This window comes from Macaca fascicularis, chromosome 6 (genome assembly GCF_037993035.2).
Source record: "Macaca fascicularis isolate 582-1 chromosome 6, T2T-MFA8v1.1".
Lineage (NCBI taxonomy): Eukaryota > Metazoa > Chordata > Mammalia > Primates > Cercopithecidae > Macaca > Macaca fascicularis.
In genome coordinates this window covers 156,000,695-156,287,059 of record NC_088380.1, presented here as the reverse complement: position 1 = coordinate 156,287,059, position 286,365 = coordinate 156,000,695, and the positions used below count along the sequence as shown (strand labels likewise).

At 45.8% G+C, this 286,365-nt stretch overlaps 5 protein-coding genes and 2 long non-coding RNA genes across 28 annotated transcripts; 1 reads left to right on the top strand and 6 right to left on the bottom strand.

The window, feature by feature from the left end:
• Window positions 1-4,142: 4,142 nt before the first annotated feature.
• Window positions 4,143-33,861, top strand: IL17B (interleukin 17B). 4 transcript variants are annotated; one of them, XM_073994560.1, is made up of 3 exons: window positions 4,143-4,222; window positions 31,223-31,512; window positions 33,528-33,861. In XM_073994560.1, the coding sequence occupies exons 2-3, from the start codon at window positions 31,376-31,378 to the stop codon at window positions 33,757-33,759; spliced, it is 369 nt and encodes a 122-aa protein (XP_073850661.1). In that variant the 5' UTR covers window positions 4,143-4,222; window positions 31,223-31,375; the 3' UTR covers window positions 33,760-33,861. The 4 variants fall into 4 exon arrangements, with proteins under 4 accessions (XP_073850661.1, XP_073850662.1, XP_073850660.1 ...); XM_073994561.1 differs by lacking the exon at window positions 4,143-4,222 and adding an exon at window positions 26,711-26,852; XM_073994559.1 differs by lacking the exon at window positions 4,143-4,222 and adding an exon at window positions 26,711-26,902.
• Window positions 23,787-25,976, bottom strand: LOC123574053 (uncharacterized). Of its 2 annotated transcripts, none has more exons than XR_012414239.1 (2): window positions 25,781-25,976; window positions 23,787-23,954 (listed from the first exon to the last, which is right to left on the bottom strand). It is a non-coding gene; the product is annotated as an uncharacterized lncRNA (long non-coding RNA). The 2 variants fall into 2 exon arrangements; XR_010587672.2 differs by lacking the exon at window positions 25,781-25,976 and adding an exon at window positions 24,933-25,047.
• Window positions 33,862-38,734: 4,873 nt separating the features above from the next.
• On the bottom strand, window positions 38,735-50,626 carry PCYOX1L (prenylcysteine oxidase 1 like). 4 transcript variants are annotated; one of them, XM_065546955.2, is made up of 7 exons: window positions 50,229-50,626; window positions 45,586-45,792; window positions 45,410-45,459; window positions 44,217-44,391; window positions 42,249-42,460; window positions 40,906-41,046; window positions 38,735-40,425 (listed from the first exon to the last, which is right to left on the bottom strand). In XM_065546955.2, exons 1-7 carry the CDS (start codon window positions 50,510-50,512, stop codon window positions 39,764-39,766), a joined length of 1,731 nt encoding a protein of 576 aa, XP_065403027.1. In that variant the 5' UTR covers window positions 50,513-50,626; the 3' UTR covers window positions 38,735-39,763. The 4 variants fall into 4 exon arrangements, with proteins under 4 accessions (XP_065403027.1, XP_065403028.1, XP_005558275.1 ...); XM_065546956.2 differs by lacking the exon at window positions 40,906-41,046; XM_005558218.3 differs by lacking the exon at window positions 45,410-45,459 and having other exon boundaries at window positions 50,229-50,348.
• Window positions 50,627-53,855: 3,229 nt separating this feature from the next.
• Window positions 53,856-62,868, bottom strand: GRPEL2 (GrpE like 2, mitochondrial). 2 transcript variants are annotated; one of them, XM_005558215.5, is made up of 4 exons: window positions 62,749-62,868; window positions 60,250-60,403; window positions 58,946-59,027; window positions 53,856-57,433 (listed from the first exon to the last, which is right to left on the bottom strand). In XM_005558215.5, exons 1-4 carry the CDS (start codon window positions 62,823-62,825, stop codon window positions 57,069-57,071), a joined length of 678 nt encoding a protein of 225 aa, XP_005558272.3. In that variant the 5' UTR covers window positions 62,826-62,868; the 3' UTR covers window positions 53,856-57,068. The 2 variants fall into 2 exon arrangements, with proteins under 2 accessions (XP_005558272.3, XP_073850659.1); XM_073994558.1 differs by lacking the exon at window positions 58,946-59,027.
• A 3,516-nt stretch (window positions 62,869-66,384) lies between these two features.
• On the bottom strand, window positions 66,385-134,048 carry AFAP1L1 (actin filament associated protein 1 like 1). Of its 7 annotated transcripts, XM_045394380.3 has the most exons (20): window positions 133,442-133,567; window positions 107,855-108,032; window positions 106,160-106,288; window positions 105,451-105,534; window positions 104,524-104,621; window positions 103,230-103,338; window positions 99,367-99,465; window positions 98,150-98,361; window positions 95,600-95,779; window positions 93,526-93,618; window positions 90,116-90,209; window positions 89,727-89,879; window positions 88,120-88,331; window positions 86,358-86,503; window positions 85,608-85,680; window positions 83,363-83,474; window positions 76,499-76,663; window positions 73,879-74,057; window positions 70,635-70,763; window positions 66,385-68,365 (listed from the first exon to the last, which is right to left on the bottom strand). In XM_045394380.3, exons 3-20 carry the CDS (start codon window positions 106,200-106,202, stop codon window positions 68,342-68,344), a joined length of 2,205 nt encoding a protein of 734 aa, XP_045250315.2. In that variant the 5' UTR covers window positions 106,203-106,288; window positions 107,855-108,032; window positions 133,442-133,567; the 3' UTR covers window positions 66,385-68,341. The 7 variants fall into 7 exon arrangements, 5 of the variants coding, with proteins under 5 accessions (XP_045250315.2, XP_065403024.1, XP_073850657.1 ...); XM_065546952.2 differs by lacking the exons at window positions 107,855-108,032; window positions 133,442-133,567 and adding an exon at window positions 133,882-134,048; XM_073994556.1 differs by lacking the exon at window positions 107,855-108,032 and having other exon boundaries at window positions 106,160-106,422.
• An 11,390-nt stretch (window positions 134,049-145,438) lies between these two features.
• Window positions 145,439-264,999, bottom strand: ABLIM3 (actin binding LIM protein family member 3). Of its 8 annotated transcripts, XM_005558207.4 has the most exons (24): window positions 264,851-264,999; window positions 264,398-264,497; window positions 222,532-222,669; window positions 207,599-207,782; window positions 205,559-205,671; window positions 198,850-198,976; window positions 195,238-195,331; window positions 188,667-188,754; window positions 174,882-174,940; window positions 172,294-172,365; window positions 167,969-168,124; window positions 166,318-166,347; window positions 165,702-165,831; window positions 164,826-164,924; window positions 163,068-163,115; window positions 160,616-160,750; window positions 158,792-158,856; window positions 157,382-157,529; window positions 155,659-155,688; window positions 154,998-155,056; window positions 154,085-154,145; window positions 153,297-153,304; window positions 152,668-152,748; window positions 145,439-147,595 (listed from the first exon to the last, which is right to left on the bottom strand). In XM_005558207.4, the coding sequence occupies exons 2-24, from the start codon at window positions 264,408-264,410 to the stop codon at window positions 147,482-147,484; spliced, it is 2,052 nt and encodes a 683-aa protein (XP_005558264.3). In that variant the 5' UTR covers window positions 264,411-264,497; window positions 264,851-264,999; the 3' UTR covers window positions 145,439-147,481. The 8 variants fall into 8 exon arrangements, with proteins under 8 accessions (XP_005558264.3, XP_065403019.1, XP_065403020.1 ...); XM_065546947.2 differs by lacking the exons at window positions 145,439-147,595; window positions 152,668-152,748; window positions 153,297-153,304; window positions 154,085-154,145 and having other exon boundaries at window positions 154,998-155,507; XM_065546948.2 differs by lacking the exons at window positions 145,439-147,595; window positions 152,668-152,748; window positions 153,297-153,304; window positions 154,085-154,145; window positions 164,826-164,924 and having other exon boundaries at window positions 154,998-155,507.
• Window positions 265,000-276,336: 11,337 nt separating this feature from the next.
• LOC135971448 (uncharacterized) lies at window positions 276,337-281,006 on the bottom strand. Its single transcript, XR_010587669.1, has 2 exons — window positions 280,685-281,006; window positions 276,337-277,119 (listed from the first exon to the last, which is right to left on the bottom strand). It is a non-coding gene; the product is annotated as an uncharacterized lncRNA (long non-coding RNA).
• Between the last annotated feature and the right edge of the window lie 5,359 nt (window positions 281,007-286,365).

Below are 286,365 nucleotides of genomic sequence, written 5' to 3'. Positions count from 1 at the left end.
GAGGACGGTGCTAGAGGACTGTGTTCTGTTCTAGGCTCCGGACGTGGCCAGAGTGTGTTCAGAGGAGCCCGACTCCACGTCGTCTGTACATCTTCAAGTTCCAAACCTAAGCCTCTGCCTCTACCCAGCTCTGCCTCCCATCACAAGCCTCCTGCGTTTCTCTGAATCTCCTGGTCCCACCACTTCATCCTCTGAAGCCCTCTGCTGTCTTCTCCATCCTTTCCTACTTCCACGTCCTGCACTCCTGTGTGGTCGAATCCAGAGATCAGTCCTTTCCCCACCAGAGGCTGGTTGCAGTCAAGTTCATCTGGAGGGCTCGGGGCACCCCTCTGGCCAAGCCTTCAGTCACAGAACCTTCAGCTACTCTCCCTCACTCAGGCTCAAATTCCAAAAGCTCCCACAGGGCTTCATCTGCTTGGACTCCAAGCTTGTGGTCAAAGGGCAGACTCGGCTCAGGGATCTCCTGGGGGAACTTCCCAACACTGGCTGTCCCTCAGGCACAAACAACTCAGAAGCCACATCTGCAGAGGAATCATTTTGTCCAATGGCCTTACTATACAGATGGGGAAACTATGGCCCAGAGAGGGGAAGGGGCCAGCCCAATACCACACAGCCAGGCACTGAGAGCAGAGCTGGGGCCGGAGCCTAAGTGCCCCCGTCTTCTCTCGCCAGCATCCCTTCCCACTGCTCCATGTGCAGTCAGCACCCAGCCTTCCCAGGATCTCTGCCTGCCTGCCAGACCCTGAGCTTACATTGCCTTTTCCCCAGCTTTGTTTCTCAAAACCATTATTTGAAAACCGTTTTCCTTGCTGGGACCCCCAGGCTCTCGGAATTGCAAAATCAAAGCCCCATAGAATGAGGAAGAAGCACTGCCTATGTAGAAGCCGGGGAGACTGCCCCAGACTCGGGTGCCGTGGTGAAGCTCGGGCTGATAGGATGTTAACTCTGTTCGCTCCCTCTGCCCCTTCTTCCCCCAGTTGACTACAACAACAAGGAATCCTAGAAGCCAACAGGACCACAGAATTAGAGCCGATGAGCTGGATGGATGCTTAGAGATCATTGACTCCAGCCCCTGTGCAGATGGGGAAATTGAGACCCAGAGAATCTGTGTCCAGAAAAGGACAGAGCCAGTTAGCAAGAGAGCAAGACCCCCAGATGCAGCATCCCGCTGGGGAAATGTCCCAGAGGCCCCCATCCACGGATCCCAGGTCTCCTGCTGGTGCTTACCTTTCCTGGGATCTGGTCCAGGTGTGGCTCCTTGGGGCCTGGAGATGGGAACCAGCCTGTTTGGTGAGTGGTTGGGGTTGTCACTGCTTCTCAACTAATTAGACCCAGCCTCTGGTGCCCCTCGCTGCCACAGGGGCATTTTTAAGCAGCTGGCACTGAGCCCCCCCCCCTTAGTCCCTTGCCTGCGGCTCCCTGGCCACAGAGGCCACTCTGCCTTTTACCTTATATGAGCTGAAGAGGCGAGCCCCGCGTTGGGGCGAGGTGGGTGCTGAGCCCTCCCAGGGCCCCCCATTGGCCCAGGCGCCCCCCACGTGACTACCTCGCCTTGACCTGCCCCCGGTGCAGAATGTTGCTTTTACCCCCTAAGGAAGGAGTGGTTGACAATTTTCATATTTCTTCTAAATTTGGAGATTTCAGACAATGCTGGGAGGCTTGGCTCCAGCCGCCAGAGGCCCATGTGGAAGTCATTAAGCCTGAGAAGGGGGGCAGGGGAGAGAGGGAGGCAGGGAAAAGAGGAGGAGGAGGAGGAGGAGGAGGAGGAGGAGGAAGGGGGTGGGGAACAGAGTTCTGAGGGTTGCCAGTTGTCAGCCTGGGAACAAGAGCAAACTCCCTGGGAGAAAGCTGTGTGAGAATTTCCTTCCTCTCACCCAGCCCCTGCGTCCTGGGACTGCAGTGGGAGTCCTGAGACCTCCTGGGAACCTCCAGTGGGGGAGACACCAGTCCTGGCTCCCGGAATCTGGGTGATGGGAATGGGGGGAACAGGAGAACATGGGGAAGGAGAGCCCGGACCCTGAGAAGCTACCCCCATCATCATGCAAACGAGGCCTGGGCCTGACAGGGAAGATCCTGACCCAGCCACTTGGCAGGGTCGCCACAGGGCAGGGGCTTGAATCTAGAACGTCCTTCAGGGGGATCTCTTTCTCCTGCCATTGCAGTCCTGAGAAATGCCCATCTCTTGCTGGAGTCCCTCTTTCTCCTTTTGCTTGGCCACCTTGGCCTCCTACAGATTCTTTAATGTTTTTCACACCTCAGGGCTTTTGCGCTTGCATTGCTCGCCACCAAAAATGCCTTCTTGCCAGAGCTTCCCATGGCCGCTCCTTCCCCTGCTCCTGTCTCCGACTGAGAAGTCCCCTCTGGAAGAGCCATTCCCTGGTCCCCTCAGTATTCTGTCACACCCTCTGCTTGCTTCCGTCTTAGGACTCGCCACTTGTGTGCCTATCTTACATGTCCACGGTTCTAGTTTCTTGCTGGCTAGCTCTTTCATGAGAGTATGACTTCCCCTGGCAGGCTCTGGGTCCCCAGGCTTCCTAGGGTCTCTGTGAAGAAAGGTCAGAAAAGACAAATCAAGGGATCACGGGAACCAGGCCTCAGCTGCCAGCCTAGGAGTGTCGTGCTGAGGCCCATGGAGGGCTCCTCCCAGGGTCCAGCAAGGCCTGCTCCCGGGGCTGCCACCCGGTCCTGCCTTCCACTGTGCAGAGCTTCCCTTCTGTGGCCAGGTCTGCTGGACCCCAGCGGTCTCTGTTCACAGCCTCGTTCACAGTTCCTCAGACCCCCAGCCTGGATGGGCCTGCCAACCCCTCTCTGCTCGTTCCAGGCCAGAGGCTGTGGTCTGCCTGTCACCGACCCCAGGACCCCCTCCAGTAGCACACAGGGCCTTGTGACATCCTGAGTGGGGCCACTTGAGGGGTGGGGTGCTGAATCAGACACTGTCCCTGACCTTAAGAGGCTCCCAGTCCAACAGGAGGATTAAAAATGCCATGTGCTTACCCCTCTACCCTCCCTCATTCCTTCTGAGGAAAGAATTCTGTTGGTGTTGAGAGGCTGGTGGGCTTCTTCCTGCCTTGGCCACTTCCTAGCTGTGAGGTCTGGACAGGTTATTAAACTGCCGCTCCCAGCCTCCCTTTCCGGCTGGTGCCTCCCTTTCCCCCTGGGTAATAAAATGGTGAGAATCACACCTGCCTTCAGCATTGCCATGAGGGCTGGGCGAGGTGGCCCGTGCAGTCCTGGGGGAAGGTGAGCAGGACTCCAGTCAGACTTGGCTCAGCCCTGCCCCTCTTCTCCCAACGGTGGGGCTGGGAAAGGCCCTCCACGAACCAACTTCTGTGAAGATCACTGTCTCCTCTGTAACACAGGGTGAGTAACATGACTGAGACAATGGTTGTGAAGGTTTAGCCCCCAGCCTCTTCAGAGTGAGGGCTTGATGGATGTAAGCTATGACTCAGAGTTGCGGTGCAAGACCCCGACACAGAGGTTTCGCCACTAATGTCATCCCCTTCTTTTCCAAACCAAGAAGATGTATTCCTTTCATGTGCATGCCCTGGGGTGCAGGTCAGAGATGGTGGGTTAGGGAAGGCTTGTGACACCACTCCCTACCCCTGCACAGTGGCCCAGTTGAATACTCCAAAGCACCACCGACAGATTCTAGGAGGAAGATAAAGCCGGCCTAACAGAAACGTCGTGTTTATGTAAAGTCCACTCTGGAGGCTGTGAAATGTAAGTTATGCTTCTGTGAGTTCTGCTACTGTATAAACAGTAGAGAATTCGTCATCAAGAACAAAGAGAAAAACTAGCAGTGCAAGCTGTGGAGAGAGCTCCACCATTTCAATGCCCAAAATCTGCACCTGGCTGAGTGCTTTGGTCGGCTACGTCTGTGAGTCAACGGGCTTGGTCAGCAGAAAGCCCATTGCGGGAGGTCAAGACAAGGAACTGAAGCGACCTGGAGACAGGTCCTTGAACATCAGAAGAGAGGTAGTCTGGCACCAAACTAGCTCAAAAGGAGAAGTATATGGCAGCCATTTGTGACTCAGTGTCCATAAATCTGTCTCAAATATTTGGAAGCTGTTTCTATTTCCTGCCCATACTATCTCTTGGGAGTTATGAACACTTTACATTATGAACCACTCACTGTGTGAAGTGGCTTTTCTTTCCAGACGGGGAGAGGCAGCCTTGAAATCCCTCCATTCCTTGAGAAAACCGGTCGACAGACTGCGGCTTGGTATGTGTGAGTAAGGCTTCTTGGGAGGTGAAGGGAGGTTCCTATTAGGAGCTGACTATGAGAGTGAGTTTGCATCGGTGAGTCCTGTGTTTTCAGAGGGTGTGTTTAGTCAGGGGGAGGGGGATGCTGTCCAGGAGAACAGAGGACTCATGGGCCCTGGGAGAGCCGGCTCTACTTCTCTACAGAGTGACCAAGGGAAACCTTGAATTGGTACCTTTAGTTGGAACCTTTAGGAAGATGGAATCTAGATCCACGTGGGAAATACTTTTTAAGCCAGTGGAACTAACCAAGGATGAAGTGGGCTAACAAGCTGTCTTGGTAACGTGGTGAGCTCCCTGTTACTAAGGGAATGCAAGCAGAGGCTGGACAACTTGGCAAGTCCCTTCCAGCCCTGAGATCCTATGGACTTTACTTCACCCTTTCTGTTCTCACCTCCCAACCTGTCCCTAATCTGCAACCCTGAATTCACACTAATTCTACCCAGAAGGCTCAGTTTGGAGGTGGCCGGTTGGGAAATAATTTTACATTGAAAAGGCCCATAACCCCTGGGTTAAAAATCAAGCTCCATATATTCTCTTCGATGAACATAAAACTTTTTTGTTGTTGTTGTTGGTAGAGTTGTTATATGCGAGATGGGAACATGGACAATTAGTGATGAAATGCCTATAATTATTTGCCTTGCAATCCAACCATTTTCTCAGAACATCATACCATGGAAAGCTGTCCACATGGCTAGGCGCGGTGGCTCGCACCTGGAATCCCAGCACTTCGGGAGGCTGAGGCAAGAGGATCTCTTGAGCCCAGGAGTTTGAGACCATCCTGGGCAACATGGTGAAACCCCGTCTCTACAAAAAATACAAACAATTAGCTGGGCCTGGTGGAGTGTGCCTGTAATCCCAGCTCCCTGGGAGGCTGAAGGGGGAGGATCACTTGAGCCTGTGAGGCAGAGGCTACAGTAAGCCGAGATTGCATGACTGCACTCCAGTCTGGGCTATAGAACGAGACCTTGTCTCAAAACAAAACAAAACAAAACATAGCAAAACAAAACAAAACAAACAAAAAACTGTCTACAACTTGCTATTGAGTTTTCTTTCTTTCTTTCTTTCTTTTTCTGTTTGTTTTTTTGAGATGGAGTCTCACTGAGTAGCCCAGGCTGAAGTGCAATGGTGCGATCTTGGCTCACTGCAACCTTTGCCTCCCAGGTTCAAGCGATTCTCCTGACTCAGCCTCCTGAGTAGCTGGGACTACAGGCGCCCGCCATCATGCCCAGCTAATTTTTTGTATTTTTAGTAGAGACGGGGTTTCACCGTGTTAGCCAGGATGGTCTTGATCTCCTGACCTTATGATCTGCCTGCCTCGACCTCCCAAAGTGTTGGGATTACAGGTGTGAGCCACTGTGCCCGGCCCAAGTTTTTTTTATTTTTTATTTTTAAAAGCATGGTATTGAAGAAGATAAATTATACAATCCCTTTTAAGTCAAATGATGTGTACGTATGTGTGTGTGTCAGGAGAGGGTAAGTGTGAGAGTAGCAAGGCGCCCTGCTGGAGGTTGAATTTGTGTGTTGTCTCTTCCCTTATCTACTGCATAGCCAGGCCAGGACAGGAAGTCACTGTGGAGTGCCCAAAGGTAGTATCTCTGGGAATGGCAGGGGAGGGTGAATTGACTCATTGTCCTGGGAGAAGGATGTAATACACCTTTTGTGTTGATCGCCAGGGAAGAATGGTTATGGCAAGGGGCACAATGGTGTAGCCCAGTCCTCCCAAATCTTTGTGGGAAACGCTTGCATTCAAGGGCCCTAGGTGGTTGGCTTGGAGCCCTTCTCTGGTCTAGGGGGAGCACTGGCTTCCACCACTGTGTCTGCTTTGGGAGTAGTGAACCTGACTGACAGCTCGAATATTACTCACCAGGATTAGCTTCTGCTCGGTTATTCATGTCCTTCCACCATGGTCAGTGCATTGATACAGGACCACGTGGGACTGGACACCTCCTTCCAAGACGCCTGTATGGGAACCCTCTGTGTGTAAGCGGGAGGCAGTGAGAACCCTGTAGAGAGCAGCTGGGCTGCATGTTGGACTTCCTGCTATCACCAGCACATGGGGCTTGAACACTTGAAGTTTCGAGGAAAACCAGGCCACACTAATTGCACCCTGAACTGTGCAGGGGAACACATGTGACTGTGCATGTAGAATGCACTGTGCGATGTGTGAAAGAATGTTCAGTGAAATAAGAACAGAAGTTATCTCCAGGTGGTGGGAATCTGGGGTGATTTGGGCTTACTTCAGTATAGTTTTCTGTATTTGATTTTTGTCTTGATTTTCATTGAGCATTTCTTGTTTTTAGCGATTAGAAGAAAAGACAATTATCACATTTATTTATTTATTTGAGAAGGTTTCTTCTTCTGTCACCCAGGCTGGAGTGCAGTGGTGCAATCTCGGCTCACTGAAACTTCTGCCTCCTGGGTTCAAGCGATTCTCCTCCCTCAGCCTCCCTCAGCCCCCAAGTTGCTGGAATTACAGGCACATGCTACCACACCTGGCTAATTTTATGTTGTTAGTAGAGACATGCCACCATACCCGGCTCATTTTGTATTGTTAGTAGCGATGGGGTTTCACCCTGTTGGCCAGGCTGGTCTGGAACTCCTGACCTCAGGTGATCCACCCGCCTCAGCCTCCCAAAGTGCTGGGATTACAGGCGTGAGCCACCACACCCAGTCCAATTATCACTTTAAAAAAGGCATACAACAAGACCTTGATAGCTTACTTTGTTTTAGAATTTATGTATGGCAACTGTGCAAAACTGAAAATTTAATTCAGTATCCATTGTCTAATCAAGTCTTACCAGTCAGGGTCCATGTGTAGGAAAGTGACTATTCCTGCTCATTTGAGCAGAAAGGGATTTACTACAGGGAATTGAAAGCTTACACAATTAGGAAAATTAGAGAAGCAGGCCCTAGAAAGGACCCTTGGAAATGACTTTGAAAAACACATAATTATTCTGTCGGGGCCGTTGCTACCTCTGCTGCCATCAGGAGTGATGTGATGGTCAATTTTATGTATCAGTTTGATTGGGCTATGGGATGCCCAGATAGCTGGTAAGGCATTGCTCCTGGATGTGTCTGTTGGGGTGTTTCTGGAAGAGATTGGCTTTTCAATGCAGATCGCTTTTTGCCAATGCAGAGGGGCAACATCTAGTCCATCGAGAGCCTGACTAGAACAAAAGGGTGGAGGAAGGGTGAATTCTCTCTTCTTGAGCTGGGACATTCATCTTCTCCTATCTCCAGACATCAGAGCTCCTGGTTCTTGCTCCGTGGGACGCTGGGACTTATACCAGTGGCACCCCTGGCTCCAGGCCTTTGAACCTGGACTGAGTCATACCAGCAGCTTTCCTGGTCCTCCAGCTTGCAAATGGCAAAATATGGGACTTGCCGGCCTTTGTAATCATGTGAGCCAGTTTCCGAGATAACTCTCCTCTTCTATGTGTCTGTATATTCTGTTGGCTCTGTTTATCTGGATAACTCTGACTACAGTGGACTCTGGAGGGGGAGCTCCACTGTCATGTGAAGAACACACCGCTGCAGCTGTGTCCAGGGTTAGGAGGCCACTTCTGCCTCTGCCACACCCACAAAGTCAGCGACCGATTGTGTCAGTCAGGCAGGGCTGCTATAACCAAGTACTCCAGACAGGGTGGCTTAAACGATGGGAATTTATCTCACAGTTCTGGAGGCTAGAAGTCCGAGATAAGTGTCAGCAGAACTGGCTCCTTCTAAGGCTGTGAGAGAGAATCTGTTCCAAGCCTCCTGGATTCTAGTGGCTTGCTGGCAATCTTTGGTATTTCTTGGCTTGTAGATGTATCACCCTGATCTCTGCCTTCATCTTCACGTGGTGTTTTCCCTGCATGTGCTGTTTCCAAAGGTCCTCTTTTTATAAGTCATATTGGATTAGGGGCCCACCCTACTCCAGTCTGAGCTCATATTAACTAATTACATCTGCGGCAACCCCGTTTCCAAATAAGGTCAAATTCTGAGGTGTTGGGGATTAGGACTTAAACATAGAAATTTGGGGATGGGGGACATAGTTCAATGCTTAACATGGGTAAGGGACCACTGATGTGGACAAACTCATATGGGGTGCTTGCCAGTAGCCACTGTGAAGAAACAGGAAGGTAACCTCCCTCCAGAACCCTAGGAAATCTGGGAAATGTAGCTTTTAGCTTACAAGGCTCTGCAGTAACGAAGGTTGGAATGGATGCAGCATCAATCCACCAAATCCCTGACCTAAATCCAACATCCTCTGTCTGCCACCCTGCCCTGGTCATTTTGCAGCTGGCAAAAATTCCTGCCACTGAGCACATGCCTCTGGGGTATTAGAAACAGCACTGTCCTCAGAAACCAGGAGGTGAGGACTAGAGGAGCCCCGACCCTATTATTAACTATAGGGTGACAGCCACAGCTAATCAAATCCACCTAACACAAAACCCCACCGTCCACAATTCACTCAACAAACATGGTAGTGCTCAGTCAACACAGTTAGGAACCTTGTGCCACATGCTGGGAACTAACTTCGCAAATTTGTTCCACAAGGCTGTCCCACCCACTCAAATTTGTTTCTTTGTTATTTCTTACTGAGATAAAAAAAAAAAAAAAAGATAATTGTCTTCTCCCAACCATGACCAACTTCCCACCACTACCATTTTTCTTGTTTATGTCCAGAGTATTGTGTGCAATTGTGTGCATGTGCAGTCCAAACCCAGCATTATTCTTGGATGATAGGTAAAGGATTTAGAAGGGAACTGAATCAGGAGGCCAAGCCTTTGGCCCAGTTGTGCCACTAACTTGCTGTGTGGCTGAGATCCCTGATGCCCCAGCTGTGAACAGGGTTGCTACTCTCTGCCCACCTGACAGCACCCGGGCAGGGCCCTGGAGAATGTTAAGGGAGTGATATGACTTGGCTCTGTCCCTACTCAAATCTTGTCTTGTAGCTCCCATAGTTCCCATGTGTTGTGGGAAGGACCCGGTGGGAGATAATTGAATCATGGGGCCAGGTCTTTCCCATGCTGTTCTCATGATAGCTAATGAGTCTCACGAGATCTGATAGTTTTAAAAAGGGGAGTTTCCCTGCACAAGCTCCCTTCTCTCTTGCTACCATGTAAGAAGTGCCTTCCACCTTCTGCCATGATTGTGAGGCCTCCCCAGCCACGTGAAACTGTGAGTCCAATAACTTCTTTTTTTTTTTTTTTTTTTGAGATTGAGTCTCGCTCTGTCACCCAGGCCGGAATACAGTGGCGACATCTTGGCTGCAAAGTCTGCCTCCCAGGTTCAAGTGATTCTCCTGCCTCAGCCTCCTGAGTAGCTGGGATTACAGGTGCCTGCCACCATGCCCGGCTAATTTTTGTATTTTTAGTAGAGATGGGGTTTCTCCATGTTGGCCAGGCTGGTCTCGAACTCCTGACCTCAGATGATCTGCCCACCTCAACCTCCCAAAGTACTGGGATTACAGGCGTGAGCCACTGGGCCCAGCCCCAATAACCTCTTTGTTTTGTAAATTGCCCAGTCTGGCGTATGTCTTTATCAGCAGCGAGAAAACGGACTAATACAGTAAAGAATTGTTCTGCCTGGGTCTGCCCTCCTCCATCACTAGCTCTGTAAGGGCTGTGCCTGAGTCTGTTGCTCTCTTTTCTCAAAAACGTATGAGTGTTTATTATGTACAGAGTGCTGTGCTCAGCACCCAGGTAGCTAGGAAGGGAAATCAGACCCTTTCCGATACAGTTAAGGGGAAGTGTTAGTTCACTGGAGTTTGGATCATCATCTTGAAAGATATAATCTCAAACATGATAATCCTGAATGTTAAAGTCCCAAAAGATTAAAATCCCTAAAGTCTAAATCCCTAATATCTAAAATCCCTAAAATCACAATCACGGGATGGTTTCATCATGTTAGGCAGAGCTATTACCTTGTTGTTGTCTTTATTTGGAAACTGGGTATGGTTTCTGGAGGTGTGTCTTGGGGCCGACTTGACAAGGGGTGGACTTATGGACTTAATTTTAGGTATCGACTTGACTGGATGAAGGGCTGTCTAGAAACCTAATACGGCATTATTTTGGGTGTGTGTGAGGATGTTTCTAGAGGAGATCTGTGTGTGGGTCTGAGTGAAATAGGTGGGAAAGATCTGCCCTCAGTGTTGGTGGGCATCATCTAATAGGCAGGGGGCCAGGAGAAAACAAATACAGAAGGCAATTGGTCTCTCTCTGAGAGCTGGGACAGACATTTCTGCTGCCTTGAGCATCAGAACTCCAGCTTTGCCAGCCTTTGGACTCTAGGACTTACACCAGTGGCCCCTGGGTCCTGGGGCTTTCTGCCTGAGTCATGCTACCAGCCTCCCAGGATCTCCAGCTTGTAGACGGCCTGTTGCGAGACTTCTCAGCCACTGTAATCATGTGAGTCGATCCCCCTAATAAATCTCTCATACATCTACATGCACATCCAATGGGTTCTATCTCTCTAGAGAACCCTGACTAATACAGATTTGGTACTAGGGAAACAGAATAGCATTTCTTTTCATTATGTTTCTTACAACACAATGAAAGAGATCTGTGAAATTGTTCCCTCACAAAAAGGCTGTGATAGTGAAGTGTACATGGCTACTTAAGGTAAAAAATAAAAGTTTAAAAATGGGCCAGCTGCGGTGGCTCATGCCTGTAATCCTAGCACTTTGGGAGGCCAAGGCGGGTGGACCACCTGAGGTCAGAAGTTTGACACCAGCCTGACCAACATGGCGAAACCCTGTCTCTACTAAAAATACAAAAATTAGCCAGGCCTGGTGGCGGGCACCTATAATCCCAGCTACTCAGGTGGCTGAGGTGGGAGAATTGCTTGAACCCAAGGAGTGGAGGTTGCAGTGAGCAGAGATCATACCACTGCACTCCAGCCTGGGTGAAAGCAAAACTCCATCTCAAAAAAAAAAAAAAAAAAAAAGATTAAAAATGAGTTATTATTGGTGCTGCAAAAGCCAGAATATCACTTAATTGCAATGGCTGAGCAATAACCACTCAAATGGACAACATACACTTGCAGAATGTGTAGACCACAACCACTCTCCAAGTACAAGTGCGGTGAGTATTTCAAATATCAAAGAAGTGAAGACACAGGTGAAAAATACAAGAACGCTCTCCTGCCAAATTATTCAATTGGGTACAACTTCTCCCCTTCCCATATAGCGCCATGCTTGCCTTAAAAAAACGCCCTTCGTCAGAGAATGAGAAGAGTTCGACCAGTTCAGCGACCTTCTGAACCAAAGGCATTTGCTGATATCGAGGTGTTTTTCCTCCAGTGTTACAAAGCACATTACATGGTGAACTATTCTTTCTTTTATTTTTATTTTTTTTGAGTCAGGGTTTCGCTCTGTCACCCAGGCTGGAGTATAATGGTGCGATCATGGCTCACTGCAGCCTCAACTTCCCAGGCTCAGGTGATCCTCCCACCTCTGCCTTCTGGAACTACAAGCATACACCACTGAGCCTGGCTACATTTTTTGTATTTTTTGTAGAGATGGGATTTCTCCATGTTGCCCAGGCTGGTCTCAAACTCCTGGACTCAAGCGTTCTACCTGCCTCTGCCTCCTGAAGTGCTGAAATAACAGAGCCACTGCACCCAGCCAAACTATTCTCGATAAGGGGTTTGACTGTTAAAGAAGATAGACTTTTTATATTAACTATAAATCTAACAGAAAAACTAGCACATGCTTCACTTTGGCCAATGAATGGCACTTTCAAAATGTCCTGTTTTTTTTTTTGTTTGTTTGTTTCTCTTAAAAGATCAACTATATACAATTCATGTCCCTGTTAGATCTGAAATTTCTGGAATGTATCTGCTTCTGTGTATATTAATGACTGGAAAAAGTGAAGCACTTTATCAACACTGATTTGAAGATTTTGTGAACTTTGCAAAAGAAAATGGGTTTCAACTGAATCCTCAAACCATACTGACAGATTTGGAATTAGGTGTGATCAAGCTTCTAAAAGTGAATTTCAAGGTCTTAGCAATACAGTTTAGTTTTTTCATTCAGCCCACTGCATTTGGCAGAAAATTCAGATGAGTGGATTGGCCACAAGATACGGCAACAACAACAACTTCAGTTTAAAACTGCGGGCCGGGTGTGGTGGCCCAGTAATCCCAGTACTTGTAATGCCAGCGCTTTGGGAAGCCGAGGCAGATGGATCACTTGAGGCCAGGAGTTCAAGACCAGCCTGGCCAACATGGTGAAACCCCATCTGTAATAAAAATACAAAAATTAGCTGGGCATGGTAGCACATACCTGTAGTCCCAGCTACGCAGGAGGCTAAGGTATGAGAATTGCTTCAACCTGGGAGGTAGAGGTTGCAGTGAGCTGAGATTGCACCATTGCACTCCAGCCTGGGCAACAGAGCAAGACTCCTTCTCAAAAGAATAAAAATAAAAAGTAATTAAAAAATAAAAATGCGTCATTTGACTGCATTGGCATTCCTTCCAGTTGATAACATTTAAGGAGCGTTTAATGAATTAAAGTCGCATTTGCCTGAAGAAGCCAGTGAAATCACTGACTGGTTCAGAAGTAATTATGTGCACAGTAGGATAAGAAGACACTTACATAATGGTGTTGTTGTTCAATCACCAGCATTATTTCCACCACATCTGTGGTCTGTATAAGAGTGGATGTGGAATGAATTTCTGTGAGCCAAAAACACCATAAAAACATGGTGCAGAAGATGGGAAAATTTGGAATATAAATAGTTCTATAAAGACACATGCATCATTGCAGTGTCACTGCAGCATTACTCACAGTAGCAAAGACATGGTGTCAACCTAAATGCCCATCAATGGCAGACTGGATAAAGGAAATGTAGCCCATATACACCATGGAATACTATGCAGCCATTAAAAAAAAGAGATCATGTCCTTTGCAGCGACATGGATGGAGCTGGAGGTCATTATCTTAAGAGAACTAATGCAGGAATAGAAAATCAAATACCACATGTTCTCACTTATAAGTGGGAGCTAAACACTGAGAACACATGGAAACAAAGAAGGGAACAACAAACACTGGGGCTTGCCTGAGGGTGAAGGGTAGGAGGAGGGAGAGGATAAAAAAATGTATCTATCAGATATTATGCTTGTTACTTGGGTGATGAAATAATCTGTACACAAAGTCCCTGTGATGCTAAATTTACCTATATAACAAACTTGCACCTGTACCCCTGAACCTAAAACAAAAGTTAAAAAAAAGATGGGAACATTTAATAGGGAAGGCTCATGGCTATGCATATGGAATCACAGAGGAGTTTCAGAAAGAGCAGCGCCACGTAGAAAATGAGTGTGACGTATTCTCCAAGCAGAGCCATACGCTAAAAGAACAAAACAGCTTTTCATCTTCATGCAAGACTTCAAAATATAGTGAATGATTGTGAAAGTTGGCCAGCTCTTATGGACTATCTCTGTGTAATTGTCCACAATCTATCCCTGTAATACAGTTTTCATATCATCTTCACATCATTTCCAATACTGGAATTCTGCAAAGACTTTTAGAGAATCCTAATTAGTTTCATGTGTTTTTGCAAATCTGACTCCACAAAAGTGCATTATCACAACGTGGACTTTGTAAGCATAATGCGTGTATGTAGAGATATTGAAACTTCCTCAATAAATGAAGAGAAGTCCTTTTTGTACATGTGCATTTGTGAAAGATAAAATTTCTCAAGATCTCGGTTCTTTGGGTGACTGTATTTGCAGTGGTGACCCATTGCAGTTTTTTATTGATCTTGTCAAAAGACTTAGATTGTTTGTCATGGTATTTCAGATGGCCACAGTTAGAAAGCTGGGCACACACAATTAACAACCATAGTGATATGCATTTGTACATTTCTCTTTTTGACCTATTTCTTCATGAACACAGTTCATCTGCGCAAAACTGTGAGACTCGCGCGACTGTTTTTAGTGTACCTGAGTGTTTATCTTGCAAAAATGTGTATGTCTTTATTGCCTATCTTACTGTGTAAAGTGGTCTGTAAAGTGTCCTGACATGTTTTGATATGTTTCTCAATTAAATTCCCTTTAAATCTATAAATAAATATCTTTTAACGCATTTTTAAATGATTTTTTCAGAATTCTATTTTCAGGATTTTGATTTTTCAGGATTTCAACATTCAGAGTTATTGTGTTTGGCATTGTGTCTTGTAGGATTATGATCAGTTCCCAATTCACTACATTCCTCAACACTCTTTTTCAGAGAAGAATGGAAACTCAACTCTTAGTGGCTTCAAAACAAAGTGGAGTTCATTGGCTCATGTGACTGAAAAGTCCATGGGTAGTTCAGCTTTAGGTATGGCTGGACCCAGGGGCTCAAATAATGTTCTCAGAATCTCTGTCTGTCTGAGAATACATTCTGGAGGAAGGAAGGAAAGAAGGAAGGAAGGGAGGAAGAGAGGAAGAGAGGGAGGGAGGTAGGAAGAAGGTGTCCACTGCAGATATGCCCAGAAATAATTACATTATAAGGGAGACAATGTTAAGTGATATGAGAGGGTTCAGTGAAACAAGAGGGTTTCGGAAGATGGAGGAATTAATGCACTCATGCATTTATTCATTTATTTATTCAGGTCTTAAACACTGAAGTTCTAGGCTTCACACTGAACTAGGCCTGGGGCTCCAGAGACAAAGACCAAGTCCTTGCTTTCAGGGAACGTCCACCCTCTGTTGGGCAAGGCAGGTTGGTAAAGAGCCAATTGCTAACTTGTACGGAGCCACAGGGATGCATAGGGCACGCTGAAATCTCATTTTCTACTGGGGGATCTGGGAAGCTTCTTGGAAGCCATGCACTGAGACCTGAAGAGTAAAAATGGCAGAGAAGGACACTGAAGCAAAGGGAACAGCCTAAGTCAAAGCCCAGAGGCTGATTCAGAGCCACTCAGAGGATGACTTACTGGGTGACATTGGGTGGACGATTGGACCTCAGTTTTTCTATTTGTACAATAAAGGGGTTAGGTAACTTGCTGCTGAGGAAGGAAAGGGGAAAACAATCCCTCCCTCATACACACAGACACACACGCACACACACACGTACGCAGATGCAGAGACTGTGGCTGTTTGAGCCTTAGAGGGGTAAGACATGACTCACTTCTAGGTGACCTTATTGACTCAAAGGTAAGGCCTCTTGGGCCCAGCCTCCAGAGGGAGAGAAAGAGAGAAAATGAAGTGATCCACAGCATATGGTAGCAGCAATTTATGTTTTCATTTAAAAATAGTATTTATTGTTTGAATAGACAATATCTATACATTGTCACCATCACAGAGGTACACAGGGTGTTCTGTGAAGAGTAACTTCCCTCCTAACCCCACCCCCTTATCAACCTAATTCCCCTCCCCAGAGAAAATCACTCTGAACTTTTTATATAGACTTCCAGAGAGTCTATGCAAATACAAGCACATACACTTACAAGTATACGTATGTACAGTCCCTGCATTTTTGGGGTACAGATTGGGGTGTACTATTCACATTCTTATGCACCTTATTCATTTGCTTACTAACAGCTATTGGCTATTGGAGTGTATCATTCTACTGAGGGCTGCCTCATTCTCTGAGTGGTTGGATAGGGTTCCACGGCATGGATGTGCCATAAGTCATGCAACGCTTCCTATAAGGATGAGCACTTTGAGGATGCTATTGTGCTAATAGATTCCTTTAACACAAATAAAAGATAGAAATTAGAAAAGATAGACGTAAAAGTCCTTTGCGATTACAAACAACGCTGCAAAGCCTGTCCTGGTCTTCGTGTCATTTCCACATGGGGCTGCCTCTGTTGGACAAAGGCATAGAAGACTGACTGTTGGGTCAAATTCCTTGCGCATTTGTGATTCTCATAGATATTGCTCTATCCTGTTACCCACCTCCCTCATGTAGGTTGTAACCATTGTGTACTCCCACCTGCAATGTACAAGAGGCCTGTGTCACAGAAATTTTGAGTTTCTCCAGGCAGCCTTGGAGAGACAGCAAGGGGATGAGAAGCTGGGAAAGAGGGCAGGGCATGGGGAGAAAGGAGGACATCCTTTGAAGGAGGAGGCCTGGGAACTGTAGGAGGCTGGGGACTAATGTGAGACAAGGCCGATGAGAAGTTCCTGGGGTCATGACAGTGACCTTTAGGCTTGCAGAGCTTATAGTCAATGGTGAAGTCGTGCACACCGGTCAGTCACTCTCCTTCACTGCACACCAGCCAGTCGCCCTCCTCCACTGCACACTGCACACTGCACACCGGCCAGTCGCCCTCCTCCACTGCACACTGCACACCGGCCAGTCGCCCTCCTCCACTGCACACTGCACACCGGCCAGTCGCCCTCCTCCACTGCACACTGCACACCGGCCAGTCGCCCTCCTCCACTGCACGCCGGTCGGTCGCCCTCCTCCACTGACAGCTCAGTGATGGGCCTGACATGCTTTCAGCATTGCATTCCCAGGAATGACACTTGGGAGATGAAGGAGAGGTGCTTAGGGGGCCCAGTGGGTGGGGGAATGGGTAGTAGCCTCGGAGACAGGAGCCCCAATCGGGAGCCAGCGCCGTGAAACAGCAGGCTGTGCCAAGGACTACTTTAGCAGAAACTTAAGTCCCCTAAAACTCTAAAATTGGGAAGAATTCCCTGCACTCTCTGATGGTGTGGGTTGGGAGCTGAAGCCATTTTATCTTGGTGTTAAAGGATAGAAACTTTGCCTGGGGCAGACAGTCACTTGGTGACACCCCCGTGGCCGAGGTTCTCTGTGCCTCTAAGCCTGGGTGTCTTTCTCCCTGCTCTTCCCAGTCCCGACAGGCTGGGACCATCCCACCCAGGGTTAAGAGGCTTTGAGTTCAAAATCCTGGTCCAACGCTGGGAGCAGTGGCTCACTCCTGTACTGTAATCCCAGCAGTCTGGGAGGCCAAGATGGGCAGATTACCTGAGGTCAGGAGTTCAAGACCAGTCTGGCCAACATGGTGAAATCCCATCTCTATAAAAATACAAAAATTAGCCGGGGATGATAGCAGGTGCCTGTAATCCCAGCTACTCAGGAGGCTGAGGTGGGAGAATCACTTGAACCCGGGAGGTGGAGGTTGCAGTGAGCTGAGATAGCGTCATTGTGTTCCAACCTGGGCAACAGAATCAGACTCTCTCAAAGAAAAAACAAAACAAAAAAACACAAAGAAAAAACTCCCCATAAAAAAACAAAATCCTGGTCCAGGGGTCCCAATCCTTTTTTATCATAAACCCCTAACAATAAATAACAGTTTATTAAAATTTTTTTAATTTAATGTTATTTTTAAAAATGAATCTTTATTTATAAATTCTACAAGGTGCTATTATACTAATATGTTTCTTTAACACAAATAAAAATTAGAAATGAGAAAAGACAGAGGTAAAAATAGAAGACCTGATAGTCTTCCTAAGCCTCAAACGACACCCTACATTGGAAATCACTTACCTAGCTTTAAGCGTTTACAGAGCTGGGTTGGTGAAGGGACTTAGAGGGCCTTGTGGATTTCTGTGCGTGTGTGTGTGTGTGTGTGTGTGTGTGTGTGTGTGTGTGTGTACTAACTCAGGAATGGAGGTTCTGTGAGATTTGGAAAACTTGGGACATGACGAGGGTTTTCGGGGGGTTTCCTTAAGCAGTGGGGGCCCAGGCTGAGCTTGCAACAGAGCCCTGAATGAGGAGAGGGATGTGACTATGTGGTAGCTGGGCTGGACCTTAAGCATCTGGGCGTGGGAGAGTCTTCACAAGACCCTTGTATCCCAGATTGGCTGCATGAGGCTGGGAGCCTTTCATCTCCATAATGATCCCATTCTGCCCCCGACCAGTCTCCACCTGTTGCCTCCTTAGATCATGAGCTTAACTATAGTGACAGACAAAGAGATAGGGCCAGGCCCCTGAGCCATCTTTCCCCAGGGACAGGGAGGGGGGTCACTGCATTGGTCACCACCATTGCAGGGGAATTCAATTTGACATGGATGACTAGAGTAATACGATAATTATTTCACCTGATTCCCATAGAACAAATGCATATTCACCACCCATGTATGAAAGGGTTATGGCACCACAGACGTTATTAGAAATGATTTCCAACTGGGAGCAGCTCGGTTAGATTAGGGAAAATTACTTAAATATCCTCTTCCAGGCCTTGGCTGAAGTTGACTCTGTTTGTCCTTGTCTCCCCTCCCTGCCTTGAGGCCCCAACCCCTGCGTGCGTCTCCTGGTCTGATACTCCTCAGCCACCCTCAGGACTGCAGGCTGACTCCAAGCCTTCATAAACCACCCAGGACCGTTAAACAAATCCTATAATTAGAAGCCAGGTTGCATTAACGAAGTGAAAAATGTAACATTACCATCTGTTTGTTCACTGGATGCTCAGCTCATGTCCCATGATCCAGAGGAGTTGTGACCTTGGGTTTCCAAGAAGCCTTAATAAGGTAATGTTTATAGGACTCTTAACTTTACAGCTCTGCTGGAGTACAACTCTGTGAAATGAGGACAAGCCATAATTCCAGGAGATCCCCTCCTCCCCCATCCCAGTGCTGAAGAATGTTGTCCTCTTATGTAGTACATGGAAAGCCCCATGGCTGGGATTAAAGGAAGTAGATTCTGGTCCCAACTCTGACACTGAATTGCGGCGTGACACTGTATCGGTCTATTTTCCTCTCTGGACTTCTGTTTTCCCATCTGTAAAAGAGAGGAGAGGATGGGTCTCGTTCTAAAAGTCCCCTCCAATTCTGACGTTCCAGTTTGATTTCTCTGTCTATCTGCCTTTGAGTTTTATATCAAGCAAAGATTCTTTTCCAAATTTGATCTTCCTTCTTTGGACTTCTCAGAAAGACTTGGTAATGAAAGTTGAACGGGATAAATCTAGTTTGGGGTTACCTTTTTCTGCCTCAGCTTTGAATCTCTCTGATGGGATAAAAATGCGTCAAAAATAATACGAAAATGACAATTAGGAAGAGACAATTCCTTAACTCTTCAAAGAAATTAAACTGGTTAAAGCAAGGAACAGTGGAAAGAACCAGGGTTGTTCTCTCTAGAGATGGTAGCCACAATTAAGTGAACAGAATATTCTGCCAACTTCCTATCAGCTGACATTTATTGAGTTCTTCCTGTGAACCAGACTTTATGTTATGGGCTTACACGCATCCTCTCAGCCTCATAGCAAACCTGTGAAGTCAGTACTTTTTCATTGTCCTCATTTAATAGATGAGAAACTGACAGTTAAGGAGATGAATTTGCTCAAAGGAAATATGTGGCTGGAACAGAGACTCCAGAGCCTGATTTTTGACCTCTGCAGATCTGTTGTCTACAGACCTCTGACTCTGTTTTGGCACTTGTGGAAGCATGTTGTGATGAAGCATCCATCGCCATGTCCCTGCATGATTCTGATAAGCACAGCATGCCCTGCGAGCCTGCACAGGCTATGTAGCATAGGTGATAAGGACACTTCTGCTGGGCTGAGCCTCTTAGATTTGGGGGTTGCTTGTTACTGCAGTGCAACTTGGCCTATACTGACTGATACTGCTTGCCTTAGGGCAGAGGGAACAGTTTTGCTCTGTATATTTGCAAAAAGCCAGTTTGCAGTCAGCAGATGGCAGAAGCAGGGAGACAGACATTTAAAACAACTAATAAAAGGCTGGGGAGCACATACGATAGTATCATTGAGAAGCCTGATGGTCCTGTTGAACTTGAGAGTCTAAGAAACTGACTAAAAAATGAGAAGATTTGTAGGTAATTCTGGAATGCCAGGGTCAGAGCTGGCTCTGTGGTTGAGATAATGGGATAAAATATAAGGGAATCCCAATATGGAAGACAAGAATTTATGAACATAGCCATGTGTTGGCCAGACTGAAGGGATGAACAATCCTAGGTTTTTCTAAGAGCACACTGCTGGGGAGAGAAAGATCAGGGTCAGCCTGACCCCTGAATTCTCTCCAGAGCTGACTCAGAAAACTTATCCCTCTGGCATGGAGCCCTCTCACCAGACACATTTTTCTCCAATGTAGATTTCTCCATAAAGCATAGCTGATCATGGTAGAAATAACTTGGATAGCCTTTGGTGCTCTGCGTCTGCTGCCTAATGACAGGCACCCACCTCTAACCACTGCTGGTTCCAGTGCTCATTCACTTTCCCTAAGCTGGGGCAAAGGTTAGGGTAGCTGAGGTTAAAGGGACCTCAGGGGCTCAACTTTCATCCCAAGCTCTGTCCCTTTTCTCCTCACTGTATGGCTATAGACAGGTTACTTCTTTTCCCTGTGCCTCAGCTTCTTCTGTGAAATATTTACATTCATGTGTTGATCCAGGAAGTAAATAAAGTCATGGATATACAAGTGTTTTTTTTTTTTTTTTTTTTTTTTGAGACAGGATCATGCTTTGTCACCCAGGCTGGAGTGCTGTGGTGTGATCTCGGCTCACTGCAGCCTTGACCTACGGGGATCAAGTGATCCTCTTGCCTCTCAGCCTCCTGGGTAGCTGGGACTACAGATGCATGCCACCATGTCTGGCTAATTTTTAAATTATTTTTTGTAGAGACAAGGATCTCGCTATGTTGCCAGCACTGGTCTTGAACTCCTGACCTCAAGCAATTCTACTGCCTCGGCCTCTCAAACTGTTGAAATGACAGGCATAAGCCATGGCGCCTGGGCTAAAAGTGTTTTTCAAATTGTAGAATGCTTCAGGGGTAACCCTGTTACCATCATGCAATTGTCATCAGCATCTGCATGGGTCCTTGGCTGGATGCCTTCCATCTCCCACAGCCATAAACCCTGAAGCTGCCTTCTCACATTAGAGCAATTACCGAGGCTTATTTCCTGGGAACCAGACTTTGGAAATGGTCAGATTCCACACTAGCCATTTCTTCCTCTTTCCTCACAATATTTATGAGAACTGACCTTCCAGTGGAAATTTGGCAAGATTTCACATTCTGGAGACGTTGTACCTTCCTCCACATGCCCTGAGGGCTGAGGTCATGGGCTTCCCAGAAGATCCAGCAGTTCCCCATGCATGCAGGAGGTGCACAGGACTGAGAGGAGAGGGGCCCAGCAAGAACCCCTCAGCTGTAGGCTTGTCCTAAAATATTGATATTGTTAGAGCCCCATCCTGCATTAGAACATAAGTTCGGGAATAGGCCAGGCACAGTGGCTCATGTCTAATTCCAGCACTTTGGGATGCTGAGGCGGGTAGATCACTTGATGTCAGGAGTTCAAGACCAGCCTGGTCAACATGGTGAAATGCTATCTGTACTAAAAATTCAAAAATTAGCCAGGCATGGTGGTGCACGCCTGTAACCTCAGCTACTCGGAAGGCTGAGGCATGAGAATCACTTGAACCCGGGAGGCGGAGGTTGCAGTGAGCCAAGATTGTACCGCCATGCACTCCAGCCTGGTGACACAAGAACTGTTTTAGTTGTTCACCACTATGTCCCCAGTGCCTGGCACATAGTAGATATTCAATATATATTTGTGCAATGAATGGAATGAACCTTCCTCAATAACTCTCAAAGGCTCTTCATTGTCCATAGGCTAATTCCTTGAAGGTCACAGCTCACAGAAACTTACAGAACATCCTAGGCCAGATATTTAAACCTCCACCGGAAGCAGCTTCTCAACATTGCCTCCTAAGAGTTCAGGCCACAGAGATAAGCTTCTGCAGGGAGGCCAGGGGGAGATTTAAGCCTGTGAGTTTTCTAGGGGTCAGGAGGATGAGGATAGAGGCCTTGGCTATGGCCATCAAGGGTGATATGATGTGTCTCAGAGTTGCTGCCTGTGCTCTAAGTGTTATGTTGTGTGTAGCTCTCAGGACATTCTTCTGCTAATCCTGCCCTAATCGCAAGCTGGCCCCCAGCTCCCTGAGCCAGGTGCAGAGAGCAGCATCTGAGAGGACGACATTCATCCTGTCTATAAGCAGCTCTTACCTGATGGCTCTTAAAACAATAACAAAACACACCCATACAAGACACCACCCACAAATTCGCACTCACACAATGCACCAAAACAACCACAATAAAAACAGCGGTCTCTGACCCAGTAACAGAGGCCAATATGCAAGGCAGACTTTGATAAGTACCATCGGTTTGTAGCTTAATGTTTGGGGTGCAGACCTTTGAACCCAACCTGCAAAAGAAGTCCTTTCTGCCCCATCCATGAGCCCCTGCAGCCCATGGGCCCCCAGAACTCCTCTCCCTACACAGCCGCTGGGAGACGTTGACTGTTTTCTTCTCACGCCCCCACAGATGTGGCCTTTTCCTCTGCCAGGAGTGGCTCTCGGGGGCTGAAGAGGACATTTCTTGTTCTGTACCTGTTTCCTGCTTCTGCTGAGGGCAGGGCTGGGGCCTTCCACCCAAAACAGACTCAGACCCACCCAGCCAGAGGAGGGGTTGACAGCTTTGGGGGAAAAGTCAGAATTCCGGATCTTGTGAATCCAGACGTCCTGTAAACTCTGAGCAGAGGATAAACATCCCGCGGGACTGAGGGGAGGACACTCCAGTGGGCAGGGGCCCTGGCGCCTCTGTCTGCCCTGGAGACAGGCTGTTTATTCCATGTCCCCCACAGGCTCTCTTGCACTCCTTCCTGTCCCAGGTCTGGGTGAGTTACAGCAGGCCTGACAGCCCCACATGGGAGCCTGGGGTCTTGGACATCAGCTCTGGACCTCTCAAGGCTGGAAGGGAACTTTAAAAGCTCAAAAACCGGCCACGTACGGTGGCTCACGCCTGTAATTCCAGCACTTTGGGAGGCCGAGGCGGGCAGATCGTAAGGTCAGGAATTTAAGACCAGCCTGGCCAACATGGTGAAATCCCATTTCTACTAAAAATACAAAAATTAGCTGGGTGTGGTGGCACATGCTTATAATCCCAGCTACTTGGGAGGCTAAGGCAGGAGAATTGCTTAACAGGGACCTGGGAGGCAGAAGTTGCAGTGAGCCGAGATCACGCCACTGCACTCCAGCCTGGGCTACAGAGCGAGACTCCATCTCAAAAAAAAAAAAAAAAAAAAAAAGGCTCAACAACCCCTCCAGCCCGCAACACACACCTGGGCCACTCCTTCCTCTTCCAGAGCCTCCTGGCTGGTCTTCTGGTCTCTGCTGATAGATCACTCTTTTCCAGGGCAGTCCATTTTATTTCTGGGACTCTCTGGCAGTTAGAAAGTGCTAGAATTGAGCTTACTAGAATTGCTCTGTGCCACCTGATTGGGAAGAACTAAGAACAATGTATATGACAAAATAATAGCAGGGCCATTCCCTGTGCCAGGCACTTGCCACACGTAATCTTGTTAACTCCCCACCTCCCTTTCAAGGACATAGGCTCAGGGAGGTTAGGTCACTTGCCCAAGGTGACTTAGCTGCTACATGGCAGGGATGAGGTTCAGGGCACTCTGGTTCAAAGTCTGTGCTTTAAATATTAATCTATACTGGCTCTTCATAATCAAAAAGCAAAAATAGCACATACGCCCACAAAAACACTATACAACAAACTCAGGCACATATAAAACCAAACCAAACTAGAAAATATCAGCCCAAACTTGCCAAATATTAAGTACCATTATGTACCAGGCAAACAATAATTTTAATGATTAATGCATTTTAACAACCCCATGAGGAAACGGAGGCCCACTGAAGTGAGGGGGGTGGACATGACCATATAATAAGGGGCAGGGCAAATGTCCAACCACGATTGCCTGAAGTCTGCAGTCTTTTCCCCACAGGAGGAGGGCTTCTGCAAAATAAAAAAGAAAGCTTTTATAATTATAATTATTTTCAACAACCAGAGTTTTAAAAACTGGACTGTGCATCCTCAGAGAGAAATGATATTCCTAGATTGATGGTTCCCAGCAAAGGCACTTAGTGTTCCCGCTCTGGTAGGGGCTGGATGAGGTATCCCCTACCCCTGATGGCCTAAGGGTGGTGAGTGCTAACAAGAGACTTGGCACAGTGTAGAGTCAGTCTGCAACCCAGAAACACAGACTTGGTGTTTTCAAGTCTGGATGCTGTGCAGAAGAGAGGCCTAGGCGACCCAGTCACCAGTGAACAAGACCACCTCTTGGAGTCCTACCCCAACTCACATTTCTTTGACATCCCCCTGTGGGGAGGAGACGCTGGCACCTGGCCTGGGCAGAGGGTCATGCCGACGTGGCAGCCCCTCTGCACACCCCAGGGGCCGCCCATTCACCCAGGCCTTTCCCTTTTTTGAGAACTGGGAGCTTGCTGGCTGGGGCTGTTCCCACCAACAGTGTTCCCGTCCAGGGATCTTAAAATAGCCCCTCTTGGCTGGGGCTCCGGAGTGAGCAGTGAGGCAGGCATTTGTGCAAATATGGGCCTGGGAGAAGGACTCCTACCAGGGAGGGAGAGGAGGGCAGCATGGCAAGAGAGCCAGGACCTCCCCAGGGGGCTGCACCCTCCTGGCCGCAGCCGGCAAAGGTGCTGGCTAGCCTGTTCCCGTCTTCCCTGATCTTACTGGGTTCACTTGGGCAAGTTCTTAGACCAAATCCTTCCGGTCCCCCTGGCCTTGCCAACGCTCTAGGGTGGACCCACTGGAATAGGCACCTTTGCATTCTTCTGCTGGTTCTAGCCGTGTCCCCACTTCGTAATGCCCTTCCTCCCTAGGAACATACTAGAAGCATTCTTGAAGGCCCAACTCAAAACTCGTTTTAACTGTAGGAATGACGGTTGCAGCTACCATTAATGGGGTACTTACTTTTGCCAGGCACTGTGCTAAGCGCTTTAACATGCATTATCTCATTTGATCCTCACAACAATCCACTGAGAGCCAGGTTATTATTATCTTCACTTTGCAGAAGAAACGAAGGCTCAGAGAAGCCAATTAACATTCCCAAGATGACACAGCGGTGAAGGGGCAGGGCTGAAACTCAGGCCAGCCCATCTGTGGAGCCTGACCTCTGCCCTCCCGGCTGCACTCCTTCTCCACATCCCTTTGCTCTGGCCTCCTCCTCTGTCCCAGCATGGCCTCCCTGTATTATAGTCAGTTTGATTCAATGTATCAATATTTTAGTTCACATACCAGGAATGCTGTTGGGTGCCTCACAACCCCCCTGGTAGCTCTTGGATCCCCTTGATGACTTGGGCTTGGGCATGGGTCTAGTGAGCACCCGAACCTACTGGGTTCAGGTTGTTTGAGGCCGTGGGTCAAGGCTGAGGCCATCATAGACCGTGTTCAATGACCAGCTGACCAACTGGACATTCCCACTCCACCACTGGCTGCCGCCCCTCTCCTTACCCCACCGCAGGGAGCAGTGTGTGCAGGAGTCAGACAAACTTGCTGTGAATCTTCTGTGACTGTGGGCAAGTGACTAACCACTCTGAGCCTCAGTTTCCCCATCTGTAATTCAGAATAAAACTAGAACCTCACCCAGTGTTATTTGGAGGATTTCATGAAGGATTTAGCTTAGGGCCTGGCAGTCAGTAAGTGGATATTAAGCAGCAGCTATTATTGTTACTGTTATTTTCTGTAAATTAAGGTGTCCAGGTGCCAAATGCCTGAGGCCTGGCACACAGCAGCTGCTCAAAGTAAAGGCAATCACTCACTGAGCAGACAGAAGCCCCCACCCGACTCCTGGCCGGCTGTGTCATTCCTGGCTGGCTCTGATGTCTCCTAGGCTCTGGTCCTCATCAACAAAAGGGTCACTCTGGAAGCCAGGCACAGGCGCAGGGCCCCACCCACTCGCCCCATCCCCTCATTCTCGGTCCCGGGCCGCTCCTGGAGAAAGAGGTGGCAGAGTGCAAGTTCCCTCAGGGTCGGCACATTTTTCAGGGTTGGCTGGCTTTCTAGTGGCGCCACCTGCTGGTGAGTGCAGCACTGTTCCTGACGGGGCCTGCCGTAGAGGGCTCTGAGTGAGACATTGGCCACCCACTGCTCCTTCCCCTGTAGCTCATCTGCCCAGTCCTTCATTCACGTGTGATGGCCACCCTCTGCGTGTAAAGACCCAAGGACCCCAGCCTCGCTTGTGGGGTGGGAGCCCCGGAAGCCTAGTTCCTGGGCCTCCCTCTCAGGCCTGGCACTGAGTCCTGGGGCTGGGTACCACAAGCCTGCTTGGGTGCACACTCAGGACATCGAGAAGGGCAGATGACCCTCCAGGGGTTTCTAGAAACCAAGGCTGGAAGAAAGGGTCTCCCTCCTGGTCTCAGATGGCCAGGAATGGGAAAACCAATGACTGTTGCTGGGCCCATGCCTGACTCCTCACAGCATCTGCCAGGAAACCCCAAAGCTCCCCTCCCCACTGTGAAGGATATCTGGGGCCCCCACAAGGACTGGCCTGGCTCTTTGGTCTCTGCCAGACCAGCAAGGAGGCCCAGCCTGGCTCGGAGCTGTTTGTATAAAGTCTGAAGGAAGAGCAATGAATGACTTAGGAGACGGAGTTCTGCTCCCAGCTCTGGCACAATCGCACTGTGCGAGCTGGGGTAGGACCCTCCCTTACCCAAGTCTCCTTGCAGTGAAATGGGTGGGAGGAGGGGGCCAGATGATGGGTGAGGACCCGTGTCGCTCAGACTGGGCTCGTGCTAAGATGCAGATTTTTGCGCCGCTACTTCAGCATCTCTGGGGCCGGGAGCCTGAAATCTCAAGTACAAGCTCTGCAGCTGGAGCCGGGGAAGCTGACAAGTAAGTCCTGGCTTGAGGAGGCAGAAGTGAAGGGTGTGTATTGCCAGCAGGTAAGGAGAATGTGTTGGTTTCAGGGGTCTCCCATACCCCAGGATCCATCTTTTAATTTGCCACTGTTCTGTGGATATGGGAGGGTCACCCCAGTTGCATGTCTGTGGGACCCCACTGCTAGCAACAGCAGAACGCGTGCAGAGAGCCAGCGCAGAACACAGCCAGGCTGCCCCGCCGATGGGGCTGGGGCCGGGACAGCCTGCGGTGGGGGCGGGGCCCTTGTTGCCTGAGGAGGTATTTTCAGAGTCCCCCTCCCTCTGGAGTTTCCAACGATAGAATAGAGCCCTATCTAGTATTTGACCAAATATGGTGGCATCTCTCATGCTCGAAGCCCCAGCCAGCGTCTCAGTTATGCTGTGGAAGCCTGCCCCGGACAGATTAATCTTGTGACATTCAGGAGCGCCTCTCACCCTGCGTTCTTCCCCTCAGACGATTCCTGTAAATGGCCAAGACCGGCCCTCAGCACGACAGGGCCATCCTCAGTCTCTGTTCACAATACCCCTCCTCTGTCCTCCTCACATTCCCTCCCGCCATTCCTACCTCCCTGGGTGGATGTGCCCGCTCACGGGCTGGGCTGTTCACTTGAGGTGAGAGACACTGGCCAGAGGAGCTGGTCAGTTGAGCATGTGATTCCAGGACCTTTGACCCTGGGGTCATCTGACCTCACAAACTTGTGGCCTGAGTCTTGGAGGCCTAGACCTCTCTCAGCAGCCAGGAGGGTGGGCCTGAGGGGGTTGAAGGGAGAGTCAGTAGAGAAATGAGAACCATGCTACCTCTAATGCTAATTAGAACAGCTAATGTTTATAATAATCATTATACAATTATTTTATAATAATCTCTATAATAAACAGCTAAGTGTTTATTGAGCACTTACTATGCGCTAGGTACTGTTGCCGGCTATTTAACATAGGTTATTTCCTTCATTCCTTCTAGCAGCTTTAAGAGGGTGCCATGATTCTTCCCATTCTAGAGAGGTGGGAACTGAGGCTCAGAAAGATTTCAGGAGGGAATGGGCCAGGCCACCTTCTATTTCTGGGTACACCCACCATTTTACAGAGGAGGGAACTGTGGCTGACAGTGAAGCTCACATGTAGCCACACAGGCTCTGAGAGTGGAGAACACCCCAGGAGGGAGAGTGCTGTGTCAGGAAGGCCAGAATAGTCAGCCATAAGTCCTCATGGATCTGAAGCTTGGCCTGAGTGAGGGCATACAGCTTCAGAAATATGTTCACAGCAGGCTGAAATTGTGCAGAAAATACCCCAAGAAAAACAACATGGGGTGGTGGATAGAACCCTGGATGGGAACAGGGTGGGAATAACAGCTCTGACACCTCTAACTCACTGTTAATAGTGACAAGTCTCTTTCTGGCTCCAGCCTCAGTTTCCCTGACTGTGATCTAGAGGGGCTGGGCTTTGGTCTCCTAGGGCTGCTGAACTCACCTGGGGCCGGCAGAGGCTGGAGTGCCTGAGGCTGTTTCCCTGGGAGATGGGGCCTGTGTCCCGCTTCTGGCCAGCACAATTTGAGAACATTTGCTCTCCTGACCAACCAACGGCCCATCCCTCCTCCACCCTCAACCCCTTGCCATCCCCAAAGCAAACGAAGCTGATTGTCTTAGCTGGCCCTGTGGGTGCTGGCTGGGCGGCCAGCCGTAGGCCACAGGCGGAGGTGCCACCAGCCAGAGCCCCACCAGACACACAGGGCATTGTCCCTCGGTCAACAGCCCCTGGGCACCTCAGCCCAGCTCCTGGCCTGCCCCCACGCCCCTCACTGTCTGCCACTGCGCTAGGCTCAGCCAGCTGGGGGCCCAAGGCTCCCAGCTGATGACGAGCCCACCCACTCACTCCCCCAGCAGCCCCCAGTTGAGCTATAATTGCTTCGCTCCATCCTGCTGCTGCCATTTTCTCGGCGGCATCTGGGGTTCCGGGCGGGCAGCAGCTGCAGGCTGACCTTGCCGCTTGGCGGAATGGACTGGCCTCACAACCTGGTATGTGGAGCTTCCCTGCCGCACCCCCACCCCTTTTTAGAGCCCGAATATGTCAGTTTTTCTTTCCTATTGATTAATGGCTGCCTCTGTTTGGTTTGGAATCTGCAGAGGCAACTTCTCTGTCTTCTCCCCCAGGACTAGAAAGAAACAGAGACTGGTCACTGTAGCCATGGCCAGCAGTGCAGGCTCCTGAACGGGGCTCAGCTGGGGCACACTGAAGCCTTTTCAGACCAGAGGTGTCTGGGGAGATCCCGGCAAACTCAGTCAGCGGGGTTTTTCCAAACAGACCTGGCTTCTGAGGTCCTGGCTGTGTGACCTTGGGCAAGTCCTTCTATTTCTCAGAGTCCCATCTGGAGAGTGAGGGAGGGGGACTTTGATTCTATTGAATGTTTCTCCGAGTGGAGAGCCAGAGTTTAAGAATGCCCTGTGAGAAACTCTGATGAGAGAGCCTATTGTTAGGGAGACATTTTTTCTGCACTAGAATCTAGGACCAAAAAGGAAGAATTTAGCAACTGGAATCTCTGTTGCAGATTTTGTGCCAGCAAATACCTCTGCTAAGAGGGGCTCTGCTGAAACTTGTTTCCTAGAGTCAAGACTTGCTGGGTAGCCTGGATAAAGCAGGCATGGGCCATAGGGCTGTGGGGCTGTGAGCTGAGGCATAGAGGGAACATATGGAGCCTATCTCAATTTAGGAGGAGTCAGAGGTGCCTCCATCCTGGGACCTCTGTCTCACACGCAGGCACTGTCCCTTCTCTCTCTGGATTCCTGGGGAGTCTGGGTTCTGCCGGGCCTGAGTCCTCTTCCTTGTGAGCCAAAGGCTTTCCTGATGCTCTGGTGCTGGGAGGGAGAAGTGGATGGCAATGGGTGGGGTGTGTATGTGTGAGGAGGGCTTGGGGGATGACTGGAAGAGGGAAGGCTCAGGGGAGGAGGGCAGTGCAGGTGGACAGGACGTCCTTAGCCCACAACTTGCCCATCTTCCCAACTTCATCTCATCTCTTCCTCCCACTCACTCCTAATCAACATTCCATTCCATTCAGCAAAGGTTTTCTTTCTCTCTCTTTTTCTTTCTTTCCTTTTCTTTTTTCTTTCTTTCTCTTTTCCCTTTCTCTTTTTTCTTTCTCTCTTTTTCTTTTTCTTTCTTTTCTTTCTTTCTTTCTTTCCTTTCTCCTTCCTTCCTTCCTTCCTCCCTCCCTCCCTCCCTCCCTTCCTTCCTTCTCTCTAGACGGAGTCTCGCTCTGTCGCCCAGGCTGGAGTGCAGTGGCGCAATCTCTGCTCACTGCAAGCTCCGCCTCCCAGGTTCACACCATTCACGCCTCAGCCTCCCGAGTAGCTGGGACTACAGGCACCCGCCACCACGCCTGGCTAGTGTTTTTGTATTTTTAGTAGAGACAGAGTTTCACCGTGTTAGCCAGGATGGTCTCGATCTCCTGACCTTGTAATCCACCTGCCTCGGCCTCCCAAAGTGCTGGGATTACAGGCGTAAGCCACTGTGCCTAGCCTCAGCAAAGTTCTTAACCAGTTCAAACCTCCTCTCTCATCTTCCCCCAACCCACCCCTCCCACCCCTGTAATACTTCAACTCCCTCAGCCCATGCCTGCCATGCCTCACCTGACAAGTCCCTTACCCAGAAAAGTTTCCCAGGCCATTGTCCCAGCACAGCTAAGCAGGAGGCCCCACTCTTCTCCAGCCACACCCTGAACGGGCCCATCCTGGACTTGTCGCTAGTGAGACCTGAGTGTTTGTCTTCTTGTTCACTGTCTTCCTTCTCAGACATAAATGACAGAAGGGCAGCGATGGGGACAGCCATTCATTTACTCAGCGAGTGTTCACTGAATGTACCACGCAGACACGGGGGATATGACAGTGTGTGGAAACAGACACATGCCCCCACGGAGTCCATGCTGAGTTGGGGGCAGACACATAAAAGAATCGTACATACAAACTATAAGACTGAAGTCATGCAAGAGGCGTGTGGGTTATGAGAGCCCAAGAAAGTCCAGAGACATCCCTAAGAAAGCGGCGCTGAAGCTGACACACGAGGGGTGGGAAGGTGTCCAGGAGGTGAAGAGGCAGAATGCTGCAGGCAGAGGCAGTGCAAAGTCCGTGTGGCAGGAGGGAGCATGCTGAGAGTAAGATTGAGAGAAGACCAGAGGCTGGAGCACACAAGAGAGAGGAAACGGGGTAATCTGAGGAGGGAGAGCTGGGGGATGGTGGGCAGAGTCAGACTTGAGCCTGGGAGACCCCTAAGAGCAATGGGAAAGGACCATGGATCCCAAGTCTTGGCCCAGAAAGAGACTTGGCTCTCCCACCTTTGACCTGTGGCTTTCCTCCCCAGCTGTTCCTTCTTACCATTTCCATCTTCCTGGGGCTGGGCCAGCCCAGGAGCACCAAAAGCAAGAGGAAGGGGCAAGGGCGGTCTGGGCCGCTGGCCCCTGGCCCTCACCAGGTGCCACTGGACCTGGTGTCACGGGTGAAACCGTACGCCCGCATGGAAGAGTATGAGAGGAACATTGAGGAGATGGTGGCCCAGCTGAGGAACAGCTCGGAGCTGGCCAAGAGGAAGTGTGAGGTCAACTTGCAGCTGTGGATGTCCAACAAGAGAAGCCTGTCTCCCTGGGGTTACAGGTAGGCTGGGCAGTGGTGGCAAGCTGTCTTTGGGGGGCGGGGGCCTTTCCCACGCCCCAGTCATTGTAATGGTTAAGATCTCAGATTCAGAGGTCTGGGTGCTTGGGTTCGGATCCTAGCTCTGCCTCTTACTCGCCTGTGAGGCTTTGGGGAAATGGATTAGCCTTTCTGGGCCTCAGTTTCCTCAATGTAAATGGAGGCAATAGTAGTACCTACTTCAGAGTCTTATTAAATGAGATATCCATGCAGAGCACTGCCCTTATTGTTCTTCGAGTCTCCGTGGAAGTGCCTGCAAGGCTTTCCCCAGATGTCACTTCCTCTGCTCGGTGGGCCTCTGACACCCTTCTAAGGTGTGGCACTTCCATGCAGTGTCTCATGCTGGACCTGGGCCTTCCCAGTGCCGGCATCAGAATCACCTAGGGATTCCCACGCCCAATCCAAACCTCCAGCAGCGAGGCCCAGAAAGTACTATTTCTTATAGCTCCACGTGGTCAGGGCGCACAGCAGGCTGTGATGTGGGAATCAAGACCCGCTGCCCTGGATAACGATGGCAGCAGCGTCCTCTCTTGGTTGTAGCTCCGCTTCCTTGCTCAGTGCCTAACCCACAGAAAGGACCAAAGATGAAGGAATGGGTTGACCCTGAGGTCCTCACTCACAAACCCAGGCCAGAGATTTTTCAGCCACATGACATACACCCTGAGACTCTAGAATAGCACTGTTCATCAGAACTTTCTGTGATGATGTGAAGCCAGTACGGTAGCCACTAGCCTCATGCGCCTACTGAGTACTTGACATGTGGCTACTGTGACTGAGGGATGAACTTTGATTTTTTAATTTTTTGTTTGAGACAGGGTCTCACTCTGTCACCCAGGCTGGAGGACAGTGGCATGGTCTCAGCTCACTGCAGCCTCTGCCTCCTGGGCGCAAGCAATCTTTCCACCTCAGCCTCCCAAGTAGCTGGGACCACAGGCATACACCTGCATACCTGGCTAATTTTTTTATTTTTTATTTTTTGCAGAGACAGGATCTCACTATGTTGCCCAGGCTGGTCTCACACTCCTAAGCTCAAGCAATCCACCTGCCTTGGCCTCCCAAAGTGCTGAGATTACAGGCGTGAGCCACCATGCCCAGCCTAATTAATTTGACACATGAAACTAGTGGCTACTGCATTGAACAGCGCAGCTGCAGAATGTGACCATTGGAAGGGTCGGTAAAGATCCTCCAGAATGGAGCTTTTCACATCTGACTGTGCTCATGCATCACTCAGGGATCTGACAAAAACAATGCAGCTTCAGATTTAGGAGATTCTGCATTTCTAGCAAGCTCCCAAGCATAAGGTGATGCTAATGCTGTATGTCCACAGGTCCAGTTCACCCACTTCCTTGTCCCGTATTTAGTAGATGGGGAAACCGAGGTGCAGAAACGAAGTCACAAAGCAAGTCCCTGTATGCGAGGCTCCATGAGAGCACCAGGAGGGAACTTGCCTGCTTTGTTCATCAGTGAACACCTAAAATCTAGGACAGAACTGCTCATGTGGTGAGCATGTAACTGTTGAATAAATGGAGATTAAGTCAGAATAGAACCCAGACCTCCTGACTTCCTTGCCAGTGGAAATTAGGCATCAATAAAAATAATCCACATTTTATTTCCGTGGATTAAGTTGCCCAACAATATAAACACAGTGGGGGTGGGGCAGGCAGAGGGAGGCCTTAGGCTACTTCACGATCCCCACAGCATAACCTAGTACTGGGGTGGGCATCTGGCTGCATGAAAGAAGGAAGCTGGGTGACTGGTGACCTTGAAGCTGGATAACCTTGGGGCTCTCAACTTGCCTTCCATGATCTTCAGTTTCCTCATGTGGAACACGGAGTTGATTACTGCCTTTCCTCCAGCCCAACACAGTCTTGCTGTGGAAATTAAAACTTTGATTAGGAAAGGCAGGTGTGTGGGGTATGGGTGATGACTGGCCCTTTCTTGATCACCTTCCGCTCTGCTCTTTCTCCTGCTCCCTACAGCATCAACCACGACCCCAGCCGTATTCCCGCAGACCTGCCGGAGGCACGGTGCCTGTGTCTGGGCTGTGTGAACCCCTTCACCATGCAGGAGGACCGCAGCATGGTAAGCGTGCCGGTGTTCAGCCAGGTGCCTGTGCGCCGCCGCCTCTGCCCGCCACCGCCCCGCACAGGGCCTTGCCGCCAGCGTGCGGTCATGGAGACCATCGCCGTGGGCTGCACCTGCATCTTCTGAAGCACCTGGCCCAGAAGCCAGGCCAGCAGCCTGAGACCATCCTCCCTGCACCTTTGTGCCAAGAGAGGCCTATGAAAAGTAAACACTGACTTTTGAAAGCAAGACTTTGGGTTTGCTTCTTGTGGCTTCGAAGTCAAAACCAGGGTCAGGGTAGGAGGTTCCTGGGAGGTAGATTTCAGATTAACATAAAGGAGGATTTTGCCGGGCACGGTGGCTCAAGCCTGTAATATCAGCACTTTGGGAGGCCGAGGCGGGCGGATCACGAGGTCAGGAGATCGAGACCATCCTGGCTAACACGGTGAAACCCCGTCTCTACTAAAAATACAAAAAGAAATTAGCCGGGCGTGGTGGCGGGCGCCTGTAGTCCCAGCTACTCCGGAGGCTGAGGCAGGAGAATGGCGTGAACCCGGGAGGCGGAGCTTGCAGTGAGCCGACATCGCGCCACTGCACTCCAGTCTGGGCGACAGAGTGAGACTCCGTCTCAAAAAAAAAAAAAAAAAAAAAAAAAGGAAGATTTTTCGTCACTCTGAGTTCTCCAAGGTTCTGAGTTTCATCACTCTGAGTTCTGAGGTGGCCTATTAGAAAATAATGTGGTCACCTCTACTACTTAGGGATATCATGTGTTTCCTTTATTTATTTATTTTGAGACAGGGTCTTACTCTGTCGTCCAGGGTGGAAGTGGCCCAGTCACAGCTTACTGCAGCCTCAGCCTCCCCAGGCTCAAGGGATACTCCCACCTCAGCCTCTCAAGTAGCTGGGACTACAGGTGTGTGCCACTCCACCAAGCTAATTTTTGTCCTGTTTGTAGATACGGGGTTTCACCAGTTGCCTAGGCTGACCTTCAACTCCTGGGCCTCTTTGCAGATCAGACTTCTGCCCGCCTCAGCCTCCCAAAGTGTTGGGATTACAGGAGTGAGCCACCACACCCGGCCCATGTGTTTCCTTTTATTTGGGGTGTAAGTCTATATTGCAACCATGTTAATGTGACTTGGTTGCTATAACCAATGTAGGAGTTAACAAGAGCTAACTCTACTCACTTAAGGGTCGCTGGAAACAAGCTCTTTTGAAGCGGGGAGCTCCCCATCTCTGAAATTGTCAAGTTAAAGCCAAGCTTCTCAAAGGTATTATGGAGCAGATGCCTGCTCTGGTTGGAGGAGATGATCTGAAGTATTTTCAGCTCTGAGATTTCTCTGCAGATCAGACTTAGACCCAAAGAAAGGCTTCCAGGTTGCCAAAGAGCAGGTGCTTTTCACCTGGGACTGTGCATCCTTGAAATTTTTATGTATGTACTTTTTCGGAGCTGAGGATTCCTGGTTTTGAACAGACACTCTTAAGTTGAGAAGTGTCATCATTCTTTCTTCCAGCCCTGTCCAAATCTCCTGGGAGCATCAGAATCTCCTGGAGGGACTGTTAAAACAGCTTGCGGGGCCCCACATCTAGAGGTTCTGATTCAGGTGGAGGCTGATACTTTGCATTTTTTTGCAGTGTTTTTCTTGCATTTTTAATATATAAATGATTGTTTCCAGGTGATGCTGGTGCTGCTGGTCTGGACACTGGCTTATATTAAGATACTCTGCTGATCAAAAATGGCAGTGTGCTGGCTTACTCCTGTCATAACAGCACTTCGGGAAGCTGAGGCAGGCGGATTTCTTGAGCCTCAGGAATTTGAGACCAGCCTGGGAAACATGGCAAAACCTCGTCTCTACAAAAAAATACAAAAATTAGGCCAGCATGGTGGCACGAGCCTGTAGTCCCAGCTCTTAGAGAGGCTGAGGTGGAAGGATCACTTGAGCCTAGGGAGGTTGAGGCTGCAGTTAGCCATGACAGTGCCACTGCACTCCACCCTAGGTGACAGAGTGAGACTGTTAAAAAAAAAAAAAAAAAAAAAAAAGCCAAAAACAGCAGTGTGGACTGATATATCCTAAAGTCCGTGCTGTGCTGACTCGTGACCCCTGGATGCAATTCCCCACTTCCCCCTTTGTCCCCTAGCAATTCAATCCTCCCCCTGGGCCCTCTAACCCCTGCAGCAAATCCCAAATCAGCTGTTCTAGGGCCTAAAAATACCTTCTCTCCCACAAGACAGCTGAGGGGCTCAGACTATATTCTGAGGGTAAGAATAGCTAGCACTTTAGAGTTAGCTTTAATAAAAGGGCCAATGGCCCAGGACAGGAATACTTGGCTTGGCTGCTCTAACTTTAGTGCTTAAAGCAGTTTTAGCTCTGAACATCTTAAGGGTCTAATTCATGAAAGGCCAATGATTAGGTATGTGCCTGCCTGGGGTGGTAAGTAACTTACCTTTTTTGGTATTGTTCTAGAGTGGATACTGGTTAAAATTACCTCAGGAAGCTTCGGCTGGGTTCCAGACACATGGAAAACAGACTTCCTGTGCTAGCGCATGCTGATCCCTTCAGCAGCCGCTTCTCCACCCTTGGGGCTGCTCTCCAGGTCTTAAGACTTCAGCCCCACATGAAGGGCCCACAGCTTCCAAGCCCTTTCTGTGGGGTGAGGGTGTGGGAAGAATTGAGCTGCAGGAGGGTTGCTTGTAGTCCTGGGAGACCCTAGGTGCTCTGGGGCCTAGGGGCTGGTGGGGAAACCCCTCATTGTGGTAGGAGGGGGGTGTCTTACTTCTACCCAAGCATCAGGAGCCCCCAGATGCTCCATAAACACCAGCTAGCTTCATACGGATGATGCCTTTTCCTCTTTCTGGGCTTTAGATTCCTCATCTGTGAAATGAACAAATGGGATTTGGGGATCTCCAGGGTCTTTTCCAGGCTTACCATTCTGTGACTTAAAAGCTTAGCCTTAGTGGCTGGGATGGCCACTGGCGGAGCTCTGAGTCCCAGCTGGCTCTTCCCATGCTCCCAGTTTAAAGGCAGCAGCAGGAAGCTCAGATCCGTTGGAGAGCTGGCTCTACACAGCACCCTGGAACTTCCTTTGGTCTGAGTCTCAGTGTGTTTCATGTTTGCTTCCTCTAGCGAGAAGCTCGCACTCCACAAGACAGGGGCCTTATCCCTTGCTCAGCGCTGCACCTCCAGCACCTGGCAGTGTCCAGTGCGCATAGGGGCGCGGTGTTTGGTGAATGAGTGCACAGACGCCTCTAGGGGGAGCCCAAGATCTGCCTCCTGCTTCCCTCTATTATGCCTTCATAGGTGGGTCAGAGCAAAGAATTCCTTACCAACTTCCCTGGTCCGCCACTGCCAATCACCCACCCCCATTCTACCCTCTACAGCTGCCCCTTATCCCCCAAATTTTGCTTGGGTCACTTGCTCCTGGAGGCAGAGTTCCCATGAAGGGTATTAAACGTCTACTACGCTGCATCCAAGACTGAGGATGCATGGCCCTTTTCCTGTTTTGTTTGGCTGTCTTTGCAAATGCTCTCTTCTTCCAGGGGTCCGTGAGCTGCTGGGGGCTTATGTCCAGGCCTGAGAAGGCTGGGGTGAGCCCCAGGGCAAAGGCTTCCTGTTGGTTCTCATTTCTGGAATCTGTCCTTTCCTCCCTGCCTCCAAGGAATCAGGTTTGGGCTTGGGGAGGCAGGGAGTGTGGGCATTTTGGCTGGCTTTGGTTCTGAGCTGTTTGGGCCTATTCAGGTAAAGGACGTTTCTGAAGGACATAGCCAGTTCCAATGCAGTCATGCTTGGGCGTGGAGCCAAAGCCCAGCCAAGGACTGAGGATCGAATGTTAACTGCCTTGATTTGTGTCTTCTGTGCACATATTCTCTGTAGGGATGCAAGGGAGGGGGTAGTTATCAGGGATACGTTTTGTATTGTCCAGTGCTGGGTCAATATCAATTATTAATTACACCATGACAGTGCATGCCATCCTCAAACAGACCATGAAAAGATGCCATTACACGCTTTGATTTCACTGGACTTGAGAGCCCCATTTGCATGTGGCTGACATTGTGCCTCTCTCTCTCCCATACCCTTTCCCCCTTTGACCTTGAAGTTTGGGTGAGACCACTTCTGCTCCAGGGATAGGACCTGACTGCTCTAAGCCAATCAGCTTAATCTCACACCCTCCCTGCCTGCACCATAGTTACTGGTCTTGTATCTGAATTCCAAGCCAATCAGCATGTAGCATTCCCTTGACCACAGGAATTGGTTCAGGGGTGGTCCAACTGGCCAAGCCCTAAATCTGGTTCATTGCTTATGAGAGAAGACCTTCTCTTCCTGGGAGCTGTTGGCAGCCATCTTTGACCACGAGACAAATCACGGAACTGTGAGATTACACAGTGCTCTATGCCTAGACTTTAAAGCCATGATAACAAAAACTTTTTATTGCTTAAGTCAATGTTTTCTACTACTTCATCAAAAGCCTTCTTAGTTGGCTGGGGGCGGTGGCTCACATCTATAATCCCAGCACTTTGGGAGGCCAGGGGTGGGTGGATCACCAAGGCTAGGAGTTTAAGACCAGCCCAGCCAACATGATGAAACCCCATCTCTACTAAAAATACAAAAAACTAGCCAGGTGTGGTGGCAGGTGCCTATAATCCCAGTTACTCGGCAGGCTGAGGCATGAGAATTGCTTGAATCCAGGAGATGGAGACTGCAGTGAGCCAAGATCACACCATTGCGCTATGGCCTGGAGAACAAGAATGAAACTCTGTCTCAAAAAAAAAAAAAAAGCCTTCTTACTGATGTGTCAGTTTCATAATTTCTATAGTTATCAATAAGTGCATACTACTTGTACTTTCTTTCACAGCCATTACCATCACCCTGGCACAGTAAAAACCACTTCAGAGCCAGTTTGGGCCTCCACCAACTGGAAGGGTATTTTGCCCATGCATTTGGCAGTGTTGTTACTCTGGGCACCCAGGCCCTTTCCCTAAAGCCTGACTTAGCAAGTCTGGTAGGACTTCGGCATCTGCATCTTTCTCAAGGCTCCCTCCCCTTCCCCAGGAGATACTAATGTAGTGGTTGGTCCCTGGACACCTAAGACTTAGCTCTTCCATTACAGAAAAGAAGAGGTCCAAAAGGAATGAAAAGGGCTTTTACTTTCTTTTCTAAAACAAGTGATTTTTAAGGGTTTGTAGAAAAAGCAAAGCAAAGCATAATTCTCCTCTTACTTCAAGCTAGTGTCTGATGAGAAAGTACCAGGGTAATCTCTGAAGAATCCTACCCCAACACCTTCTTTTCTTTTTCTTCTGCTGGAATGAACATCTAGGGGTGAGATATGACTGCTCCCTACCCATCTGGGGACTTGTCTTCTTTATATTGTTGCATTCCTCAATCTTTGCATAAGGAAGAGAATGGTTAATTCCTGTAGGTGAAAAGGAAAAGCTTCCCTCTTCCTACAGCCTCGCATGTTTCTCTTTTCCCACTGGTTGCCAGGAAGCTTGGAAATACAGTGACGACTGTTCAGGCACATGTCTCTTCCTTGGGTCCTACCACAGTCATCTCCTCCAATATGCAGTGATGTTGACAGGCTTTGAGATGGTGACTAGTGAGTTCTGAACTAGGTACCTCAAATCTAGCAAGTCCACAGTAAACAGGAGCTATGATCATTTCTTAGGTTTTCTGATCTTCCCTTCTACTTTATTTGTAACCATCTGGTTGTAAATGTTTTATTGTAGTTTGCCTCAACTGATTGTCCATTGTGGGAGTAGGTAGTGAAAAAAACAGTAATAAAATTAGACTCACAGTTCTCTGCCTTACATTCCCTCCCGCAGTCTTCTGGTTTCTAGCTAAAAAACCAAGTCTGAAGCACCTTGTGAAGACGAACTTTTTTCTTCTTAAAAAGAAATAAATAAAACAAATATACTGGCTTGGATTTCCTTCCCTTTTCTTACTTTCCCCCTTAAAAAAAAGCAGCAGCCACCGTGTGGACCCTTAAGATAGGCAGACAGTAGGCCACCTGGACCCACACTGGAGGGAAAAGACACTTGATACACGAGGGGTCAGAAAGAGGCCTGGTGGGCGAGCATGGCTTATTCAGTCCTGGACTGCGGTGGGGTGTGATCCATTTTCAGTGGGGGATGAAAGTTCCCAGGCTCTCCCCAGAGCCCTCACAGTTCAGTCTTGACCTTGTGCATCAAATCTTTTTGATCAATCTTGTCTAGGTCCTGGTACCAGCGGTTGTAAGCCAGCAAGGCCACATTCTTGGCAGCCACGGCCATCACCTCCACGGAGCTGGCCGCCCACTCCAGGGCATTGAGGTAGAAGAGCTGGTCATGGAGTGCGAACCTCGGGAGCGTGGGGCGGGAGCCATAGAGGGGATGGGCCTGCCACTCAGCTGTCTGTACTGAGTAATAGGAACGGAAGAGGGTCTTTAGCTGGGTCCGAAAGAGTGGCTTAGGGGACTGGACTCGCCAAACAGCTGCCTCCTGGGGCTGCTTTCGCCGGAAGCTGGCAGAGATGTTGACAGGGCACATGTTGTCCAGAGTGCAGAAGAAGCTGGGGAAATCTGTGGTAAGGATGTTCGCAAATGGGAAAAGCTTAGGGTCTGGGAAACCGAAGTAGGAAGAGTTGAGGTAGCCGTGGACCAAGGAGACGACGGTGGGCTGGAAAGAGCCCTGCAGGTCATCAATGGGCGGGTGGAAGCCTGCAAACGTTAAGTTGCTGCTGCTGTTGTCCAGGTGCAGGGGGGTGGCAATGACCACGATGTCATAGAAGTCAGAGCTGTTGCCTACCTCATTCTCATACGCCACCTGGTACAGGGCTTTCCCCTCTGGAAACAAAAGAGCACAAAAGTCAACTTTCCTTTGGCTTCTACCCACTGAACTCCCTACTGGGGCCCAGCATTGAGGTTCTACTCCGGGTGCAGCAGGGCTGTCTAGATGGTGGGTCCTGGCCTCTCCATGCTGATGCGGCTACAGAGGAAGCAAGGGGCATGGAGTCAGGAGACTCAGTTTCCGCTCTGCTTCTGCCGCTGGCCAGCTGGGAGGCTTGGGCAAGGTTATCATTCAAAGTCCTCATTGGTCAACAGAAAAAGGCTGGGTTGATAGAAGTCTCAGTTTTCTGGCTCTGACATTTGAATTGGGAAAACAGCACCCTCTAGTGTCACCTGGCCAGGTTGGGGCTTCTCAATGCTTTTTCGGACATACTCCCCAGGGGGATCACAGACCAGAGCTGAGGTACAAAGGAGGCAGAAGTGTCTGTCCACTCGCTGGGAATGGCACACCTGCCCGCTCCTGCCCTGGCTACTCACCTGTGCTGTGCAGGGTCACGGAGGTCACTGTGGCATGGATCACATTGGCCTTGGTGAGCTTCAGCAAACCGGAACAAACCAGCTTATTGCCTCCTTCCACAGACCACAGGCTGCCTTGGGCCCCGGCTAGTGACATGGCTCCTGGGCAAAGCGGGAAGGGGGTGCTGATAGGTTGTCAGGGCCATGGGGCAGGGGGGCTGGGGAGTCCAGTACTATTCGACGGTGCCTCCCTGCCAGAGCAAAACTCTCCCAACCATGGGTGTGGGGAGATGGCAAACATACGAGCAAGTACAACGAAGTGCATAGCGCTATGCGGGGAAGACACTGTGCTCAATGAAAGCCAGCTCCCACAGACCACATATTGTGAGGTCTATTCTATGCAGAATGCCCAGACTAGGCAAATCCACAGAAACAGAAAGCAGATCCGTAGCTGCCCAGGGCTGGGAGGCTGGGGGGTGTTGGGGAATTGAGGGCTAAAGGGCAAGAGGTTTCTTTTTGGAATGATAAAAATGTCCTAAAATTGACTGTGGTGATGGTTTCAGAACTCCGAACGTGCTAAACACCACTGAATTGTGCCATTTAAATGGGTGAATTATGTGGTATGTGAATTCTATATATCTCTACACAAAAACGCTGTGAAGGAGACACACAAGATACTGAAAGAGTGAGCAGAGAAGCCACACTGAGGGGACACTGAGGCAGGGCCTGAAGGCTGAGAAGGAGCCAGCATGTACAGAGCCAGATGAACAGTATCGAGGGTACAAGGGAGGTGCTTGTTATTGTAAACCTTTGCATCCATTTAACAAAAATATCCTGAGTGCCTAGTATGACTTAGGCACTGTTCTGTGTTTGCGACATATCAGGGAACAACAGACAAGGATTCCTGCTCTTGTGAAGCCTGAGTTCTCCACTCTTGTGGTGTGTGCTAGCAGACAGTGAGCTACACACAGGCCCAGCCACCCCCATGAAGAGCTGGGAAGAGGAGGTGCTCTAACAGTGGCTCAAAGGCCTCAACACGGCAGTTCTTGAAACCAAAGTGTAGAGAGCAGAGCATTATCTCAGCTCTAACATTTACACGCATGCAAAGGATTGAGGCAATTGGGAGTGGTAGAAACACACTGGACCTGTGATCTGAGCCCTGCTTTTACTGTCTGTGAAGTGGGGTGATACTATCTCCTGCCAATTCACGGCCAGTGCCAGAATCAGATAGGATGGGGTAGCAGAGTGCCTACGTAACTGTAATGAGCTGGATAAAGGCGAGGTTATCATGGGGATCCCCCGTCCATTCTGAGCACCTTGGGTGGAGGCGGAGCAGGTGGGTAGGTCAAGGGCTGGACGCTCACCTGCAAAGGCGGGCATCGCTGCTGACTGGCCATAGCTGGCCCGCAGGACAGCGGAAACGACATCATCAATAAAGCGCTGCGTGACGCCCACCTGCAGCAGGGACTCCGCCACAGAGTGCTGGGTCATGTTGACAAAGGTGGACTCCCCCAGCGAGTAGAGCAGCTCTTCCACACCCGAGAAGGCATAGCCATGGGCCTGGTACTTATAGATCCTAGAAGACACATAGAACTGGAGTCCTTGTGCAGGAAGGCTTTCTGCCTGACCACCTGCCCCTGGGTCACAGTGCCTGGGAGGCCCACCAGGAACCCATGACTTCCTCTACATGGAGCAGTGGGAGAGAAGGCTGGTTATGTTCCCTGGCACCTGTTCTCTGACTGTGGCAGGCCTGCCCCACCTAAAGGGAGTGTGGAGGTATGGAATCCTTCTAGGCCTGGCTTTACATCACGGCTATGCTGCATAACAACTGTATCACTGCTCTGAGCCACTCCCTGCCTGAGGTCATAGTTCATAACCCTTTCTTCACCCAGCTGGGACTGCCAGGCTGTGGGCTACGGCCCACCCCTGCTGACACATCTCCTTCTCCAACAGCATCGGCTGTGCCACAGCTTCTAGGACCCGATGGCACATTGCAACTTCATGCCGACACTGTCACCTTCTCTGCCAGTCCAGCCTGTCCTCTCTTCTGGCTTGATCTGACAGGGCTCCCACTCACCCCCAGGCTCATGTCCTGTCGCTCTATCAGTCATGCAATCTCACTAGCATGGATTGGAACCACTGATGAATTTCCTGACTGGCAGGCCTTTGAATTGTTGCCCATTCTAGGGCTTCTTTTGTAAATATGTTGAGTTTGGTTATCAACAGGACACCAGATGGAGTATCCAGAAAGTAGAAATGTGGGTCTGGAAGTGAAGAGGAAACTAGGGCAGAGAGGGAGAAGTCATCTCCCATAAAACGCAGAAGTCAACATTATTGGTCTGGATATAATTGACAAGGGAGAAAAACATCAGAAAGAGAGGTACGGAAATAAGCTTCGGGTGACATCTGGAGAATGTAAGGAAGAAGTGCTATGAACAGCAGAGTTACAGAATGGGAAGGGAGTGGAGAAATGCCAGGAACCAGGGAAGGAGGGCACATGGCACACTTGAGTGTCTGACACTGAAGGGAGGCAGACAGTGATGGGGTCCGGGGAGCAGCCCCTGCAGCTTAGGCTAGAAGCAGTGAGCACCTTTGGGAGGGACTTTGGGGAAAGGTGAAGTGACAGCTTGGTGAGTGAATGAACAGGGAGAGAACAGACCACTTGCCCTCCATATCTGGGACCAAAGGTGATGGGGAGGGGGCTGGAGCCCAAGGATAGGAGGAGTGGTGAAGAAAGGTGTTTATTCTAGATGGAAAAATGAGGACAACAAAATTTGCAAATGAGTGGTCCACAGACTGCATCTGCCCTACAGATGTGTTTCATTTGGCTTACAAGATGAATTGGTTGCAAACGTTGAAAAACTGAAAGCTTTCACACACAACTCTGGATTTCTAGCTTCTTCTGAAAAGTGAGTAGATCTAGCCACAGGAGGTGGGCATTGTACACGGCTGGCTGCAGATGGCTGCCGTGGAGGGCTGGCTGCCTCCTTCAGAGGGGACCTTGTTCTGCTCTTTTCCACCTGCTGATTCAATGACTCACATCCCAGTTCAGCTCTTGTTAAGTGACTGAGTTTGCAACCCACGCTTTTATTAGCATCAGTGTAGTAGAGGGTAAGAAAATGAGTGTCAGTGTGACAATATTAGGGAGACCATTACTGGACGAAATACGGCCATTCCTCACGCCAGGGGCTTGCTCTGAGCCTGCACTGAATTGTGCTGGCTCAATTCTGCAAGGACCTTTTCCTTTTTCACAATGTACAGTCAGGCTGGTTCCTCCCCCACCTCTTCTTGGTCCCCCTGGAACGCCATCCCCACAGCTCTGCCAGCCCTACCTCATGAACTTCTCCATGACCTCCTCCACCCACATCTGCAGCCTCAGGAAGCTGATGCCGTAGTGCCACCAGAGGCGGAAGAGGTTCAGCAGGTACCAGTCGGTCTCCTCTAGCACGAAATGCTCCCCACCGAAGATGGCGCTCCTGCCCACCACCTCGCGCCGGTGCCTCAGCCCTGCAGAGACACAGAGGAGCCCCTCAGGTTCCCCCCAAGACTTGGGGCCTTCTTGACGCAAATGGACTGCTCCATTAAAGGAAACGTAAACACTATGGTTTGCTCATTTGTGCTGCTTGTTTATAAACAGTAAACAGATGCACTGGGAAAATGTCTGGACTACCTAGTCAATAAAAAAAATGAAAATGAAAATAATGGGACATTTTACATTTTTTTCCCCCAAGAGGATCCACAAGTGAGGGAAATTCAGATTTTATCCCAGAATGTCCAGGGGCTGAGAGCCACTGGGCTTGCTCTGAGATGGTGGCCTTGGGCCCTGAGATCACACTGAAGTTATCCTAGCTCCTTACAGCCATCCTGTACTCTGCAACTTGACAGAGCAGTGGACTCCTAAATACAGATAGAGCTGTTATGACTTGTCCCTTCCCCACGCCCACATACCACACACACTGCTCTCCACTTTAACAATACACTATATCTTGGAGATTGTCCTATATCTGGGCATAAAGACTTCCCCATTCTGACTGCTGAACAGCCTATTGTGTAGTTATACAGTAATTTGTTTAACCCCAGGTCCTAGTGGATAGGCAGGATACTTTCAGCCTTCTGCTATCACAAACAATGCTGTAATGAATAACTTGGTATCTATGCTACTGTGCACATCTGTAAGACCACGTGTAGCATCACTTCTGAGAAGTGGAGTTTCTGCATCAAACAGAATGTGTATTTGACAGATGCTGCTGGGTCTGAATCCCACCTTTCTTGCTGTAATGGCTTTAGCTTAAATCTATACATTTTCTGAGCCTCAGTTGCCTTAAGAGGAGACATAATGCTCATCTTGCAGGTTGGTAGGGGGGATCTAAGGTAATGCCTACCTACCACTCAGAAGGTGCCCAGCAAGCACCAGCATGTGGAAGGTGATATAATCACAATTATTTAGAGGCAGCAAATTGACAGGGAAAGAAACCGGCCTACGAGTCAAAGCTGAGTTCTAATCCCGGCTCTGCAACTAACTCACTGTGTAACCTCAGGCAAGTTCCTTCCCCTCTCTTGTCTCTGTTGCTCCATCTGTAAAATGAGGAGATTGGGCCACATGACCTTCTGGCCTTGATGGTCTGGGAAGTCTGAGAAGGGCCCAGTGCTGTCACCAGCCCCAGGGCACTGGGCACTGGAGCCCCAGGACTGACCACTCACCCAGCAGCTTGACGAAGTCCTGCATGTGCAGGCTCAGGGAGTGGAAGGAGGCAGCCCCGCTCTCGTAGTGCTGCTTGTTGACTGAGATGGTGGCCAGGCGGCCACCCACGGTTCCCTTCTCGTACACATCGATCTGCACCCGAGGTCCAAAGTGTTGCTGGAGGAAATGGGCCACGGCAGAGCCCCCGATCCCGGCCCCAACCACCGCTGTCAGCAGGCCCGGGAGGTAGGGAAGGAGAGAGACAGAACATGAGAGTGAGAGGCTGCAGTTCACACTGTATCCTCCTGCACTGGTGGTTCCCAGGTGCTTAAATTTCATAGGCTTATGACATTTCCAAAAGGAAATCTGCAGACTGAGTTGTCAGTAGAGCTATTAATAAGCAAAGGCAAACCTGAAAACCGCCGCCTACTATACCTTCATTTCATAAAGAAAAAGGTATTTCAGTAGCAAAAGACCAGCAAAGAATACTGAAAGTCAGGATGACCAATTAAAGAGAATAAATTTAGTTTTATATAAAACTTACTATCTTGCTTCTAATTTTCTTATTTCACTATGAATCGTTAAAAGTTACTGACCAGTTCTGTTCAGTGATCAGTGTTTGGAAACCATGCCTTAATCCAGGGATTGGCAAACTACAGCCTGCAAGCCAAATCCAGGCAGAAGTCTGTTTTTGCAAACTAAAGTTTTATTGAAACACAGTCATGTTGCTCTTTCAATTACTGTCTATGACTGTTTTCATTTTAGGCAGAGTTGAGTAGCTGCAACAGAGACTTCATGACCTCAAAAGCCTAAAATATTTACTCTCTGGCCATTTACAGAAAAAGCATACCAACTCCTGGTCTAGTCCAACCTACCACTGGACACTTAAATCATCTCTGTGTCTGTGTTTGTGAAGACTGGAATGCATCTGCCAGACGTGTGGTTCACACCTGTAATCACAACACTTTGGAAGGCTGAGGCGGGGGCAGATCACCTGAAGTCGAGAGTTCGAGACCAGCCTGACCAACCCTGTCTCTACTAAAAATACAAAATTAGCTGGGTGTGGTGGCGCATGCCTGCAATCCCAGCTACTTGGGAGGCTGAGGCAGGAGACTCGCTTGAACCTGGGAGGCAGAGGTTACGGTGAGCCGAGATTGTGCCGTTACACTCCAGCCTGGGCAACAAGAGCAAAACTCCCTCTTAAAAAAAAAAAAAAGACTGGAATGTACCCTATGATGGATTGCTCATTACCCTATAGGACACTATACTCCAGTTTGAATTCTTGTTACAAAGTTTCAGTTTTTTTGGGTCTTATCATGCACTGTCTTTACTGTACCTCCTGCCTTCCTGTTATTTGCAAACTTGGTTTACATGCCATCAGTATTCTCATCCAAATCACTGACAAAAATGTTTCATGGGACAGTGCTTGGAGGTGCTGCTAGGAAACCACTGCCTGGACAGACATCAATCTTGTTGTTTTTTTTGAAATAGGATCTGGCTCTGTTGCCCAGGCTGCAGTGCAGTGGCATATTGGCTCACTGCAAACCTTCCAGGCTCCCAAGCAGCTGAGACTACAGGCACCTGCCACCATGCCCAACATATTTTTCGTAGAGATGAGGTTTCACCATGTTGTCCAGGCTGGTCTTGAACCCCTGAGCTCAAGTGATCCTCCCGCCTTGGCCTCCCAAAGTTCTGGAATTACAGGCATTAAACACTGTGCCTGGCCTGACACTAATCATTAAACAGTCCTGTGAGAAAACTGTAAACTAGCTATGAAGCTACTGAACTGGACTACCACCCTACCTATAATTTTTGCCAACCATGTATCTGAAACACCACTTTCTTCTCATCAGACAGTCCAGAGGCCTTACCCAAAAAGAAAATGAAATAAATCTGGTGTAATTTGTCCTTTACTGGACCCATTCGGACCCACAGAGTACCAGCTCCTGCCAGGAAGTCACAGGCAATCCTCAGACAGCACCAGGTTCTCTATGATCTGGCCTCTGCTTACTTATTCCACTTCCTGCCCTACCCTCCCAAGATGCCACCTTCTCGTCTGTCTAGGCTTCTCTTATTGTGGGTGCATAGCTTTGTTCTCCCATCCTGGGAGAACAGCCCAAGCTGTTCCCTTTGATAGGAGTGCCATTACCCTGTGTCTCACTGGCTTCAACAGCCCTCAGATGTCACCTATAACTTGGCTTCACTGTCCCACCTGAGGGGAGTCAGGTGTTCCTCCTGTATATTCCCACAGCACACTCTGCTTAGCCGTACTGTAGTCAAGTTATTTAAGGACAGAGAGAGAGTGCACATGGTCACTATGTCCCCAGATCCTGGCAGACAGTAGAGTTCATGAAGTATTTTTTCTGTGTTGAAAGAATAAACCACTTCCTCTCTCAGTACTTACAAAGCCACTTCCAAGACAGCACATAACCTTTTTATCTTAACCACTGTGCTCCCATCCCCTCCATGTGCAAAGAGTCCCAAATTACCCATTTTTTTCAGAGAAATTGATATTAAGGCCTAGAAGCTGCCCAAGATCAGGAAGCAGAAGACACCACTTCATTGTGAACCAGCTCATTTAACACAACTGACACCCATTCTCTAATTTACAGTAAGATGTCCTGGGGCACAAAGAAAAATCCAATAGGCTTTTGTCCCCCAGCAGCCCAGCAAGGATTGGGCAGACAGACTCCTGCACACAATTAGCTAGGACAACCCATGATGAAGTGCAACAGGGTTCCAGGGAGTCCTGAAGAGGAAGAGTGAATTCTGCCCCAGAGGGTGTGGGGACACAGGCTTCTCGGGGAAACAAGATTTCATGCAAGATGCAAGATGCTGGAGGACAATCAGCTTTATCAGTGAGAGGACACGCACACTCTGCAAAGAGATCAGCATGAGAGGGGCAGCATGTGGAACTACATGGGTGGGTTTAGAGGGTCCTGATGCCACATGGGGGTTCTCGGATTTGATCCTGCAGGAGCACAAGGATTAAGCCATCCTAACAGGAATCCGCATTCTTGTTGTGGGTAGAGTCCAAACCACCAAGGTGAACAGAGGCTCCCGTCAGAGGGCTGAGGAAAATCTAGAAAGGTAAAGGGCAGCGTGGCATTGCCAAGTGTCCCAAGCTCCATGTTGCCACAATTCTGCTGGGTGGAGGTCCTGCCCCTTCCCCAATGGTGAGAAATGTCTTGTCCTGTTGCCTGTTCCCAAGAAAACGGGGAGTGCCCTGCATATTCCCACAGCACACTCTGCTTACCCCTAGCCACACTGTATTCAAATGATTTAAGGACAGAGAGAGAACACATGGTCACCCATGGATACTGCCCGCCTAACTCTTCCACATCCTTCAAAGCCTGGCTCAAACTCCACCTTCTCCATGAGGGCTTCTCTGGCTACTCTAGCCTCAGGATTCCCTTTTCTTGGCAAGCCCTCATCTCTCAGTCTCAAACTGGTTTCTGGCATGCTTCAGTCTTCTTAACCCTGTATGCCTGGGCTGTGGTTCTGCTACACAAGAAGCTTTAGCACTGCACTGGACCCTGTAAGTTTGTGATGCTTCTATGAGATGTTCCAGGCACTCCTGCCAACTGGGGTGCATGGAGGGTGGCCTAGTGGAGTAGGGTCTTTGTCCTCCCACCCTGAGGCCCAGTATTTCTGTCTGTGGGAATATTATGTGTGAGGGACTTGAAAATCTTCACGAGTCATGTAGTTAAAATGACAATCGTTGAGGGAGGAAAAATAAGCAACTGTAAACACATATGAAACTCTAGTCAATGATATGCACGATGAAGTATTTAGTGAGGTGTCCTGATGTCTGCAATTTATTTGGAGATGCATCAAAATGTAGGATGGATTCGTGGGTGTCTAGAACGGTGCGTGATAGTTATGTGACACAGCAAGTATAGTAGCAGTTAATGGCAGAATGTAGGTGGTGGGTATACAGATGACCACTATAAAATTCTTGCTGTACTTGTGAACATTTTCAAAATAAAGTATTGGGGAAACCACACGCACAATAAACAAAAAGACTGTTGTTAAAAGTTCCCCGTTCTGTCAGCAAATCTCCAGCAGACCTTGTGTTCTGTCTCTGTCGGGACTGTCTCCTATCCACCTGGGTGGGGGGGAGGCGGGGGGCGGAGGCGGGGTTTGGCTTACACGTTACTTCCAGGAAGCACCCCTGGGGCCGCAAAGACAGGGTGAAGCGCCCCTCCTCTGCATGCACTGTACTTCCTCAGCTCAGCACGGACTTCCCTGTACTGTGAGGGCTCTTCCCTCAGCAGGAACTAGAGCACCACGTCTGCTACACAGAGAGCCCTCAACCAACCTCTGTGAAGGCCATCGCCCAGCCTCTCTGTCCTCTGTCACCCGGGGGCCTAGCAAACAGCTAGGTCCATGACAGATGCTCAGCGACCCTGGACATCTCTGTGAGATCCGCGGCCAGTCCTGCCTAGGCCTCTTTTCTGTCCTAGGTGGCCCTCTTCACATGCCATGCCCCGGCCCCATCAGGACCTTCCCTGCCGCGTCCCCTTCGGCGCCTCTCCTCCACCCAGCTCCTCTCCCGAGGACCCCTCCCTCACCCAGCTGCCCTCCTCTACCTCCACCTAGCTGAGAACTGAGAACCCGCCAGCCCTCCCCAAATGGGAACCCCACCGCGTCCTTCCCGCACCGATTTTGCCCGGCGGGGCATCTCCGCCAGCAGCGGCGGCGGCGAGGAGCGCGGTCAGCGCGGCGAGCAGCGGTGCTGCGCGGGCCATGGCGGGCGGCGAGCGGGCAGCACGCTGGGTTCGGGCGCTCGCGGGTTGGCGCTCGCCTCTCCGCCCCGCCCCGACGCCCCACTGGCAGTCCCGCCTTCCTGCCGCGCCAGACCCAGCCCCGCATTGGCCGAGCCGCCGTCCCTCTCCAGCACGAAGCCCTCATTAGCTCCATCTCTCTCGGGATAGGCTCTCTCATTGGCAGCTTCCTCGTTCAACCCCCTGCATGCGGGTTCCTTATTGGCTGGTTCATTCTTGCCCGGCGCAGGTGTGCGCGCCTCGGGTCCTCAGCATCAGGACCAGGGCCCAGCTCCTGGAGAGGGATGAAAGAGATAAAACTGAAGCTTTGAAGACCTCGGTTATGTCCAGCCTCTACATTATTAGCTCTATGTCTTCTCCGTGTCTCATTGTTTCCTCTTTTATAACACAGACGAAGAGTCCTGCTCCACCTTTCTAGCTGGTTGTAACCATCTTAGGAGATAGGGGATATGAAGCCGTTTGCAGTGTTTCCAAGTGCTGGAAATTGCTGAACAAGCATGCGGCCAGGGTGGTAAGACGCTACCCTATTCATATGCTGACACAAGCCCCTGACACAAGCCCTATGCTTTCGATACTGACCTCCCCAGCTGTTATTTATGTGTTTGCAGTTTATATATATAGTTAATATCTCTGCTTTCTGCTTCCTAAAAACCAAAAGGCGGGGAAGGGTTTCATCTACTCTCTTTTCAGAAAGGAGAAAAGGAGGGATAAACTCCCATTTTCATCCCCTAAGAAGACAAGAGCAGCAGCTCAGACTTGCTAGTTTATCACGTTGTGAAAAACAGATTTCCTCTGACAGAAAATAAAGTTAGGGATGAGTTTCAGAATAAAGAAAATCCGGAGGCTAGGGGTGGCTCAAGCCTGTAATCCCAGCATTTTGGAAGGTCAAGCAGGAGGATCGCTTAGGCCAGAAGTTTGAGACCTGCGCAACAAAATGAGACTCTGAGACCCCGTATCTTAAAAAAGAAAGAAAAAAAAAATTAGCCAGGAGTGGTAGTGCACACTTGTAGTCCTAGCTATTCAGGAGGCAGAGGTGGGAGGCTTGAGACCAGGAGTTTGAGGTTAGTGTGCGATGATTGTGCCACTGCACTCCAGCCTGAATGACAGAGTCCCCATCTCTAAAAATAAATACATATATAAAAATAAATGAAATCCGTATTTACTCATAGATTATGGCTAAAAGAAGAAACTGGGCCGGGCACAGTGGGTCATGCCTGTAATCCCAGCACTTTGGGAGGCCGAGGTGGGCGGATCACTTGAGTTCAGGAGTTCGAGACCAGCCTGGCCATCATGGTGAAACCTTCTCTCTAATAAAATGCAAAAATTAGCTGGGCTTGGTGGTGTGCGCCTGTAATCCCAGCTACTCAGGAGACCAGGGCAGGAGAATCGCTTGAACCTGGGAGGTGGATGTTGCAGTGAGCCGAGATCGCACCACTGCACTCCAGCTTAGGCGACAGAGCGAGACTCCGACTCAAACAAAAACAAAAACAAACAAAACTGAAGGGATTCAGAGAATGGTGAAAGAGCTTATAGCTGGGGTTCTAAGTCAGCACTGCAACTTACTTGGGCCAAACTGGATTACTACTAGTAAACTGGTAGATGAATAAACATGCATTTGTCATAATCTTAAACTTTTTTGTTGGCAATGTTTGTATCAGGATGCAACACCTTTTAAGTTCATTTCCAAAGATTCAAGATACTCCCTTAAACAGTTTTTAAAACAAGCACTCATTGACCACTGTGTGCCAAGTTCTCTTATGAACTTACTCTGATTCTTGTCATTTTTTTGTAGGGTAAATCATGTTAGTGTTCAAATTCATCTTCTTGTCTATACTTTGCTTGTAATTTTAGGGTCCTTTGTAATTCTTAAATCTAGAGCTGTTTTCTTCTGTTAGGAAGCCCCTCCAACCCTACCAGCCCATTGACAGTGTGTGTGCTCATCAACGTTGTAAGAGAGGTTTGAAAGAGCTGATAAGGGGAAAAGTAAGTAGGTATAATTCTTGTGGCACAGAGGTGCCAGACTGGGAATGCAGTGGGTGACTGTATCATTTTATCTGCTGTTGTGTAACAAACCATTAAAAAATTTAGCGGCTTAAAGTAACAGTCATCTATTTTGCTCACACTGCACCTTAGGCAGGACTCAGTGAGATCAGCTCATCTGTTCCATGTGGTATCATTTGGGGCTGCTCCACTGGGTGTGGGAGGATCCATCTTCAAGATAGCTCACTGGCTGGCAAGACAGTGCTGGCTCAGCTGAAAGCTCAACCAGGGCCCTCAGTTCCATTCCACAGGCTACTTCAGCTTGCTCTTGGCATGATGGTAAGGTTCCAAGGGTGAGCATCTCAAGATAGGAAGTGGGGATACCAGTTTTTTAAGATTTGGGTCCAGAAAATAGCAGTGTCACTTCCACTGTATTCTATTGGTCAAGCAATCACAAAGCTCCAAGGAGAATCAAGAATGGACATGGGCCCTCCTCAATAAAGGTGTCAAGAAATTCTGGAGCCATGTTTTAAAACCACAGTGAACTTGAGAGCATGGACATCTGAGTGGAGAGGAATAAGCATATACTCATTGACTAGCACTGGGAATACGGGACAAATGGTTTACGGAGCTACAGTGTATAGACAGGATTGGAAAGATAATGAAAACGCAAGACCAAATCCCAGGGAAGGCTGGCCCAACAGAGGGCCATTCAGCCATGAGTCTAGGTATATGGAAGCTAGCTGAGAAGCAGAGGTAAAGACAAGGCCAGGAAGTCACAAGGTGGGAAGGACATGGGGAAGCTGAAGGTCGGAACAAGGCCAAGTGTCTATAATCTGGTTAGGAGAATAGTCAGTAATCCAGCAGTACAAGTGCAGTAATCAAAGGAAATAAGACACCTAGAACCAAAAGGTGAACCCAAGAAAACAAGTCAATGCCAGAAAAAAAGGCAGAAATAGGGCTGGGCACGGTGGCTCACGCCTGTGATCCCAGCACTTTTGAGAAGCCGAGGCAGGTGGATCATCTGAGGTCAGGAGTTTGAGACCAGCCTGGCCAGTGTGGTGAAATCCTGTCTCTACTAAAAATACAAAACATTAGCTGGGTGTGGTGGCAGGTGCCTGTAATCCCAGCTACTGGGGAGGTTGAGGCAGGAGAATCGCTTGAACCGGGGAGGCGGAGGTTGCACTGAGCCGAGATTGCGCCATTGCACTCCAGCCTGGGCAACAAGAACGAAACTCCATCTTAAAAAAAAAAAAAAAAAAAAAAAAAAGGCAGAAATAGGAATCCAGATCTAAGAAATACATAGGAATCAGAAAGAGGCAAGTCAAGGAGGAATAAAACAGACAAGACCTCAACACGAAGGCAGGGTGGGGAAAGCCCACACTGCATCCACTTGGCTGTGCAGCTATGAGATCTCAAGGTACCTCTCCAGAGCATCAATGAGGCAGGTCAGCAGTCATGAAGTGACCATAACATTCCATATACAACACCAATAGGCAGACAAAGACTCTAAACACCTGAACTGTAGTTATTTCAATTCAGGTTTTATTAAAGTTGTTTCTGAATATTTTTTCTCAGTGATCCTTGTTCTGATGAATATTACATTTTATCCTTAGTTTTGCTCATTTGATTTTGCTTTAGTGTTTTAAGAACTTATTTATCAAATCCTTTGCTATGAATGAGAGCACCAAATAATGTATCAATACCCAACTGTCTGATTCCTTTATAGCAGTAAGAAAAGTCAGTAAAACAGCTGTACAGTACAAGTACTAAAACATCAAGATCCCCTCTTCAAGTGAGAGTGAGCCAAAGCTTCCTTAGCATCATCTGCAAGCCAATGTCTTTTCACTATACCATTAAGATGAAAATAACTAAGAGCACTGACACAATTTTCTTGCTCTTTCCATCTAAAAATGTGGGTTTCTTGTGGTGTGGCTAATTTTTAAAAAACCGGAAAATGGAAGGAAAATAAGTCAATGAATGATTAGCTTACAAGTTTTTTCTGCTCATCATTAACCAGTCTTCTCTTTTCCCTAAAGTTTAGACAGCCATAAAAAGGCAGGAAAAACAATGTACATAATAAAAAAATAAAAATAAATATCTGAGAGCCTACTGTGGTAGGCATTTAACACATTTCACTTAATCCTCACAACGCTGTGAAAGAATTATTATAATCATTTTACAAATAAAGAAACAGGCTCAGAAGGGTGAAATGACTGGTGCCTAAAGTCACGCAGGTGACTGAGCTGGGATTTAAGTTCAAGCCTATGCCCTAATATGCTGCTTAGGCTCCCCAGAGCCCTTCAACTTGAGATTCTTACTATTATAGCTTCATCTTCTAATTCTAAATTTATACTTTTAAGTCTGCAAAACTACTGAATAATAAAAGAACCTAAAATTATTCTCAATTTACTTGCCAAAATGGGAGGTATTAGAGTATTAGAAAATTCTTCTAGCCTGGGCAATATCGTGAGATCCCACCTGTAAAAAACAAACAAAAAACCAAAAAAAAAAAACTGGCCAGGCGTGGTGGTGCACTTGCCTGTAGTCCTGGCTACCTGGTAGGCTGAGGTGGGAGGATCACTTGAGCTCGTTAGGTACAGACATCTCTTTAGGTAATCATAACATTCCATACCTAAAATTGTTAATTGTAATTAATGGTAATGATAGCTCGCAATAAAAAACACAGAGTAATTACAATCAGCTCATTTTCTTATTGTCACCATGTGTCTATCTCACAGAAAGGAAGGTAAAAAAAGACAACTTCCTACTGTGAACATTGATTGTTCATTAAATTTACAATATACACTTAGCGGAATGCCAAAAGATGTTCTGGTTTTAAAAGCTTATCCACCAGTCTTTTGATTGTATTTTAAAAGTGCATATTTGTTTTTTAAGGGTCTAAATCCGATGAAGATGATAGGGCCCACAAGGAGATGGCTTTACTGATACATTTGTGTGCTGTCTTAGAATTATCTATAATGTATAAGAGGATAACTTTTCACCACTCCACTGAATGCCATAGAGTTCCAGCGGAAAATGGATTTATTTTATGAGTAATAACTTCAATCTAAACCTATATAATCTAGACATCCAACAACATCTGATTGTCTGCTGGAGACTTAATTGCATGCCCATTAATCTTCAATAATTGACATTAATATCTAGTTGTTCTTTATTCATATTCTTACTGCAATTTAGTCAACAGAGATTATTTTCCTTGTGTCCAGTCCTAAAATGACTAGATTTTCATACTTCAGAAGCAGAAAGGGTGAGATTTGATCATTAAGGCTTCTTCCAACATTAAAATATCCATAATTGACTGCCTTCCTAAAATCTGACTGATGTATCATTCATTAAGTCATTTATTGGACAACTCTTTTACAGAACACCAGCTGTAAGACTGAAAAAAACCCACATAGGCCCATTAATTCTAGGAGGTTAATATATAAAAGGTGAGCTCAATGTTTACACAAATGTGACTTAACAGATACAAAGAATAGGAAATAAAGCTTGTCAGTATAACGGAGGTAGTGATTTGTGAGTACCAACTTAAAAAAAAAAAAAAAACAAACAACTTTGCGGGCGCAGTGGTGAATGCCTGTAGTCCTAGCTACTTGGCAGGCTGAGGCAGCATTGCTTGGGCCCAGGAGTTGGAGGTCAGCCTGGGCAACACAGGAAAAAAAAAATTGCTAAGAGGAGAGAATACTTATGTTAAGTGTTCTTATCACAAAAAATAACATAAACAGAGCCGGAGGAAACTTAAAAAAAAAAAATTCAGCGTAACTATTAATAAATGAAATGAGAAATCATGGGAACCTAACACTTTTGTACTGATCACCACCTCCCATCATTTAGTAAAGGATTATAAGGCAAAACTGACAAAGGGGAAGAGGAATAAGGGCTGGTGGAGTTAAGTTGTAGGTAAATTACCCAAATAGAGCCATCTGGGTCATTAGCTGTTAGTGCTGCCTCAATTTGCCTGAAATGATTATATGACAGGGAAGCTGAAAATAATTTGAAGATAACTCAGAGCAAAGACATCACAAGGCTTTTTGGCCATTCTTGCTTGAAAGGGTCCTGGGTATCTCAAATTTCAATGTTCCTTGCCTTCCAAGTCTCACCTAGACCTTTAGCCCCTGCAAATGGGGATGAGAAAGGGGTGGGGTATGGGACAATGATGTGAGCATAAAGCCTATCTAGCTGGGATTACAAGAACAAATGATGGCTAAAAGGAAAAAACAAAACAAAAGGTAAAGTCCTGAAAATCTATGTGTATAAAAATCAATCCAAATGATCTAAATTTATACAGCCATGAAGCTTTATCCTCTACGTACCCAAATGTTGAACCAATCCCCACCATCTCCTTTTTCCACAAAATACACAATACTATACAATTCCTATTATAGGGACCGCTAGGAAGAAACACGTAGTTGAAAACACCTAGTTAAAAGGATTTTGGATTCAAATTTATCACAGTACCAATTTTCCTAAACATGTTTTGATAAAGGCCATCGGAACACTTGTCACACTGTTCAAATGCCCAATGGTAAGACTTCTGATGAGACCAAACAGGTCACGTTAAATCAATAGAATATCTTAGAAATAAAGCCAATATGACTAAATCCAAAATATATCACATGAAGTACCTCATGTACAATACAAACCTAGTTTAATAAATAAAAGAAACATAGGTGACTGCGCTCTGGGAGAACATCCAGTTCCTGATGGCCTCTTCACAGTCTTCTCTGAGACTCCACTGCCACTTCCACTCGGGCAAGCCTAATGGTGCGGCCATGAAGTTTGTAGCCATCTTGTCTTACTAATGCCACGGTGCCAGGCTGCACCCCAACACCAGCTGGCACATGACAGATGAGTTCATGCTCGTGGGGATCATATTTGTCACCAATGGGTGTCAGCTTCTCCAGGCCATGCTTGGCAAACACACTTTTCAGCTTTGCTTCTAAAAGCAACAGCCCTCGGAAGACTTTCTCCAGAGTGAGCTTTTGGTTCTCAGGCTCTGATTCTTCAGAAATGCACTCTGTAGTCTTCTCCAAAATGTCAGCCACCTCCACCAAGTCCTTACAGAAACTCTGGATTCCTGCAGAGAAGCCAGATATTTTTATTGTTTGTGAGGAAATCACTCTGCCCTTGGGCATAGACTTTGGGTAAGGCCTAAATAGATGGCTAGTATGCTGAGTAGTCCAGCAAGTGGAAAGGCTGCCACACAGGACTCAGAGATCATCACTGATTACCACCCCAACCCAACTGACAAGTCAGTGTCTCTCTCAGAAGGCATATATGACCAGGAAACTGACTAGGAAATGAAAAAGACAGAACCCGAGAACTAGGTAAGACTGTAGACAACAGGCTTAAGCCTGTCCTTTAAAAACAACTATTTTTATATTTATGTATCATGAATATATATAATATATATATAGAGAAAGAGACGGAGTCTCACTCTGTCGCCCAGGCTGGAGTGCAGTGGCTGGATCTCAGCTCACTGCAAGCTCCGCCTCCCGGGTTCACGCCATTCTCCTGCCTCAGCCTCCCGAGTAGCTGGGACTACAGGCGCCCGCCACCACGCCCGGCTAGTTTTTTGTATTTTTTTAGTAGAGACGGGGTTTCACCGTGTTCACCAGGATGGCCTTGATCTCCTGACCTCGTGATCCGCCCGTCTTGGCCTCCCAAAGTGCTGGGATTACAGGCTTGAGCCACCGCGCCCGGCCTATATTTTTATGTATCATGAAATTTTGTTGCTATTGGCTTGTATTATGTACATTTTGAAAATTCCTGCCTGTCCCGGTTGTGCTAAGGCATACATTCTCAACAGGAACAAGACATTAATATTTCATGAGAAGGGCAATAACAATAAAAAAAGAAAGTCAACAACACTATGCTAAGGGTTGTCATGAATGGTTTATTCTTGAGGACTGGCTAAATAGGAACGTGAAAGTAAGACACAGCCATAGATGAGGCAAGTTGGCTACGAAGTTGCTGGAGATGGACCACAAAACTTGTCTGATTTTTAAAAAGAGTCATATGAACTGTTGTAAGACAAAAGTAAATTCAGTTGTTGAGAAATCCCATTACTCTCAATTCTAAACTTGATTTTTCTTATGGAAATGAGGACAAGAAATGTCATCATTAGAGAGGTCTATGACACAATACCAAAGCTCCAGTTGGGGCTGGTGAGAGGCAAGGACTTTGTTAATCTGACTTCAATCCAGGGACAGGTTTAAGGTCCTGTGTCAAAACAGGTAGCTATCTTGAAATCAAGGACTTTTTTTTTTTTTTTTTGAGACTGAGTCTCACTCTGTTGATCAGGCTGGAGCGTAGGGGCATGATCCTGGCTTACTACAACCTCTGCCTCCTGGGTTCAAGTGATTCTCATGCCTCAGCCTCCAGAGTAGCTGGGATTACAGGCGCCCACCACCATGCCCAGTTAATGTTTCTATTTTCAGTAGAGACAAGGTGTTGTCATGTTGGCTGCACTGGTCTCGAATCCTGATCTCATGTGATCTGACAGCCTCAGACTCTCAAAGTGCTGGGATTACAGGCATAAGCCACTGCACACAGCCAAAGACATTTTTATTGTAAATAAATCTCTCACCAAATATCTTGGCGTCTTCCACACATCTCTGGGTTCGCCTCCTTATGTTTTCACAATCAGCTACAGCTCTCTGGTATCTCAACTGAACATCAAAAGCAAAATCAAAAGGATGAGAAAACAAATGCTTATTGGTGGAAGAGAATGTTTTTGTTTACTTTACGAATTTCACCCTTCTGATAGGCTTTTATAAAACAAACTAGGAGTTATAGAAATTTTAGATCAGCTACTCCAAATCCCCAGTCAAAGCAGAAACCCACTCGTTAGCAGCACTGCTAGGTAGTCATTTAGCCTGGTAGTTCAAACTCCTAATGGTTTTAAGTTCATTATCTTGAGAAAAAGCTTTCTTTTTCACATTCAGCCAACACTACCAACCTCCAACTTCCTTTCATTGACTTGAACTTAAGGATAACTGAGAATAAGTTTTAAAAGTATGTCATCTAGGCAGGGCACGGTGGTTCACGCCTATAATCCTAGCACTTTGGGAGGCCGAGATGGGCAAATCACCTGAGGTCAAGAGTTTGAGACCAGCCTGGCCAACATGGTGAAACCCTGTCTCTACTAAAAATACAAAAATTAGCCTGGCATGATGGCAGGCGCCTGTAATCCCAGATATTTGGGAGGCTGAGGCAGAAGCAGCATTTGAACCTGGGAGGTGGAGGATGCAGTGAGCCAAGATTGCGCCATTGTACTTCCAGCCTGGGCAAGAAGAGCGAAACTACGTCTCATTAAAAAAAATATGTCATCTATTTGGAGGCAGTTATTTTACCCTCTCTAGTCTTTTTCTCTGTCATTCTTAATGCAATTCTTGGTTCTTTTAACTCCTGTCATAAGGTATGCTTTCCAGCCTCCTTACCATTCTATCTAGGTGGTTTTGCTTTGGAATTCCTCTGGTTTATCTATCTCCCTCTAAGTGTGTCTATCAACCCAGGACTGGGTCCAGTATGCCAGACGTGGTCTCATTAGCAAAGAACAATGGTCAGTGACCTCACTCATTCAACACATACTTATTGTCTACTATATTCCAGGCACTGTACACCTCTTTTAATCTGCCAAAACATCAGATATCTAAGCGCTGTGACATAACAGGAAGCCGAAAAGAGATGACTATCTTTAGCCAGTGGTGTTTTTGAACTACTACAGTTTTTTTCTGCCCAGTATACCTAGCAAGGAGTGGAGGAGGGATGAGGGGTAGCAGATAAAGAGTCAATTAGGGAAAACTTCATTTTAAAAATTGACATGAAAAACTTTATGTGGACATTTAAACTAGAGAGACAATATGACGAACAAATATAAAATCGACTCACTGTTAAATCCTGGACTTCTTTCTCCAGTTTAATAGCTTTTACCCTTAAGGCTCGTTCAGTAAGAGAGGGCCCAAGCTCATCAGGAGGGTCCTCAGAACGGCAGTCCTCACCAGCAGTTCTTTGGGTGGCAGTGCTGAATGGAAGTGGCCATCCCCTGTAACAGGAAGGTGGTGCATAATGAAGAAATGCCATCATAAGCCAAAATTACAACCAAGTTTAGAGACCAGAGATCTTCCCAGATTGAATCTCTGGGGAAAGTGTTTTCAGTTATAGTAACAAATGAACACTTACGAAGTCCTTACCATGTACCAGACACTTTGAGTCATCTTTTCCTCTCACAACAATATGTGGATAAGTCCTATCATTATCCCTATTTTACAGATGAGAAAACTGATGCTGAGAGGCTTAAGGCATAATGGCCTGCTCAAGATCACATAGTTGGTATTCTGCTGGGTTAGGACCCTAAGCACCAGGCAGCAGAAATAGCCAGAACTGGGTATACAAAAGTCAGCATAAGGAAACCAAATGCTAATAACCAGAACCAGAGGAGCATTATCACAAGTGGGCATTCAAAAAGTCATATAGTTCTGGTTCAACCTTCCATCTTACAGATGGGGGAAATTTAGTCCAGTAAAGGGACCTTATCAAACTGGAGTTAGGCTTAGAATTCTAAGCCTTCCTCACCACAAGCTGTAAGGCTTTTAGGAGAACCTGTGCTGAGAAAGGAATTCCCACCTATATATAAGATCAAGTCAATGAAATACTTACAATACTATATGTTACTGCCAGTGAACTATAGACACAGGTGAAAATAGATCTTTGCATTCAACTAGTTATGTAATCTAGAATTTTGTACAACTAAACTGTTTTGACATTTAGTTCAGTTTACACAGGAAGAAATTCAGACTAGAGGCTAGTTTACAGCAAATCTTGGACTGTGGAAGTGTTGACCGCCAGTTCAAGGAAATTTCCATTGCACCTCCTGGATCTTCGTAATTTGACTTTAAGTAAAATTATCCTGAAAATCAATCTGTGAGTACAAGAGTTCTTTAAAACAATTTATATGGACTGGCATATATTGTAGAGTGGTCCTTGAGGAGACGGCTGAGCAAATGCTTAAAGAGGGTAAAAGAGTCGGCTTTAAAAAAGGGAAGAGCATCCTGGGCAAATTTAAAGGTGTAGGCAAGAGGACTTGTATCTCCCCAACTTTCCAAGCTGCTCTTAAATTCAATTATTATAATCTGATGTGTGATTTTATAGACAGTTCCACATTCTGGGGTCAGAAAATATGGTCACTGTAGATCTGGGGATAATTACACACAGGGAAACACCTCCTTCTCCCTAAAAAACCACATTTATCCACTTGAAAAAGCAGGTCAAAATATTCTCAGGGCCAGTTCAAAGGGAAAATGGCCAAAGCTTAGACCAAGAAATAGGGGTGGGGAGTTGTGGCCAATCTCAATTCCTGCTGCTTCAGAATTGAAGTAGGGAGACAGCTTATCAGAAGGAACCATTTTTCTTCTGGTCATTTCCTTACATCACCAACAAGCTGCCAAAAAGACTTGAGAACGGTAAACAAAACCAAGTCCCGAAACCCTGAATACAACCTCTTACTTAGGTGCTAGGGTAGGATGTTGGGTCAGGTGTGTTAAGATAAAAACGGTGACATATATAGTTAAGCACATTTACCAGATTCTCCCGTAGCTTACTTTACTGTTCAGAGGTCCAACCCTACCTCGTACTCAACCATTTTTATTCTCTTTCCCAGGAAGAAACAGTGTACAGGCAATAATCTCTGAGAAAATTAATTAACATCGCTCATTAAATAAGAGCGCCCATTCTAATGCCCTGGTTTCCAGCTCGGGTTCCACCACTTCCCAAATATTTAAGTTTGGAAAACTTACTCAACTTTTCTAAACCTCAGTTTCCTCAATTACTAAATAGGGAATAATAAAAAGAACCACCCATAGATCTGCAGTTGGCCTCGTAAGCGACCAATATAAGCTGCCGATGAATAAAGGCAGCAAATGGAACTTGTCTCCCGAAGGCTGATGCAATGGCCGTTTGGAGAAACCAAGTTCAGCGGCCTCCTTTTACTGACAGGTACAACAGTGCCCGGATAACGGAGAAAGGACTGGCCTAAGGTCACGCGGAGTGAGGGGAGAGAACCCAAATCTACTCACGGGTACCACAGGCTGGGAGAAGAGGCCGGGAGAGAGGTACATCCCTCCCTTGGGGGCTTAAGAGACTTCTCACCTTCCAGGCCATACATGACCTCGGATCTCCCCCGCTTCCTCGGCATAAGAAAGAGGTGCGGCTGGGGGCCTCAGTTTCCCGGTCTGTAAAATGGGGCCGTGAGTGCATGGTCGTAGAGGCCGAGAGGCTTGCTCCCCTCGACTACATTCAGGTAACTCTCGCTCTCCAGCCCACAACCACCCGGGCTGGCTCGCTAGCCCCGCAGAGTCCTCACGCTACCGACCCCCCGCCTGCAATGCTTACTTGCTCTCCCGCGCGGCAGTCGAGGCCAGTAGGCGCTGCACCCGCAGCCGGCCCGCCCACAGCGACCTTACGGCCATGTTCCCGACTTGGGCTGAGGGAGGCAGCGCACGCGCACTCGCTGCAAGTGAAGAGATGCTCCCGCTTAAAAACCAGCCTTTGCGGGCGTTTCCCTCTCAGGGCTTCCGGACAGGAACGCTATACTTCCGTTTGCCCTGTGGCCCGCGCAGTTCCCCATCCGGTCGTTCGGAGCGATCGCAACACTTCCGGCTCTCAGTGTGTTTCGCGAGTAGGCCGGGTCCTAGTGGTAACTACGGAGGCTCCGTGCTGGGCGCAGGGTCGGCGGCAAACAAAGCAGATCATAGCTGTGTCCGCATGGAGCTTACTTGATGTTATGAGCGATAAACAGATACAAGCGGGATGTAAAGTCAGAATATGAGCGGTGTTTAAAGGTGAGGGGCAGGTGTTGCGGAAGCCTGGAATAGAAATTTAGCCGTGTGGGAAGTTTTCCCAGAGGAAGCGGGTATTTGAGCTGAGCTGAAGAAAGGGTTCAGGCAGAGGGAAACATCTGCAGAAGCCTAATAAAGAGAGAAGAGTATTCCATGTAAGGGACTGAAATATACAGATGCGGGAGGGCAATAGGACTAGTTGTTAGGTAGGGCTAGATCACGTGAACGGTTTAAAACATTGCAGCCTGAACCATTGCCTATCACTCCTCCCAGCCTTTTTCTCGAATGCCCTTCTTATGGACTTGTTTTTTAAATGGTGTGTATTTTCTCATTTCCTCTCATTAAAATATAAGCTCTTTTAAGGCAGAGATATTGTCTATTCATTCCCATTGAGCAGTGCCCTAATTAGGTGTTCAAAATTATTTCTTTTTTGAGATGGAGTCTCACTCTTATCACCCAGGCTGGCGTGCAGTGGTACAATCTTGGCTCACTGCAACTTCCGCCTCCCAGGTTCAAGCAATTCTCCTGCCTCAGCCTCCTGTGTAGCTGGGATTACAGGCGCCCACCACCAGGCACAGCTAATTTTTGTATTTTTAGTAGAGACGAGGTTTCACCATGTTGGACAGGCTGGGCTTGAACTCATGACCTCAGGTGATCCGCCTTCCTCAGCCTTCCAAAGTGCTGTGATGACAGGCATGAGCCACTGCCCCCGGCTTCAAAAATTTTTTTTGCTGAATTTAGACTGATTCTGATTGCAATGGAATATGAAAATAAATAAAATGTAAAAGCTATTGGAACCTCCCAAATACTTTAAGCTTTGAGAGAAATGTGGCTGTGGTCTGAGTCCATGTAGCAGAGCAGAAACCAGATTTCTCCCCTGTCAATCACTGATGTTTGTAATAGATGGCCTCCTTTATTGTCCTGTACCTAACTCAGACCAGATGGTGCCCTGAATTGAACTGACCCCACGACAGTTACACCTGCAGGGTGTGATGTTAAATATACCTTTCTTGAAGGAAAAAGACCACCTTAACTACTCAGATCGTTGTAACTATGCATTAAGCCTTGCATAGAAAGATGTTGAAATTCTGTTAAACCTCACTGAATACAAACTTCTACGCTTTGGAACACTGACTTCCATCCTTTATAAGACAGACACGTTCTTATATTCTGTGCTTCCCGGGCAGGCCATCCTCAACCTTTGTGCTTGAATAAACTCTCTTTAAACTAGATTCTGACCTTTTACATTATTTTACATTGACAGGGAACATGTGACAAAGGCTTTACATGTTTAAAGAGTCACTTTGCTCTGTGGAGCAGATTGCAAGGTGTAAGAAAAGAGGTATGGAAGGCAGTATGTTGCAGTAGCCCAGGCAAGTCGGGGCTATGTTCTGTCCTGGGAGAACAGAGACATTCCTAACCACTCTAAAGTAACTGTGTCCAGCACCCTTTTTGTTTCTTAGTATTTTATTTCTTTTGCTTCCTTGTTAAAGTTTGTTCCTCCAACTAGAATATGAGCTTCAGGAGGTGTCTGGCTTGTTCACCACTGATTTCTGACATTTAGTATAGTAGGTACTCAATAAATATTTGCTGAATGACTTAAGTTGGATAGTGTCAGTGAAGATAGGAAGATATAGATGAACTTTAGAGATTTAGGATGGAAAGCTGACAGACTGCGAGGATGGATTGGTGACTGGGGTCCAGGACACTTGGAGTTGCCAGCTTAGTTACTGGAGAGCCCCTAAGAAGTTTTTTTTTAAGGGAATGGGAAGTGTTCCTTGAGCACTCTGAATCTTGTCATAACATGGGTTATCTGTACTATAGTTATTTGGGTCAAATTTTCTTTCCTGCTTGTCTGTGAGTTCCATGAGGACAGAGCTGGAGTATTTTCATCTTTTTATCTAATCCGAGGCCCAACTCAAATGTGTCATGACCAGTAACTTATATTTTCTTTTTGGCCTTATGAAAAGGGTGACATGGTTTAGGAAGGTATTATGATTCTCTTTTACATGTGAGCAAATTGAGGCTCAGAAAGGTTGGTAAACCTGTGCAAGATGCCCCAATAAGGAAACAGTGACAGTAGAATTCTGACAGACTGAACACTTGGCAGTGTTGGGAAGGATGGAGCTTCAAGTCTGCTTTAGATCTGTGGCTCACACTTTGAAAAAACACAACCAAATAAGGCATTTTTTTTTTTTTTTAAGATGGAGTCTTGCTATCGCCCAAGCTGGAGTGCAATGGCGTAATCTCAGCTCTCTGCAACCTCCGCCTTCCGGGTTCAAGTGATTCTCCTCCCTCAGCCTCCTGAGTAGCTGGGACTACAGGCATGTGCCATCGTGCCCAGCTAATTTTTGTATTTTTGGTAGAGATGGGGTTTTGCCATGTTGACCAGGCTGGGCTTAAACTCCCGACCTCAAGTGATCCAGCTGCTTCGGCCTCCCAAATTGCTGGGATTACAGTAAGCCACCATACCTGGCCTAAACAAGGCATTTTAATAACCAAGAACAAATGGCATCTGTGCCTTAGCCATTTTGCTTACATTTCTCCTAGCTGCCTAACATTCATCAGGTTGCTGCTTGCATCCATGCATTCACTCATCTGTTTATTAAGTGCTAGTGTGCTTCTGAATGTTGCAGTACAAGGGGAGGGAGATATATGGATGACATAGAGCTTTAAAATTAAGAATAAGGCTCTAGGGTCAGACTTCTTATATTTACATGCTGGTGGAGCCAGCATAAGAACTATGTGAGCCTGGGCAAGTTACTTGACCTCTCTGAGCTTCCATTTCCTGAACTGTGAAAACTAGGATAATACAGCTTATCTCAGGGTTTTAGTGAAAACTAAAGGGATAGTACCTGGAGAAGTGGTTAGTTAGCACTAGGACTGGCTACCTAATTTAGAAGGCAAGAGGAAAAGCAGAACCCCTTGTTCAAATATTATGAAGAAGGCAGCAGTAGAGCATTAAACCAAGAACAGGGCCCTTCTGAGCATGGGGCCCTGTGTGACTGCACAGGTTGCATGCCTGTGAAGCTGGCCATGGCTGACACAATGCCTGACACATGGTGAGTGCTTGATAAATGTTAATTATTAGTCACCCCCAGCCACTCCTCTCAGAGTTCAAGATCTGTTCGTGAGAAAAGACAACCCCAAAATAACTGCATAAGAAAGAATATGACAGACACTGAATACATAGTTGGAGAGTTAGGTGACATTCCAGGATCCACATTTTTAAAAAAGAACACTGAAAATCTGGAGTATGTGAGCCCCTTTAGCTGTGAAAACACAGGTGGAATTTGGATGAAAACTCTCAGTTATGTATTGGTTACCTTTTAGCTTTTGGTGGCTGTAATTACCATGTAAGAGTAGTTTCTTCCTCAGTGGAAAGAACGCAGGCTTGTGAGTCAGACATTTCCTATACAGCTAATAATAAGAGCCACTTTTTTTTTTTTTTTTTTAATAGATGGGGTCTTGCTATTTGCTTAGGCTGGAGCGCAGTGGTGATTCACAGGCATGATCATAGTGCACTAGTCTCAAACTCCTGGGCTCAAGTGGTCCTCCTGCCTCAGCCTCCTGAGTAGCTGGGACTATAGGCGAGTACCACCATGCCTGGCTAGTGAAAGCCACTATTGACTGAGCATTTCCTATTTCTCAGACACTATGCAAGATGCCTACTATGTATTATCTTATTAAATCTTCCCAACAATCTTGGGAGAAAAGTAACAATTGTTAGCCCCATTTCACAGATAAGAAAACAAGAATCAGAGTGGTCAAGTGACTTTCCCAAGGTCACCCAGCTGGTCATCAGAGGCAGGGCTCAAACCTAGCCCTATCTGGATCTGGGCTTATAACCTCTAAGTCCTATGCTGTGCCACTAATCAGTGGGTGATTACTGGTCAGGTTATTTTTCCTGCTGTGGTCTCCAGCTACCTCAGAGGGTGATAAAATTTGAGCGAGGCTAAAGTCTGTAAAACCTTAGGTGGGTTAAAATATGTAAACCCTATAGCAAAGTGGCCATGGTTATTCTGAGATTTTCCTCCTTTCCTCTTGAGCTAAGCACTGGCTCTTAAGAGTTAAGTGGTTTTATCTTTATTGGAAGGAAATGTGTTAAATACAGACCCATAAAGTACCTACAGTGTTGAGACAGTAGTGAGTAGCACAGTAGGGAGACTGCCCAGGACTTGAGGTCCTTGGTCCCTCTATGAAAGTATCAAGTGTGTGTAAAAGGTTTAGCACCGAGGTGACAGAAAGAAGCCATCATCCTCTTATTTTCTCTTGGTTTTACTTAATATATAGAAGGGCAGACTAGTGGGCCTCTGAGTGCAAGATGAGGACTTCATTAGATTAATGACATATTGCCTCCTGGATTTCTAACCCATAGCTCCAAGAACCTCAGTGTCATAGAACATAGGTAAGGGACTTGATTTACTGAAAGACCCTACCTTACAACATCTTGTGGACATTAGAGCTCTGTGCTCCTGTCACTGAGTATCACCGTGAGCTTAAAATATGTCAGCTGCTCCATTTCTCTTTCCTTTTGTGTATTCAGAGCTCTGATTTTAAAACACTCAAATCTGGAAGATTCCAGTAGCTGCACTCTGTCTAAAGCAAATGAGGAATGACTGTAGAATTTGCATGTCCTCTACAGCTTTTGTTCACATGTATGCAGGCAGGGATAATGTTATTGATTGTTCAACCTGTTTGCCTTGCCCAGTGGTTGTCAGTAATGCCCAATATGAATCAAGTTGGAACAAGTGTGATCAGATTATCAGGTCTTGTCTCTCTACACTGCACCACCAATGCTTCAGCACTGCCTCCCTTTGCCTTAAGGACTGGGAGTGCGATGCTGTGAATGGGATGGAAGGGGTTATTCACATGTGCTTTCATTTCTTCTTCAGAAGGGAATCCCTCCATCCTCATTTCCACCCTTTGTAAAGTCGTAAGAATGCTCTCCATTTCCCTCTTCCCTTCTACTTCTTCCCTCCCCATATCCCCTAAAATCATGCAGACAATAAAGGCTGGTCTTTTGGGTGCCCTGGAGAACGAGGGCTACTTCCTAGTCTTCTCTTGGTGTCTCCTTGTGAAAAAAGCATTTCTTCCTCAGGTGGACAAGCTGATATTTCCTTTGGAATGAAATCCTCATTCTCTTCCTAGGTCTTCTTCATTTCCCATTCCTGAAGTACAGAAAGACAAGACAAATCAATTTGTTGAATGGTCTAGTGTGACATGGATAAAAACATTTCATGGCACCTAGTTAGATGATCTCCACTGGCCAGGTTGCATTGGGTTCTAGCCCCCTCTCTCTCTTTCTGTGGCCCTGAGTAAGTCACTTCTCCATGCTGGTCTCTCTTGTCCCTTCATCCATTCTCAACATAGTTGCCTGAATGGTCTTTAAAAAATGTAATTTATATCCAAAACCCTTTGCTCAAAACCTTCCATCATGTCACAGCAAGATCCATTATGTTACAACAAGATCCATGGTTCCTCAGTGGCCTGAAAAGCTTGAGAGAAAAGGCTGGTAAATGATAGTCTGTGGGCCAAGTCTGGCCTATTGCCCGTTCTCATATAATCCATCAGCTAAGAATGATTTTCTTATTTCTAAATGTTTGAAAAAAAAAAATCAAAAGATGATGACTATCTCATGATACATGAAAATGATAAGAAATTCAAATTTCAGTGCCTATAAATAAGTTTTGTTGGGCTAGGCGCAGTGGCTCATGCCTGTAATCCCAGCACTTTGGGAGGCTGAGGTGGGCAGATCACGAGGTCAGGAGTTCGAGACCAACCTGACCAACATGGTGAAACCCCGTCTCTACTAAAAATACAAAAAAATTATTCAAGCATGGTAGTGTGCACCTGTAATCCCAGCTACACAGGAGGCTGAGGCAGAAGAATTGCTTGAACCCAGGAGGCGGAGGTTGCAGTGAGCTGAGATCGTGCCACTGCACTCCAGCCTGGGCGACAGAGCGAGACTCCATCTCAAAAAAAATAAATAAATAAATAAATAAAATTTAAAAAAAATAAAAAGTTTTACTGGGACACAGCCGTTTTCATCATCATTTACACATTGTCCATGGCTATTTTCATGTGACAATGGCAGAGCTGAGAGGTTGTGGAACAGATCATATGGTTCAGAAAGCCTAAACTATTTACTCTCTGGCCCTTCACAGAAAAAGTTTGCTGACTGCTGGTCTAGATGATCTGGCCCCTCACTGGTTACTTCTCTGATCTCATCTCCTAATGCTCACCCTTTGTTCCCTTCACTGGAACCACCTGGATCTTCTTGATGTTCCTCAAACATTCCAAGCTTTTTCCCACTTCAGGGACTTGACACTTGCTCTTCTCTCTGCCTGGATCGTCATTCCCTCAGCCCCCTGCATGGGTCTCTCCCTCACACTCCATTCAGGTCTCTGCTTATGTGTCACTTTCTCGAAAGGGTCTTTGCTGTCACTGTGCTTAAGCCCCTTTGGGAGGTTCATCTTCTCTGGCATCACATTATTTATGTGTGGTATTTAAAGTATTTGTCTTCCCAACTCTATGAGACCAGGGACTTTTTTGGGTTCCCTGTTATGTAACCAGAAATTATAACAAGACTCACATATGTTAGGTCTTCAACAAATATTTGTTTAATGACTAACTGTAGGAAAGAATAAAGACTCTTCCCTCTCAGGCTCTGAAAAGCAATTCCAACCTGAGGGACGTAGAGCCGTGCTTTTTTTTTTGAGACAGGGTCTCACTTAGTGTCATCTAGAAATCCAGAAAGCTGTGAAACCGAAATATTTCTCCACTGTTTTGGTATAGACTCATTTGGTGGCAAAACTTGACCTGACCTGATATGAGGCTGTTTATAATCTTCATTCACTCCATGTGCTATAAATATTCCTGTGTCTTGCTGTAGAATTATTAACATGTTTGCTTACATGATACCACCTGAGGACTTATTGGGGTTTTCATCATATATTAGTGTAGGTACCATATTACCTTTATAAAATCCAAAAAGTTCTGAAACATAGCTGACCCCCAAGAGTCACACAGAAGGGACTGTGGACCAGCATCCTGGAGGGAGCCATGGACTTAGAATTGGAAGACATGGGTTTACTTACTTGCTTTTGCAGTGATATCTTGCATAGCCCTGGGCAAGTCCCATAGTCCTTGATTTTCAGTTACCTCATCAATGAAATGGGACCTGTCCTGTCTCAAAACACATTGTAGGCTCAGAAACCAGATGATTAAGCTTGTTAGAAATATGTGTTAACAAAGAGTGAATAGGTTCTGAATAATATCTGAAGATTACTGCTTCTGAGGAAGGTTCGTGAATTTCATTGCATAAATGCATTGGCAATTCTCTACCTTTCTCACTAGCTGATTTTTTGGTTTTGGGTGAACTTCCATAAAAAGGGGGTTACCAGGTCTGTGATTTGATAAGCTGAACTATGGCTCTACCTTGGCTTTCTGTAGCACCCTTCCTTGGTTGGAGGCTACGATGGATGGGCTCCTCTTCCTCAGCTCAGAAACACAGTTGACAGGGAGAGATTGCTCTGGAACGCTGCTCTTGGGTTTATTTGCAGTTTCCTGTTGATGGCAATAAATAATTACATAGGTGAGATCTGGTGATGGCTACCGACACCCAGCCTGCCCTCAAAAGCATGAGGACACTTTATTATTTTTATTTATGAGAGATAGTCTCTCTTTGTCACCCAGGCTGGAGCACAGTGGCGCGAGCTTGGCTCACTGCAACCTCTGCCTCCTGGGTTCAAGCGATTCTCATACCTTAGCCTCCCAAGTAGCTGGGATTACAGGTGTGCACCACCGGGCCTGGCTAATGTTTGTATTTTCAGTAGAGATGGGGTTTTGCCAAATTGCCCAGGCTGGTCTCAAACTCCTGGGCTCAAGCAGTTCACCCACCTTGGCCTTCCAAAGTCCTGGGATTACAGGTGTAAGCTACTGTGCCCAGCAGCATGGGAACTTTAAAATAAAAGGCACTGGCCAGGTGCGGTGGCTCATGCCTGTAATCCCAGCACTTTGGGAGGCCGAGACAGGCGGATCATGAGGTCAGGAGATCAAGACCATCCTGGCTAACACAATGAAACCCAGTCTCTACTAAAAATACAAAGAATTAGCGGGGCGTGGTGGTGGGTGCCTGTAGTCCCAGCTACATGGGAGGCTGAGGCAGGAGAATGGCGTGAACCCGGGAGGCGGAGCTTGCAGTGAGCCGAGATCGCGCCACTGCACTCCAGCCTGGGCGACGGAGCGAGACTCCGTCTCAAAAAAAAAAAAAAAAAAAAAAAGGCACTGGACAGAAGATACTTGAGGACCTTCAGATAATGATAATGACAACTAAAATTACTGAACCTCACTACAAAGCATTGTGTGAATTAGCTCCTTTAGCTTCTCAACAAGCCTATGAAGTAGGTACTATTATTAGTCATTCCATTTTATAGGTGAGGAAATGGGGAAGGTCAAATTGCTGTGCAAGATCATGTGGCTGGTGAGTGGGAGAACCAGCATTCCAATCCCACAGCCCTTTCTTTCTTCCTTTCTTTCCTTCCCTCCTTCCTTTCTTTCTTCCTTCCTTCCTTTTCTTTTGTTCTTTTCCCTCCCTCCTTCCCTCTCTCCCTCCCTTCCTCCCTCCCTCCCTTCCTTCCTTTTTTTTTTTGTGTGTGTGTGAGACAGAGTCTTGCTCTCTTTCCAAGGCTGGAGGTCCACCTCCCAGGTTCAAGCGATTCTCTTACCTCAGCCTCCTGAGTAGCTGGGACATGTGCCACCATGCCCAGTTAATTTTTGTATTTTTAGTAGAGATGGGGTTTCACCATGTTGGCCAGGATGGTTTCAAACTCCTGGCCTCAAGTGATCCGCCCATCTCAGACTCCCAAAGTGCTGGGATTATAGGCATGAGTTACCCTGCCTGGCCCCACAGTCTGACTTTTAACCTCTCTCCTGTATTCCTTCTCATTTTTGAAATTACCTTTACCCCTTACATTTTCCAGATAATTGCTTAGTATAATACCTTACTAGATGTGCCTTAAGGGTGACATCGTAACAGCTAAACCTGCAAGGAATTTAGAGAAAGCTTCTCTTTATCTCCAAAGAATGTCAAAAGGATCCAAAACTGAGGGAAAAGTGCTCTGGAATGGGAATATCAGGTCATGCTGGTGGGAGGAAGCAGCTGGGATGAATGAACCAATGCTAGCTCCTCCACCAGCCCTCTGTGACTCTGGGAAGTTTTGTCCTTGGCTGACATGTTTTTCATCTATATAATGAGATTGGAAACACCCCATGGAAAGGAAGTGTAGGGGTGTAAGACACAGCACTGGCTCAATCTGTAGGGGTGTAAGACACAGCACTGGCTCAATCAGGTGTGGTGTGACCAGGAAATGTGACCTGGGACAACAATAATAATGACACATTGCCTCCTGACAAGTCATACTTATCAGACAAGTTATTTCGTCTCTTTAAGTCTCAATTTCCTCACCCGAAAGCAGGCAAAACATTTATTCATTTGACAAATATTTCTTGCACTCCCACTATTTTTCTGTAAAGGGTCAGGAATTTAATGATAAATGGATGTAGTCCAATTCTTAACAAGAATAGAATCTAGTGGAGAAGACAGACATTGGACAAGCAAGGACACAAATATATATATACACACATACACACAAATTGTGGTAAAGTGCTATGAGGAAGAATAATAGAGGGAGCTGTTGGTAATTTAGACCAACTAGGGTCAGTTTTGCTCTCCCAGGGAACATCTGACAATTTCTGGAGATACTTTGGTTGTCACTGGTCGGGGGGTGCTACTAGCAACCAGTGAGTAGAAGGTAGACATGCTGCTTAACATTCTACTTGATATCCTTAGGTAGGACCTTAAGATCCCTAACATCCTGCTGATACACAGAATAGTCCCTTATAAGAAGGAGTTACAGGGCCAAAATGTCAGTAGTGCTGAGGTTGAGAAACCCCGGTGTAGATGAGGTCAGGGAAGTTCTCTCTGAGAGAGCCCCATTGGAGGTGAGTGAATCTTCCTTGCAGAGTTACTGGGAGCATTAGAGATAATGGATACAGAGCCCTGAGAACAGGGCCTGGTACCCTGGAGATCCCAGGAGAGGGCATGTGAGACCGTTGTATTTTTTTGTAGAGACAGGGTTTTGCCATGTTGCACTGGACGGCTTTGGAGCAGGGCTCTGGAGTTAAGAATTCCTGGGTTTGGAATCCTGTCTCCCACTTCACTGAGTGACCTTGAGCAAGTCATTCGACATCTCTGAACCTTAGTTTTCTTGTCTGTCAACCCCTAAACTACCTCATAGGACTGCCATGAAGATTGTGTGAGATAATACAGGTTAAGATGCCTGTAGTAATGGATCACACATGCTTGTTGTTCAACATATGGTAGCTACTATTATCATCAATAACCCCAAGGCCATTTCTAAGATCACCTTTAGGGTAAAAATTCAAATGGTGATGCTGCTGTGGAGACAAGAACAGGCCAGAAAATCACGAGAAATTGCTCCAAGAGTCCTCTTCCTAGCTGTGCCACCCATGGCATGCCCTTCACCTTTTTGGACTTCAGTTTTCTTGTCTGTAAATGGGCATAACCCCTACTTCCAAAGAGTGATCATGAAGGAGAGATCTGCAGTGTGTGGAGGGATACAGGAGTAGCTGCCCCTGGCATGGAAGGCCCTGGACTCACCCCACTCTTGGGCTTGCTGCTCATGGAGAGCCCCAGGGCCGGCCCTCCTGCCAGGGACTGCTGCAAGCGCTCCTTCACGGCCACCAGCTTCAGCTCCAGGTCAATCCGGCGCTCCTCCTTTGACCGACACTGAGCTTCCAGGGTAGCCACGGCTTCTTCCAGAGCCTTTAATTTTGCTCCTGAATCAAGATACATTGATAAGAAACAGCTGAACCTGACCTGAAGTGTCGGGGAATCTGGCAGGGCCTGATGCCTTTGTCTGCCCCTCCTGGTGGGCCTTTCCAGTCCCCAGTCTTGGTTAAGAGATGGACTCTGGGCTTGGGGTTCCAGTTCCATACTGGGGTTCCAGCTCCATAATGAGATGAGGTCTCATTATGGTCTTTATATGTCTGGTACCCATTTCACCATCTCCTGGAACTAGCACTCTGAGTTTTCATTGGGAAACCACCTTCCCCCTCTCATTCTGTCTCTCTTCTCTCTTTTTCTTTTTTTTTTTTTTTGAGATGGAGTCTCACTCTGTCGCCCAGGCTGGAGTGCAGTGGGTGATCTCAGCTCACTGCAACCTCTGCCTCCTGGGGTCAAGCGATCCTCCTGCCTCAGCCTCCCGAGTAGCTGGGACTACAGGCACACCCCAGCATGCCCAGCTAATTTTTGTATATTTAGTAGAGATGGGGTTTTGCCATATTGGCCAGCCTAGTCTCAAATTGCTGACCTCAAGTAATCCACCAGCCTTGGCCTCCCAAAGTGCTGGGATTACAGGCATGAGCCACTGCACCTGCCCCCCTAGCCCCATTCTCTCTAGTTTGAGTGGGGCTGACTCTGCTTCTAGTTCAAGGGTTTGGCACATAACTTAGGTCTGCCCCATAATCACAGCTCATCTTCTGGTGACAGTGATTGGATGAAGGATGAAAGTGGGACCAATCAGAGTGAATCCAGAGGGTTTTGTGGTGGTTGCTGGGAGGAGAAGCTCTCTCTGCTTGGGTTGGCTGGGAGGGCTGGGTGAGGGCTGGCACTGTGCAGCCATTGTGGCATCACAAGGGGAGAATGAAACCAAAGGAGAGAAGGGTAGAAGCATGAGTATGAGAAATAAGCTTCCTGGTGACATCATTTCAGTCCCTGGACCCCACTACACCAGATCACTCAATTTTCCAATTACATCTTCTTTTCATTTCTCTGCCAGTTTAGCTTTGGTTTCTGTTACTTGTAAACAAGTGTCATAGCAGGGCTTTACAGACACAGAAAAATAGAGATGAAGTCTCATTATGTTGCTCAGGCTGGTGTCGAACTCCTGCACTCAAACAGTCCTCCTGCCTCAGTTTCCCAAAGTGCTAGGATTACAGGCGTGAACCATGGCACCCAGCTCACTTTTTCAATTTAATCTAACAAACCTATATTAGTACCTTTCTCATGCCAAGTGCTGTGTTGGGTCTTACCAGGTTTAAAAATCAGTTCCATTCTTTGCCCTGAGGGAGGCTGTGCTGGAGGGTTTTCCAGTAATGTTGAATTCTTTATATTCATCATTCACCATGTATTTAATGCATGCTTACCATGTATCAGGCATTGTCCTCGGCCCTAGATGTATCAGTGAACAAAGCAGGCAAAGATCCTTGCCCTTATGGTGCTTACATTTGTGTGTCTGTGGCAAACAATAAATAATAAATATAATAAATAATCTGATATGTTACCAAGTGATAGTGCCATAGGGGAAAAAATTGAGCAGGACAAGGATAGTCAACTTGCTCCAAATCCTGGTTCTGACTCTCAGAAAATTCTTTATATGGAAACCAAACTGTCTTCCTGTGCTTTCCTTCTGTTGATTCTGGTTCTTGGCCACACAGAGCAAGTCTCCTCCTTTAAACCAGAAGTTCTTAATCTGAGGTTCATGGAGTCTTAGGCAATCTATGGATAGGCTCCAGAGGCAGCCACATGAGCTCCTGAACTTTTTTTTTTGCAGCATTGTGAACTGTGGTGTTTCTTCTTAGAAAAGGGTCCATAGGTCCACCAGATTCTCATAGGGCTACATGTTTGTGGACATGTTCTATAGCAACAGGACTTCTGCTCCCTCCGGCACGTGGAGAAACCTTAGGCTTAAAGTGTGTTAACTGCAGTTAGAACGCAAAGGAAACACAGCAGAAAATAGGGTGTGGAGAAGCCCAGAGCAGGCAGGGCCTGCTGAGGTCTCTGGTTTCAGAAGAGGATCCTGGGAAAGCATCATGTCCATTATTCCCTGCACTAGGACCAATGTCTCACATATATCTGTGAATGAATAAAGGTGGAGTTCAAAATGACATCTCTTATTTCTTTGATTCTAAGGCACACTTCTATGCTTCACATTTCTAAAATCAGATTGCTGCTTACTATATTAAATGTATACATTATTGTGATGCTTTTTCATCCCTCCAAAACAAGTTATTAAATTGATGACACTTTCTTTAATTGGGAGGAATGATGATGATAATGATGAAGAGGAGAAGAGGACGAGGAGGAGAAGGCGAAGGGGAGGAGAAGCCCACTTTTCTTGGGTTGGAAACAAGGTGACTTGTGCAAGAGACCTCCCTTTACTGTGCCCAAGGATGAGCTGGCCACCCATAGGTGCTCAGGACCACAATCACATAGGTACCTGGGCTGCTCCGAATGGCTTCTTTCAGTTCCCTCTTCTCCTGTCTCAGTGCTATCAGCTCTGTCCGAATCGTCTCTTTCTCTTTCTCCAGCTTCTCTTTTTCTACCAAGTACCTCCGGGCATCCTCCTCTGCTCGGTTCTTGCCATACTTGTATTGATTGGCACCTGCAGAGATGTGGGGAAGGGAAAGGCCCTCAGTTCTGACCTCTGGCAAAGGTACTTGGGTGGTGTCAGCTTCTCTCTCAGCCCCAAGTTCTCCATCTATAAAATGGAAATATTTAGACCAAGTCCCTTAGATATATTTAGTGTGAATCCTCTAAGGAATTAAGAAGCAAAAGGGAGGCCATAGGGCACAGGGACTAGGAGCAAGGCCTTGGAACAGACAGCCTGAGATTTGGGCATTTTTGACCTTCCTGGTTGTGTGACATTAGGCAAAAGAGACTGGTAGTGTTTTACTGTGCCTTTCCCCCTTGACCTTAGTTTCCTTATTTGTAAACAAGGATATGGATACAATTTACCTCATAGAGTTGTGGTAAGGGTTGAATGAGATGATTCATGAAAAGCACTATAGTATAGTAGGCAAATAGTAAGGGTTAGGTAATAATGATAATATTATTAAAAACAAATTTGTGATGTAGAACATACTTTGGTTTTAAAAGAACAAGTTTTATAGTCAGTTTTCAGATATCTATAAGACAAGGAGACCGTTCCGTATAACTCAGATCTCCAGAGATTCTAGACTTTGAGCTACAGTCAGTTATCCATTTTATTACTGGGGAAGGGGTTGGGGGAGGGAGGGACCTGGTGGTCTACTGTAGGTTCAACACTATGATGGACAATAAAAACAAATAATTATGGCAAAAATGTATTATTTACTATACACTAGGCACTATATGCTGAGCCATTTACTTGCATTACCACTTAGTCATCATGAAAGTTATTTTTTTAATTGATTTTTTTGAGACAGAGTCTTGCTCTGTCACCCAGGCTGGAGTGCAGTGGCGTGATCTCAGCTCACTGCAACCTCCAACTCTGGGGTTCAAGTGATTCTCCTGCCTCAACCTCCCAAGTAGAGTAGCTGGGACTACAGGTGCATGCCACCGTGCCCAGCTAATTTTTGTATTTTTAGTAGAGATGGGGTTTCACCATGTTGGTCAGGCTGTTCTCGAACTCCTGACCTCAAGTGATCAGCCTGCCTCAGCCTCCCAAAGTGCTGGGATTACAGGAGTGAGCCACTGTGCCCAGCCCACAAAACTTATACTATAATTAGTTTTCTTCTATTGTTGAGGAAACTGAGGTACACAGCAGTTAAGTCCCACTGCTAATGGTGGCAGAGCCAAGGTTAAACCCATGTCTCCATGTCTTTCTGACTCCAGGGTCCATGCTGTGCAATACTGCTCTAGCTGGTTCAAGGCCATAGTTCAACCTCTTGGGGAAAGTTTTACTTTTGTGTGTGTGTGTATGTGTGTGTGTGTGTGTGTGTGTGTGTGCGCGCACGCGCGCTATACAGAACTGCACGCTGCTTTATATAAGTTGGTGCAGAATAATTCCTGCAGTTTATGATAATTGGGGGTCTTGTCTAGCCAGCTGCTGTAGGGATTGCAGTGGTCACCCAGTGACCCATGCGAAAATCAGTTCCTGACACAACTACCCTGCAGTTCAAGCGTGATCATAAATACAGCATGGAGGGCCTTCTGGCTTTCATTGTTACTGATGAGAAGTCAGCTGTTAATGTTACTGGGATTCTCTTATACATGATGGCTTGATTTTCTCTTCTGCCTTCAACATTTTTTCCTTGTCTTTGGTATAAGCATTTTTACCATGATGTATCTTTTGTAGATCTCCTTGCCTTTATCTTACTTGGATTTCACTGAGCTTCGTGGATGTATAGATTAATGTTTTTCAATAAATTTGGCAAGTTTCAGCCATTATTTGAATATTTTTTATGCTCATCTCTCTCTCTTCTCCTTCTAGTACTCCCTGTACACATATGTTTGTGCACTTAATGGTGTTCCACAATGCTCTGAGGCTCTGTCATTTTTCTTCATTCTTTTTTCCTCTCTGCTCTTTGGTTTGCATAATCTCTATTTTTCTATCATCAAGTTCACTGATTCTTCTACCAGGTCAAATTTACTGTTGTGCCCACTGAGTGAGTGTTTCATTTCAGTTATTGTACTTTTTGTCCTCATGATTTTTATTTGGTTCTTCCTTTTATAATTTCTATCTTTCTGTTGGAGGCCTCTATCAATATATTATCAATAATATATTCCATGTGACTGTACTATGTAGTATAGTATAATATAGGATAGCTATATTTCATATAACTATAGTGTAGTTCCATGTACCTATACTGTAGTGTACAGTATAGTGTAGTGTAGTACTCAGCATAGTCTATTTCCTCCTGCAGTATGAAGCCAATTTCTCCAGAACAATGAGAAATACATTTCTTTTGTTTATAAGTTACCCAGCTTATGGAATTTTGTTATAGCAGGAGGAATGGACTATTATCAATAATATATTGATAGAGACTACCAATAATATAGGCTATTCATAATATAGACTATCTCTTAATACACTGTCATCTTCTATTCCTTTATTTCTTTAAGCATGGTTTCCTTAAGTTCTTTAAATAATTTATAATGGCTGCTTTGAAATCTTTGTTAAATTCTACATTTGGGCCCTCTCTCAGGCAGTTTCTATGGCTTGATTTTTTCCCCTCTGTATGGGTCACATTTTCCTGCTTCTTCGTGCGTCTCATAATTTTTTGTTGAAAACTGGTCATTTTAGAGAATATATTATAGTATCTTTTGATATGCATCCCCCCAACTGGGTTGTTGGGTTACTTTCTTATTTGTTTAGTGACTTGTCTGAACTGTTTTAGTGTAGTCTACTTCCTCTTGAAGTATGAAGGCACTGATGTTGCTCCTCAGAGGCCATAGCCTTGGCATGTGTACAGTCACTCTGGGGTGACAGCGTATTAGCAGGGATTTCTGACTCTTTCCCTAATCTCCTGTTAAGCAGTCTGCCTCTGTTGCTATTACACCCAGCTGTTAGGCTCTACTAATTGTCAGGTGTTTGCTCTATTGATTTTGACAATGCATAAATTACTCCACAGTCTGATCCAATTAAATTCAGCCCCTTTATAGGACAGTTGTGGAGGCTCATCTTTGAGATTTATTCTAACCCTAGCAGGGCTCTTTTTATTTAAAACAATTTCTTAAAAAAAAATTTTTTTTTTTCTTTTTTTGCGACAGGGTCTCACTCTGTCACTCAGGCTGGAGTGCAGTGGCACGATCACAGCTCACTGCAACCTCTGCCTCTTGGGTTCAAGTGATTCTTGTGCTTCAGCCTCCCGAGTAGCTGGGATTACAGGTGCCCGCCACCATGCCTGGCTAATTTTTGTATTTTTAGTAAAGACAGGGTTTTGCCATGTTGGCTAGGCTGGTCTTTAACTCCTGGCCTCAAGTGATCCACCTGCCTCAGCCTCCCGAAGTGTTGGGATGACAGGGGTGAGCCATCACACCCAGCTGAGGGCATTTTTAGCTGTCTCTTTCTGTGGTTCTCTCTGATAAACTAGCCTGTAGTTTAGTTTATTGTTCTCATAACCACCAAATCTCCATTGTTTTTGAGAGCACCCTTTGGTTTACACTTTCCCACACTGTTCCAACTAAAGTCAGTTCTTTTGAGGAAGAGCTTTGGAGTTCTCTGTTCTTATGGCCTGCCCTTCCCCACTGGGCAAAATCTCTGAGTCACTGCTCTGGATCCAGGGGTGGCAACAATGGCCTGTGCTGTTGTTTGAATGTTCGTCCCCTCCAACACTCATGTTGAAATTTAATTGCAATTGTAACAGTATGAAAAGATAGGACTTTGAGAGGTGATTTAGGCCATGAGGGCTTTGCCTTCATGGGTGGGATTAATGCCATTAAAAAAGGGCAAATTCAACCCCCTTTTGCCTCTTTGCCCTTCTGTTTTCTTCCATGTGATGATGCAGCAAGAAGGCCCTTGCTAGAGGTCAACAGCTTGATCTTGGATTTTTCCAGCCTCTAGACCAGGAGCTAATAATTTCTGTTCATTATAAATTACCCAGTCTCTGGTATTCTGTTATAGCAGCACAAAACAACTTAAGAGCCTGTTTCTCTTGGAGTGACATTCCTGTTATGAGCAGGGTGCTGGGTGGGGGCAGTAACCTCCGGTCTACTCTGCTTGTCTTTCCCAGCATGCAACCTCTGCCCTACAAGTGAGCTGGGATGAGGGCAATCAGGGCCCCAGTATTCTTGGCTTACCCTACCTGGGGCAAAGCCTTTGCTCTATCATCTGGGTAGAGGAAGGGCGCTTCCTCCCTCTTGGCTGCAATCACCTGGAATTTAGCCTCTGCAGCATGGAGCTGGGTATGACAAAAAATACTGGCAGCCTGCCCTTCCGGGGGAGATACTGTAGCCCTTCACTGGCAGCTGGGGAAAGAAGGAGCCCTGTTTTCTTGTCCAGATGTGCCTGGAGTGAAGATTCTTTCAAACTGAGTTGGGGAATAAAGGGGTAGGTTGTGCCTCAAATGCCACAAACTCTCACTGTTCTTACTAAGATTTAGCAAATTTTCTAGAATAAATGTTTCTTCATTTGCCCTCAGGAAAATTTCCAGACTTTAAATAATTGTTTGTTTTAATAAATTTCACCAGCTACAGCTGTTTTGCTAGGGAGTGGGTCCATGCAGCTTCTCACACCACCATTTTTCTCAGCAATCTACTTGGCCTCCATGATTCTTGCTTCCTAATATTCATGCCCTTTTACAGTCCCCTCCCACACTAAACAGTGCTGACCTGTGTAACCATTAGGATATTGCAGAATGACAGAGTGTAACTTCTAACCATAGGTCATAAAAGACCTTGCAGCATCAGCCTTGCTGTTCCTTCTTGGGTTGCTTGCTCTGGGGGAAGCCAGCTGTCACATCACAAGGACAAGCAACTCTATGAAGAGATCCCCATGGCAAAGAACTGAGGCCTCCTTCCAACACCCAGCACAAACTTGCCAGGCATGCAGTGAGTCATCTTAGAAGTGGATCCTTTAGCCTGTCAAGACTTTGGATGACTTCAGATGACCAGCCAACATCTTGAGATCTCATGAGAGACCCCAAGCCAGAACTACCTATCCAAACCATTTAGGATTCCTGATCCACAGAAACCATGTGACATGACACATGTTCCTGCTTATTGTTTAGAGGAGCTAAATTTTGGGTAATTTCTTATGTAGCAATAGGCAATTAATAGATGATCGTGGGCAGAATCCTTTGGCTATAGACTAGATGTTTACATACCCCAAAATTCATACGTTGAAACCTAATCGCCTATGTGATGGCACTTGGAGGTGGGGCCTTTGGTAGGTGATTAGGTCACCAGGGTGGAGCCCTCATGGGTGGGATTAGTGCCCTTGGGAAAGAGGCCCCAGGGAGCAAAAAGATGGTCATCACCAGGAAACAGGCCCTCACCAGACACCAGATTGGCTGCCACCTTGATCTCAGACTTCCCAGCCTCCAGAACAATGAGAAATAAATTTCTGTTATTTATAAGTTACCTAGCTTATGGGATTTTGTTATAGCAGGAGAAATGGATTAAGATATCTTCTCTTTTATTTTCTTCAGTTTCTTCATCTAAAAAACAACCTTGTTGGAATTCATTAGCAGTCTTCCACCGTGGTTTCCCACTGCCCTTCAAGGAACCTTATGACCCCACGGTGATGGCTAACAGGAAAAGTGGAGGCCAAGTGGGCCTCAACCAGAGTAGCTCCACTTTTATTTTCTTTTATAAACTTGGCTTTCATGTAAGATTTGATCTGAAGAAAGGGTCTACTTTTTTGTGTGTGTGTGTTAGTTTTTTGTTGTTGTCATTGACATTCGGTGATTTCTTTAATCTTACATGCTTTTTTTCAGTTTAGATTTCCATTTTAAAATGGGCATTTCACAAGGCCCTGCATTTCCAGTATCTCTGAGAGTAGAGTGCAAAGTTACACAACAACCTTCTGATTGTTCCGAGAGGAAACTCAGGCCCAGAGAGGGGAAAGGACTTTTCCCAGAGGTACACAGTAATTCAGTAGTCAAGGGAGGAATGAGGAATGGAATACAGACTTCCTGACCCTCAGAAGGGATGATCTATACAAATGAAATGGAGCCATAATATAGAAAAGTATTTTTAAAAATAGGTATTAAAATATAAAAGTAAGTTTACAAAAAGCACAGAACAGAACTTGACTCTGTTGAGATGCAGGGGGAATAAATGTAAAGGAACAAAGAAAAAACTTTTGGAACATGCTGTCCCACAGGAAGCTGGCTTCTTCATAAAGAGAAATCACACAGGAGCACAGATTACTGTTGGAAGTAAAACAGAATTTACAACAGAGTTGCCTGGCATACTTAGTCATTATTGTGCAGTGTGGCAATCAGGCAATTCACTGAGCTCCTGTGGGGTGCTAGGCAGAGCTAGGCAGGACACCAAGGTGAGCTGTGGCTTTCACAGCAGCTGGCTCCAGGGTATTCGGATGGGTTCATTTCTCCACTTACTACCCCAGATCAGAAATCACAAATTGTTAGCCTCTGAAACAGATACAGCTTGTCAACAGTCTCTCTCTCTCTCTCTCTCTCTCTCTCTCTATTTGGCCTCATTCAGTGCTGAATTAAAAAAAAAATAGTTGCTGATATTAAAAAATAAGTAGATTTCACCTAAAGTCTAGATTTCTGGTCTCTTTTAATTTTAATTTTCTTGCATCTCACTTTGCTCATTTATTTACCCACCAGAGGAACTGATTTTGAGATCCCTCCTATAGACTGCTTCCTTCCCTTCCTCCCTAGTCAGCAGGGGAGGCCCACACACAACTCACTGGAGGCATGGCGTTTGACTTTGACCTGCGGGTCCACGCGATGGGACTTCTCACTGCAGGAGGAGGCGTGACGCTTCACCTGGGCCCCTGTGGGGCGCTCGGGCTCCTCGTCCTGGTGGGAGATGGAGGAAGACAGTCAAGTTCAGGCAGGCGCAGACTCATCAATGCAGGCTGTACTACGTCTTTGCTCACCATGGGGTCTTCTTGCTCTGAGATTTTGGTCTTACATTTTTAGACTTGCATAGCACTCAAAAATCATAAAGCACTTTTGCTAGCAGTGTATCATTTGAACCTCATACTTTTCTGCTGGGGGCAGCAGAAGGCAACCCTAAACTGTAGTACCTGCTGAGACGAAAATTAGAAAATCTCAAAAGACTGTGGGTGGCTATATTTGATTTATCATAGATATGTTTGTCTTTAGAACATTTGGAAGTATCCTGATTTTCTGAATTGCCTCAAAAAGAAAAGAGTCTTCCCTCAAGAAGAAAAGTCCTGGATGAGATGAGCCAGTGATAGAAGTGACATAACTTAATAGATTAACTATACATTTGTGCATGAAGAATATTAAGAATACTAAAAATCCAGTGAAAGCTTAGGAAACCATGAGTTAAATATGATAATAATGTAATATAATAATGATGTTGTCAACAACAGTACTATTTACTCCTCTGTATAAGAACTTCCAATGTCTAGGGACTGTGCTAATTTCCTCTTTTGAGTGCAGTGGTGTGATCATGGCTCACTGCAGCCTCAACCTCCTGGACTCAAGCGATCTTCCCACCTCAGCCTCCTGAGTAGCTGGGACAACAGGTGCACACCACCATGCCCGGCTAAGTTTTGTAGAGACAGGGTTTTGCCATGTTGGCCAGGCTGGTCTCAAACTCCTGGGCTTAAGTGATCCACCTACCTCAGCTTCCCTAAGTGCTAGGATTACAGGTATGAGCCACTACTGTGCCCAGCCTAAACGTTTTTGTTTTTTGTTTTTTTTTTTTTGAGACAGAATCTCGCTCTGTTGCCCAGGCTGGAGTTCAGTGGCATGATCTTGGCTCACTGCAACCTCCACCTCCTGGGTTCAAGCGATCCTCCTGCCTCAGCCTCCCAAGAAGCTGGGACCACAGGTATGTGCCACTATGTCTGGCTAATTTTTGTAGTTTTTAAGTAGAGACGAGGTTTTGCCATGTTGGTCAGGCTGGACTCGAGCTCCTGGCCTCAAGTGATTCACCCACCTCAGCCTCCCAAAGTACCAGGATTATAGGCATAAGCCATGGCACCCAGACCTTGCCTAAACTTTCTTACATAAAGTATTATTTAATTCTTGCAGCCATCCAAGAAGGTAGGTTTTATCATATCCTTTTGGAGTCAGGAAGCGAAGAGCAGCAGCCCTGAGTCTGACTCCAACTTCACATCCTTAAGTGCTAAGCTATCTTGCCACTAAACTCTGCAACTGAGAGAAACCTCAAGCGGCATCCACAGGTTTATCTGAGTCTAAAGAAAGATCATATGAACAGAAGGATGACTGGAGACCTTTCCAGAAAAGGGAGTCCTAGAGGTGAAAACTCAGTGTGTCATCCAGCACCGTCCAAGGCAGAGGTCCTGTCTGCAGACACATCTGCAGACACAGCTTAATTGCCTCTCTCTCCGCTAATGGTGAGGCCTGACCCACCCACCAGCATCTGGTTGGAATGTGGCTCTCCTCTTGCTTTCTGAGGGAGGAGACAGCACAGGGCATGCTGCCAGGAGCATTCCAGGTCATGTGATGGCTACTCAGGCCTCACTGTAAATTAGTAAGTTGGTATCTCCCTGGCTTAGCAAGCAAAACATGGAGACTGGCCTGGGAGCTGAAGCTCCCAGATCACGAAGTCACTAGGTGAAGGCTTGCAGGTTGGCCCCAGAGTCAGCACCTGCCCCAGACACCACAGAATCAGGAGGATAAGTTCACACAGCGGTAAACAGGACCCAGCATCTTGCTCAAACTGGAGACGATGCCTCACCTTTTGGTAGTGCTTGGCAGTTTACAGAGCCCTTTCTTCCTCCCAACCTGGGTCTCTTTCCACTGCACCACCCAGCCTCCTGTGCCAGGGATTCCTCATCCTGAGCCACGCTCTATGATAAGAAGGGGCTCCCCTTCTAGCTACTGCTGCTTAAATGAAAATGATCGCTCTGAGGAGAAGGTAAAGAGAGCAGAAAGAGGGAGAGCTAATAAGTGGCCTTTGTCACATTCCTGGGCAGCCCCAAGGGACTGTACCTGCATCTTTTCATAAGGAACATCATCATAAACTCGGGGCTCAGGCCACTGATTCTGGCAGGATCTTGCATATCTAGAAAATAAAAGGTACAACGACAATGACAATGACAATGACAATGACAATGATGCTTTTCGACTTACAGTGTTTTCCTGTCTACCACTCTCATTGATTCTGGCAGAAACTCTTAAGGCAGGTCAGAAGATTAGTAAAAGCAAGATGGCAGGAAGCACTGTGTCATGGGCTGTGTTAGGGTGTCACAGACAGGACCAATGTGATTCTCATAACAACCTGCAAGGCAGGTAATTCATCACCACCATTCTATGAGTCAGAAAACAGAGATCTGAGATGGCAAGCAACCAGTGCAAGCTTCCACTGCTGGTGGTGACCAAGCTGGGACTCGAACCTGGCTCTTCTAGTACCTGAATGCCATATACTAGCCATGTGCCCATGATCAAGTGTGTGAAAGCTTAAAGTCCCGTGGCATGAGGGCAGAACCCAGGCCACTACTTCAAGGCTTCTCTACTTTTGCTCCTTCCATCCACAGCTTGCCTCTGACCCTGGGCTACCTCCTTCAGCCAGCTCCCCACTCTTTGCTGTAAGAGGAAGACACCCATTCCAACTTCCCAAGGAAGCAGAGCTTTCCTTAGCTCCTCCCTTCCCTCCCAGTGCCCAGGGCTGTACTCAGCCTCTGAGAGGGATGGAGACAGGAAAGGTCCTGGGCAGGTGCGGCCGGTGCAGCTGACACTTACAGGAAGGAGTTGCGCCCAGCACTGACGATGCTGGTTAAGGTCTCCACATCCACGTAGTCATAGTGCAGCGCCTCTGGAGTGACTCTGGAGCCCATCTCCACCAGCAGCAGCCCGAGCCAGCGACCCATGTCCTCTGAACAGCTTGCCTGAAGGACAGGAGGCAAAGGTAGAGTTCATTTTCCTACTGTCAGAGCTTCTGGAGACCTATTGACTTCAGCCAAACCCAGAAATATTTGTAAGTACTGACTATGTACCCGATACTCAGGGGTCAAAGAGGAATAAGATTACAGCACACATCCAGAAATCCAAGAGGCTCCCTTCTTCCATCTATTCAGGTTTCCATTCAAATGTCACCTCCTCAGAGAGGCCCTCCCTGATGACCTTTCTAAGACAGAGGCCTCCCGACCCTCACTTTCCATTCTCAGAGCCTTCCCCAACCATTAGGATATAAAACCAACATTTGGGTGTTCTCTGAATTTTTAAAAACTATTTATTTTTTATTAGAAGAGGTCATTTCTCATATAACTCAATCAAAATTTTTTCTTGTGTTATAATTGCCAAATAATTACAATACTGTATATAGGAAAATCTCCAAGAAGTTGCCAGTCAACTAAACGTGGACTTACGTTAATTCTCATTTAAAGAGCATCTTATAAAATTAAATTAGCACACAAATACTAAACTTGAATAAATAAAGCACATTTTTGCTCATGTATAAGAGAAATAAGAGACCTATCCCAAACTACCAAAAATAAAAGTGAGTTACAGAGAAGATATTCTTTGAAATTTAAGAACTGAGAGAGGCAGTGGGTCTTGGGCAGAAAACAAGACCAAGAGGTCAGGTTCTAGGACAAGACCAAGAGACCACTGGTGGACCCCTGGATAAAGCACATGGCTGCCTTGGCCTCAGTTTCCTATCTGTAATGGGAGAAATTAGTTTTCTGTTTTCCTCTAGTGTTAACATTTAAAATTCTAAATTGCCAAAGGGTTGCCATGTGGAAGAGAGTCCACGTATTCTGCGTGACCTCAGAAAGGAGGCTACTGCCTGTGAGTAAGGACAGTGAATCGGTGAAATGAAATCATACTTCATTCACTCATTTGTTCAACAAATATTTCTAGAGCCCATAGTATTCTAGTGCAGGACATCCTGGTGAGTTCTGGAAAAACAAAAGTATGCAGAATAGGCCTAGTTATTGCCTTCCTGGAGCTCAAAGATTTCAACTCAGTATGGGGAAAATCTGTCTAAAATTTGAATTGCTCAATGGGAGGGGCATGGACCTTCTCCTCCACCAGAGGAGGGTACTGGTGAAAGGTCTTAGAGGGGATTCCAGAATCTGAATGGGCTAGACTAGACTAGATGCCTTTCAGGCTTGGGATTTTAAGGTAAGGGAGAAAAAACAAACCTTGGTTCTGGTGCTGCCAGATTTAGTGAATAAAAATACAGAATGTTTTGTTTAATTTGAATGTCAGATGAACAATAATAGTTTAGTATCGATAGAGCTCCAATCTTGCGTGGCACATACCTATATTTTTATGAAAACGTTCCGGGTAATGTTCATGGCTTACCTGAAATTCAAATTAAGTGGGTGTCCTGTATGTTGTCTTATAATCCTACTTGGGTCACCTGACAGGAGTGGGGCTTGTTTTCCTTCCCCTTCAGTCCCCATGGTGTCAGCAGCAAGGGCTCCCCCAAACAAAAACACAACACTCAGACCAGAGTCCCCAGACCAAGCACCACCCGCATCCCACCCTCTCCTCTCACCTCCAAGATGGCCACCTCCTGCCGGTTGCGCAGGATCCTGAAGGCAAACGGGTGTCGGGGCCCAAAGCCCGGGGCCACCTCACAGCCTTGCAGGACGATGGCGTTTATGTGGGTTCGCAGGTCCGTGTGGTCCTTGTGGAAATACAGAGTGTTGCACTTCAGGCGGCACCAGCGTTCCTTCCAGCCCTGGTTCACCAGCACGTTCAGGTAGCCTGGAGGAGACAGTGGTGTGAGGTTCCCACAGCCTGCCCCGGGACAGCATGGGGACGCAAGGCGGCTCCTTGTGTCTGCTGGAAAGAAGACCTCAGGGTCCTGGTTAGCTTTCTCTCCCCTGTGACCTCAGGGTGACCTTGGGCATGCTTTTCTGAGTTTCTTTCTTACCTGTGAAACAAGGACTGATAATGGCATTCGTACATGTCTGCACAGCCTTTGGGCCACACCAAGCTTGATGAAAAGGGCAGCAACTACTGCGTATGATATAAAAAACACAACTCTTTTGTCTTTTCTCCCCAAATCAAAACTGTTACTGAAAGATGGAAAATAATGGATGATGCTGACACCCAGTGGCAGCGTGTGGGAACAAAAATGTCTCGCCTACATAATCCTAAAATTGACCAAGGCACAGCTGCTATGTAGCTAATGACCCACAGGTTTAGAATTCCCTCTTAATGTTTTAGATTTAAATTTGTTTATTTTTACCATGATGCACTCTGATTCACTGATTACAAAATATTTCTTTGTAACCATATATTTATTTATGTATTTATTTTTTGAGACTGGGTCTCCCTCTGTCACCCAAGCTGGAGTATGGTGTCTCTATCATGGCTCAAGTGATCCTCCCACCTCAGCCTCCCAAGTAGCTGGGATTACAGGCATACACCACCATGCTTGGCTAATTTTTGTATTTTTGGTATAGACAGGGTTTCACCATGTTACCCAGGCTGGACTCAAACTCCAGGGCTCAAGCGATCCTCCCGCCTCGGCCTCCCAAAGTGCTGGGATTACAGAGGTGAGCCACTGCGCCTGGTCTTGCCATGTACTTTTATAATATTTTTTTCAGGGTTAGAATATTACTGCCTATCCAAAATATATGATTTTTAAAAATTGGATTCCAGTACATGGAACACTACATTTACATGAGCAGAATAATGTTTTCCCCTTCAAATCACTTTTAATTCACATTGAATGCATTTATAATAAAAAGTACCTAAATATGTTTCTCCAATAAATTTCCCTATAATATGGGTTGTTACTTATACACCTGGCATGCTCTATGCTGGGAAATGAGATACCCCGTCTTGTTATCGTGGAGGAAACTGAGAAACTGAGGCCCAGAGATGGGCAGTGATTTGGACTAAGGTCACAGGGAGCATAGAAATACAGTGGTCAGCTGGCTTTTCCTTTGGTTGAGTGTCAGGGCCTCTGGAAAGAGAAGTGATGGGAAAGCCTAGAGTGTTAATGGAGTGGGGCTTAGCCTCCCAGTAGGCTGGGATTCCCTCCCCTGCCCTGGGGGTGAGGTGGATGCGGCATGAGGTCTCCTGGCCTCAGCCCCAGAAGCCCGCGCCCACAGGACCTGAGCACCCTTCATCCCCGTGCCCTGGACCCACCACAGCAGGGAACCTCCTCCTCGGTGGAGGATGTCTGCAGGTCATCGGCCAATGGCTTCTTCTTGGAAAAGCTGATGATACGGGTGATCTTGCGGCCCGCGGCCCTGCTCATTGAGCCCTTCAGTTCTGCCAGGCTGCTCTTCTTCCCTTTGCCTGTTGGGGAAATGGGTCAGGGGAGTGGAGGGAGCCCTGAGTCTCACCCATCCTTAGTCTTCCCTGTGGCCTTTTCAGCCTGCACACAGGATGGGCCTGCAGCTCCAGGGATGGCAGGCCAGGTCACCTTACCCAGGTCTCCAGAATGATCAGAACCTACTCTGCCGCTGTGTGCCCATGGGCAGGGCCCTGCCCAGTTCCAGCATTCCCCAGCCTGAGCCCCCAGAGGCTCCTACCGTGATCACAGGTCTCCCGGCGGCCAAGGGTAGAACAGTTGTCGCCCATGCCAACGCTGTCAGAATCTGAGGTCTGCTTCTCTTGGGACAGCCTCTGAGGAGGGACACAGACAGTCCCCCATCAGAGGGCACATTCGGAGGTACCCAAATTTCCCTTTATTGGTTCGATCTCCCTCCAACTCCCCCAGCACATGATAATTAGTTAACAAATGTTTGTCAGCAATTATCCTGTGCCTGATACCATACCAGGTATTGGAAAGACAACCATGACTTAGATATGGTTATGTCTTTGGGCAATTCACAGTCCATTTGGGGAGGGAGGCAATTAATTATAACACTTTGAAATGAATGTCTTAGGAATTTGGACTGTATTTGGCAGGTGACAGGGAGCTGGGAAAGTATTTAAGTGGAACACTAATGTAATCCAAATTGGTTTAGGAAGTTACTTCCAGTGGCATTGTGGGGATAGAAAAGAGGGGACAAGACTGGAAGCAAAAGAGCCACTTAAGAGAGTGTCATCCTGGTCATGATGAGACTCAACAAGAGCATGAACCGAGATGACAGTGAGGATGGAGAAAAAGAGATGAGCTGGCAGACATTTTCAAAACAGTCATGGTGGGACCTGGTGACCAGCAGGAGTCCATTATGATCCTAACTTGGAGGAGAGGATGGGAAGGGGACACACACCCACACACGCACACACAACATGTCAACAATTTCACTGCCAGCCCAAATTAGTTTTACTCGTGACACCAACTCTAGACCATTCATCGATTCATTCATACAAGGTCCATTAAGTGTCTACTAGGTACCATGGGATGTAGAGTGGAAGTAATGATGACTCTCTTACCACTTATTAGCTATGGGAATGTGGGAAAGTGCTTCTGTCTCCCCAAGGCTGGGTTTTCTCACTTGAATTCCACCCACTTCAGAGGGCTGCTGTGAGGGAGCCAGCCCAAGTGAAGGCCCACGGACTGTATCATTTCTAACACCTGTGTGGTGTGCTGCCATCTTTCTTCAAGGAGCCACACTGCGCCAGCCACACTTGGGCCAGGATTAAATGACATCCACCCACTTAAGAAGGTGGAATTACAGAGCTCTGAGGCCCCAAAGCCTTTCCTGCCAAGATCTTCTCAAACCAGGCTCAGGGCTGCTTCACCATAAGCAACGGGGGACGGAGAGGACAGGCGATCATGGGCACCTCTCAATGTCCAAAGGGCTGGAAACATGACAGCTGTCAGAAAGGGGACAGGACTGTCGAGTATGAAGAATCACCTCTTCAAATGGTGAAACAGAAGCTATGGCTCTATGTGTTCGGCAATGGTGTACAGATGGTACATTTTTCATCAAGATAGAGCAAATACAAAGAGGTACCGTGAGCACTTTGGAATGAACTCGATGGTGACGCTGCAATCACATGATTCCGTGGAGAAGAGACCTACCAATATCACGTCCTCACCCTCACTCTCCACCCAAAATACCACCCCCAACATCCTAGTTACCCTCCCTGTGGACGCTCAGCCACAGGAAATCTCAACTCTACCAGCTTGCCTCTTCTTCCTCTCTACACATCCTTCAAACTGCACCACAGCATGCGCTGGCAAGTGTGTGCACACACACACTCACACACTGACACCGTCAACGCTGCTTTCCCTCCGGCCTCACGCATGGCAAAGGCTAAGTGAGGATAGGGTTGAGCTTCTCCTCCTGCATCCACCTGGGCACATCTTCCACTCCTGGTGACTCTGCCTGATCCCATACCTTTGCTTCTGTTCCCTCCCCTTGGCCCACCTTTGCCTCAGTGAAATCTTGCCTACGCCTTAAGGCTCAACATAGGTGTCCATTTCCCTCACCGTTCTTGTCCTTCCAGCCAGTGTGGGCCCCTGTTCCACTCACTGTAGCTTTCTGCGATACTCTAACAGGCTGGTGGGCTCTCCTTTCTCTCTGAGCTTAGCCATACTGGCCGTTTTCAGTTCCATGCTTCTTCCTGCTCCTGCACCTTTTCCCTCTGCTTAGAGTGCCTTTTCCCTCCTCTTCCCTGCTAATTTTTCATCTTCATTTGAAATATCACTTCCTCAGAGAAGCCTTCTTGGGGCGCTGAGGCAGAGACAGGGCCCCAGGGTACCTGGTACTTTTCCCTCCTAGCATTTACACAGCTTGGCATTTATAAGTCCGTGTGACTGTTTGATTCACGTCTACTTCCTACTGGGCTGGAAGTGCTGTGAGGGCAGGGCTTGCACCTGTTTGTGTTTGGACTGCATTTCAATGGCTAGCACAGTTCCTGGGGTGCCCTGGGTACTCACCGAGTACCTGTCAAGCAGGTGCCCAGGATCCTGACCTTGAGAGGAGGGGCAACATGGTCATCAAGAACTAGACCATCTGGGTTCAAATCCTGGCTATGGTTCTTATTTACTATGTGACCTTGGGCAAATCTCTGTCTTAGCTTTCTCCTCTGAAAATGTACCCACCCAAAGAGTTCTTATGAAAATCACCTCAGTTAATACACATAAAGCGTTTAGTACACTGCAGGGCATGCAGTCACAGTCTATAAATACAAGCCTTGATTACATCATGCAAGGCCCGTGTCTGTGGGTCTTAACCCTTCCCCTCGACTGGAATGTCCTTAAGGGGAGGACCTGGGTCCAAGGCCCTTTGTTACCCACAGTACCTGGCAATGTGTAGGTACTGGGACATATTTGCCAACAGCCTGACCAACTGGCTAATGCCTGCTTCTCTCATGTTCCAGACAGGCACCCTCCTTCTCTTTCTTCTTTCTCTCTCTCTTTTCTTTCTTTTTTTCTGAGACAGGGTCTCACTCTGTTGCCCAGGCTGGAGTGCAGTGGCGCAATCATGGCTCACTGCAGCCTCCACCTGCCAGGCTCAAGCAATTCTCCTAGCTTAGCCTCCTGAGTAGTGGGGACTACAGGCATGTGCCACCACACCACTACAGGCATGTGCCACCACACCAAAAATTATAAGTTTTGTAATTTTTGTGTTTTAGAGATGAGGTCTCACTATGTTGTCCAGGCTGGTCTTGAACTCCTGGGCTCAAGTGATGTGCCCGCCTTGGCCTCCCAAAGTGCTGGGATTATATACCCTCCTTTTCTAGTTGACAAATTTCAACTTATTTTTCATGGCACGATTGCAACGTGACCTCCTCCTGTCCTGGCAGGTGCGTCACTCCCTCCTCTGGTTTGTGTTGCACTTTGGGCACAGGCACTCGTTTGTTCATGCATTCATGAATTCAGGAGACATTTATTAAGCACCTACTGTTGTGCCAGCTCTGTGCTGGTCACCTACAGTTTGGCAGTTGCCCGGCTTTTCCCCCAGCCAGTGAGTTCCCCTGGGGTTGAGCCTGTGTTGAGTGGCCACTGCCTGGCCCGGGGAAGACCTAGTGGAGACAGATATACCTTGTCCGGGTCCAACTTGCACAGGAGGACTGGGGATCTGGGCACCTCCACTCCCTCAGCTCCCCCAACTGGCTTGCTCACTTCTCGGATGACCTGTGAAGAGGACACACGGCTGTGAACGGGTGGGCAGGGAAGCTGTCGATGCAAAGGAAGAATGGGGTCTGTGTGGTGAATGCTGTAGAACAGAGGGTCAGGGCCACTGTGGGGAAGCGATGGGCTGACATAGCCACCTGCACATGCATGGGGCACACTGGGGTTTGTAAAGTGTTTCTCCCATATCTGTCCCCTGGGTTGAAAAGATACAAGGATGGGGACCAAGAGGCTTATTGCTAATTAGTTGTGTGGTCTTGGAAGAGCCACTTCCCTGCTCTGGGTCTCAGTGTCCACATCTGCAACATGGGAATGATACTAGTCCTCTGCTTTCCTCCTTGGGTTGCCTGAGGACAGTGGGACCACAGATGTGAAGAGTGATGGGAACCATAAAGCCTCACAAGCGTGAGGGACCTGCTTCTGTGACCACGCGCACCTTTACAGCAACCTGTAGGGCAGCTGGAGTTATCACCTCTATCTCCTAAAGGCATCCACTCACTTGCCAAGGCCACGCAGCAATAAGCATGAGATCAGGAAATAATCACAGCCACCATTTGTTGCTCACCTATCTGGTGGCTTTCTGTGGATTATCCCATTTTATCCCTCAGCAGCCTTGTGACCCCTGAGTTACAGCTTAAGATGACAAGCCTTGCAGAGGGGAAGCCACCTGTTAGGGGCAGCAGAGCCAGAAACTAAATGCAGGCAGTTCAGCTGCCCACTGTTAACCTCTGGGCTAACTGCCGCCCGGGATCAATGTCAAGGCAGGTCTCTTTTAACTCCAGTCTAGGGCTCCGTCTGCCGACCCCACCAGTCCATGGAGGGGTACAGACTCCCCCAGCAGGCAGGTTCTCCCCTTCCTTCCCTCCTGAGACAAAGAGGTAATGGGAAACACCAAATGTTCCATCAGGGGGGCTGGTTATCACAGGAAGGAAGGGGCTGGGTAGGGAGGGAGGTGTTTGGTTTCATTGTTCCAGCAGGAAGATCAGAGGAGGAAAGGACGGTGTCAGAGTGAAGTAGAGGCGGTGCAGGGATGGGGGTCTGCTGTAAAGGAATGGGGGGTGGGGCATCGCAGTCATCATGGCAGTAATTACTGACAGTTGCCACACACTCACTGCCTGGCAGGCACTGTGCCGAGTGCTCTCCAGAATCCTTCCAAGGACCATTTCACAGATGAAAAAAACAGGCACAGAGGGGCAAAGTCATTTGCTGAAGGTCACACAACCAGTAAGTGCCCCTTAGGCCTGGGGCTTGACTCAAGTGTGGGTGCCACAAAGTCCCCTCTCCCATGTCATCACTATGTCATCCTGCCTATGGCCTTTGGAGGAGACTTACTTCTTAGCTTCAAATTCTGGCTCCAATCACTTTGGTTGTGTGACCTTTGGCAAGTCACATAAGTTCTCAAAGCTGCGTCTTAGTTTCCTCATCTGTGAAAAGGGAACAATAATATTTTGTCCCATTTTCAAGCAGAAATGAGGTCATGTATGTAAAGCTCTTGGCACAATGCATGGCACAAAGTAAGTGCTCATTTTTTGGTAATTCTCATTGTTCCGTGTAGCTGTAGAGGCAGAAGCTGGCCCATGGGTGGTCATTACAAGGATGTACGTTTCAAGGCAAGGAAGGATTTTTCCTTTATTGTTGTTGTTGTTTTAAGAATTCACTGGTCTAATGATGAAATCAGCTTCCTTTGTAGACACTAAGCTTCCAGTTCCAGGAGGTATACAAGTGCAGCCTGAACAAGCCCACAGTAAGGATTTGGAAAGGGAATTCAAATAACTAGAAGGAACATAGGTCTCCAGCATGAAGTCTGCCTCCTGGAGACATCTGAGGCCCATTTCCATACATAAACCCTAGCCACACACAGGGCATTTGGGCTCAGGCACTGAGCAAGAGGCTCTTCCGGGGACAGGAGCCAGCTCTACTGAGGGCTGGCTTGGGGAAGAGAGAAAGGGTGGGAAGGTGGGAAGGTCAGGTGCAGGCCACGCACCTTCAGCCACTCCTCGGCCTGCTCTCGGCTCTGCAGTGACAGCACCAAGACCTCGGTAGCCCCCTGGGTGAAACGTAGCTCATGCCTCTTGTGCCGGCTGTCCTTGGGCACGTAGATGACGCTGCAGGTATCCAGTGCCAACCTCAGATGCGGCTGCCGGTCCTTGGAGCTTTTATAACACTGGACAGGGAGAGAAAGGCATCAGGATCTTCTGAAGTAGAGGGTAGAGGAGAAAGACATCCTCACACAAAGGCTCGGGGGAGGCCCGACCTCCCTTTAGAGGCCTCCCCCACCCTAGCCATGGGCACTGTGCGAGGATAGCTAAAGGGTCCAGGCCGTCCACCCTGGAAGAGAAGCCTGGGAGGAGGCATCTTTGGGCAATTTTCAGTCACAACTACCTATTTGGGAAGAGGCAGACTGTAGCATAATCCTAGGAAGACCAGGTTACCCTAAAGAACCAGAGAAGAAATGGGCTGGCTCGGGAGGAAGCCAGTTAAAAATCTACCTGGCAGGAATTTGGGAGACAGAATTCTAGCAGAGATGGAGGGTTGGCCTTGGGAAGTCAATAGTTTATGAATAATGATTCTCACTTTCCCATCTTTTTTTATGAGTCCGGCATTACTTTCATACCAGAACCTGACAATGACATTACGAAAGGAGAAAATTATATGCTAATTTCTCTCATAACACAATCGCAAAAGCTCTGACCAAAATGCTAGCAAATGGATTCCAGAGGTATGTAAAAAGCAACTACATCAAGACCAAGTGGGGTTTATTCTAGGAATGCAAGAGCAGTTTAACATTCAAAGACCAACTGTATCATTAACCATATGAACAGAAAAAAAGGCCAAAAATCACATATCTGAATAGAGCTAGAAAAAGTATTTGATAAAATTCAGCATCCATTTAAGTAAACTAAGAATAGAGGGATCTCCTTAATGTAATCATAAGGAACATTTTCATCTACAAACCAACCACAGCAAATGTCATCCTGAATGGTAAATTATTATTATTATTATTTTTAGAGACTGGGTCTTGCTTTATCACCCACGCTGGAGTGCAGTGCTGTGATCATAGCTCACTGCAGCTTCAAACTCCTGGGCTCAAGCAATCTTCCTGCCTCAGACTCCTGAGTAGCTGGGACTACAGGTGCATACCACTATGCCTGGCTAAATAAAAAAAAATTTGTTTTTTTTGTAGAGATGGAGTCTTGCTTTGTTGCCCAGGCTGGTTTTGAACTCCTAGCTTCAAGTGATCCTCCTGCCTCAGCCTCCCAAAGTGCTGGGATTACAGGCATGAGTCACCATACCCAGCCTTAACAGTGACTTCCCTTTTGAGCTCTAGACTGAGACAAGGATGCCTGCTCTCCCACTTCTGTTTGCATTGTGCTTGAGGTCCTAGCTACTGCAATGTATGGAGAAAAATATAGAAGGGGTAGGATTGGAAAAAGGTTTGTCATGTCCCTTGGACTAGTGCCGCCCTGGAGTGAGAAAAGGTCATGTTTCAGATGCATTCGTGTTGGGCAAGGGTTGTCAACAGATTTCTGGGGAGAGAAGCTATTCTTTTTCTGAAATTATGTTTATCCTCTTACTTTGTAATTAAAGGTGCTCTTTCTTTTATGAAATGATAGGCTGAGAGATGGCAAATATAAAAAAAACCCTTCTTAAAAAAAGCAAGTAATAGAACAATTGAGTTTTGTAGGGGATTCATTTTATAAAAGACAGATGTATGGAAATGAGGGTGGAAATGTGTACACTAAAGCTTAATAGTGGTTATCTCTTGGTCAGTGAAATTATTGATGTTTGGTCAATAGTTTTTTTTTTAATCACTTTTCATCTGTTTTTCTCTACTTTATAAATAAGCACATTTACTTGCATAATGAAAAACAACAAAAATTTAAAAGTGATAATTCTTTTTTTTGGACAAAACAAAAACATGGTAAAGCCTATATCAGGTCTTTTTTTTGGTTTTTTTTTGGTTTTTGAGATGGAGTTTCACACCGTCGCCCAAGTTGGAGTGTAGTGGTACGATCTCGGCTCACTGCAACCTCAGCCTTCTGGTTTCAAGTGATTCTCCTGACTCAGCCTCCCAATTAGCCGGGACTACAGGCACACACTACCACACCTGGCTAATTTTTTAATATTTTTAGTAGAGATGGGGTTTCACCATGTTGGCCAGGCTGGTCTCGAACTCCTGACCTCAAGTGATCCACCTGCCTTGGCCTCCAAAAGTGCTGGGATTACAGGTGTGAGCGACCGTGCCTAGCCCAGGTCTTTAAATTTGAGAGCGAGAGCGAGAGCGAGAGAGAGAGATAGAGATAGAGAGAGAGAGAGACGGAGGGGGTGTGTGTGTGTGTGTGTGTGTGTGTGTGTGTTTAAATTCTGCTCCAGTAGGGAAAGTCGTGATCTTGGGAGCATGGGGGCTTTGAGCTTCTGTGCACCAAGTCAATCCGGGTATGCCCAAGGCAGACATATCCACATAGATGTAGAGACACACCCACATGCAAGTCCATGTGAGGCTGAGGCACGTGGTTGCTGCTAGACCACTCACCAGGAGCTGGTCCTCCCTGATGACCGTCAGCTGCTTGGCCCACTGCCCGAAACGCTTTTTCCGCAGCAGGAAGGCACATATCCTGCATTCCCTCACCAGGTGCATGGAGGCCTCCTCTGAGGGCCACTGGTGTCGGGGCTGTGGGCTCTTCCCTTCCTCCTCCTCCTCATCGTAGGACTCATAGGAGCTGCTCATTGCGTCAGAGTCATTATCTGCAGGCGTCATGGGAAAGGATCTGTCACTGTGCCGTTCTGGGGAAGCACCTTCTCACCCCTCTGCAGCCATCCCTGCACTGGGGCCTGAGGCTAGGAAGGCATGGGCATAAGGCATGACACTGGTAATGACTAAGGCCTCTACTTTTTTTTTTTTTTGAGATGGAGTCTCGCTCTGTCACCCAGGCTGGACTGCAGTGGTGTGATATCAGCTTACTGCAACCTCTGCCTTACTGCAACCTCCACCTCCCGAGTTCAAGTGATTCTCCTGTCTCAGCCTCCCAGGTAGCTGGGATTACAGGCGCCCACCACCACACCCGGCTAATTTTTGTATTTTTAGTAGAGATGGGGTTTCACCACGTTGGCCAGGCTGGTCTCCAACTCCTGACCTCAGGTGATCCACCCGCCTTGGCCTCCCAAAGTACTGGGATTACAGGTGTGAGCCATGCCTGGCTGGCCCCTACTTTTGCATTTTGTTGTACTGATTTATCCCTTGCTTTGTGATCTTGGTTACTTCCCTTCTCAGAGCTTCAGTGTCCTCATCAGTAAAATGATCATAATAAACGAGATACCCACTTCAGCTGGCTATTTGAAGACCAATGCATGGACAGTGTTTAGCCAAGTGTTTGGCACCCAATAAATGTTCAATAAATTTATGCTATTCAATAAATTTATGCTACCCCTTCATCTTGACATCTGTTGTCTTTCATTATTTTCACGATAACCCAGCAAATCTCCATTTTATAGATAAGGAAACTTGAGGCTCAGCGAAAAGAAATTACTCACCTAAGATCAGTTATTAAAAGTCAGGGAAAGGGTTCGATCCAGGCCTCCTGACTCATTCCAGCGGTCCTTCCACTGAGTGCTGGGGTCACCCAAAACAAGGGCTTTGGGGCCTCTCTGGTGACCACGGTCTGGGTGAGGGGCTGGTGGGCACACGCATGCTAACAGCCAGGGCAAGGGCAGAAGCCCTGCCCAGCATCTGGATGCCCACCTGGTACTTACAGGAGCTCTTAAGCTCGCCGTTCACTCTGGTTGCAGGGTAGCTGCTGTCTGCGTCCTCATAGTAGCCATCCACAATCGAGTGTGAGGGGCTGCAGCCATCTGTGGGTTGTCAGAAAGAGCTGCACTTTGGAGAAATGCAGGCGAACTCCAGGGGCCAGGACTGGGGGAGATCCTGACACCCCTACTCGTCCTCAGGGAAGAGACAGCAGGCACTCTGAGCAGCTCTGGGCCAGGGTGTGGGGCCTCCTCTCTGCATCTCGTCTGTTCTAGCTCCCCGCAGTCCCTCTGCTCCTGTTACCAGAAACTGCCCTGCTGGGCTGTCATATCTCCTGGCACGTATTCGTGCTGTTCCCTGTGCTCTCTCTCTTCTGCCAGAGAACTTCTCATCCATCAAGACCCAGATCAAAGAGCTTTCCTCTGACTTCCTTAGGCAGGGAGTGGTCAGCTCCTCCTCAATGACCCCAGAGTATTGCATGTGTGCATGGTGTGTGTGTGTGTGTGTGTGTGAGGCGTGTGTGTGGGGTGTGTGTGTTGGTCACAGCTCTGATTTTTGTACTGCAGGGAGCAATGTACCAGCTGCCTGGGCTGAGACCTCCCTCCCTGCTCTGCCTTCTCGTCTTCTTCCACCTCAGCCCTTCCTCTCACTTCCTTCTAAACCTCTGGGACTGCAAAGGAAGAACTGAACTAGAGGAGATAATAATATTGCACATAATAGTGACTACAACCGCCTGTGCGGATTTTCACAACACCTTCCCATTTGGAGCTGGCAGGTAGCACAGTGCAGTGCTGGTGTTAGTGGGACGTCTCAGACTGTATTCTGTATCAGAATCATCTGCGAGTTGTTTGAAAATGCAGATGCCCGGGCTGTATCTCCAGAGATTCTGGTTCATTGGAGTGGGCTGGGCTGAGGAATCTGCATTAAAAAATGACTATTTAATAGGAAAATTCTAAACATCCATAAAAATAGAAAATATACTGGACTCCAATGAGTTGGGGAAAATTTATTCAATAATTTTTTTAAAATGTTATTTTGATACAGGCAGTCCCTGGAACATACTTTGAGTTCAGATGGTTAAGAGCATGTGCTTTGGGATCAATCAGAGTTGAGTTCAAGTCCTACCTCTATCATTTACTGAGTGACCTCGAAAAGAAAAGTCTCTGCATTCAGATTCTTGATCTGGAAAGTGACATGAGCAATTCCCACCTTGGCTTAGTGATACAATGCATGTGAATTCTTAGGACAGTGCCTGGCACACACAATATGCTAAACGAGTGCCAGCTGTTATTACTGTGATTGTCTCCTTTGATTCCCACAAGGCAGGGAGGTAGAGATCAGCCCCATTTTACAGACAAGGAAACAAGCCACACACAGTTTGCTGGTGACAGAGCCTGGATCAGAACTGAGGGTGCCGGCTCAGGGGATGGTGCACATCCCCCCTCCAGGAAGCCTTCCTTCACCCAGTCCAAGTCACTCTCACAGCACACTGCTCTTCAGAATGCTGCTCTGGGCTCCTAGCCCCTCCTGTGCATCTGTTTCCTGAAGACAGCAGCACTGACATTCCCAGTGACAGGGACACCCAGTTCTATCTCCCAAGTGAGGCTCGGAGCCCGCCTTTCCAGCAGGCACTCTGAGGCCTCAGACGCTGGACATCTCCTGGGAGGTGAACAGGGGTGTTCACCAGGGCCAGAGGTGTGAAGTGGGGAAGGGTGAGGGGGCATGAGGGCACCTGGCAGGGCTGGACGCTGTGCGCGAGAGGAAGGATACTCCCTGATGGGCTTGGCGTGCTTTCCCTGGACAAGGTTCCCGGCCCTTCCTGAAGCCCTCCCTTTCCTTCTACCCCAGGATTCCAGCGGCTTCTGGGAGGTGTCTTCTCTGCCCTGTCTGAGAGGGAAGTGAGCTCCCTGGGGAGGTGAAGGAGCCCCATCTAGCCAATAGGCTTGACCTGGGATTGAAGGCCCAGCAGCACTTTGTTCCCTGCCCTTGAACGTATAAAATAAAGTTGGCCGTTTTACATCTGCGATAACACAGAACCTGAGACTATCAAGGCTGAAGAGGGCTGTGGATTACCTGGTCCAAGCACCATAGCCAAAAGGTGCAATCGGCCCAAGATCCATCAGCTGAGGAATGAATAAGCACAATGTGGTCTATCCCTATGGTGGGGTAGTGTTCAGCCACAGAAAGGAAAGAAGTTCTGAGGCATGCTACAACATGGATGAACCTAGAAAACACGCTAAGTGAAAGAAGCCAGACACAAAAGGCCACAGATTATATGATTCCATTTATGTGAAATGTCCAGAATAGGCAAATCCTTATGGACAGAAAGTGAATTGGTGGTTAGCAGGGGCTGGGGTGGGGAATGGGGAGTGACTGCTTAGCAGCATGGGCTTCCTTCTGTGGTGATGACAATGTTTGGGGACTAGATAGTAGTTATGGCTGCGAACACTGTGAATGTACTGAATGTACTAAATGTCACTTGTTGGACAGTTTGAAATGGTGGAGATGGTTAATCTTATGTGTATTTTACCACAATAAAAAAATTCAACCATGGTAAAAAGCACAAACAGTAATACAAAAGAGTATGAATGAAAAAACATGTTCCCTTCACCCATATTTCTATTAATTTCCCACAGGAAAATCCTATTAATAGTTCCTTGCATATCCTTGAAAAATTGTTAAAACAGATGCATGCATGTATGTATATATATGTGTGTGTGTGTGTACACCCTATTTAAAAAAACAAATGGAATTGTACGCAGTACTTTGTGTTTGATGTTTTCAATGACATAATAAAACCGATCTGTCTGTGCCGATCAGAATTCATTTTAGAAATCTGATGATTTTTTGGTGGTTGGAGAACATTCCACTGTGCTGCTGAATGACAGAGTAGCATCACACAAACAGTATCTTCTACAAATTCAACTACTCATCCTGAGCCATCCAAACATTAGGATATAGTTTCTTATATGTAACATTTAGTCCTTTTACCCAAAAAAGTGACTTCATCTGATCTTCACTCAAAAGAACGTCCATGTGTTGCAATGCTGGAGGAAACCGATGAAAAGACCAAAGACTCTCTTTTATGGCCCATTTAAGAGATTTTCAATGGTAACCTGTACCAGTGCTCACTAAATTATTTTACTGCACCCACCTACTAGTAAAAATATATACATATATTTATGTGTGTTTTTGTATATGTGTATATATAAACATTTTTTTAAAAATATGCTATTATCAGATTATAAATACTACAAAACATTTACATGGAATTTATTAAAAGATGTGTTGAACTAAATAGAAGTAAAGCTTCTGATATTTCTGCCTACATCATCTTATGAACCCCTGGGTACCCCCACTCTACTCTGACAACCTCTGGTTTGGACTGCATGCTTTTTATTTTATGCATTGACTCGATAACCTAACCCACCTGTAGGATGTGAGTCTACTGAAACAATTTCACCACCCGCTCGAGAGGAGCACTTGGGTTAGCAGTTTTAGTAGGGGGAACAGTATAGTGGTGGTCATCTGTGTGGCTGCCTCCTAGCACACCGACACGGTGTGTCTGGTTCCTCTTTCTTGTTTTAAGGGTGGAAGAACAGAGATCCAGAGGGCAAGGGGATTTTCCAAGGCCACACAGATCTGGGACTAGAACCTAAGTCCCTAGCCCCTGGGGCCACACACATTGGTCCACCCAGGCTGTCACTGAAGAGGCCAGGTGCCCAGGGCAGCTTCTCCTCAGTCAATGGTGACATGGTTGGGAGGGTGACAGGCTTGCACTTCCAGCTCCCGCAGGACACAGAGGAGCTGAGATTTGGCTTCTCAGGGAGGGGAAGTCCCCAGCCCCACCAAGGGGACCAGAACTTACTGTGGGAGCTGATGTACTCAGGTGACTTGCCGGGTCCCAGAGGAAGGGCCTCTTCATAGTAGTCCTCAGGGGGAGGTTTGTTGGGGAGTGGTGGAGGCAGGTTGGCTGCCTGTAAGGAGACAAAAAAGAGGGCTAGGGGAGTGGAGTAGGGTGGGGAGAGGGAGGCTGAGGGAGAGGGAGGCAGGAGCTCGTGGAAGGCAGGAGGCAGTGTGGATGTGAAGCCATACCTTTTAATAGAGCCACAGAGCTGGCAAAACTTGAGGGCATATTTATCCAGTGCTTCTTACCCCAATTTTTTTAATCATCGGGGTTCCCCTGGAATGTCTGCAAGGTTTGTGGACTGCCAAACAGCAGTAGTCACACTTTTTACTGAGCACATGCAGAATTACCAGAAGCTACTGTGAGTTCTGCACTACTCTGTAACCACGTCTACACACACACGAGGTGCAGTAGGACAAGGAAGCGTGAGGCCTGTTCTTTAGTGAGGCAGGACCACCTGCAGCTGAGTGCTGAGCCACTGGGCCAGGGGAACCATGGCTTTACAGCTGTTTTGCCACGTGTGAGTTGTGGGACATGGGTCATATCACTCATTTGCTCTGAGCCTCAGTTTCCTCATCTGTAAAATGGGCATAACAATCGTGCCAGCCTCATTCAGTTGCTGTCAGCATGTAAAGGACATAGTAAGTTGTTAGTGACTGGTACCGTTGCTAGTGATGATGACAATGAATTATGCAGTTGACAGATAAAGCTTGTTGTGATTATGAGCCCCTTGCTCTAATTCCATGGCCCCAAGGTTGGGCATCCTACATGTGCTCCAGTCTTTCATTCTGTAGGTGACAAACTCAGGCTCAGAGAAGAGAAGCAACTCGCCCAAGGCTACACAGCAGAGCCATGGGGGCGGGCAGAGGTCACCCAACTCCTGGTCCGGAGCTTTTCCCACAGCCCGGCTTATGTTATGCAATCAGAAGCTGGGGTGGTGACGTCCTTCGGGCCTGAAGGCACAGATAAGGTCACCACATTCTCCCTGCTCAGCACAAACACAGTGACTTCCCAGTCAGGAAGGTGGCAAAATAAAAAATAAAAATAAAATTAAATAAGGAAAAAAACACATAGGGAGCACATCATGGGCCATTGAAATGTTCATACGGTGCTGCCTGTGCCCTCACCCACAACCCGAGAGAGACAACAGGGTCCAGAACCGCCAGGAGGGCACCCAGCGTGAAGGGGAGAGCTTCCCCTGCCTCCTCCAGAGGCACAGAGGCCCTGCGGTGTGGGAACCCAGGCCATGACTCACGTTTCTCAGGCATGGGCTCTTGGCTGGCTCAGGGCTGGCTGCTTTGCTGGGCTCCCCATCATCCTCTGGCATGTCCCGAAGGTCACTCAGGTCACAGTCTACAGAGGGACAGACCATGGGGCAAAGAAAGCCAAGCCTGGGGAAGGCTTTCTTTGCCCCATGGCAAAGAAAGGGACAGACCATGGGGCAAAGAAGCCAAGCCTGGGGAAGAGGGCTGGATTTGGGGTCAGCAGGCCTGAGTGTGAGGTCAGGCTCCACCACCCCTCCATTAGTAACCCTAAGCAAATAACTTATGACTCTGAAACTCATCAGTACGCTGGCGGCAATGATGCCTGCCTTGTCTGTTTTCCAGGATTGTAGAGAGGATCAAATAAAATCATACTTGTTTTGGTACTTTGGAAATCTTTGAGCATGATGTTATAAAGGCACAGTGTGCACCCTAAGTCTATGAGTCCCCAAAACTCTCTTACCGAGACCTGTAGCTTTCTTTCTGTGTTGAACAGGGCTGTCTTCCCTCAGGATAGGGCTAGGTCGGCAGGTACTCTGCATGCACCCGGCTCAGCTGCTCCCGTGCCCATGGCAGCCACGCAAGCTCTCATTTCTGCTGAGCCACTGCACCACTCAGCCCAGTGTCTCAAGTGGCAATCACCTGGGCACGGCCAGCGAGGAAACGTCTTAACGTGCCACGCCTTCTTTGGACTGCATGGTCATCCCTACCATTCCTCGAATCTCTGAGCTCAATTCCTATTCCTAGGCAGACTTTGATTAGACTTTCAGAGCTGGCAGAGCCCAGAGAGGCCAAGGACTTGCCCCAAGCGACTTAATGATGCGACGTTAGGGCCAGGCCCAGTCCAGTCGGGGGACGCTTCTGCACACACAGGGAGAAAGGGATAGCTCCGTAGCTGAGGCTGGGAGGGGGTCACTTACCAAATTCTTCAAAGAGGGACTCCACAAAGCTGGGCCCCGAGTGGAGGTCTGCTGTGTTCACATACAGGTAGGAGACCTCCTTTGCTGTGAGGAAGAAGAGGGACCCGCCAGCTGTGAAGGAGGAGGGACCAGGTCTCCCCTGCCCCACTCATACTTCTAGCCCATATGGGACACAGTGCTCACTTTGCAAAGCGCATTCACGTCCTAAATTATTTCACTGGGTTTCGAAGTTTGTTTTAGTTTTTACACTGTTATTGAGGATCTCTTTCTCCAGGGAAAAGGATGCCCAGAAGCCCAGTATGGAAACAGATTACTGGGGCTGTCGGGCATATGCTAGGGTGTGGGCGTGTCATGTGTCAGGTGTGGTGGGTGTGTGGGGGGCATGGGAGCATGTTGAGTTGTGTGAGGGGCTGGATGTGTGTGTTGTAGGTCAGTGTGGGGGGTATGTGGGTGTGTGTCTGTGGAGGGTGGGGGTGAAGGAGTACAAAGAGCACAGCCAGGGCTGTCGGTGGGGAGGGGCCCCAGTGGATAAGCTCTTGCTTGCATGGAATGCATTGGACGCTGTGTCCAGGGCTTAGCCTTCCTCCTGCGGCAGCCCCTGGGGACGGGGGTGGGGCAGAGGGCTCCTGCGTATTCATGAGTCAGGTGAAGGGAGGTTTTGTTGTCCTACATAAGTGGAGCTCCTCCAGGCAGGCTGCTGGCGGCTGACCTGGAAGGGGCTGCAGGCTCTGCAGGATGGAGGCCACGGCCATCTTCTTCTCCAGGGTGGTATCGCTGAGGTACTCGTGGTCCAGAAGGCTGAGCAACCCAGTGAGCTCTGGGAGCAGCTGCTCCAGCACTGCGAGGAAGGTGGACGGGCACAGTCACAGCTGCACAGTCACAGCACAGTTGGGTGGCAGGGGTCAGAGGGCAGGTCCAGGTGTGCAAGCAGACCCAGGGGCTCTCAGCGGTCCCAGCCCTGCCACCCAGCTCCTGCAGGAGGGTCCTGCTCAGTTAGTCCTGTGGGGTTTCTCCGGGTCTCCCCACTCTACCTCAGATGGCCTTGGCCCAAGGACTGGACCTTCCTGGGCTCACCTGGCAACCCTGAGCTCAGGCAACCCCGAGCAAGGGCTCTCAGGCCTCCCTCTGCCCCAGATTGCCCTCTGCTTTGCTTGACCAGGGTCCTTTCTCACTGCAGCTCGAAGCTCAGCACAGGTCTCAGGCGGGAGCCCCTGGCCATCTAGGACAGAGGCAGGAAAGAGAGCCTTCCTGTCCCATCAGTTCATGTGCTTCCATCTCTGGAAACTTCTGTTTCCGGTGCCTTGGCCACAGCCAAACTAAACATTAACCCTTCTCACTCCACGTTATCAGTGCCATTCTTTCTTTCCACGTGACACCAGTGCTTCTCAAACTTGAGTGTGTGTAAGAATTACCTGGGGATCTTGTCAAAATGCAAATTGTGATTCAGGGGGTGCGGGGTGGGATCCAAGATTCTGCATTTCTGATCCGCACCCAGCTGCAGCTGATGCTGGTGGTCCTGGACCACATGAGTTGCAAGATCCTAGAGCACAGAGTCCTTTAAGGACTTCAGTGTGCCAAGACCATGATGTCACTGATGTCTCCCTGCCCCAAAAAGTAACTTGGGACTTGGTTTGCCTTAGAGCCAAAGACCAGCTTCATCACAGTAGTACTGTCCTGCTTTGCAACCCACTGAGCACAAAAGCGTGATAATAGAAGATAACCTGTGCTGAACAATCATTATCAGTTGTGTTCAGCCCTTTTACATTTTATTGTCTCATTTAAATCTTGTATCAAGCATTTTATTATCTCCATTATATGGAGGATGAAACTAAAGCTCTAGGAGGTTAAATATCTTCTCCAGGATCACACAGCTGGCAGAGCCTAGAGTGAAGCTGCTTTCTTCATTCTTTTCTTTTAACCAGAGAGATATATTGACTCACAGTATTTGTTTGCTCCTGCGAACAAGTTTTGAGGTAGGTCCCACGATCACCCCTACCTTTTAGAGGAAGACACTAAGGCTCAGGGAAGATAAATAACTTGCTTGAAGTTGCACAGAGGCAAGAAGAAAAGCCAGGACTTCAGCTTCAGCCATGACTCCTAACTCCATGTGCTGTTCCCCACCCTGGGCCCTCCTGAGGAAACAGGAGACACTGACCCGGAGCTGCAGGGCCTGGAGGTGTAGGGGGAGACACAGCATCATGCAGAAGAGAACAGGCCCTGGAGCCAGATCGCCTGGGTTCAAATTCAGGCTCTATCATTCATTAGCAAAACACTTAACCTGTCGGTGACTCAGTTTCCTCCTTTAAAGGGGGGATAATAACAGCACCTGCCTCGCAGGGTGGCTGTGAGAATTAATGACACCAGGCATGCAAAGGGCCTTGTCCAGCACAGAGTGAATGCTCACCACAAGTCAGCTATTCTTGCTGTCACTGAAGAATTTACTACACTGATCTGTGCTGATCCCTGAGCGCCTGCCTCCCTCAGCAGGCTGTGAGGCTCTAGCAGGCGTGGACTGGACTGTGAATCTCTGCTTCCTTATCATCTGGTGTGGGGCCTGCTCAGTGTGGGTGCTCTTCATGTGTCTGACAAGAGAGGAATGAACAGATGACCACACTAGGACCTTCTTTTAAACATAAATCTTATGTATAGATAGTGACTCGTTAGGAAAACATGATGCTGCAGTCTGTGGCAAAATCCATCATCACCCCAAACTCGCTGACAATGAGCTGAAGGCTGAGAAGGACAGCTCCTATCTCATGTGCACTCTCAGCCACTGGGCACTGAGGGAGGGGCTTTCTGTGCGTGTTTCCATCCAATCCCCAGGGCACATTTGTGGACAGTCCTATTGGGATGCCTGATTTTTCAGAAGATGATACTAAGGCTGTGGCAGCTATGGGATGGTGGCACAGCTTGAGAGGTAGAGCCAGACTGATTCCAAGTCTATGTGATCCCTAGGGATCAGAGTGGTGTAGCTCTGGGGGGTGAAAGGTGCCTGAAGATCCTGCTGCCACCAGGGCCTGAACTCCCACCATATCACATAAACATGGGTTCTGGATGGATATGTTTCCCTCTTTAAAGCAGGTAATCATTTAAAATCATTTTAGCCAAATTGTAGCTGTTTTCAAATAAATCTTTTCAAATGGAATAACAAACGTCTCTGGCACCCTCAACAGACACACTAATACGGCTTGGCTGTGTCCCCACCCAAATCTCATCTTGAATTGTAGCTCCCAGTATCCCCACGTATAATGGGAGGGATCACGGCGGGAGGGGCGGGGGTTACCCTGTGCTGCTGTTCTTGTGACAGTGAGTGAGTTCTCATGAGACCTGATGGTTTTATACGGGGCTTTTCCCCTTTTTTCTTGGCACCTCTCCTTGTTGCCACCATATGAAGAAGGATGTGTTTGCTTCCCCTTCTGCCATGATTGTAAGTTTCCTGAGGCCTCCCCAGCCATGATGAATTGCGACTCAATTAAGCCTCTTTCCTTTATAAATTGCCCAGTCTCGGGTATGTCTTTATTAGCAGCGTGAGAACAGACTAACACACTAAATGTTGATTAACTCAATTCCAAAACATTTACTGGGTACTAATTATGTGTCAGCCTGGCCCCTGGGTGGGGCTTAGAAAAAATGAATAAGAGATTGTTCCAGTTGTCCCAATGCGCATTCTCTCTCGCTCTCAAACATGCACACATGCGTACTTTCTCTTAGGAAATTACTCACAAGGGAGGCCACGGAAGATGCAAGAAGGCAGCCGCAGGTGGCCTGGGAGCCCTTCTGTGGCCTGCAGCCACGACTCACATTCAAAAGCACACGATACTTCTCTGCTCTCCCACAGGATGTTATGGCTCAGGGGTGCACTGGGCTGTTTATCCCTATACCGGTTATTCTGAAACTTTTTGGTATTGGGGTCCTTTTACACTTTTAAAAATTATTGGGCCAGGCGTGTTGGCTCACGCCTGTAATCTCAGCATTTTGGGAGGACGAGGTGAGCGAATCACTTGAGCTCAGGAATTTGAGACCAGACTGGGCAACAAGGTGAAATCCCATCTACAAAAGTATACAAAAAATTAGCTGGCAGTGGTGGCGCGTGTCTGTAGTTCCAGCTACTCAGGAGGCTGGGGTGGGAGGATCGCTTGATCCTGGGAGGTGGAGGTTGCAGTGAGTTGTGACTGTGCCACTGCACTCCAGCCTGGGTAACAGAGCAAAACCCTGTCTTAAAAAAAAATTGTTGAGGACCGCAAATTGCTTTTGTTTTATGTGGATTGTATCTATCAATATTTATTGTATTAACATTAAAACCGAAAAATCTTTAAAACACAAGAACACACAGATACTTATCCCACTAGCTTTCAAAGTTACCCCTTCATCACAGGTTGTGCCTGAAAAACTCCACTGTAAACTTGTAGAGAATGGGAGTGAAAAGGTATATGTCTTAGTACTATATAGAATTTGTTTGGACCTTACAAACCCCCTGAAAACATCTTGGGGACTGCCCCCAGGCAACCCCCTCATCCCTAGCTACACTTTAAAAACTGCTGCCCCCCAGTGAATGACTAATGATTGCTAAACTTTTTGGGATTTTTAAATCTGTTCCTCCCTCCCTCCCTCCTTCCCCCCTTGCCTCCCTTCCTCTCTCTTTCTCTCCACTCTCCCTCTCTCTCTTTTTTCCTTTTATTTTCCCCTCTCTCCCTTCTTTTGTTTCTTTCCTTCCGTCTTTCTTTTTGCTGTGATGTTCCAACAATTTCTTGTTGCTATCAGTAAATGCCTATGTGTGGCAGTTTTCTGGCTTCTAAATGCTCTACCGCTTCTAATTTAAGGTTTGTTATAGTCGTTTCTAAAGTAAGAACAGTTAGGTTCTGCATGAGTGCTCTGCATTTAAAAACCTGAGCTTTAGCACCCAAGCTTTGTAATACCTTTTTTGTTTACTTCCTGGTCTTTGATGGGATTCTTAACATGGGACCTTGACATCTAAGTGCTCTTCCTTTAACTGAGATTTGATCACCAAAGTTCAAACAGACCAAAGGAGAAGAAAGGAACTGAGTGCATCTGAGAGAAGCAGATGGAGAATGAGGGGCTGCTAGTCCTGGTGGGGTTTCTGCGACCTGAAGGGATCTGGCAGGCAGCAGAGGCAGAGGGAGGGGAACCATGCGGCAAAGCACAACTTGCACTGAACCTGCAAGAGTCTTTCCCTGGAGCTGAGCAGTTACCCTGTGCTGGACAGTTAATGCACATTATCTCATTTAATCTTTCAATGCCCTACAAAGGAGGAAATGGAGGCTCAGAGAAGTGAAGGTACTCAGCCAGCAAGCAGTAAAGCCAGGCCTTGAACCCTGGCCTGTCTGGCCCCACACCTGAACGTTCCATCAGAAGCCTTCAGCCCAGCTCAGCGCAGCAGAGGCCAGGAGGCCAGGCTGGGGCTGGGGGGAGGTGGGCAGACGTGAATACTGGGCTTCCTCTCACCGCCCTCCAATGGTGGGCTCTGGGCCATGACTTCACGGGGCTCCTGATCCGAGGATACCTTCACCTGTGGGTGGAAACCCTCACTGGGAGGCTGAAATTCCCGCGTGAAGGCCCTCTCCCCACTGGGCCTGTTTGAACTTCAGAGCTTCAACTGTGAAGATCTCATAGAAAAAAAAAAATAAACCACTGAAAGCAAATACCTGAATTAACAGCAGGGATCTCATCCCAGAGAAAACCTGATATACATCATGGATGTAAGAAACCTTTCAGCCAGTGCTGGGCTCTTCCAGAACAATACAGAACTCACCGCAAGAAGCTAGCTTCCAATCACAGTGAATACAGAGGTTTGATGACAGCTCCATCTATAATGCTAGAGAATTCAAACCACAGATATTTAAAACATCAGAGAATTTAAATCGGAGAGGTCACATGGGTGTAAGGCATATGACAGGTGATTCTGCTAGGGCTCATATATACCACCAGGACAGTAACCTCAATTTTTAGTAAGAAAAGACTCCTCCAGCGGGATTGTTGAACATGCATGTTCCCAGACCTCCTATCCAGAAAGTCTAATTTGGTAGGTCGGTCCCTGGATCCAGGAACTCACATTTTCACAAGTACTCCAAGTGATTCTGATGTGGGCAGTCCAAGGTTCAACCTCTGCAAAACACTCCACCAGAACAAATATGCTACAGAGGACATCTATGAACACAAGGAATGTGGGAAAACCTCTCTTATTCCTTAAAAAATTATCATTAGTTATCCTCTTCTGAAATAACTGAGAGTCAAGGTGGGAATAGGAGCCTCTGAAGATTATAAATAGCTGGAGTATGGAGTCTTGCTTAGAATAGTGCAGTGGCTAGGGCTTTGGGGTCGGACCCATGTATATTGGGATTCTTGCACTGCCACTTCTGAGCTGTGCATTGATGGGCACATTAGAAATTTTGAGCCCTGGTTTTGTCATAGGCAAAATGAGAATAATAGGATCCCAACCACATAGGGTTGGAAAACTAGGTGAGTAATGCTTGTGAAGCAGTTTGCATGGCACCATGCTTCAAACAAGCATTCACTAAATGATAGCCATACTGCATATTGTTTTGTCATTGTTGTTGTTTTCTAATACTCTCCAGAACTATGCAGACCAAAGTATTGATCAGACAGCAATAGGAATAGATTTGCTATAGTTGTAACAAGCTCCACAAGGACAGGGTCTATGTCTCAATCAGTACACAGTAGATGCCCAATGAACATTTACTCAATGAATCCAATATTTTGATGGCCTAGTCTAATCCTTTTATATTAAACATGTAGCAAGTGAGTGTCCAAGAGGTTATTTAACTTAGTTATGGTCACACAACCAGTTGCAGGAAAAAGCATTTTGTGCTAAGTTCACACAATACTAACACAAAGCTTGATGCTTAAGATAAGTCATGGAAGAGTGGCTAAAAGCACAGGCTTGGACAATTTGGGCTCCCCTCCCAGCTCTGTCATTTTCTAGCTGTGGGCCTCTGGGGGAAACTTCTAAACTTTCCTAAGCTTCTGATTCTTCACCTGCAAACAGTGGGGGTGATCACAGTAGCTGCTTTCCAAGGTCATGGTGAAGATGAAATGAACTGATGTGTCTGGTGCTCAGGCACTCGATGTCTGCTGTCTTCATTCATCTGTAACAATCCTGTGGAGTTTCAGGTGCAGTGGTAGGCACAAAGGAGGAAGGTATGGGGACAAGAGGGCATGGTGGGACTCTGAAAGCCTCATCCTGTGAACTATTCATGGTTCTGGCCCTGACACTGAGCTTGGGATGGCTGTGGCTCAAGGAGCTGGCGGAGCCCCTTCCCTCTGGGTGCCCACATTCCAAGGACCCCCTCCATGCAAGATGAGGAGACAATATCCTCTAGACAGAGGGTAATAACACAATCCAGGAATCCTGGGTCCCTGCTGTCCCTAGTCAAGAAAAATTTCGTTCCCAATTCCCAAGCTGTCCCACTCTCGTGTCTTTGCTCTTGGCAGACTTGGGCATCAGAACAGAACTGTCTTTATATCTCCAGTTTATTTAGAACCACGAATAAATTCCATCTATCTTGCTTGGTTTAGTTGAGTCTTAGGGAGGTACAGTGAATTCCAATGATGAGAAAAAGATACAACAGGAAGAAATGGACTAATCATTGTTTATAGGTTTTCAATCTTTTAAGTGAGACAGACAGGCTTAGAAACCCAAGATGAGGGATAATTATTCTGTGGATTGCAAAAAAGTTTTTCAAATAAATTTAGAAACTTATTTAAAATATATCTAAGATTAGACTGCTAAGTGCTTATTGTTCCTGGTGAGTACCCAACTAAGAGTAAGATCATTTTTCTATCTTCTCCTCACATGACTGAAATAAAAATAAGATGTTAGATAGCAGAAATTAAGCTACCAATAAAAAGTACTACCACTTGCTACCTGGTTCACATCCCTGATGCAGCCTGAGTGAAACCTTAAGCAAGAGGTATTTATCGCAGCCAGTAAGGACACTAGCGCACAGAAGGTCAGATTTATTTAGAGATCGCAAAGATACTGAGTTCATAACAAAAGACAAGTAATTAAATTTCAGCAAGCCACAAGAATAATAAACCCTGCATTGGCTCCTATCAAACTGGGCCCAGTGCTGGCACTTGGACTCACGATCTCATTCCTGTGTACCTTTCAGACTCTGGAACGTACAAAAATGCTTGGAAACAGCTTGCAAATTACAAATTCATTAAATGCAAAGCAGTGGGAAAATATACAACTTCTTTTTTCCCCACCTCACTATTTGACCAGCCTCTTTACAGAGATCACGAAGATAACTTATCCTTCTTTGTTTTCAAAGTCAGAGTAAATGCAACTAGCACCATTTAAAAATGGAAAAAGACCACTGTGAGACTGTGGTTTTATGAAGGGCCTACAATTTTTCTTTTGATTTGCTCAAATTTCCTTTCTTATGTAAAGGAAAATGACCCAATTTCCATCTCATAAAGGCTCCTGTTCTGGAGCAAGAACCAGTGCATTACTTTGAACATTTCTGATCATTATTTTAGAAAGAACTTTCTGCATACTGTGTTTTAACAAACCAGCATATTAGTGGGGTATGACCCACTGTACCAGTGGCGAGGCAAGTCACCCTGGAAAGAAAAGCAGTATGCTGATCAGATGTGAGCTCAGTGCTTGGGTGGGATGAAGGAAAGGAAGAGCAGCCTTTCCTGTGACTTTCAAACCCTGCAGGCTTTTCTTTTCTTTTCTTTCTTTCTTTCTTTCTTTCTTTCTTTCTTTCTTTCTTTCTTTCTTTCTTTCTTTCTTTCTTTCTTTCTTTCCTTCTTTCCTTCTTTCCTTCTTTCCTTCTCTCTTTCTCTCTTTCTCTCTTTCTTTTTTTTTTGAGATAGAGTCTCGCTCTGTCGCCAAGCTGGAGTGCAGTGGTGCGATCTTGGCTCATTGCAATCTCCGCCTCCCAGGTTCAAGTGATTCTCCTGCCTCAGCCTCCTGAGTAGCTGGGACTACAGGTGTGGGTCACCACACCCAACTAATTTTTGTATTTTTAGTAGAGATAGGGTTTCACCATGTTGGCCAGGATGGTCTTGATCTCTTGACCTTGTGATCTGCCCGCCTCAGCTTCCCAAAGTGTTGGGGTTACAGGCGTGAGGCACAGGGCCTGGCCCCTGCAGGCCTTTCTAGGGACACCTCCTTCCAGGCTGTCCTCACACTCTGTTCTTCAGCCTCTTAACTCAGGGACTTTGATGAGCTATTATTTTTGCCTATCAGAATTCCCTTCCCCTGTCAGCCAGTAACATCCTCTTTAGCTCTCCACTCAATCCTGACTTCTTCAGGTATACCTTCCTTGTCCTCTTCATTGCACCTACTCCCCCCATTTTATGCCGTGGTAGCAGCAAGTATCTCTCCCTGTGGCACTTCACATGGTAAGATTTTGTATTTACTTATGTATTTTTTGATGATGGTCACTTTCCCCAACTTAAGCCTGAGCTCCTTGAGTACAGGAAGATTGCCAGCTTTGGCTAGTACCAAACACAGGGCAAATGTTTAAGTATACACGGAACAATAAATTATTGGAGCAAATTTTATTTTCTTTTCTAGAGTTGATAAAGTCTAACAGCTAGTTAGTGTGATTTTAAAACCATGTCTGGCCTTATAGTGGCTCAGTATGGTAAAGAGATGCTTGGAAAAAAAAAAATCAAGCAACAAAAAGTACCCCCAGTACTTAAAAGGAAGCAGAAGCCCGATTTTTCACTTGGCTAGGCTCCCAAATGCTCTATTTTGTTGAACTTGTATCCCTCACATGAATACGGTTGCCAATTTATTTAGTGATGCACATTTTGTAGTTGGTGGATTTTAATTCTAACATATACATTGAGAAATAATGATAACAGATATTGAGCAACCTAAACCACCTGAGTTTAATTCCTGTTCCCCAATTTCCAAACTGGTACCTCTGGGGCACTCATGTTAACGACCTGTGCCTCATGTACACCGTTAGTAACGTGAGCATATCTACCTCACCAGTGGGAACAGGCCCCGACACATGTGAATGTGCCTGGAACAGAGTCTGGCACATAGTAAGCTCTCAGTAAATGTTAGCTATCTCCATTACTCTTCCATTACTACTATAAGACATATTCTGCTTTAAGTGATTTACATGTATTATTTACATAAATTAAGTCTTTTTTTTTTTTTTTTTTTTGAGATGGAAGCTCTGTTGCCCAGGCTAGAGTGTAGTGGCCTGATCTCGGCTCACTGCAACCTCCACTTCCCGGGTTCAAGCAATTCTCCTGCCTCAGCCTTCCAAGTAGCTGGGACTACAGATGCGTGCCACCACACCTGGATAAGTTTTTGTATTTTTAGTAGAGACGGGGTTTCATCATGTTAGCCAGGATCGTCTCAATCTCCTGACCTCGTGATCTGCCTGCCTTGGCCTCCCAAAGTGCTGGGATTACAGGCGTGAGCCACTGCGCCCGGCCCATAAATTAAGTCTTACAATAAGGTGGATTAGCTCCTTTACACATGTGGAAACTGAGCATGCTAGAACGAGAATACTGGAGGATCTAGTTGTTCTGCCTCCCCCAGTTTTCCCTCAGGATGCTTCTTCTGTCTGTGTCCAGATCTGGGTTTACTCTGCAGAGAGGTCACCAGCTCCTCAGGTGAGGCTGGCAGAACTGCCCTTCACTTCCTGGGTTGAGAAATCTGTCCTTCCCCTGCCCACAGACTCTTTCAAGTTGTTGCAAATCTACCCAGCTGGCCATCAGGACATCTCCCTTCCTTCCTCTGAATTTACAAGCACTTCTCTGAGTCCAAGTGAAGGCCAAACAGTGGGCAGAATGTAGAAGGAGATGGCGCTGGTTGGACTCGCATTGTTTATCACCAAGACAAACACTTCCTGTTGTCCCAGCTTGGACAGGGAAGCCCACTGTACATGCAGGCTGGAAAAGAATGACAAAGGGACAGAAAAAAAAAAAAAAAAAAAAAAAAAACCCAGCTGCAAAGCCAATGCCTCAGTCTTAGTGCTTTCCAAGAGTTAAATATAGCCCCTGTGTGAGGGAGGGCAGGGGTAGTGAGGTCACCTTGGAAGACTTTTGTGTGTGTTAATTACAGCGATTGCAGGAAACTGAATATCCTCTTATGCTGAAGAGAATAGTACAAATTTGACTCCACAGGGTAGAAACACAGAAACATTCATGAAGAGAGAAGGCAAAAAAATAGTGGGAAGAATTTGGGACTTGGAGGACTTGGTTTGGGCTCTAACTCCTCCCATTTGCCAGTATGTAATTTCAGGTGAGTTATTTAACCCCCTGAGAATCATTTTCCTCGTCTGTAAGAAGGGGCTTAGAAAGCCCATGCACAGGTTTGTGTGAGGGGGAAATGAGGAATGGCTGGGAAAAGGCTGGTAAACCGTAGGGATTATTGTTAGAGATGGTAGAGCACCATTCTTCGACGCACAGTTATTTCAGGAAGACAGGATGGTCATAGGGAGTTTCTGGGAGCCACTCTTCCCAGGAGTCAGGCTAGGATGACAGGCTCAGGGAAGCCCCGCATCCTCAATGGCCTTCCTCGCATCAGCTCTGCCCAGGTTCCCGTCCTCCACCAGGAGGGCCGTTACTTGGGGCACTTTGTTTCTCAGCTCTGGGCCTCCACGGAAGCCATAGCTGCTTCTCCCCAAGCCATTTCCAGACCACACAGGAGGGAGTGGGGGAAGGCCACCCGCTTCTGAGGAAACAGCTTTTGGCTGTGGGACTGGGCTCTCCCAGAATTGTTCCTTTGTCTGCGGATTCCTCCCTGTTGAGCTCACAAAGGAAATGGGTCCAGGAGGAAGTGGAAAACTGTGACACACACGCGCACTCCTCACACAAGATGGCAGCTGTTTCCGCATCCAGCGTCCTGCACTGTCTCCTTCACCAACGGCGTGGGGAAGCAGCGTAGTCCCAGGGAGTAATCTGGGATGCCTGATGATAAAAGCAGGTAGTATTTTCAAGCGCTAAAGTGATGTTCCAGATGTTGTGCTAAGCATTTTGCATGGATTACCTCACTCCTCATAATGACCCTGTGAGGTAGGTTCTGTTTTTGCCTGTTTACACATGAGCCAAGTGAGGCTCAGAGAGGCACAGTCATTTGTTTAAAGGCACGCAGCTGGCAGGCTAAGATTCAAATCTAGATCTCACTCCAGAGCCTAAGCTTTCAATCGCAGCACTAGCGTACCTTCTGGTCTTCCTCTCATAGGCGTCTCTTACCTACAGACCTTGCTGGAGCCAGTAGTAAGCTCCTCTGACCATTCCCCAACTGCTGTTCATTCACCAGATCGGATGTCTGGCCTGAGGCCTACTGGGACTGCGGATTTCTGCTTTTGAGAGGTCTGAGTTTGGGGACCCATCTCACCAATCTCTCTGGGCTGACAGAAAAGCCTCTGACTAGAGGTATGTGGGTTATATAATCAATAATAATAAAGCTATACAATAATAACAGCCAACATGCATTGAACACTTCCTATATGATGGGTACTGTGCCTTGCACTTTTACTTCTTTAAAAATATGATCTCATGGCGGAGTGAGGTGGCTCACGCCTGTAATCCCAGCACTTTTGGAGGCTGAGGTGGGCGGATCACTTGAGGTCAGGCGATTGAGACCAGCCTGGCTAACATGTACTAAAACTACCAAACAAACAAACAAACAAACAAACAAAAAACCCCATATGCCTGTAGTCCCAGCTACTTGGGAGGCTGAGGCAGGAGAGTTGCTTGAACCGAGAAGGCAGAGGCTGCAGTGAGCCAAGATTGCACCCCTGCACTCCAGCCTGGGCGACAGAGTGAGATTCCATCTCAAATAAATAAATTAATTAATTAAAAAAATAAAAATAAAACCTCAGGTGGACAAAAATTAATCCGAATCCTTGCTTCATAAGATACTCTCATTATTGGCCCATGCATGCCACATTTTTAGTTATTTATGTAATTATTTTTGAAAATGGAGTAAGCACACACGAACCTACCATTCAAAGCAAAAGCCAGGATCTTGACAATATCTTACATCTAACTTTATGATCCCGCCCTCCTGCCTCCCCTGCCCAATCTCACTATCATCCTGAATGCTGCATTCACCATGTCCTTGCTTTCCCCTGTATATAGTTTTAGTACACCCAGATGTACTCCCAAAATTATTTTGAATTTTTAGTTTAAAAATTTATTAAAAGAATATAGTGCTATAGGTAACCTTTTGTGACTTTTTTCTTTACTATTATGCTACTAAGATTTATCCATATTGCTGCTTGTTATCGTGTTCATTCATTTTGACTGTTACATGCCATTGTGGGAATATTCTCTGTGCCTAACACTCAGTGCCTGTTACCTCATTTGCTCTTTGCAACAACCCTATATGGTGGGAACTCTTATCCCAGTTTTACTGGCAGGAAACTGAGGCCTAGCAAGGTTAAACTTGCCAGAGGCCACAGGAGCCAGGGTTGGAAACTTTCCACATCCCACAGTGCACTGTGTTTTGGTGCTCTGGAGAAAACACAGGCACTGGAGCCAGAATCTCAGGGCTCAAGCCCCAGCTCCACACTTACTGGTTGCGTGACCTTGGGCAAGTCGCTGTGTGTCTCTGAGCCTCAATTTCCTCAACATCAAAGTGGGGTGATCATAACTGCCCTGCTTACCTCTACAGACCTTTTGTGAGACTCAAGGCTGATGATGCTGGTGAGAAGCAGGAGCACCCTGTATACTGAAGTTTTGTAAATTGGTAAATTGTGATTAATATAAATGTGCCATCCTCTTACCTTCCACTTCCAATCAAACAACGTAACTCATTTGGAATTCAGAAGAGACTGAATAGCACCTCAGTCAGAAAGGCAAAGGATTAGGTGGACAATTGGCTTGCAGAAACCTCAGTGTGATCAAGAAATCAGAAAAATCATCAACAGATGCCACAGGCTACACTAATAGGAGTATGTGGTTAGCTTTGTTCTATTCAATAGAGTTTAAAAATTATTTTTTACTATTTCTGACCTATTTGCAATATCTGAGACCCTACCCTGGTGCGGTTTATTTGTGGTATTTCCTCTGCATAACCTGTTCTCCAACTGCTACCTCCTGGTTTAGAAGCCACTTCCTCCAGGAGGCTGATCCAGCCTTCCTGGACAGGGGAGGTTCCCCTGTTGTATGCGCCAGAGTAGATGACTTGTTCGATGTCCTTCTCCACTAAACTGTGAATCCATGAGGACTGAGATGATGCCTGACTTCGTATCTGCCCAGTGTTCAGCACAGTAATGGGTACACAGCAGGTGCACTGAGGAGGGGCTAAGCGACAACCTGGAATTCACAGGAAGGACCACAGACTAGGGAGGCCTCATGAATTCTGCCTTTGACAGATGTCTCCAAGAACAGAAGGGCTCTTGGGGAGTGGGAGAAGAGAAGGGGTGGAGCAGATGTGCTCCCTGGGGAACTGGGGCTTTGGGGGAGCAGAAATGGACCAGGAGTGACAGTTCCAAGACCACAATATTAGGTTTACTGTATAGAATAACTTTCCAGCAATCGGAACTAAGACAGGCAGATAGGTATCCCTTTCAAGAGGGATAAAGCCCAGGTGGGACAGTCCCTCATCAGGAAGGCTAGGGAGGAGTCAGTACAGTGGGTAGCTGTGGCATTGTGAACCCAGGTGAGACGTACCCAACATCAAACCTGGGATTTGGCTTCCCTCACCCAGGCAGGTTTCATCATTTCACCAAGCCTGTTTTCTCAATGTAAGACAGAGACAATATGAGTGCTTACCTCAAAGGGTTGTGGCAAGAAGAAAGGGAGACAATGTATGAAGACTGTATGCATCAAGCCAGGTACATGTGAATCATGCTTGTAAGGGTTCATTATGATTACTAATGTTGCTGCGGTTGTCAGTGATGAAAGGAAATCAACCAGACCAGGGCCTAGACTAGATATTCTAGGTGGGAGGCTGAAAGTTGAGCTCAGATGGCCACTCTGACTGTCTGCCCAGGTAGGAAGTCTTCCCTCCTTTGCTTTCCTCTCACCTGCAGAAACCATTCAGTGTTAAACCTGGATTTGGTTCTGGGCCAGCCCCCCATGAACCTTCCCCGCAGGAATCCACCCCTGAATAGGCTCTAGGAGACCCTGGGGTGATTCCTGCCTCCATCATTGCGGTTGAGGATCCAAGAAAATGTTGATCAAAAGTCATGGAAATGGATGTTTTGAGTTTTGAAATGCCCCAAATATCTCTCTGCTTCTGCATTAAACTAACAATCGTGTATAATTAACCTAACTCAAAGTGGAAGAGTTTAAAGTTTTATGTATTTCTGCTTTTAAACATCAAGGTGAGTTGCTCTTATAGTCTGCTGCTCACTTGAGATATTTGCTGTATCTCCTAACTGGCCACCTCTTTCCAATCTCTCCCTTTCCATTCTAATGTGAGCTCACTGCTGGCTTTAATAATTTCCCCAAATTGCAACACATCATAATCTCTTCCTGCTCATAACTCATCCACTGCTCCCCAGGGCCCAGGACACCAGTTTTCCTTTGTGACACAGATGATGAAAGATCCTCACGTGCTCCATGCACTCCCTGTGGCTTATCCCCAGTGTCTCTATAACACCATCCCTTTGCAGGATGGGCAGGCAAGGAGCGAGAGTGAAAGTGTCAGAGAGATAACTTGAATAAATTTCTAATTTATTAAGAAAGGCAGTCATTTCTAAACCTGAGTTTTAGGCATTTGCTTTCTTTTTTCAAAAAGTTGACTGCTTCTTATGTGCTGAGTGCTTTTACTATATGAATCCAATGATCCCTCATTGTAGATAGGAGACTGTTATCTCCATTTTTAGTTGAAGAGACAAACTCAGGGGGTTAAACGAAAGGAGTCGAGCCAGGATTCAAACCCTAGGCAACTTGATACCACGGCCAGAGACCTCAGTTCTTGTACTCTCCTGTCTCTATTATTAGTTACAGATTGCAAGCCACACAACCTCTAAGGACAGGGACACACCCAGTTAGCGACTGGGAGAATACAGCCCTACTCTTTGGAAGGACATGGAGGCCCCTTTTCACCTCCACCTGCTCTTCTGGGCTCTTGGCATGCTGCCCCGCTTTGCTTTCTGAGCACGCTTCTGGGCTCTTCTTTCCATGATTTTCTCCATCTGGAATGCCATCTCTGCAGTACTCCTGGCTAGGAAGTGTCCCTTGAAACTTCTGGTCCTTTATATATTCTCTCTGATGGACACTGACTAGATATGATCTCATGTTCCAGGCATCGGTGACCAAGTTTCACTTTCTCTGCCACACTGGGAGATTCAGGGACCCTGAGCTTCCTCTCTGGAACCTCTGAGAGCTGCACCTGGTTGCTGGCTGGAAGTGAGGAAAAGCCATCAGGCTCTCTGGCTTCCTGGCACACTTCCAGGAGATCAGTTTTCTTTTTGGGCCAAGTGGAGCTAAAAAAAATCCTCCTTGGTTTTGCATCAGCAGGATCTGCTTTCAGCAAACCCTCCAACAAGAATGGGCAGGAAGAGTAAATATTTATTCTACAAATGAATAAATCTGGTTCCATCTTCAAAAGAAAGCCTTAGTATAAATTATCATAATTTCTCCATTCTAAGATACCACTGATTTGAAGATATTTTCATATTGAACAAACAGCTTTTTGAAAAATAAAAGGGAACAAAACAAATACATGAAGATGTCAATTGTAAGGTATGTTCTGAGTTTTTTAAAAAATATATCTTTGTATCAATGAAATAAAAATATATATGGTTTAATTTTTATTTTCTTCTTTTGGCTTTGGTGCTGTCAGAAAAAAAAAATTCTCTAAAACTTTGACTAGGCCACGGTGAAACGTGGGTAGATATCAACAATGTGTCCCGGCCAAGTCCCACCCCTGAACCAGGTGGGCTCCAGGTCAGCAAGGGCACTCCCTGGTCACCCGTGCACTAATGGCAGCCCTGAGGCCCTGCAAAGCCAATGGATAGGCTTTCTTCCCAGCAGAAATATGTCTGTGTTCTGCTGATACCTGGTAACCACATTAGTGACATGTGGAAAGCCAAATGGGAACCCGTCAGGTGACCGTAGGCAAGCCACTACTCCTTGTACCTGTTTCCCCAGTTGGAGAATGAATGAGATAGGATTAGATAAGTGGTTTCCTAATGCTCTTCTGATGAAGCCTATGGGATCTGCATAGCTTCCTTAGGTACTGCCCTGGGAGTAAGAGGGATGGAATGGGCTGTGCTCAGTGTTCTCATTCCCACTTCACTCATAGCAGCTCCGTTGCTTAAGATTTTGTTTGCAAAAGGTTTCTGAGGCCAAAAGTAGTTTGAAAAACACTGGTAAATGGCATTCTGGGGTCCTCCCAACACTACTCTTGAGTATACACTCTCGTATGGTTTAAGGACAGTGCTTCATTCCTCGGTTTGGACACACCCTCAGAATCCTTCTCACCACAGTGCTCCAGGGAGACACTCCCAATCTCTCTACAGCCTAATCCAGGTGTTGGCCAACTTTTCTATAAGGGATAAGATGCTACATATTTTTAGGCTTTGTTGGCCTCTGTTTCAACTACCTAGCTCTGTCCTTTTAGTGAGAAAGTAGCCATAGACAATATATAATGAACAGGTGTGGCTGTGTTCCAAGAAAATTTTCTTTACAAAGACAGGTGGCAGGCCAGATTTTGCCCTTGGGATGAGGTCTGCAGGTCCCTGCACTATAATACTTCAACCTTAATGGTGAAGGAACTGAAGCCCAAGGGGGAATTAAAGGAACTGGGTTAGGATCCTTATCTCCCGGAAGTGAATTGCTTCCACCACACTATGCTACTCACTTAGCTGTGACTCTTGCCCTAAGTTGAACTGCAGGCATCTGGGGACTACATAGTTGAGGGAATGGCGCCTGGAAAAGGCACGTGTTCCATTTCTCTCTCTCAGGAGATCAGTTTTCCTCTAGGTTCTTAGAAGGCTATAAAAAGCCCCCAAGTTTGCCTCCTGTGAGGAGTGCTGTCGGTCAATTCCCTAGAACTGGTATGACTGCAATGTGGTGCCACATTCTGCCTCCGCCACAGCCTGACAGCTGTGCCAGGGAGAAGAATCATGCCAGACCAGCTCTGCACCTTCACTCCCTACTTAGGGCAAGGCTGGGACTCCCCAAATGGAATTTAGATGGAGGATAGACCCCGGCTGGGCCCTCCTGGGTCAGCCTCTTTGTTAATTCCAGGAGAATGAGAGCTTCATGAATGCTGAATACCAGAACTCCAAGGGCCACAGTGGGAAGAATGTGAAGGGTAAGAAATAAAACCTCATGCAGGCTGCCTGGCTATACCCCTTCACTGATAAAGGATGTTCCCTAGAATTATTCAGACCCCCTTTTCCTCCTCGTCTTCTTGGCACCCTCCTTGTCCCCACTTAGAAATCTTTACCTAGTTAGCCCATTTTACCTAGCAAGTCCCTCGTATAGCTAACCTGGGTATAACCCTCCAACATTCATGGAGAAGCAGCGGAGAGCAGTGGTAAAGAACTCAGGTATGGAGGTGAGTTGGGTTGCATAAATAAATAGCCCTTTCAAAGCCTCGGTTTCTTCATGTATAAAATGGGAATATGACAGTATCTATTGAGTCATGGTGGGCTTTCAGCAATAAGTACACTCGACTGTAACTATTAAGCATTTGCTGTGTGTTAGACACTGGGAATATGACACAGAAGATAGTCCTAGTCCTCAGGACTCATACACACATAAAACAGATATTTCAACGAGTGTGGTGAAAACTTCTAAAAGCCCAGTCTGAGGTGGGTGGTGGTAACCCAAAGTCAGGGGAGATCTAGAGATGGATGTGGCAGGGAGATGACATTAAGCTGCATCTTTCAGGAAGGGGGAAGAGCAGAGCCATCTGTTTGAACCTTAGTTATTGCATCTGTCCAATGGGGAGAATGTCTCTGCTGTCTACTTCACAGCGCCATCACCAGGGTCAAGAGATGCCACAGAAGAGAAACTCAGGACTGGAAGGGTCTCCAGAAAAATAGACTTTAGTGGGTCAATTCTCTGTCTGATGAGTCCCCCATTACACAGGTTCCTTCTTGCCCATAGCAACCCCCGCCCCCCACCACACCGTGAACGGCTGCTAAATGACAGCGTGTATGATCACATGGGCAGGGGTTGCCCAGCCTCTGCACAAAGCACATCAAGCTAAGCTGAAATGAAGATAACTGGTGAATGTCAAAGTGCTTCTAAAAGTTAAACACTTTATAAAAATGTATTTTCTTATAACATGGAAGTGAGTGACTGAGCCAGGGCTTAGATGTAGGTGTTCTGCTTCCATGTCCAGAACCATTTCCATTCTGGCACTCTGTGCTGGGATATGTATTGGAGGCTGGAGTTCATATCACCTGGGAGACCATGGTGGAGGGCAGGGGAGGGGAGGAGAAGGAGAAGCCAAGATAAACACAATGCATCTCTGAAGGTCCATTTTGTACAAAGATATTTTGAGAAGGTGACAGAAGGGGTCAGATATATTATGGATGCTAATAAAAAATTTGTATGGCTTTTTAAAGATAAAATGAGACATTTCATGCTTTCAGAGGTTGCTTTGGGTAACAGACCCAGACCCTAGGGACCCATTCATTTGAAAAGTGTGAAAGACAGAACTAGAAGCAGGTGTTTGAGCAAGGTCAAGGGTCAAGATAAAAGCAGTGCATGAAAACAGTAATTATCACCCTGTGTGAACATCAGAATCACCTGGGGGATTTGCAAAAAAAGAAAAAAAAAAGCAGATTCCCAAACCTCTGACCCACTGATCAAATCTTTGTGGGTGTATTTTCAGTAGGCTCCACAGGGGTGATTCTGAGCCCAGCTGGTTTTGAGAACCACTGCTTTAGATAAATAGGGAGTGGTCCTTAAGGCAGGCTGGAGAAGGCAAGAGCAGAAACAGGAAGCTCCTATCCGAGGCAACAGGATACAGAAGCCATCCAAGATATATTTCCCTATAATAGTCAACAGGATTTGGGATTTGATTGTATAAAGGATGAAGGCAAAGGAAATGATGGATAATGATGAAGTCTACATTTCTGTCCCTAAAGTGAGAATCATTGACGTGGAGAATCCTGGAGTTGAAAGTGGCCATATCCAACTTCTACTAAAGTGGCCATATCCAACTTCTACTCCGTGAGTTTTGTACTCTCACTTTCACTTATTCATCATCTCAACAGACATTTACTGAGCACCTACTATGCATCAAGCAATACACTAGGTCCTGGGGGAAGGGCAGAGAGCAAGGAGAGAAGAGCCCTGCCCCAACAGAGCTCATATGAACAGCTAATTCAAGCCCACAGTGAACTGTGATTGTGAAAATGTCAATTCATGAGAAGTGCAGGGTGCTCTGAACATCTAAAACAGGCATGTACCTTGGGAGATTAGGAAACATTGCCCTGAGGAAGTCATATTTGAGCAGTGAGCTAAGGAAGAGGAAGGGTGAACCAGGTGAAGGCACAAAATATTCAAAGCTGCAAGGAGCAGGGCCAGTGTGAGAAGAGCCCAGGGCAAGAGGTAGGCGGGGTCCAAAGCGAGCTGGCAAAGTGGGCGGAGAGTAGACAGGGCAGGCCTGAGGCACCACAAGGACAGTAGCTGATGTTTTACAAACAGTGAGAAACCACTGAAGGGTTTAAGCATAATCAGACCAATAGCTGTAAATAACTGTCCTTAATTGCATCAGGCGGTCTCCCCAAATTCCATCCTTAAGCATAGATGATTCATAAGTCCTATTAAAAGCTATAATATACTGTACATTTAAATAAAAAAAGAATGCTTTAGGTTGAAACATACACTTCTAGAAGTCCTGTTCTCTGCAGTGTGCAAAAGGCTCAAGCTGTGAAAGCTTCTTGAATTTTACGTGAGAGTAGTCCTTAAGCTACATATTAAGCCATTCTGTGGCTTCCCTGATCAGTGGCCACTCAAACTTTGACTCATTATGTCCCTAGGCAACTTGTATTCTACCATTGAACAGTTCTTTTCATTCGTATGCTTCTCTTAGATTGAGTCCAAACTGGCCTCTGTTTAATTTCCTTCTGGAGAAACTCTATTACCTCTTCTACAGGACAAAGAATTTGAGAACTGATTCCATGTCTCCCCTTCAACTTTAGTCTTATTCACAAACACCCCCATTTCCTTCAATAACTTCTCATGTGGTTGAGTTGTTAGCATAAAAAGAGAAACAGGAAGGGTCATCTGATTTGGTGGTGAATAAGATGAGTTCAAAACTGGGTCACCCAAAGGCGGAGTTGATCTTGGAATGGAAATGTACTATAGGCAGGAGTTCATGAGGGACTGGAGGCCAAATTGTGGCTGGTGATGGACATCTGAGAGTTACTCACGTAAAGGGGTTTGCTTCTTCACAGGAGTGAGTATAGCGAGAGGGCTGAGGTGGTCAGGAGATCAGGGGAGAGAGGGGCAAGAGCCATTAAAGAAGACAGAGCAAGAAGATAAGAGACAGAGCAACAGGGAAGATAGAGCAAGTGGGAGAAGATGGGAAATAACAATTAATAAGCACCTACTATGGGCCAGGCACTGGGAGCTGGGCAAATATGACTGCATTTCAGTCTCCCAACTATGGGTTTCATTCTTCTCGCTTTACAGACTGAGGAAACAACTTGGTTGGGTAACTTGTCTTAGTGTGGGAGAGACCCAGAGGCTATGAGCACCTATAACAGTGGGATGGGGCAGGGAGAAGGCAGAAAAGGCTTCCTGGAGGGATGAGGCAGTGGTCATTTAACCTAGACTTATTCGACCCCCAAATCCGTGATTTTCCCATCTCTGCAAATTAGGAGAATACATCAGAAAGGAGGAGAGGCTCAACAGAGCTAGAGGCCAGGAGATGGGATTCGATGGAGGTGCAAGGCTAGACTTTGGTCCAATGGAAGTGGAAGCCATTTGTGATCCTTCAGAGAGGGCTCTCAGTGGAGGGTGTGATTGGAAATGAGGCTGCACGAGGTGAAAGGAGTGTGCGGGAGGAGTTGCTGACCATTTGTTTGAGAAGTTTGGCCAGGAAAGGAAGGAGGAAAATGCTGGGGTTTGGTGGGAGGTGTTGCACACAGATGGGTTCACTTTTTTGTTTGGTTCTGAGGTTTTCTTGAAGATTAAGAAGGGTATGAGAAGGTGATGGTATCTAAAACCAGGATTGTTTTTCTGGACCAAAGATGAGAATGGAGTAACGATATGTTCTTGGCAGAGGGTGGGAGGGAGGAACTTACTTGGCAGGATGCTCACTCATGTGAAAATGGGAGTTTGAAACTGATATTTGAGGGAGAGGCTGGCAAAACTTTGACAAAAGTGGAGAAGCCAAACAGCTTCTGCAGGAGACAAAGAAATGGAAGCAGTGCCCAGTGACCAGGAGAAGCCTCCACAGGGAACAGAGTTAAGTCATATGGCCCCGTATGACTACTTACACCCATTGCAGAGTGTGGTTAAATTCTGAGTGCTAGACTACATGTATTACTTTTCCCATAACATTCCAAATGAAGACACTGAAGGGTCAGAGAAAGTGACTTGCCCAAGGTCATACAAAAAGTTGCAGTCAAAACTCAAATCCAAGTTTGTCCATTCTCCGAACCACTCAGTTCCACCGAGTCCCAACACTGACAAAGGATGACCTCATGAAATATGTTTGGATCAAAAAGATGATTCAAATATGGATAAGGGTTCCTTTCAAAAGACCCTTACCATAGAAGGAGTAGGAAATGAACTTGGATGTCAGGGAAGAGGTATGTCTGCATGGAAATTCACAGCCTTGGGGACGGAAGTTGGGTCTCGAGTCACTGCAGGGGGAGCTCATGGATTAGCTACAGGCTGCTTGGTCACTGTAGGGAAGACATGGCCTTCCTAATTTGGATCTCAAAAGCTGGTTTAACAGAGGCAAGACACAGACAGAATGGATTCTTAGATCATCTGTTGAGCAATGAAAATGTCATTCCATGAAAAGAAGAACATCAGATCATTTCTTGAGTTGCCCAGTAGACAACATGATCTCCCCAAGAACACAGAATGCAGCAAAAGAAACTCCTGTCTTGGTCCAATGGAAGTGGAAGCCATTTGTGATCCTTCAGAGAGGGCTCTCAGTGGAGGGTGTGATTGGAAACGAGGCCCCAGGAGGTGAAAGGAGTGTGCGGGAGGAGTTGCTGACCATTTATTTGAGAAGTCTGGCCAGGAAAGGAAGGAGTAGTTGAACTGCAGTAGTTGAAAAGAACCAGTTGTGAAGGGGAAAGGAAAGGAACCTTGGGGAAAATCAATCACTCCACATGAGCCTGGGAGATCAGACATAATGCTGGACATTAAGAAGGCAAATTTTAAAAAATCGGAAAAAATTCAGACCATAGCCTTAAAGAGATGATGGTTCAAGAAGAATGAAAAGTTCGCAAAAGCGAAACTGTGATGACATAGCCACAGTCAGTAGGCTTGAATAGAGAGAATATATAACAGAAAATGAACATTTCGGTCTCTCAGAAATGTCGTTTGGACAGTGGTCCAGTTATTAAAGGTCATAAGTGGATTTCCAAGAGACAAGTACCATAAGGGATCACCGTGATACAAACAAGATTATAACCTGTTCCCTATCTTTGAGTTGTATACAAAGCTGTCTAATTCAGTACTTAAAACAGAGCAGGGACTCAAAAAGCAACATGAGAGTTGGAGTAGCTTATGGAAGAAGAAAGTGAAGTTCTATAAAGCAGTCTTATTAATGACGAGTGTGGTAAAAAAAAAATTGCAATTATTACAATAGCCAGGATTTATTGAGTGGATCCCCTATGCTAGGTATTATTTGTAGGTTATTTATAACAAATCCAAGAAATAGGTGTTATCAGTATCCATAATTTATCCTCATCTGTGGGTGGCATTATTTGCTTTACATGTATGATGTGGGAGATGATAGGGACAGAGAGTTAATTAACTTGTCCTGTAGAAGGTGGTGTCCATAGACATTGGCTTTGCCTGATGGTTGATTCTCTTTGTATAGTATTTGTGAATCAGGAAACCCTCTGGAAGGATTGCCATTATTATTTAAGTGGTTTTTATATCTGTTACTGTGTTATATGAATCCTTTTCTCCCCCCATGGGAAGACACATATCCTGTTAGAAGAGAAATTCTACCTTCCAAGTTTGTTTCCATTCTCAAGTCACTTGACTTTGATGCTGAGCTTTTTATGCTCAGTATATTAGCAGCAATTGCTATGAAATATCTGAATAGTGCAGCTTAAGTGCCATGGAGATATCTGGGGCCTGAAGCAGGAAGACTTGGCATCTAGGTTCTGCTCTAAGGCTTGGGCAGGTCACCTGCCACCAAGGAGGCAGTCAGCAGCAAGCTTAAGATCAGGACTTTGATATGGAGACAGCTGGGTTTGAACCCCAGCTCTGTGTCTCACATGGGGAATGAATAATTGAGCAAATTAATGTCAGTGACCTAAGCTTGTTGTTATGGACTGAATTGTGTCCCTCCCAAACGCATATGTTGAAGCCCTAACCCCAAGTGTGACTGTATTTGGAGACAGGGTCTTTATGGAGGTAATTAAGGTTAAACGAGGTGGTAAGGAGGAGCTCTAATCCAATAGGACTGGTGTCCTCATAAGAAGAAGAAGAGACACGAGAGCTCTTTCTCTGGATGCACAGAGAAGCCATGAAAGGACAAGGCAAAAAGTGTCCCTACAAGCCAGGAAGAGAGGTCCCACCTGACACTAACCCTGACTGCACCTTGATCTTAGATTTCCACCATCCAGAACTGTGAGAAAATTAATTTCTGTTGTTGCAGCCACCCAGTCTGTGTATTCTGTTATTGCAGCCCTCGCTGGCTAATACCCAAGTCGAGCCTGCTTTCCTCTGAGGTATGGTTCACGATAGTCCCAGCTCATAGGCCCCATCCTATGGGTTGTTCTGAGAGGAGCCACATAAGAAGCTGAGGACAGTGCCTGGCACATGTCAAGAGTTTGATGATTTCAGTTATTATCGTGAATACTGATGCGTGGTTTCCTCCCCAGTCAGCTGGGCATGACAGTCCCAGTCAGCTGGGCATGACACATGGTAGGCAGGAGGCTGAAATGAGACCTGTGCTTCTTAAGCCTTCCCTGATGACAGAAGAGAGTGCACACCTGTCTGGGAACAGGGGTACAAGAAAGGTCTGCTAGAATACTTTTTTTTTTTTTGAGACAGAATCTCTCTGTTGCCCAGGCTGGAGTGCAATGGCTCGATCTTGGCTCACTGCAACCTCCATCTCCCAGGTTCAAGCGATTCTCCTGTCTCAGCCTTCCGAGTAGCTGGGATTACAGGCGCCCGCCACCACTTCCGGCTAATTTTTGTATTTTTAGTAGACGTTGGGTTTCACCATGTTGGGCAGGCTGGTTTCGAACTTCTGACCTCAAGTGATCCGCCCACCTTGGCCTCCCAAAGTGTTGGGATTACAGGTGTGAGCCACCGCGCCCAGCCTGGAATACTTGTTGAAGTCACATTTTATCTTAAAAATGCATGCAGATTTTGCATTCCGATTCATAACACAGTTGTGTTTGCAATTATTTATCAGAGTAGAGAACTGAGGATCTAGTCAGTTAAACTGATCTTGTGTGCCCAGCCACAAGACCACTTTACTTGAGATGGCCTTTGTAGGTCACCAAGAACTGATCTGAGTATACTTACTACCGTTCTCCAATTGATTACTTGTACAGCAATGTTGATTTTTAAAAAGAGAATACTACTAAGTATTGCTGTACAAATAATCAGTTTGAGCTGCACTATAAAGTGTGTTGTAGTTTACTAATTAAACCACTGCTGGAGCTCCTCAGTGCGCGGTGTCAGCAGATTGATCATAATAGATCCACTCCTTGCCTTCCTGAAGCTTACTTCCGGGTAGGGAGGCCGACACTAACTACGATGATAACTACGTCATAAAGTTGTGACAAGAGGTGTGAAGGAAGATAGTAGGCTAGAAAAGCCTGGAGGAAGAGAGCCAGTCAGAGCCCTCCTAGGCTCTCAGCACCAAGGGATTCCCGGGAAGTCTGACTTCCTAGGAAGAGTGCTCTGGAGGCAGCCTTCTGACATGGAGGTGTTGGTTACCAAGCGTTTAAAGTGAGGTGAACTATTGTCACTATGTCTTAGGATGACACAGTGCACTTTCCACAAGCCTGGGTAGGCCTAGGTATGGATTTTTGTACTGGAGATCAGACAAGGTGCTATTTAAAAACTGGTGGGGAGGGGAGTGGTGGAGAGGTGGGGGAGGTGGGGGGCGGGTAGGAGTGTGAAGGGGAGGAGGGATGGTGGTATTTGCTTTAGACCTATGATGTGGGAGGTGGGAACAGCAGGACTGAGGGGTGTGAGAGGTGCCTCTTCTCTCTGTTTTTCCTCCCTGATGTACACTCTGCACACTTGCCTAGAAATCAGTTAACAGGTGAGAACTGCTTTACAAATCTAGGCCTCAGTTGCTAAAGAACCAAATACAGAAGCCCCCTCTCTTTCCTGCCTGCCCCTCCCAGTCCCTGAAGGAGAAGGTTAGTGCAGTATTTTGTGTTGGGGAGGGGCAGGTGAAGTTGAACTGGAAGCCAGGAGTCCCCTCTGGCCCTCTGAGCTCGCCAAGCCTGACTTCCCGTGTAAGAGTAAGGGAGGTTACCCCACACCTGCTCCAGGCGCATCCCTGCCCCAGTGCCTCCTAATTGCTCCCATGCCCCTGTTCCTTCCTTTTTTTTCTCCCTTGGGGGTCAGCACAGCAAACAGGCAGATGGGGGAGAGGTGTGGGATTATCGTGGGGAGGGGAAGGAATTTTCCATTATTAATAATAACAACAACGCTTTGCCTGTTGGCACAGCACTCACTAGTTTATCTAGTGCCTTCATACCTGTGATCTCTTTGGATTCCAGAGGTGCAGACTGAAACCCTGGGGTTCTGATTCCCAGTCTTTGACATTGTTTACGTGTCCGCAGGCCACTTCTTTACAGACACACACATGCCAATTTGGCCATTGCCAAAGGCCATGTCTAGACCTTTACTTAAAATGTGCGCTGCCGGCCGCGGTGGCTCACGCCCGTAATCCCTGCACTCTGAGAGGCCGAGGCCGGCGGATCACCTGAGGTCAGGAGTCCGAGACCAGCCTGGCCAACATGGTGAAACCCGCTCTCTACTAAAAATACAAAAATTGGCCGAGTGTGGTGGCGCATGCCTGTAATCCCAGCTACTCGGGAGGCTGAGGTAGGAGAATCGCTCGAACCCGGGAGGCGGAGGCTGCAGTAAGCCGAGATCGCGCCACTTCACTCCAGCCTGGGCAACAAGAGCGAAACTCAGTCTCAAACAACACAAAACAAAAAGAAAAAGATGTGCGCTAGCCCCCTACCAATGCTGCCCTCTCGGCTCACATCAATCTCAATTCCAGTAAGTCCCCTCCATTTCTGTGAAACGTCTACCAAATACACTGGAAAAGAGTCAGCAAGGTGCCTTGGAGATCATCTAGTCCAACTTTGTCGCTGGTCCAGAGAGGAGGGCCTGGGCAGAGGACACAGCTGGTCCGGGATAGAACCACCCCCGCCTCCTCCCTCCCTCGCGCACACATGCACAGGCGCGCCTGCTCCCGGCGCTCCTCCTTCTCCCAATGCCCTAGGCAGCTGCAAACTTCGGTCCCCTGGGGCTTCTCCCCAGGGACTGCCCACGGCGGGTGTTTAGGGAGTTGAACCTGGAAACCTTGTTTTCCCCTTTAGAGTGGAATGGGGTCAGAGGAGCTCGCTGTCCTCCTGCATCTAGAGGGGGATCTTTTATGAAGTTACAAATCCTTAGCCTAGGAAAACTCTGATTTCACACGCGAGAGGCGAATTGGCCCCAGGACACAGGCATTGACACGCACCGGGTTGTCCCGGCAGCAGGAGGCACCTGTGCACCAGCGCCGCGTCTCCCAGTTCCCTCCGAGCGTTCCTCAGCCCCCGCCCCACCGCCCGCCTCTCTCCCTCCTCCTCTCCGGCTTCAGATCGCCCGGTCTCCCTTACTCGCCCGGCGCAGCAACAAGTGCGGGCGTCACGGCCCCTCTTACCCCGGCCTCGGTCCATGGCGCCGGCCTGGTCCCCGGGGAGCGGGCCGCAGGGCGCGGGGGCTTCGGCGCGGCTGGTGGCGGCGGGCGCGCTGAGCTCTCAGGCCCGCCCAGCGGCCGGCGCTCTCCGCGGTCCCCTCCCCCAGACAGGATGCTAGCCGGCCGCCCCCGCCCCGCCCGCGCCCGCCCCCGCCCCTCAGCGCCGCTCCCGGAATAGACCCGAGCACGCCTCGCCCCCTGGGCCGCCGGCCGCTGTCCCGTGGTGCCGCACACGCCCGCGCCGCGCCCTGCCGCCAGCTCGCCCTCCGCGGCGCTCTCGCTCGGGCTTGGAGGACCGGCTTCCCAGTCCGCACGCGTTCGTTCCCGCGCCCGCGCGGCCCGCCCCAGCCCGAACCCAGGAGGTGTGCGGCTTTGCTTGCACTCCGCTAATGATGGGGTCTTACCACTGCACCCCTCAGCCCGCTCCATTCCTGAATGCGGAGACCGTTGGAGTCCTTTTTTATCCTATGGAATCAAAACCCCCTTCCCTGCAGCCGCCACCCATTTCCAGGCTTTGGGCTTGTCTTCTCCATTCGCCGCGGGTCTTTCTGGAGCACCTTCTAAGCCAGACAGTGGGCCCGCGGCGATGCGGGTGCAATGTCAGTGGTGTTGCGAAAGAGGAGTTAAATAGTAACAAAGATCTTCAGAAAGAAAAGCACCTGGGAAAGGGAGAAAGAGAGACTTGCTGAAAGGTGGGCAAGGGATTGGGACACTTTCAACTTTTGATGTTCCTTGTGTACTAAAACGTGAAAACATACGAGGATCTGGGAGAATTCAGAAAAAGAATAGAAAAATGAGTAACACGTGAAAACATGCAAAACAGTGATAAAAAATGTGGAAATGAATACTTTTAGCATACAAAATACAGTGCAATGTAAGTGTACTTTTCGCAAGATTGTAGAAAATATTGCTATGACCAGTGTGGAACAATAATGGGATCTAAGTTTAAAGCTGTATGAAGAATGTCAACTTCTTCACTTTATTGGTATAGCTTGTGAAAATAGGTCTCATTCATTTATAGACAATATCAAATGTCTGACTTTAAGACCCTTCATAAAGTCCAGGACCAATTGTTATCCTAGATACCGCTCCTCCCACCATGGGCCAGGCCATGGTTTTCAGCTTTGAGCTGGCCACCGTTCCCTACTTAGAACATTCTGGAATGAGGAACACCCACCACAAAGGTATGGAGTCAAGAAAAGGCCTGGGAAAGACCAGCCTGTATTTTCCTGGACTGGGAATATTTTCTTTCTTTTCTTTTCTTCTTCTTTTTTTTTCTTGAAAAGTCTTGCTTTGTTGCTGAGGCTGGAGTGCAGTGGCGCGATCTCGGTTCACTGCAACCTCCACCTCCCAGGTTCAAGCAATTCTCCTGCCTCAGCCTCCTGAGAAGCTGGGATTACAGGCGCCCACCACCATGCCCTGCAAATTTTTGTATTTTTAGTAGAGACGGGGGTTTCAACTTGTTGGCCAGGCTGGTTTCGAACTTCTGACCTCAGGTGATCTACCTGCCTCGGCCTCCCAAAGTTCTGGGTTTACAGGCATGAGCCACCTTTCCTGGCCGGGAATATTTTCTCTATTGCTTTTATGGGCAAATTAAAATCAACATTGTCTTAAAATATTGCATCAGTAATTTATTTAGTTGTGTATGTGTATGAGCACTCAGACCAAACGTGATGTCGTGAACAATGTATGAAAACTTGTGCATGACTCTTGTTCTGTTAGTTTGATGCAAAAGTAATAGTGGTTTTTGCCATTGAAAGTAATGGCAAAAAACGCTATTACTTTTGCACCAATCTAAATACTACATTGTATAATAACTTTTCATCAATGAGGTTTTCTTGCTCATCTGTGCTATGGGAAGCCTCATACTGTAAGTCCTCACAGGACTGTTGGTAGAGCAAATGAAATGATACAAACCCACTTTACAAACCACAAACAGCTATAAAATATGAGCCATTATTATTTTCTGAGTTCCTCTTTGTTGCTGTCCCCTTTTCCAATTTGAAAAGGTCAGTTTAAATTCTAAAGCAGCCAACCAACAATTTGCCAGTGGATTAAGTTTTAAAAGTTTATTGTCTGAACTCTGAAACACTTGGAAACAAGGCCATAAATTGTATTTAAGTTCTCAGGCTAGCTCACTAATTCTTCTAAAAACATAAAATTTCATTTGAAATAATTTAGAAAAACAGTATGAAATGTTACTGTTGCAAAAACAGATGGAGGCTTTTATAGAGATTTTTATTTTTATAATGTTTAAAAAAATATTTAAGATAGAGATGAGGTTTCACTATGTTGCCCAAGCTGGTCTCGAACTTCTGAGATCAAGCGCTCCTCCCGCCTCAGCTTCCTAAAGTGCTAGGATTACAGGCATGAGTCACCACGCCCGCCCAGTAGAGACTTTTAGAGAACTTTCAGAAACTTTCAAGGACTTTGGAGATATATTCAGAGAATTGGAACAAAAAAGTAAAAAAGGCTAAGGAAAATGTATTAAGTGTCCATGGAATAATTTATGGAGTGGAATTAACTGAGCTGTGGTCTGGGAAGGATATAGAAATGGGAGAACACAGTCTGTGCACAGTTCTGAGAATCAACAAAAAAAATGTTACTGGGGGGGCCGGGCGCGGTGGCTCACGCCTGTAATCCCAGCACTTTGGGAGGCCGAGGCGGGCGAATCACAAGGTCAGGAGATCGAGACCACGGTGAAACCCCGTCTCTACTAAAAATACAAAAAATTAGCCGGGCGCGGTTGTGGGCGCCTGTAGTCCCAGCTACTCGGGAGGCTGAGGCAGGAGAATGGCGTGAACCCCGGAGGCGGAGCTTGCAGTGAGCCGAGATCGCGCCACTGCACTCCAGCCTGGGCGACAGAGCGAGACTCCGTCTCAAAAAAAAAAAAAAAAAAAAAAAAAAAGTTACTGGGAAGGTAAGGTATAGGGGTTCTGGTTTAAATAATTACCCATAATATCCACTAGATGGCAATGTTGACTAAGTTGTCTACAGCTTGGTTGCTGTCAGAGTAACTGAGATGGATGAGAAAGTTATTTGCGGGTTTGGACAAGGAATAACTATTTTTTTTTTTTTCTGTAAGTTTCCTTTAGTGAGTTCTTTATTCCTCATAAAAACTAACAATCCACACTGTCCGTAAATTCACTTAGGCAATATCGATTGCACTCTGTGCAAGTTTCTATTGAGAGAAGAAATACTAAGTAGGAATGATTCCCACCCTTAGGGAATATACAATCTAGTAGAGGAGATAGATATGTATAAAATAATATAATAAAAATTACTGTATGAAAAGTACCAGAGGAGAAATAAAGTGGTCTTGGAGTCCATCAGACAAAGCAAGACTTTTTCACTAATCATAGAGGCTGTAATGGATGACAGACATTTGGAAGGGGGGCAACTGAGAATGTGTAATGAGGAGATAACGTTATGGGCAAAGAGCAGTGCGAGCAAAGACATTGAGCTCCAGGGTAGCAGGACATGTCTGTGAAGCAGTTCAGGTTGGCTGGATCATGGGTTATTGGAGGGCAAGTATCAGGGCAAGGATGAGAATGGAGGTTGTTAGTACCTGCTTTTCTCTTCCCCTTTCCATTTCATTTTGAGTGCAAGTCTCTGGCAAGGATTTTTAGAATCTGGCTCATATCTTCCCTTTCACTACCTACTTTGCTCACTTCCAAGTTTTCCAGGTTTGCCTGGTTCTTGTCTAAAGAATTCTATGTGGGGAGCTCCAACTCTGTAAGAAGATATCAAATTTTTCCCTAGTGAACAATACCAGGAAGAAAGCTTTCAACTCCCTCCTGCTCCCGGTCTTGTGAAAACAAATGATACTCCCTAGTCTCATTCTTAGCTTATCAGTTGGAACTGGGAAACCCTGGGAAAGAAAAATTTGGAGGCTCAGGACTATTTGTTTCAGGGAGAGAAACATACTCTAGCCTCCTAACCTGTCACCTTACCTCTAGGGACTGCTACCACCATGGCCAACAGAGTGACCATTCCATGATCCCAATCAGACCATGCAACTTCCCCCTTAAAAATATGTGATGGCTCCCCCTGGCCCTCAGTGGAGAGTCCAGATTTCTTATTATGGTGTTTGGGGTGCCTTCTTCACTGAGCCTGCAGTGATCTCAGGAGACTTCAGGAAGAGTAAGAAAAACAACAGATGGGTGCTCAAATCTGGGTTCCTGAGTCAACGTCATTGCTGTGTGAATCTCACTTCTTCCATTGGGTCAATAGTATATAATTTCTTATGTGCTTCTTTCCCTACGCTTCCCTGTCCCCCGCCAGACTGCAAATGCTGTGAGTGGGCGCTGGGTCTTACTCATTGCTAGATCCTTAGAACCTAGCACAGTGCCCAACGCCTAGTAAATGGTAATAAGTATTTGTTATTATGAGTCAGTGAAAACATACTCAAGGGTGTGTGAGGCCTGCCAGTATTGGCTTCTATTAATGCATGTGTCCTGGCAGTCCCATTTGTCTTCTGGGATTGTCGTATTTGCTTATTTATTTGCAGCGGGAAGTGAACTTGTGACCAGGCATTCTGGAGACACGCCGCTGTGCTGCCCAGCCCCTGTGTGCCGCTGTGGATGTGTGGCTTCTCCTTGGCTCGGGACCCCTCTCCCATGCTCCTTTGTGTGTGGGGTGATCCCCAGAGCCCTCTGATCGGGTATCTGCCTGATGCTGGCTGCAATGAAAACGTCTCTTGTTCCACTTAGCACAATGTTGCCATTATAGCCCCTATTCAGGGAAATGACACCCGTCTGCTGGTCCACCCTGGGCCCCGGATAGCAGATAGAGATCTCAGTGGCTGTTTCTGGGAGAAAGAGAAAGGTTTCGTGGATGCATGAAAACTCCTTCTTCCCATGCACCTTCGAGTTTCTGCTCCAGGGCATGGGGCTCCTACCTGCATGGAGGCAACAGGGCTCAGCTTCCACAGTTGTTAAAGCCAAGCCCAGTGGTTGTGTATGAAGGAAAAGGAGCTTTTGTTTTTATGCCGAAATGCTGCATGAAGCTTACTCCCTCCCTTTGGATACTTCTCCTTAAGCAAGATCTTAGGCTCCTCAAGCGAGGCTCATGCCCTGAAGTACCTACAGGGCCGGGCAAGGAAGGGTGTGCAGGAAGCAGGCCATGGAAGTGGAGGGGCCACGGCAAAGCAGAGCCCTCTTGCTCTGTCTGAGGGGCCAGTCACCAGTCAGCTCGGAACTGGAGTGGCCAATCTTCAGCTTTTTCAGCAGAACCCAGAAATCTAGATTTTAGTGAGAAATCTCTTTTGATTTAAAAGTGTTGGTAATGAATTCCAATTGTTTTAAAACATTGCAAAAGCCAACTAAAACACCCCTGTGGACTTAATCTGGTCTATAGCTCCCCTCCCCCAACGTGGAAACTTGAGGGAAATTATGGACCCATGAAGACATCTGGAGGGTCTGTCCAGCCGTGGAGGCCTCCACACTGAGGCCTGAGGAGGGTGTGCAGCTCCTAACACTGCAGCGTGGACTAACTCTCTTCTCAAGATCTGGGCTGCACGCCCCTGGCTTCATCTGTGGCTGCAGGTTGGTGCCAGGTTGCAAAGGTCCAAAGTGGATTTTATAACCTGGAGCTAGAAAAGCTTTAGAGCCCCCCAAAAAGCCTGAGACATTAGCCTGTCTGGTCCCTTCATTTGTCAGTTGAGGAAACTGAGGCTGAAAGAAGGGAAGAAATCTTACCTGGAGCAGTGATGCCCGGATATGAGGTCACCTGAGCCACTCTGTTCAGTGTGTGGGACACAGTGGTGAAGAGCATGACTTCAGGACAAGGTGGATCTGAGTGTTACCCAGTCCCGCCCCTGCACAGCCAAGGCATGATCTTCACCCTCTCTGAACTTCAGATTCCTCATCTAAAAATTGGGGCTACAAACATCTTCCCCAAACAGCAGTTGTGATGCTTCACTGTAACTGTGTAGGTAGAGTGTGGAGTGGTTGGTGCCATGCTAGCACATGGTACGTTTTCTTCAAATGCCAGCTGGCACTCTATTCAGGGAGGAGATTTTGTATGATACAGCGAAGTGCATGGGCTTTGGGTAAGCCATCTCTAAGATCAAGTGCAGGCTCTGCCACACACAGCTGTGAAACACTGGATGAGTTATTTATCAAGGGCCCAATTTCATCATCTGTAAAATGAGGATGAAAGTAGTACCCAGGGGATTAAATGAGATCTGTAAGTGTCTGAGCCATCATCAGAAGTGTTAGTTATTATGTAATCAGTGTGGGTTTCCTCTGAAGAACTTGTCAGATGTTTATGGAAAAATATTAAGGGATGCTGAAACTGTGGCCACATAACCCAGGCTGCCCCCTGCAGGGAGTTTTATATAAATCCAACCCCTGGAAACGCAACTGTTTCTGCCAGGTTCCTCCTTCCCTGCAGGAGCTCCCGATATTCCTGGATGGGAGGACTACCAGGCCTCCAAATGCTGCTACCCACAGAGTCAGCTAAGGAGTGGTGTTTTGTATGCACATTTAAAAACGTTACGTAGTCCCATTATTTTGTTAGACGGACAGATTGCTAGGGCCAGATGGACAATTTGTCCTGATCCAGGTGGGCAAGGCCCTGTGCGTTAGGGAGGCAGTCATGCTTCTTTTGTATGACAGGGAACTCTGTATCCACAAGAAGGTTTTGGAAAACCAGAAGGCTCTAGGTCTGGGCCCTACAAGCACTTTTCAGTGACAGACTGAGGCAAGCTTCCCTTCCTACATGTTCCCTAGTGATTCATGTCACACTGCGCGCTCTGATCGGAGCACATGCCTGCACTGTTTAAATTGTGGTCACTGTCCCTCCCACAGACAGCAAGGGAACACATCCGGGATTCTGCTGCCAATATTCATTCACTCTGGCAGCCAGTGTATCTGTCACGACTTCTTTGGTGGCAAATGATAGAATCACAACTCCAACCAGCTTTAACGAAAAAGCTCAAAGGGTAGCTGGGTAGTTGAAGGGGCGAAACTGGTTTGAAGGCAAGCTTGGATCCAGGAAGCAAACCAGGCAGTTGCTCTTTTCTCTCCATCTCCCGGCTCTGCCCTGCTCTGTTTAGTGTTCATCTTCAGATGGTCTGTCCGAATCTGTGGCAGAGAAGGCCACACAGCTGCAGGCCTGAATTCCTTACACCTGGAGATTCTACGTGAGAAAGGGAGCCTCTCTCCCTGCAGTTCCAGCAGTGGCCCAGAGGGGGCACTCACACTCTAGGTAAACCACAGGATCTAAGCCCAGGGGAGGTGCTGAGCAGTGAAATGCAAGCCTCCCCTGCAGCCAGGCGCGCACCTGCAGCACATCACTCTATCAACTAAATGCCTCGATTTCTATTTTGCACATCTCATTTTATTCGTTTGCTAGGGCTGCCACAACAGAATTTCTGCCAGCAGAGCTGGTTTCCTCTGAGGCCTATCTCCATGACTTGTGGATGGCTGCCCCTTTGCTGTCTCTTCACGTGGCCATCCCTCCCTGCATGGGCTCCCTGGCTGTCACTACGTGTCCAAATCTTCTTATGAAGACACCAGTCAGATTGGATCAGGCCCTATCCTAACAGCGTCATCTTAACTTAATCACCTCTTTAAAAGTCCTATGTCTAAGTAGAGTCACATTCAGAGGTACTGGGGGGTTACGGAATCAAAATATGAAATGGGAGGGAGAGGACACAGTTCAACTAGCAAATGGCAAGGCTGAGACTGCCCTGAGGGAGGATGCGTCTAACCAGGTGCCCTTCCCCATGACGCTGTACTGTCCCTGCTGGAATTCATGGCAGCATACCCGGAGGCAAAGGCTTTACAACCCTCAGCATCGGGGAAAATCAGAGGCTGTATCCACTGAAAACCTTAGCGAGGTCCAGGGATGCTCTGTCTATATGATGCTCCAGCAGGATACCACTGGTATATGAGAGTCTCGGCTGTCAGGCGAGCTGTGGTTCAGCAAGCCCTGTTTGTTGTCAAAGAATTTTGGGTTTTCTTCTCTCTCTGCAGCGTTTTCAGATTGTTTCTCTTGGGCGCCCCAAAGACCAGCTATCATGAGGGTGTTGAGGGAATACAAATCACCTTCTCTCCTCCGTTTTCCATCAGGTAGAACAGCGTTTCCCAAAGTGTGGAATTCAGACAATTGGTGAAAATGTGAGATGTGTTTAGATGTTACACAGACCAACATATTTGGAAAGTTATGAATTTCTGTGAATTTGTGAATTTGTATTAAACATACAACCAGGATGGGTGCAGTGGCTTATGCCAGTAATCCCAGCACTTTGGGAGGATGAGGTGGGAGGATCATTTGAGGCCAGGAGTTCGAGACCAGTTTGGGCAACATAGTGAGACCGCCCCCCCTGCCATCTCTACAAAAAAATTAAAAAATAAAAATTTGCTGAACATGGTGGCGTGTGCCTGTGGTCCCATCTACTCAGGAGGCTGAGGCAGGAAAATCGCCTGAGTCTAGGAGTTCGAGGTTACAGTGAACTATGATCACACCATTGGACTCCAGTCTGGGCAACACAGCAAGACCCTGTCTCTTAAAAAACAAAACTAAACAAAACAAGCTAAACCAACCAAACAAGCAAAAAACCCCATATAAACAGTCCTACAAACCCGTACTTTTCACTGGCATTAAAATAGAAACATCAGATACATGTCAACTGAAAGAAAAATATCAAGTAAATAGTATTAAGAAAATAAATAATTTGATGAAATCGTGAGGGTGATGCTTGAATGACTGAAATCTGGGAAGAACTGGGATGAAAATTCTTCTGGCTATGGACATAGATGTCATGCCAATTTTAAGCCTCATTTATCTGACATTTAGCTCTAATTTTCCCTGAGGCTGACCATAGATGGTGACTTCTGGCCTTTGGTTTCTCTCGTCTGTGTCTCTGGGCCAATCATGTTGGACCAGGCCAAGTACAGAGGTGAAAGGCTTGTGAGTGGTGGGGAGAGGCCGACCCTCATCTGCACAGCCCCTGGACTCTATTCATTTGGAGTCTTGCTGCAGGGCTTCTGAGTGACTTGGCGCTGCCCATAGCTGAGTATGTAGGTAGGTGTTTATCACTGTGCAGTCAAGATTTTTAGCAACTCAAAGTCTGATGTGGAATAATATGTTTAAAACTTAATTCCACATGGAAGTGGCATAATTCTGTAAAAGTTAGTTGCTATTAATTTTAGTAGTGCTTTTGCCCCCTTGAATTTTGCTAACAGTGCTGAATAACAGCCTTCTAGTCCACGTTTGGCTCTGTGGCCAGCTGCAGCTGCTGACACCTTCTACAGCTGGCGCCCATGTCTATGAACTGGGTGCCCGGTGAGGATGAGGGGCTGCAGGCACAGGAGAGCTGGCTTCTGGTTCTGATCTGCTCACTCAGTCAGCCTGTATCATGGCTGCGAATTGCAACTATTGTATTATTAGCTTTAAGCTCTAACCTTCTGTGGTTTCTGTGGCCTCCAAAGTCATGTTCTGCTTTATTGATGTAAGGTTGATCTCCAGTGTCCAAAGGGGTTGCAGGTGTGGGGAAAGGCCCCGTTCTAGAATTTCAGACAGTCTGACTCAAAATGTTATGTCTGTTCATGAAAGGAAGATGGGTGAGAGCAACGCTTCTTACACTTCACCATGTGTGTGAATCACCTGGGGATCTTATGAAAATACAGATGCTGATTGGGCAGGTTGGGGTGGAGCCTGAGGTTCTGCATTTCACAGAAGTTCCTGGGTGATGCCAATGTTCCCGGTTAGAAACAACACTTTGAGTGGCAAGGCTTGGAACAATTCTTCCTACACCCAGCATGTTGACAAAGCACCCTCTACAAAGCCTGGATAGTTGAGGGGTGTCCTTTTAGACCCTGTACATGGCTGGCCCCTGCCTGCCCTCCCACTGCTTCTAATCTCACTCTCCCCTGCATTTGCTCCACTCCATCCTCATTGGTTCTTTTTGTTCCTCCAATAAGCCAAGCTCTTGCTCACACCAGGGCCTTTGCATCCACTGTCTCTATGCCAAGAATGCTACCAATCCCATTTTTCCCCAGGTACTTGGTTTTCATCCTTTGATTAGCATATGAAGTGAGTTCCTTTCTCATGATACCTATTTATTGTCTCTGTAGCATTTATCTTCATGTGCCAGCTCTTTTTCTGTTGCCTTATTTATGATTCATTTCTCCTCTAGACCAGAGTCCATGAGGAAAGCCCGTTCCTGCCTTCCACACTGTTGTATCCTCAGTGCTCCTGCCTGGCAGGAGATACTTGCTCACGAATATTTGTTGGGTGCATGTGTAGGCGGGGAGCAAATGCATTCTTGAGTATCTTTTTGCACATCTGAGCCACCTGTCTGGAGGGGCCATGTTGGGGCTGAAAGTCAGCATTGGTTCTTATTGAAGAATAGCAGAATGAGAGCTCAGAAAAGGAGCTACTTTTAATTCTAAGCCACATCTCATCTTCAGAGATGTTGAAATGTGAAAAAAGTGTGCATCTTTGAACAGATAAAATACAGTAAGCTGGCCAGGCACGGCGGCTCACGCCTGTAATCCCAGCACTTTGGGAGGCCAAGGTGGGTGGATCATGAGGTCAGGAGATCGAGACCATCCTGGCTAACACAGTGAAACCCCGTCTCTACTAAAAAAAAAAAAATACAAAAAATTAGCCGGGCATGGTGGTGGGTGCCTGTAGTCCCAGATACTCGGGAGGCTGAGGCAGGAGAATGGTGTGAACCTGGGAGGCGGAGCTTGCAGTGAGCCGAGATCACGCTGCTGCACTCTAGCCTGGGCGACAGAGTGAGACTCCATCTCAAAAACAACAACAACAACAACAACAAAATAACAGTAAGCCTAGCATGTCTTAACAGAGGTTATGTTAAATTCGTTTATAAAATATTGGATTAAACAAGGGTACTATGGTGGGACTTCTCAGGACTTTTGGCAATGTGCATTGTGAGTCTACAAGAGAAGGGATGTGATGTGCTCTTTCATGGCACAGTGGTTGTGGCAGAGGCGCTGTGATTTCCTCAACCACAGGCCATTCCTTTTCTGCCCTCCTCTCTTCTTCTTTGTTGGTAGAGAGCCTGGTTCCCCCTGTTGAGGCTGAAAATGCCAAATGCCCAGTTTCCCAGCCCTTACTGCAGCAGGGGCATGGACATATCCCTAGTTCTGGCCAGTGGGATCCGAGCAGAAGTCTACTGAGGACTTCGGAGAAGTTTTTCCGACTACAATAGATATGCAATAGACTTTCTTGTTTTTTGATATGATTGTGTGAGGACATGATGCCTGGAGCCACAGAAGCCTCTTATAAACATAGAGGACATGTGGCTGAGGGCAAGAACCAACATGCTGAGGATGGTGGGGCACAGAGGTACAAACAACCTGGGCTCTGGACTCCATCCCTGAGCTGCTGAATGTACTAACTCTGCGCCTTGGATTTCTGGTTGTGCAAGACAACACGTGTTCTCACTGTTGAAGCCACTTGTAATAAGGTGCTCTCTTTACCTGCAGCTGGAAGGATTTTGCCTAATAAGAGCGGTAAGCTGGTCTCTCTGAGTCAGACAGGCTGGAATTCATTCCTGGCTCTACCATCGGTAATTGTGGTTCTCTTCAAAGCTATTTACTCATTTAGGAGATGGAGATATTAATAATGGCTACTTCTTGGGTTGTTTCAGAAGCTTAAATGAGATGATGGGTGTGAAGTGCTCGCATAGAACTTGGAACATTGCTGGTGCTTAGTAATAAGGAACTATTATTATTGTTTTTGATCACAGAACTTCTTTGTTGTTGGAACATCCTCTAGCATCTTGAGGGATCCTGCATTCTACAGAAAACAATCTGAGTGATGTTTACCTTTACCAAACGTTCTCATTTTACAGAAGAAGAAACTGAGGTCAAAGGAGTGGCTGCTGTTTTGGTGCTTTTATTTTGAAAAATGTGCAGGGGTCAGCCTCTTCCCATGTCAGTCATTTCCACTCCCACACAAGAAACAACAGAAGGACACAGGTTTAGGGTTGAAATGATGTGCTTTTATGGGAAACAAAAATATCCAACAACAATAACAAAAGCCCTTCAATCTCGCCAAGTTCTTAACCAGTGACAATGAGGCAGCTTCCATGATTGCTTCTGGCTGGGGACGATTCTAAAGGGTCAGGAAAGTGAAAAGACATTGGCCAAAAAGAGAAGTTGCAGGGAGGGCTGACATCCTACATGAGAACACAGCAGACTTCCCTGTGGCCCCTCACCCTATCACCCCTTCAACTTAGAATCTCCTCCCAATCTACAAAGATCCTTCCTGAATTTTCCTCAGATGCAATCTCTTTCAGAAAGCTTTCCTTGGTCTGCTCTAACTGCATATGACTTTTCATTAACATCACGCACACTTTCTCATTCCTTCTCTGATCACTTTCTGCCTTACATCTGTTATGTTTGGGTACATGCCTTACGATACCCACTATTGGTAGGCATGTCCCTGAGACCAAGTCCCAGGTTGACTCACCCCTGTGCTCCCCTCCCCCTCCCCCATTCAGTGCTCAGTATTCAGCAGGTGCTCAACATCAGAGGTGCTCAGTGAGGGTTTGTTCAATTTAAGTCAGTTCTACATTTGCCATGTCACATCACCAGCCTCTTGAGAGTCATTATTGTCATTTTCACTTCTTCATCCTTCCTCCATGATCTCAAAATGGTCTGACTCAAGGCATCTCCAAGAAGGAACAGCCCCCACCAAACATTGCCCACTCAAGGTGAAAGGTTTGGAGAGGAGAAGAGAGGTTAAGTTTTCTCCCCTGTTCAGGGAGGCGAGCAGGCAGGAAAGGAAGCCACCGGGGAAATCCGGGATGGCCATGAGCGATGTTGGCCAACACTTCATTTTGGAATCTCATAAGCAGCCACTCTTCCAAAAGTTTCCCTGTGAAACATGGCCAACTTTGCAGCAGGAGCCGAGAACTGGGGGGGGGGTATGTTATGGTTGCCCTGCCAGCCCACAGACCAGAGGCATAGACCAAGAACCTTTCTTTGGGACATGGCCTATTTTCTCTCTGGAGGGCGGTGAGAGTTGTCTCTCTGGTTGTTCAGTTGGAGCTCTGGTGGGAACATTAGCCCTGCGGTGTGTTGAGTTGTCAGGCACATAGATTGTAATAAGGCTAAAGAATACAAGCTGCAATCATGGGCCTCTCCTTGAAAGGGGGAAGGGTTAGGAGGTGCTGGGAGCAGTGAGGGAGAGAGGAGGGTCCCAAGAAATCCTGCAGCTCTGATTCTAACAGGTGCCCTGCTCTGTCTCCCACTTCCGCTCCCTCTCCTTTCCTCTGGTTCTCCAAGTCCAGGTCAGGCAAAGGGGCCAGTTGGAAGTGGTGGAGGGAAGGGAAGGGCCTTTTCCTTTTCCTACCATGAATCCTAGATTTGGACAAGGGAGAGGTTACAATCCAGGGCAGAAGGAGGAGGGTTAGGGAGCTGAGGAGAGGCCTAGGCCCTGTCTACTTCTGTTGACTGGTGTAATAACTATATTTGACACTCACACTTTTAACTGCATTGCCCCCAGAGAGCACGGAGCTCCTAATTGGGGGTGTTGAGAAAGTTCTTCGTGGGCGCTCAAAGGCGCTCATTGATTTGGGGAGATTGCTGCAGATCTTCCCATGGGAGGGCCCCTCTGGGGCCAATAAGGTGTGGAAACCCCATGGTCAGCATCAGCCCTAGAAATTTAAGAAAGGGGCCACGAAGCAGAGAGAAGAGAGACTTTTTCAGGCACCTTCTTTAGGAAAGAGAGTTGGACCTTGGGGCACTCAAGTTAGGACAGATGTTTCAGTATAAAAAGGATCCCCAATAAAAGGACAGAGTCCCCTCAAATCCCTTCCCAGATCCCACAGCACTTAGAAAAGAGAAAGTAAGGAGCATAAAAATATCTCGATGACGTGGGCTTGCCTGACAGTACAGAAAAGCAAGTCTCATGGCAGGCAGTGTGTCCCATTACACAAGAGAGGATTATACCGAGCTTCAGTAGAGAGATTTTACATATATCTTTATATAAATGCATATATATTTATAGAGCCTCTGCCTAGAACAGCCGGGCTTGCTTCTTCAGTTCATTCCTCTTCCAGAGGGCCAGCCGGTCAAACTCAGAGATGGTCATGCCAAAGACTTGGTAGAACTCTTCCTGGGACAGGTGGCGCTGAAGGAGGCAGGGCAGGTGGGGGTGGGGGGACAGAGAAAGAGAGCAGCATGAGGATGCAAGATGTGGGGGCAGGTGGAGGCAGCAGTGGGTGCTGCGTGTTCCCTCCGGGCACCCTGTGCCTTGCATGGTGCCTGAGCCTGGGGCGTGTGTGATGAATATTTGTTGAATGAGTGAATATGGAATGAACACTTCCCCAGGGAGGACTCTGGAGCTGATTTGGCTGAAGAGGCCTCCTGTGCCTATGACTCAAGTGGGGCTTCCGCTTCCACTACACACCCCTTGGAGTCCCCTGTTGACTCCTTCCCTTTCTGCATGCCTGCTCCATGTATTTGCATCCAGAAGTGTGTGTGGATTCACGCTATCTCACTCCCCTTTGAGAGAAAAAGGAGCCATGTCCAAGATTTTAGGGGATATTTCCTCTTACTGATGTTTTAACAAATGATCTGGAAGGCTGTTCATCAGGCCAGTCAATGAAAAACATTACTGCTCATAATTTTTGATGCACCAAAGTGCATCTTTTTCTGATATGAAAACAAGTATGCTTTATAATCAAACCCTTGTCTGCATTCTATAGTAGATTTTCTCCTCTTTCTGGCCTCCTTCCCTTCCTCCCTTCTAAGCAGCTTTAAAAGTGTGATACATTGTCAAAAGCTTTTAGAATTAGAAACATACAGCACTTAAAAAGTAAAATGTTAACAATTGGTGTATTTAGTGAACGGTAGATGGATGTTCATTTTACTATTCTTGAAACTTTCTTGGAGAGCTAAAATTTTTCAAAATGGAATTTAAAATTAAGTTTAAAAAGAGAAATATATGGCATATATACTGCCTGGAAACTTAATGGGTTCACTTAAGCTGGCTTGTTGGTAGCAATTACCTGAGCTAATTGGGTAATGAAGGAGATTCAATGAAAATTATGTATGTGACCACACAATAATTTGTCAGTTCTTTGGCTTGTTGTCACTGTGAACCTTTTTTTTTTTTTTTTTTTTTTTTTTTTTTTTTTTTGAGACAGAGTTTCGCTTTGTTGCCCAGGCTGGAGTGCAGTGGCATATCAGCTCACTGCAACCCCAGCTCCCTGGTTCAAGCGATTCTTCTGCCTCAGCCTCCCAAGTAGCTGGGACTACAGGTGTGCGCCACCACGCTGGGCTAATTTTTTGGTATTTTAGTAGAGGTGGGGTTTCACCATATTGCCTAGGCTGGTCTTGAACTCCTGAGCTCAATCTGTCCTCCTCAGCCTCTCAAAGTGCTGGGATTACAGGTGTGAGCCATGGCGCATGGCTATGTGAACTAGCATTTTCACCATACCTTCAGAATTTCAAGCAAAGGTAATATTGACAATTTTTGGTCAATAATTTTTTAAGTAGTAGAGCTGGGACCAAAGTCCAGGCAAAATGCATTACATTCCCAATGCCCCTCTTGGTCAGCCCCATTAAAAAATTCATAAGTAAGTCTTTCTACTATGAAAAATGTCAAAACTACACAAAAGAGAGAAAACGGGACAAAGCCCATGTCCACTATCCAGATCCAGTAATTGTGAGGTTTTCCACATTTGCTTCATTTATCTATTTTATTTGCTGAAATATTTTAAAGCAAAGCCTAGACTTTGTGTCAGTTCATTCCTATGCACCTGAGAATGTATCTCAAAACACACTGGATATTTTCTCACATTGTGGTTACACAATGCCATGAGTAAACCCAAGAAAATTTAACGAGAATTCCTCAGAATTCCCTGATACCTGCCCATTACAAAGTCCCTGTCTTGAAAATGTCTTTTTACAGTTGGTTTGTCTGAATTAGGACCCAGGCAGTGCCCACACATTATATTTGCTTGTTAGATCCCTAAGACCCTGCCTCTTTCTTTGTACTATTGACTTGTCCATGTTTGTGCTACTCAAGTAAGTGATGAAAGACACCCTGGATAGGAGAGTCCCCCTCTCTGCTACTTCCATGGTAAAGACTGAGGGAAACTGTACTTTGGAATCATTTGTTGTTGTTGGAGGGTGGTGGTCGGTATTGGTTCTCTAGTTGAGTTTCTCCACTATGTTCAAAAATCTTTGTTATGAGACTTGATATAAAGGAACGGTAGAGTCACCCTCAAGTAACGTGTTCAAAAGTCACCCTCAGGTAACGTGCTCACAAGTAGGACACATTGGAAGGAGACCAGGGCTTCTCTCCTCTAAGGGCCAGCTGGGGCCTCCTTTCTCCCTCCAGTTCTCAAGGCCCCTAATGCCACCACTGTCCATCTGACATTTGCCATAGAAAGGTGTTAAAGCAGAAGGTTAAGAGAGCATCTCTTAGAGCCGGGGAGATATGGCCATGTGACTATGGACAAGTTACTTAACCCCTCCTGAACTTCAATTTCCTTTTGTGGAAAATGGGAGCTTCCTAGTGTCTGCATCATGAATACCATGAGGATGAATGAGCAGATACAGGTCTTGTGCTCAGCACTTGAGGGCACACAGAAAGCACTCAATCTGGTCACTTTCACTATCATGGTGATCTTTTCATGCACCTGTTACATCGTGTGAGCTGCTCCCAGTTTCCTTGGATTTCATCTTCTCCTCCTCATCTTTGTTGTGCTCACGTGACCCTAGACATACTCACCTTCTGCTATGTTCAAACACAACAAGCTCACTCCTGCATCAGGGTCTCAACACTGGCTGTTCTCTCTGCCCAGAAAGTTCTTCCTGCTTATAAAAGCATGCCCAACTCCTCAACTACTTCGAACCTTTGCTTACATGTCATGCATCCAATGAGACCAGCTCTGATGATGCTATTTAAAACTGCAACTCGCCTCTTCCTCTCCTAATCCCCTTCTCTTCTCTCTTTTAACTTTTTTCCTTAGCACTCATTACCTTCTAACACACGGTGTCATTTATTTTTTCTTTGTGTTGACAATATTGACACAAATAAAGGAGACACATCTTGTGTCTCCTCACACAAGAATGTAAGTTCCAAGAGGGCAGGGGTCTCTGCTTTGTTCATTGATATATTGCAAGCATCTTGAACAGTACCTGGATGCTTCTGTGGACATAGGAGGAGAGCTAGGTTTGCTCCCTGCCCTCAGGGGGCCCACAGTGTCAGGATTGTACATAAAACTAGTGCTTGTGATGGTGGAAGAAGGGGAGGCAGCACAAGGCTCAAGTTAAGCTCCCTCAGTTCCCACTCGGATTCTGTCATCACTAGGCGATCAGCTTTGACCAAATGACAGCCTTGCTGAATCTTTATTTTCTCCTCTGTAAGGTGAGGATGATTCAGTAAATATCTGTTGGATGAATGAATATCTATTCTCTGAGCTCCCTGAGGACAGGGTCACAGTCTTCCTTCTTCAGTCCCCTCCTGGAATTAGTGAAGGAGGCTGGGGCAGTGTCTTTAGCCCATGGGCCTCAGCTCGGGCTATGCTTTAGACATCCTTGGGTGCTTTTAAATAGTTCTGAGGCCTGAGCACATTCCCCAAATTGTGATTGAATCGGTCTACCGTGGGGCCCCTGTATGGTATTTTAAAAAAGTCTCTGGGTGATTCTGATGTCCTAAAGAATGTTTCCATCCCTAAAAACTGGCTTCACTGCACTGCCCTGGGAGCTGTCCCCTTCAGCACTGGTGGACGCTCTCATTTGGAGACAGTGAAAGGCGGAGGCCCTAGTTAAAATGTGAGGAGAATCACCCACTTCTAGCAACCCAGCATGCTAGAGTTGGAAGAACTGGCAGAGCTTCCTGGCTAATGTACATTCCCCTCCTGCCCCAACCCTCCACCCTGGGCCAATTCCACGCCAACAAGTCAAGGGCGGCTCGTATGCTCTTCCCGAGGAGTGCTGAACCTCCTGTTTCAGAAGCCTGCACTCAATTCCATAAACATTTTCTAACACCTCTCCCAGCCCAGGCCCTGTAGTAAAGGACAGACAATGTTTGTCTCTAAGAAATTCAGGGTCAGGCAGAGGAAATGGACACATCCATGATCTGATACACAAGAGAGTGAGAGGTGCTTGATGCACTTTGGATAGAAGGCTGGAGGAGGTCAAAGGACAAGGGGAGTGACCCCTCCTGTAGGAGGGTTGGAGGAAGCTTTGGGGCACAGGGATTACTAGTGCGGGGCCCTGAGGAGCAAGGAGGCTGGTGAGATGGGAAGGGCATTGATATGGCTTGGCCATGTCCCCACCCAAATCTCACCTTGAATTGTAATAATCCCCACATGTCAAGGATGGGGCCAGGTGGAGATAATTGAATCTTGGGGGCAGTTTTCCATATACTGTTCTCCTGGTAGTGAATAAGTCTCATGAGATCTGATGGTTTTATAATGGGGAGTTCCCCTGCACAATCTCTCTTGCCTGCTGCCATGTAAGACGTGACTTTTTCTGCAAACCTGTGTTGACTGCCTCAGGCCTTAGTGGTCTTCCCTGGACAACAGTAATCTAATGTTCATTGGGCACTTCATACTCAGTATGTTGCCAGACTCTATGCTAAGGGCTTTATGGGTATTGGCTCACTCACTTCTCTTGGCAGCGTGAGGGAAGCACACCAATCACTCTTACTTTACAGAGGAGAAAACCAAGTTGCAGCGAGGTTGTCGCTTGGTTAAAGCTGCCCGCCTAGTGATGGCAGAATCAGAGTTTGAACCTAGGGAGTTTGATTCAAGACTTACTTATGCATTTTTTCCTTCTACATAGTGCTGCCTCCCTCTGTCCCCCATCACAAGCACAAGTTTTATGCACAATCCTGAGACTGCAGGCCCTTGGGGGCAGGGAGCAAATCTAGCTCTTCTGCAGTTCTGCAGAAGCATCGGCCCTAGTGGAGGACTTACTGTCTCTGTGCACCACAGACACTAACTGAATTGAAGAGGAGGCAGCAAAGAACAGCATGGGGCAGCTTTGGGGGAACAGCATGGGGCAGTTTTGGGGAACAGCATGGGGAAGTTTTGGGCTGAGGAAATTGGTTCAATCCCTGCTTTTTCAAAAAGCTGTGTGATCTTAAAGCCACTCTTCCACCCAGCCCTCTTGAGCTGGATTAGACCAAGCAACTTCCAAAATTTCTTCGAACCCAAGAGCTCCTGCTCAGTTTTTTAGACTTACCTCTAAACGGGTCCTGTCTACATCCTTGGGCAGACGGTTTCTTCCTCTTGTAGTCACCAGCAGCAGTTCATAAGGGTAGATCTAAGGAGAAAGGGAGGTGGTCTCCAGCTTGGGTGAGGGTGGTAGGCTTGTTCCTTTCAGGTATATTTTGTGTCTGGGCTCTCTGTTCTATCCAGAAAGGGCCAGAAATTAAGTCTGGAGGAAGGGCTGGATCTGCCCTTGTTGGGGTTTCCCAGCAGCCTTAAAATACCTTCTCTCAAAAGGCAAGGCCCCAGAGAGTCTCCTAATACTGCTAGGAATAAGCTTGGAGGTATTTGCCATGTGCCCATGGTATAATATGGGCACATGACCTACCGAATGTAAGTGTCTAATATTTGGCGACTGGCAAGTCACCAGAGTGTCTCTAAGGCCCAGGGAGAGTATCTGATTTCAGTAGGCAAGAGACCTAGGGCAGGATTCAGGAAAAGTGGGCCAAGGAGGGACAGGAAATGTTGGTCTTGAAAGGACCCCTGGGGTTATTTATCTCTGTTCCCTTCCCTACATAGACAGTGCTGTCATCCTCCTGGTGATCCCCAGTGTAGCAGCTCCAAGAATCCTGGAGACTCCCAGGGTCTATGCACATCCTTTACCTTGTACTCTGCAGAGAGAAAAAGAGACACACACACAGAATGGAGCCCATCAGTCTTTGCTTTGCATCACCACACGGGCCTCTGTCTTACTCTCTCAGGGGGTCTGGCCTCTATTGTCTCTTTCTCCTGACCACCAGAGACCTTGTCCTTGCTGAATTCACGCTGAAGGACAATCAAGAATGGTATGAGCACAGTGGAAGGCTGAAGATAGGAGTTGGGCTGATCTTGAGATAGTTCTAAGGAAAAAATGGCCTTAGAGATATTTAGAATAGAAATTAGAAGAATCTGAGATCTGAAACACATGGACAAGATCCTCTGTCTTCTGTGGGGAATCCTTCGAGGTTCTAATGTGGGCCCCTGCTGCCTGAGTTTGTTCATAGGAGCTGGTCAAGGTTGGTGTGAAAGCGTCACTGGCAGAGAGCAGAAAGCTCATGGAATTCTTACTGGGAACAGTTTGTATTTGACTGTGAGTGCTTCCTCCACCGGGACTGGCAGGCAACCCTTGCTCCACCGTCCAGGGAGAGGAGAGCAGCACTCTGTGATGGTTCTGGGAACCCAGATGGAACAGGTGGCCTGGAGATCACCCAAGGCCAGGACTTGAGAGGATGAGGGAAGAGCAGGGGTAAAGGGAGAGGGTGGGAAGTGAAAGAGAGTAAGAACTCAGGGTTGGACACAGCCCAGCGTGGGGACAGAATCTGTAGCCATCATTTGCCGAGGGTCAAGCAGCGGTTTTGAGTGGTACATCCGGAAGCCCTCTCCCTGCAGACCCCCTGCAGGCCTGCACTCACCTCGCATGCCCCAGTTGACTGCGTTCATGCTGTCGTAGTGGAAGAGGTCTGCGCTGGGCGTCTGCAGAAGAGACAGAACCAGGGCTGGCCTGAGATAAGCTCACTTCTGCCTCCCTGAAGCACTCACCCACCTCCAGAAAATGAACCAGCGCTTGTGGGACATAGGGCCTTCTCAGCAGCCTCTGTCTCAAGTTAGGGAAAGTTAACTCGCTGCTCCATCCCTGTGCTTTGTCCTGGCACATGCTGGGCACTCAATGTATATCCATTTATTTGGTGAATTTCACTTCATGCTTTCTTTCATTGCTCAAATACCCCTTTTTCTAGGAGATTTGCCCTGACAACCTGGTTGGAAGTTGCAAGTCACTCCTTCTATGAACTCTCAATCCTTATCCTGCTCATCATTTGTCTTTTTCCATAGCAGCGTGCTCAGCGAGCTCAGAAAACATACAGGCCATGTTAGAGGCCAGTGGAGCACAGCAGTTGGGGATGGGCTGTGGGATCAGCTGGCCTGGGCTTGAATCCTGGCTCCACCACTTCTTGTTGAAGAGTGTGGGCAAGTCACCTCACCTCTCTGTGCCTTTCTGCATGCACAAAGTAGGGTAAATGATAGTAACCACCTCCTTGGGTTGTGAAGGACAAAACAAATTAGTGCTTGCAAAGTGTTTAGCTGAGTCCCCGGCACAGAGTTATTGCCCAATAAATACTAGTTGTTCCCAAGCCCCCCCGATGGGGGCCCCTTTTCATGAAGGGGTCGCCAGGGAGGGGAGCAAGTCATTGCCATACGGTTATTTCAGTTAACCCACCACTAGCCCCAGGACCTTTGCCCAGATTTCACCTTACAACAAGCTAATGTTGGATCTAATAGCATTTTGGGGACAACATCCCCCCCGCATCTCCCAGCACAGCTTCTTACCCTGTGCAGCCCATTTCTTCGGTAGGCAGGCAGGGAGGCAGATTTGGAGATGAGAGGATCTGAAAAGAAGGATCTAGAGCAATTACCAGGAGTCTCAAGCCATGAGTCCCTCTCCCCGAGGTCATCTGGCCACCAACAGCCAATATTGCTCCCAACCTAGCAGGAAGGGGTGGAGGCCAGAGGCCACCAACTCTTCCTGATGCTCTCCAGATTTGCAACTTGACTGTCTCTGGGGGCATTTCACTCTAGCAGAATTCTAGGTACCTGCCCAAGGCACCCACTCATACACTCTTCTGTCCTTGATCTGCACATCTCTATCTTCCTGTGATAGACCCCTGTGTCCTGGCCACAGGCTGGCTCTGGACAAAGGCCCTGGAATGGAAGTCAAGCTCAGAACCCAGGTAGGAAGGCTCCCAGGTGGTAGAAGAGGTATGTGCACTTTTTTCTCTCTGGGACCATCGTTTGGGGATGGCAATCCTAGTTCCAGAACCCCAAATGCAGACCCACAATCTGAAAAATACAATGGGGTAGACCATTTGAGGTCAGGAGTGTGCTGGGACATCCACACTGTATGGTCATTAGAGCTATGGAGAACTGCAGCTGACACAGCTCTGTCCCTCATGGGACATGATGGGCTGAAGGTAGGGCAGGCAGAACTTACCACTGTCAGCCAGGTAGTGTGACCGAGGGGCTGCAGGAGAGAAAAGCTGGAGGTCATTGCTCATGAGGACAGACAAACATGGTGGAGACAATTCATGGGGACAAAGAGACGTGGCTTCCACACCTGGTCCCCCTGGCTGGCTGGGAAAAGGGGCCTCTTTCAGCCCCTCCTTCCCCACTGGTCAGTTTTTAATTGTTGCACTTGCACCCCATCTCCCTCCCCTGTCCAGCTCCTAGCCTGGCACCTGGCACAGGGCACGTGCTCTGTGATATTTGTTGCGCAGATGTGGTTGAACAGGGTCGAACTGCAAACAGCACTGGTGCACTGCACAGACCCCAGAGCCAGGGGTTGAACACAGCGGCCCTCAGTGGTCAGGCAGGAAAACAGGCTCAGCAGTTCATTCTGGCTCTGCCATTAGTAGATATCTAACTTCAGACAATCTAATTAATCACGCTTCGGTTTTCTCATCTGCAAAATGGGGAGTGATAGTCTCCTTTGTAGGATTACTGTGAAGAATATGTGACACAATACAGTGAGATACTTAGCATAGTGCCTGATGCATCTATAACACTCCATAAAACTGATTGTGTCATTATTGCCACCAACATCAACATCTTCAATCTCACTGAGAGTCAAGGTGTAGTATGGGGAAGAGGGAAGAGCTTGTGGCCTTCGGGCCACTCCAACTTGGGTCTGATCCTGGCTCACTCACTTACTGGTTCTCACTTGGAGCAAGTGGCTTAACCTGAGTTCTCTCATCTATAAAGCGGGTGAAAATAATCCCTCTACATTGCAGCTCTACAGGAGTGTAACATACCTACAAATGCCTGGCACAAGAAGTATAACAAATGATGCATTTTATTATCCATAAATTATTGATCTGAGATGAGATTTCCTGGCAGGACTGCATCTCACAGGAGTAAGAAAAGGAGGAGGCAGACAGAGAGAGAGAGAGAGAGAGAGAGAGAGAGAGAGAGAGAGAGAGAGTGTGTGTGTGTGTGTGTGTTTGTGTGTGTGTGTGTTTGTGTGTGTGTGTGTGTGTGTGTACAGGAATAGGGAGGAGCTTGCAATGAGATTTTCAAGAAGTGTTTGAATAAAGCCCCTGCTTATATAACTTCAAGTGATGGTAGACTCATTACCTCAGGAGGCCATCCCTTGCATCTTTGAGCCATTCTGATGATTATAAGACATTTTTCTTTACACTGAATCTGACTGGAAGTCAGAGCTTCCGATGCCCCAAAGCAATGGGAGTGACTGCTCCAGGCAGAGCACGCTCTTACGTGGAGTCCCATACAGCCCCTTTCCAAATCGTATTCTAGACCTCGATGAAGCTTCCAGAGGGGGCATTACAGGGTTTGGGGCTAACCTTTGTGGCCAGCCTCTTCTGATTCTTTTGTTAGCCCAGGGGATTGAGACTGGGCTGGCTACATTCCAATAGAACCTAATTTATAAAAATAGGCAAGGAAGCTGATTAAGTAAGCTCCATTACTGATAAATTGAGTGATCTTGGGCAAGTTACCAAAGGCATCTGTGCCCTCACTCCCCAGCTGTATACATAGGGTGATACAGGCACCCCACCCACCCAGGGCTGCTGTGAGGAAGAAGAGAGAGGATGCATGGGCTGTGCCTCAAGGGAGCCTGACTCAGAGAGAACAGCTGACACTGCCAGCTAGTCATGGAGGAAGGTGTCCCCACCCTGTTGGGCTTCCAGAGCAGTGCTTACAGCCATTGAGGGACATCTCATAGCCAGCTGTGTGCAGGGCTTCCCGGCTGCTGGTGGAGCTCCGGGGAGGGGTCCAGGGGTCTGCATAGGAGCTCGACCGGGCCTTCATCTCTTCCTTCAGAATCAGCCGGCCGATTCCACTTTGGAGCTGAGGGTGGGGGAAGATGAAGATAGAAGGAAAACAAAGGACACTGAGATGCAACCGGCTTGGGCAAGGCTGAGGATGGCATTCTCTATAGCAGCCTGTTCTCACGTTTGCCTTCCCAGCATGCCTCCCACCTTGTGGCACCCATATTTCCTGTTGCAACCTCATCTTGTCTTCCACAAGTTGTCCTGTGGTCTGGGTGGGGGTCTGGTGGTGGGCACAAAAAAGCAAGCCTGGCCAGTGACAGGATCCCATTGTCCTGGCACAGTGATTGATTCAACAATGGGCAGATAGCCACCTTTTTCTTTTTAACTGAGGTGAACATTACATAACTTCTAATTAACCATTTTAAAGGAAATGATTCAGTGGCATTTAGTGCATTCACAATGTTGTGCAACTACCACTTCTATCTCGTTTCCAAATACCATTATTTCCCCCAAAGGAGATCCCATACCCATGAAGCACTCACTCCCCATTCCCCTCTCCCCCAGGGGCCTGGGGACCACCAATCTATGTTCTGTCTCTGTGGATTTGCCTAGTCTGAATATTTCATGGAAATGGAATCACACAATATGTGACCTTGTGTCTGGCTTATTTTATTAAGCATAATGTTTTCAAGGTTCATCTGTATTGTGGCATGTATCACTACTTCACTTCTTTTCATGGCTGAATAATATTCCATTGTATGGACATACCATATTTTGTCTATTCATGAGCTGATGGACATTTGGATTATTTCCATATATTAGCTGTTGTGAACAGTGCTGCCACAAATATGGGTATATATATATATATATTTGTTTAAGTCCTGTTTTTAATTCTTCTGGGTATATATCTAGGAGTGGAATTGCTGGATCATATGGTAATTTTACATTTAATTTTTGAGGAACCACCAAATTGTTTTCCACAGTCGCTGGAACAAGGGTTTCACCAGCAATGAACAAGGGTTGCAAGCACCTGCTTACCATTATGTGAAAACAGCTTGCCTGACTATGAAGCCAATCCAGAGGCAAGCCCCACAAGTGAAAAGACAAATTTTCTATGGCATTTTTTTGAGCAGTTGGATCTAGTCATACTTTAAGTTAATGCTATCATTTGATTTTTCAGTTATGCAAAGCTATGCTTTTTTTTTTTCTATTATAAGTGGACTTGAATTTGTTTTTTTGTCACTTGCAAATGAAAAGATCCTTAGCGATATACTCAAATGAGAAGATCCTCAGTGATATATGCTCTAAGCATCTTACTCAGTGGTGTGGCCTGCTCACCTTGTGCATGCTGCGGTCAAAATCATCCTCCTCTCCTCCAGATGAGAACCTTCTGGCTCGGGGCACTGTCAAAAGACAGCTAAAATCAGCATGTGTACCCCACTCGGCCTGGCTTAAGGCATTTTTTTTAAAAAAGAAAAGCCACTTTTCTTTCTTTTTAACCTTATTTTTCAATGGAAACAGTCTCATTTAAGCTAAGCCCCACATCAGCTGAAAGTGATCTCTGCTACCTTTGTGGTCTGTGAACACTCATCTCCCATAGGGACGGATCACTGCCCACTTGGTTATAGTTGTATTTGTATCTTACCTTCTTTTCTAGATGAAGACTTCTTTGAGAGTAGCAAAAGAGTCATCCTTTTATTAAATTTTTAAATTTTTTTTTTTTTGAGACGGAGTCTCGCTCTGTAGCCCAGGCTGGAGTGCAGTGGCCGGATCTCAGCTCACTGCAAGCTCCGCCTCCCGGGTTCACGCCATTCTCCGGCCTCAGCCTCCTGAGTAGCTGGGACTACAGGCGCTGCCACCTCGCCCGGCTATTTTTTGTATTTCTTAGTAGAGACGGGGTTTCACCGTGTTAGCCAGGATGGTCTCGATCTCCTGACCTCGTGATCCGCCCATCTCGGCCTCCCAAAGTGCTGGGATTACAGGCTTGAGCCACCGCGCCCGGCTAAATTTTTAAATTTTTGAGACAGGGGCTCACTCTGTCACCCAGGCTAGGATGCAGTGGTGTGATCATGGCTCGTTGTAGCCTCAAGCCCCTGGGCTCAAGGATTCCTCCTGCCTCAGCCTCCCATGTAGCTGGGACCACAGGCATACACCATCACGCCCAGAGAATTAAAAAAAAATTTTTTGTAGAGACGAAGTGCCATGTTGTCCAGGCTGGTCTCAATTTCCTGGGCTCAAGTGATCTTCCCATCTTGGCCTCCCAAAGTGCTGGGATTATGGGCACGAGGCACGGTGCCCAGCCCCAAAGAGTTATCTCTGAGCTTCCATGAAGCTTTGCTCAGAATGCACATTCAATTAGTAAAGACATTGAATCAGAGTGGATCTTGATGAAAATTTCCCTCCATACTTGAGGGGAACAGCTTGGATTGTATGATTGGGTGAGGTAGTATCTGAGGACCACTGAGACCCCCTTACCAGAAGCCTTCCACCTCCCCACCTCCTCTCTTTCTCCATCCTCCAAACCATTTTTTACCCTCAGCCAAAGTGGTCTCTCAAAAGCACAAATGTGATCGTGCCACTACTTTCAATGTGATCATGCCACTCACTGTTTAGGATAACAATCAAAATGTTTACCTCAACCCTCAAAACCCCGGGGGAACTCCTCCCTCATCTCTACTGCTTCTCTTCCTTTGTGAGTTCAAGGTTAAGTGGACAGCCTTTTCTTTCCTCCAATGGAATCCTTCCTCACATCTTGGGTATTTGCAGAGGTATTTCTATACTCTCTGCTGTGTTACATCCTTGCCACCCTCCTGATGGCAGCTGAGTGACTGCATCCGAGAAGCTTTTGTCATCTTCAGGCTGGACAGCAGGCTCCTGCCATCAGCTCTCCCACCTTCTGTGCATCACGTCCCTCTCATGGCTGGGGCCTATGTCTTCTCCACAAGGGCAGGGACCTGGTCTGTTTTGCTCCCCAGTGTATTGCTAGGGTCCATGGCCAGTGTTTAGTATATATTTGTTGAATGAATAAACACCCTCAGTTATAAACTCTCTAAGCACTCTTATTCAGAATGATTGTATAAAGGAGTCGGCAACTGTTCTGAACACCCGTGTCCTTGGCACAAGTGATAGGGCCCTGGCCCTAAGCTCCTATGGGGGTGCTACCTTTGGGGGACCCGTGGTAGGTCCAGTACTCAGACTCCGAAGCATAGTAGGGGTCTGGTGAGTAGGCGGGACTGTACTTGGAGGTCTGGCTGATGTCTTCACTTGTTTTGCTCTTGGTTGCTGTAGACAAATCACCTGCAAAGGACCCAAGGAGAGCACTTCAGGAAGGCAGAGTGACCGGGCTGGGACTGTGTACCCTTTTCCTATCTCTACCAGGCTCCAGCCCAGGGGAGTGAGGCCACTTCAGGGTCAGGGCTCTCTGTTAGGACTGGGCCATGGAGCATCAGAGCTGGAAAGCACTGGGGCCAAACCCTCATTCTGCATTTAGTAATCGGAGCACCAGAGAGGGGAAGGGGCTTGCTTGAGACCACATAGCATGTGAGCACCAGAACTGGACCAGACTCAGCCCAGAGCTCTTTCCAGCACATTCCATGGATTTCCAGGTCTGTTCCAGAATGAACTCTAAGGGTATGGCTCCTCAAATAAGACTCGACAGGTCCCAGGTGAGCCCCAAGCCTTACCTTCCTAGCCCTTTAGAAGCCTGCCTTGTTATAAATTCGAACGCCATGATTCCTCACAACCTGAGATGGCCTATTCTGCTCAGGAACTACATGGCCTGAAGGAAGGAGTGCTAGACAGGGAGTCAGCAAAGCTGGATTCTGGTCCCAGCTCTGCCACTTTACTCAGCTGTAACACTGGGCAGGCCCTACCATCTCTGCCTTGGTTTCCTCATCTGTAAGTGTCAGAATTGGTCTGCTGGCTCAGGTGCCATTCAGCTTCAAGCTTCCACCTGAAGTAAGCCCAGGACAGGGGTGACCAAAAAGACCCACTGTAGTCACAACTACTTAGAGAGCAGTGACTTCTAGTGGCCCAAACGTGGGTGACAGGCTGGTAGGGCAGAGAGAGGGGCTGGGGAAGTGTGTGTGGCTGCATGACCATTTCTCATGGTCAACTACAGGAAGCTTTAGGGACAAGCTCTGTGCTCTGTGGAGCCAGAGTGGCAGAGGGTGGTGGATCAGCTTCAGCTAGCCCCAGGTTATGCAGCCCCCACAACTACATTTGCTTCCAAAGCTTTCAGATTCTCTCTTTGACTTGGGTCCTGGGCAGCCACTCCTGGCTGATTGTATTTAGCTTTTTCCTCTGCCCTCTTTTCCAAGCAACCCTCCTCTTGAGTCTGCTTTAGTGCCACCCCTCAGAGCCCACCTGGAAAATCCCACGAAGTCCTGAGAAGCTTGCGACCTGGGGGCCTTTTCTAGGCAAAAAGCCAAACCACCTTTGTCAGGTTGGTTTCTTTCTGTGGGTACTCAGGGGACATGGCACGTCCTTCACAGGCTGGTACAGATGTGCACATGCTCACAGACTCACCTCGGACGCCCTGCTTAGCCCCCTCTGGAACCAAGGATGTCTGTCTAAACTGTAGAATGTTAGGCACCCAGAGCCACTATTTAAACTTGTACTGTCCACTCCACCGGCTAAGTAGTTCAGAACCTGGTGCAGGACTGCTTCATTCATCTCCAAGCTCCACCGATTCTGGGCCTTGCTTTGCTATCCAGGTAGACCCTTAAGCAAGTGCAGGTGCATAGGGTGGCAGCTGCTCCTCTGCAGCTTCAATGGAAGGGATGTGCTCGTTCAATCGAGGCTTAGTAAGTACTTTTTGCAAAAATGAACAGGTGGTGTCAGTGATTAATGACTTGGTGGTTCTCATACTAAGTGCAGGTAGGAATCATGGACAAAGCCAGTTATAGTGCAGATTCCTAGTTCACACCCTCAATATTTATAATTAAGGGAGTCTGGGACAAGGAAGGGGCCAGGCAATCTGCCTTTTAAGTGTCTGTCAGATGCAGATGGTACATAGATCCTTCTTTAAGAAACACTAAATCAAGGAATGAATGAAAGAAGGAAGTGACCCTCTGCTTCTTATGCATCTACATCTCCTCTGCAAGTCTCCATCCACTCTCAGGAGACTGGGACTGAGAACAACTTAGAGCGGGGGTTCCCAAGCTGGGCTGAGCATCAGAATCACTTGGAGAAACTGTGACAAATACGAAATTCAAATTCAGTAAGCCTGGGGTGGGGCCCAGGAATCTGTATGCATCCCATGTTATTCTAATGAACACTTTGAGTATGATTGCCTTGGAGTGTGTCTCTCCCAGGGGTATGTGCATTTTACAAAGGTTTTACCAATTATGGAACTTAGGATGCCAGACAGCAGGTAAGGGGGAGATTGCAAAGGTGGTGGGAAAGAACTCAGGGGACATGAGGACTTTGTTCTTTTGAAATGACACCAAACTCCTCCCTAATGTCACCCTGGGTGACAGGGCAGTCAACAAGAAGGACCAAGATGCAGCCTTGGGTTTTGTGGCTCCTGGTGGCCTGTGCAGGGCCATTTGCATAGATGGTTAACCTCCCCCTTCTCCTTGTGTGGCCAAGTCCTATCTGCCTCTGACCATACCATGCCGTTTGTAGATCGGGGGTTTCCGGTAGATGTTACTGTCTCCAGCTGTCAGACAGACCAGGAAGGGACAGTGGGGAGGGGAGAGAGAGAGAGACAGGAGAAAAGGAGACAGCACTTGGTCAGTTGATCTCAGAAGGGGCAACAACTTTTTCCAAGGGGCCACCATCTTTTTCCCCTGGTGACTTCCTCTTCCAAAGTTGAACTTCCAACCTCATCCCAACAGGTTCCAAGTAACGTGCGGGAAGAGGAATGGATGGATCCAAGTGGTGCTGAGGAGGGGACCCGGGGCTTGAAGGGTGAGCATGCAGGCACAGGGGTATGTGTGCTCAGCAGAGCCCCATGCAAGAAGGTGTCCACTGCCTCCACTAGTGGCCACACCTCATTCCATGTGAAAATCTCCAGGATGCTGCAGCCGAATTTCAGCTTACCTCCCTCCCCCTCCCTCGAAGACAGACAGGATGGGACCCCTCTAGGGCAGCTGAGGAAGGTGTAGATGAAACAGCAGCATGAACTCTTGAGGGGAATGTGAGTGAAAAACTGAGCTTGGTGTCAGGAGACTGAGGTCCAGGCCTGGCTCTGCTGTGACTCAGAGGGAGACCTTGTCCAAACCACAGCCACTCGGTCATCTAGCCCCTGTCTTCCTCTCAATTCCTCTCATGACCTGCGGTCACATGACATGATAGTGCTGTTCCCTCTGCCTGGGATATCTTTCCTGGGCTTCTTCACAGGCTGGCTCCTCATCGTTTTTTTTTTTTTTTTTTTTTTTTTTGAGACAGAGTCTCGCTCTGTCACCCAGGCTGGAGTGCAGTGCCATGATCTTGGCTCACTGCAACCTCCACCTCCCAGGGTCAAGCAATTTTCCTGCCTCAGCCTCCTGAGTAGCTGGGATTACAGGTACGTGCCACCACGCCCAAGTAGTTTTTGTATTTTTAGTAGAGATGGCGTTTCACCATGTTGGACAGGTTGGTCTCGAACTCCTGACCTCATGACCCACACGCCTAGGCCTCCCAAAGTGCTGGGATTACAGGCATGAGCCACCAGGCCGGGCCCCTTCTCATCTTTCAGCTTTAATATTACCTCCTCCAAGAAGCTCTTCCTGACTGCCCCATCTAGCCTGGCCTCTCTCAGCCCCATCATATCTCAGGATCGCCTGTTTTATTTATGTTTATGGCACCTATTGCTACCTGAAATTATCCTCTACATATTTGTTTACTCATTTTTTATCTCTCTTCCTACATTAGTACATAAAATACCAAATACCATGAAGGCAGGATCTGGGCTGGGTGGAACACAGTTGCGACCTCTGGGCCCAGAACAGTGCTTGGCTGTACAGAAGGAATAATAGCGGCTTGGGAAGCCAAGTAACTGGCCCACAGTCATGAGCTTATAAGCAGCTGCATCGGATTCCATCCCAAGAGCTTTGAAGCCAAAGCATGTGGCCTTCACCACTGTGTGCTCCTGCTGCGGCCCTCACAGCCCTCAGGCATTCGCGGTATCTCACTCGAGCTCCCTGCCTCTTTTCTTCCCTGGACTGCTTCTTTGATGTCCTAATGGAGGTTGGTTTTGTCAAGTGGATAATCTGAAGCCCGTGGGTGTGTTGGGGTTGGAGGACAGGGTTGGTGCAAGTGCTTGGTTAGGGGGGTCCCTCAGGAACCAGCTTCTCGGTGCCTGTGTGGCATCGAGGGGGAGACGCAGGCACCTGTGACCCCACGGAGCATGCATCCATCCCAGGAATTCCGGGCTGGCAGTGCCTACCTGGGATGTGAAAGTGCTTGGGAGCCTGGTAAGAGGTTGGAGTGGAGGACCTCACATCTAACTGGCTATGGTATGGAGAGCTCCGGCCACTCTCGGGCCCTGGAGCACGCAGGCAGTGGTCCCCAGAGAAAACAGAGGCACAGAGAAAACAGGCATTAACGCGGTGGCAGTTAAGGAAGCGGTGAGGTGATGACAGCAGAGATGGGGGATGGGCTGGGGCGTCCCAGCGTGCTCAGGCTCCAGGGCGGAAGCAGCATGTGCTCTCATGCACCACGGTAGCAGAAACAAGCTTGACCTTGCTTCCTGACTTGATCCCAAAGTCAGATTTTGTGAGGTGTAAAGACCAACTCTACTGAGCTCCAGGAAGGCATCTTAGTTTGTCCCTCTTATCTCCCCAACCATCCCCGAACCTCCCGCTTTTGGACGCTCCCTTAATTGCTCCTTTCCTCCATCCAAGTGCCGGCTTCACCCCCAACCTCAGGGTGACTGTGGATGGCCTGACTGGGCTGGCTGGGGTGGCCCTCGGGTGAAGGTCAGTTCATAGTCGTATTTCTGGTCTCTTGGTTCTGCCCTCTGGATGGCGCAGGCCATGAGGATGGTGGAGTCTTCTTCCAGCCAGGGCCACAGCGCCACCTGCCAGCCCCCTCTCCTGGAAGCTCACCACCCACCTTCCTGCTGCTTCTCAGTGCCACACACTCCTGCCATCTCAGGGGCTCAGAGAGGCCCAGCTGGTCACCTGGGTGGCCATAGGCCTCCAGAGGGCCACACTGGGATGGAGATGGTGGGGGAGCCTTGTGCCCTCTGCAGCAGGGACTCCAAGTCACTACATTGTCTCCCTGGCTCTTCCTCTCCCTTCAGGACCTCCCCCTTCCTTACCAGAGCGGTAGTAGTGGTGAGGTGAGCGGGAGAAGGTGGGGGACATGCCCTGCCGGCTGTAGGTGGGGGAGTCTATGTACCCCGGGCTGGAGGCCCGTCTCTGCCGGAGGTCCAGGTTCTCGTAGATGTCCTGGGGGAGGAAATGGGGCTGTGAGCACGGCTGGCCGTTAAGTGGGCCTGTGGCCCAAGGGTCTAGCAGGCAGGTGGGCATGACATGGAATCTAGGATTCTAGGGGTTGAGGCGTGAATACAGAGACCACCCCCCTACCGCTGCCAAGTTACACACACAGCCTGAGGAAGGTGGCAAAGAATTTCCAGGGCTTTCCCCCAACACTTGCAGGCCCTTGAATGGAATCCATGGGGTCAATCCCTGGAATACTGACCAGCGATCCCAGAAGCCTGAGGGAGGCCATCTCTGGGCAAGAAGGGCAGATTTCCATCCTGTACGCCACTGCCACTTCCTCCAGGACATGCACCCGACTCTCTCCAGAGCTTCCCTGCTTGCAGGGAGCACCTTGGGCAAGGGCTTAGACACCTTCGGGGGGCTGGGGATGGGTGAAGTCCGCATAAAGGGGCACAATTATATATCAACTTAATTCTCTACCAGCTGAATTACCTGGGAGTAGGGAGATAATGTTCCCAGCGACTTAGAAGTGAAGAGTTTGAAGGCAGTTGTGGAACGAGCAGAAGGAATGACAGGGGGACAAGAGGAAGGACAGAGCATGGTTAGACGGGTCGGCAGACAGGGCCTGCAGCAGTCCCCCAGTACCCCTTTCCAGATAACAGCCTCGCTGGGAATTCCAGAGGGTCAGACTACTGATAGGAGGCAGGATACCTTGAGATTATGCCCGCCTTTTAGGAAGGGAAAATCCAAAGCCCAGAGAGAGAATGCGAAGGCTCAGGGCCGCTCAGGGCAGCAGTGGCAGGGACTTGACTTGGACCCAGGCTTCTGTACCGCATGCTCAGGGCTATTGTCACCATCCTTCCCTGTCTCTCTATTGGTTCATGACCCCTCTGCGGTTCATGAAGACAATGCCCAGGGCAGGGCACCCAAATATATGGCTAAGCAGGGGCCAGGCTGCTGCCACCAACAAGGGAGTTGAGCTGGTGGCTGGTGCAGCAGCTGGAGATGGGATGTCTCGACTGAAGAGGGCAGTGGTTCCTCAGCTCCAGCAGCTGGAATGCCTGCCCAGCATTTACACAGCATCTTAATTTTCCATGAAAGTCAGAAATGCCGATTCTTATGTGAAATCTCCCAGCGTTTACATGTTGACAACCAGTTTGCATTTTCAAAAGACACTTTATGAGTGAAACAAAACAAATCTGAGGGCTGACTGCAACCTATGGACCCTAGTTTGCCATCTCTAACTGAAGGACAAGCAGCTTCTACTAAACACTTGATCTTTCTCTCCTGGTCCGTTTCAGGGGCCAGAAACCGGAGAATCTCAGCATTGGACTCTTCAACCAAATGGAACCCAAATTCCTTAGAGAGGAGGGAGACTTGCCTGAGGTCACAAGGCTAGTTATGGTGGAGATGGGACAAGAACCTGGGTCCCTGCCCATCAGGACAGGCTTCTGCTGCCCCAAATTAACTCAGGGGGTCTGGGATAAGGTTAGAAATCTTTTAGGATATAGACTGACAGGACCTCCAGGGTAATTCTGCCCCCTACCGCGCTGCCATCTCCAGAGAACACTTTCTTTTGTTTAGCAACCATTTAATGATTTCAAAAGCCATCTGTTACTGCGTCTTTATAAAAGTGTCTCTTCCTGTGAAGAGACATTGGGGCTAAAGGCCTGGTGCGAAAACCAGAGAACATGTCTAATCAGGGATTATAAACCCAAATGGCCATTGAGCCTGGCAGGAGATGAGCGCCTTGGGCTGAGTACCTGAAAAATTCCTACAGTATAAGAAATACAACAGCTTGAGTAATAATTGGTCACAGGCTCTCAGCTTTAATGCTGGGATTAACAGGGAATGGGAGGACTGGGGAGAATGGAAAGCTCATGTCCTGACTATAGGGGGTGCTGCCACCCATCTCCAGATGGTGGAAATGTAGGTTTAATGTTGTCAGCTCTGATATTTTCAAGAAAAGCCAGAAAGCCAAATGAAATCTCTTCATTTAAAAAATGTTGGCCATAAATCCCAGGGTAGAAGAGTCTGGGTCCAGCATTGTGGAGGCCAAACTGTCTGTGATGGAGAGGGCTGGGGACCCCCGCGGAACCTCCTTTCCTACAATAGCCCCAGAGAGAAGGGCAAGACGCGATACCTCTCCATAGCCACATCTCTCCAGCATCTCGTCGGACGTGTATCTGGAATGAGGCTCATAGGAAATGAGGTCGGGGCGTTGTACCTCGTAGATAGACTTAACCTTGGGGAGAGCCGCCAGGTCTTTGTAATTAAGGATCTCATTATCCACTTTAGCCTAGGGAAGAGGGAAATGGACAGGAAATGAAGAGAAAGATAAGAGGGAAAAGGGAATGGAGAGAGGAAACAAAAACAAGATACAGAAGGAACGAACTTCTCCAGTTTCCACTAAAAACAGAAGATTAGGATCAAATTGAAGAATAGTAGAATGTTAGACTAAGAGCAGTCTTAGAGGCCATCCATTCCAACAGGGCTAACATTTATTGAGCACATATTGTTTGTAAGGCCCTGTGCTTTACAAGAATTATCTCCTCTAGATGTTGTAACGCCTCTGTGAAGTAAATGTCAATATCATTTCTATTTTCCAGCTGAGGAAATGGAGGCTCAAAAGGTTATACAATTTGCACCACTAGGCTAATGGGTTTGAATTCAGCTTGAACTACACAGCCTGGGTGCTGACTGCCTTCCAATCCCACAGAGCGAGGACAACACAATTCACAGCATTCTTGAAGAAGAAGATGAAGACGGTAAAGACAAAAATAATCATGATAGTAAAACACTAGCTAACATTTGGTGAGTACTTATTATAAGCCAGGCTCTGTACCAAGTCCCTTATGTAGATTAACTCAGTTCACCCATACAATTCACAACTCTAGTAGTAGGCACTAACATTATCCTCATTTTGACTAAGAAACCAGAGGCACAGAAAAATCAATTAATTTGTCCAAGGCTATATAGCTAATAAGTTGCAAGAGCCCAAATTTCAACACAGAGAGCCTGCCCTCTTCAGCGGCCTCCCCTGTCTTCTTGGGATGGGGAGTTCATTGTCTTACACCGTCAGAAGGCTGCACTCAGAAAGCTGCTCCTTCCATTGAACTGAAATGAGCCTCTACCTTCTGCTTGACTTTGGCAGACTTCAGCCCTCTAGAGCTGCATGGATTGAAAGAAAGCTCCCCCTTGCATGTGACAGCCCACATCTCATGGCTCCTGAAGCCATGTCTTTTCCACGGCCATGCCCTCCAGCTGTTCCCTCTGTGACCTGGTGTTTGCTATGATCAACCAAGATCTGTCTTGCAAGGTCCTGAGGTGCTGCAAATTACGACAGAGACTGCTAGATAGAGAATCCAGAGACTGTATTAGTCTGATAATGTTCTCCCAATGCCATAGGAGCCAGGTACAGTCTCAGGGCCAAGACTACTCTACAGGGAGCAGCATTCGTAAATACTTATAAGCTGTGCTATTTTGAAAACTTACCAAAGCCCTTGCACTATTCTATCGCTGCCACATCAGCACTGCTATCAGGGCACTGTTGCTTATTCTCATGCTGCTTATTCTCTGTTTCACCTAGACCCAGTGTCCACTCTTCCTTGCCTGAATCTATGCTCTGAACACTGCCTAGGCTGTATCACAGGCTCTTTTGTTCTCCGGCTTTCAGTTGGGTTTAGCCAATGGGATGCAACAGCAGAGATTAAGAGGGTGAATGGAGAGAGAGGCTGGTACACTTATTCCCCTGGCAACCTTCCTGGCTGGCTGTGGGCTGGGCCTGACTCTCTCTGAAGGCTGGACTTCCCCAGCTCTTGCCAGCTTTGGTAATGCTGTTCCCTTCCCACATCTCTTTAGCTCCAGTGTGGTAATAACATCATGTTGCTATAGTCCCTGGATACCTCATTATCTCCTGTGAGTCCACTTAACTCTGCCCACACCTCCGTCATGAAACCCTCCTCAGTTGAACTCTTTGAGGTAGGCCACCTGATTTCTGCCAGAGCCTGCCTGGTACAGACACTCACATCTGCACCAGTTCTGGGGGTGTGTGGATAAAGAAAGCCTTTATTAGATGAGAGTCCACTTGCTGAAGTAATTGCTGCTTTTGTCCTGGATGTTAGATCTTGACCTTGAGAGCTCTTGGCATCTTCCAAACTCATCTCGACCCGTAACTATTCATCTTGGCACTTTACCCCAAACCTCAAAAATACTAAATTTATATTTCTTCCTATAGCCACTTTGTTTACAGGGCTATAAATGAGCCTCAGGTCTGGAGACACACCAATTGATCAGAGGCATCCTACCATAATTAGCCAGAAAGGAAGGAAGGAAGGAAGAGAACACATGGGTCAAAGCCAAACCACCTGAAGATGATTCTAGAAGTCAGTGGAGATGGAGTAAAGTTTGAAAGTTTGAAAGAACCTGCTCATTTCAGGTTCGCTGATAATTCTATTTGAATATCAAATCTCAAATGTCTATGAAAACTAAATTAAAATCCATCTTTATGCTTGTTATTGCATCTATCCAAAGCAGATGGATGAATTTTTTTTTCCAAATTTGGAAACCATGCTTGGGATGGGCTGACTGAAAACATGGCTTCTATGACATGTTCAGTCATTCCCCAGAGCAGCTGAGCACGAGGCACCATACACGGTGAGAGGAGGAGAGGCTGGAAGGGGAGACACATGCCTCTGCTAGGATGTGAGGGACAACTGATCTCAATGTGTAAGCCCCTAGTTGGATGGCACAAGCACAGGTGTTCTTAGCTGCCATCATAAATTCCATTCTGTAATGAAGTTGCTTATCACAGGGGCAATTCTGAGAAACTTTCTCCAGGACTCCCAGGTGAACATCATCAGGGCTTATTTCACAAAGGTTTATGAGGCTCCTGAGTAGCACCGGGAGACCAGCTCGTGATGAACGGTATTACAGTGCAGCAGCTCCCTGAGTGCTCCTGTTCTAGTAACTCTCTTCTGGAAACATACTCACATTTGTCAATAACACTCTCACCGTGCGTGCCTGGAAACTAAGCCCGTTAATCCTGCTGTGGTCTGGCCCCATTCACAGTGCCAGGGAGACTATCACCTTTCTTGCTTTAGACAGGAATCTTCAATGAGTACAGCCTGTGATCAAAGCAGCTTGTCTTTTTTTGACAGCCACATGGTAGTATTGACCCATATTGAAATTTCAGTCAGTGGTAACTCTTAAGCATTTTTCTTTTTTCTCCATTTGACCAGAGAAGAAAGGAAAGGTGCCCATAGTCCCGTCAATGGGCATCATCCAAGGATCAAAGAGGAGACTGGATGTGGATTAGAAGTAATGATCTAGCAGTAGTGGACAGGGCCAGGGCTTGGCTGGTTTGGTGATTATATTTAGAGCTTCTTGTGAGGAGTAGGTTTCTTGTTACAGACCATTTTCCCCACATTTCTGGTCTTCTTGGCTCCTTTGGCATGTGGAAGGCTGGAACAGTCCAGAGTCAATCAGACTGAGGTTTTCTGCTCATTTCAGTTCTCCCTGGCTCTGCGTTTCCCACCTCCTTTAGCTTATTTCTGTTTATCCCTCTCCTTTGAGTTTAATGTTTCTTCCTTCTCCCAACTAGTCCTAGATTGTCAGGTCCCTCTGTTTATCTGTAGCATCATCAGAGGACCCTGTGCTTTTCCTTCCTGGAATTTATAACTGCAATTGATGATTCATGGCACTGTGTGTTCAATGTCATGAGGACAGGCATCAAGTCTGTGTAGTTCATCACCATTTCCCCAGAGCAGAGCACTGCACTTAGCAGAGTAAATGCTTGGCACATGTTTGTTGAATGAATGAATGCCATATACAAGGGGCCTCTGAGGTCACTGAACTCAACTTCTGTCTCTTCTTCTACATCCCTGGCAAATGATGAGTCTCTCTGTGTTTGAATGCCTGTGGAGATGGGAGGTCAGACACATGGAGGTGGATCTGCTGCATCCCTAGACTTCCCACATGATTAGAAAGCTCTTCCTTATGTTTGCAAATTCTTTACAGCCATGTTTCCACATGTGTATGTGGCTTCCTTCTCCTTTCTGCCTCTATCTCCACATCAATACTCCACCTAATACCTATTCAGAATACCACTTTGATCCTCAGTTTTTTCTTGCTTGTCTCAGTTAAGTAGTGGGAAAGGAGGTGCCTTGCATTGGTTTTAGAACTCAGCAAGGGCTCTTGTTGTCATTGTACTTTCTTTCTCGTGCTCCATGGAACTCTGCATTATTCCTGAAACTGGGTTTACTAGACTGTGTGCTTCATGAGGGCAGGATCTATGTCCTCCCTGTACCCCACTGAATCCTCAAGACCTGGTACAGAGCCTAGCATGTGAAGAGCATGCATCAAATGTCAGTTGGATGAAAACCTGAGAGCTCCCTCGTCCTTAGTGACTCTTTAGACACCAGGTCAGGAATAAGGAAGGCCCTTTGGTGGAAGAAAAGTGATACATACGCAGATGACTCGGTTGGGTGACCCAATGCTGGATCCAGGGGGAGAGATGGAGGTTTCAGATGTCCGTCTATGCTGTGGAAGAGGTGAAGACAGAAGAGGTGAGAAGCTGCAACCTGAGCTTGGTGGGGAGGGTGAGAAAGGGGGTTAAGAATGCAACATTAGCAATACCATTAAAGTACTCTCTGGCTACTTCTGTACTTCCTTCTTATTCTTTGCCTTTTAAGTCAAGGTCTGAGTGTGAATGAGATCTAAAATGCAAGGACTTCAGGCTGTTGGGGGCAGAATATGGATTTATTTTCTATGTATTTGCAGCTAGCAGTCTAAATAGGAAATTACTCATAAAACTTTTCATTTTGAGTTTTCCCAGTCAATAATGTATTTACTTTAAAAAAAATAAAATTGGTTAGTATTCATTCCTTGGGAGTTTGTTTATTCAAAATGTAAAAGTGGGTTAAACTTCATGTCATTGCACAATATGCTGATTCTTTACAGTGTATTAATTGCAAATTGACATCAACTTAAGTGATAAACTTGAAAAAAGAAAAAAAAACTGTCTCTGAAAAATGGCCATGATGGATTAATAGCTTCCTTAGCAGAGCAGCATGATGTCAGTCCTAATGCATAAGAGGGTGCCTGCATGATGTAAAGGGATTAGGAATCAAGGACTCATGGGTGAAGTATGTGGTCTTAGGCATCTTGGATTCTTGATCTGTAAAATATAGAGGCTGAGCTTCAGGACCACTTGATTCTCTCCCAGTTTTCTCATCCTACAATTTAAAGCATTCTATGTGGGGTTATAAAGTTTCCTAAACAGTGGACTGTGAACTAGCGGTGGTTCTGGGAAGATGAAGGTGCAACACTTGATAATACTGAATCATAGAGTTAGAGAGTAAAATCTAACATTTCAATCCCCTTGATTAGATCAAGGAGGCAGTCTCAGTTTGTTGCTAATACATTTCAACAACTCTCTCAACAATTGCCAATTTCCTATTTTATTTTTGAGACAGAGCCCCACTCTGTCACCTAGGCTGGAGTGCAGTGGCACAATTTTGGCTCACTGTAATCTTTGCCTCTAGGTTTCAAGTGATTCATCTGCTTCAGCCTCCTGAGTAGCTGCATGGGCCACCATACCCAGCTAATTTTTGTATTTTTAGTAGAATTGCGGTTTCACCATGTTGGCCAGGCTGGTCTCGAACTGCTGACCTCAAGTGATTCGTCTGCCTTGGCCTCCCAAAGTGTTGGGATTACAGACGTGAGCCACCACACCCAACCCAATTTCCCCTTTTAAACAAAGAGAGTGCAGGCAACATTGTCTAGCTAGAATTTTAAAGATTTATTCTTAAGAATTATTTCATTACCATTGAATTTATTTTATGATTACCTTCTATTTATAGCAAGTATAACTGGTTTCCACATGGCAATATAAAGTTTTATTTTAAAATAAGTTAAGTTAATAAAAAGTAGTGACTTGATTTAGAGAAAAATATTAAGTATATAATGAAACAGGTGGTGCCCAGATATGGCAACAGGCATCAGGGTTGTAGAGGATGACTGAAGTTTGGGAAATGCCACCAAAGAGGAGGAAAATGAAGAAAGGGACAAGTAGGTCTTACACCTTAAATGGAAGAGGGTCTTGGAAGAAACAGGGAAAGAAATTCAGGGGTTAAAAAAATAATTATGCATCAATAGACTGGCTCTTTCAGAAAACTTTCATTAAGTGGATGAGATAGCAAGGAAGACATGTTTAGCTGCTCAGAAATTGTGCACTTGCTTTTCTAGTTGGAGAGACTCTAGTGGGTAACACAATAGAGTCCCAAGGGGTCAACTTGATATCTGGGGGCCAGGATGTGAAGGCCCCATTGCCTATCCCCCAACACACACCCCAGGTGTCTCCTCCACATCATCAAAGACCTAGAAAATGGATCCCTCCCGCAGCCTGGAAGACTCAACCCCTCTCTGCAGTGTCAGGAACCCAGATTCACAAGGCTTCCTGACATTTGTCAGAGCACAGTAATTCAGATGGACGCAGGACCTCAGCTGGCCCCGTGCATACCTGGGGATGTCGGCTGTGCTTCTGCCTGGCTTTGCTACTGCAGGCAAATCATCACCTCTTTAGACCTGGTTTTCTCACAGGCAAGGCAAAGATAAAATTTCTTGCCCATCTGCCTCACAGGGTTAAAGGAGTAAAATCAGACAGTGGCTGTGAAGATACTTTGTAAACTGTCAATTACTGTGACATTATTAACTATTATTATTAATGAGCGACCTTAGGCTGGGAAAAACCATGGTCCCAGCGAGGCCGCCATCTTGGCGAGCAATGGTAGAGTTACAGCCTCGCCCCAGAAACACAAAACTCACAGGAATACAGTGCTTTACAGTTTTAAGAGTGCTTTCATATCCGATATCTTAACCCCCTCAAAAACCCCATGGGGCAGGTGTTGCCGTTAGGAAAATCCAAGGACATAGGCACACATTTGGGAGTGTGCACACTATGGAATGCTGACCCTGTCCCAAAGCACAGCTCCCTTAACCTGTGGCAGAAAGTAGCAAAGTAGGAGTGCTGGTCTGGGATCTACTAGCTTGCTTACCTTTAACTTCTTCTCTGCCCGGGCTGCCTGTTTGCAGATGGGGTGCCAAACCTCAGAACCTAAGGGGTCAGGAAAGTAACGAAGAGTCAGACCTTTCAAACCCTCCAGCACTCTCCCCATGCCCCACCTTGATTTACTCCATGGTCAGCATATGTCCCTTACACGTCTGCCAGAAGGGCCTCCTTGGCTTTCCCAGCTTCCTCCTGGCACCTCTCAGACCTATGCGACAACTCACATCTTTTTCTGTGTGTCCAAATCCTACCCATTCCTCAAGGTCTAGGGCTCACATGACATCCTCTTGCAAACTTTCTTACCTGCCAGTTGGGAGTGACTTCTCTCTCCTCTGTGATCCATAGTTCTTTGTCTCTCTTTCCACACATACAGCCTTACGGCACAGTAGCTTGTGGATTTTTCATTCCTCACTAAATCAAGAGCTTCTTCTGGGTAGGAACCGAGCTTTATTCATTGCTACATCTCCCACAGTCCCCAGCATGGGACTTTGCTCTTAGAAGAGACCCATACATGTTTGTGGGGTGAAGAGATGAGTATATGATTGGCAGTGAGTGACGCATAGCAGGTGGTCAATAAATATTTCTCGAATGAATAAATGACAGTGTGGATAAAAAAGAGTGACAGAGCATGGTGAACTCCAGCTTTCTTTTCTCTTAAAGACTTATGACGGTCTGCCAGAGCTATCACATTTAAGGGGGAGGAGGTGTCATGGTGTATATTCTGCTTGAGAGCATTGCTTTGACCTGCTAATTCCTCAGAGGGTCCAGACTCTTCAAATTTAGTACACTGCTAACGCCCACATTTCATTGTGGGTGGGGGTCCAGTTGGCCAGCCCCAAACCCGAAAGGCCAATTTGGAAAGGCATGAACAACAGGTGGCTGCCCACATGTTGAAAAGCAGCCCCAAATATGACACATTCCCCAGAGAAGGGACAGGTGTCCTGGATTAGAAGGAAAAATAGGAACATATTATCCCTCTGGAGCCATCCCCCTTATAACCAGCCCTAAAAGGAAAGGAGCCAGCAATGGCTGGATTCCTGAGCACCCAGATGGCATTTGTTTGTCTGACTTTGTTTCTAGGATATACTTTATATTATGCTTTGTTGCCTGGAACCCCCAGGACTGGAATACTAGCTAAGGGATGAGATGGTGGTGAAAGGTCAATAATTCGGAGTGAAAAAGAGAAGAGAGGCCTGAAGTGAGGAGGCCTGTGTTTTTTGTCTCTGCTCAGCCCCTAACACATCCTCTCTCTGGGTCCCAGTTTCCTCATCTGAAGAACAATAAGGTGGGATTTGGATGGCCTTGAAGATTATTTTCATCTCCAAGATTCTAATTTTATGGGCAGTTTTGTCTTTTGCGGAACAGGAATCTTTGATTTTTGTCTGCCGACATTCTTGGGTGTTCCTAATTATTCAACTGAGTTTAATTCTTTCTAAAGTAAAATGCAGTGGTTCTCAGAGCCCAGTAGAGGGACTCTGAGTCTGTGGCTTGATCCAGCAATCACAGGGTGTGTCCACTACCAAGCTGTGTGCCGGGATTCTTACTTTAGGGAGTTATTAGAGAGAGCATTTCCGGTTCCTCTTTGAGTTGCTTCTGAATCTATCAGGAATTGTTTATGACTGTGGCTGTGGCAGGAAACACATGTTACAGGTCCCTGTAGGAAATGAATGAGATGGACACAGAGGTCTGAGGAGGTCATGAACTTAAGTTAAAGAGGCATAGGAAAGATCAAGAGGGCAGAAGTCCTCATGCGGGGAAATAATGTGTCAAGTGAGGGGGTCAGACTAGAGGGTTTCTTTTGCTTTCTAACCCCATGACATTGGCATATCACTCTGAAATAAAACTGAGCCAAAAATGGTCATTAGCTTCAGTACTCTGCATACTGGAAAGCATATTTACATAAGAAACAAGGAGAGGAGGATCAAACAAGAAAAAAAATAGAAATGAAAAACATCAGAATTTGGGAGTTGGTAGTATATCTGTAAATAAAAGAGGCTAAAAAAAGTTAGTTGGTAGCTAGCAATAAACTTAGATAAAGAATGCAAGAAAAGATGATTTGTTCATGAAGATCCCTGTGAAATTACAGTCTTCTGAGCTTATTCCCTTGGCCAATAGCTCAACAATGTGGCATTAACAGAAGGACAATGTTATGGTGAAGAAGATGGTTTTTCTCTTCCATGGACTTTATCCCCAGAGCCAAAAACAGTGCCTGGCCCAAGTGTGTTTAATAAAGAAATGCATGTGAATGACTCATTGGACCCTACCTTTGTATTTTTTTCCCCAAAAAGATACTAGATAAAATGCACCCACGGGAGAATGGTGGCCATCCTAGGAAGGGGGCTCAAATGCAGTTCTAAGGCTGGGTCTTTACCCTGAAGAACAGACTTAACAGAATGGTGAAAACTAGTTTTGAAGATTTTAATGACTCTCTGTAGGAAGAGGCATTAATTTGTTTTGCAAGTCTTATAAAGTAGAACTAGGACTAAGGGCAGGGGGTTCAGGGAAGAAACATTTAACACCTAAGAACTGAATGGCCTTATTGAACTGACAGTGAGCCCTTGTCTCTAAAAGTGTTTAAGTACACATTGGGTATATAAATGCTCAGCAGGGATATTAGGAAGGAGACTCAGCACATGGTACTTACGCTAAGGGATATTTACCAGCCCCCCAAATCCTTAGAGATTCTGTTTCCATCTTAACAGGTTTTACTGTACGGACAAGATAATTATTTGCCCCTATCCATTTATCCCGACAAGAATGTAAATTCTATGAGAAGAGGGATTCATGTCTATCTTACCTACAGATATATCTGCAGGGACTGCAGATTCTCAATAAATACTCATTGAGTGAACAAATAAAAGAAATACGGCATTCTATCTTAGGCAGTTGGCTTCTCTAAGTTGGGCTCAGAGATTTGGACAAGTAGTACAATCTAGACTCTGATTAGACAGCTACAGCTCCAGACTGAGTCTGCAAGCATATTCACTATATTGGGGCGTGTCAAACTGTGACCTGTGGACCACTTGTCTTGCAGCCTGGTAAAATTCAGATTCCTGGGCCCCCCGGCTGAAGCCACTGACACCAACTTCCTGGAGGTGGGACCTGGGAATCTGTGATTTAACATGCTCCCCAGGTGATTTTATGACTCATAATTTGAGAACCACAGGGCTAAATACCAGAAAACACTCTAAATTTATTTTCTTGGAATGTTATGTGATAAAGAAACCAATTTTACAAGACAGAGCTCTAGCTTTTTGTAAGAGTACATTTTCTGCTTGTTCAACTCCTGGTTCCATGAGTCACATTCTCTTGTCCTCTGAGATTGTCACCCACAATTCCAGGCTCTGCAGTTAAAACCTACTATGAGGTTATGGAAGTGAAGGATTAGCTATTTCTGTATCAGCTGACTCAGAGACAGAGATGTGAATCTCCAAAACTATCTGTCAGCCAGGTATTAAGGCCATTTTTAATCCTTAGCAGAGTCAGTAGTCAGTCTTATCTCTTTGACTGGTTATAGCACACACCACACCTGTAACATTTGGGGCTGATTTAATGTTGGGGAAGCCACCCACCTCTCTGTTGTATCCTGATGTTAGATTTGCCAAGGCTTTTTTTTTTTTTTTTTTTTGAGATGGAGTTTCACTCTTGTTGCCCAGGCTGGAGTGCAATGGCGTGATCTTGGCTCACCGCAACCTGCGCCTCCTGGGTTCAAGCAATTCTCTTGCCTCAGCCTCCCGAGTAGCTGGGATTACAGGCATGCACTACCACACCTGGCTAATTTTGTACTTTTAGTAGAGACAGGGTTTCTCCATGTTGGCCAGGCTGGTCTCGAACTCCAGACCTCAGGTGATCTGCCCGCTACAGCCTCCCAAAGTGCTGGGATTACAGGCATGAGCCACCATGCCCAGCCAATGCTTTTTGTTTTTTAATGCCAAAGCTGGAGCTGGTATCATAGTCTTCTAGAATGTTGGCATTCTAGAACTTACAAGCACAGTGATTGAAAGAACCTCCATTGGGAGGTTCTGAGTCTGAAGATTTTTAGATATTGCAGGTCACCAGTGACCCTCCCTACTTTCTGACTCCCAGCCCTTCCCACTCCTTGATGTGGGCATTTGAGTTTTTGGCCTTGACCCTAGCTAGGGTATTCTCTTACAGCAGGTTTCCTCTCTGGATTTTTTTTTTTTGAGATGGAGTCTCGCTCTGTCGCCCAGGCTGGAGTACAGTGGTGCGATCTCAGCTCACTGCAACCTCCGCCTCCTAGGTTCAAGTGATTCTCCTGCCTCAGCCTCCTGGGTAGCTGGGACTACAGGTGCGTGCCACCACACCCGGCTAATTTTTTGTATTTTTAGTAGAGATGGGGTTTCACCGTGTTAGCCAGGATGGTCTCGGTATCCTGACCTCATGATCTGGCCCCCTCAGCCTCCCAAAGTGCTGGGATTACAGGTGTGAGCCACCATGCCCGGCCTCTGGATTTTTTTTCACCATAGCAGGATGAGGTTTCTCAGACCTCTGCCTTTATGACAGCAGCACTATCTTTGTGGCAATAGACTGGGAGGAACCTTGGAATTGCTCCTTTAAAATCTCCATGCACATAAACCGACCCAAATGCCCATCAATCAATGAGTAGATAAAGAAACTGTGATATATATATATATATATGTGATATATATATATATATATATGATGGAATACTACTCAGCCATAAAAGGAACAAAATAATGGCATTCACAGCAACCTGGATGAAATTGGAGGCCATTATTCTTTTTTTTTTTTTTTTTTTTTTTGAGACGGAGTCTCGCTCTGTCGCCGGGGCTGGAGCGCAGTGGCCGGATCTCAGCTCACTGCAAGCTCCGCCTCCCGGGTTTACGCCATTCTCCTGCCTCAGCCTCCTGTGTAGCTGGGACTACAGGCGCCCGCCACCTCGCCCGGCTAGGTTTTTTTTTTTGTATTTTTTTAGTAGAGACGGGGTTTCATTATTCTAAGTGAAGTAACTCAGGAATGGAAAACCAAATATTGTATGTTCTCATTCACAAGTGAGAGCTAAGCTATGAGGATGCAAAGGCATAAGAATGACACATGGACTTTGGGGACTCAGGGGTAAGGTTGGGAAAGAGGTGAGGGATAAAAGACTACAAATGGGGTGCATTGTGTCCTACTTAGGTGATGGGTGCACTAAAATCTCACAAAACATCACTAAAGAGCTTCCAAACACCACCTATTCCCTGATTACCTATGGAAATAAAAAATTGAAAAGCACCTTCATCCACATAAACAAATGTGGTAGATCCAAAAACGGAATATTGTTCAGCCATAAAAGGAATGACCTACTGATACATGCTACGATACGGATGAACCTAGAAAGCATTATTCTCAGGGCAAGAAGCCAGTCACAAAAGAACATATATTGTATGGTTCCATCTGTATGAGCCATACAAAATTGATAAATCCATAGAGACAGAAAACAGATTGGTGATTGCCAGGGGTTGGAGGAGAGGGGAACGGGAAGTGACTTCTTAATGGCATGTATGAAGATTCCTTTTGAAGTGATGAAAATGATTTGGAACTAGATAGAGATGGTGGTTGTACAACATTGTGAATGCACTAAAAGCTACGGATTTGTACACTTTAGAATGGTTAATTTTATGTTATGAGAATTTTACATTAAGATAAAAAATTTCCCATTCCTCTCCTCCCAGCAGGTGCACTGCTTCTGTAGACCAAGGCACTCTGGTGCTCCTTTGTTACTGAAAGTGCCAAACTCGGCAGGAGAGAGGAGTGAACAATGCTATTGAATCTGCCCTGTAATAACAACAATGTGATCATTATAATCTCGGGCGTTAGTAAATCTTTACTGGTATCAGGCACTCTATGCATAATTTCATGTAATATTCTTAAGGGGTTCCAATCCTGGCTACATCACTTACTAGCTGCATCGTCTAGAGCAAGTCAGTTGCCTCTCTGTGCCTTGGTTTCCCTATTTATAAAACAGGGATGACAACAGTATCTGCCTCATAGGTTTGGTTTGAGGATTAATGAGTTAATCCATGCACAGCACTTAGAACAGTGTCCGCCTATGTCAGCGACTATATAAGTGTTGGTTATTGTTGTTATTATTGTCTCCTCTCTTCTACCTACAAAAATAATCTGTGTGCCAGGATCTAGTTTGGGGAAGGGGAGAGCAGTAAAAGGGAGACTTGAGGGGAGCAGGAAGCTGGGGCCTGGGCGAGCGAGGGGGTTGCAACACATGGCAGGCTGGCCATGCAGGTGGAGTCACTGAACAGAAGCCTGGCTTGGTTGCCAGCACACCCTCCTGGGAGGTTGGGCTTGTGCCCAGGAACAAGGGCACCTCAGGAGAAGTGGGAAAGACCAGCTTGCCTGGAGCTGACATGATGAAGTGGGCCCGAAGCTTAATAAAGAGGCTGGAGGGAGAAAAGTGCTTAGTTACCATGGAGAATATCGGGCAGGATGAGGGGAATGGCAATTCCGAGTTGCCTTGTAATTCACAAGAAATCATAGGTGCTGATAATAACAGTTGGGTCAGTAATTAAAGTATATTGAGTGCTTCGTATGTGCCAGGCCCTAAGTATTCTTATTATTTGTATTGTTACTATTATAACTAATATTTATGGAGTGTCGATGCCAGGCCTTGTGTCACACACTTTACAACAATAGTGCTTAAATATAAAAAATAATAACGGCCATTTATTGAGTACATAGGCTGCACCTTATGCTAAATATTCTTAAAAATGATGATAATATTGACAACAGCAAGCACTTACTAGTGCATTGCATCATGGGAATGGCCATTTCTATATAACTGGCTGGTTATCAGGAGCTCAGACTGGCAGAACCGGCAGTGCTAGGCCCTGGGCTGAGTCTTTACTATGCATTCATTAGTTCATTTAATCTTCACAGCAGCCTTGTGAGATGGAGACTAGCCTCATCCCTCTTTACAGATGGGAAGTTGGGGGTTAAGGAGCTTAGATTCTAACCTGCTTGTCCATCTCTGTCTCCCCACCCTGGCCTGGGTGTGGGAAACAGGTCCTCAGACCCTCTGGAATTTCTCTGCTGAGCCTATCGGGACATGCTGCCTCTCTGTGCTGATGGTGGCTGGCCAGGCCCTCTGGCCCGCTGCATGGAGGCAGCCAGTCTGGGCAGGAGAGCATGGGACCAAACATAAAAAGAAACAGGGAGAAGAACCTGATGGTGCTCATGGGCCCCTCCACCCAGCTGTGCTGCTCCTAGATGCTTCTCAGTTCTGTGAGCCGATCAATCTTCTTTTGCCTAACATAGCTTGAGTTAGGTTTCTGTCACCTGAAAAGTCTAGACTAATAAAACGTCTCATCGAGCTAAAAGCTGAATATCTGACAAGTTCTTGACTTGCCCAGCAGGCAATTTTGTTTTCAGAAAATGGAGGAAGTAAGCCGGGAAATTGCTACTCTGGACCTAATTCTGACCAACATGGACAAATTGACTGCTGAAGTCGATGTGATAGGTGAGAAAATGGCCACATCGGCATGAGTTTGTGGTGACCTGAGAGAGGAGAAGCTGGAAACAAACTTTAGAAATACAAGCCTTTAGCTACTATACTGTAACACTTTCTATATGATTCAAGATGCTTGGTAACCCTTAAAATCTAGGAAAAAAAGGCAGCTCATCAAAAATTAAAATATACTGTATTTAAAATGAAATATGCTTAGTAGAGTCAGACTTTAGGAAGGATCAATTTAGTACAGTAACAGAATATGTCTGAAGAATCTAAAATTAGGTAGCAGGATTGGGGAAACATAAGATTTAAAGTTTTTAAGCATAACTCCTACAACCTAAGCTGTCAGTAGAGAAATCCAATTTAAAGTAATAATGCTAAACTATGAAATTATAGCAACCAATACTACAATAGTGCCTTTTAGAGGGTGGTTTCATGAAATGCGTAGATGATGACTGAGGGCTGGCGTTCCACAACCCATCACAACGGGAGGCCCTCACTTGAACATCTCTTAGCTTAGTGCACCTTTTCTGAGTTACATCCCAGCCGTGCCAGAAATACACAGCTCCTGAAACCGGGACCTTATATCCCCTGAGCTAAAAATGATAATAATAAAAAAGAGTAATCTGAAATAGATTCAGTTACACAAGAGAAGGGTTTGTTGTAATTATCAAAACAAGTCTTCGAGATTCTGTTTCGGATTTGTGTTAACACAGAACCAAGGCTCTTCACTTTATTTTGGCCCATGGACACCTCTGAAAATCTGATGAAAGCTATGGACTCTCTCCCTAGAGAAACACACCTAGCATGCAAAATTTAGTAAGCAATTTCAGAAGACTTATAGAGTTCAAAAGGCTGACCATGAACCAGTTTAAGAATTCTGGTGATAGATATAAGAAAATTGCCTCCAAGCAATTTCAGAAGATTCATAGAATTCAAAAGGCTGACCATGAACCAGTTTAAGAATTCTGGTAATAGATATAAGAAAATTGCCTCCAAGAACCCTAGCAAGACAGGCCCACCTTGGCCAAGTGGCGTATGCTGTTTAAACTTTCATTCTCATCCTCTAAAATGACGACATTAATAGTTTTTAGCTGACAGGGTTGTCGTGAGGATAAAATGGGATACTGTGTTTGAAACTCCTAGTACAATACTTGGTACATAGTAAATGCTCAACAAATACCAACAAATAATAATTATATTATTAACAATAATAAAATGGTGGCATTTTATTATTATTAATATTTTTATTATTAATATTATCATTATTATTGGTGAGACCTACAAGTTGTTATAATACTTTCCTTTAGCAGAGCAGGGTTTGTCCAGTATTTTATAAATGATTTCCTGCCTTGTGGGTTTTAGTTAAATACACAAATGATAACAGAGAATTGTTTAAAAATGTGCAGCTGAACTTGCGTAGTTCCAGGGTTATTGTCTCAGGTCTTAGAACAGGGGGGTATTTGGTGTAGACAGAAGAGGAGAAGAGTCTATTTTCTCCCTTTTCCTGGGTACAGGCACGTTTAGAACAAGAGCAAAATTTGTCTCGTGAACCACATTTGGGATTTTAAAAAACTCTCACTGATCCAGTAACTGCAACCTCTGGGATTTCACTATAAGTTTTGCCCTGAACCTGCAGCATTTTGGCCATTATTTTGCTGCACAAAATGAGTGACCTAATTTCCTGATGAAGCCCAAATGAAGGGTTTGGATAACAAACAGATTAGATATTTGGCATCTTTACAAACACAGTTAAAAGACTGAATACACAACAGAACTTAAAACAAATAAAACTTGCTCTTGTCTCCTGGGGCCCCAGAAGTTCTCCTCCAGACAGACGTCAGACTTCTCCCAATTAGAGCCCATCAGAAAGCCATCACATAGCAATTAAAACACAAACAAACTCACCCAAAGAATCTCCCAAGGACCATTTGCCAGTACCATGCTGTGTCCAGCTCCAGAACTGACAAGGCTGGGTTTGTAAGCTTTGCAGGCATCCCAGCACTCTCCCTCTCTTATATAAGTCGCTTTATGGAGTCCCCAGTGCCTTCACTTTCACTCTCGCCCCTAATGTTCATGAGGGTCTTGTGGCATATGGTGCCAGGTAAGTGGGCCTGCCTCAGATTCTCTACCTTGTACTGCTTCCACCCACCCAGGGAGGGCCTTTGCACTCGCTGTTCTCGCTGCCTTCTCAATCTTCCTGCCCTTTTCAGCCCCCCACCTCCTACTCATTTTCAAGGTCTTGGCTTGAAATATCCCTTTTTAGGGGCACCTTCCCTGGCTTCCCAGACTAGAGCAGGGGCTTTATAACACGTGCCCATTGTTCCAAACTTTCTCTGTGCAGCACTTGTCACATCTTGTCATTGAATGTTTACACTTCTATTTGGCACTGTTGGTTTCTCTTTCCGGAGAGTGAACTCCACCAGGGCAGCAAGCATGCTTGCCTCACTCATCTCTGAATGCCCAGCATGTAGCAGAGAGCCTGGCACACAGCGTGGCCCCCAGTTTGAGTGGATCAGTGAAAGACAGTGATGCTATCCTCATTTTACAGGTGAAGCAAGAGACCCAGAGAAGGAAGTCACTTCTCAAGGCCACAGCCTATTAGTGGAATTGCTGACGCTTGAACCCAGGAGTCCTGGCTCTCAGCCATTTCTTTACACTCCTGAGCTACCCAGGAGCAGGGTTTTCTTGCCACTTCTGGGGTATATCATATTGAATCCTGGTGTCCCCACTTGGTGAGGGTGTCCAAGGCCCAGATCTCAGTGGTAGCAGAACCCCCACAAGACACCCACAGCCCAAGTGAGCTTGACTCTAGCACTGCTTGGCCTGGTCCCCCTCATTCCAGGATCACTTAGCATCCTTTGAGGCAGGTCCTTGAAGGCCCTGCAATTACTCCCACTCACCCAGGAGCCAGGAGGAGAGGGATGGGGATAATTAATGAGAGGGTGACAGGCCCGTCTTCATTACTAAGAATATCTCCCACCCTTGGAGGCATTTCCGCTGTAGGTTTAATGGTGCATTCTCTCTCAGGATCGCAAAGCTGTGCACTTGACTTCCTTGCTTAACTCTTTCAGCATCTGTGGGAAGCTGGAAGAGTGAAGGCACTAACCTGTGAGGCTGTGAGCTCCATGAGGGCAGGGCCTTTGACTGATTTGCTCACTGCCACACCTTCAGTTGTGAGAACAGCAGCAGGGACGCAGTAGACACTCAATAGATATTTGCTAAATGAATGAATGAACAGGGAGCTTCCCATGTGTCAGGAAATCACTACACCTATATCTCATAGCAACTGTTCTCGGTCCATTTTACACATTAGGCAGCCAAGGTTCAGAGAGTTAAGAGACTTGCCCAAGGTCAAAAGCTTAGTAATCAGTGGAGCCAGGATCCCCGCTGAGGCACTCTGGGTCAAATCACCAAACGGGGAAAGATTAAGATTAGGAATTCAGGCAGAGAGGCAAAGATGTGGTTTACTCTAGTGATATCCAGGTAGGGATGAGAATGGGAGGACAGTTTCAACACTAGGAGGTGTGTTCACCAGGGAAGGAGGAGAGGAATATTGTGCAACAAATTTTCAAGCCAACTGCAAACTCCAGGTTCCCATGGCGGTCAGGATGAAGGTATGGTGCAGGTTGCTGAGCCTCGTAACACTGGGTCCTGCAGTAGGAATCACTCAAGAACCCAGGTAACGAAGGATTGGTGTGCACAGTAAGGGGCAGGGACCTGAGTATCAGGCAGGGCCTGGGTCCCAGGGGTAAAATGGAAAGAGCCCTGAAGGGAACTGCAAGGCCAGGCCCTGCTCTGCCCCTGCATGCTCCCATTCTCACACAAGTCTCTTCCTTTCTCTGGGTCTATTTTCCCCATCTCTGCAATGAGGGTTGGCACTTTACAGTTTAGAGTGACTCTGGGATACTTACTCCTCCAGCATCAGTTCATATAAGTAAGTAGACAGCATCTTAGAAATGGTCACTTTGTTTAACCTAACATAGGAATTCCTGCTCCAGGATTCTTAGCAGATGGCACAAGTTTCTGTTGGGTAGCTCTAGGCCAGTGGTTCTCCACTGAGGATGATTTTGAACCCCTGGGGACATGTGGCAATATCTGACACATTTTTGATTTGTCAGTGGGAAGAAGCACATGGTTGGCATCTACTGGGTAGAGACCAAGGATGCCACCAAATACCCTACAATGCACAGGACAGCCCACAGTGTCACCAGTGCTGAGGCTGAGGAACTCGGCTGTAGGCACAGGGGGACTCATTGCATCTTGAGGGAACTCATGGCTGTGGGCATTGTGGCTAGGACAAGCTGATACTGACACACTCCCTGTAACTGCTGCCCTGGCCTTAGATCTACTTGGAGGAAGGGCCCTAATTCCTTCTCAAGATGGCTATCCAATCACAGCGACTCCACCAATGACATTCACCTGTGGAGGGAGTACGCATGGGCCAGTGTCAGGGCTGGGGGACCAGTGCCAGGAGCACAGGACCTTAGGGAGGAGGCCAACAACTCTCATACAAGCTGGAGGGGACTGGGGCAGACAGAGGGCTGTGGGGATGTGGGGACAGGGGACTGTGTTAAATTGTGGGTGGGGTTGGGGGAATCTTGGGTGTCTGTGAAGCATGTAGTGACTGAACTGGGTCTCAAATGACAGGATTTCCAAAGAAGGGCACAGGAAGACAAGAGAAAGGACCATGAGTTCATTTCAAGGCCAAACAAAGTCTTGCCACAAGGCCCAGTCCATCCACCCTGCTCGCCTCCCAGCTGCATCTCACCTCCATCTGCACCCCAGCCACACAGGCTCTGCTCGCTCTCATGCACTCGCCATTTCTTCACCCACCTCAGAGTCTTGCAAGCTCTGTCCTCTCAGTTTGGTGCATCGTATTCTGCATTTTGTTCAGTGCTACAGTCTGGATGTTTGTGTGTCCCCCACATCCATATGCCAAAATTCTAACCCCCAAGGTGATAGTCTTAGGAGGTGGGGCTTTTTGGGAGGTGATCAGGTCATGGGATCAGTGCCCTTATAAAAGAGGCCCCAGAGGGCTGCCTTTTCCCTTCCATCATGTGCGGACACAGAGAGAAGGTGCCATCTCTGAGAAAGTGGGCCCACATCAGACACCAAATCTATTGGACCCTTGGTCATGGACTTCCCAGCTTCCAGAACTGTGAGAAATAGATTTCTGCTTATAAGCTGCCCTGTCTGTATCTCAGTCTGCTCAGGTTATAACAGCCCCAATGAACTACAATACCACTTAACGCTTGCTCATGGTCTGGATCTCTGCTCCTGGCCCTTCTTCAGGGAGCCCTCCTGGATACTCCTCCTACCCCTTTACGTGCTCTCAAAGCCCCACACTTCTCTCCTCCATAACACTTATCATGGCTGACGTTTATTTGTGTGATTATGGATTAATGCCCATCTCCTTCAGGGGACTGTAGGGCTGGGTGAGCCTCACCACGGATGCTGGCACAGAGCCTGCACATGGCAGGGCTCAAGGAACAGTCGCTGAGTGGATGAATAAACCATCAAAAGTTGGCTTTGGCAGCTTAGGTGTTGGGTATGTTCAAGGCTACAAAGGAAGCCTGGGACCTCGGCAAGATTTTAAATGCTAGGCTGAAGTGTTTGTAGCTAAATAGGCAGACAGACAGGGAGGGGCCCCAAAGAGCAGGGCAGTGCCAAGAGCACATGATGCCCTGGGATGGTGGCCTGGGCGGAGGGTAGAGGGCTGAGCAGAATCTGGAGACTAATTAGGAGACTGTTGTAAGAATCCTGGGGTAAGAGGGCTGGGAAGCAGCAGAGGGAAAGCAGCTCTGGTTAGCTTTGTGGGGACGACTGACACTCCTCATTCCTCTGTGCATTCTAAGAGTCCCTGGGAAGCCCCGAGCAGCAGCCTGGCATGATGCTGTGAGATGTGGGGAGAAGGAGGTGGAGTAGAGGCTGTGATGCTATAGACACTTCGCAACCCAGGCATCCCTCTGAGGTTCTCTGACCCCTTGGCCCTGTGCAGCTCAGCTTTCCACCCCCAGGCAGAGCCAGGAGAGTCTGCTCAGAGCACTGCCAGGAAAGCAGGCCAGCTGGGCAGCGGGTGGAGGTGCACAGAGACGGAAGGCAGATTACATGTCACTTCGTATTAGCCACACCGGCAACCTTCCCGATCCACCCAGAGAGGGGCCAATTAATTGCAATTCTGAGGACGAGCCAAAAGCCAAGATAACACTGAACCTGAAGGAGACTGCATCTCCTTTCCAGTCATGAGCAGATCGGAAGGCCTTACAGAGGGTCAGGTTTGCTTACCTGTGAGGTACATCTCCTCTCCTTCGGTGAACATCTGGTGGCAGCGTACACACCTGGCACAGGTTGGGTGGTAGTGCTTCCCTCCTGCCTATGGAAATGAAGAGATGAAGCAGGAGGTGAGAGCCAGGGCTGCTGTCTAGTGGGGCAGATTGGGTTTCAATCTTTCCTGGGTACATTAGTGTTGTTTGCATCTTCATGGCCCTAAAGTTGGTTGGAGTTACCCAGGGGAGTCCACAACCATCTAAAAGCCCAGCCAGGAAGCTTCCTGATTCACTCCATGGGTCCCTGATGGCAGTTCAGGGGACTTCCCTGAATACCTGCTCTTTTATTCTGACACTGGGAAGGACCCTTCAGAGGCCACTGTTCCAACCTCCTCATTTCCAGAGGAGGAAACAGGCTTGCTTTGAAGACATTCCAGCATTTCCCCAAGTGAGGGGCCCTTAACACCAATGTTACATGAAATGATTTTAAGTGGTACATGAACTTGGGATTTAATAACATTGGATCAATGGAAAAAAAAAAAGATCCTTTCAGTCCTCTATACATTCTTCTGATTTTGTCAATGAGGAAGTACCAGTTCGGTGCTCATGTGTCTTTAACATCTATCCAAAACTCACAAATCTGCCTTTTAAAGAATGAGAACAGGTGTGAGGCTTGGAACCTCCTCGTGCAGTAGAATCCAGCTAGAACTCTATTTTCAGGTTATATGCAATATGGCAAGTGATACTGGCTTTCCTGTTATGTCGTGTATAAGTTTTCTTACATATAAGGGGGCCAACTTCAAGACAACTTAAAGTATTATGGAAGAATGAGCACATGAGGCTCACAGGCATGGCAAAAATTGTGAGACTGGCACACAAAAGACAGATTTTTAGAGCTCAGTGGGTGATTTAGGACCCACTGTAGAACCCCCAGATCCCCAGGCCAGTCCTGTGAGTCTTGCACCTGGGTGTGTCCAGCCCTACCCCAGCTCACCCCAGTGTGGCTTTGGTGAGTGCCTTTCCCTATTTTCACTTTCCTTCCCCATCACTATTTAAATTAAAAATAAAAATAATTTGCAGCTGCAAAGACTTCCATGAGGGGAAGAAACAGCCCCTGAGAAGGGTGTGCCTCAAGGGTTCACCGCAAGCCAGCAGCATGTTGGGTCCGGATCTGTGTGAGCCAGTCACCAGCTCAGTACTCGCTTCTGGAGTCACAGTTCTGACACCAAAATCCCAGCCAAGAGGGCTTGTTGTAAAAGGGACCTTGAGTGGCGGCTCCAGCATTTGTATATGCAGGGGCTTGGTGCAGCAATTGGGCTGGCAGGTGGGCCTTGTTTGAAGAAATATTTTGCAACATCAGGGCAGGGTTTTCTTTGTGGGAGGGTAATGCCCAGGGGAAACTGATGGATGTTAGGGGTTCTTAAAGGTCCCTGTCCAAGCCGTCACTTGATGTGATGCTAATGGGTTCCTTCCAATTCAAAAATTATAACTGCATAATAAGAAGACCTATTTCCAAAGTTAGGTTTTTTTTTTTTTTTTTTTTTTTTTTTTTTTTTTTTTGCTTTTTTTTTTTTAATGTGGGGGCAGTGGAAGATTGTTGAGACGGGCTTGCCTATTCTGGAGATATTCTCTCTATTCTAAAAACTTAGCAAGAATGTGGGAAGGCAGATTTTTACAAAAAGAAAAAAATCTCCAATATTCCTTCTTTCCCCCCGTTTGTTTATATGGCCTCGCACCAGTGAGACAGTGTCCTTGTCATCATCAAAGCAAATATGTTCAAACTTTGGAAGGAGCCTGCTATTTTCCCAAGCTGGAATGTGTGGGACTGATTCCCTTGTACCATGACAAGGATAATCGGTTTAATTAGCAGCCTCTTCCTACTCTGTGTCTCTTTATCATTTCGATTATAGACCTGTTTTCCAGTGTGGCAACAGCGCCTTGGCAAAACTGAAGCCTAGCATTTTCCTAAATGTCATGCCCCACTACCTCGCCCCAGCTGAAAGAGGCTTCATGCCCATCTCAGCACCCCCAGTCTTGGATGGTGCTGAAAACAGTTTGAGCAAAGGGAGGTTAGGGCAGCCAGCACCCAGAGTAAGTAAAAACCACGTCAGCTAGCTGAGATGAGCCATTTTGTCTATTAGTGAACTGTAATCAGGAAAATAGTAAAGAAAAATGGCAAAAAATTGGTACCTCAAAACAGAGCCCTATTTGAGAGGACTGAAAATGGCAAACCAGGTTCAAAAATACAGCAAGTAACAGGTTGTGGTCCTTTTTGGTGAGGAAACAGACAAGGATGGAAGAGTGACAATGACAGTCATTGAGCTCTGTCACTGAGGAAGGGACCATGGGGTGGCCTAGGGAGGAAATGGGAAGGGACAGGATGAGAAGAGAAGGAGAAACAATTTAATTGAATGCCTGCAGTGTGCCAGACGATGTGCTGGGCTCTACCTTAGGCCACTGTTGTTCCTGCATGGCCATCATTCTTTCCTTCTTCTTCCAGAAACAGTCCCAAGCCTTTCCTTGGTGGGGCTACCTCTCCTCCATATCAGTCCACAGGGTTAAGTAGTGCTGACCTCACCAATGAGCATATTCCAACTTTGTGGGCACAGTTAGCCGTCCAGGGATGGGCCTGAGATTGTCCAATGAGAGTTAGTTCCAGAATGCTTGCTGAGCTATTAGAAAAGAGAAGCTCTTTTTTCCATTGGGGATGCCGGCTGATAGAATCTAAGCCTGGGGCAACTGGTGTCCAACTTTCCTATCACCAAGAAGAACCTCCTGAGAATAAACTCAACCTGGAAGAAAGTAAGCCAAGATGGCTGGGGATTCTAAATGATTTTCCTTAAGCACTGGATCCAGCTCCTGGGCTTTTTGTTATGGGAGCTGAGAAACTTCCTTTCTGTTGCAGCCCAAAAAGTCTTGACTAACATGTTCATTAGGAATTAAATGACAGTAGTATTGTCTATTGATAGATACAGACTAAGAGGACGTATCTTGCTTAAGGCTTCGGAGCTAGAAGTGGTAAAATCTGAATCCAAGTCTGTTTTACTGCAGCCATGTCTATTTCCTGACATCATGCTAACTCGAAGACCCATGAGTGGGGCTGAGAGCTGTGGGTATCAGTGTGGATATAGCAGCCTGGAGTCCTAGATTTTAGCTCTGTCTCTACCAGCAGTGCTGCCTGTGACCTTGGAAAAACACTGCATGTCTTGGTCTCACTTTTCTCATCTGTAAAATGAAGAGGTTGAAGTAGTTGATTGCTAAAAGTCTCTTCCAGCTCTAAGAAAAAAAAAAATCAATAAATTCAAGATGCTAATGGAGCCCTGTAGAAATGGAATCAATCGAAACTCAGTCACAAGAGCTGCCTGGGAGGAACAGTCTACCACAACGCTAAACAACAGTCACTCTCGGGGAAACGGCAGCCGCCACCAACAGGATTTCAAAGCAGCTTGGAAATGCTGAACAAATTCCCATCTGCGGCCCCATCTGTAATCTAAGTTCTTTCTTTCTGGAAAGAAAAGTTTCCTTTTGTGCTATTTCCCACTCCATTGACCCTTCAACCTACTACACTCTGGATGCCTCTTCCCTACAGTTCTGCAAAGCCAACAAACGACTCTTCTGAAGGTGACCTTTCCCACATCCAACAGCTTTTCCGCAGCCCGCGCAGTCCTTCGCTGCTCTGCAGAGTTTGACCAACACTCTGACCTCGCCATGTTTTCTGAAGCTCCGTCCTTTCACTGAATCCCTGATTCTCCTCCTATATCTTCCTCTGCTACCTCCTCAGTCTCTTTTTGAGTAGCTTTCACTGTAAGCAGCTGCTCACCAAGGTTGGTGTCAGCATCCTTCCTTGCTCTCTTTCCTCTGTCTTGGAAATCCTGAGTGGTGCTATTATTCAAAGCCTCGTGTTTATAAGATTGGCTCCTCCAGGCTGAGCTTTGTTCCTGAGCTCTGATACATGTTTCTTTTCTTTTCTCATTTTTCTTGCCTCGGACAGGATCTTGCTCTGTTGTCCAGGCTGGAGTGTAGTGATGCAATCTCAACTCACTGCAACCTCCACCTCTCAGGCTCAAGGGATCCTCCAGAATGGCTAGGACTACAAGCGTGCACCACCACGCCTGGTTAATTTTCTTTGTTTTTTGTAGAGATGAAGTCTCACTATGTTGCCTAGGCTGGTCTTGAACTCCTGGACTCAAGTGATTATCCTATCTTGGCATCCCAAAGTGCTGGGATTACAGGCTTGAGCCACCGCTCCCAGCCTCTGATCCGTATTTCTTTTTTTTTTTTTTTTTTTTTTTTGAGACGGAGTCTTGCTCTGCCGCCCAGGCTGGAGCGCAGTGGCCGGATCTCAGCTCACTGCAAGCTCTGCCTCCCGGGTTTACGCCATTCCCCTGCCTCAGCCTCCCGAGTAGCTGGGACTACAGGCGCCCGCCACCTCGCCCGGCTAGTTTTTTGTATTTTATTTTTTAGTAGAGACGGGGTTTCACCGTGTCAGCCAGGATGGTCTCCATCTCCTGACCTCGTGATCCGCCTGTCTCGGCCTCCCAAAGTGCTGGGATTACAGGCGTGAGGCACCGCGCCCGGCCTCTGATCCGTGTTTCTGACTGCCTTCTGGAAATACTCCTGGGACTTCAATCACAACCCATCCTAAATGGTACTTGCCATGTTTCTGCCAGATCAGCTTTTTCCCCTGTCATCCCCAGTTCTGCCAATGACACCAGACTTCCTATCCCTCAAAAATAGGTAATTCTTTGGTGCAACTTTTAGCTGCTTCTCCTTCAATCCTCATGTCTGCAAGCTGCCCCTCGGTTGCAGAGTGATTGGAATTCTACTTCCATAGGGCTGGGCACAAGCGTGGCTTCCCTCTTCATTGCTACTGTACCTCTTGAGTCCTTCCTGCCTGGGTCATGCAGGGGCCTCCTCACTCGTCCCTTCCAGCTTCCTTCCTTCAAATGTAGCCTGTGTACATTATCACGTCATCCTCCCGGAAGCCCAGCTCTAACCAGGACGTTCCTGCCCAGTCTCTCCACAATGCTCCCTTGCCCAGTGAGTCACATGTGAACTCCACCCTGGTATCCCGGGCCCTCAGAAACCCACCCCCAACAACCCTTCCTGGACTCATGCCTCGTCCTCTGCACCGCACTCCTTACGGCTCTCTGGAGATGCTTAAATGTTTCCCAGCACTGTTCATTTGTTTATATCTCATTGTCTCTGACTCTCTCCGTCAATTCTCCACATAGTAACCAGAGGAATCTTTTTAAAAACATGATCTTATCATGTTAGTCCTTGATTTAAAACTCTCCAATGGCTTTTCATTGCATGCAGTATAAAACCCAAACTTCTAAACATGGTCTACAAAGTCCTACATGGTATGCCATATATGATATACTCCTGTATTTCATCCTCCGCTACCCTCAATTTGTAGAATTCAGCCACACTGGCGGACTGGGTCAGCTATTGTGAGCAGAATCATTAATTCAGCCAAATCTGGACACTTGGTCGTGGTTACCATGAGTGCTGTGTTGAGAAAAATCCTGCAGCCACAATTCTGTGTGGGTTCTCTGGTTTTGAACGGGTCAAGCTCATTCTTCCTCTATCTCTTCCCACCTCAGGCCCCTTCAGGGATGGCTCTTTCATCCTCAGGGCTCTGCTTCAATGCACGCCCTCAGAGAGTTCCTTCCTGGTTGCTACATCCCCTTCTGCTGAGTCCACATGTGGCGGCAGAATTGTTCTCAACAAAGCACTCATGGTAACCACAACCAACTGGCCAGATTTGGCAGAATGAATGATTCTACTTACAATACCTGATCCAATCTGATCCTCTAGCTATTGTTAGATGGAAAAACTGAGGCCTAGAAGAGCAAAGATACTTACTCCAAATCCAAGCAGGAGTTAGCAGTAGAATCAATATTAGAGCTCAATTATTCCTGTTAGGCTATTATTTTTCCTTTCCACTGAGCTCTTCCCTGTTTCTAATTCATCAAGGTGGGTGGTCCCAAAGCATAGGAAGATAGCTTCTAGACCCACAGGGTATAGGAAGAAAGGCCAGAAAGACCAGTGCACAGGGGCTCAGCAGGGCCTCAGCAAGGGTGTTGCAGGTTGTCTGTCACTGCAGAAGGAGTCATACACTGAAGGCTGGGGAGAGGCGTTGCCATGGTGATGGACCCGCCAAAGAAGGGCTTAGGGAGCAAGCTGCTAGACAAGCTGACTCTTAAATCAGCACATTACCAAATACTAAAAAAAAAAAAAAAAAAAAAAAAAAAAACATAAAAAAGATTTCCATCCTCCGGCAGGGCTGGGAGGAAAATCCTAAAGTCACTCTCTGGAAATCTGTCTGGGTCCGAATCAAAGATACAACTGATTTTCCCAGCACACTCTATTTTTTGAACCAGGAAGAATTTTGTCCACCTTCTCATTTTGGGGTTTCCCAGAGATCTCAGCAAGGTTATCTGCTGAAGGTCATGTAGCAAGCAAAGGTGGAGGAGGTAGAGGCTATAGAAAAAAAGGTGTGGGGTGACTTTCTCCTTCTTCTGTGATGACTTTTTGGAGGCACAGGTCACCCTGCCACATCTTCACGGTTACTTATACCCACTCACCTCCAAGACTCTGCCACTGATGTATCGGTCACAAGTCTCACATTTAATGCCAAACTGGGCGTGGTAGTCAGACTCGCAGTATGGAACACCATCCCTGCAAGAAGAAGTTCACACAGGATGAGGAAGCTAGAGAGGATCAGTGAGGGTGTGCATGGCAGTTAGATTCAGGACCTGCAGCCTGTGGTGACTGAGCCAAAGTTCGATGCTCCTCCTTTAATAAACAATTTCATCTGTATGAAAGAATCATCTGACTGTGCTCCCAGATCAGTGTATGACAGGAAGCCTCCTGGGACCACCTCCCGTGTGCTCCATTTTTACCCAATGCTTATCACTTGGCGGACAGTGATAAGATTGTTATCTCTTATTCTTGTACTACCCCCTATAACTAATAGCCACTAACATTTCTTGCTGGTGTGTGCCGGGCTCTTTGATGGTGTTTGACGAACAACACTTTGAGTCAGAATTATTAGTATCCCCATTGTGTAGGTGAGAAAACCCAAGCATAGAACACTTTAGTAACTTGTCCCAGGCCACCCAGGATGACCTAGAGCTGGGATTCAAACCCAGGTGGTCTGGTTTCTCACCCAGGTTGTCATGAGGATTAAAGAAGATGGGTCCGGTGTACCCTAGGGCTCAGGACAGTGCCTAGCCATACTGAGTACTCAGCAAATGGCAGCTGGAGGTCGCCATGATTGCTGAGAGGGGGTCTTTGAGGAGGACATTTGGTTCTCAATTCTCTAGGACTGATGTAGAGATAATTGGGGGCATCAGAGAGCTTAGCTTAGATTCTGGGCCCTGCCTCGCTCTAATGACCAAGTCTAAACTCTGAGGAGAGAGAAACATTTCTTTCACTTTTGGGTGTAAGAGAACTTGGCTCAGACACTGAGAGACCTAAAGGAGAGGCACATCACTTTTCCATCTCGAAGCTGTTGCCCTGTTGAGGTTGCTGGGGGTCCACCCTGACAGAAGCAGCAGTGAGGACTCCTATCTGACCAAGGTCTGGAGGTGTGACTGTGCCCACAAGGCAAGGACTTGTTTGTGAGCCCTTGAGACAAACCTCCCCCAACCCTTTCAATTCCTCCCCCGCTCAATCAGGTTCTCACTCTGTGGGTGCGGGAGGATAGCTCTGCAGGGAGAAAAAGTCATTTGTTAGAAGGTGGATGTGACGAGCCAACAAGATTTGAGTATAAATGCCAACACAATCTCTTTTGGATCCATTGTTGGTGAGGCCTTGGGGAATTAGCAATACACAATTCTAAAAGAGGATGGTAAAATGAGTATTTACTGGGCACTTATTGGGTGCTAAGCACAGATCTCTGAGCCTTTACACAACCCTTTGGGTAGATTATCTTCTCTCTATTTTTATAAATGAGGAAACTGAGACTCTGAGCAGTGGAGTCCCTTGCCAAGGTCACACAGGCTGGGCTTCTACCCTCGGCATCTGATGCCTGAGCCAGTGCCTCTGAGTCCCCTGCCACTCTGCCAGCAGCCAGGTAAGGGGCCCAGAGCTAGGCTGTAGAGATACCAGGTGTGGTAGGCAATCTGGGCTGGGCCTCCTTGAGAGGAGCTCTGAACAATCCCTTAAGTCCCTAGAGAATTCTGATTTAGGATTCCAGACTTAAGCACTCCTGGCCAGCAACGTACTAAAGGCACTCCTTGCTTGGCAAGCATAGAGGGGAATGTCAAACTCCTGCTAGCATGGCATCGAGAGCTCTTGGTGATGTGACCTCAGCTCACCTATGCAGCCCAGGATCCAGCTTCACCTGGGCACATATTTGAGCTCCTATACAGGATGGAGATGTCCAACATCCACCTACCACCCTGGCCTTGCCCAGGCTGGCCATTCTGCCTAGCTAGAAAGTCTCCTTCTTTGCATTTTTGAGTCTTACCCCCACCTTCCATGGAGCTCTCAGAGATTCAAGATTCTACTTCATGCTAGTTAGTAGTCATCTCTTTTTTCTCTGAATATTCACAGCCCTTTACTTGTTATCTTGGACACAGGCAGGTGTTGTTTGGCCAGCATCCATTTCCCCTTCTGCTGGTAATAGTACCTCACCTGGATTTCGCTTTGGAAGCCACCCCTTCCCAGTTGAGGTCCCTGTGGGTCACCAGGGGCTGCTCTCTGGCTCTAGGGTTCAGATCCTCTGGGTCAGTGATTGGTCAGGAATGGGTATGTGACCTAACAGTGGCCAAATCAGAGGCAGCCCTGGGACGTTTGCTGGAGTTCCTGGGAAGGAGGCCTCTTCCTCTGCTTGGCTTGGTATGAAAGCCTGGAGTGTCGGCAATCTTCTTTGCTAGCACTTGGGGAGGGCCAGGCTGAGAACTAATCCACCATGAAGACAGCAGAGAAAGACAGGGACAGAGAGAGAGAGAGAGAGAGAAAGAGAAAGAGAGAGAGAGAGAGAGAGAGACAAAAAGATAGAGAAAGACAGAGACTTCTGAAGTACTAATGACATCCTTAAGCCCCTGGATTCCTCCATGCCTGAAGCCAGTGTGCCTCTGGCCTTCCCATATCTGTGAGTTAATAAACTCCTATTTTTGCTTTTAATTGAGTTGGAGTTGGGTTTTCTGTCGCTTAGGATCAAAAAGGTCTTAAAGAATAAAGCTTGTCTGGGCTCCTGATCACACATTCCCTGGTGTCATAATTCTTCATGAATGCAGCATATGTTTCCTGTATTAGAATACAGCGTCTTGACAGGAGAAGCATGTGCATTGCAGCTCTGTGTGTTTGCCACTGCCTGGCATCAGGCCAGAGAGTGGCATCTAGAAGCGTCTGGGGTCATGTGGTATCAAAGCTATGACAAAGGGTCTGTGCTGATAATTGCTTTTAGGTACTTGAGTATATAAAGGTGGTCCCTGGGGCCTAGCAACAAGGGGACGCTTGTCTAATACTGCAGTGTGTGGGTCACTGGAGGTTGGCCTTTCTGGATACCTGTGCACCCATCACCTCCTCTCATTTCCATTAAATTCATTCAGCAACTATGTTACTGACTGTGGGTCAGGTGTGGCTCTCAGGGCAGGGGATATAGCAGTGATTAAAACAAAGCCCCTGTCCTGGTGGGGACAGAGATTAAACACTATTATTGGAGCAAGTTATTTACTCTCTCAAGTCTAAGTACTCAGGGGGGATAAATTCCTCAAAGGGGCAGTTATGAGGATTTAAAGTGATACAAAGTAGTGAGTTCCTTCTCCATAATTAAAGCACAATAAATGGTAGGTAGTATTACTAGCATTATTACAAAGTTACCAGGGATAAATATGTAATTATCAACGGTGGCAGCCTGTGTGAAGGAAACAAACAAGGTACTCTGAGGGCCCAAAATGGGGCAGTAAATGAGAGATGGCCGGAGGAGAAGGCATGGGGACCGAGACCAGAAGGGAGAGAAGGGCCAGCAGGTGTGTGAGGAACAGGGAGGGTGTCTAGGGCAGAGGGAACACCCTTGGGAGGGTCCAACAGGGGAAAGAGGCTGCTGGGAAAGATGCCGTTTGGCCAGAGCGCAGCAGCAGACGGAAAGGAAGGGAGATGATGCTGGAGGTGGGCACGGGACCGATGGGGCAGGCCCCACAGAATGCAGATGCCCAGGCAGCTGGGGCAGGAGCGGGGGGACCCACTTGCTGATGTACTCCCCGGTGAGGATGACGCTGCAGGTCTGGCACTTGAAGCAGCTGACATGCCACTGCTTGTCCAGAGCCAGGAGTGACTGGCCATGTTTGATCTCCTCCTTGCACCCGGCACAGTCTGCAGAGACAAGAGGACACTGCTGAGCAAAGCACCCTGGGCCCTTTGACCCCTGCTATCTCAGGCTCACGTTGAGGAAACCCCTCCCTGAATGCCAGTGTTCCCATAGTTGCTCCCACCCTGACACTGGCAGCTGCCCAGAGGCTCTCCCAGGGGAGAGGAAAGGCCACTGGAGCCCTGGCCTCTTGACAAGGGGTCTTGGTGTAGGGGAGAAAGAAAGACCTCCCTGCTTGTCATCAAGACCACATTGTTCACTGAAAGTGGACCCTGCGCTGCTTCCAGCCCTCCTCAAATTGCTAACTAAGCTCCGCTGCTGTCCATGACCTTGCCATCTGCAGTGTCAGCATCACCTGGAAGCTGACAGTGTGCAGCCTCGCAGGCCCCACCCAGACCTCTTGAATTTTAACAAGACCTCCATGCAGAGTGAAGTTTAAGAAGCACTGCTCCTGGGGTTGGGCTAAGTATACATTTTTTCAAACTCTTAGGCTATATACTCAATGGCAAGGGCAGTGTTTATATTTTGTGGTTAAATCTATTCCTTTGCCTAGCACAGTGCTCAGGCCGTAACAGGAACTCAAAGCATATTTACTGAATGTGTATGAATGAATGGGCCTGATGGTACCCAGGCAACAAAGAGAATTTCCACACCCACCCCTTCCCCATTGTGCTTCACACATTGAACATGTGCCTTCCCAGGTGGCAAGGATTATAGGGCCTGATAAGACGATCCCAAACCAGAAAGGTGCTCTCACTCCCTGTCATGGTCACCCTGGAATGTGAGTTGGGGCCAACAGAATGTGGGCCAAGCCTAGCATCAGCTTGTTGCTCAATGAATGCCTGGAGAGGGTCCGGAAATGGAGTCAACATCCAAGGCACTTGGCAACTGCTGGGAATTCGGGCCTAGCCAACTGGATGACCCACTTTGGAGGAGGAAAGGGTCATGGGGCAAAGTTGACCAGAGGAAAAACTTCTCTGTTGGCTCCATAAGACAAATGCACACTTGGGAGTAGTGAGGAGAGCAGAAACTGCATGTAAAGTTAGGGGATGCTGGCTGGACAGCCCCCACATCCAGCTGGGAGACTGTCCTAGAAGAAAAGATGATGTGTCTGCAAATCTAGGAAGGGTGGTGGGTCCGGCCAGCTGTGCGGAGGGTCTGGGGCCCTGATGAAGTGTTTGTATGAGTCAGTTCCCACAGTACTCCGCCTCTTGGCTGTTGCATGCCTTTCTAACATCCCTTAGTACAAGTTGGGGGCAGAAAGGTCTCTACTTGCAAAACGCTTCAAGCCCCAGGCCTTCAGATGGGGGTTGGGAGAAGAAAGAGTTTTGGGATTTATCTCTCTTCCTTTCTATTCTCCTGGCGTAAGTCTATAAGTCTATTTGCACCCCCTGCCCAATAATTAGACTCCAGAATGCAATAGCTTAGAGAGGTCAGGTACCCCCTTGTCTTTTACAGATAGACAGGGATCTGAAATGACTTGTCCATGCTCAGTATAGATGAACCCAAGGACTGTAGACACCTGGTCAAGCTTTCTAGGCCACTAATACTGAACTTGTATCTCTGTGGGCCTCCCCAACAGGGCCTCAACATTCCACGGGGGTTCAGAGCTCACAGAGTATTTGGTCAAATATCCCACTCAATGCAGTAACCTACAGCATTCTTGACAAGTGGGCACTCCTCCTCTGCTTAATCACCTCCAGTAGTGGGCAGTTTAACTCCTCCTGAGGAAGGGGTGGTGAGGAAGTCCACTCTGCCCTTGGACAGGTATGATTGTCATGACTGTCTTCTTTATGTGGAGCCGAGACTTGACTCCTGTGACTGCTCCCATTCTTATGCATCAAGAATAATCTACCTCTTTTCCCATATGACAGTCCTTTCAAAGAATTAAAGACAACTATAGTTTCTCTCTTCTTTATTCCTTACACTTTTTCTTGCTTGACAAGGTCATCCACTGATCAAATTCACTTGTGGATTCCACGGAGAAAGATGTGTTATTGGCAAACAACACAATTCTCCATTTCTTCAAAAAAAAACTTATTGCATAGCTGGATCCTTTCGTGGCTACATTCTAGAAATGAAAATGAATCCTATCTCTTCAACTTTCAGTGGTACATCTGAGATGAATTTAGCCCCTTGAGTTAAGCTGTAGGAGATAGTACAGCACAGTGGGTAGAGGCTCGGTTGAGAGTTGGAGTGAGTGGTGGGAAGTTGGCCTAGGAGAGAATCCCAGCTCCTTCCCTTATGAATTGTGTGGTCTCTAAGCCCAGACTTACTCATCTGAATATCTTCCTTAAAACACTGGTGTGAAGGTTAATTAAAATCAGGCCCGTTAGGCCTTAGCACAATGCTTGGCCCATATGTATCCAATAAGTGGTTGTTGTCATTATTATTTCATATCCTCCTGTTTTTAACCCACATTCTGTGCATTACCCAATCTCTGTTCTGAAGTCAGGAGTGATAGTCTTTTTGTAGGGAAGCCTGCTGATTCTCTGTGAGAATTCTGGGACGTCTTCTCCATGTGGCTTTTCTTTTTATGTTATACTGCTGCTCCCCCATTATATCAGCTTCTTATTTATTAGGACCTTTTCTCCCTCTTCTTCCTCCTTTTACTCTTGACCACCAGTGGAGCCTCAGGCATGCCACCAGGGAGCCCGTGGGTCTGGTGTAATAAATAGAATCAGGAAAACCACACCCTGTTCCAAGTTGGTGTCTGCAGAGCCAGCTGTCCACTCCTCCATATGTTCCTCTCAATTCCAAAATTACAGTCTTCAGCTGGCAGAATGTATGATGCTACCACCTGTCCCTCACAGATCCCTCAGTTATAAACTGAGGCCTCCTAAAGACATTAGACAGTCATTTTAATCTTTTTTAGACTGTGTCATTCATTCTATTTAAATCAGCAAAAATGAGTGGGTTTTGTGAGTCATAGCAAGCTCCGTACCTTGTTTTAGGCAACTAATCCAGGAAGACTAGACACTTCCCAAGTTGCAAGTCATGTCTCTGGTACAGGGTGTTAAGGGAATAGGATCTAAGGCCAGACTGGCTGCTCTCACATTCTAGTTCCATTATTCGTTATCTGGGTGACTTTGGGCAAGTCATTGATGCTCACTGAGTCTCAGTTTCCTCATCTATAAAATAATCACTCTTATCTCCCTCATAGGGTTGTTGTAATGATTAAATGAAATATTCTGTAAAAAACACTTAGTGAGGTGCTTGACAATAGTAATAATCTATGTTAGTGGTGGTGATGGTGGTGGTGGTGGTATTGTTGGTGCTGACAGTGTTGATGGTGATGATGATGACAGTGGTGATGGTGGTAATAATATTGGTGGTGATGGTGTTGATGCTGCTGGTGATGGTGATAGTGGTAATAGTGGTGATTATGCTAGTGTTGGTGATGGTGGTGGTGATTGTGTTGGTGGTGACAATGGTATTGATGGTGATGGTGGTGTTGGTCATAATGGTGATGAGGGTGGTGATGGTAGTGATGATGGTAGTGATTGTGTTGGTGGAGACACGGTGTTGGTGGTGATCATGGTGGTGGTGTCAATGGTGTCGGTCATGATGATGGTGGTGATGGTGGAGAAGGTGATGGTGATGATGGTGGTGGTGGTGGTACTGCTGCTACTGCATCTGATTGTTCTCAATGAGGTTTTTGCAGTATTTGGCAACAGTAACAGTTAATCAGTGTTAGCAATGATGGTGGTTATTGTGGTAGTAATGATGGAGGTGGTGGTGGTGGTGGGGATGATGGTAGTGATCGCATTGTTCGTGACAGTGTTGTTGGTGGTGATGATGGTGGTGGTATTGATGGTATTGTTCATGATGATGGTAGTGATGGTGAAGATAGTGGTGGTGATGATTGTAGTGATGATGGTAGTAGTGATGATAATGATAATGGTGGTGGTGTTAGTGATGATGATGGTGAGGGTAGTGGTGTGACAGTGATGGCAATGGCAGTGATGGTGGTGATGTTAGTGATGATGATGGTTATGGTGGTGGTGTGATGGCAATGGTGGTGATGTTAGTGATGATGGTGATGGTGGTGATATGGTGGTGATGGCAGTGGTGGTGCTGTTGCTGAGACTGCTGCTGATTCTTCTCACTGAGGTCTGTGCAGTGCCTGGAAATAGTAACAGTCAATCAGTGTTTGCAATGATGATGGTTATTGTGGTGGTGGTGATGGTGATGGTGGAGTTTCTGCTGCTACTGTTGCTGATTCTTCTCAGTGAGGCTGGTGAGGAAACATTTCTTCTACCTGTGGTAACACAATTATTTTCTCTTGATAGTTCTTGAGTATTTTTCTTGGTCTCTTTGGAGTAGACACTGCTCCTGATTTTCCAAAATATTTTTATTTACTCTCCAGAGATGAAACGTCACACTTGTAGCTTAAAAAAACCCCAATTATTTTGTTCTTCTTTTCCTTTTCCATGATATGTTCTTTTTCTTAGCAATCTCTTAAACCTGGCTTTGGTTTCCTGTATCCCATGGGAGCTCAGAAGGCCTTCCAGCACCCCATCTAGTCAGGAGCTACTTTGCATTTGCAGCATGAATAGTGACCACCTTTGGAGAAAATACCTCTGTAAAACATATCACTGTAGATCCATGGATTGATGTCTTTACTTTGTGAGTAACAAGATAAGCTATAATACTAAGTATGCCCCCACTGGAAACTGCCCAGGTGCTTATTTTCTCCTCTTGACTCACTTTTTCCTCACCTTCTTCCACCTCCTAAACATCCAAATTATGGTGGACACATTTGGGAGCCTTTCTTTGAAAACGCACTCACATGTGAGACTCCCACATTCAGCTGAAGAACTATCCCACCTAACACAGTCGGTGATAGGTGCAGCACAAATGCACACAGTAACACACAACCCAAACTAGGGGAAGTAACAACCGACCCAGGAGTCTTAATCGCAATCTCTTTTGGTGTGCTTTCTATATTAAACCTCCACACCAATATCATCCCTCACTCTGTATTTATAGAGCATTTTATACACTGCAATGCATCCTAGTTTGATCCCCGAACTAATACATTTGCTTTCCCCAACACTCCCGTGAGGAAGATAGGAAATTCTATCCCTCTTTCATAACTGGGTAAACTGAGTCTCAGGGAGGCTTCGTGACTGCTTTGCAGCATGCAGAAGTTTGGCAGCCTCCCAACTCAGGCTCACTTCTCCCTCTCCTGCCTCACACATGGCCCCATCAGTCTCTGGGGTCCTCAGCACTGGCCACAGGGTCGTGGTCCCACATCCCAGCCTCCTTGTTTTTCTGTCACTCTGGATGATGCTTTCAAGGAGCTGTGAAGGATAACACTGTATGCACTCAGCCACCTTGACATGGAAACCTGGTTGGAGCAGCGATCTATTCTTGAGCATCATCAAGGACGCCAAAGGAAGGGCTGTGCACATTCCAGGAACAGATCCGATTTGGCTGAAAGGAAGAGGAGGCAAGGGAGGGAGCCTTCTCACTGTCTTTCTCCTCAGCTCACCACAGCTGGACGGACTCCAGAGAAGCCCCCGGGAGCTAAGCCCTGCTGACTCGGGGTGATCTCTGCTCACTCTCTCTGGCTGGATGCAGCCCAGCATGCTGACTCTGCCGGTACCATGGCCAACAGCACCCTGCACCCGCACAGTGATGCAGCACAGGAGGCTAATGGGTTTTCATTGATTCTCTTGTCCAGGCCAGTGAGAGTGTCATATAACATGAAAGAACACTGGAGCCTAGTGTGGCTTACCAAGACCCAGGGGGCCAGGTCTATGTGTGTGTGGGCACGTGCAGCAGCAGTCTGCCAAGGGCATCTGTGAACAATGATTTAGACATCTTATCACTAGGCACACTTGAGTGGGATGGACATCCCACAAATTAGAATGACCATTCTGAGGCGCGCTCCTGGTCCTCAGTTTCCCTCCAAATCTGTGGTTGGTGATAAAACATAACATTCATCATGGCATGACAGATGCTTCCTTTATCCCTAGATGGTGGTTCTGAATCTCAGGAACAGCAAATGAATCACCCAGGAAGCTTACTAGGAATGTTGATTCCTAGGTTCCATCCCTAGAGGTGCAGGGTGAGCCCAGACATTTGCATTTTTACAAGTCCCACAGTGAAGCTGATGCAGTGGTCTATGGGACCTTCTAAGAGGCACTAACACGGTTCTTGTGGTTTGCTCCCAGGGCACCCCATACTACCTCTTCTGTAAGCCATGTCCGCCAATGCTTATTAGTGGAGTCAGTAAAAATTCAGAGCCACTGGTGAAAAAACATTTGATCAGCCCTATTGAGGTATCCATGGGACATAAGATCAGGAACTCAGCTTGTCCCAGAGGAGACATACCATGTGGCAAATATGTGGCACTGGCTACCACTGTTTATGGCCAGGCAGCCCCTCTTCTCTGCATTGTTCTTGTGAAACTTGTGAGTCTGGGCCACATATCAACAGGGTCATGATGCAGGAGGCCTCCAGGTCGCGAACCTCTCCTACTTCCCTCCAGGCTTGTGGGAGCAGTTGGCAGTGCTGGGAAAGGGGAGCCCAGGGAGATCACACCCATGGACAGAGAGATACCCATGGGGAGGACTCACGGCTTGGTCCATGAATCTTGATGGGCTTACTGCTGGCCATGGACTGCGAGCACGTTTGGCACACACATTCTTTACCGCTGAAGGTCACCTTGTCTCCAATGGGGAAAGGCTTCCTGCAAGTGGGATGAGGGAGAAATTCAACACACCCTCTTCTGAGGGATTCTGTAGCTGACCACACATGTGCTCAAAGCACTTTGGTAACACATACAGCTTGACTTCTAGAGCACCACGCAAATTCAAATGCTGTTCACAGTGACAGGCCAACTAAACTGTTCAATTAGGGGCCTGGTGGTGAGAACTGGAGCCCAGTTGGGGTGTTTGTGTATTTTGGGCAGATCATGATGCTTATCTGAGCTTACATGTCTGGGTTGTAAGAAGCAGAGGTTACTAACTCCTCATATACTTGTTCTCTCTCCTGGAAGGACTTTTTCCATCCCAATTTGATCTATTCCCATATGTCAAGGATTCATTCAACTCCCAAACTTACCAACTTACCAAAATTTCTTCCTTTTCCTACTCAGGCATTTTTCAAAATCCCCCTTTCCAATAGGAAGTTTGTAAGTCTGTAAATAATCTCTTCCTCTCCTCCTCCGGATTTATTCAGTTTCCACAGCTGAGGAGTCTCAAATTGGTACAGGCTCTGCCTCCCCAACTAAATTATGAACCGTGTACAGAATCCCGGGCACCACCACGCCCACTGTTGAGCTGCTCTCGCCCATGCAGTGGGATGCCTGTTATGAGGACTCTGAGCACAGCACCTAACATTGGCTCCCAGGGGCTCCACTGCCCTTGTATCAGCACTGTGGCACAACGGAGGGAGCACTGGGTCAAGGGTCGGGGGAGCTGTGTTCTTATCGTGGCTCAGCCACTACCTTGTGGTAGAAAGACATCGCGTGATCTTGGGGAGTCACCTCATCTCTCTGGGGCTTGACAGAAACCTCATCTTGTACCATAGGAACCCTCTATGCTAACCTCTCAGGGGTCTGGGATTCCAGGGCTCAGGGCTCAGGTTTTAAGAGCCGAGTAGATGAATGAATTCCATGAGAGGATTACGTTTTCTTACACACTCTGTCATTAGTCTCAATCAGAAACTCTAGTTATTCTAACTGGTAAGTGACTGGTGGTTATTTTGTGGGGAGAATAATTAATCTATACATTCCTTTCCCAATTAAAAAAATACATATATACTCCAATCATGCTTTACTTATGATGTAATCAGAGCTATCCATTAACATTTAATGTATTTGTGGGCAGGGCTGAGCTTTCTTCATTTTTTCATCTCCTTAATGTGTTGCTTGGCATTCAGTGAAGTCTTAATGTACACTTGCTGAATTAACAAGTGATGGAGATGCAGAGGGTGAAGCAGGAGGCAGTGATGAGCTCTCCATCCCAAGAGATGTCCCGAGAGCAGGTAGATGACTATCATCATGATAATGAAAGGAATAATAAAAACGGACACTCTCACATACTGGTCACTGAGCTAATGTCCTTGCATCATTATCTCATTAATCTTCAAGAAAACCCCGTGAGGTTGGATTGGCTTTGACCTCCATTTTACTGGTGGAGAAACTGAGGCTTACAGAGGTGGGGGTCACTTGCCAGGGTCACTCCAACAGCATGAAGTGGTGCCAGGATGATGGAGGAAGGCTATGAACAGACATCCCTGTCCCACCTGTGGATGAGGGTGTGGGAGGCTGGGCCTGATCCACAGTTTCCAAACTGAGTTCTGAGAGACTCAGTGGTTTCTTTGGGGGCCTTTTGAGAGGAATTGGGAGGCTGAGTTTGGAGGTACAGATCCTCACTCTGCCTATCACAGGACAAACCAGTGTTTTAGATCAGATTGTATTTTATAAGAAAGATTCAGATGCAACAGTGTTTGAAAACCACTGGCCCATCAGATCCCTCCACACCTGAGGTTCCAGAAATCTAAGTGCCCAGCATAAACCTTGTACACCCCGGAATTTCCTGGAAAAAGCCAGGTCTTCCCCTGCCCCGGGGGCTTATGCAGAGGGTCCCAGTCCCTGCTGGTCACCCGCTCACCTGCACAAGCTGCACACGAAGCACTTGGGGTGGTAGGTGCGGCCCAGGGCGGAGATGACTTCGCCTGTGATGAAGTCCCGGCAGCTGTCACAGCGGGTGCCATAGAGTTGCTGGTAGTCCTGGGTGCAGATGTACTCCTGGTTCTTGAAGAAGAAGCCTGACTGGGCCAGGCCACAGCCACATACTTGGGGAAACGAGGAAAACAAGGAGGAAAACAACGGCAGGTTGAGTGCAGGGAGGGTCTGCAAGCAGAAGGTCCTCACTGGGGGAAATGCTGGTGTCTGACTGTGTCATGAGTGGCCACAGAATGGTAACATGTCAGACTTCACAGGCCTTTGGGGCCAGAATTCCTTAAAGAATGGCCAGTAGGCCACTAGCATCAGTATCACCCTGAAAGCTTCTTACAATCCAGATGCCTGGGCCTGAATCAGACTTCCTGGAACTGAGGCCGGGGCATCTGCATTTGAACAGCACTCCCCAACCCCACTAGGTTGACTCTGATGCACACTAAGAAGCACTGATGTGTACATTCCTCCCAACACACAAATGAAAAGTTTAAGCTGTGCAGCTCACGCAAGGCTGCACAGCTGGTGGAAATATGAATGTAATAAAAGAACCACTCAGTTAAACATTTCCTGGGTACTTCCTATGTGCATGATTCTGTGCCAGGTGAAGAGCAGTGTGGGGACCATATGCTCCAAATCCCAACCTGGAGATACTTTCGGATGGCAATGGGATGGATGGTTTGAAGTCTAGAATCTGTGCTCACCATAGCCATAAGGAGTGAGGGGTGTCTATTCCCAGGCAGGAATAATAAAACACAATCCCTGAACTTCAAAGAGCTAAAAATGCTGCAGAGAGAAGATCATATAGAAAAAAATGTCCCATATCGTTGGTGACGGGCCACAGAGCCAGTGCAAGCAGTAAGGACTGTGAATGAGGTAGAAGAAAGAAGCCTTGTCGGTTGCAAGGGATCATGGGAGGCTTTTCAGAGGAGGTAGCATCTGAGTTGAACACTAAAGGAACAGAATGAGCCAAAGCACAGAGGCAGGAAGGTGCAAGTGATATTTGATTTGTGTGAAGGCTAGACGTAGGGGTGGTGTTTGTAGGAAGTGGTGAGAAGTAATGCAGGAAAAGATTGTTCAGACCAGTTGGAGGAAGGCCTGGATCCAGTTTAAGAAGATTAGGTTTTGTAGGATACTGAGGAGCCATGGATGTTTTTTTCCCTAGTTTAGAAAAATTTAGAAAAATATCTCAAACATATATAAAAATGGGAGAAGACTGTAATAATTCTCCATCACTCAGCTGCAAAAATGATCAATTGCACTGATGGCTTTTGAACAGAGATGCAACAGGATTTTACAAGGCGTTTCATATAGTCTCTTGGAATATTCTTTTGGATAATAGGGATAAATAAATGTAGGACAAAATAGAAAAACAAGTAGATTTTTAGGTGTTTGAACAATTGAATTATGTGAGATCCACCCTGACTTAGAAATACGAGATTTTCCTGTAAGGAGTTAAGTTGTGACATGAACGCATTATGGGCAGAGCAGAAAGATGCAAAGTTTCTTCCAAGGGAATAAATGGCTCGCAGGGCCACCAGAGCTGTAGTAACCCACTGAATGTACCGATCAGCTAAAGCAAGGATGTGCCAGCCAGGAAGGGGGCTGGTTAGCAATCAGTGGAAGGCAACTGGGGGGCCCATTTAAATCCTGTCACCAGCTCCCCTGGTTCTGAGGCTGCTGTCTGATGGACTGACTTTCCACCTAGATTGCCTCTGAGAGGCCAGGTGCTGGCCAGGCCACCATGAAACAGTCCAACTCAAGGTCACACCTCTTGTCTACATTGATGAACAGGTATTCTGGCTTTCTACATCAGTTTCCTGAGGACTTGGTTAGTACAAGTCAGCTTTCTCAAGGGTGATCAATGATGGGAAAACCAATAAGATAGTTACCAAGCCTGTAAGTCTGAAGAGTCAGCCTGGAACTGAGTGGAAACACCCCAGCAAATACTACCTCACCTTTAACAGAGAAAGTTGTTTCACAAAAGCAGCCAGGTTAAAAATAAGAGAGAGTGCCAGGTCAATGCCAGGAATATTTCATAAGTGTTTGTTCACCTCTGGGGACTGGAGGCTTAAAGGGTGAGGCTGAGTGAGGAGGAGGCAGCTTCAGAAGTCACTGCATGCGGGGAACAGCTCAGGACAGTGGGAGACAAAATGGTCTGAGAGTCAGACCACCCAACCTCTGGTCTCATCACTGAGTAGAACTGCCATGCTGTAAGTCTATGAGAAGAAAAGCTTCCTTTAGGGCTTACTCTACACCTAAACATTTTAAACTCAGTGTGGAGCATTGCTTGTGACCCCTGACCCCACCCCTATGAAGAGGCAGGAGTATGGTGGAGACGGTGGTGGTGGCAGAAATCTGGGAAGGGTTCATCTTCCATCAGGCATTATGAAAATTCATCACATCAAACCATGTCTGGTCTCACGAGCAGGCAAAGCCAGAGCACAGGCTGTTCTGGGCCGTGCAGGTGGTGGAGCAATTGACTTCATGACTGTGGAATCAATTAGGTCATGGCCTACAACCTCACTGGAAACAGCTCCTGTTTTTTCCCTTTTTTTTTTTCTCCTTTGTCTCCCTTGCCAACTCCACCCCCAGAGCCACCTCTCCCAGTGGAGAAATCCAGGCGACCGTAGGAAAACTTGGAACAATCAGTCCTCTTTTTCTCCCAAGGAACTGAAGGAGGAAGTTTTTGGTAGAAAGGATGTAAAGGTTGATAAGTCTCTCAGGGGTTCCTGGAAATACAGCAGGGAGCACAGGGATGGAAGGCAAGCTGGACCAGCATGACAGATGGATCTGAGGCTGAGTGGAGCCAGACATTCAAATAACAGGAAAGCCACGGAGAGGGTTTGCAGTACGGAACTGATGTGGAATGAATATACCCCCTGGGGCAGTCGTTATTCTGTGAATCAAAAAAATGAAGTCTACCAATTAAAAACAGCGGACCATATGGATTAACAATGGAATGGAATATTGAACGTTAAAACTGCTTTGAGCAAATCCAGTATAAATGCTCAATGTAAATATAAGGCCCAGAAGGAGGGCTTGCACACAGCCCTGGAATGTGTCAGTGAACAATGTGCTATTTTGTAGGTTATTGGACCTTTGTCCGTAGTCCTGTTCTAGCACTCAAGTGCTGGGAGATTTTGAAAAAGTTACCCCAGCTCTCTGGAGCTCATTTGTAAGATGAAGGGGCTGGGTGGTTAACTGAGGACACACCTAGATCAGAAAGTCCAAGACTCTGTGATACAATTTTAGTGATTTTCAACTTTTCGAATGAGACTGGATTTTATGGAATTTCAAAATCCAAGAGTTAGAAGAGTCCCTGAGGGTGATCTAATTCATTATTTAGAACATTTCATTGTGAAATATACTATACATAGAGAAAATGTATAAAATATATATGTACGGTTTAAGGAATAGTAAAATAACTCCCAAGTACCCACTACTGAGTTTATGAAACAGAACACCGCCAATTCCTTAGAAGCCTCTCCTCTCCGTAAGAGCACCTCTGTCCCATACTGTCCCTAATTATGTGTTTACCATTCCCTTGCTTTACTTTATAGTTTTACACCTGTGATGTATCCATCAACAATATTTTGTTTAGTCTGACCTGTTTTTGAGCTTTATGTTGATGGAGTCATACTGCAATTGTCCCATACCTGCTTCATTCCCTCAGTATTGTGTGTTGAGATTCATCCACATCAATGCACGTAACTGCTGTTCACTCATTTTCACTGCTGTGCTGTATTCCATTGCCTGAATACATCACAGTTGGTCTACTCCACTGCTGAAGGGCATTTGAGCTACTTGCAGTTTTTTGTGGGGTAATGTCTCACTGTTTTCCAAAGAGCTTTTCCTATTTACCTTCCCACCAGCAGTTCCCACTGATATATATCATCAACAGTACTTAGTAATATCTGACATATTTGGTCAACATAGTGGATGTGAAATGATGCCATTTATAATTTTGTGATTTCAAATTTCATTTGCCTAATGATTAATGAAATTGAGAATTTTTTTCAAGTGTTAAAATACCTGCTAATGTTTTTTGCTCATTTTTTAAATTTTAGACTTGTAGAAATTCTTAATATATTTTAGAAATCAATCCTTTTTCAGTCATTTATTACAAATATCTTCTGCAATTTTGGGCTTGCTTTTTGCTCCCCTTTTCTTGTTTTTGGATGAACCAAAGTTCTCAGTTTTTATGTTGCTGAATTTGTGAATCTTTTCCTTTACGGATTGCCCTTTCTGTGTCATGTTTCAGAAATTATTCTCTACGCTGAAATCCTAAAAGATATCTCCTATATTGTCTTCTAAAAATTTTATTGAGCTGCCTTTCATAGTAAAACTGTTAATCTACCTGGAATTGACTTTAGGGAATGATATACAGTAGGGATCTGATTTTCTCCCACATGGATAATTAATCATCTCAGCATCATTTATTAAGCAGTCTAATCTTTCCCCACTGATCTGCAAAAAGCAAGTTTCCATATATATGGAAGTTTGTGTTTAGTTCTATATTCAGTTCCATTGGTCTATTGATCTCTCCTTAATCCAAGATCACATGGTCTTAATAGGTTTTAATAACAAATGATGATATCTGGTAGGACAGGCCCTCTTGCTTTGTTGCTCTTTAGGAATGCTTTGATTATGCCTGGCCTTTGTCAAGAATAGAATTTTAACTGATTTCTTAATTTCTATGGAACGCCTTACGGAATGTATTAGAATTGTTTTGAATATATAGTTCAACCAGAGTAGAACTGTCATCTTTTTGATATTTCTATCTTTCTATCAGAGAACTTAGCATATTAAAAAATTACTTAGGTCTTTAATGTCTTTCTTATGATATTCTATAAATTTAACAATTTTATAATTTTTATCTTATACAACTTTATAAAATTTATTTCTAAATTAAATTTTTTTTCTTGTTCAGGTAAATGGTGTCTTGATTGTTAACGGTGAATACAAATGCAATTTTTTTCTATATTTATTCTGTATTTAGTAACCTTAATAAACTCTTATTGACTTTCTTTTTAGTATTATTATTTCAGAATGTATCTCTAAAATATTAGGATTCTTTAAAAAAGTCAACCACAATAATCTAAAAGCATTGAAAATAATGTCTATTAAGGCATTATCAAGTCAGTGAGTTCAAGTTTTTCCAGTTATCCCATTCTTGTTTTCTTTTCTTTGTTTTGTTTTAGTGATTAGTTGTTTGAATAAAAATCTATCAAGGTTCACACATTGCATTTGTTTGATGTACCTCTTAAGTCCCTTAATTGCTATTTTTCCTTCTTATTTTCTCCTTGCAATGTATTTATTAAAGACACTGAGTCATTTCTGCAGTTTGAATTTCGCTGATTGTACCCCTATGTTGTTGATTAATTTCTTTTACATTTTCTGTAAATGGTGGTTATATCTAGAAACTTGAAATTCAGGTCTGATTATTTATTTCTTTTTAGGAATAATCCTACATTGATGTTCTGCACTTCTATGATTTGGGGTGGTGGTGTTGGTGAGTAGAAATGGCTACTGATGATCATTGCTAGATACATTATTTCATTACAGCTTTGCAAAATTAAAATATTCTAATGATTTAATTCTTCATTTATTAGGTGGAGTGTTTCTTTTTCTTTCTTTTTTTATTTTTTGTGAGACGGAGTCTCGCTCTGTCGCCCAGGCTGGAGTGCAGTGGCGCGATATCGGCTCACTGCAAGCTCCGCCTCCCGGGTTCACGCCATTCTCCTGCCTCAGCCTCCCGAATAGCTGTGACTACAGGCGCCCATAGGTGGAGTGTTTCTGTAGATAGAAAATTTCATCAACCCTTGCTTACAGTTAAGTACTGTACAATAGGTTAAAGTTTTGATTCTTTGCCCATATTGTTTGTTTCAAAATAATTATTTCACCAGCATTATCTAAAAGTGACCAACGGGTTCTTTTCCTTTCTCCTTATTATAAACTAATTTTCTTATTGATTTTACTAAATTGTAGATTATTTTGGGTTTTCTCTGCAGACAATTATATAATCTAAAAATAATTACATTTTTTTTCCTTTTCAAACCATATAACTTTTATTTCTATATCTTGCTGAATTGTCTAGGATCCTCCAGACCAAATGTTGAACAGAAGTCATGACAGTAAGCACCTCTATCTTGTTCCTGATCTTAACGAGAATGCTTTCAGCATTTTACCATTAAATGTTTCCTTTATATATTTTGTACACATAATCTATCAGTTATGACAGCTTTCTTCAATTCCTCCTAGGTTTAAAAATTACTAGGTATACGGGAGGCTGAGGCAGGAGAATGGCATGAACCCGGGAGGCGGAGCTTGCAGTGAGATGAGATCGCTCCACTGCACTCTAGCCTGGGCGACAGAGCAAGACTCTGTCTCAAAACAAAAACAAAAACAAAAACAAAAACAAACAAACAAACAAAAAAAACAACTAGATATAAGTGGGTTTTAAATTCTATCTAGTACCTTCTCTACTCTATTAAAATAATCAAATATTTTTATCCTTTCCTATCTTTATAGCAAAATATATTAGCCAGTTTTCTAATATTAAGCCAATTTCAAATTTCTGGAATAGACTCAATTTGGTCAGTTATGCTTTATTTTTCACACTTTCCTAAACTTGGTTTGCTAATATTTTGTCTAAGATTTTTAAATCTATGTTCATGAATGATATGGACATATGATTACTTTTCCTTGTTTGGTATTGTGCTGGTTCAAATGAGTTGGGAAGTATACCCTTTCTCTCTTCTCTGAAAGACTTTCTATACGACATAGATGATTTGTTTTTGAATGTTTTGTAGAACTTGATTCTAACGCTGATTTTTGTTTCTTTGGTGGTAGAAGAGTCTTAACTACACATTCACAAATTCAATATCTTGGATGATTATAGGACTACTCAGGTTTCAAAATTTCTTCTTGAGTAGGTTTTAGTTGGCACTCAAGAATTGATAAATTGTGTTATCTAAGTTTTAAAATTTATTACTCTAAATTGTTTATAATATTTCTTATTATGTCTTTAATTTTAATAGCAGCTACAGCGATGTGACTATTTTAATTCTTAAGATTGTTCATTTGTATATTTTCTCCCATTACTTGAATAATTTTGCCAGAATTTTGTCTATTTTACTTGTATTTTTAAAGAATCAACTTTTGTTTTGTTAATCCTGCCCATTGTGTGTTTTTTATTTGATTAATGTCTATTATATTATTTCCTTCCTTCTATTTTACTTGGATGCATTCTGCTCTTCAAACTTTTTGAGTTGAACACTTGGTTCATTAATTTTCAAACTTATTCTTTTCTATTGTGATAATTTAAGGCTACACATTTTCCTCTGAGTACCACTTTAAACTACATTTTGTAATGCTAGTTTTTGATACATAGTATTTTTGCTATCTTTCAGTTTCAAGTGTTTTCTGATTTTCATTAAGATTTTGCTAAGCATGCCATCTTTCATCTCAGTTCTGCCATCTGGGGATCATGTTTCTTCTGCTTACAGAACATATTTTTAAATTTCATTTAATGAGAGTTTGTTGTTGGTAAATTCAGTTTTAAAAAATCTAAACATGTTTTTACTTTGCTTTGGGTCTTTTATTTTAACAGTTTTTGTTTTGTTTTGAGACAGGGACTCGCTCTGTCGACCAGCCTGGAGTGCAATGGCGTGATCACAGCTCACTGCAACCTCCGCCTGCTGGGCTCAAATGATCCTCTCGCCTCAGCCTCCCGAGTAGCTGGGACTACAGGCGTGTGCCACCACGCCCAGCTAATTTTTGTATTTTTTGTAGAGAAGAGGTTTTGCTATGTTGCTCAGGCTGCTCTCAAACTCCTGGGCTCAGGTGATCCGCCTGCCTCAGCCTCCCAAAATGCTGGGATTACAGGTGTGTGCCACCGCACCCAGTCCATTTTAACAGTTTTAATGAGATACAATTCACAAGTCATATAATCCAACAATTTAAAATGTACAATTCAACCATTTCTTAGCATATTCACAAAGTTGTGCAATCGTTACCACTATCTAATTCCAGAACGTTTTCATCACCTCCAAAACAAGCCACAAACCCATTAGAAATCACTCCTTATCTTCCTCCAACTACCCCCAACCTGAGATAACCATGAATCTGCTTTCTGTCTTTATATAATTTGCCTGTTTTGAGCATTTCATACATATGAAATCCTACAATATGTAGCCTTTTGTGACTGTTTTCTTTCACATGTTTTCAAGGCCTATTCCCATTGGAGCATTAATTAGTATTTCATTCCTTTTTATTGCTAAATAGTATCCCTCTGTGGGGATAGATCACATTTTATTTATCCATTCATTGATTGATGAAGATTTGACTTTTTCTACCTTTTGGCTATTATGAATAATGCTGCTATGAACATTCATGTATATATTTCTGTGTGAACATATATTTTTATTTCTCTTGCGTATATACTGAGGAGTGGAATTTGGAATTGCTGGGTCATATGGTAACTCTACATTTCATCTTTTGAGGAACTGCCAGACTATTCTCCCAAGTAGCTGCACCATTTTACATTCCTTTCTACCAGCAACGTATGAGAGTTCTAATGTCTCCACATCCTCATCAACACTAGTTATCTATCTTTTTGATTATAGCCATTCTAGTAGATGTGAAGCGGCATCTCATTGTGGTTTGATTTGCATTTCTTTGATGGCTAATGATGTTGAGCATTTTTTTATGTGCTTATTGGACATTTGTATGACTTCTCTGGATAAATGTCTATTCATATCCTTTGCCCATTTTGAAATTAGGTTATTTGTCTTTTTATTATGCAATTGTAAGAATTCTTTATATAGCCAAGACCCAAATATTTTATCAGATTTATAATTTGCAAATATTTTCTCCTATTCTGTGGGTTGTCTTTTCACATCCTTGATGGTGTATATTGAAGTGCAAAAGTTTTAAATTTTGATACTATCTAATGAATATACTTTTCCTTTGTTGCTTGAGCTTTTGGTGTCATATGTAAGAAGGTTTTGCACAACTCAAGATCACAATGATTTATTCTTATATTTTTTCCTAAGAGTTTCTCAATTTTACCTTCTACATTTAGGTCTTTGATCAATTTTTAGTTAATTTTTATGTATGTGTAAAGAAAGAGTTTGACTTCATTTTTTGCATATGAATATTCACTTTTCCAAACACCTTTTGTTGAAAGGACCATTTTTCCCTCTTGAATTATCTCAACAGCCTTGTTGAAAATTAACCAACCATAAATGTAAGAGTTCATGTTTATATTTTGGATTGTATTCATTTCTATGCCTATCCTTGTGCTAGTACCACCCTATCTTATTTATTATAGCCTTGTAGCAAATTTAAAAGCGGGAAGTGTGAGTTCTCCAACTTCGTTCTTTTTAAAGATTGCTTGGCTATTCTATGTCCATCCCTTGAAATTCCATATGAATTTTAGGATCAGACCATCAATTTCGGCAAAGAAGCCAGCTGAGATTTTGAGAGGGATTGCATTTTCTATAGACTGAATTGTGTCCCCACCCCCAATTCATACGTTGAAGCCCTGACCTCCAACATCATAGTATTTGGAGACGGGCCTTTGTGAGATAATTAGGTTTAGATGAGATCATAAGGGTGGGGCCCTCATGATGAGATTAGTGCTCTTACAGCAGGAGACACTAGAGAGTTTGCTGGCTGTCCCTCTCCCTTTCTTTCTCTGCCATGTGAAGATGCAGCAAGATGGCAGCCATCTGCAAGCCAGTGCTTCCATCTTAATAACAAGTCTTTTGATTTATGAACAAGGGGCACCTTTCTATTTATTTAGGCCTTCTTTAACATTTTGTAGTTTTCAGAGTACACATTTTGAACTTCTTTTGTTAAATTCATTCCTATGTATTTCTTTGATGCTATTGCCAATGGAACTGTTTTCTCAATTTTATTTTCAGATTTTTTATTGCTACAGTATAGAAATAGAATTGATTTTGGTATTTGATCTTATATCTTGAAACCTTAATAAACTTATTATTTCTAATAAATTTTTAGTATTCCTTGGGATTTGCTGTATAAGATCATGTCATGTGCAAACAGAGATAGTTGTACCTCTTCCTTTTTAATCTGGATGCCTTTTATTTCATTTTCTTCCTTAATTAACCTAGCACTAACCTGAAATGCAATGTCAAATAGAATTGGTGAGAGCAGGCATCCTTGTCTTGTTTTTGATCTTACAGGGAAATGTTATATATAAGTTTTGGTGCCGCAAAAGGAATAGCACTAGAATATAAAATTTTCTTTTTAATTCTCAGCAAGGCAAGTTACTTCTGTAGCAGGGTGCACCCTTACAGATGGAGCAAAGGTGAGGGTGCACTTGGACAAGGGAGGGGAAGGGGTTCTTATCCCTGAGGCACGTGGCCCCTGCTGCTGTGTGGTTCCCCTATTGGCTAGGATTAGACAGCACAGGCTAAACTAATTCCGATTGGCTAATTTAAAGAGAATGACAGGGTGAGTGCATTGGCGGGAGTCACGGCAGAGCAGGTAGCAGGTAATCTGAATGAACTAGAGTGGAGCATGTGATCAGAATGAGTTAGGGTGGCACAGGTGATCGGAATGAGTCAGGGTGGAGTAGGTAATCGGAATGAGTCAGGGTGGAGTAGGTAATTGAAAAAGGTTGCTTTACAAGGAAGTTAAGTTTAAAAGTAGAAGGCAAAGAATTGAACATACTGACATATTAATTCTTTGAAAAGAAATTTAGAACTCATATCTAACAGAAACATTCAGTCTTTCACCATTAAGTATAATCTTAGTTGTAGGTTTGTCTTTGTTCTAGAAAGATAGTTTTGCTGAATACATAATCTTTCCTTGATAGTTATTTCTTTTAGTCCATTAAAGATACTCTTCTGCTGTTTTCTAGTTTCCTTGTTGCTATTGAAAAGTCAGCTGTCTGTCCATTTACCATTTATATGCAGATGATTTGTCTTTTCTCTCTGGCTGCTTTTAAGATTGGCTCTTTGATGATCTGAGGTTTTACTCTGGTATGTGTAGGTGGATTTCTTTTAAATTTTCCTGCAGGAATTTATTAGGTTTTCTGGATTCAAGGATATGTGTCTTTCAACAGCTCTAGAAAATTCATAGCTGTTGTCTCTTCAAATATTGTCCTCCCACTCATGTTCTCTATTATGTATCCCCAGAACTCTGATTAGAAATACATGTCAGGACCTCTCACTATATTCTCCACATATTAGCTTCTTTTTTTTTTTTTTTTTTTTTTTTTTTACCACCTTCTTATATTTTTGATCTATTATCTGTATAACATTTTTTGGATGAAATCTTCTGGTTTATTAGTTCTTTCTTTAGCAACATCTAATCTGCTATTTAATTTATACATTGAATTTTTAATTTCAAAGATTATATGTTTCTGTTTTTAGAAGTTTTACTTGTTTCCTTTTCAAATCTTCTGTACTATTTCTTATAATGTACTGTTCGTTTTTTTGCTCATATTTTCTAGTTTGTTTAAATGTATCAATATAGTTATTATATAATGACAGAAAATTTCAATATACAAAGCCATTGAGGTTCTGATTCTGTTCGCCATTGTTTCTGCTGGCTCTCACTCCATTATAATTTGTAAGTTTTTGACTGACTGTGAGTTACCCATTTTCATAATCACGCTATGTGTGGAAAGTCTTTGAGGCCTGGAATAAAGTTGAGTTCCTCCAAAGAGGAGTATCATTTGCTTTTGCCATTTGCCAGGCGGGAGACTGCTGTAACTTAGATTTTCTGCTTGACTCTATTGTATATTTTATATATTGTTATAATTTTTATTATAAATGTACATGAATAAAGGGTGGATTATGGACAGATATTTTCATAAACAATTTTTCATATATATATATATTTTTTAGACGGAGTCTCACTCTGTCACCAGGCTGGAGTGCAGTGGCGCGATCTTGACTCACTGCAACCTCCACCTCCTGGGTTCAAGCGATTCTCCTGTCTCAGCCTCCCGAGTAGCTGGGACTACAGGTGCCTGCTACCACACACAGCACATTTTTGTATTCTTAGTAGAGACGGGGTTTCACCATGTTGGCCAGGCTGGTCTTAAACTCCTGACCTCATGACCCTCCTGCCTTGGCCTCCCAAAGTGCTGGGATTACAGGAGTGAGCCACTGTTTTATTCCCCTCTACCCAGTGCCAAAGTTGGAACAGGCAAGTTTCCTTGCTCTCTCCCTCTCCAGAGCCAGTTTATTTCTTATCCTTCATACACTGAGAACATTTTTTTCAGGGGGAAACAGCTGTATACATAAGTCTCCTATTGGATTCCCACTTTGACTAGATGCTAAGCTTAGCCTCCTGTTCTCCATGATCCATTTAGACAACAGAGTAAAAGCTCAAGGTCTCCAAGGTTTAAGATAAACTATCAGGATGAAATAAGGCATTGGGAGTCACAGCAGGGTTTCTGTTTCCATTTTTAACCTTTGTAGATTCCTTCCTTTCATGTCAGCACAGCAGTGCATGTTAAAATAGTTGTAAAAGAAATTCATAAAAATTTTAGATTATTTAGATGAGAAAACTGTCTAATAGGGTACTTAATTGTCATGTTGATTACTGTTGGAAATAAAAATCCTCTCATTTGTTTTACCTTTAAGCAAATGGACATTGAAAATATTCAGAAAAATATTGGTCTATTTTTTTCCCTCTTAAAATCTACTTTGAAAGAGATTCCACAAACTCTGTGTGGTAAATGTGAAAATGGTCAAATTATTCCTTTGTGCATTAACACCCTTGAAATCTGATGCTGCAGATCCCCCTACAAAAGGCAAAGTTTATTTCTCCGTGACCTTGAATCTGGGTTGGCCATTTGGCTTGTTTTGGCCAACAGCAGGACATTAAGCTGAGGTTTGAAAAGGTCTTACCTATTAAAGCTTGTTCTCTCTTTGTACTTGGAGCTCTGAGACTACCATATGAACAAGCCGAAGCCAGCCCACTGGAGGATGAGAAGCTATGTGGAGACACCCGGGTTAGCAGCTTGCCAACCACTGCCAGCAGACCCACCTGCTGACTGCATATCATCATGATGAAGCCAGTACAGATAAGCAGAGCTAGAAACTGGGAAACGCTGCCCAGCCAACCCAGAGAATCATGAGCTAAATAAATGATTGGTTTAAGCTATTAAGTTTTTGCTTAAGTAAAAGGTAACTGATACATTCTCTTAAGAATATAATCACATAACTATACCCTTAACCACTTCGGAACAATTTCCTTGCCTTTACCCTTTGTCCTACCTCAATTTCAGAGGGTGTAAAAATAATTACTCACCAAGATATTCTTGCAATTCAACTTATACTAAAGGGGTTTGCCAATACTCAATATAAAATTGAAATCACACCAGTTAAAATGTATCTCGTATATGCCTCTATAAACAAATTAGGAAATATGAATATGTAATTTGTTTGCTCAGTGCAGAGTCTAGTTAGATCATGAAGAAAGCAGTTCAGGATTTTCACAATGGCAGGGGAAGTCACTCTCAGGTGCATGAGACTGAGGCAGTTACTGATATAAAAAGAACCGGGGGTTTCAACTGACATTAAATTCAATATAAGCTGGTGGTGTGAAGTGGCTCCTCAGGAAGTCAGTTCAATCTCAGTTACATCAACGGAAATGTAGTCCTTTGTATTTGCCAGACCTCGAAAACTGTGATCTGTTCTGAGTATCATACTTTAAGAACGACAGCGACACACTAGAATGGATCAAAGAGGAAGACTCCAGGACGATGGCACTGTTGGAATCATTTAAGATGAGACCCAATTTAAGGACCTGTGAAATAGTTTGACATGGGGAAGACCTGGATACGAGTATCTGAAGAACAGTCAAAGGGAAAAGCAAATACAAAGTATTCTTCAGACTTTATGAGGACAAATCTAAGATCAACAATAAAGTAACAAATTTTGGGTCAAACATTTACTAAACCCACAGGCAATCCAACATTAGAATGGCCGCTCTGTGGAGCTTAGGGAAGCCTGGACGAAGAGGTCGAGATGCGGAGGCTGGAGAGATGTTTGTAGGGACATTGTGGAAGGGCGTGTTGCCCCCAGGCCAGAGGGCTCTCTGTGCTCTTTCAGCTGAGTCCCTTTTCCTGCTGCTAATTATCTATCTTCTTTAGGAACTCTTAGCTTGGTTGAGTCTAGGATTATATAAATTAGCCTCGCGTAAGCTGTAACAATGAAAGGTGACCTAACAGCTATGTGCTCTCAAATTACAAACTTTACCAAGGTGACGTCTCTTCTCCCTTGTTAAACGTAACCTTTGAAGATTGCCACACTGTCATAGAATAGGTACTCATCTCAAAAAAACACAAAAACACAAAACCACAAAACCACAAAAACACAAAAACACAAAAACACCAAAAAAACACAAAAACACAAAAACAAAAAAACACAAAAACACAAAAACACAAAAACAAAAAAACACAAAAACACAAAAACAAAAAAACACAAAAACACCAAAAAAACACAAAAACAAAAAAACAAAAAACTATCCTGAATTTTACCCAAGATAGTTTGCACTTTCATTTGCTCTCACATTGATTTATAGGCACAAACCAGGAGTCTCTTCCGATGAGTAAGTTAAGTTTGCAGGATAGTCTTTTTCCTTCTGGGTCAGCACCTGCCCCTCCAAAGTTACCAGGATCCTTGTCTCCCTCACGTACCAACACACTGCCCTCATCCTAAGGGAGAATCTCATAAGAAGAGGCTCAGGGAAAGTCTCTTTAGGTCTTTGTAGATGTTCCAGCTGCCTATGTTTGTCCTTTCTGCCCCTGAGGCATGACCTGGTGGTGCAAGAATGGGCAGGAATCTAAGAAGAGGGTGGGGGAGCTGAGCCTCCTACCTTGACAGGTGAAGCATCTGATGTGGAAGTGGTTGTTGTGCACGCGGACCACTTCCCCTTTGCAGGTGTCTCCACAGCGGTAGCACTGGATGACATTGGAGCTGCCCCGTGGATTATAAGGATTCTGCTGATAAGGAACTGTAAGAGAAACAAAGAGATCACTATCCAGAGGCCCTGATTCTTTACCAAGTCTGCTGCAAGACATTATCATAACTATAGCTGGAAGAAAAAGCTGAAGGGGAAGAAATGATGTGCAAAGTATCTTCAATTCATCATCAGGATGACTGCCAAGCTAAGGTAGCACTGAGTGGTATGAGACATGTCCATAGACCTCCTTAAGCAAGCAAGGACTTTTGAGTGAGCATAGCCTTTCCTTGCAAGAACACAAGCCAAATCCCTGAATGAAGACAAATAAGAGGACATAGAGTATTTCAAGGTAAATTATCAGAAATACCATCTTTTGAGTAAGCTTTAAATTAAAATTAGGCCCCAAACTTGTCCAAGGGAATTTGGGACTTGCAATTGACTCAGAAGTTTCAAAGAAGTGGGTGACAAATGGCTTTTGAGTTAAGCAAGTTACAGCCCCTCTCTGGGCCTAAATTTTCATGTCTATCAAATGAGGGTGGTCAAAGGTAGCACAGACTTTTATAAGGAAGGCATGAAGGGAACGGGAGGCACTCTGGCTGGAGGGAGGCTAACAAGGGAACTCATCTCAAAGCTGCCTTTGAACAGCACTTTCCATAAGACTGGGAAAATGTTACATGTATATAATTAAGAAAAAAATACTGGTGGAGATTATGAAAGGGTTGAAGTCACTGGGAGCTGCAGTTGAGTGGCCAGCACTTGATGATGCTTAAGAGTTCTACTAGCTTATTGGGTCTATTATTCTCTTGCTAAGACCATCTCCAATTTTAGTATATGTGCTGCCAAAGCGAGAATGCTAAGACCATTTCATGGCTACTTTTCTAGATATCCTTTTCTGAGATACACTTGGCTTGGCCATTCTAAAATCTAGTCATCTGATATTTCATTAGGCACCTGCCTAGAGCACAAAATCTCATGGTTGGAAGGAATGTTGGTAACTGTCTGGTTTGATCTCATTATGCATAAGCTGTTGAGGTAACTTTGCCACTGAGAGACTTACTCTTCTCTCTTGTAGAAAACCCCTGTGGCACTGGGGAGAGAATTACTTATTTCTTCAATTCTCACTCAAAGTTGAAGGAATAGTCCAAAAACTTCTGCTCATACCTTATTAGGAGAAGGCTCACTCTTGTCCTGGTTATAAAGATAACCACCTGATTGAGGGGGAATTGGTACCTATCATTTATGTATGTAGACTTCCTGGATAAACTCTGAATAAGCATATCATAAATCAATCTGGACTCACAGCAACCTTGAACTACAAAGGAATTTAGAGCTCACCTACTTTGGGGATTCTTGACCCTGTGTGGTAGTTATGCCTGTTCACTGGAAATTTGAAGCTTTTCTTCTAGGCACATGGAGGATTGCACATGGTGACTTGCTTGGCAGTGAAATGTGAATTGAAATTGTGCATGTCCCTTCCAATTGGAAGCCTTAGGAGCCAGTATGTGATCTGCTATATTGCCTTTTCCCTCACCCAGCAATGAATGTTACCCCAGATGGTGTGCAGGATGCATCAGCTTGGATCCAGATTGAGAAGTCATGGAACAGAACTCCAAACTAACCCATCATAAACCTCTATCATGAGCAAGAAGAAATCTCTGCTGTCATTGCCTCTGAGACTGCAGCATAACCTCGGTCTGACACTTCTCTTTAATTAAATTTAGTGTTATGTACATTATCTTGTAGCTCTGTTCATATTCTCAAAGAGGCCTATGATCTCCAAAACTGATCTCATCTGCCCTCCTCCTTTTAAAGAGGAACAGGAAATCAGGACTTCTGATCATCTCCCATTTACAGGTTTCCTGAATCACAAGCATGCTATAGGGCAAAGAGCTGGTTGCTTAGCACTGAAACTGTGGTTTCTGACAACTTTGCTAACTGGGGTGGAAGAATAATATACTTCTCACAATCTTTCTTTCATGGAGTTTATGCACATTATTCATCTATTTTTCTCTGTCTTAAATTTAAGACAAAAATCAAATGAATCAGCTAGTTAACTAAATCATTAATAACTCATTAAATAGGTCAATACATGCAAAATATTTCAAAAACTGCATTAAGTGCTCCGCAAACGTTCACTGGTATCACGGCCATCACATCCCCCCTGCAGCTCTAAGCAATCCTTCCCCACCCCCTAGAATGTTCATAAACATTCTCTTTAATCTTATTTTCTTTTCTTTTTCTGATTCTTACTCAATGTTCCCTGGAAAATATTTCACTCTCTCTTCTGCCCTGAATTTGTGAGAAAAATATAGATTCTGTTTATATGAGCAGTGTGGTGATCTACCATTGCCAAGGGAAACAAAGCTGTGAGTCTGAAAATAAAATAAGAATGAATAGTACAATCATCACCATTAATGCTGAGAGCTCTTAGAAGTCTCCAACAGTCCCTCCAGGATCACTGCACAAACTTTCATCTACCTCCTCTAATTCAACCTGTCTTATTGTTCAAGAGTCAACTTCTTAGATCAATTTGATTTTTTCTAATTGGATTTGATTTTCTGGGAAAGTGGATTTGTGAGCATGGTCTTCCATGAGAACTCAGTCTTTGAACCACCCGGATAAAAAAGCGTAAAATCAGAGCGAGGGGAATGGATTGGGAAAATAAAATTTTCTGGGGCTGAAGTAGTGATGGGACCCCAGCCCTAACCCTGCTGCATCCCTTCAAGAGAAGGATGCTGCTTTGCTGATGCTGTATGTGGCCAGAGCTCTAGAAATGTCTGATGTTTGTAAATAGTCCCATAAGCAAAAATTCATACATTGTTGGTGTGAGTTCTTCCAGATTGCTGATGTAAGCTGTGATTATAAAAGAACAGTGGTATAACAAGATTTGAGCTCACAGGTGTGGCAAGACCTTTCCTCATGCAGACTGGAAGTAGGAACTCTGGGTGTCAAGGGAAGCTAGGCTGGGATATGCCACATCCCTGCTCCTGCCCTGTAAGCCAACTCACTTCCAGTAAGATTTTATATTCTTGGCTAATTAAATCAGAAACTTAATCTAACATTGTTCTGTGTGTGTGTGTACATGTGTATTGGGGGTGTGTGTATACTTCTTCCTACCAATCTATAACTGCCCTGAAACATTAACATTTGTTGATTTTCTGCTGGTTACCATTTCCACTAATTTTTATTTCAGAAAATGCAAAGTTTCAGTCACATGATTTATAACATTTTTCTTATGGGTGAATGTCTTTTGAATTCCAAATTTGCTTACACATGAATATTTGAACTACCTTTTATGTTAGAAACTGCCTACCCTTGAGAGCAACATTTGAGACTAGTCACAAGCCTTAAAGGACATTAGCTCTGCTCATTTGTGAGATAATCCATGAAGCTGCAACGTTTAGACCTTATGGATTATGTGATCAATTTCTGAAATGCATGCAGAGAACCTCTGGCTTCTTTTTACATTACTGGCCAATAAAGGGTGCCCAAGACAGACATTCCCAGTTACTTGCCCTTAGTGTCATCCACTAGAACATTCTGAGATGATAGACATGTTCCAGAGATCTAAGTTGTCTAACATAATAGTCACAGGTGACCACTGGGCGCTTGAAATGTAACTAGTGTGACTGAGGAACTTAATTTTAAATTAAATATAATTTTAATTAAAATAAATCTACGTTTAAATAGTCACAAGTGATTAGTGGCTACCATAATGACAGTGCAGCCTGATAGTTAAAAACAACAACGACAAAAAAAGACAATAAAAACCACAAAACACCAGGCAGAGGGAAAAGAAATGAAACTTGGTTGAATCCTGGAAATATAAAAATAACATGTACAAATTAATTTAGAAATATCACCTCACACTAAAATGATTCGTTTTTATCCTCAAAGAGTTCTAAAGTTGTACTTAAACAATTTGCAATTGGAACCAATTACACAGTCACCCATCCTGAATTTGACCTGGAAATAAAAGATCATGAGCAGTGAAATAAATGCTAATTTTTAAAGAAATCACACACTTTTAGGCACTGAAAGACTGAACAATCCTAATCTTTCCAAGAATAAAAGCAAGTAAATCAGTTGCCAATGGCTGTCGGTATAATTTTTTAAGACAAAACAAAAAACAAAAAACAACTTATCAATGCCTCTGAGATTAAAAATTAGGGATCTGAAACATTAAGCCCTCTTTTGTATGCATACCAAATCTTTAGAGTTCTATGAAAAAGTACATCTTAATTCCACAACTAAATTTGTAAGTAAAGCTCTTCCCAAATTTTAGAGATAATTTCAAGTTGTTGGAGCAAAACAACATATTGGAAGGGGAAGTGTGACCGACCTCCAGGTAAATAAAAGGAGCACGGGAGTTGAACATAACAGTAAACAAATTCAGCATCCAGTTTCTCCACCTGACTTTTCCTCCCTCTCTTATCTGTTGTTCTTTGTCTCTGTGTGGCTGGGGTAACCTGGGTTCCAACTCCCTCTCTGCTGTTACCTACTGTTCTAATTTTGGGCACATCATCTAACTTCTTTGACCCCAATTCCCTCTATAGAAGAGGTTGAACAAAATGATCCATACAGGTCCCTCCAATTACATGATTCTGCCTTGTGTGTCCTCTTCTGTGACTCTGTCTCTCCCTCCACACTCTCTCCTCTCCAGTAACTGGTCTCACTTTTAAACGAGACTTTGCTTTAAGTTATCAGATTTATTAGTCTCTTTTAAAAACAGCTAACGACACGATTCCTCTCCTATAAGCAATGTGACCTAAGTTATGTTCTTTCACTGATGTGCTGCCTGCACAGTTTTTTCCTCTCCTGAGAGTAGCTTGACCTTGTAGATACAAATGTTCCCACATTTTAATAGAGTGTCTTTAAAGTAGTCTTTAAACGGTAGGAGCACCAATGCTATGCCGGTGTATAATTAAAAGAGTGGCAAAACTGACTTGGAGACAGCGTTAGCAACTGTGAATAATTGGCTGGGAGTGTAATATAAACAGTGGAACTTCTGGTTGAAAGGTGAAACATCAAGCAGAGAATCCACTGGTTCAGCAATGAGCACACAGCAGCCCAGGGCCCAGGGGATGCCACACCTAAGCATGCAGGGTGCAGCCGCTTTCACACCTTGGCTTCTCAATTAGAGCTCAAAACTCAGAGTGTTCACAGGCATCCGCTAAATACCAAAGAAGATCCAAGTGTGGGTCCAGGCATTTCGCAGGTAGAAAGCAGCTGCCTGAAACATCAAGGTGGGGCCTGTATATGAGAGGATCTGGTACTTCACAGCAGGGGCCTCCGGTTTGATTTCAGAGTTGAGCCAGGGCCCAGGCGCCGATCCTGTTTCCTACAGTGAGGCCACAGAGTCATGGGATCGTTACACTGAAAGGGGCGAGAAGCACACCACACAGCGGGTAAGGAATGGATGCTGGAGTCACTGGGCTTGGATTCCAGCCCTGCCACTTGCTGGTTGTGTGATCTTGAGCAATTTACATAAACCCCCCCTCAGTTTCCTCATCTTTAGAGTAAGAATAACTGAAGTAATTTGTGAGTATTAAATTACTTAAATTATATAAAAGTGCTTAGTGCATTGCTTGGCCTCAATAAGCAATAATTAATATTAAAGGATCCCTGAATCCATGTCTCCTTACCCCCAACCCAGTGCAGGGATTCTTTCTAAATCACCCCTATCAGCTACCCATGGAGCTTTGCTCAAATATTTCTCAGATTCATTTTCTGACAAGTCCAGCAAAGGTTTGCTGGTGTTTCCTTTTTGCTGACTGCCAAGAAAAGAACCCGTTGGCTGCAGACCATTCACCACTATAAGCAACCTCTTCTTTCTCCCCGTCTCCGGAGGTCTCTTTGCTTATGGGTTTGTGTGGCTGCAGAGGTAGGTGGCTGGCATGCTTTTGATACATTCTGCAGAGAACTGTGTGAACTGGGTGTTTCCCTGTGCGAGGAAGAGGGGTTATGATCTACGTTATCCTAGGGCGTTGTATTTTGGGCACATCTGCTGTTTCCAGGGGAGGCATCAGTGTGTTTGTTGTGTATGCTTACTTAGAATAAATGAGTGATTTGTTTTCTGAAAACTCTGATAGGGAGATTACAAGAACTGCTTCTGGTAACCCCAAGGGCCGTGCAGGTGTCACCTCATTGTGGCATTCATCTGCATTCATTGTATGAATACTTGGGAGTAGGCTTTAGAGCAGAAAGGGCCTGGGAGGCTATTCGTATACATGAGATTGTGAGCTCCCTGAGGGCAGGGACCATAGCTTTCCGGTTCACCATTACACCTCAGTGCCAGGCACAAAGTGAGCCAGGCCCATCTCGTTGTGTCATTGTTTCATTCATACTTGCAGAACAAAGAAAAGGATGGCTGAACTGGTCCAGTGGTTTCACTTAACAGATGAGAAAGCTGAGACCCAGAGGACAAGGCAGAAGAGGACAAGAAAAACTCACACAGCAACTGCTGCTAGCCTCAGTGCATGGAGGTATCTGTTCTTGGACCACAAAATGAGAGAGGCCAGAGAGGGTGAGGTGGGGAGAGTTCACAAGAGGCTAAATTATCCTAAGTCTGGAGGTCATGCTGACGTTTAGGGTTAGAGTTAGTGGGCTGGGGGTGCATGTTCCAAGATGCAGAAGCATAACATAGGAGAGGGTTTGGAAGTGAAGCCATGCATGAAGTTAATGCATAAGGAAAGGTCTTGAAAGATAATAGATAATATTTAGAGGGTGGGTCCTCTATGTCAGGCAGTGTCCTCAGCCACTTACATATGTCATCTCATTGAGCCCTCGTAACTCAAGAGGGGATACTATTATCTTCATTTTACAGGAGAATGAAACTTAGAGACCTGAGGCCCCTTGTCCAAGGTCACACAGTTAGTAAATGGCAGAGGCAGAATCTGAACTCAGACAGTCTGACTTTCAAACCCAGGCTCTTACCACTAAGCTCAACTGCCTGCAATGCCACAGTGCCAATGGAATGGCTACCTCTGGGGGGGAAGTGGGAAGTGGGGGTAAAGGGGTATCTAACTTTTCCCTAATAGTAGTCATCTATTACCCAGTTGTTTTAAAAAACAGTTTAAGAAGATGTAAAACTAATGATTGGAGGTGACTAGAGTACAGGCCAGGAAATAGGAAGAGCAATTCAGCATCCCTGGCAGGTGATGAAGAAGCAGTGATTGCTGCTCCAGGGCCAGGGATGTCAGCTTTGGGCAGCATCCCTGGCATGGGCAGGTAAAGCCTGACAGGTGTGTGTGCTGGGCCCCAGAGAGATGCAGGCGCTGCAGGTGTTGGCAGCTGCAGCAGGGCGGAAGTACGAGTCCTCTGGGAACCCCTGGGTCCTTTCACAGATGGCCCCGGCCTGGCTGCAGTTTCCCATGTCAGCGGGTCAGTAACACAGCCTGTCTTCCCAGGAGCATGTTGTAAAACCTTTGCTGCAACAGAAACTCCTCCGCAGCTTCCCTCTGCCAGGCTCATCGGCATGCTCCATGGTTATGGCGTGTTGCTGGCAACACGGCTCGCGCCGCCTTCTTCAGAAACGTGTTGTCGGGACATGTGTCAGAACGGCATGCTCTTGGCCAGCCAGACTGCTCTTGTCTGACAGCCAGCTGCCACACGGCAGCTCCAGCAGAAAGGGTTTGGGTTAGATAGACCCAAAGGGGCCTTCACTGCAGCAAGCTTCACAAGCAAGGAGGACTAAATGGCAGCCCATAACATCAGAGAGTTCTTTATTTCTTGTATTTCAACCGGTTCCTATTTCAAGATAAGTGAAAATGAAGTTTCAGCTGCCGGGTTGCTGCCCCTCCCTCCTCTCCTCTTTCCTCCTCTGCTGTTGACTGTGCCTGTGTCTGCGGGCTCAGCACAGGGCCCCTTTCAAAGTAGTCAAGTAGATCTGTGTTCTCATTTCTTTCCCCAAGATTCTCCTCCCTACCCTTGGGCTGGGGAACCGTTCTTATTAGCTGGGCGTAAAGGAGCCCTTTCTGCCCTCCCTAACTTATGCTTTCTCTAGAATATTTAGCTTTGTCATAAATCCTTCTGTTCTTCTAAAGGGACAGGCTTTTAAAATTCAAAAGCTAGGAAGCCACCCCTTTTGTCCCTGTTTTCTGCTGCCCATCCCAGCCCGAGGCCTTGCTCACTGAATAGAGGGAAAGGCACAAGAGTGGTGGGTAAAGGAAACCCTAGTTAATATTTCAAAAATACCATCTGGCTACACTTGGTCATGGGTTTTAAGAGCATGATATACACAGTGGTATAAAAAGTAGCTGAGGAATAAAGAAGATTTGATAGAGAAGGGGAGATATCCCTAGGGTGTCTACCAGTCTGGGCATTTTTTCCACTTTGGAGTGGGCTTCTGCCAATCACCACATACTCTCTTGTCACTGCTGAGTCAGTTCTTTGTGATCTTTACAAAGCCCCCAGTCAGGAACACAAAGGAGCCGGTAAAAATAGCTAAAACAACTAACATTAATGGAGCAATCACTATGTGCCAGGCATTGTGCTATGTGCTTCCCAAGCATCCTCTCATTTAATGCTCACAACTTCATGAGACAGATACCGTATGATCCCCATTTTCTGTATGAGCATGTGAAGCACAGAGAGGATGAATAATTAGCCTGAAGTTACACCACATATAGGTTTTAGAGTGAGGGTTCAGACAGGCATCAGCAATTCTAGAAGGGGCTCAATTTCTTCTCATCTCCTTTCTCTCCAGTGGGTGTTCCATCAGGTCCTCCTTCTGCCCAGTGTATCCTGAAGGAGAGAGGAGGGACTGCCTCGACCCCAGCAGGGAGAATGGGGTTGCCTTGCACTGGAGGCCTGTGGTGCTCTTTGCAGCATCTCTCCAGCTTATCTGAAAAATACTATTTGGGTTTCGTCTGGGGCCCTGGAAACTATGTTGGAAATAGAGGAACTTTAGGAAGCCAGCAATTGTCTTTGTGCTATGAGTGACTCAGTCTCCTGGCCCTTGAGCCAGAGGTTTTAATATGTACACAACACTTGCTTCCTGAGATGCTGGCAGGCCATCATGCACTGATGTATTGCGGGGAAATCCAAGGAATCTTAACTGTGAACCCGGCTTTCCTCGAGATGCCAGGGAAGTATCAGAGTGGAGGGAATAGAGAAAATACCTAGTCTAGACATCTCTGAAATTTTTTTTTTTTTTTTTAAAGCTATGAAGCCTTTCTTGAAATGAAATGATGAAATGGCCTCTAGGTTATACTGTTTCTGTTGCCAACCACGCATGGAATGCAAACCTGTGACACCCTGGTCATCGTTCAGGGAAATTCCCTAGACCAGGGGTTGCCTGCGTTGGATGTGGATCCCTGAAGGACTTTCTTTGGATGGCCCGGTGTTTGTTTTCACATCCTTGCAGATCACCATGGTTCCTACCTCTTGTTTTTACCTTACCCCTGGCCAGCTTCTCTCCTGTACTGCCAGGCACTTTCAGGCCTTGGAGCTATGAGCCCCACCTGGAAGCCAGGCAGATGAATGCAGAGCTGCAGTGACTGAAGTAGGGTAGGGCCTGAAGTGTCACCCCTTGTGACCTCATCCCACCCCATGGCAGCTTCCAGGGCCCCTTCTGCCCCATCTCCTCCACTTTCCCATCCTGACAGATGCAGCCCTGTGGCTCAGGGTCTCTACGATGCTGGCCACACCAGGACGAGCAGGAAACATTGGGGAAGTTCCAGTTTCAGATCAGGGACACTTGCCTGAGGGCAGGCCAAAATGAGGGCTAGACAATGCGAGTCAGGAAATTCCTGAAGCCGTTGCAAGCATCCTCCATTCTTATGGGGCAGAGGTCTACTGGAGGCCCCTTTTTGTGTCCAAAGTGCTCCTTCCATTGCTCAAAGTCCTACAGGACTACCCACTGATGGCCTCCGCAGTCGTCCGCTCACTAGAAGCTTATCGGAAGTGATCACACCATGTGACAGGACCCTTCCCTCAGAAATCTGAACTGCTAGCCAGGGTCCCATTCCCCAGGGCTGTGAGGACAGCCTGACCACCACTCCAATTCCGTCCCTTCCTCTTGCTCCTCTCTCTCCCTGTTCATTCACTCTCCTCCCCTCTTTCCCCTTCTGCTTTTCTTTCTTCTTTCTCCTCTGTCATACTGCAATTCTTGCTAACATCTGGTTCTTCCTTGGGAGAGAGAACCAGTTCCTTGTCTGTCATTCAGCTTCTGTGAGGCCTCAGGGAGGACACTCCCCATCTCCAGGCTGTTGTTTTCCCATTTACAAAGTACAAGAGTTGCATTCTGTCATCTCTGTTTCCTTTCAGTTATAATTTTCTAAGCATATTAAACACAGGTCACAATATGACATGTTTTTAGAGGCCAGGCAGGTCATGTAAATGGAAAAATTGACCCAAAGGGACCAATCTGGAGAGTCTGGGCCACCTAAAGGGGAAAAAATTACTGGGCCTCAGGGGATTATGGCCATGCACAAATATGTCAAGGTTCCAAGGAGGCCTATCTGTGGGGGCTAAATCCTGCCTGTGGGCCTCCAATTTGGGGTCTCTGCATCCAGACAGATAGATGACCACAAAGTCACTTTTAATCACCATCTGAGGGAAGTCACATGCTCACCACATGCCTGTGGGATCTGGAAGAACAGAATATTCTGGAATGAGGTCTTGCAGAGCCCCTGGGTGGATGGGGACACACCACAGAAGCATGACACTCTCAAGGTCTCGGTGACATTACTCACGGGCAGGCGGTGGTTTTCAAACGTTTTTTGACCGTGACCCACTGGACGAAATTAATTTTGCATAATGACTCAGTTCACAAATATGTGAAACAAAACTTTCATAGTCAAAACTTAGTACAATCAAAATTTTGTAGTGCACGTGATGTGTACTGATATTTTATTTTATTTTTTTATTCCATTCTATTTCATTATTTTATGCCATTTCATTAAAAAATGTTATTTGCATCCCCATACGTCGATTTCAGGATCTGGCAATGGGTTGCACCACATAATTTAAAACATCCTTCTCTAGGGTATGTAAAAGATCACAAGTCAAAGAATGATACAAATTCTTCTAACTTTGCGCTGTCCAAAATGGTAGCCATTAGTCATTTGTGATTATTTAAATTAAAATTAGTTAAACTTAAAAATTCAGTCCCCCAGTCCAACTAGCCAATTTCAAGTACTCAATAGCCACATGTGGCTAGTGGCTACTCTAGTGGACAATGAAGAAATAGTGTTTTCCTTCTATGGAGTGTTCTATTGGATATCTGGTCTATGCCAAACTTCACTGTTTGCTAATGAAGAAACTGGGGCACAAGGCCCTTCAAGGAGATATATTTGAGATTGGGAAGGCATGGACTGGGGCCAAACTGATGAAGCCTCAGGGATGTCTGTCAGTGGTCACAATAGCAGTCAGGACGAGATGTGGGCTTTGCAGATTTATCCTCACTACAGGACTCTCAACCCAAAGTCCACATCCTGCCTTCCATACACAAGCTGTCAGATCCTAACCTTAATCTTCACAGAAAGCAGAAGCCAATCTCCATGTTCTACTGGGCATTTATGGGAAAGCTTATGTCAGCTGGAGAGCGAATAGGGTATGGAACCTGTCAGATCTGGGTTTGAATTCAGGCCGTGCCTCTTACAGACCTCTCAGTGTGTGCAAGTGTGAGCAAGGCGCTTTGTGTCACTGAGCTTTAGCTTCTCCATCTGTAAAATGGGGATAGTCATATTTTACCTTCCTTTCAAGATTTTTGAAAGAATAAGATGCAATATACATAAAGCACTTATCACATTTTCTGGCATATGGTAAGTGCTAAGCAAAAGCTTGCTATAATAATAATGATAATGATAGTAATACTACTAATAAAAAGAGACTAAACCATGTGGAGATGTAAAGATAAAGTAAAAACACTTTCTACCCTAAAGGAAGTTCCAGGCTAGGGTAGGGGAGGTTGCTTTTTATTGCATCTCTAATGCTAAGCCCAGTACTGGTAGGCACTTGATTTTTGTATTTCAAAGAAATGACTGACTAAATGACTAAATTATATCCACAAGTAGCTACAATCTAAGGTAGAACTTGGTAAAAGAATCAGAGAGGACAATACATGCAGTGAGATGATTTTTATGCATTATTCCTGATTAGGAAGGGGAGAAGAGAGAAAGAAAAATTAGGAAAACTACCATGGAAAGATGGCATTTTAATTTTTTTTATTAGGCTGTGTTGGTACATGATACATGGGACTAAGAAGTCAAGACATAATAAGTAACCAAGAAAAATACAGAAGAAAAAGACCAAAAACAGTAGGAGGAAAGATAAGGAGTATTTTGAGACATCCTTTGAGATAAGAGAATTTAAAGATCTCCCCCAAATCAATGGACAAACATCCCATTTTATCTTTAGGAAACAAAGCATCATTCAAAGTTTCAAACTGAATTTGTGTAGTCTGGGGGAATTATTTAATCTCTGTGAGTATCAGCAAGGAGTTCTCAATTATGGTTTGGCCCATGTATAATGCCCTGCACACAGCGTTTTTCACCCACAAACGTAGTGGACATCTGTTGTTTTGCCTGCTCAGCATCTGCTCTCTGCTTCATCTGGCAGTAGAATCTCTTTCCTGTAGGGAAACCACTCCATGGGGTTTGGGTGGGGCCTGTCCCAGCATGAGGTGGGGGAGTAATGGTTAGGCCAATCAGAACAGCCCAATCCCCTTTCCGTATGATTGGCAGGCATATGACCTAATTCTCTCTGAGGTTTTTCTGCAAGAGCTCTTAGAAAAGCCTCCTGGTTGCTAAGCCAACCAGGAGGTAGTCTGGGGCTCCTTTGCCATCTTGCTCCACATGTTGAGAGAACCTGTTAGAGATGGAGAGAGACAGGGAGAGAGAGATTGAGAGAGAGAGAGAGAGACAGAAAGAGAGAGAGAGAGAGAACAGAACCCTGAATGCATGCATCATTTAAGTCTGTGGATTTTCCTGGATCTGAAGCCACTGTGCTTCCCAATATACAAACCAACATAGTACACTGGAGGGTGGGAGGAGGGATCAGGAAAAATAAATAGTAGGTAATAGGCTTAATACTTGGGTGAGGAAATAATCTGTACAACAAACCCCCATGACACAAGTTTACTTATATAACAAACCTGCACAAGTACCCCCCAACTTAATATAAAAGTTTAAAAAAGAGACAGGAGCTAGCTTCAGTTAGGGTTTTTTCACTTGGAATGAACTAATTTATGTCCTAATTACTCACAATTCTCCATCAAAATCACAATCTTCCATTAATTTAAATTAAACAAACATTTCAGGGCCACTTCATGCCGATACACCTTCTGTATCTAATATGAGCCATAGCGTGGAGATTGCTGGAGATTGAATGATGGACCAGGTGAGCATGGCCTCTGCCCTCATGTGACTCACACTCCAGTGGGGGAATGGTGGGAGAGGAAGAGGAGTATTGTGGCAGACATAGTTGCTTCCCAGCAGCCACTCCTTCTTCTGTGAACAGAATCTCTTTCCTGGAGGAACCAATTTTTGTTTAATCTCCCCTGAGCAGCCATGTCTTTTGAGAAAGGTTGTGACCTTTCCTGACTTGGGGAGGGAATCTTGTTTGGTGAAAACTGATCCTAGTAATCTCGTTCCTTTGCCAATGATTTAATTTAGGCAAAGACATGTGAAATACTCCTGGCTAATGAGATACCAGGGAGGTCCCCTGGAGTGGGAGAGGGCCCTGGGAAGGTTTTCTTGGATGGAGGTCGTTATGCACATGTGATGCTGGAACTGCAGCCCTGGAATCCATGATGGATTCTGAGGGGAGAGCTCCTTAAGATGGAAGGAATCTGGGTCTTGATGGTGTTGCTGAGTCTCTGAATTAGCCTACCTTGGAACTGGCCCTCTCTGGGATTCCTGTTATGTCAAATAAACGTGTTTAGATTGTTCAAGCCAGTTTTAGCCGGGGGCTGTGACTTGTCGCTGCAAACATTCTAGCATCTACGCAGTTAGGAAAGCTTTCTGGAGCAGCTCCGGATATGAACAAATTAGCCAAGCAGAGTTACCATAAGATTGGGGGTCCTATAGCAAAGTCAGTGGTTGGGGGGTCCTACAGCAAAGTCAGTGGTGGGAAGGAACTGGAACAGATTCCTTCAAGGTGGTTTGACTGTATGAGTGTTTCTCAAAGTGGTCAGCTGATCACCTGCTTCAGAATCACCAGGGTGGGGAGCGGAATTGTTAAAATACAGATTCCTGGGCCCCATCCCAGACTTCCGAATTGAGCTTTACATTTTAAACAAGCTCCTCTGGAGATTCTTTTCCTCACTAAAGGTCAATACGTCTTGGGCTAGAGACTAGAAAGAAGATCTTCGCATAGTCTTCAGCACTGAGAGAATTTTTGAAATCTTGATATCTGATACTAATGTGTATCAAAAGTGCTGTCAGCATATAATGTGCCAATATCCTTCGAGTATTACAAAGTATATTTTCTCTGATATGTTTGCCAACTTTCACAAATGTTTAAAAAAGTCAACTGGCATTGAAAAAATGTCCCAATACAGTTAGATTAAACACACACTTAATGCACTCAGCCCTGGCAGATGGTTTTTCTTTTCTAAAGTTGTTGTTCCTTTTAGGAAGAGCTGTTTTAGGTCTGTTATTAAAGCCATCTCCCATCAGGCAGACATGAACAACACAGGTGGCTATGCTGGCAGAGAGATGGGCAGATGGGCAAAGGTATTTTTTCTCGCTCCGTCATGTCTTCCGAGCTCTGTCCCTTCAGATTTCAGAGCCAGCATGTGATAGTGTCACTTGTGCAAACCAAAGTCAGTCCTTCAACATGATAAATTGAAATTCATCCTTGGCTCCTCATATTCCCCTTCCTGGCCTACCCATTATCAAGTCATATAGACCAATCCCTTACAGAGCACTTGAGCTCAGCCTACTCTCTTCATCTCTTCCAGCCATAGCCCAGCAACAGGCATCTTTCACCTGGGCTACCACAGCAGCCTTCTACCGCACCTCTTCTCTAGTTCACCAGCTCTTCACTGGGGACAATTCCATGACCCCTACCTCTCTCTCAGCAGTCATTTGACAATGCCTGCATTTGGTTATCACAAATGGTGTGTGTGTATGTATGTGTGTGCTATAGGCATCTAGTGGGTAGAGGCCGGGGATGCTGCTAAACATTCTACAATGCACAAGACAGTTCTTCCTCTTCCCCTTAATGCAGAATTATCTAGTCGAAAATTCACAGTGCTAAGTTGAGAAATCCTACATTCGATGGATCCCGTCCATCCCACAGATCTCAGGTCTAAGGCCCTTCACTGACTTTCCTCAGGAGTATAAACCCTACTTTCGTTGGTTCCCATAGTCCTGGGTACTCTCTCTTGATTGCACTGCAATCAAGGATTTGTTTGTATATCAGTTGTGATTATTTGCTTAATGTCTATTTCCTCCATTGGGCTCTAAGCTTGATGAGGGCAGGGACGGTATCTCTTGAGCTTATCTCTCTAGTCCTAATTCTGAGCAGAATACCTAGCACACTGTGGTTTACAAGAAACATTTAAAAAATAATTTACTTTGTACAATTCATGTGTAATTAAAAAACACAATGATTAGTATAGCTCTTGTCTATAAGAAAACGACATCCTTGTTGGGACCATCTGAAAAATCTCTACTACAAGATGAGAAGTGTCTTGTAGTTTAAGAAAAGCATAGTCAGGATACTGCAGTTGTTAGCAGTTCTGAGACTTTTTGGTGTCAGCACTCCTCTATACTCTTAATTTTTATTGCAAACTCTAAAGAGCTTCTGTTTAGATGGGTTACATCTATAAATATTTATCATATTAGAAATCATATCAGATATTTTTTAAAAACAAAAATACACAAGCACAGATTCCAATAGCCATCAGGGTGATGGCCTCATCACACATCACCTCTAAAAAACTCCACTGTAGTAAAACAATGAGAATGAAAAAGGCAAATAACTTCTTAGAATTATTACGCAAATAGTATTATCTTGTGGACTCCTTGAGGGGTCTCAGGGACTTTCAGGGATTCCTGGAACATCTTCAAAAGCTGTTGTACTCCAGAAATCCTGATGCTATAGACATCACATCTTGAAGAGGAATCAGAGCAAGTTGATTGGAAATGCTCCATCTCAGCTGGCTCTGGAAAGATGGGAGGCATCAGGACACGCCACATAGACAAACACCTCTTCTTCTGGCCCACTGAATGGCTCCACAGCAAGAATAAGCAAACTATGGCTCAGGGACAATTCTGTCCCACTGTCTTTGTAAATAAAGTTTTATTGGAACACAGTCTTGTTTACTCATTTACATATTATCTATGATTGCTTTCAGGCTACAATAGTGGAGTCGAATAGTTGCAACAGAGACCACATGACTGCAAAGTCTAAGATATTCACCATGTGGTCCTTTACAGAGAAAGTTTGCCAACTTTTGTTCTTTAGAATGTTTGCAAAGGCAAAGAGTTCAGTAAAAACTAAATCTGAGGTCAAATGACTTTTTAAATGTACTCCTTGTCTCTAAATTAGTCTGGGGGTCAGTGAGTGAGGAAGAAAGGTGGGAAAGAACGTACTTCCATCAGGTGGGGTAAAAAGACCACTAGCTTGGTGAGCCATACTGAGACTTCTAATTCTCTAACATACTGGGAGACCTGGGGCAAGTCACTTACCCATTTTGGAAGGCTGAAGAATACAGGGGAAAATTTCCCAACAGCCAGAGCTGCAAATAACTGCTTCTCTAGGTAGTGAGCTTCCTGCATGTGGGAAGCTGGCAGAGGCTGCATGATCACCATGCCAAGACAGATGGGAATCAGACCTTTGAGAATCAAATGCATAACTGTATTAAGTCAGGGAGCACTGACTAAGTGCTCAAGGGTAGGTCATGCAAGTGAGTGACATCAGTTGGGATAACACAAAGGGAGTGGGAGATTGTGGCTAAACAGGCACAGCCCCTACTCAGTTCCAATTGATTCCTGCCAGGTGGGGACATGGGCTCAGTGAAACCAGAAATATGGATTTAAAGTAAAACTCCCAGTTTTTATATCTTGGCTCAAATATTTAAAAAATAAATGAAAAGAATACTATGTGAGACAACTAAAACACATTTATGGATCATTTTCTCACCCAGGCCATGAGGATAAAATAAACTTTGGTGTCATTGCCAGCTTAAAAATGCTTAGATTCTAAGCAAATAAAAGCAACCCTTTGAGGGTTTTCTGATTTTCAAAGTATCTTAACATCATACCTCATATTTTTGTTATTCAACAGCATAGTCAGGACTAGCACCTGGGACTTGTGACTCTAAGCCTAGTGTTCACAGGACAGCTGCCGATGCTGCCACAGCAGAATAAAGATCTGCACTTAGAGGAGTGGATGGAATGGAACAAAATAAATGTGAGTAGTGAAGGGAGGAGAATTAATCAGAATGAGTGAGCAGGGAGAAAGGTCTTTCCAGGAGGTGTAGTAGACGTGACTAGGGCAGCGTACATACAGAAGACAATCCATTTGGAACCACACGTGTGATATCAAGTGAACAGCTACTTCAGGGAGACCTTCTTTTAACTTCAAAGGCTTAGGAGCCAGTAGATTCCTGTTTCACTCGAGCTAGTTGGAACTGGGTTTTGGTTACTTGTACTCTAAGAGTTCTTACTAATACAAAGTCTTAAAGAGGAGATTAAAGGTTTGCACTATTATAGTGCAAGAACAACCAAAACCAATACATAAATGTATTCCAATAAAAATCTGTATTCTAATAAAATGTATACATAAATGTATTCAATTCAATGCATAAATGTATTCCAAAAATGTGTTCCAATAAAAATTTATATACAAAGACAGGTAGTGTGTCAGAATTGACCCTTGAGCCATAGTTTATCCACTCTTGCTACAGAATCATTCAATGGGCTAGAGAAGAACAGATGCCACCTATTTTACAAAGCCTGCTCAGAGGTTATTTGCTGGAGTTATTAGACTAGATGACCTTGAAGGCCCCTTCCCACTGTGAGATTCAAGGATGCTTTGAATTGATTTTGTCTTAAGTATATAGAGGTAGAATCTCTACCCTCAAATCAAGCTATGTTCCGAAACTATGTCTGGAATGAAACGTGTCCTCCAACAAAAAGCCTCCAACCATAATTACCAGTTCTACAACTGAGCATATGTTGATGGAAGCCTCGATTCACAGTGAGCCAGTTAAAATGCAAGAAAGGGACAGCTAGCAGATCTTTCAAGTTAGAGTCCAGGCTGTTAATTACTTTTGTAAAAGAAATACATAAACATACAGATGGCAATTACAGTAAATATGATCATCTACATATAAATATAAAAATCCTACCCACTCCTCAAGGCCTATCTCATATGCAACACACTTCTAGAAATATTTCCTGCTTCTCCCCTCCTCCCTCTCCAAATATGAGCTTTCTTTAAAAATCTCATGTCATGTGCTTCTTATGGCTAAGCAGTGGTTCTCAAAAGGATGCATTCTCAATCCTATGCATTCTCAAATGCATCAGAATCCTTGGATATCTTGTTATGACACATGACCCAGGGTTTTTCACCCAGAGGGTCCAGGGTAAGGACTGAAACTGTGCATTTCCAACAAGTTCCCAGATGATGTTCATCCTGTGGGTCTGGAGACTACATTTTGAGAACCACTGACCTGCAGCATAGTTCACCTATAAGATACCTACCTTTTCATTTGTTTTATTTCTCTATCAGACTGCAAATTACTTGAGGAGGGATGCTACTCAGTTCTGTGTACCCTGGAGTATTTTTGTGGGCACTCAACAAACATTTGGACACACCTATGGGGTGAGCTGAGGAGTTAAGTTTTTGGTCAGCATAAACGTGACAGCTGTTTCCTACAACAGGTATTTCTTGAGCCCACAAGGAAGGCAAATACAACAGACTTGTTCCCACGAAACAACCAGCACAGGAAATTTCTGTGGCTAAACCACGCTGTAATGGAAATCGCAACACAGTGAAGCTCACCGTTCTGGTGGAAGAACACAACCCAAATTAAACCTGTCAAATGGTTATGCAACTTTCACCACATATAAGGTGGTTACCGTGCATTGGGGTGGGGGGGTGGGCAATAAAAAATAACAGAAATACTAAAGACTATCTAAATCCCCTTTATAGGAAATCCATTAAAAAAGTATGTTGGAAATACAAAACACTGACTTGTTGTGTGACCAAACAAGAAGAGCTCACCTGGGGAAAGACCATCTTCCCTAAAAGCAGCAACGAAGGAAGCAGAGACACCTCCAGACAGTGACGGATAAGCACAGACTTGACATTAGGGGAAGAGAAAATGTGAGGAGGGACTCTGTGACGGCTGAATTGTGTCCTCTTGTCCCTCTCTCTCTTACCCCCCAAATTCACGTGATGGAGTCCTTACCCTCCGTAGCTCAGAATATGATTGTATTGGGCAATAGGGTTTTTAAAGAGAAAATTAAGTCAAACTGAGGTCATTAGGGTAGGCTCTAACCCAATATGACTGGTGTCCTTATAAGAGGGGATGGGACACGGGCATGCACAGAGGGACAGCCACGGGAACTCACAGGGGAAAGATGCCCACCTACGAGCCAGGAGAGAGGCCTTAGAAACCAACCTTTCCCACACCTTGATCTTGGACTTCTAGACCCCCGAGCTGTGAGAAAATAAATACCTATTGTTTTAAGCCACCCCGTGTGTGGCATTTTGTTATGGCAGCTCTAGCTAACTAACACTGTAAATAATTATTTTAAATAGCATAAAGGATATAAAAGCTGTCAGGGAATCAGGACCATGCAATGGCCCTGGAGTAGAAGGTCCCCACAAGTCCCAGCCCTATCATCTGCTGGTTGGAGGATCCCAGTAGGTTCTAAGGAGTGATCTCCTTTCCTCACTCATTCTACACACAGTAGCCAGGGGGATACATTCAAAATGCAATCTGATGATGCTTAACCCAGACTCCCACCAACTCCAATGGCAACTTAAAACCATTCAATGACTTCCCTCCACTCTTGGGATAAAGCCAGACTCTTTGCCATGGTCCACAAGGCCCTGTGTGATCTGGCCCCTGTTGGCCTGCCCAGCCTGTCTCAGACTCTGCTCCCCTCTGGCAGGAGACAGCAGCCTCACTGGCCTCCTTCCTTTTCCAATGCATCCTGCTCCGTCTCCACACTGGGAGATTCCCACTCCAAAACAGATGCACCAGAGATGCTTCCTGTTCAGCTGGGTTACGTGTCCTAGAAAACACATTTTGAAGCAGGTGGCTTTCAGCAGGGAGAAGTCCTGTCTGCTCATGCCCCACTGCCCTGGTCAGGTTAGCCATCAGGAGAAACTGTCTAAGCAGCAGCTGAAAAGTGTCAAGAGCATCGGGCGAGGGAACTGGTAAAAAATGAGGCCTATGGAGGGGCACGCAGGATGTTCTTCCCAATCTAGACACTGATGAATCCTGGTGACAGCACCATTCCTCTGGGAGTTGTAAAAGGAACTGAAAGGTGAAATTGTGGGCCTGTCGGCCAAAATGAGTCACCTGCTCTGATGGGCATGATGAAAGGTTTCTTTCTTTCTGGTCTGGATTGCTCACGCCCTTCCAGACACAAAGAGAAAAAGCGAAGCCTCTATCCTATGGTCACTATTCTGTGTCTCTTTTGATCATCATTTAGCTGTAGAGACTATGCTTTTGGAATGAGATACTGAAACACATGAAGGGATACATGGTCTAACAGTGGGATGAAACATTTTGCAGTTAAGACAATTGTATATGAGGACACTAGACCCACAATGAACTGAGTCTTTTTACCTTGCCCCATTTACCTATAACCCAAATAAAGCTGTGTTTGCCTTGTGCTCAATTTCTGTGTTGAGTTGTATTAAATTTTAATGATTGAAAGAAACACAGCCAGCAACCAAAAGTAATAAAAAAGCAATTCAAATCTTTTCTGGCTTTATTCTCAAAGAACAGCCAAGGGAGGAAGGCATCTGTTTAATAACTAGCAAAACAGAGGCTAACACAAAGACTTTCTCATTCATTGCCTCATTTGATCATCACCAACCACGAATCAGGTGAGGCAAGGATCACTCTGTCTATGTTATAGATGAGCAAACAGAGGCTTGGGAATTGGGGAATGTGCCCAAACTTCAACACAGACCTTCTGATTCCTAGTTCAGTAAGCTTTCTCCTCTCTATAGGCACACACACATACACACACACCACACATACACACACACACAACACACATACACACACACACCACACACACACTCCACACATACACACACCACACACACACACCACACATACACACACACCACACACACACCACACATACACACACACCACACACACACACCACACATACACACCACACACACCACACATACCCACACACACCACACATGCACACACACCACACACACACACGCCACACATACACACAACACACACGCACACGCCACACACACGCACATGCCACATACACACCACACATACACACACACCCCACACATATCCACACACACCACACATACACACACACACCACACACACACACTCCACACACACACACACCACACACACTCCACACATACACACACACGCCACACACACACACACTCACACATACACACACCACACACACACCACACATACACACACACCACACACACACATTCCACACACACACATTCCACACACACACCACACATACACACACACCACACACACACACTCCACACACACACATTCCACACACACACCACACACACACACTCCACACATACACACACCACACACACACACCACACATACACACACACCACACACACACACTCCACACACACACACTCCACACACACCACACATACACACCACACACACACTCCACACATACACACACACCACACACACACACACCACACATACACACACACACATCACACATACACACCACACACACACCACACACACACCACACACACACACACACACACACACCACACATGCACACACACCACACACACACACGCCACACATATACACACACACACAAAGTAGATCCCTTTCTACCATTCTGTGCCCTAAAATATTGGCTTTTTTCCTTGGTACTAATGGCAGAAAAAATGACTATTGCAATGTAAATTCAAGAAACCCCAAGAGATTCATTAATGTTTGATTCCCGAACCCCAGCTAAGTGTGGCATTCAAACAGGAAAGGAAAAACTATCAAAGGAATACACAAGGATTTTCACTTGCTCAGCCTCTCTAAGCTAGATTAATGCCTCAAAAAAGAAATACTGCCAGAATACCCCTTTTCTAACCAAAGAGGCACTCTGTCCCCAGTCGACTCCAGGAATCCTGGTACAATAATTAACGTGTGGGCCAGAGGCCCAAACTCACTGGCACAGGGCAGATTTTCAGATGAGAAACAGAGAAGCTCCAAATCCTACTCACATAAAGGGCTTATTGACATTATCTGCTGAAAAGAATACAGATTTCAAGAGAGACAGCCAGGCAGAGGGAAGGCAGAATTTTGGCCATGGAGGAAGTAGGTGGGGGGAGGGGTGGACTCTCACCTGGCTCAGAGCCCCTAAGTCTTTCCCAGAGCATTCTCTAAGTGTGTACCCTCAAGTGGACTTTGCTACTGGCTAAGGAGCATTTCCCATAGCACTGATGTCACAGACCCAAAATAATCCAGGTCAGCAAACACTTTCCACTGTAAACAGAAGGTTTCAGAGAGCTCCTGCGGCAGATGAGCTGTGGGTGATGCCCAGGTACCCTGGGCTAGAGGACAGGCTCTGGACCTGGGGCTAACTCAAAGGACAGAAATGACCCTGATGAGGGCAGCCACATCCACATCCAGAAAACCCAAGAAAGAAGGTGGTCTGATTATTGGGAAGAGAGAGAGGGAGGGGATTAGGGCTGAGAAGACCCCTGGCTGGCTGAGAGATGGGAAAAGAGCTGAATAAGATGATATGAACATAGGCATTCATTGCTTGCTCTCGGGCCCACTGCTGGGCTTGGGATAAGGAGGGCCCTGGAGATGGAGGACAATTCCCCCATGATAGACAGTTAGCCTGTGTGTGCTTCAGATTCTTCCCAGCCTGGAGGTGCATACAGAATCCCCGGCTTACAGCCCAACAGAGGAGCCATCAAGTATAGCCATAACTAGAAAGTGTCTGTCTTCCAAAGCACAGGATGTCCTAAGCCTTCCCTGAGTCCCTTGACATGAAAAGCTTTTCCTGAGTGAGCACACTACAGTGACACCAGCTTTAACCTGGGTTCATTTTTTGGCACCTACTATGCCCTAGGAAAGACCTGGCTGCAAGCAGAAAGTTCTGAGTCAGCACAAGCAGGTTACAAAGTTTATACACCAAAGTTCATGTTTGTTGGCACAATTATTTATTCATCAATATTTACTGAGTAATTTCTTTTTCTTTCTTTCTTTTTTTTTTTTTTTGAGACGGAGTCTCGCTTTGTCGCCGAGTAGAGTGCAGAGGCGCAATCTTGGCTCGCTGCAACCTCCACCTCCCTGGTTCAAGTGATTCTCCTGTGTCAGCCTCTCGAGTAGCTGTGATTACAGGTGTGCACCAACATGCCCAGCTAATTTTTGTATATATATTTTTTTTAGTAGAGACGGGGTTTTACCACGTTGGCCAGGCTGGTCTTGAACTCCTGACCTCAAGCGACCCACCCATATTGGCCTTCCAAAAGTGTGAGCCACTGTTCCCGGCCTTACTGGGTAATTTCTATGTGCTAAGAGCTGGGAATACTCTATTGAATAAAACCGTCATGTTTGCTATGCTTTGGGAGTTAATAATTCTGTGGGAAAGATCTGTGACAAGTAAACAAACAGGTATTTACAAAGTGTGACAAACAGAATGAAGGATATAAATAAGGGGTGGGGACAGGTAATCTGAAGGTAAAATATTTCAGCTGAGACTATAAGGATAGGAGGGGCTGCCTGTGGAAAACCAGGGATAAGTATAAATGAGGTGGAGGAATAGCATGTGCAAGGAAGGGTCCAGAGGCTGGAAAGCACATGGTGAGTTTAGGGAGGCCAGTGCAGCTGGAACATCAGGGCCAGGGAGATGCTTGCACAAAATAAGTTGGAGAGGAGGTTCTTGAACTGTACAATACTTAAAGGTTTACCAAAAATTTTTACTGGTGTTACAATAGTTGAAACAGCTCTTTGAGGTAAGCAAGACTGATTGGATGGAGCCATAGAACCTATAAGGATACTGGCCTCAGAGGTCACAGAGTTAGCAGGAGAGCTGAGATCTGAAGTTTGTTCTTCTGTTTCCAAGCCTAGGACTCTATTTAAGGGAATATGTATATACACACATACTCTGTTTAAGGGGATACACACATATATGTTTAAATTGGGCATGATTTGCAATTAATGAAACGTATAGATTTTAAATACAATGAATTTTGACAAATGTATAGCCCACAACATTTTAATCAAGATAAGGTACATTTCTATCACTCTAGATAATTTGCTGCAACCTTTTGCAATCAGTCACCCCTCCCCCAATCAAAGGCAAACTTTGTTATAATTTCTGTCCACATAGATTAGTTTTGCCTTCTTGAATTCCATATAAATGGAATTATACAGTATGCCCTCATTTATGTGTGGTTTCTTTTACTCAGCATGTTTTTGAGATTCATTCATGTTTTGGCATGTGTCAATAGTTTGTTCCTTTTTATTGCTGAATAGTATACCATTGTGTAAATATAACCACAGATTGTTTATGCATTTGTCTATATATAAACATTTGGGTTGTTTCCAGCTTTGGGTTATCACGAATTAAGCTGCCAGGAACATTCTTGCATAAATCTTTTTGCAGATATACGTTTCTATCGCTCACAGGGAAATATCTAGGAGAGGCATTGCTGGATCATAGGCAGGTGTATGTTGAATTTTTATAAAACTGTATCAGTTTTCCAAAGTTGTTGTGTCATTTTATATTCTCACCAGAATTTTAGCCATTTGGGAGGCTGTAAAAAGGTGGTTTTAATTTGCATTTAACATGACAAATGATGTTAAGCTCCTTTTTATGAGCTTATTAACCATTTGTACATGTGATGTATCTGTTAGAATTCTTGCCCATTTTTACCAATTTTAGTGTTCTGGGAAGTCATTGCCTCCCTTGAGGTTGTAAGATATTCTCCTACATTTTCTTCTAGAAGCTGTATAATTTTAGCTTTTGGTTTATTTAGGTCTGTGATCTATCCTGGATTAATTTTTGTGTATTGGTATCTATCTTGTAACAGTATTAGTGACAGTTGACTAGACTTGTCAAGTATAAGGACTCTGTATTTTTATTTTATTTTTTACTTTTTATTGTGGCATAACTTGCATAGAGTCAAGTATATAAATCTTAAACATACAGCTCAAAATGTTTTACATATATATACATCCATGCAACTACATTTAGATCATTTGAGGATTCCTTTTTAACATAAAAAATATTTGCTAGCCTCTGTATTTTAGTATTACATTTAAGTAATACTTACATGTTAGCTTTCTGCCATGTTGACTTTTTTCAAACACATGCATTTGACAGGCATTATGCATTTGAATTAGGAGCACACATGGATTTGTAAGCTCCAGCAATAATTCCATGGCTCCACAGTGATCTTTGGCTTGCAGTTGGGGAGCAAATACATTATACCCCACAGACACGTGATTTCTATCCTCAAAGAGTTTATAATCTAAAAGAAGGCACTAAGAAATGCACATGAATAAATTATGTTGACTCACAGCAAATGACCTGTAATTATAAGAATGTTTTAAACTAAGGGCCAAGGACTTCAGAGGAGGGAATAAAATCACTTCAGGAGTGAATGAGAGGTAGCAGGGTGGAAGAGTATTTAAGCCTAAAGATGGCTGGGCTGTTGATAAATAGGGGTCATTATAAGGGCAACTGCCAACTGGAAATAATGGTTTTTAAAAAGTGCCTTTGTTGGTACCCTTTCAGTTGTACTTTACAGAAACCCAGTGGAAACCAGTTTAAGCAAAATGAGAATTTGTTGGTTCTTACAACTAGGAAGTCTGGGGTCTGAGGTGGCTCTGGCTTCAGGTATGGCTGGATTAGAGGCTTTCCTATATGGTCAGAGCTAAGACTTTATTTTGCAGATGGCTTCTTCATGTTCGACAACCATGGCCACTGGTATTCCCATACTCTTTTCTCCTTAGCTCAGCAACCTCAATGGAATAAATACTTCTTCTGAATATCTCCCTATCCAATTCCAGTGAATACTCTGTTTGGCCTATCTTGGGTTTAATTTCCACTGATGAGCAAATCCTTGTGGCCAAGGTGGATGGGAAACTCTGATTGGCTAGCACAAGTCATATGTCATTCTCAGGGGCGGGGCATGGGGGACAGAACACCATGGTGACAGTCCATTAGCATGACAAGGAGATGGGGAGACATTCTTATAAAGAATTTGAAGGAGGAAGGATAAAACATGCTGAGCAGACACCCTGGCTATCATATTAGGCTACAAGGCATGTGGGTTGTGAGTAGGAAAGATGAATGGGGAGCAAAGAGGGAGGATTTGCTCTGGATACCGAAGTGTTGCCATGGAATATTGTCCTGTATGCTCCTTCCCAAATGTGAAAGTCTCTGGTCTGAGTATCATTCTCTGCCTCTGAAGAACTGTTTACTCTGCAGATCCCAGGGCAGCCTGTGCAGCTTGGCATTTAATGGCCACTTGAGAAGACTCATATAATACCAGAGTGTAAGTTATGAGGTGTGCTGACTACGAAGGCAACACAAAGCATGGAAAGCTTTTTGGTCCTCTCTGTGTCTGTTGCTAATGACCTTCTCTATCTTATTTGAAGTAACACCCCTTGTGATTACAAAGATAGACTAAATTAGAAGGATTGGACATTTCTTTGTCATCATTTGGACTAGAATCTCAGACTAGAATCTCAAAGTTGCAAAAGACCTTTGAGGTCATCCAGTATAGGCGTCAGCAAACTGGCTCATGGGCCAAATCACCCTCCACCTTTATTCTTGTAAATAAATTTTGATTGGTACACAGCCCTACCCATTTCTTTACTATGGCAAGTTTCATGCCGCAGAGACTGTGTGGCTTGCAAATCCCCTTACAGGAAAGGTTTACCAGTCCCTGGACTAATGTGACATGTTCCCTGCTTAATCAGAATTGCCCTCTCCAACATTCATTTCACACCTGACTCATGCCAAGAACCAAAAGAGGTAATACATGGAAAATGTCTGAATAGGGTCTTACATGTAATAAAATGCTCCTTAAATATTAGCTTAAAAAGTCCTGTGTTACCAATATATGTATACCACTCTTCTTCTTTCCTAGTGGAATGTCCGAGTGGTGACTATATCATAACAATACCATGTATTGGTTATTTTGTATCTTTAAAAGGGGGTTCCCCAATATAGTACATTCAAATGTGCTTCATTACTTATCACTATTAATCATTGTTGAGTATTTTCTATGTGCCCGGTACTGTGCTAAGCATCTCACATATATTCTCTTACTTAAAGTTCACCTATCATCCGCATCTTAAGAGGAACCTGAAGTTTGGGGGTCTGGTATAAAGCAACTCTCTGAAGGCGGCACAGCTAAAAAGGGTCAAGCTGGAACTTGGACCCAGGCAGTCTGATTCTATAGCTCAACTTCTTATCATATATATGATCTAGGCTTCTCAGTATGGTCAATAACCTAGTTTTCGAAGTACCAGTTTTCACAGTCCCAGAAATCGGAATATACAGCAAGCCCACCCATGGGCATAGGTGCAGAAATGCACAGCAGGGCTTCAGGACCATTGGGAGCTCATTCTCCCTGCATCCCCACACTCTCCACTCTCCCTCTCATCCGTTCACAACTGCACTGCTGCACTAGGTCTGCTTCTCACTGCCGCCAGGCCCTCTGATGCATCAGGTATGTGCTGCTGGGGAGAGCTTCCTAAATAATGCACAGCTCTGGGCAGGTCACTACTGGGCTCCAAACCTCTCCTGACTCCTCATTGGCTTCAGACTGTAACAAATACTGTTTAGCATGGCATCTGACACTCTCAAAGATCTGATCCTCACCAACTCCCAGCCTTTTCTCACTGTCCACATACTCATATTCTCTAGCATACACAAACTGGACTTCCTAACAGCTCCCGATGAGGGCTTTCTGTCTTTTATTTCAGTCTCCATCCCAGTTCCCAGACAAAGGCCCAGGACTCAGGAATTGTGCATTAGGGTGTGTGGAATGCCTGCACAGGAACTGAGTAAGTCCATCTAGACTGCTCTTTCTTTTCCTTCGACTCTACACAACATAAGTCTGTTCCCTGTCTCAAGGACCAAGTGGAATGGAACCTTCTCCAACAAGCATTCCCAGGCCTTCCAGAGGAATCTGGCCTGTTTTCCTCTGTACTCTTCCCTTCCCTCTCAGCACCCACCATGGTTTCTCCCACATCACAGTCATGCATGCTTGTGCCTGCCCTTCCAAGATGCTGGATGGAAGCAGTCTGAGGTCCAGTTCTCTGTCCTGTGCATCATTGATTCCATGGTGCCCGGAATGTGGAACGTCACTGTCTCATAGCGTGAAGATTTGTTTCACTGCCTGAGTGAATGAGTGAATAGTGCTGAGACATCCAATGGGAAGACCAGCCATCCCAATCCATGTTTTCCCTGGCGATCTCCATCACAGTAAAAATACAGAAAGATGATAAAAAGGAGGAGCAGGGAGGAGGGAAAGGAGGTCTCAGGGTCAGACCAAAACAGTTTAAACATCTGCTCCTCTGCTTCCTATCTCATTTGACTTTATCCAGGCAATTTACCTTTGAACCTCATTTTCCTTTTATGTAAAATGAGGATATTGAAGTATTCCTCATTAAATGGATCCATCCATGTATTCACTCAAGGCTCCATCACTTTTCTTAACTTTGAGATTTGGAGCCAACTATCTCTTCTCTGGGCCTCAATTTCCTTCTTTTTAAAATGAGAATAATGTCAGTGTCCTCTTTATAGGACTTTTGTGAAGCATAAGTGGGCTCATTCGTGTGTCCAATAAATGCTTTTATAAGTGGTCATCACTCTGCATCAAACACCATGTTGAGTGTGCAGGACTTAGCAGTGAAAAAAACAGACAGGGTTTGTCATACAACTGTCATGTGGCTTACAGTCAAAGGAGGATGAGAGACAGAAACAAAGAAAATGAGCTAATGAACAAAATAATCACTGACTGTGGTAAGCTCTGTGAAGAATGGTGAGAGCAAATATAACATGGGGGATATTCCTTAGACACAGAATTCAAGGAAGGCCCATGTAAGATTGTTGTAAGGATTAAATAAAAAAAATAGATGTAAAACATTTGCACTCAGGCTGCAGTTGGAAAAGAGTCTCTTGATCAGGAGGAGGAGGAGAAAACATTAGTCTGAGTCTAAGGAATTTCTGATGGCGACTGGGCTTCAGTTCCTGAAATGCTGCCTCTCAGGTTCCTTCTCCCTGCATGTAATAGGCCCAGGGTCTGTCTCTGCCAGTTGAAAGAGGGATTTATAGTCACCTGAGGTTCCTGCACCATATAATTCTAACATCACAGGCAATTCTCCTTCAAGAACAACTCAGGCTGACTGTGAAAATATCTAATTTTATGGTTGCTTTAGACGATCACCAGACGGGCAGGGCTGGGATCCCTGGGCTATTTCCCCATATCTCAAAACACAGGAATAGACCTCGGGCTGCCCCTGCTCCTGCAAGCTGAGCATGACTTGCAGCGGGAAGATTGGCACTTGATAGAGTGTGCTTCAGGTGCTTAAAATAGATCAACTGTGTCATTAGACTCTTGCAAAGCAGTTGCTTCATTGGCCCTGCTGGCCTGGTGAGGGCAAGAGATAACAGCCCGTGGAGAAAGACCTGTGCTTTGCACAAAATTAAGCAGATGCGAGAAAGAAGCTTTGGAAATGATAGAGGCAGTAGAGAGTAGCATTCTGCTGCGAGAGAAGGTGGGGCTGTGGCACAGGCACACAAGCAGCCACCACAGTCCCTGGGAACAGCAGGGCGGCATATGGAGCCTGTATGTACCCCTTGTCTGGCTGGTGACACCCTTAGAAAAAAGGCCTAAGAGATGTTTAGGGAGCCAGGTAAAACCTAATCTGAAGTCCCTGAGGGACCATCTCCAGGCAGACACAAAACTAACACGTGGAGCTGCCTGGTGTCTTCCTACTGTTCCTGCAAACATCCTCTCCCCAGCATGTTTCAAGTCCTTCCACTGTTTCAGTCACTCTTTCCTGGGAATGCACCGGCTGATCACTGTCCTCCCTGAACATAGTGTTTCAAACAGAGCCTGATCAGGGTCTGCAGAGTGAGACTCTCACCTCCTGTCCGTATGGCCTGAAATCACATTTTTCCAGTAGGCCACACTGCTCAGTTGCCTCTTTCTGAACTTGAGACCAACTCCTGCTCCCCTAACCTCTTCCTCCAATGGCTGCCATGCCTGGTGTAGGAGACATTAGGGAGTGATGGCCATTGAGGAGGGGAAGAGTTCAAGTCATGTCTGGGAGGTAGAAATGACCAGATGTGGCGACAGATGGAATACAAGAGAGTGGAGGAAAGGGAAGTGTCCCAGAAGACTGCTTTCTAATCACTGACTTATGACTGGCTAGATAGAGGTTCTATACATCAACTGGGACTGTAAGAGCTAAGGTAGGCTTTTTGTTTTCTTAGGAGAGTAAGTTTATTAAATTTCAAGTTGAATTTGAAGTGCCTTGGGAATATTCCAGTAGCCATCTTAGCAGATGATCAGAAAGATGACCCTAGAGCTTAGGAAAGAGATCTTTATCTATCTTTATCTTAGGGTTTAGTAGAGAGAGTGGGCTTTTCATGAATGCATTAATTCATCAATTATCTTTTGAGTACCTACTATGTACCAGACACTGTGCTTTGCTTTCTGTGAATTATTTGCTACCTTGATTTCTTCCAGAGGAATGAGGAAGAATCTGCCCTAAAGAGAAGAAATTATGTTGGCATGATCTACTTTCTCAAGCAGGAGGACCCTGTAAGGACAGAGGAATGGTTGTGAGTAGCCACACGGAATCATTGTTGTGGCCTTTCAGCACTCACCCCTCAGCTGGGTGGCTAATCAAACTCACCTAACCCATATAGAGCTCATGCTGTTGACTAGATATTCTCAACTGGACCAGGCATGTCCTGTATGTCAGAACATTCTCTGGAACAGTCCAGCCTCCTCGGACGCCCTCTTTTGGGCTAGAAAAGGTGCCCAGATGTGGGATCAGTTATCCAGAATTGCCCTCCTTTGTTCTGTGTCCTACTGTCTTTTATTAGGTTCTCTGAAAACAAAACTGACCTCCAGGAGGTCGGGGCAGGACATTGCTTGCCCTGTTATTTGCCTAACTGTATCCAACAGGATATGACATCACCCTTCTGGGAATGGGTCAGTTGGGGGAATAAGGACATGAGGCAGGGTTTTGCTCACTTCATGAGGACTTTAATAGCATGGCAATGTTAATCAATTGCTAACTTCAGACAGAATTTTCTCCCATAATCATTAACAGATGTGCTGCAGCTTCCACATCTCTGGGTGAAGAATCACTTCTACATATTTGATGTTTTGTGGATCATCTACTGGACTACAGTGGCAAGGTGACATAAAAATATTAAGCTATCACTGTGTAATTTAATAGGAAGTGATAATTGTGGCAAGCCAGAGACTAAGTATATACCCCAACCAAAGCAGGCAATCCTATTGATTGCTGTTAGGAAGAAAAATTAGGTCGGGGCTGCAAAATCTTCCGATTTTGTTTTGTTTTGAAGAGAGCTAGAAATCCCAATTCTGATTTCCCAATTTCCCATTGTTGGCAAATAATTCAAATTCACTAAAAACCTGGTGTAGGACAAATAAGACGTGTCCCTTTACATTGGCCACCAGGAGGCCCCTTTTGCCCAGCTGTGTGAACCATGATGTTAAAGGCCACATTTGTTCTATTTATTGTTGTATCTCCAGCATTATGCTTGGTGCAGAGCTGGTGTCCAGTAAATACCTGATGAATCAACAAATGGACAATCCAATTCTTATTGCCTGTGTTGGACAGGCCCAGGAACTAGGAAGATTGGAAACGAATGTCATGACTAAATTCCCTTACACTATTGAAACACCACAGTTGTGAGAAATGACCAGGTGAGGTGGAAAGCATGGCAAGCAGACTGGCTGTGGACATGCTAAATTACTGGCGTCTTCCCATGTGGGGATCTCCTACATGTGAGCACTTCCCTTCAGGTTCTTAGGAGGAGAGGGTCCACGTCCATGGGTCAAGGATAGCAAAATGAGGGTTTAAACATCAGGACTAGATAGATAAACTTAGTGACTCTTGCATTTAGTCACCAATTGTCAGCATCCTATGCTAGCATGGGCAGTGATTGACATTCAGGGGAAACCAGACCACAAGAAAACCTCCTTGAGGAGTCATTTCCTTAACAAACACTCTATTATGGATTGAATTGTGTCCCCACAAACTCATAATTGAGGCCCTAACCCTCAGTACCTCAGAATATGACTGTATTTGGCAATAGAGTCTTTCCAGAGGTAATCAAGTTAAAATGAAATCATTAGATGGGTCTTAATCCAATGTGACTGGTGTCCTTGTGGAAGGGGGAATCTGGACACAGAGCTACACACAGATAAAGGTGATGTAAAAAGACCCAGGCAGAAGGCAGCCATTTCCAAGCCAAGGAGAAAGGTCTCGAGTAGATATTTGTCTCGCAGCTTTCAGAAGGAACCCTACTAATACCTTCATTTTAGACTTTCAGCCACCAGAGCTATAAAACAATACATTTCTGCTGTTTAAGCCACCTGGTTTGCAGCATTTTGGTGCAGTAGCCCTAGCAAACTAATACATACTATTTATTTCAGAAACCTTTGTTATGTGTCATGCACTGTTCTAAGGAATTCACAACTAACTTATGTATCTTTATAACTCCTCTATGAGAGAGGCACTATTATTAGCTTCCTTGTAATTATCATTACAGATGAGGAAGTGAGGCACAGAGAAGGTAAGGGACTTGCCTAAGGATACACAGAAAGTACAAGCAGGGCTAGAATTTGAGCCCACCAACCTAGCTTCAGTCTGTGTCCTTAAGAACTGCAAAGGAAGAATTTATCTGGCAAAATACCCAGAAAGTCGAAGGTGTTCGGACACTTCTGGTTGTTTTCTGTACTTTTACAATGGCTTCTGCCTAAAGTTGGGTAACAGCCAGTTGTTGACCATTCACCACAGCAGATGCTATCGCAGCAAGAAAAAGCTTTTGCCAGATAGGAAAGCTGGAGTTCAGAATTGATATCACTTCCTTGACGCAATCCAAGTGCTCTTGAAATCACATTGTGATTCTTCTGAGATGTGTTATAGTCATTTTGGATGATTTTAAAATTGTTCCTTACGTTATTTCTCTAACCCCTCCTTAGCCTCAAGTAATCATCTATCAACAACTGCCTCATTCATTTGGGAAGCACTGTTTTAAAACCATCTCTAACCTTGTAAAGTAAATAATCACTTCTACTTTATCTGTTTTGCAGATGTAGAATTTCTGGAGAGGGCATCCTACTGTGTTCTTGTGTGTAAGGGATCCTGTTCTTCAGGGATCCTTAGATTTCTTGATCTGGGCAACGGCATTAGCAGAGGAAGGTCATCATGCCCCGTGTGCTGGGTGTCTTCTGTTCTGAACTCCCTCACCTCTCCAGATCTGTTCTGCCTGCTTCCCTACTCTGGACTGTGCCGTGGGAAGCTGCTGACCATTACGGACCTATCAAATGCCTTCCTTGCCCTCTGGCTTCTGATTGGACTTGACCAATGGGGAGTACCCATAGGAGATCTGAGGGAGAGAGAAGAGGAGGTTCAGGATATTTATCCTCCTGGTTCTTTCCTTGGAACTAGGCTGGCTGCCTTCCTGGGGCCACAGCCACAGTTCCTGTCAGGCAGCCCTCACCCCATAGCCAGCTGGGTCTCTGGGTCCAGCGGGGGGCAGTTGTGGTAGCAGTGGGTCATGTGCCACAGTTACTAGGCTCCTAGTACTGGGCCATGCTTGCTTCTCCTTGTTTGTTTCTTAATGTCCTTCTTATATACTTGTGAGGAGTTCTTCCATTTAACTCCTCTCAGACTGCCAATCTGTTCTCTGCCAAGACCCTACCTAATAGAATCCTCCTTTTCCTCTTTGCCCTATAAAACAATCAGTGGCTAGGCCATGCAGTCTTTATTTTCTAAAGGATGTTTCCCCTTATTTCTAGTTTTATAACCATCAAAATTTTGGCCCTCAGATGTTTTCTGAACCAGGACAATTGGAATCCTAACTTCCTGTCTTCCCTTTTTCAACCCATGCCATATACAATGCCAGGTTAATAAGCTTCCTGTAGGCTTCCTGGGAGCTATGACTTTCCTATGTAGAAAATCCAGCACCTACTGTAATGCCAGAAGAACAGACTAATTTTTAACCAGAGGATTTGGTTTTAATGACACCATCTTTCCAGAACTTTGCTTTACTCAACAGCCAACTCAACTTCAGACTCAACTCCATTCACTGAGACCCAATGCCAGTGAGTTTCTAATGTTATTTCACTTAATCCTTATAAGAACCCTGCACATTGGTATTTATTGCTCACATTTTATACACGGTAAAATTCAGCTCAGAGGCATGATCTATTCTGTCCAAGACCACAGAAACAGTACACGATAGATCTTGAGTTTGAACTCGAGAATCCATATGCCAAAGCTCAGGTTCTTGCCGTCCCAGCATGGTATCTACTTATCCCACGACATCTTTGTGGGAGTTATATGACACTTCAATACTCTCTTCAACAGAACAAAGTCTACTTCAAAAAAGTAATTTGTTAGCATACCAATCCATGGTAAAGACCAACAAAGGGGCTAGAGGCAGGAGGAAGCCTATAAAATGAGTAGGAGCGGTACATGGTACCATTGATCTTGGTGCTCTGGGGAGTTAGGAGGCAAGCCTTGGTGAAGTGTGAAGTGTGGGGCTGGGCAGGGGGGCTGGTGCTAGTCGGGAAAGGGCTTTCTGGGCAGAAGGAACCATGCATGTAAAGTCAGCAGGAGCAAACCCTTAGAGGGAATGGGAGAAGGCACATGTGACAAGAACACTGAGAACTGTGCACTGTAGACAAGATGGAGCTGGTCAGCAAGGCCAGGAGCAGGCCACACAGGGCCCTACAGGCTTGTTGAGGAGTTTCCTTTCTCACCCTAGGAGCATGGGAGCCTCGCTTTAAGCAGAATATGATACAGAGTGGGGATGCGGTAGGTGGCTGAAGGGGACTGGCACAGATGAAATGCCAGTTAGAGGCTGCCTCAGTAGGTCAGGAGACAAACGAGAGATCCTTGGAATAGGTTGAGAGTTCATGAGGGAAAGAAAGGCTGAATGTTGGATCCACCCTACAGAAGCCAAAGTGGCAATGATTGGCCAGTTTCCCTCCTTTCCTCTGCAGTCCTTCACCGAAGCGAGTGTACTGACTCAGTATGAGCCCAGGCCTTTCTGAGCCTTGGGTGTCCTACTCACATGTTTGGTGTCTATTTTCTCCCAAATAAGGACTGGACCCCACCTGCTGTGCTCTACCTAGGTCTGCCCACCACCTCACTCCAGCATCTCCAAAATTACCCCTTTCTTAATGTTCAGCTAGATTTCAGAAGAAAGGATTCTAATGAAACTAAAATTCACACTGAAGAGTAACTGACTAAGCATGCTCTTGTTTTTGTAATCTAAGAATTTTTTTATTAGTAAAAACAATTCACAAATGTTTATAAAACATCTCATAATCCCATTTAATCCTTAAAAAATCACACTTCAGGTATGCTTCTCAATTCATGAGAAGGATGTGACTGAAGTCTGAGAGGTTGTGTGAGCTGCTTGCTAATGTCATAAAATCCACAATGACAGCCACAATGATGCCCACAGTGATAATGACAGTGTGACCACCCATCACTGACATGATGCCAGTTGTGCCCACAGTCAAGGTACTACACAAAACATTAACATTTGGTTTCTATTCCCAGCTGAGGTATGCCTCGTCATTTCCATTTTTTGCCGATGAGACAACATACTGAAGGCCACACATCTAACACATAAAAAATGAGAACTGGAACCTGGAACAGTCTGATTCCAGGGTCTGCACTCTATCAACTCTTATCACTGCTCAAAGACCACAGCCCCATGCTCCTCTTCTCCAGATAAAGTGATTAGGAATTTCTTATACGAATGACCCTTGAACAACATAGGTTTGAATAGTGTAGGTCCACTTACACAGATCTTTTTCAACTAAAGGCAGATTGAAAATTCAGTATTTAGACAAAATGAAAAAAGAAAATGACAGGCCAATATCCCTGATGAACATAGAAGCAAAAATCCTCAAGAGAACACTACCAAATCAAATTCAGCAGAACATCAAGAAGTTAATTCACCATGATCAAGTAGGGTTTATTCTTAGGATGCAAGGTTGGTTCAATATGTGCAAATCAATAAATGTGATTCACCACATAAACGGAATGAAAAACAAAAAAAATATGATTATCTCAAAAGATATGGAAAAAGCTTTTGATAAAATCCAACACCCCTTCATGACAAAAACTCTGACTTCAGTGAAGTCTCAGGATGCAAAATTAATGTACAAAAATTAGTAGCATTTCCATACACCTATAACACTGAATTTGAGAGTCAAATAAAGAACATAATCACATTTACAAGAGCCATGCACATACACACACACACACACACACACAGAAAGAGAGAGAGAGAAAGAGAGAGAGAAACCCTAGGAATATATGTAACCAAGGAGGTGAAAGATCTCTACAAGGAGAACTACAAAATACCACTGAAATAAATCATAGATGACACAAACAAATGAAAAAAACATTCCATGTTCATGGATTGGAAGAATCAATATCATTAAAATGGCCATACTTCCCAAAGCAATTTATAGATTCAATGCTATTCCTATCAAACTAGCAACATCATTTTTTACAGAATTAGAAAAAACAATTCTAAAATTCATGTGGACTCATAAAGGGGACCAAATTATCAAAATAATCCTAAGCAAAAAGAATAAAGCTGCAAGCATCACATCACCTGACTTCAAACTATACTATAAGGCTACCGTAACCAAAACAGCATGGTACTGGTACAAAAACAGACATATAGACCAATGGAACAGAATAGAGAACACAGAAATAAAGCCACATACCTACAGCCATCTGATCTTTGATAAAGCTGACAAAATTAAGCAATGGAGAAAAGACTCCCTATTTAATAAATGGTGCTGGGACAGCTGGCTAACCACATGCAGAAAAATGAAACTGGACCCCTACATTTCACCATATACAAAAATTAACTCAAGATGGATTAAAGATTTAACTGTAAGACCTCAAACTATAATAATTCTAGAAGAAAACCTAGGAAACACCATTCTCGACATTGGCCTTGGGGAAGAACTTATGACTAAGTCCTTGAAAGCTATTGCAACAAAAACAAAAATGGACAATTGGGACTAATTAAACTAAACTAGCAACAGAGTAAACAGACAGCTTACAGAATTAGAGAAAATATTTGCAAACTATGCATCTGACAAAGGACCAATATCTAGAATCTGTAAGGAACTTAAACATTTCAACAAGCAAAACAAAAACAAAAAACCCCCAAAACCATTAAAAAGTGGGCAAAAGATATGAACAGACACTTTTCAAAAGAAGCTATAGAAGTGGGCTGGGCACACTGGCTCATACCTGTAATCCCAGAACTTTGAGAGGCTGAAGCATTTGACACCAGGAGTTTCAGATCAGCCTGGGCAACATGGCAAAACCCGTCTCCACCAAAATAAATATACAAAACTTAACCGGGCATGGTGGCACTCACTTATCGTCCTAGCTGCTCAGGAGGCTGAGGTGGGAGGATCGCTTGAGCTCGGGAGGCTGAGCCTACAGTGTGCCATGATTGTGCCACTGAACATCAGCCTGGGCAACAGAGCCAGACTTTATCTCAAAAAAAAAAAAAAGACATACAAGTGACCAATAGACATGAAAAAATAAAAATGCTCAACATCACTAATAATCAGAGAAATGCAAATCCAAACCACAATAAGATACCATCTACACCAGTCAGAATGGCAATTATAAAAAGTCAAAAAACAACAGATGCTGGCAAGGCTGCAAAGAAAAGGGAATGCTTATACATTGTTGATGGGAATGTAAATTAGTTCAGCCACTATGGAAAGCAATTTGGAGAATTCTCAAAGAACTTAAAACAGAAATACCATTTGACCTAGCAATCCCATTACTGGATATATATCCAAAAGAAAATTAGTCATCCTGCCAAAAAGACACACACACTGATATGTTCATTGCAGCACTATTCACAATAATAAAGATATGGAATCAACCTAGGTGTCTATCAACAGTGGACTGGGTAAAGAAAATGTAGTACATATATACCATGGAATACTATGCATCCATAAAAAAGAACAAAATCATGTCCTTTGCAGCAACATAGATGCAACTGTAGGGCATTATCCTAAGCAAATTATTTCAGGAACATAAAACCAAACACTGCATATTCTCACTTATAAGTGGGAGCTAAACATTAAGTACTCATGGACATAAAGATGGCAAAAATAGACAATGGGGACTACTAGAGGGGGAAGGGAGGGAGGAGAGCAAGAGTTGAAAAACTAACTATTGGGTACTATGCTCAGTACCTGGGTCATGGAATCAAGTGTATCTCAAAGCTCAGCATCATGCAATATACCCATGTAACGAAGCCTGCACATGTACCTTCTGAATCTAAAATAAAAGTTGAAATGAAAAAAAAACCAGTATTTGCAGAATTTGAAACCCGCCTATACAGAGGGCTGACTCTTTTTATAAGCAGGTTCCACAAGGCTGACTGCAGGACTTAGTATACACAATTTTACCAATCCCCACGTGTACAAAGGGATGACTGTAATCTCACATTTTGCCTCCATTTCAGTGTTGACATTTGAACCATTGATTAGGAGCTGTACTCAGTGTCAAACGTGTTACACATCCTAGTATCTTTCATAACCCAACAATTAACTGCATGACTTGAAGAAGCTACTGAGCATTAACTACAACATTTCTGAACACAGCTTCAAATTTTTACCCATAAAATGAGGAAAAACACCCATGTCACAGGTTGGGTGGGACAGTCTGGTGAGCTCAATCAGGGGAGTGCTTGGCATGGTGGCTGGTGGAGAATGAGGAGTAAATAAATAGAAGTGAAAGAAAAACTAAGCAAGAGTTTCTATTAGGGATAGTATCAGGCATGAGGATCAAGTTAAGAATTTCACATCTCAAAGGGGAGATTTTTGCTTGGTCAGGTCACCCAAGGACCCCCTGCCAATGCCCTATCCATGCCACCCTATGACTCTGTTACTCCTTTTCTTGTGAGGTCTGATGTCTACTCTCTGTATTTGCAGCCTCTTGGGTTTGGGAGGTACCTCCATGATGATGGAGTTCAGCCCCCAAAGTTCTGCACTTGCTGTGTCCCCCAGGTGTCTGTTTAGAGAAGCATTTCCTCTTAGGGGGAACCCTGGGGGCTTCCGGGGCTGCTGAGTCATTCTCCTCTGTTCATTTTCCACTACTGCAAAATACACACACTCTCCCTGCTTATAAAAAGTAGTGGCATTTTTGCCAGTCAGTATTCAACTCTATTGGTGCTTGTTTTCCTTCCTTCCTTCCTTCCTTCCTTCCTTCCTTCCTTCCTTCCTTCCTTCCTTCCTTCCTTCCTTCCTTCCTTTTTTCTCTCTCTCTCTCTTTCTCTCTCTCTCTTGCTTTCTTGCTTTCAGAAGGACAGTCTCTGTTTTCTTCTTTCAGGAATACTCAGTGTTACTAATAGGACAAGAGTTCCTTAGCATTCCAGAGAGAGAAAAGGGCAGAGTCAGTTGCCGGTTTCTCTTCATAGTTCCTTGAAAAATAGATGAGCCATCTTTCTCTTCTGCCACTTAGTGGGAAAGGACTCTCATAAATACATTTTTTTCCCCCTAGAGATAGTGAGAAGTGACAGGCAACTCACATCTTTATTTGCCTGAAAACATGCAAATGCAAACATGTGACCCACTAGCTGATAGGGGCTGCAGGATTTTCCTCTTTTCCTGAGCCTGGTATGAAGCCAAAACACCATTCCAGCCTGTCAAAATCAAAAGGCAAAATTCTTTGGCTGTAAGAGGCAGAGAGAGTCCAGCCACACTTGCTAGCTAAGCATAGATATGCAATACACAAAGGAAGACAGCAGAGAGATGAATCATACAAATATGTAGTAAATAAATATATTTAATTTTCATCTCAGTAGTTTTTGCTTTGTTGTTGTTTTTTTCTCTTCTATGCCAACAGTCTTGAAATGGAGGTGGGGGCGGGGTGGAGTGTGTGAAGAAATAGGTTTTGGCTGGATACAGCTTCAATAAGGTCTTGATAGTTCTGGCCTTGTTGCTCAGCTCTAGCTTTTTAAGAAAAAAAACTTGTAGATTCTTAGATTAGAAACCTTTATTTTATTATTATTATTATTATTATTATTTGAGACAGAGTCTCACTCTGTTGCCCAGGCTGGAGTGCAGTGGCACGATCTCAGCTCACTGCAACCTCTGCCTCCCAGGTTCAAGCAATTCTCCTGCCTCAGCCTCTTGAGTAGCTGGGATTACAGGTCCATGCCATCACGCCTGGCTAATTTTTGTATTTTTAGTAGAGACAGGGTTTCACCATGTTGGTCAGGCTGGTCTCGAACTCCTGACCTTGTGATCCACCTGCCTCTGCCTCCCAAAGTGCTGGGATTACAGGCATCTGCCACGGTGCCTAGCCGATTAGAAGGCTTTCTAATTCAACCTCTCTCATCATACAGAAGAGCAGTCTGAGATGCAGAGAGGGGACTGATAACGAAGTCATAGACCCAGGAAAGTGACTGTTTGTAGGGGTTCTCTGGTTCAACAGCCCCATGCGATGCTGGAATAACCTAGACAGGCCAAGCTGACAAGAGGGCGGGAGAGTGAGTCTGGAACCGAGACATGCCCTCCCAGGTCACAGCGCTACATTGAAGAGAAATAGACTATGCCTTCTTGAATTTCGGACTGCATTCTCAGTAGCTGAGGCCCTACCTGGCAGCAAAATATCTGGTCCTGGCTCTGCAAGCAGTTGTTGCCTCTGGCATGTTAGAGCCCTTGGCCAAAGGGTTGTTCCTGTCCTCTTGTTCTCAAGGATAACTAACCAGCCTGCAAGTACATAGAGAAACCAGTGCCTGGGCCCACCGGGCTGCAGGCACTCCGGAGCTGGATCTTTCACAATCTCCAGACCCAAAGGTGGCCTGGTGATGATTTGTTTATCAAACTGCGGTTTCCCAGCCCACTGCCTGCCCACACCCACCTACCCTCCCGCCTGCCCACAGGCCAGCTTCCCTGCTCTTCCCACCTCTGGGACAGGCAGTGCCTTCCAGATGTGTGCAGGGAGGTCTCCTCAGAGCCCCCACAGTCAGACAATGGCCACACACTGCTTCCTAGGCCTTCCCAGGCAGTGCTAGAAGGAAGACAAGCAGCCTTCCCAGCAGAGGCGACCGGAGCCGCTGATAAAATATTGGCAAAATTATCACGAAAAACCAGAGTCATGAAGCTATCCCTCTGCCAAGGAGAACGGAAAGCACCAAAAAGGAGCCTGGGGGTCATGTGTCCAGAGATGCCAGGCTTCCTTCCTCTTTCCAGGCAGCCCGAGCGCAGGCTCCCTCACCTCCCGCCCCCACCCCTGTTCCCATGGCAAAGGAGAGGAGGATCCACTTACTGCTCGTGTTCATGGTGATGTCTTTGCACTGGGTCTTTCATTCAATACGGAGGCCCCGGCTGCTTTTTAAATCTTCAGTTCTTCGAACCTCACTCATCACCTGGGGGGTGAAAAGGCAGTCCAGTGCCAGCTCTGTATCCTCAGGTGCTCTCTCTCCTCTGCTGTCCCCTCTCTGTCTGGGCTGTAGCCCCTGGCCTTGAAGACGCGTGGACTAATAGGCGCAGGTGAGAGCAAGGAGGAAGAGGCGGCAGGACACCGGCGCCCCGGTCCTCCTGCTCCTCAGATCGGAATCCCGGGCAGAAGTGGGGTTGCCAGCGCCTGCTCGCGCGCACCCCGGACTATTCCTGCCCAGAGGCTCCGGAGCCCAAAGGGGGTGTGGACCACAGGGAGGCAGGGCGGGGGCAGCGCGTCCCCGCCCGGCCTCAAGGAGCAGCGACCCGCCCCGGAACCCACCTCTCGGCCAGTGTCGGGAGCCAGAGGCCCCTGCCCCGGCCCCTGCGACTGATTCATGAATCCTGGTCCTCGTCTGGGGTCTCGAATTCCAGGGCTAGCAATGCGAAATAGGAGAGCTCGACATCCATGATGCGGGCTCGCGGGTTGGCAGCGCGGGGGGCGCGGCCGCTCGCTGCTGCCACCTGCTGGACGCACCGGCGCGTGTCCGAAGCCCCGCCCCGCCGGGCTTCTGCCTGGGCCCTGGGGTGTGATGGGGGATGGACGAGACCCTGTGTCCTGGGACCAACGAGGGGGTGCTTGAGCGCTTGTTTTCCCTCCCTCGATCCTGGGGTCTAAGGGCTCGACAATGATAGGAAAAGAAACATCATTAGAAGGGGCTGTGAAGGAAAGCCTGGCTTTGCAGGAAGACAGTTTCCATCCGGCCCTGCTGCTGGCAAGCTTGGTGCAGTCTAGGCTCAAGTCGGTCACTACCGTCGCTGCCTCATCTTTCTCAACTGTGAATATGGCGTCTGCACAAGTGGATGATACGTAAGGGGCTCCTTCAGCCTCCCAGCATTTATATCCCCTCTTCCCTCACTGATTCCCTTTATCCCCTATCACTGATTCATCATTAGAATTGCTTATTACCTCTCTTCCCCACGAGAATGTTAGCTCCACGAAAGAATGGATCTGTCCGTAGGGTTCACTACAGGCCCCCAATACCTAGAACAGGGCCTGCCATATAGTAGCTACCAATGAATATTTGTTGACAGATCAACCCAGACATTTTCTGGGTTTAATATTACACAGTCCTAAGAGTAGATTGCCTAGGCGCTCCACCCTGAAACACTTCCCCATCTGAGGAGAACAGCAGGTATGTGGCCTCACAGGTCCACCCTAGTTTTTGTATGGCCAACTAACTCTTCCCCCAGGTTTTTTGTTTTTTTTTTAAATTATATCTTATAGGTGTGTATTGTAGAAGTTTATATTCCAAAGTTTTTTGGTCACAGTTGATTCAGTGGGGTAGGGCTCTTGACATTCCTGTGACTACTTACTCTGTCACTTTCTGAACCTAATTCATGATCATAGAAGTGTGACTTTTGAGTGCTGAAAAACAAGACTGAGAGGGTACATGATCCTTCTCTATAGCATGGCTCCAATTAGAGCATGTGCAGACTCAAAAGGCTGTGAACACTCACAGCCCCAGCTTAGACAAGGAAACAGGGGGTCAGAGAGGCTGGGCAACGTGGCCTAGGACACACAGCATCTTGTGGCGGAACCGGACCAGATCTTCTAACTTCTAGCTTGATCCTGTGTGAGAGTGGCTCAGTGCACTAGAGTCTGGGATGTCAGTGTAAGATTAGATAGCTGCTCTATTAAAATTGGGGAAAGGTAAATACAATGTTTTTATACAATGCTTTTAGATAAATACAATGTTTCTACCTCACGCAGGGAGGAAAAAATGGATATGGCTCATGACCTCGAGAGGTGATCAGGATTAAAGAATCTTTAGATAAACCTAAGGATCAATGGATTTGAAACATATTTGATAGCTTGTTAAGAATTTTGTCCACATGTTGTCACTCCTAAGTGGGAGTTGAACAATGAGAACACATGAACACAGGGAGGGGAACATCACACACTGGGGCCTGTTGGGGGATGGGGGGGCTAGGGGAGGGATAGCGTTAGGAGAAATACCTAATGTAAATGACAAGTTGACGGGTGCAGCAAACCAACATGGCACATGTATACCTACCTAACAAACCTGTATGTTGTGCACATGTACCCTAGGACTTAAAGTATAATAACAATTTTTTTAAAAAGAATTTTGTCTGATGGGGTGGAGATAAAAATAGCCCTAACGTCCTCACGGTCATTCTCAAAGTTTTGTATGGATAACAAATGCCTGAGATACCTCCAAAATGCAGATTCCCAGGCCCTGGACTCCCTTGCTCAGCATTTGAAACAAGCACGCCAGGTAATTCATAGACAGCTCTTTGCTATTGAAAAAGGCACAGGCCTAAAATAGCTTTGAAAACATAAGTGATTAGTAAATATTTAAATTATTCCACTTTATGTGTCCTCTACATTTTCAGATGGTATTCCTTATTCAATTTCCAAGTTGCAGGTAACTTGCTAGGTTCTAAGGCTTGGAAAAACATTTTTCTGGGAGAAAGTTCAGATAAATTAGACATGTAAAATTAACTGTTCTATTCCATGAACATATTTAGTTATCACCCAAAGCCTCAATGTTCAGAAAATTTCAAATTATAGGAAATAGTCAAATAAAAGCATGATATTCATTCATTAGTTCATTCACTCAGCAATTATTTATCAAGGGTCTACTTTGTGGTAGGCCCAGTACTGGCTTCTGGGGATACCGTGGAGAACAGGAAGACAAGAGCTCTACCCAATAATGGATGACGGCAGAAAAAATAAAAAATAAAGAAATATAAAGAACTCCAACCTCATAAACATAAATCCAATTCTGGGACAGTGGGGAGACAATTAACTAAGCAAAACATAAATTAGCTAAACCCGATGGTGGCCTGGGGAAGAGCCCAGGTGCCGTTTCCAGCCTTCCTGACTTTTAATCTCAGCTTCATCACTTTCTAGCTGTCTCACTTTGGGGAAGATACTTGGTCTCTATAAGCCTCAAAGTTTTCATCTGTACAAGGGTACAACCATAGTGCCTACCTTTTGGATTGCTGTATGTATTAAAGGCTTTAGTGTAATGCATGACAAATGAAGGCTGGATGCTTACTAATTAGTAGTGTCACCCCTCACTTATACCTGCCCTCAGTGACAATGCTGTCATTTTCTACTTATGAAAATCTGTTGGACTTTTCCACAGAGTGGTGGCCACGAAAATATGCCTGAAAATTTTCAGATGATTAAGTAATTGATAAATTAATTGATGAATTAATGAATTAATTATTCATCAATTAATGACATTAATTGAATTCTTCTTGTCTGGGGTTCTTTTTGATAATATATCCAGCTAGATGCCGATGATTTCACCTCTTAGATCACTGGGTCTTGGGCCACTTTATAAGGCTCAAATAACATCTGCTGGGGGAACAATCTTATTTTCTCTGCATAGTTTATGAGGATAGGAAAAAAGGGGCTAAAATAAGCTATACAAGCTCTGCCCTTGAGGATGTCCACAACAATCAGAGGCAGCGGGAAAGACGCAGGAGGAAGCTGGGGGTGGGATTCTCTGTGGACATGGCTGTGAAAGTCATCAGGGGATCAGGGTTGTTGACTCTGTCCTTGCAGGAGAATGGAGCTGAGAACCACAGAGCAGAGGATCCTTTTGTCTGGAAGTTTGTTTTGAACATTAAGACTCCAGAATGGAGATAAACAGGTCTCACCGGGAAATTGGCAAAGGCTCCGGGTGTTGAAAAACCATGCGGCAAAATCATTGGGAGACAAACCTTTCAACTTCTCTGAGGGGAAAAAGGAAAGGTTTTGGGGCCAGCTTCACCCATGACCATGGCCTGGCACCTCAGGGGCTGTTGCTGGGCTGCCGTTACTGGGCTCTTCTTCACCACCAACAGCTCCCATCTTTCCTGACTCCCTGTCCCTAACTGGGGTCATTTCAAGCTCTCCTCCTCACTTTTCTGCTCCCTGCCTCCCATTGCTGTTATTGACTAAGGCAACTCTTGACCCCTGACTTTTCTCTCTGGTTGCCTTTCCCTCATTCCTGTCCAGTTGCATCTCTGCCTCCTCCTCATCCTGCTCCTGTTCATTTACAAATAAATGCTCACTCACCCTCATCTTGAATACAAAGTCCTTTTAGTCTATAAGGTGTGGAAATGATGGGGAGGGTGCTGGTAGTCCTATAGTTTCTACTTGCCATCCCTAGACTATCTGAATATCTCACCAAAGGTGACTACTTCTTTTCTTAGTTTTGAAAAATAATATGTTATGGGTAACAACATGAGAAAGATCTATGTATAATTGTGGGGGAGGGTTTTCATAGTATGTGATTAAATAAAAAGAAAATTACAGAAAATATATACAGTATTTTCTTTAGGGTATTGTATATATGATGGTAAATGCTGTTGAAGGATTAGACTGGATGATTCCTGCAGTTCCTTTCGCTCTAGTGTTCTTGGTTCTAAGCGTAGAGTGGTTGAACCAAGTTTGAAGTTTGGTAGATCTGACCACATTCTCAGTTAGTGTGGGGACCTTTGTTCCCCAAGGGACACCACTGATTTGTGCTAAGCCCCAGGCCCTGAACACAGAACAGAATTCCCACAGGGAGTGGTGCTTTGTATGAAGCTCTCTGAGCTTCTGTCCCCCTTTCCTCTCTTGGGGATCTCTGAAATCTAGGTGGAATTGATAGGACTCAGACCTGTTTTTCTGGTTGAAATAGCTTTGTGACTGGGCCATGCTTTTCCTCTTGTTCCTCACATTGTTTTGTGGGGAAATGTTAAGAAAAACAAAAAACCAAAATCAAAGTGGCTCCCAACATCTTTGGGAAGTTTCTGGGGGGAACAAAGAAACTGGCTTTGAGATCAGAGTGCCGGGGGCTGCAGCATGGGCTCCAGGGGGGCTCCAGGCAGATGACCCCACCATGGGATTCTGGTGAGGCCTCACACTCACATGTGGCCACAGCCCAAACCTCCTTCCTGATGGTCACTCTTCCAGCAGAAGGAAGGAGCTGGGGTGGAGTCAGCTCTGGATAGGAATTTGGGAGATCTGAAAACTGGACTCAGCGCTGCCATTCCCTTGACTGACCTTCTCTGGGCTGTTTTTTATTTTATTGGTAGAACTATCTAAAAAAGATGTCAGGGAACACTCTATCCTACTGTTCCATTATACAGATTAAGCATTGAGGGGGTTCACTCTGCGCCTGGGAGCTCCCTTGACCATTGAAAGCTTGTCTGTTGCCAGGTTTTGTGGGTTACTCATTATTGACCCAGATTTTCTTTCCAGCCTTCAGTTCTCCTGCTTGTAGTACCCATCTCCTCTGTTTCCCTTGAGTAAAGCTGGTTATTTCCTCAAGATTCCTTTAAGTTCTATCTTCTTGACTCTGTCCTCAGAGCTCCTCTAGCACTGGCTACCCTGGTCAAGCATTGAGAAGGCTCACTCTATCCCATGCTCCTACCTTATGCCTCTTTGGCTTCCTCAGCAGAGGAAATTTGCTGACCTTCCCGTGAGTTTGTTCATCTTGGGAACCTTGTACTCACTGCTTCCTATACCTGGTTTTCTCTTCTGATTCTTTTTTTTTTTTTTTTTTTTTTGAGACGGAGTCTCGCTCTGTCGCCAAGGCTGGAGTGCAGTGGCCGGATCTCAGCTCACTGCAAGCTCCGCCTCCCGGGTTCCCGCCATTCTCCTGCCTCAGCCTCCCGGGTAGCTGGGACTACAGGCGCCCGCCACCTCGCCCGGCTAGTTTTTTGTCTTTTTTGGTAGAGACGGGGTTTCACCGTGTTAGCCAGGATGGTCTTGATCTCCTGACCTCGTGATCCGCCCGTCTCGGCCTCCCAAAGTGCTGGGATTACAGGCTTGAGCCACCGCGCCCGGCCTCTCTTCTGATTCTTTACACAGCTGGAACCTTGTTATCCTCTAGATATTACCTTAGTTGCCTCTGTTCTAGAAGAACCTTCCCTTCCATGACCAGTCTAGCTAAATAATCCCTAACAGCGTCTTTCATTAACCCGTGGACTAAAAGCCTTTCAGACAACTGGACTTATTTATTTCAGCTTGGAGTTCAGTTAATTAACTCCCATGCCCTCTTCCCAATGTTTGGTCCTCTTCCCTCTTTATTTCCTTGGCTCTTGAAGACTTAAATTCTGTCTGTTAATATGGTCTTCCAGTAAATCCTTTAGAATCTGCTGAGGATGCATGTCTCTTCTGGTTATTAATAATTACAAATGGGTTCACAACCACACAACAGTGAAGTCCATTGTTGCCCTGTGCAAGAGAAAAGAACTGGGAATCAGAACATCTGGGCTCCAGATTTGCCCTCATTTCCTAGCTAGGTGACCTTGGGCAATCAATTCTTTCTTTTGTTTCAATCTACTAAGCTGTAATGAATAATAATATTCACTGCACATTGTTATATATTATAATTATCCCTTCATGGAATGTATCTCAGGATTGTTCAAGGAACGTCATGAGAAACCATGTGCTTTGTAAACTAAAGTCTGTGCAGAATAGGTTATGGTTACATCTCCTTATAAATTATGGGTTCAGATTCAGGCATTTATATAGAATTTATACAAGGTGACATCATATCCCCTCATATCCAGGAAGGACATGGAAAAGGGAAGGCAGAAGTCAGTGGCTATGTGCTAGCTATTTCCCCATTGACACCTGTACAGTACATTCTACTGCCTGGAGTGGAACACTGTGATCTTGATGTGTTGCAACCCACAGCAATGCCCTCCTGCAAATGCCCTATAACCTTGGAATGGGAATCAAACCTCTACTTGGGAGGGAACCCCACAGGTTTAGTACCCCAAATCATAAAGTTGTAGGAGGCAAGAACTGTAAGAGTTCTTAGAGTTCATCAAAACTAAGTTTCTCCTTGTACAGAGTCCCAAAGAAGTTGGGAACTGGGTAAAACCATGCAGTGAGTCCACAATGGCAGTAAGAATAAAGACAAGTCTCCTGGCTCTAGACAACCACTCAGTGTTTAGAAATTCCCATGATCGATTTAGTTTCCACTTGTGAATTACATCTAAGAGGAAAGTCTTCCATCTACTGCAGAGACACACTCACAAAAATGTACCAAAAGGAAATTTTATTTCAACTTTGTTGTTGTAATACAAAAATATTGGGAACAGTCTAAACTACAATTCACAGGGAGATAAGCTGTGGCATATCATACTGAGGAATATTACACAGCAATTTGCAAAATGGGGTGCATATTTATGTAGTAACCTGGACTATTCCAGACTTATTGTCTGGTGAGGGATGCCTTTTATGGAATAAGAAATGGTCTGGAAGGTTATTCACCGAACTACTACTAATAATGGGATAGAAGTTGGAGGGTGATGACAAGATAACAGGATTGGAAAGGAGTCTACGGGGATATTAGCCGTAGGGACCGTGTTTTATTTTATGTATTTATTTTTTAACCAGGAAAATGTATTCATGAGTTCTTATATAATTAAAAATTAATAATAACGATTTTAAAATTAGCCTTAGACCCTACTGAACCCTTCTTCTGGGCTTGTAGGACTGATTCATGACTTACTAAGCTTGTATGAGTCATGGTGGCTAAAGGGAAGGGAGGGGGCCACTCTCCATCTCAATACCGTCTGGTCACTCTGCTCGTGGGGGCTCCTTTGGCCTTTGAGAGCTTGTCCCTTGCCAGGTTTTGAGTGTGAGGACAACGTGTCCAGGGGCTGGTGTGGCACCTCCCATAACTGACCTGGTGACTCAGCATAAGGTCTCCAGGACGGAAGAGCCTGCACACCATGGCTGGCACAGAACCATAAAACTTATGAGCCTGGAGGCTCCAGTTCTGATCTCGTCCTGTTTCTACCTTCCAGGGGCTCCAGGGCAAGTCCCTGCAACCTCAGCATCCTGCCTCTGCCCACCGATCTGACCTCCCCTCCTAGCAGCGCCCTCTTGCCCACTCTGTTGCAGACACAGCCTTCTTTTCTGTGCACACCACATCCCACACTTGCCTAGGGTGTTCACGGATGCTGTTCCTTCTGACCTGAACCCCCTTCCTTCTGAATTCCACGTGACTGGCTCCTTCTCATCGTTCAGGTCTCAGCTCTAGTGAATATTGCCTCCTGGAGAGGCTTTCCCAGTTGTCCTTTTTCCCTCAGTACCTCTCTGTCACAATGCTCTATTTTATTTCCCTCAGAGCACAGAATGCTATCTGAAGTTGTGCTGTACAATTTATTTGTGCACTTGTTAATTGACATCGCCTTCTGGAATGAAAGTGAAAAAGGAGCGGGCACCTGTTCTGTTTTCTGTCCAGAGCTTGCTGTGTGCTCAAGTACCAAGAATGGCATCTGGCACATAATAAGTGTGCAGTAACTATTACTTAAGTAAATGAATGAACTTCACAAGCCCAGAGAGAAGTGTGTCCCCAGAGAAGAACAACTCCAAGTTTCCTTCTAGCCCTGCAGTCCAAGAGTCAGGAGGGATTAGACAAAAAGACAAGCCCCATGGCTCTTCTGCCTAAGTCAGCCACTACAAGGCTGACCGTGCGCAACTTGTTACCTAATCCCCCGGTGCTTCAATTTGCTCATCTGGAAGATGAAGGGATTGGACTAGATGCTTCTTTTCCACTCTAAGCTTTTATTATGCTATAAAATATAAATGGCTTGGGTCCGCCTGCTTAAATCAAGATACATGTGTGAACTTACTTTCTTGAATACTCTCCTAATATCTGTTTGAAAATTCCCCCCCATTTTCCTCTTTCTCATAAAAAATGGAACATGAAGTGTGTGACCGTATGGTCTCCGGTGCACTGTAATGTGGAGCCCTTTATGCAAAATTCATTATTGAATCAAAGGATGCGGTTTTCCTTTCCTCACTTCTTTCTTTGCTTTCCAAACAGTTTTCAGCTTTGACACCTTTATTGGTGTCCTTTGGCCTTGTAGCAGAATGAACATGCTAGGCATCTCATCACTGGGGCTGCATTCCGAATGTGACAAAACAGGCATGTGGAAGAGCATGGAATGTTTATTCCTAAACCCCTTGTGAGGAGGGTGAGCTCCTGACTCTCCATCCAGCAGAAAGGAGCTGGGTCAGCTTGGTCTCTGGGGCCAGGTTCTGGTTTCAGCACTGTTTCTGCCTCTCTTTTGAGAGGTAACTAATCAGGTGCCCTTGATTTGGGGGCTAGAGGCCAAGAGCGTAATGAAGATTTCTTTTACTGAGTGTGTGCTGTGTACCAGGCACAGTGCAAAGGGCTTTGCGTACATTCTCTTATTTAATTTTAATTCTTCCAAGAGCCCTGTGAGATAAGAATTGTTGTAACACCCATTTTTCAAATGAAGAAACTGAGGTGTAGAGAGGGTAAGTCAAATGTCTCAGCTCATGCAGTAGTGGGGCTAAGATTTTCAACCAGGTTATACTAGAGCCTTCAGTCTTTCCCACCACTATATACTATGTGTACAGTACAGGATCCTATACATATCCTGGAGCCCAAGTCCTACTCTGCCAGGATAAAGCACAGCTAGTAACAGTAATCCCTAAAATTCAAGTCCTTTAATCAAGATTTAAAAAGTAGTACTCACCATCAGATTGAAAAACTTACGTTGTAAATCAGGCACCACTTGTTTCATTGATATATACACAAGTGCTTATTAGGTGCCAGGAGAATGTATACACTTTGCTGCCCCAGAGCTGGTCCCTGCTTGAGGAAATCAAATCTGAGAGACCTAGAGAAACATGTCCAATTCCATCCAGCTTGTCAGTGGGAGAACTGGCACTCAAACCCAGTCTTCGGGCCCCTCGACCACTAAACTTTCCTGCCCAATGGAAAGCAAGACCTCAATGGCTTCTGTTCTGAATGGCTGTCTATAATATTTTTCTTACCCAGATTTGTGGCAGTATCTTTAAAAAGCATTCAGTAAGTTGCCAAAGATATTGATGATTATGAGTTGACTAGAAGACAGTAGGATTGCTCAGCAATGGCATCATTGATCTTTTGGGCAGGATGCATCATTGTTGTGGGTTTTGTCTTGTGCACTGCGGGATATTTAGCAGCATCTCTGGCCTCTACCCACTAGAAGCTAGTAGTCAGTTGTGACAATCAGAATTGTCTCCAGATATTGCCCAATGTCTCCAGGCAGGCAAAAATCTTCCCTGGTTGAAAACTGCTGGAAGACAGTGAAGAAAATTAAAACAAAACAAAACACAAAAACCCCTCCTCATGCTCTAAGGCAATGATAGTGTGGCATATGTGAGACACACATCATATGTGATGTGATATATGATGCATGGGAACTCAAAATCTTATTTAGTTAAGACAATTCTTGGAATGACTTAGAAATCTGGAGTTATGGAGTGATCACTCTTTCTTTATGTATGTGATTAAACAACAGGCATGGTTTAGGGGCCAGGGATGAACACTATGTGTCTTTAAACTCTAGAATTACCCTCCATGAGGAGAGATACTCACTTAATAAAAGGCAAGAAAGGAAAGGGTCAGCAATTCACTGTTCTCATCTCATGCCTGCATCCAGGGAGAGAAATAGCAGAGGCTAGATGGTGACAGACTCTGGACTTAGAACTCAAAATATGCTCCATGGACCAGCTGCCATTATGTCACATAGGAGCTTGCTAAAAAATGCAGAAACTCAGGCCCTACCCCAGTCTTGTAGAGTCAGAATCTGCATTTTAATGAGATTCTCAGGCAGCTTGTTTGTACTTTGAGGTTTGAAATGTAGTAGCCTACGGTATTAACATGCACTTTAAGAATTGAGAACTAGACTGTGCTATTTAAACGGTTCTCTCACTTTTGCTGACTGTGCATGTAAGTGTGTGGATGACAAGCTTGCATCACTTGTTTGCATAACCTCTATAAGAATGTGGTTCTGTGTAGGTTGGAAGCATCCTGGACTTTATTATTAGGCAGGGTTGCTGAAGGCGGAAGCGAGGTATGGGAGTAAAGGTTATGCTGTGGTATGTGTGTGTGTGTGTTCTCTCGTAAGTTTTAAAATATGAAGCTACTATGTGTAATTCTTTCTCTGTCCATTCCCCTCCTGGAATGTGTGAGAAACCCTATCACAGCCAATTATTATAAATAAGGCTTTAGAGATGTCCCTTGACTTCTCTAAGACAACACATTCCTCTCGTACACAAAGGTGGACCAACAACTACTTTGCAGACATAGTGCAAGGATGCAATGAATCCATGACTTTGGACAGGGACTTTCTGTACAGTTCCAGGTTATTTGTCATCACCATAGATGTGAGGAACCAAAAGGTTACCGCAGATTATGTTCTCTGTAGTCCAAATGCCCTGCAGATGCTACCCCCTGCAGGCTTGGCAGTGAAAGTTTAAAGAAAGTTCAGAGGATTAAGAAAGGAAACTCCGGGATTAAGGACCCCTAAATTCTATGCCTTATCCCTCATCCTTGTGAAAGGAACCTTTGAGGTAGTGATTGCCAATATTTCAGCTAATCAGAATAACCTAGGAAGTATGAATAAAATTTCCAGTGATCCTACCTTCAGGGATTCTGATTCACTGGTTGAGCAAGGTCTGAGAATCTGTGTTGTGTTAACGTGTCCAAGTGATTTGCAAATGCAGTTGGTTTTAGTGGCCCATGTGTGTTTTCAAAGTGTGGTCCTATGATCATTTCCTGACTTGCTGGTGGATGTGGATGTGGCCAAAAATAGGAGAGGGAGTGAAACAAGTAAGGACCAGTACCTTCCACTTGTATATTAAACGCCACATACCTGGACTCCCGGATGCAGATCTGGGGATACCACTTGGCTAAGTAGGACTTAGCCAAGGTCTTCAGAGGAGCAAGACCAAAATAGTACAGGGACTCAAAGTTACATCATGTAAGAAATCGGGAAGCAATCAAAAGGAGGAATGTTTTATTTGTTCAAGGCATTGAAATTTATCAATAAAAACACACAGGAAAAAGAATGAGAGAGACTCCTCTTTTTTAATTATTAAAATAGATTATTAGGCTGGGCCTCATGGCTCATGCCTGTAATCCCAGCACTTTGGGACGTTGAGGCTGGTGGATCACCTGAGGTTGGGATTTCTAGACCAGCCTGACCAATAAGGTGAAACCCCCTCTCTACTAAAAATACAAAAATTAGCAGGCATGCACCTGTAGTCGCAGCTACTCGGGAGGCTGAGATAGGAGAATTGCTTCCTTGAACCTGGTAGGCAGAAGTTGGAGTGAGCCGAGATCACGTCACTGCGCTCCAGCCTGGGTGACAGAGAGAGACTCCATCTCAAAAAAAAAAAAAATAATAAAATAAAATAAAATAAAAAATACATTATTAGACAATGAAGCCAAATATCATAAAGTTAAAATTAATTGAGTATGTAACTTCATTTTTTGTTCCTAAGTAAATAGCTTTTTAAAATGTAAGTCAATGAAAATGCCGGCCAGTTGAGGAGCAAGAGGCAAAAAAATGCAGCCAGGTTGCTCTTGGTCTGAGGCAACCGAAAGGAATCCTTCTGATTATCTCTGAGGACAGGCAGATCTGGTTTTGCTTGGAGGTATTTCTGTGTACACTTCCTGGCTGGAACGGAGATTTTATCTCTGTTGTGGGTGCTAGGCACATTCTGTTATCCTGGGCACCTCTTTCTCCTCCTCACCTCACAATGTCCCGATGCATGGATGGCACCTGAAACCAGCAGAATGGGATGCAGTCATGCTCGCACAGCAAAATTAATAACAAAACCCAAACACTTGTAAATGCCTCTTTGAATCCTCTACAGCTATTCTGTGAGGTAGGCCTTTTAATTCTACATTTAATAGTAATATTTTTCTACATAGGAGTAACTATGCCTAAGGTAATATATCTTGAAACTTACAGAACCAGAACTCGAACGGAGAGCTCTGACTCCAAATCTAATAATCTAGTTTATTATTAAGACGAAAGAGCGCACTGAATTAGGGGCAATATTTTTGCTATCCTATTGGCCAATAGTTTATTTTGTCAATTTTCCTGTGCAAACCAGGAGACAAGTCCAAGGGCAGGGTGGGGGTCAGGTTGGAAGGTATGTGCCTCTGTCTGTGATCCGCTCTTGGATAGTCTGTGGGCAGCAGAATGCAGCTTCAAGAAGTAAGAATCGCTGGGGGATGGGGGAGGGAGCTTTAAACGGCTGGCTCTCTACAGAGAACACGGGCTGGGAAGAGACGTGTGATCAGGGAGAAGACAGTGCAGAGACCATGTCTGCAGGTAATGACATTCACGGAGGATGATGCAGACAGCACCCTGCAGGGGCTGTAAACTGCCAGCAGTGCTCTATGGAGGTCACTAGGAGGCAATGAGAGATGTGGAATGTTTAGTTATTGGAATATGCTTGTTGCAGAAAATATAATATTACTTGACTTCCTTCCTCTACTTTCCAAGACACTGTGGACATCGTACTTGGCGTGGGGAACTGGTGATACAACAGCCTAGAAGGAGAGGCCCTAGCCTCCCTTCCATGAGCACTTCCGATACTTTGCACTTAGCCATGCATTTCTCCTTCCCCTTCTCTCCTTCCACCTTATTCTTTTGTTTATTCACATATTTACACGTTTGTAATGACACATTCAGGAATAAATTATTGTGAAAACTTTGGAAAACACAGAGTACTTTTAAAAAAAGAAGGTCTCTTTTCCCCTTGCCGCGTCTCACCGTCTTCCCTTATCCAGCCAGTAGAGGGCAGGGATGTTGCTTGCTCTGCGCCCTGCTGGGCTCCCCCTCAGGCTTCCATGGAGAGGCACTCAGTGCACATTTGTTGGGAGAATAAATGCATTGAAATCGCCAGGCTGAGGTGATTCTTTCTCTATACACACACAGACACACACGTAACTGGGAATTTTTATTTCCGTAAAAAGGGTCATCATGTATGCATTGCGTTGCCAGTTTCTTTTGCTTCTCTGTCTTCTCCTTCCCCTTCTTCTTCTTTGTGTAATATGTCTTAAGGTTGTTTCCTTGACTCTGTGAATACCTGCTTCATAGAGGCAGGTGTTTTTAACTGCTGGGTAATCACTCCTGTGTTGATGGGCATTTGAGTTCCTTCCACTTCTCACTATTTCTTGTGATGCTGCTGTAGGCTTCCTTGCACAGGCTTCTTGCTACACAGGTGTGAGTGTTTCTCCAGGAAAGACACCTGAGCAGGACTCACTGGATGGTGAGGGCTCCTCCTTCCTATCTGGCATCTGGGACAGATGCCTACAATCTAAATTTTCCTGAAAGACAAGCTGAACTGAGGAGAAATTCCTTCCCTGGGAGTGGTAGGGAGTGTCAGTCCTGGGCTTGGATCATGAACTTGGCACACACACAGACACACACACACACAGACACACACACAGACACACACACACAGACACACACACACAGACACACACAGACACACAGACACACACACACAGACACACACACACAGACACACACAGACACACACACACAGATACACACACAGACACACACACAGACACACACACAGACACACACACACGCACATGTGATCCTATCCCAGCCTGTTTGCTAGGAAACCTAGTTTTCAAACATTAGCATGTTTTGTAGAAGCACACTGATCATGAAAGTCCTGAGATTTGGGGAGTTCTATTGTAGGATTTGTCACAGACTTTCCAAGAAAATGTAGAGCAAGTAACAAGGCCTCCATGGTCTTTAGTTTCCTCATCTCTAAAATGGGTTTGGAGGACATGAGGAGTGGAAGAGCAGACATATTACCGTTCAAGGATACTTTCAAGCTACCCTTCCAGGGTGAGGCTTTGGTTGCCTGCCCTTGACCTCAGGTTTGCTGTGGAAGCCAAGAAAAGGGGAGCTGGTGCTTTGGAAAGAGCAGTCGGCTTTTCCGGGTGAGTCAGACCGAGCAGCTTGGTGACCTCTGCCCCGGTCAGCAGCCCCACCTCCTTTTCTAGAGCTGCTGCTGCAGGTTCCTCGGCTGAGTCTTGGAGAGGGCATGTTTCACATCCCACGCAGAAGAAAGTCTGGAGAACATCTCCCCCATGGTTTACTAATCTGCATTTCTGATGGCTGCCAGGCTACTCTCCCACAGATGCTTGGTTTGGTGTTTCTGACAAAGCAGCAGAGCAGAGTGGTAAGGACAAAGGCCCTGGGATCACACTGCCTGGGTTCCAATCCTGCCACTGACAGAGCCAGAGCAAACCACTCAGACTCGTAGTTTCCTTATCTTTAAACTGGGCATCATGTTAGTATAGCTCTTATAGAGCATTGTAAGGATTAAATAAGTTTTTACTCATGGAGTGCATAATTTGTGTCCAATAAATGCTTTTATTATTAATGTTCAAAGAAGCATAGCCCCTAGACCAAGTAGGTGGTCAATAAATGCATGTGGAATAAATGACAAGTGACAAATGCATTCATGAACTGGAAGACAGGACCATGTTCTAGTTCTAGCTTCGTCTCTGACTTCCAACACCAAGCCTACAGCTCCTCCCAACTCTATTGATCTCCCTGAAACATTCCTCCAATTTCCTTTTCTAGCACTTTTACTAGTGGTTTCTCTTCCATTTGGAATATTCTCCTCGGTTGTTTCTGCTGTCAAAAATTCCACCCTTTGAGATGCAAATTACATGTCACCTCCTCCATGAAGCTTTCTTTGTTTTTCCCATTTGGAAGTGACGTATTCCTTCTCATATTTGCAATATATTTCTCTGTTAATGATACCCACCTTTATATTTTAAGTCCCTATCATTCTTATGAATTCCAAGTTAGTGTATCTAACTGTTTATTTGGTATCTTCAGTATGAAGTACTGAATAGACCCAAATGTAATATGTCCACACCCCACCAACCCACTCCACTCAGTCATCTCCATCCTCAGGCTTTCCTATCTCCGTTAAAGACAACTCCATCTTTCCAGGTATTCAGGCCAAAACATTTGGAATTTTCCTTGCTGTTTCTGTCTCTCTCACAATCTTCTATCTAATCCATCCAGAAATCGTGCTGATCCACCCGGATATAGCCAGAATCAGAACACTTCTCACGACCTCCACTGCTACCACTGTGGGCCAAGTCAGGGCCAATAGACTCCACTCCTGCTCTTCCCTCACCCACAGTCGCTTTCCCTGAAGTGGCCAGAGTGTTCTTTGTAAAATATAAGTCGAGTCATGTCAATCCTCTGCTCAAGATCCTGCAGTGGAGCACATTTCTCTTAGCGTAAAAGCTGGGCTCTGAATGTAGCCAAACAGGTTTTACAAACCACATACCTCTCTCTCTGACTCATTTCCCACGACTCTTCCTGTCCTGGACATTCTCCATTTGTCCCTCCAGATCCATGTTCCAGCTTTCCTCACAGTGCTCACATTCCTAGGAGACTGGCCACAGAAATCTTCAAACATTCCCTGCTTGCTCTTTTGCTTGCAGTTAGATCACCTGATGACAGGCACTGGTATGGGATGGGGAGACGGTTGCTGAGAAAGGTCGGGATATTTGCTTCTCTGGTCCCTTTCCTGGCAAGCCTTGGCTGTGTTCCTTTACTGGGAGAGATGCATCCCTGTCCGCGGCCCTCTCTGTCAGCCAGCTCTCTCCAGGTTCCAGTAATCTTGCTCTCTGCTGACCCCTTCTGGCTTACTCGTGCTAAAGGCATTTAGCTATTGCCAACTCACAGGTGCCTGACCTTGCTGATTTACCTTAACTTTGCCTACAGCTTTGCAAATAGTCAGTCTCTCTCTCTCTCTCTCTCTCTCTCTCTCTCTCTCTCTCAAACACTCTTTGATTACTCTTTTTTTTTTGAGGTGGAGTCTCACTCTCTCACCCAGGTGCAAGTGCAGTGGCACGATCTAGGGTCACTGCAACCTCCACTCCCTAGGTTCAAGTGATTCTCCTGCCTCAGCCTCCCAAGTAGCTGGTATTACAGGTGTGCACCACCATGCCCGGGTAAATTTTGTTTTTGTAGTAGAGACGGGGTTTCGCCATGTTGGCCAGGCTGGTCTCGAACTCCTGACCTTCAGTGATCCGCCTGCCTTGGCCTTCCAAAGTGCTATGATTACAGGCGTGATGATTACCCTTTTTTAAAAGGTACACTCTGTTTCCTGTATAACTCAGATCAATCCACTCACCCCAGCTCACTCTACCCTGGCCTTCCTCCAACATGCTGGGCACAGTCCCGCCTCAGTGTCTTTGCACTGCTCTCCTATTTCCCTAGCATGCTCTTCTCCTGATGTCCGTGGAGCTCTTTTTCTCTCATGTTCTTAAGCCTTTGCCCAGTTGTCACCTACTCATTGATCACATATCTCTCTGAACTAATAAAAATTGTAGCTCTTTAAGGAATCTCCACTCTGTTTTCCATAGTGGTTTTACTAGCTTACATTCCCACCAGCAGTGTAGACTTTTCATTGCATCCACGCCAACATGTATTATTTTTTGATTATGGTCATTCTTGCAGGAGTAAGGTGGTATCACATTAGTGATGTTGAGCACTTTTTCATATGTTTGTTGGCCATTTGTATATCTTCTTTTGAGAATTGTCTATTCGTGTCCTTAACCCACTTTTTGTTGGGATTCTTTTTTTTTTTTTTCTTGCTAATTTGTTTGAGTTCTTTGTAGATTCTAGATATTAGTCCTTTGTCGGATATATAGATTGTAAGGACTAAAAGAAGAGCTACCATTTGATCCAGCAATCCCACTACTGGGTATGTAAAAAAGTAATTATACAAAAAAGATACTTGCACACACATGTTTATAGCGGCACAATTTGCAATTGCAAAAATGTGGAACCAAACCAAATGCCCATTAATCAATGAGTGGATAAAGAAATTGTGATATATATGTATATATGTGATATATATCTATATCACCACACACACACACACACACACACACACACACACACACACACACCATGGAATACTACTCAGCCATAAAAAGGAATGAATTAATTGCATTTGCAGCAACCTGGATGGAACTGGAGGCTATTATTCTAAGTGAAGTAACTCAGGAATGGAAAACCAAACATCATATGTTCTCACTTATAAATGGGAGCTAAGCTATGAGGATGCAGAGGCATAAGAATGGGGCAATGGACTTTGGGGACTCAGGGAAAAGGGTGGGAAGATGGTGAAGGATAAAAGACTACAAATGGGGCTCAGGTGATGGGTGCTCCAAATCTCACAAATTACCACTAAAGAACTTATTCATGCAACCAAATATCACCTGTCCCCCAAAAACCTGTGGAAAATAAATTTTTTTTTTTTAAATGTAGCCCTTCTACTTTGGCAGTTTCAATATTTTAAATAACACTTATCACCTTATAACTCACTACATTACTTATTTGTGATTTTTACTGTCTTTATTCTCTCACTAAATTATAAGATCCCTGAAGTCTGGGAGTTTGTCTTTTTGGTGCATTGATGAATCATTATTACCTAGAATAATGCTTGGCATATGAGAGGTGATAAATGCATGTTTGATAAATAAGTTTGAATATATCAGACTTTATTCTTACCTCTAAGTGGATCCCACCACATTTTCCCTTGAAATGTTGAACTCAAGTGCATGTTGCATTACCCCAACTAGATTGTGAGATCTCCAAGGGGAAGAACCAATGTTTATACCTGAGGTTGCAAAGTGAAAGTACTCAGACTGAACTTACTTAGCCTGAGGCAAGTTTGTTTGCCCTAAAGTATTGGCCCACACAGTGTTCCAAATATTATTTTAAGTTACCTTTCCAACATTAACAAATGGAGATATTTCACTTAAAGATGTGGATTTCTGCTTTCCGTGCCAAATCAGAAGGTATGGTCATATTTTATGTTATTTTTCTTATTCTCTAAAAGCAGAGCAGGGCCTTTCATCTTAGACTGGGCATGTCCCCTCCTGAGCATCAGGGCTGTGGCTGTTCATGTTGTTTCTCTGCCTCCACTAAAGCTGGGTATCATCCAGCCAACTCCTCTTATTTACCCACCTGCTTGGCCCTTGTAGACCTAGGAGTTTGCAACCCCTGATGGTTAAGCATATACCAGGGAGCAATAAATGTTTGATAATGATGATGGTGATGATGATAAGGATGATGATGTGATACTGACAAGGGAGACATATAGACATATAGACTGAACTTCTTTTACTCTCTTCTCTTGTAACATCTCTTCTTTAACTGCTTTTTCTCTCATTTAGTATTGATGTCACCAAATATAATGGATTTGTCTATTTATTTTTTTAGTTACATCGGTTTTGTTTTATGTATTCTGAAACTCTATTATTAGGTGCATACATGTTTAAGATTGCATGATCCAGAAGAAGACCTTAAGGACCCTAAAGGGCCTGAAGGATATTGAGAACACTCATTTAACTTCTGGCTGAAGACCTGAAGTATGCTGTGAATCAACTGAACTTAATTAACATGGATAGAACACTCTACTTAACAATAGCAGAATAACAATTCTCTTCAAGTATGCAGAGAACACTCACAAAGTTAAGTCATGTTCTGGGCCGTAAAACTAATCTACACAAGTGTAAAAAGACTGAATTAATACAAAGGAAGTTCTCTGACCATGACAGAATTAAACTTGAAGTGAATGAAAAATATAGGAAAAAACTCTAAATAATTACAAATAGTTTTAAACACACACTTCCAAATAACCCCTGGGTCAAAGAAGGAAATTCAAAACCATATTGAAGTTAAATGAATAAAAACACAACACATAAAAATGAGTGTGCTAGACTGGGCATGGTGGCTCACACCTGTAATCCCAGCACTTTGGGAGGCCCAGGTGTGCAGGTAGCTTGAGTCTAGGAATTTGAGACCATCTTGGGCAACATGGTGAAATGCTGTCTCTACAAAAAATACAAAAATTAACCAGGTGTGGTGGTGCATGCCTGTACTCCCAGCTACTGGGGGGCTGAGGCAGGAGGATCGCTTGAGCCTGGGAGGTTGAGGCTGCAGTGAGCCAAGATCATGCCACTGCACTCCAGCCTCAGTGACAGAGCAAAGCCCTGTCTCATACACACAAAAAACAGTGTGCCATAGCTAATAAAGTGGTTAGAGAAAAATGTGTAAGTAGCATTAATTACTTATTAAAAAATAATAATCTCAAAACTATGATCTTAGATTCTACCTTATGAAATTACAATAAAAGCAAATTAAACACAAAGGAAGAAGACAGAAAGAAATAAAGATAGGAGTGAAAATCAGTGAAATAGAAAACAGAAAAATAATAAGAAAAATCAACGAAACTGTACACATTCCTAGCTAGTCTGATCAAGGAAAAAAAGAGAGAAGATACCAATTACCAGTATCAGAAATGAAGGGGAAGACTTCACTTCAAATTCTACAGAAAGTGAAAGAATAATGAGGGGATATTATAAACAACTTTATGCCAGTACATTTGAGACCTTATATGAAATAAACAGATTGTTTGAAAGACCCAAACTTCTGAAGCTCACTAAAAAAGAAATAGATAGCTTGAACAATGCTGTATCTTTTGGAAAAAAATCAATTTGTAGTTAAAAACTTTCTGACAAAGAAAACTACTGACCTATATAAGCTTGGTGGTGAATTTTAGCAAACTCTTATGGAAGAAATAATAACAATTCTACAGAAATTTGTCCAAAACACAGAAGAGAGTGAAAAAACATCCCAACTCATTTTATGAGGCTGATATTAACCCGATACCAAAACTAGACAAAGACATTACATGAAAAGAAATCTGCAGCCCAGGCTGGGCGCAGTGGCTCATGCCTGTAATCACACTTTGGGAGGCCGAGGTGGGTGGATCACCTGAGGTCACGAGTTCAAGACCAGCCTGGCCAACATGGCGAAACCTTGTCTTTACTGAAAATACAAAAATTAGCCAGGTGTGGTGGCTCACTAGTAGCTGTAGTCCCAGCTACTCAGGAGGCTGAGGCAGGAGAATCACTTGAACCTGAGAGGCAGAGTTTGCAGTGAGCTGAGATTGTGCCACTGCACTCCAGCCTTTGCAACAGAGTGAGACTCTGTCCCCCACACCCCCCGAAAAAAAAAAAAAAAAAAAAGAAACCTGCAGCCCAAATGTCCCTCATGAACATAGATACAAATGTCTTTGGCAAAATGTTAACAAATTGAATCCAGCAATATACGATAAAGATAATTAAGTGCGTTTATCTTAGGAAAGCAAAGTTGGTTCAACATTTTAAAATTAAACATTGTAATTCACCCTATCAACAGATAAGAAGAGAAAAAACCGCATGATTATCTTATTAAATGAAAAAAAAAGCGTTTTAGCAAAAGTCAACATCCATTCATAATAGGATCTCTCAAGAAACTAGGAGTAGTAGGCAGTTTCCTCAGCCTAATAAAGGTCAGCTGTGAAAATGGGTAGCTAACATCATACTGAATGTTGAAAGCCTGAAAGCTTTATTCTGAAGATCAGGAACAAGACAAGGATATCCACTCTCACTGTTTCTATTCAAAATTGTGCTTCAGAGACTGAAAAAGGACTTGTAGATTTAAGATATGTTGTGAAGGGGAAGGGACGAGAGAGGGGAGAGAGAAATTGAGAGTATGGCTTCTCGGCTCCTTGATTTGATGTTTAGAAGAATGGTGCTTCCTCAAACTGAGATTAAGAATGGTACAGTTCCGTCATCAAAGGCTTTCTGGTGTTGCCCTTTTATAGTCATACCACCTTACTCTTTACACACCCTAGTCTCTGGCCCCTGGCAGCCATTATTTTGTTTTTCATTTCTATAACTATCATCTTAAGCATGTTACATAAATGGAATCATACATAATGTGACATGTGACCTTTGGATACTGGTATTTTTCACTCAACATGATTCCCTGAATATTCATCAAAATTGTTTCGAATACCAATAGTTCATTCCTTTTTATTGCTGAGTAGTATTCCAAGGTATAAGTGTGCCTCAATTTGTTTAATTATTCATTTGTTGAAGGACATGTGGGTTGTTGGCAGTT

What these genes read in the sequence shown, in the direction of transcription:
- GRPEL2 (XM_005558215.5), bottom strand. Translation starts at nt 62,825, where the DNA reads ATGGCCGTAAGGTCGCTGTGGGCGGGCCGGCTGCGGGTGCAGCGCCTA. An exon ending in AAGAAGTCCAGGATTTAACA is followed by an intron (nt 59,028 to 60,249) that starts GTGAGTCGATTT and finishes TTTGATGTTCAG; the next exon opens with TTGAGATACCAGAGAGCTGT. An exon ending in GGAAGACGCCAAGATATTTG is followed by an intron (nt 57,434 to 58,945) that starts GTGAGAGATTTA and finishes GCTTCTCTGCAG; the next exon opens with GAATCCAGAGTTTCTGTAAG.
- AFAP1L1 (XM_065546952.2), bottom strand. Translation starts at nt 133,906, where the DNA reads ATGGAGCGGGCTGAGGGGTGCAGTG. An exon ending in GCAAGTTGGACCCGGACAAG is followed by an intron (nt 90,210 to 93,525) that starts GTATATCTGTCT and finishes GTCCCTCCTCAG; the next exon opens with AGGCTGTCCCAAGAGAAGCA. An exon ending in GGGTGCTACAGAAAGCCAAG is followed by an intron (nt 68,366 to 70,634) that starts GTAGAGCCATAG and finishes TCTGTACTTCAG; the next exon opens with GAATGGGAAATGAAGAAGAC.
- ABLIM3 (XM_005558207.4), bottom strand. An exon ending in CACCCAACCGAGTCATCTGC is followed by an intron (nt 168,125 to 172,293) that starts GTATGTATCACT and finishes CCTCTTCCCTAG; the next exon opens with GCTAAAGTGGATAATGAGAT. An exon ending in ACACTACCTGGCTGACAGTG is followed by an intron (nt 155,057 to 155,658) that starts GTAAGTTCTGCC and finishes CCTTCTTTTCAG; the next exon opens with ATCCTCTCATCTCCAAATCT.
- IL17B (XM_045394384.2), top strand. Translation starts at nt 28,867, where the DNA reads ATGGACTGGCCTCACAACCTG. An exon ending in TGGACTGGCCTCACAACCTG is followed by an intron (nt 28,888 to 31,222) that starts GTATGTGGAGCT and finishes TTTCCTCCCCAG; the next exon opens with CTGTTCCTTCTTACCATTTC. An exon ending in CTGTCTCCCTGGGGTTACAG is followed by an intron (nt 31,513 to 33,527) that starts GTAGGCTGGGCA and finishes TGCTCCCTACAG; the next exon opens with CATCAACCACGACCCCAGCC.
- PCYOX1L (XM_065546955.2), bottom strand. Translation starts at nt 50,512, where the DNA reads ATGAGAGAGCCTATCCCGAGAGAGATGGAGCTAATGAGGGCTTCGTGC. An exon ending in GTCATGGAGAAGTTCATGAG is followed by an intron (nt 42,461 to 44,216) that starts GTAGGGCTGGCA and finishes TGTGTCTTCTAG; the next exon opens with GATCTATAAGTACCAGGCCC. An exon ending in AGCGATGCCCGCCTTTGCAG is followed by an intron (nt 41,047 to 42,248) that starts GTGAGCGTCCAG and finishes CGCTTTGCCCAG; the next exon opens with GAGCCATGTCACTAGCCGGG.